General features: G+C 46.8%; 2 protein-coding genes across 3 annotated transcripts; one reads left to right on the top strand and one right to left on the bottom strand.

Annotated features, from left to right (window-relative positions):
* The first annotated feature begins 35,952 nt into the window (after nt 1–35,952).
* Nucleotides 35,953–158,444, top strand: SNX17 (sorting nexin 17). Its single transcript, XM_088466145.1, has 15 exons — nt 35,953–36,122; nt 46,436–46,510; nt 47,401–47,515; nt 47,900–47,964; nt 59,660–59,770; nt 61,140–61,230; nt 61,832–61,919; nt 92,999–93,068; nt 106,656–106,748; nt 129,170–129,373; nt 132,219–132,335; nt 133,433–133,510; nt 134,960–135,034; nt 135,158–135,199; nt 156,730–158,444. The coding sequence occupies exons 1-15, from the start codon at nt 36,063–36,065 to the stop codon at nt 156,841–156,843; spliced, it is 1,398 nt and encodes a 465-aa protein (XP_088322271.1). The 5' UTR covers nt 35,953–36,062; the 3' UTR covers nt 156,844–158,444.
* A 28,340-nt stretch (nt 158,445–186,784) lies between these two features.
* On the bottom strand, nt 186,785–211,385 carry ZNF513 (zinc finger protein 513). 2 transcript variants are annotated; one of them, XM_088466143.1, is made up of 4 exons: nt 211,212–211,385; nt 209,560–209,688; nt 191,382–192,026; nt 186,785–188,691 (listed from the first exon to the last, which is right to left on the bottom strand). In XM_088466143.1, the coding sequence occupies exons 1-4, from the start codon at nt 211,249–211,251 to the stop codon at nt 187,922–187,924; spliced, it is 1,584 nt and encodes a 527-aa protein (XP_088322269.1). In that variant the 5' UTR covers nt 211,252–211,385; the 3' UTR covers nt 186,785–187,921. The 2 variants fall into 2 exon arrangements, with proteins under 2 accessions (XP_088322269.1, XP_088322270.1); XM_088466144.1 differs by lacking the exon at nt 209,560–209,688.
* Nucleotides 211,386–230,485: the final 19,100 nt, after the last annotated feature.

Genomic DNA, 230,485 nt, shown 5'->3' on the forward strand with positions numbered 1-230,485 from the left:
GTGAGCCTGTGGTAATGTGTATTGGAGTGACATATATATAGGCCTGTGATCCTGTGGTAATGTGTATTGTAGTGACATATATATACCAGGCCTGTGAGCCTGTGGTAATGTGTATTGGAGTGACATATATATAGGCCTGTGAGCCTGTGGTAATGTGTATTAGAGTGACATATATACCAGGCCTCTGAGCCTGTGGTAATGTGTATTGGAGTGACATATATACCAGGCCTGTGAGCCTGTGGTAATTTGTATTGGAGTGACATATATATAGGCCTGTGAGCCTGTGGTAATGTGTAATGTAGTGACATATATACCAGGTCTGTGAGCCTGTGGTAATGTGTATTGGAGTGACATATATATAGGCCTGTGAGCCTGTGGTAATGTGTAATGTAGTGACATATATACCAGGCCTGTGAGCCTGTGGTAATGTGTATAGGAGTGACATATATACCTGGCCTGCGAGCCTGTGGTAATGTGTATTGGAGTGACATATATACCAGGCCTGTGAACATGTGGTAATGTGTATTGTAGTGACATATATACCAGGCCTGTGAGCCTGTGGAAATGTATATTGTAGTGATATATATACCAGGCCTGTGAGCCTGTGGTAATGTGTATTGGAGTGACATATATGTAGGCCTGTGAGCCTGTGGTAATGTGTATTGTAGTGACATATATACCAGGCCTGTGGTAATGTGTATTGTAGTGACATATATACCAGGCCTGTGAGCCTGTGGTAATGTGTATTGTAGTGACATATATACAAGGCCTGTGAGCCTGTGGTAATGTGTATTGGAGTGACATATATATACCAAGCCTGTGAGCCTGTGGTAATGTGTATTGGAGTGACATTTATACCAGGCCTGTGAGCCTGTGGTAATGTGTATCGGAGTGACATATATACCAGGCCTGTGAGCCTGTGGTAATGTGTATTGTAGTGACATATATACCAGGCCTGTGAGCCTGTGGTCATGTGTATTGGAGTGACATATATACCAGGCCTGTGATCCTGTGGTCATGTGTATAGGAGTGACATATATACCAGGCCTGTGAGCCTGTGGTAATGTGTATTGGAATGACATATATACCAGGCCTGTGAGCCTGTGGTAATGTGGAATGTAGTGACATATATACCAGGCCTGCGAGCCTGTGGTAATGTGTATAGGAGTGACATATATACCTGGCCTGCGAGCCTGTGGTAATGTGTATTGGAGTGACATATATACCAGGCCTGTGAGCATGTGGTAATGTGTATTGTAGTGACATATATACCAGGCCTGTGAGCCTGTGGTAATGTGTATTGTAGTGATATATATACCAGGCCTGTGAGCCTGTGGTAATGTGTATTGTAGTGACATATATACCAGGCCTGTGGTAATGTGTATTGTAGTGACATATATACCAGGCCTGTGGTAATGTGTATTGTTGTGACATATATACAAGGCCTGTGAGCCTGTGGTAATGTGTATTGGAGTGACATACATACCAGGCCTGTGAGCCTGTGGTCATGTGTATTGGAGTGACATATATACCAGGCCTGTGATCCTGTGGTCATGTGTATAGGAGTGACATATATGCCAGGCCTGTGAGCCTGTGGTAATGTGTATTGAAGTGACATATATACCAGGCCTGTGAGCCTGTGGTAATGTGTATAGGAGTGACATATATATACCAGGCCTGTGCGCCTGTGGTAATGTGTATTGTAGTGACATATATACCAGGCCTGTGAGCCTGTGGTAATGTGTATTATAGTGACATATATACCAGTCCTGTGAGCCTGTGGTAATGTGTATTGGAGTGACATATATATACCAGGCCTGTGGTAATGTGTATTGTAGTGACATATATACCAGGCCTGTGAGCCTGTGGTAATGTGTATTGTAGTGACATATATATATACCAGGTCTGTGAGCCTGTGGTAATGTGTATTGTAGTGACATATATACCAGGTCTGTGAGCCTGTGGTAATGTGTATTGTAGTGACATATATATACCAGGTCTGTGAGCCTGTGGTAATGTGTATAGGAGTGACATATATACCAGGCCTGTGAGCCTGTGGTAATGTGTATTGGAGTGACATATATACCAGGCCTGTGAGCCTGTGGTAATGTGTATTGTAGTGACATATATACCTGGCCTGCGAGCCTGTGGTAATGTGTATTGTAGTGACATATATACCAGGCCTGTGAGCCTGTGGTAATGTGTATTGGAGTGACATATATACCAGGCCTGTGAGCCTGTGGTAATGTGCATTGTAGTGACATATATATACCAGGCCTGTGAGCCTGTGGTACTGTGTATTAGAGTGACATATATACCAGGCCTGTGAGCCTGTGGTAATGTGTATTGTAGTGACATATATATACCAGGCCTGTGAGCCTGTGGTAATGTGTATTGGAGTGACATATATATACCAGGCCTGTGAGCCTGTGGTAATGTGTATTGGAGTGACATATATACCAGGCCTGTGAGCCTGTGGTAATGTGTATAGGAGTGACATATATACCAGGCCTGTGAGCCTGTGGTAATGTGTATTGGAGTGACATATATATACCAGGCCTGTGAGCCTGTGGTAATGTGTATTGTAGTGACATATATACCAGGCCTGTGAGCCTGTGGTAATGTGTATTGGAGTGACATATATACCAGGCCTGTGATCCTGTGGTAATATGTATTGTAGTGACATATATACCAGGCCTGTGGTAATGTGTATTGTAGTGACATATATACCTGGCCTGTGAGCCTGTGGTAATGTGTATTGTAGTGACATATATACCAGGCCTGTGAGCCTGTGGTAATGTGTATTGTAGTGACATATATACCAGGCCTGTGATAATGTGTATTGGAGTGACATATATACCAGGCCTATGAGCATGTGGTAATGTGTATAGGAGTGACATATATACCAGGCCTGTGAGCCTGTGGTAATGTGTATTGGAGTGACATATATACCAGGCCTGTGATAATGTGTATTGTAGTGACATAGATACAAGGCCTGTGAGCCTGTGGTAATGTGTATTGGAGTGACATATATATAGGCCTGTGAGCCTGTGGTAATGTGTATTGGAGTGACATATATATACCAGGCCTGTGAGCCTGTGGTAATGTGTATTGGAGTGACATATATACCAGGCCTGTGAGCCTGTGGTAATGTGTATTGTAGGGACATATATACCAGGCCTGTGATCCTGTGGTCATGTGTATAGGAGTGACACATATACCAGGCCTGTGAGCCTGTGGTTATGTGTATTGGAGTGACATATATACCAGGCCTGTGAGCCTGTGGTTATGTGTATTGGAGTGACATATATACCAGGCCTGTGATCCTGTGGTCATGTGTATAGGAGTAACATATATACCAGGCCTGTGAGCCTGTGGTAATGTGTATTGGAGTGACATATATACCAGGCCTGTGATAATGTGTATTGTAGTGACATATATATAGGCCTGTGAGCCTGTGGTAATGTGTATTGTAGTGACATATATATAGGCCTGTGAGCCTGTGGTAATGTGTATTGTAGTGACATATATATACCAGGCCTGTGGTAATGTGTATTGGAGTGACATATATACCAGACCTGTGAGCCTGTGGTAATGTGTATTGTAGTGACATATATATAGGCCTGTGAGCCTGTGGTAATGTGTATTGTAGTGACATATATATACCAGGCCTGTGGTAATGTGTATTGGAGTGACATATATACCAGACCTGTGAGCCTGTGGTAATGTGTATTGTAGTGATATATATACCAGGCCTGTGAGCCTGTGGTAATGTGTATTGTAGTGACATATATACCAGGCCTGTGAGCCTCTGGTAATGTGTATTGTAGTGACATATATATAGGCCTGTGAGCCTGTGGTAATGTGTATTGTAGTGAGATATATACCAGGCCTGTGAGCCTGTGGTAATGTGTATTGTAGTGATATATATATACCAGGCCTGTGAGCCTGTGGTAATGTGTATTGTAGTGACATATATATACCAGGCCTGTGAGCCTGTGGTAATGTGTATTGGAGTGACATATATACCAGGCCTGTGAGCCTGTGGTAATGTGTATTGGAGTGACATATATACCAGGCCTGTGAGCCTGTGGTAATGTGTATTGGAGTGACATATATATAGGCCTGTGAGCCTGTGGTAATGTGTATTGTAGTGACATATATACCAGGCCTGTGAGCCTGTGGTAATGTGTATTGTAGTGACATATATACCAGGCCTGTGAGCCTGTGGTAATGTGTATTGTAGTGACATATATACCAGGCCTGTGAGCCTGTGGTAATGTGTATTGGAGTGCTGTGAGCCTGTGGTAATGTGTATTGTAGTGACATATATACCAGGCCTGTGAGCCTGTGGTAATGTGTATTGTAGTGACATATATATACCAGGCCTGTGAGCCTGTGGTAATGTGTAATGGAGTGACATATATAGCAGGCCTCTGAGCCTGTGGTCATGTGTATTGGAGTGACATATATACCAGGCCTGTGAGCCTGTGGTAATGTGTAATGGAGTGACATATATACCAGGCCTCTAAACCTGTGGTAATGTGTATTGTAGTGACATATATACCAGGCCTCTGAGCCTGTGGTAATGTGTATTGGAGTGACATATATATACCAGGCCTGTGGTAATGTGTATTGGAGTGACATATATATACCAGGCCTATGAGCCTGTGGTAATGTGTATTCTAGTGACATATATACCAGGCCTGTGAGCCTGTGGTAATGTGTATTGGAGTGACATATATATACCAGGCCTGTGAGCCTGTGGTAATGTGTATTGGAGTGACATATATACCAGGCCTCTGAGCCTGTGGTAATGTGTATTGGAGTGACATATATACCAGGCCTGTGAGCCTGTGGTAATGTGTATTGTAGGGACATATATACCAGGCCTGTGAGCCTGTGGTAATGTGTATTGTAGTGATATATATATACCAGGCCTGTGAGCCTGTGGTAATGTGTATTGTAGTGACATATATATACCAGGCCTGTGAGCCTGTGGTAATGTGTATTGTAGTGACATATATACCAGGCCTGTGAGCCTGTGGTAATGTGTATTGGAGTGACATATATACCAGGCCTGTGAGCCTGTGGTAATGTGTATTGGAGTGACATATATACCAGGCCTGTGAGCCTGTGGTAATGTGTATTGTAGTGACATATATACCAGGCCTGTGAGCCTGTGGTAATGTGTATTGGAGTGACATATATACCAGGCCTGTGAGCCTGTGGTAATGTGTATTGGAGTGACATATATACCAGGCCTGTGAGCCTGTGGTAATGTGTATTGTAGGGACATATATACCAAGCCTGTGAGCCTGTGGTAATGTGTATTGTAGGGACATATATACCAGGCCTGTGAGCCTGTGGTAATGTGTATTGTAGTGATATATATATACCAGGCCTGTGAGCCTGTGGTAATGTGTATTGTAGTGACATATATATACCAGGCCTGTGAGCCTGTGGTAATGTGTATTGTAGTGACATATATATACCAGGCCTGTGAGCCTGTGGTAATGTGTATTGGAGTGACATATATACCAGGCCTGTGAGCCTGTGGTAATGTGTATTGGAGTGACATATATACCAGGCCTGTGAGCCTGTGGTAATGTGTATTGGAGTGACATATATACCAGGCCTGTGAGCCTGTGGTAATGTTTATTGGAGTGACATACATACCAGGCCTGTGAGTCTGTGGTAATGTGTATTGGAGTGACATATATACCAGGCCTGTGAGCCTGTGGTAATGTGTATTGGAGTGACATATATACCAGGCCTGTGGTAATGTGTATTGGAGTGACATATATACCAGGCCTGTGAGCCTGTGGTAATGTGTATTGTAGTGACATATATATACCAAGCCTGTGAGCCTGTGGTAATGTGTATAGGAGTGACATATATACCAGGCCTGTGAGCCTGTGGTAATGTGTATTGGAGTGACATATATACCAGGCCTGTGAGTCTGTGGTAATGTGTATTGGAGTGACATATATACCAGGCCTGTGAGCCTGTGGTAATGTGTATTGTAGTGACATATATACCAGGCCTGTGGTAATGTGTATTGTAGTGACATATATACCAGGCCTGTGGTAATGTGTATTGTTGTGACATATATACAAGGCCTGTGAGCCTGTGGTAATGTGTATTGGAGTGACATATATATACCAAGCCTGTGAGCCTGTGGTAATGTGTATTGGAGTGACATATATACCAGGCCTGTGAGCCTGTGGTAATGTGTATTGTAGTGATATATATATACCAGGCCTGTGAGCCTGTGGTAATGTGTAATGGAGTGACATATATACCAGGCCTGTGAGCCTGTGGTAATGTGTATTAGAGTGACATATATACCAGGCCTGTGAGAATGTGGTAATGTGTATTGTAGTGACATATATACCAGGCCTGTGGTAATGTGTATTGTAGTGACATATATATACCAGGCCTGTGATCCTGTGGTAATGTGTATTGTAGTGACATATATATACCAGGCCTGTGAGCCTGTGGTAATGTGTATTGGAGTGACATATATATAGGCCTGTGATCCTGTGGTAATGTGTATTGTAGTGACATATATATACCAGGCCTGTGAGCCTGTGGTAATGTGTATTGGAGTGACATATATATAGGCCTGTGAGCCTGTGGTAATGTGTATTAGAGTGACATATATACCAGGCCTCTGAGCCTGTGGTAATGTGTATTGGAGTGACATATATACCAGGCCTGTGAGCCTGTGGTAATTTGTATTGGAGTGACATATATATAGGCCTGTGAGCCTGTGGTAATGTGTAATGTAGTGACATATATACCAGGTCTGTGAGCCTGTGGTAATGTGTATTGGAGTGACATATATATAGGCCTGTGAGCCTGTGGTAATGTGTAATGTAGTGACATATATACCAGGCCTGTGAGCCTGTGGTAATGTGTATAGGAGTGACATATATACCTGGCCTGCGAGCCTGTGGTAATGTGTATTGGAGTGACATATATACCAGGCCTGTGAACATGTGGTAATGTGTATTGTAGTGACATATATACCAGGCCTGTGAGCCTGTGGAAATGTATATTGTAGTGATATATATACCAGGCCTGTGAGCCTGTGGTAATGTGTATTGGAGTGACATATATGTAGGCCTGTGAGCCTGTGGTAATGTGTATTGTAGTGACATCTATACCAGGCCTGTGGTAATGTGTATTGTAGTGACATATATACCAGGCCTGTGAGCCTGTGGTAATGTGTATTGTAGTGACATATATACAAGGCCTGTGAGCCTGTGGTAATGTGTATTGGAGTGACATATATATACCAAGCCTGTGAGCCTGTGGTAATGTGTATTGGAGTGACATTTATACCAGGCCTGTGAGCCTGTGGTAATGTGTATCGGAGTGACATATATACCAGGCCTGTGAGCCTGTGGTAATGTGTATTGTAGTGACATATATACCAGGCCTGTGAGCCTGTGGTCATGTGTATTGGAGTGACATATATACCAGGCCTGTGATCCTGTGGTCATGTGTATAGGAGTGACATATATACCAGGCCTGTGAGCCTGTGGTAATGTGTATTGGAATGACATATATACCAGGCCTGTGAGCCTGTGGTAATGTGGAATGTAGTGACATATATACCAGGCCTGCGAGCCTGTGGTAATGTGTATAGGAGTGACATATATACCTGGCCTGCGAGCCTGTGGTAATGTGTATTGGAGTGACATATATACCAGGCCTGTGAGCATGTGGTAATGTGTATTGTAGTGACATATATACCAGGCCTGTGAGCCTGTGGTAATGTGTATTGTAGTGATATATATACCAGGCCTGTGAGCCTGTGGTAATGTGTATTGTAGTGACATATATACCAGGCCTGTGGTAATGTGTATTGTAGTGACATATATACCAGGCCTGTGGTAATGTGTATTGTTGTGACATATATACAAGGCCTGTGAGCCTGTGGTAATGTGTATTGGAGTGACATATATACCAGGCCTGTGAGCCTGTGGTCATGTGTATTGGAGTGACATATATACCAGGCCTGTGATCCTGTGGTCATGTGTATAGGAGTGACATATATGCCAGGCCTGTGAGCCTGTGGTAATGTGTATTGGAGTGACATATATACCAGGCCTGTGAGCCTGTGGTAATGTGTATAGGAGTGACATATATATACCAGGCCTGTGCGCCTGTGGTAATGTGTATTGTAGTGACATATATACCAGGCCTGTGAGCCTGTGGTAATGTGTATTATAGTGACATATATACCAGTCCTGTGAGCCTGTGGTAATGTGTATTGGAGTGACATATATATACCAGGCCTGTGGTAATGTGTATTGTAGTGACATATATACCAGGCCTGTGAGCCTGTGGTAATGTGTATTGTAGTGACATATATATATACCAGGTCTGTGAGCCTGTGGTAATGTGTATTGTAGTGACATATATACCAGGTCTGTGAGCCTGTGGTAATGTGTATTGTAGTGACATATATATACCAGGTCTGTGAGCCTGTGGTAATGTGTATAGGAGTGACATATATACCAGGCCTGTGAGCCTGTGGTAATGTGTATTGGAGTGACATATATACCAGGCCTGTGAGCCTGTGGTAATGTGTATTGTAGTGACATATATACCTGGCCTGCGAGCCTGTGGTAATGTGTATTGTAGTGACATATATACCAGGCCTGTGAGCCTGTGGTAATGTGTATTGGAGTGACATATATACCAGGCCTGTGAGCCTGTGGTAATGTGCATTGTAGTGACATATATATACCAGGCCTGTGAGCCTGTGGTACTGTGTATTAGAGTGACATATATACCAGGCCTGTGAGCCTGTGGTAATGTGTATTGTAGTGACATATATATACCAGGCCTGTGAGCCTGTGGTAATGTGTATTGGAGTGACATATATATACCAGGCCTGTGAGCCTGTGGTAATGTGTATTGGAGTGACATATATACCAGGCCTGTGAGCCTGTGGTAATGTGTATAGGAGTGACATATATACCAGGCCTGTGAGCCTGTGGTAATGTGTATTGGAGTGACATATATATACCAGGCCTGTGAGCCTGTGGTAATGTGTATTGTAGTGACATATATACCAGGCCTGTGAGCCTGTGGTAATGTGTATTGGAGTGACATATATACCAGGCCTGTGATCCTGTGGTAATATGTATTGTAGTGACATATATACCAGGCCTGTGGTAATGTGTATTGTAGTGACATATATACCTGGCCTGTGAGCCTGTGGTAATGTGTATTGTAGTGACATATATACCAGGCCTGTGAGCCTGTGGTAATGTGTATTGTAGTGACATATATACCAGGCCTGTGATAATGTGTATTGGAGTGACATATATACCAGGCCTATGAGCATGTGGTAATGTGTATAGGAGTGACATATATACCAGGCCTGTGAGCCTGTGGTAATGTGTATTGGAGTGACATATATACCAGGCCTGTGATAATGTGTATTGTAGTGACATAGATACAAGGCCTGTGAGCCTGTGGTAATGTGTATTGGAGTGACATATATATAGGCCTGTGAGCCTGTGGTAATGTGTATTGGAGTGACATATATATACCAGGCCTGTGAGCCTGTGGTAATGTGTATTGGAGTGACATATATACCAGGCCTGTGAGCCTGTGGTAATGTGTATTGTAGGGACATATATACCAGGCCTGTGATCCTGTGGTCATGTGTATAGGAGTGACACATATACCAGGCCTGTGAGCCTGTGGTAATGTGTATTGGAGTGACATATATACCAGGCCTGTGAGCCTGTGGTAATGTGTATAGGAGTGACATATATATACCAGGCCTGTGCGCCTGTGGTAATGTGTATTGTAGTGACATATATACCAGGCCTGTGAGCCTGTGGTAATGTGTATTATAGTGACATATATACCAGTCCTGTGAGCCTGTGGTAATGTGTATTGGAGTGACATATATATACCAGGCCTGTGGTAATGTGTATTGTAGTGACATATATACCAGGCCTGTGAGCCTGTGGTAATGTGTATTGTAGTGACATATATATATACCAGGTCTGTGAGCCTGTGGTAATGTGTATTGTAGTGACATATATACCAGGTCTGTGAGCCTGTGGTAATGTGTATTGTAGTGACATATATATACCAGGTCTGTGAGCCTGTGGTAATGTGTATAGGAGTGACATATATACCAGGCCTGTGAGCCTGTGGTAATGTGTATTGGAGTGACATATATACCAGGCCTGTGAGCCTGTGGTAATGTGTATTGTAGTGACATATATACCTGGCCTGCGAGCCTGTGGTAATGTGTATTGTAGTGACATATATACCAGGCCTGTGAGCCTGTGGTAATGTGTATTGGAGTGACATATATACCAGGCCTGTGAGCCTGTGGTAATGTGCATTGTAGTGACATATATATACCAGGCCTGTGAGCCTGTGGTACTGTGTATTAGAGTGACATATATACCAGGCCTGTGAGCCTGTGGTAATGTGTATTGTAGTGACATATATATACCAGGCCTGTGAGCCTGTGGTAATGTGTATTGGAGTGACATATATATACCAGGCCTGTGAGCCTGTGGTAATGTGTATTGGAGTGACATATATACCAGGCCTGTGAGCCTGTGGTAATGTGTATAGGAGTGACATATATACCAGGCCTGTGAGCCTGTGGTAATGTGTATTGGAGTGACATATATATACCAGGCCTGTGAGCCTGTGGTAATGTGTATTGTAGTGACATATATACCAGGCCTGTGAGCCTGTGGTAATGTGTATTGGAGTGACATATATACCAGGCCTGTGATCCTGTGGTAATATGTATTGTAGTGACATATATACCAGGCCTGTGGTAATGTGTATTGTAGTGACATATATACCTGGCCTGTGAGCCTGTGGTAATGTGTATTGTAGTGACATATATACCAGGCCTGTGAGCCTGTGGTAATGTGTATTGTAGTGACATATATACCAGGCCTGTGATAATGTGTATTGGAGTGACATATATACCAGGCCTATGAGCATGTGGTAATGTGTATAGGAGTGACATATATACCAGGCCTGTGAGCCTGTGGTAATGTGTATTGGAGTGACATATATACCAGGCCTGTGATAATGTGTATTGTAGTGACATAGATACAAGGCCTGTGAGCCTGTGGTAATGTGTATTGGAGTGACATATATATAGGCCTGTGAGCCTGTGGTAATGTGTATTGGAGTGACATATATATACCAGGCCTGTGAGCCTGTGGTAATGTGTATTGGAGTGACATATATACCAGGCCTGTGAGCCTGTGGTAATGTGTATTGTAGGGACATATATACCAGGCCTGTGATCCTGTGGTCATGTGTATAGGAGTGACACATATACCAGGCCTGTGAGCCTGTGGTTATGTGTATTGGAGTGACATATATACCAGGCCTGTGAGCCTGTGGTTATGTGTATTGGAGTGACATATATACCAGGCCTGTGATCCTGTGGTCATGTGTATAGGAGTAACATATATACCAGGCCTGTGAGCCTGTGGTAATGTGTATTGGAGTGACATATATACCAGGCCTGTGATAATGTGTATTGTAGTGACATATATATAGGCCTGTGAGCCTGTGGTAATGTGTATTGTAGTGACATATATATAGGCCTGTGAGCCTGTGGTAATGTGTATTGTAGTGACATATATATACCAGGCCTGTGGTAATGTGTATTGGAGTGACATATATACCAGACCTGTGAGCCTGTGGTAATGTGTATTGTAGTGACATATATATAGGCCTGTGAGCCTGTGGTAATGTGTATTGTAGTGACATATATATACCAGGCCTGTGGTAATGTGTATTGGAGTGACATATATACCAGACCTGTGAGCCTGTGGTAATGTGTATTGTAGTGATATATATACCAGGCCTGTGAGCCTGTGGTAATGTGTATTGTAGTGACATATATACCAGGCCTGTGAGCCTCTGGTAATGTGTATTGTAGTGACATATATATAGGCCTGTGAGCCTGTGGTAATGTGTATTGTAGTGAGATATATACCAGGCCTGTGAGCCTGTGGTAATGTGTATTGTAGTGATATATATATACCAGGCCTGTGAGCCTGTGGTAATGTGTATTGTAGTGACATATATATACCAGGCCTGTGAGCCTGTGGTAATGTGTATTGGAGTGACATATATACCAGGCCTGTGAGCCTGTGGTAATGTGTATTGGAGTGACATATATACCAGGCCTGTGAGCCTGTGGTAATGTGTATTGGAGTGACATATATATAGGCCTGTGAGCCTGTGGTAATGTGTATTGTAGTGACATATATACCAGGCCTGTGAGCCTGTGGTAATGTGTATTGTAGTGACATATATACCAGGCCTGTGAGCCTGTGGTAATGTGTATTGTAGTGACATATATACCAGGCCTGTGAGCCTGTGGTAATGTGTATTGGAGTGCTGTGAGCCTGTGGTAATGTGTATTGTAGTGACATATATACCAGGCCTGTGAGCCTGTGGTAATGTGTATTGTAGTGACATATATATACCAGGCCTGTGAGCCTGTGGTAATGTGTAATGGAGTGACATATATAGCAGGCCTCTGAGCCTGTGGTCATGTGTATTGGAGTGACATATATACCAGGCCTGTGAGCCTGTGGTAATGTGTAATGGAGTGACATATATACCAGGCCTCTAAACCTGTGGTAATGTGTATTGTAGTGACATATATACCAGGCCTCTGAGCCTGTGGTAATGTGTATTGGAGTGACATATATATACCAGGCCTGTGGTAATGTGTATTGGAGTGACATATATATACCAGGCCTATGAGCCTGTGGTAATGTGTATTCTAGTGACATATATACCAGGCCTGTGAGCCTGTGGTAATGTGTATTGGAGTGACATATATATACCAGGCCTGTGAGCCTGTGGTAATGTGTATTGGAGTGACATATATACCAGGCCTCTGAGCCTGTGGTAATGTGTATTGGAGTGACATATATACCAGGCCTGTGAGCCTGTGGTAATGTGTATTGTAGGGACATATATACCAGGCCTGTGAGCCTGTGGTAATGTGTATTGTAGTGATATATATATACCAGGCCTGTGAGCCTGTGGTAATGTGTATTGTAGTGACATATATATACCAGGCCTGTGAGCCTGTGGTAATGTGTATTGTAGTGACATATATACCAGGCCTGTGAGCCTGTGGTAATGTGTATTGGAGTGACATATATACCAGGCCTGTGAGCCTGTGGTAATGTGTATTGGAGTGACATATATACCAGGCCTGTGAGCCTGTGGTAATGTGTATTGTAGTGACATATATACCAGGCCTGTGAGCCTGTGGTAATGTGTATTGGAGTGACATATATACCAGGCCTGTGAGCCTGTGGTAATGTGTATTGGAGTGACATATATACCAGGCCTGTGAGCCTGTGGTAATGTGTATTGTAGGGACATATATACCAAGCCTGTGAGCCTGTGGTAATGTGTATTGTAGGGACATATATACCAGGCCTGTGAGCCTGTGGTAATGTGTATTGTAGTGATATATATATACCAGGCCTGTGAGCCTGTGGTAATGTGTATTGTAGTGACATATATATACCAGGCCTGTGAGCCTGTGGTAATGTGTATTGTAGTGACATATATATACCAGGCCTGTGAGCCTGTGGTAATGTGTATTGGAGTGACATATATACCAGGCCTGTGAGCCTGTGGTAATGTGTATTGGAGTGACATATATACCAGGCCTGTGAGCCTGTGGTAATGTGTATTGGAGTGACATATATACCAGGCCTGTGAGCCTGTGGTAATGTTTATTGGAGTGACATACATACCAGGCCTGTGAGTCTGTGGTAATGTGTATTGGAGTGACATATATACCAGGCCTGTGAGCCTGTGGTAATGTGTATTGGAGTGACATATATACCAGGCCTGTGGTAATGTGTATTGGAGTGACATATATACCAGGCCTGTGAGCCTGTGGTAATGTGTATTGTAGTGACATATATATACCAAGCCTGTGAGCCTGTGGTAATGTGTATAGGAGTGACATATATACCAGGCCTGTGAGCCTGTGGTAATGTGTATTGGAGTGACATATATACCAGGCCTGTGAGTCTGTGGTAATGTGTATTGGAGTGACATATATACCAGGCCTGTGAGCCTGTGGTAATGTGTATTGTAGTGACATATATACCAGGCCTGTGGTAATGTGTATTGTAGTGACATATATACCAGGCCTGTGGTAATGTGTATTGTTGTGACATATATACAAGGCCTGTGAGCCTGTGGTAATGTGTATTGGAGTGACATATATATACCAAGCCTGTGAGCCTGTGGTAATGTGTATTGGAGTGACATATATACCAGGCCTGTGATCCTGTGGTAATGTGTATTGTAGTGACATATATACCAGGCCTGTGAGCCTGAGGTAATGTGTATTGGAGTGACATATATACCAGGCCTGTGAGCCTGTGGTAATGTGTATTGTAGTGACATATATACCAGGCCTGTGAGCCTGTGGTAATGTGTATTGTAGTGATATATATACCAGGCCTGTGAGCCTGTGGTAATGTGTATTGGAGTGACATATATACCAGGCCTGTGAGCCTGTGGTAATGTGTATTGTAGTGACATATATATACCAGGCCTGTGAGCCTGTGGTAATGTGTATTGTAGTGACATATATACAAGGCCTGTGAGCCTGTGGTAATGTGTATTGGAGTGACATATATATACAAGGCCTGTGAGCCTGTGGTAATGTGTATTGGAGTGACATTTATACCAGGCCTGTGAGCCTGTGGTAATGTGTACTGGAGTGACATATATACCAGGCCTGTGAGCCTGTGGTAATGTGTATTGTAGTGACATATATACCAGGCCTGTGATCCTGTGGTCATGTGTATAGGAGTGACATATATGCTAGGCCTGTGAGCCTGTGGTAATGTGTATTAGAGTGACATATATACCAGGCCTGTGAGCCTGTGGTAATGTGTATTGTAGTGGCATATATACGAGGCCTGTGAGCCTGTGGTAATGTGTATTAGAGTGACATATATACCAGGCTTGTGAGCCTGTGGTAATGTGTATTGGAATGACATATATACCAGGCCTGTGAGCCTGTGGTAATGTGTAATGTAGTGACATATATACCAGGTCTGTGAGCCTGTGGTAATGTGTATAGGAGTGACATATATACCTGGCCTGCGAGCCTGTGGTAATGTGTATTGGAGTGACATATATACCAGGCCTGTGAGCATGTGGTAATGTGTATTGTAGTGACATATATACCAGGCCTGTGAGCCTGTGGTAATGTGTATTGGAGTGACATATATGTAGGCCTGTGAACCTGTGGTAATGTGTATTGTAGTGACATATATACCAGGCCTGTGGTCATGTGTATTGTTGTGACATATATACAAGGCCTGTGAGCCTGTGGTAATGTGTATTGGAGTGACATATATATACCAAGGCTGTGAGCCTGTGGTAATGTGTATTGTAGTGACATATATATACCAAGCCTGTGAGCCTGTGGTAATGTGTATTGGAGTGACATTTATACCAGGCCTGTGAGCCTGTGGTAATGTGTATTGTAGTGACATATATACCAGGCCTGTGAGCCTGAGGTAATGTGTATTGGAGTGACATATATACCAGGCCTGTGAGCCTGTGGTAATGTGTATTGGAGTGACATATATACCAGGCCTGTGAGCCTGTGGTAATGTGTATTGTAGTGACATATATACCAGGCCTGTGAGCCTGTGGTCATGTGTATTGGAGTGACATATATACCAGGCCTGTGATCCTGTGGTCATGTGTATAGGAGTGACATATATGCCAGGCCTGTGAGCCTGTGGTAATGTGTATTGGAGTGACATATATACCAGGCCTGTGAGCCTGTGGTAATGTGTATAGGAGTGACATATATATACCAGGCCTGTGCGCCTGTGGTAATGTGTATTGTAGTGACATATATACCAGGCCTGTGAGCCTGTGGTAATGTGTATTATAGTGACATATATACCAGGCCTGTGAGCCTCTGGTAATGTGTATTGGAGTGACATATATATACCAGGCCTGTGGTAATGTGTATTGTAGTGACATATATACCAGGCCTCTGAGCCTGTGGTAATGTGTATTGGAGTGACATATATATATACCAGGCCTGTGAGCCTGTGGTAATGTGTATTGGAGTGACACATATACCAGGTCTGTGAGCCTGTGGTAATGTGTATTGTAGTGACATATATACCAGGCCTGTGAGCCTGTGGTAATGTGTATTGGAGTGACATATATACCAGGCCTGTGAGCCTGTGGTAATGTGTATTGTAGTGACATATATACCAGGCCTGTGAGCCTGTGGTTATGTGTATTGGAGTGACATATATACCAGGCCTGTGAGCCTGTGGTAATGTGTAATGGAGTGACATATATACCAGGCCTCTGAGCCTGTGGTAATGTGTATTGTAGTGACATATATACCAGGCCTGTGAGCCTGTGGTAATGTGTATAGGAGTGACATATATACCAGGCCTGTGAGCCTGTGGTAATGTGTATTGGAGTGACATATATACCAGGTCTGTGAGCCTGTGGTAATGTGTATTGGAGTGACATATATACCAGGTCTGTGAGCCTGTGGTAATGTGTATTGGAGTGACATATATACCAGGTCTGTGAGCCTGTGGTAATGTGTATTGGAGTGACATATATACCAGGCCTGTGAGCCTGGGGTAATGTGTATAGGAGTGACAAATATACCAGGCCTGTGAGCCTGTGGTAATGTGTATTGGAGTGACATATATATATACCAGGCCTGTGAGCCTGTGGTAATGTATATTGGAGTGACATATATACCAGGTCTGTGAGCCTGTGGTAATGTGTATTAGAGTGACATATATATACCAGGCCTGTGAGCCTGTGGTAATGTGTATTGGAGTGACATATATACCAGGTCTGTGAGCCTGTGGTAATGTGTATTGTAGTGACATATATACCAGGCCTATGAGCCTGTGGTAATGTGTATTGGAGTGACATATATACCAGGCCTGTGAGCCTGTGGTCATGTGTATTGGAGTGACATATATACCAGGCCTGTGAGCCTGTGGTCATGTGTATTGTAGTGACATATATACCAGGCCTGTGAGCCTGTGGTCATGTGTATTGGAGTGACATATATACCAGGCCTGTGAGCCTGTGGTCATGTGTAATGGAGTGACATATATACCAGGCCTCTGAGCCTGTGGTCATGTGTATTGGAGTGACATATATATACCAGGCCTGTGAGCCTGTGGTAATGTGTATTGTAGTGACATATATACCAGGCCTCTGAGCCTGTGGTAATGTGTATTGGAGTGACATATATATACCAGGCCTGTGGTAATGTGTATTGGAGTGATATATATATACCAGGCCTGTGAGCCTGTGGTAATGTGTATTGTAGTGACATATATACCAGGCCTGTGAGCCTGCGGTAATGTGTATTGGAGTGACATATATACCAGGCCTGTGAGCCTGTGGTAATGTGTATTGTAGTGACATATATACCAGGCCTGTGAGCCTGTGAGCCTGTGGTAATGTGTATTGGAGTGACATATATATACCAGGCCTGTGAGCCTGTGGTAATGTGTATTGGAGTGACATATATACCAGGCCTGTGAGCCTGTGGTAATGTGTATTGGAGTGACATATATACCAGGCCTGTGAGCCAGTGGTAATGTGTATTGTAGGGACATATATACCAGGCCTGTGAGCCTGTGGTAATGTGTATTGTAGTGATATATATATACCAGGCCTGTGAGCCTGTGGTAATGTGTAATGGAGTGACATATATACCAGGCCTGTGAGCCTGTGGTAATGTGTATTAGAGTGACATATATACCAGGCCTGTGAGAATGTGGTAATGTGTATTGTAGTGACATATATACCAGGCCTGTGGTAATGTGTATTGTAGTGACATATATATACCAGGCCTGTGATCCTGTGGTAATGTGTATTGTAGTGACATATATATACCAGGCCTGTGAGCCTGTGGTAATGTGTATTGGAGTGACATATATACCAGGCCTGTGAGCCTGTGGTAATGTGTATTAGAGTGACATATATACCAGGCCTGTGAGAATGTGGTAATGTGTATTGTAGTGACATATATACCAGGCCTGTGGTAATGTGTATTGTAGTGACATATATATACCAGGCCTGTGATCCTGTGGTAATGTGTATTGTAGTGACATATATATACCAGGCCTGTGAGCCTGTGGTAATGTGTATTGGAGTGACATATATATAGGCCTGTGATCCTGTGGTAATGTGTATTGTAGTGACATATATATACCAGGCCTGTGAGCCTGTGGTAATGTGTATTGGAGTGACATATATATAGGCCTGTGAGACTGTGGTAATGTGTATTAGAGTGACATATATACCAGGCCTCTGAGCCTGTGGTAATGTGTATTGGAGTGACATATATACCAGGCCTGTGAGCCTGTGGTAATTTGTATTGGAGTGACATATATATAGGCCTGTGAGCCTGTGGTAATGTGTAATGTAGTGACATATATACCAGGTCTGTGAGCCTGTGGTAATGTGTATTGGAGTGACATATATATAGGCCTGTGAGCCTGTGGTAATGTGTAATGTAGTGACATATATACCAGGCCTGTGAGCCTGTGGTAATGTGTATAGGAGTGACATATATACCTGGCCTGCGAGCCTGTGGTAATGTGTATTGGAGTGACATATATACCAGGCCTGTGAGCATGTGGTAATGTGTATTGTAGTGACATATATACCAGGCCTGTGAGCCTGTGGAAATGTATATTGTAGTGATATATATACCAGGCCTGTGAGCCTGTGGTAATGTGTATTGGAGTGACATATATGTAGGCCTGTGAGCCTGTGGTAATGTGTATTGTAGTGACATATATACCAGGCCTGTGGTAATGTGTATTGTAGTGACATATATACCAGGCCTGTGGTAATGTGTATTGTAGTGACATATATACAAGGCCTGTGAGCCTGTGGTAATGTGTATTGGAGTGACATATATATACCAAGCCTGTGAGCCTGTGGTAATGTGTATTGGAGTGACATTTATACCAGGCCTGTGAGCCTGTGGTAATGTGTATCGGAGTGACATATATACCAGGCCTGTGAGCCTGTGGTAATGTGTATTGTAGTGACATATATACCAGGCCTGTGAGCCTGTGGTCATGTGTATTGGAGTGACATATATACCAGGCCTGTGATCCTGTGGTCATGTGTATAGGAGTGACATATATACCAGGCCTGTGAGCCTGTGGTAATGTGTATTGGAATGACATATATACCAGGCCTGTGAGCCTGTGGTAATGTGTAATGTAGTGACATATATACCAGGCCTGCGAGCCTGTGGTAATGTGTATAGGAGTGACATATATACCTGGCCTGCGAGCCTGTGGTAATGTGTATTGGAGTGACATATATACCAGGCCTGTGAGCATGTGGTAATGTGTATTGTAGTGACATATATACCAGGCCTGTGAGCCTGTGGTAATGTGTATTGTAGTGATATATATACCAGGCCTGTGAGCCTGTGGTAATGTGTATTGTAGTGACATATATACCAGGCCTGTGGTAATGTGTATTGTAGTGACATATATACCAGGCCTGTGGTAATGTGTATTGTTGTGACATATATACAAGGCCTGTGAGCCTGTGGTAATGTGTATTGGAGTGACATATATACCAGGCCTGTGAGCCTGTGGTCATGTGTATTGGAGTGACATATATACCAGGCCTGTGAGCCTGTGGTAATGTGTATAGGAGTGACATATATACCAGGCCTGTGAGCCTGTGGTAATGTGTATAGTAGTGACATATATATACCAGGCCTGTGCGCCTGTGGTAATGTGTATTGTAGTGACATATATACCAGGCCTGTGAGCCTGTGGTAATGTGTATTATAGTGACATATATACCAGTCCTGTGAGCCTGTGGTAATGTGTATTGGAGTGACATATATATACCAGGCCTGTGGTAATGTGTATTGTAGTGACATATATACCAGGCCTGTGATCCTGTGGTAATGTGTATTGTAGTGACATAGATACCAGGCCTGTGAGTCTGTGGTAATGTGTATTGTAGTGACATAGATACCAGGCCTGTGAGTCTGTGGTAATGTGTATTGTAGTGACATAGATACCAGGCCTGTGAGTCTGTGGTAATGTGTATTGTAGTGACATAGATACCAGGCCTGTGAGTCTGTGGTAATGTGTATTGGAGTGACATATATATAGGCCTGTGAACCTGTGGTAATGTGTATTGGAGTGACATATATATACCAGGCCTGTGAGCCTGTGGTAATGTGTATTGGAGTGACATATATATACCAGGCCTGTGAGCCTGTGGTAATGTGTATTGGAGTGACATATATACCAGGCCTGTGAGCCTGTGGTCATGTGTATTGGAGTGACATATATACCAGGCCTGTGAGCCTGTGGTAATGTGTATTGTAGTGACATATATACCAGGCCTGTGAGCCTGTGGTAATGTGTATTATAGTGACATATATACCAGTCCTGTGAGCCTGTGGTAATGTGTATTGGAGTGACATATATACCAGGCCTGTGATCCTGTGGTAATGTGTATTGTAGTGACATATATATACCAGGTCTGTGAGCCTGTGGTAATGTGTATTGTAGTGACATATATACCAGGTCTGTGAGCCTGTGGTAATGTGTATTGTAGTGACATATATATACCAGGTCTGTGAGCCTGTGGTAATGTGTATAGGAGTGACATATATACCAGGCCTGTGAGCCTGTGGTAATGTGTATTGTAGTGACATATATACCAGGCCTGTGAGCCTGTGGTAATGTGTATTGTAGTGACATATATACCAGGCCTGTGAGCCTGTGGTAATGTGTATTGTAGTGACATATATAGCAGGCCTGTGAGCCTGTGGTAATGTGTATAGGAGTGACATATATACCAGGCCTGTGAGCCTGTGGTAATGTGTATAGGAGTGACATATATAGCAGGCCTGTGAGCCTGTGGTAATGTGTATAGGAGTGACATATATATACCAGGCCTGTGATCCTGTGGTAATGTGTATAGGAGTGACATAGATACCAGGCCTGTGAGTCTGTGGTAATGTGTATTGTAGTGACATAGATACCAGGCCTGTGAGTCTGTGGTAATGTGTATTGGAGTGACATATATATAGGCCTGTGAACCTGTGGTAATGTGTATTGGAGTGACATATATATACCAGGCCTGTGAGCCTGTGGTAATGTGTATTGGAGTGACATATATATACCAGGCCTGTGAGCCTGTGGTAATGTGTATTGGAGTGACATATATACCAGGCCTGTGAGCCTGTGGTAATGTGTATTGGAGTGACATATATACCAGGCCTGTGAGCCTGTGGTAATGTGTATTGTAGTGACATATATACCAGGCCTGTGAGCCTGTGGTAATGTGCATTGTAGTGACATATATATACCAGGCCTGTGAGCCTGTGGTACTGTGTATTAGAGTGACATATATACCAGGCCTGTGAGCCTGTGGTAATGTGTATTGTAGTGACATATATATACCAGGCCTGTGAGCCTGTGGTAATGTGTATTGGAGTGACATATATATACCAGGCCTGTGAGCCTGTGGTAATGTGTATTGGAGTGACATATATACCAGGCCTGTGAGCCTGTGGTAATGTGTATAGGAGTGACATATATACCAGGCCTGTGAGCCTGTGGTAATGTGTATTGGAGTGACATATATATACCAGTCCTGTGAGCCTGTGGTAATGTGTATTGTAGTGACATATATACCAGGCCTGTGAGCCTGTGGTAATGTGTATTGTAGTGACATATATACCAGGGCTGTGAGCCTGTGGTACTATGTATTGTAGTGACATATATACCAGGCCTGTGAGCCTGTGGTAATGTGTATTGGAGTGACATATATACCAGGCCTGTGATCCTGTGGTAATATGTATTGTAGTGACATATATACCAGGCCTGTGGTAATGTGTATTGTAGTGACATATATATACCAGGCCTGTGAGCCTGTGGTAATGTGTATTGTAGTGACATATATACCAGGCCTGTGAGCCTGTGGTAATGTGTATTGTAGTGACATATATACCAGGCCTGTGATAATGTGTATTGGAGTGACATATATACCAGGCCTATGAGCATGTGGTAATGTGTATAGGAGTGACATATATACCAGGCCTGTGAGCCTGTGGTAATGTGTATTGGAGTGACATATATACCAGGCCTGTGATAATGTGTATTGGAGTGACATATATATAGGCCTGTGAGCCTGTGGTAATGTGTATTGGAGTGACATATATATACCAGGCCTGTGAGCCTGTGGTAATGTGTATTGAAGTGACATATATACCAGGCCTGTGAGCCTGTGGTAATGTGTATTGTAGGGACATATATACCAGGCCTGTGATCCTGTGGTCATGTGTATAGGAGTGACACATATACCAGGCCTGTGAGCCTGTGGTTATGTGTATTGGAGTGACATATATACCAGGCCTGTGAGCCTGTGGTTATGTGTATTGGAGTGACATATATACCAGGCCTGTGAGCCTGTGGTTATGTGTATTGGAGTGACATAAATACCAGGCCTGTGATCCTGTGGTCATGTGTATAGGAGTGACATATATACCAGGCCTGTGAGCCTGTGGTAATGTGTATTGGAGTGACATATATACCAGGCCTGTGATAATGTGTATTGTAGTGACATATATATAGGCCTGTGAGCCTGTGGTAATGTGTATTGTAGTGACATATATATACCAGGCCTGTGGTAATGTGTATTGTAGTGACATATATACCAGGACTGTGGTAATGTGTATTGGAGTGACATATATACCAGGCCTGTGAGCCTCTGGTAATGTGTATTGGAGTGACATATATACCAGGACTGTGAGCCTGTGGTAATGTGTACTGTAGTGACATATATATAGCAGGCCTGTGAGCCTGTGGTAATGTGTATTGGAGTGACATATATATACCAGGCCTGTGAGCCTGTGGTAATGTGTATTGTAGTGAGATATATACCAGGCCTGTGAGCCTGTGGTAATGTGTATTGTAGTGACATATATATACCAGGCCTGTGAGCCTGTGGTAATGTGTATTGTAGTGAGATATATACCAGGCCTGTGAGCCTGTGGTAATGTGTATTGGAGTGACATATATATACCAGGCCTGTGAGCCTGTGGTAATGTGTATTGTAGTGACATATATACCAGGCCTGTGAGCCTGTGGTAATGTGTATTGTAGTGACATATATACAAGGCCTGTGATCCTGTGGTAATGTGTATTGGAGTGACATATATACCAGGCCTCTGAGCCTGTGGTAATGTGTATTGGAGTGACATATATATATACCAGGCCTGTGGTAATGTGTATTGGAGTGATATATATATACCAGGCCTGTGAGCCTGCGGTAATGTGTATTGTAGTGACATATATACCAGGCCTGTGAGCCTGCGGTAATGTGTATTGGAGTGACATATATACCAGGCCTGTGAGCCTGTGGTAATGTGTATTGTAGTGACATATATACCAGGCCTGTGAGCCTGTGGTAATGTGTATTGGAGTGACATATATATACCAGGCCTGTGAGCCTGTGGTAATGTGTATTGGAGTGACATATATACCAGGCCTGTGAGCCTGTGGTAATGTGTATTGGAGTGACATATATACCAGGCCTGTGAGCCAGTGGTAATGTGTATTGTAGGGACATATATACCAGGCCTGTGAGCCTGTGGTAATGTGTATTGTAGTGATATATATATACCAGGCCTGTGAGCCTGTGGTAATGTGTAATGGAGTGACATATATACCAGGCCTGTGAGCCTGTGGTAATGTGTATTAGAGTGACATATATACCAGGCCTGTGAGAATGTGGTAATGTGTATTGTAGTGACATATATACCAGGCCTGTGGTAATGTGTATTGTAGTGACATATATATACCAGGCCTGTGATCCTGTGGTAATGTGTATTGTAGTGACATATATATACCAGGCCTGTGAGCCTGTGGTAATGTGTATTGGAGTGACATATATATAGGCCTGTGAGCCTGTGGTAATGTGTATTAGAGTGACATATATACCAGGCCTCTGAGCCTGTGGTAATGTGTATTGGAGTGACATATATACCAGGCCTGTGAGCCTGTGGTAATGTGTATTGGAGTGACATATATATAGGCCTGTGAGCCTGTGGTAATGTGTAATGTAGTGACATATATACCAGGTCTGTGAGCCTGTGGTAATGTGTATTGGAGTGACATATATACCAGGCCTGTGAGCCTGTGGTAATGTGTATAGGAGTGACATATATACCTGGCCTGTGAGCCTGTGGTAATGTGTATTGGAGTGACATATATACCAGGCCTGTGAGCCTGTGGTAATGTGTATAGGAGTGACATATATACCAGGCCTGTGAGCCTGTGGTAATGTGTATAGGAGTGACATATATACCTGGCCTGCGAGCCTGTGGTAATGTGTATTGGAGTGACATATATACCAGGCCTGTGAGCCTGTGGTAATGTGTATAGGAGTGACATATATACCTGGCCTGCGAGTCTGTGGTAATGTGTATTGGAGTGACATATATACCAGGCCTGTGAGCCTGTGGTAATGTGTATTGTAGTGATATATATACCAGGCCTGTGAGCCTGTGGTAATGTGTATTGGAGTGACATATATGTAGGCCTGTGAGCCTGTGGTAATGTGTATTGTAGTGACATATATATATACCAGGCCTGTGGTAATGTGTATTGTAGTGACATATATACCAGGCCTGTGGTAATGTGTATTGTAGTGACATATATACCAGGCCTGTGGTAATGTGTATTGTAGTGACATATATACAAGGCCTGTGAGCCTGTGGTAATGTGTATTGGAGTGACATATATATACCAAGCCTGTGAGCCTGTGGTAATGTGTATTGGAGTGACATTTATACCAGGCCTGTGAGCCTGTGGTAATGTGTATTGGAGTGACATATATACCAGGCCTGTGAGCCTGTGGTAATGTGTATTGTAGTGACATATATACCAGGCCTGTGAGCCTGTGGTAATGTGTATTGGAGTGACATATATACCAGGCCTGTGATCCTGTGGTCATGTGTATAGGAGTGACATATATGCTAAGCCTGTGAGCCTGTGGTAATGTGTATTGGAGTGACATATATACCAGGCCTGTGAACCTGTGGTAATGTGTATTGTAGTGGCATATATACGAGGCCTGTGAGCCTGTGGTAATGTGTATTAGAGTGACATATATACCAGGCTTGTGAGCCTGTGGTAATGTGTATAGGAGTGACATATATATACCAGGCCTGTGCGCCTGTGGTAATGTGTATTGTAGTGACATATATACCAGGCCTGTGAGCCTGTGGTAATGTGTATTATAGTGACATATATACCAGGCCTGTGAGCCTCTGGTAATGTGTATTGGAGTGACATATATATACCAGGCCTGTGGTAATGTGTATTGTAGTGACATATATACCAGGCCTGTGAGCCTGTGGTAATGTGTATTGGAGTGACATATATATATACCAGGCCTGTGAGCCTGTGGTCATGTGTATTGGAGTGACATATATACCAGGCCTGTGAGCCTGTGGTCATGTGTATTGGAGTGACATATATACCAGGCCTGTGAGCCTGTGGTCATGTGTATTGGAGTGACATATATACCAGGCCTGTGAGCCTGTGGTCATGTGTAATGGAGTGACATATATACCAGGCCTCTGAGCCTGTGGTCATGTGTATTGTAGTGACATATATACCAGGCCTGTGAGCCTGTGGTAATGTGTATAGGAGTGACATATATACCAGGCCTGTGAGCCTGTGGTAATGTGTATTGGAGTGACATATATACCAGGTCTGTGAGCCTGTGGTAATGTGTATAGGAGTGACATATATACCAGGCCTGTGAGCCTGTGGTAATGTGTATTGGAGTGACATATATACCAGGTCTGTGAGCCTGTGGTAATGTGTATTGGAGTGACATATATACCAGGTCTGTGAGCCTGTGGTAATGTGTATTGGAGTGACATATATACCAGGTCTGTGAGCCTGTGGTAATGTGTATTGGAGTGACATATATACCAGGCCTGTGAGCCTGGGGTAATGTGTATAGGAGTGACATATATACCAGGCCTGTGAGCCTGTGGTAATGTGTATTAGAGTGACATATATATACCAGGCCTGTGAGCCTGTGGTAATGTGTATTGGAGTGACATATATACCAGGTCTGTGAGCCTGTGGTAATGTGTATTGTAGTGACATATATACCAGGCCTGTGAGCCTGTGGTAATGTGTATTGGAGTGACATATATACCAGGCCTGTGAGCCTGTGGTAATGTGTATTGGAGTGACATATATACCAGGCCTGTGAGCCTGTGGTCATGTGTATTGTAGTGACATATATACCAGGCCTGTGAGCCTGTGGTCATGTGTATTGGAGTGACATATATACCAGGCCTGTGAGCCTGTGGTAATGTGTAATGGAGTGACATATATACCAGGCCTCTGAGCCTGTGGTCATGTGTATTGGAGTGACATATATATACCAGGCCTGTGAGCCTGTGGTCATGTGTATTGTAGTGACATATATACCAGGCCTCTGAGCCTGTGGTAATGTGTATTGGAGTGACATATATATACCAGGCCTGTGGTAATGTGTATTGGAGTGATATATATATACCAGGCCTGTGAGCCTGTGGTAATGTGTATTGGAGTGACATATATACCAGGCCTGTGAGCCTGTGGTAATGTGTATTGGAGTGACATATATACCAGGCCTGTGAGCCAGTGGTAATGTGTATTGTAGTGATATATATATACCAGTCCTGTGAGCCTGTGGTAATGTGTAATGGAGTGACATATATACCAGGCCTGTGAGCCTGTGGTAATGTGTATTAGAGTGACATATATACCAGGCCTGTGAGAATGTGGTAATGTGTATTGTAGTGACATATATACCAGGCCTGTGGTAATGTGTATTGTAGTGACATATATATACCAGGCCTGTGATCCTGTGGTAATGTGTATTGTAGTGACATATATATACCAGGCCTGTGAGCCTGTGGTAATGTGTATTGGAGTGACATATATATAGGTCTGTGATCCTGTGGTAATGTGTATTGTAGTGACATATATATACCAGGCCTGTGAGCCTGTGGAAATGTATATTGTAGTGATATATATACCAGGCCTGTGAGCCTGTGGTAATGTGTATTGGAGTGACATATATGTAGGCCTGTGAGCCTGTGGTAATGTGTATTGTAGTGACATATATACCAGGCCTGTGGTAATGTGTATTGTAGTGACATATATACCAGGCCTGTGGTAATGTGTATTGTAGTGACATATATACCAGGCCTGTGAGCCTGTGGTAATGTGTATTGGAGTGACATATATATACCAAGCCTGTGAGCCTGTGGTAATGTGTATTGGAGTGACATATATATACCAAGCCTGTGAGCCTGTGGTAATGTGTATTGGAGTGACATTTATACCAGGCCTGTGAGCCTGTGGTAATGTGTATTGGAGTGACATATATACCAGGCCTGTGAGCCTGTGGTAATGTGTATAGGAGTGACATATATACCTGGCCTGCGAGCCTGTGGTAATGTGTATAGGAGTGACATATATGCCAGGCCTGTGAGCCTGTGGTAATGTGTAATGTAGTGACATATATACCAGGTCTGTGAGCCTGTGGTAATGTGTATAGGAGTGACATATATACCTGGCCTGCGAGCCTGTGGTAATGTGTATAGGAGTGACATATATGCCAGGCCTGTGAGCCTGTGGTAATGTGTATTGGAGTGACATATATACCAGGCCTGTGAGCATGTGGTAATGTGTATTGTAGTGACATATATACCAGGTCTGTGAGCCTGTGGTCATGTGTATTGTAGTGATATATATACCAGGCCTGTGAGCCTGTGGTAATGTGTATTGTAGTGATATATATACCAGGCCTGTGGTAATGTGTATTGTAGTGACATATATACCAGGCCTGTGGTAATGTGTATTGTTGTGACATATATATACCAGGCCTGTGAGCCTGTGGTAATGTGTATTGGAGTGACATATATATACCAGGCCTGTGAGCCTGTGGTAATGTGTATTGTAGTGACATATATACCAGGCCTGTGATCCTGTGGTAATGTGTATTGGAGTGACATATATATAGGCCTGTGAGCCTGTGGTAATGTGTATTGTAGTGACATATATATACCAGGCCTGTGGTAATGTGTATTGTAGTGACATATATACCAGGCCTGTGAGCCTGTGGTAATGTGTATTGGAGTGACATATATACCAGGCCTGTGAGCCTGTGGTAATGTGTATTGGAGTGACATATATATATACCAGGCCTGTGAGCCTGTGGTAATGTGTATTGTAGTGACATATATACCAGGCCTGTGATCCTGTGGTAATGTGTATTGGAGTGACATATATACCAGGCCTGTGAGCCTGTGGTAATGTGTAATGTAGTGACATATATATACCAGGCCTGTGGTAATGTGTATTGTAGTGACATATATACAAGGCCTGTGATCCTGTGGTAATGTGTATTGGAGTGACATATATACCAGGCCTGTGAGCCTGTGGTAATGTGTATTGTAGTGACATATATACCAGGCCTGTGAGCCTGTGGTAATGTGTATTGTAGTGACATATATACCAGGCCTGTGAGCCTGCGGTAATGTGTATTGGAGTGACATATATATATACCAGGCCTGTGAGCCTGTGGTAATGTGTATTGGAGTGACATATATACCAGGCCTGTGAGCCTGTGGTAATGTGTATTGGAGTGACATATATATACCAGGCCTGTGAGCCTGCGGTAATGTGTATTGGAGTGACATATATACCAGGCCTGTGAGCCTGTGGTAATGTGTATTGGAGTGACATATATACCAGGCCTGTGGTAATGTGTATTGTAGTGACATATATACCAGGCCTGTGAGCCTGCGGTAATGTGTATTGGAGTGACATATATACCAGGCCTGTGAGCCTGTGGTAATGTGTATTGGAGTGACATATATATACCAGGCCTGTGAGCCTGTGGTAATGTGTATTGTAGTGACATATATACCAGGCCTGTGAGCCTGTGGTAATGTGTATTGGAGTGACATATATACAAGGCCTGTGATCCTGTGGTAATGTGTATTGGAGTGATATATATATACCAGGCCTGTGAGCCTGTGGTAATGTGTATTGTAGTGACATATATACCAGGCCTGTGAGCCTGCGGTAATGTGTATTGGAGTGACATATATATATACCAGGCCTGTGAGCCTGTGGTAATGTGTATTGGAGTGACATATATACCAGGCCTGTGAGCCTGTGGTAATGTGTATTGGAGTGACATATATATACCAGGCCTGTGAGCCTGTGGTAATGTGTATTGGAGTGACATATATATACCAGGCCTGTGAGCCTGTGGTAATGTGTATTGGAGTGACATATATACCAGGGCCTGTGGTAATGTGTATTGTAGTGACATATATACCAGGCCTGTGAGCCTGCGGTAATGTGTATTGGAGTGACATATATACCAGGCCTGTGAGCCTGTGGTAATGTGTCTTGGAGTGACATATATACCAGGCCTGTGAGCCTGTGGTAATGTGTATTGTAGTGACATATATACCAGGCCTGTGAGCCTGTGGTAATGTGTATTGGAGTGACATATATATACCAGGCCTGTGATCCTGTGGTAATGTGTATTGTTGTGACATATATACCAGGCCTGTGAGCCTGTGGTAATGTGTATTGGAGTGACATATATATACCAGGCCTGTGAGCCTGTGGTAATGTGTATTGTAGAGACATATATACCAGGTCTGTGAGCCTGTGGTAATGTGTATTGGAGTGACATATATACCAGGCCTGTGAGCCTGCGGTAATGTGTATTGGAGTGACATATATACCAGGCCTGTGAGCCTGTGGTAATGTGTATTGGAGTGACATATATACCAGGCCTGTGGTAATGTGTATTGGAGTGACATATATACCAGGCCTGTGGTAATGTGTATTGTAGTGACATATATACCAGGCCTGTGAGCCTGTGGTAATGTGTATTGGAGTGACATATATACCAGGCCTGTGAGCCTGTGGTAATGTGTATTGGAGTGACATATATACCAGGCCTGTGGTAATGTGTATTGTAGTGACATATATACCAGGCCTGTGAGCCTGTGGTAATGTGTATTGGAGTGACATATATACCAGGCCTGTGAGCCTGTGGTAATGTGTATTGGAGTGACATATATATATACCAGGCCTGTGAGCCTGTGGTAATGTGTATTGGAGTGACATATATACCAGGCCTGTGAGCCTGTGGTAATGTGTATTGGAGTGACATATATACCAGGCCTGTGGTAATGTGTATTGAGGTGACATATATACCAGGCCTGTGAGCCTGCGGTAATGTGTATTGGAGTGACATATATACCAGGCCTGTGAGCCTGTGGTAATGTGTATTGTAGTGACATATATACCAGGCCTGTGAGCCTGTGGTAATGTGTATTGGAGTGACATATATATACCAGGCCTGTGAGCCTGTGGTAATGTGTATTGTTGTGACATATATACCAGGCCTGTGGTAATGTGTATTGGAGTGACATATATATATACCAGGCCTGTGAGCCTGTGGTAATGTGTATTGTAGTGACATATATATACCAGGCCTGTGAGCCTGTGGTAATGTGTATTGGAGTGACATATATACCAGGCCTGTGAGCCTGTGGTAATGTGTAATGTAGTGACATATATACCAGGTCTGTGAGCCTGTGGTAATGTGTATTGTAGTGATATATATATACAGGCCTGTGAGCCTGTGGTAATGTGTATTGGAGTGACATATATACCAGGCCTGTGAGCCTGTGGTAATGTGTATTGGAGTGACATATATACCAGGCCTGTGAGCCTGTGGTAATGTGTATTGGAGTGACATATATACCAGGCCTGTGAGCCTGTGGTAATGTGTATTGTAGTGACATATATACCAGGCCTGTGATCCTGTGGTAATGTGTATTGTAGTGACATATATACCAGGCCTGTGAGCCTGTGGTAATGTGTATTGGAGTGACATATATACCAGGCCTGTGAGCCTGTGGTAATGTGTATAGGAGTGACATATATACCAGGCCTGTGAGCCTGTGGTAATGTGTCTTGGAGTGACATATATACCAGGCCTGTGAGCCTGTGGTAATGTGTATTGTAGTGACATATATACCAGGCCTGTGATCCTGTGGTAATGTGTATTGGAGTGACATATATATACCAGGCCTGTGAGCCTGTGGTAATGTGTATTGGAGTGACATATATACCAGGCCTGTGAGCCTGTGGTAATGTGTATTGTAGTGACATATATACCAGGCCTGTGAGCCTGTGGTAATGTGTATAGGAGTGACATATATACCAGGCCTGTGATCCTGTGGTAATGTGTATAGGAGTGACATATATACCAGGCCTGTGAGCCTGTGGTAATGTGTATTGTAGTGACATATATATAGGCCTGTGAGCCTGTGGTAATGTGTATTGTAGTGACATATATACCAGGCCTGTGAGCCTGTGGTAATGTGTATAGGAGTGACATACTGTATATACCAGGACTGCTGTAACATCTCTGTATGCTGTACCCCTTGAAGCAAAGGGGAAGGGTATTTTTCAAGACCATTCAGCAATAAACGTCTTTGCCATACGACTGCATTCGATTCCTGCGACCAACAGAATTGCGCAAAACGCTATTCCGTTCTCCGGCTGTTCTAGATTGAGCCCAGGTGCCTTCAAGCCCAATCCCTCTGCCAGCTACCGTGCAGAGCCGTGTCCATTGCGAGGAATTACGGGGAATCAGCTAACACCAATCAGGGGGTGTGGCCACAGCTAATAGACGCATACGCAGCAGAAGCAGTTCCAGGTGCCGGCGGTAGGAGTGTTCATAAGCGGTTCCAAACGCCAATTGAAGATTGGTGGTGGCAGCATCATTACACACCCACTGCGCAGTGGGTGGAGTCAGTGAAAGGCGGTCACTGATTATACGCAGGAATCCCTGATACCCCAAGACCCAGTGGGGCTCAAACACAATCTGCGATCGTCATCTAGTTGAGGTCATCTAGTCACACAGTATTACAGCCCCCAGCCCCCAGTGTTACAGCCCCCAGGCCCCTGTGTTACATGTATTACAGCCCCCAGGCCCCTTTGTTACATGTATTACAGCCCCAGGCCCCTGTGTTACATGTATTACAGCCCCCAGGCCTCTGTGTGTTACACGTATTACTGACCCCCATGGCCTCTGTGTGTTACACGTAATACTGACCCCCGGCCTCTGTGTGTTACACGTAATACTGACCCAATGGCCTCTGTGTGTTACATGTATTACTGACCCCATGGCCTGTGTGTGTTACTCGTAATACTGACCCCCGGCCTCTGTGTGTTACATGTATTACAGCCCCCTGTCCCTGTGTTACACGTATTACAGCCCCCCGGCCTCTGTGTGTTACACGTATTACTGACCCCATGGCCTCTGTGTGTTACACGTAATACTGACCCCATGGCCTCTGTGTGTTACACGTAATACTGACCCCATGGCCTCTGTGTTTTACACGTAATACTGACCCCCGGCCTCTGTGTGTTACACATAATACTGACCCCATGGCCTCTGTGTTTTACACGTAATACTGACCCCCGGCCTCTGTGTGTTACACATAATACTGACCCCATGGCCTCTGTGTGTTACACGTATTACTGACCCCATGGCCTCTGTGTGTTACTCGTAATACTGACCCCCGGCCTCTGTGTGTTACATGTATTACAGCCCCTAGGCTCCTGTGTGTTACACGTATTTTTGACCCCGGCCTTTGTGAGTTACATGTATTACTGACCCCATGGCCTCTGTGTGTTACATGTAATACTGACCCCCGGCCTCTGTGTGTTACACGTATTACTGACCCCATGGCCTCTGTGTGTTACATGTAATACTGACCCCATGGCCTCTGTGTGTTACACGTAATACTGACCCCCATGGCCTCTGTGTGTTACACATATTACAGCCCCTAGGCTCCTGTGTGTTACACGTATTTTTGACCCCGGCCTTTGTGAGTTACATGTATTATTGACCCCCATGGCCTCTGTGTGTTACACATATTACAGTCCCTAGGCTCCTGTGTGTTACACGTATTTTTGACCCCGGCCTTTGTGAGTTACACGTATTACTGACCCCCATGGCCTCTGTGTGTTACACGTATTACTGACCCCCATGGCCTCTGTGTGTCACACGTAATACTGACCCCCGGCCTCTGTATGTTACACGTAATACTGACCCCATGGCCTCTGTGTGTTACACGTATTACTGACCCCATGGCCTCTGTGTGTTACTCGTAATACTGACCCCCCGGCCTCTGTGTGTTACATGTATTACAGCCCCTAGGCTCCTGTGTGTTACACGTATTTTTGACCCCGGCCTTTGTGAGTTACATGTATTACTGACCCCATGGCCTCTGTGTGTTACATGTAATACTGACCCCATGGCCTCTGTGTGTTACACGTAATACTGACCCCCATGGCCTCTGTGTGTTACACATATTACAGCCCCTAGGCTCCTGTGTGTTACACGTATTTTTGACCCCGGCCTTTGTGAGTTACACGTATTACTGACCCCCATGGCCTCTGTGTGTTACACGTATTACTGACCCCCCATGGCCTCTGTGTGTTACACGTATTACTGACCTCCATGGCCTCTGTGTGTTACACGTAGTACTGACCCCATGGCCTCTGTGTGTAACACGTAATACTGACCCCCATGGCCTCTGTGTGTAACACGTATTACTGACCCCCATGGCCTCTGTGTGTTACACGTATTACTGACCCCCATGGCCTCTGTGTGTTACACGTAATACTGACCCCATGGCCTCTGTGTGTTACACGTATTACTGACCCCGGCCTCTGTGTGTTACACGTAATTCTGACCCCATGGCCTCTGTGTGTTACATGTATTACAGCCCCCCGGCATCTGTGTGTTACATGTATTACAGCCCCCTGCCCCTGTGTTACACGTATTACAGCCCCCCGTCCTCTGTGTGTTACACGTATTACTGACCCCATGGCCTCTGTGTGTTACACGTAATACTGACCCCATGGCCTCTGTGTGTTACACGTAATACTGACCCCCGGCCTCTGTGTGTTACACGTAATACTGACCCTATGGCCTCTGTGTGTTACACGTATTACTGACCCCATGGCCTCTGTGTGTTGCACGTAATACTGACCCCCATGGTCTCTGTGTGTAACACGTAATACTGACCCCCGGCCTCTGTGTGTTACACGTAATACTGACCCCATGGCCTCTGTGTGTTACATGTATTACAGCCCCCCGGCATCTGTGTGTTACATGTATTAGAGCCCCCTGCCCCTGTGTTACATGTATTACAGCCCCCCGGCCTCTGTGTGTTACACATATTACTGACCCCATGGCCTCTGTGTGTTACACGTATTACTGACCCCATGGCCTCTGTGTGTTACACGTAATACTGACCCCATGGCCTCTGTGTGTTACACGTAATACTGACCCCCGGCCTCTGTGTGTTACACGTAATACTGACCCTATGGCCTCTGTGTGTTACACGTATTACTGACCCCATGGCCTCTGTGTGTTGCACGTAATACTGACCCCCATGGTCTCTGTGTGTAACACGTAATACTGACCCCCGGCCTCTGTGTGTTACACGTAATACTGACCCCATGGCCTCTGTGTGTTACATGTATTACAGCCCCCCGGCATCTGTGTGTTACATGTATTAGAGCCCCCTGCCCCTGTGTTACATGTATTACAGCCCCCCGGCCTCTGTGTGTTACACATATTACTGACCCCATGGCCTCTGTGTGTTACACGTATTACTGACCCCATGGCCTCTGTGTGTTACACGTAATACTGACCCCATGGCCTCTGTGTGTTACACGTAATACTGACCCCCGGCCTCTGTGTGTTACACGTAATACTGACCCTATGGCCTCTGTGTGTTACACGTATTACTGACCCCATGGCCTCTGTGTGTTGCACGTAATACTGACCCCCATGGTCTCTGTGTGTAACACGTAATACTGACCCCCGGCCTCTGTGTGTTACACGTAATACTGACCCCATGGCCTCTGTGTGTTACATGTATTACAGCCCCCCGGCATCTGTGTGTTACATGTATTAGAGCCCCCTGCCCCTGTGTTACATGTATTACAGCCCCCCGGCCTCTGTGTGTTACACATATTACTGACCCCATGGCCTCTGTGTGTTACACGTATTACTGACCCCATGGCCTCTGTGTGTTACACGTAATACTGACCCCATGGCCTCTGTGTGTTACACGTAATACTGACCCCCGGCCTCTGTGTGTTACACGTAATACTGACCCTATGGCCTCTGTGTGTTACACGTATTACTGACCCCATGGCCTCTGTGTGTTGCACGTAATACTGACCCCCATGGTCTCTGTGTGTAACACGTAATACTGACCCCCGGCCTCTGTGTGTTACACGTAATACTGACCCCATGGCCTCTGTGTGTTACATGTATTACAGCCCCCCGGCATCTGTGTGTTACATGTATTAGAGCCCCCTGCCCCTGTGTTACATGTATTACAGCCCCCCGGCCTCTGTGTGTTACACATATTACTGACCCCATGGCCTCTGTGTGTTACACGTATTACTGACCCCATGGCCTCTGTGTGTTACAAGTATTACAGCCCCCCTGCCCCTGTGTTACATGTATTACAGCCCCACGGCCTCTGTGTGTTACATGTATTATTGACCCCATGGGCTCTGTGTGTTGCAGGTATTACAGCCCCCCTCCCTCGGCCTCTGTGTGTTACATGTATTACAGCCTTCAGGCCGTTGCGTGTTACACGTAATACTACCCCCCGGCCCACGTGTTCCTCGGAACTATTTAAGCGCCTCACGAGTTCCGCCCGGACGGTATTGGCAGGGAGCAGTGCCAGCAGCAGCAGGAGGAGGAAGGTTCCGGCTCCCGGTCTCCGGGATCTGAGCTCTCGGGGTCGGGCTGTCACCATGCATTTCTCTATCCCGGAGACGGAGACCTGCAGCACGGACAGCGGGAGCCCCTATATGGTGAGCACTGGGCTGCAGAGCTTGCACTCCGGCCATTGTGTACCTGTGCTCACAGTATGGTGCTGTGTGTGCCTGATAGTATGAGGGGGAGAGGGACCTGTGTAATGGGGGGAGGGGGACCTGTGTAATGGGGGGGAGAGGGGGAGAGGGACCTGTGTAATGGGGGGAGAGGGAGAGAGACGGACCTGTGTAATGGGGGGAGAGGGGGAGCAGGGACCTGTGTAATGGGGGGAGAGGGAGAGAGACGGACCTGTGTAATGGGGGGAGAGGGACCTGTGTAATGGGGGGGGGGAGAGGGGGAGCAGGGACCTGTGTAATGAGGGGAGAGGGAGCAGGGACCTGTGTAATGGGGGGAGAGGGACCTGTGTAATGGGGGGGGAGAGGGGGAGCAGGGACCTGTGTAATGAGGGGGAGCAGGGACCTGTGTAATGAGGGGGAGCAGGGACCTGTGTAATGAGGGGGAGCAGGGACCTGTGTAATGAGGGGGAGCAGGGACCTGTGTAATGAGGGGGAGCAGGGACCTGTGTAATGAGGGGGAGCAGGGACCTGTGTAATGAGGGGGAGCAGGGACCTGTGTAATGGGGGGGAGCAGGGACCTGTGTAATGGGGGGGAGCAGGGACCTGTGTAATGGGGGGGAGCAGGGACCTGTGTAATGGGGGGGAGCAGGGACCTGTGTAATGGGGGGGAGCAGGGACCTGTGTAATGGGGGGGAGCAGGGACCTGTGTAATGGGGGGGAGCAGGGACCTGTGTAATGGGGGGGAGCAGGGACCTGTGTAATGGGGGGGAGCAGGGACCTGTGTAATGGGGGGGAGCAGGGACCTGTGTAATGGGGGGGAGCAGGGACCTGTGTAATGGGGGGGAGCAGGGACCCGTGTAATGGGGGGGAGCAGGGACCCGTGTAATGGGGGGGGAGAGGGGGAGCAGGGACCCGTGTAATGGGGGGAGCAGGGACCCGTGTAATGGGGGGGGAGAGGGGGAGCAGGGACCCGTGTAATGGGGGGAGCAGGGACCTGTGTAATGGGGGCGGGGGAGAGGGGGAGCAGGGACCTGTGTAATGGGGGCGGGGGAGAGGGGGAGCAGGGACCTGTGTAATGGGGGCGGGGGAGAGGGGGAGCAGGGACCTGTGTAATGGGGAGGGGGAGAGGGGGAGCAGGGACCTGTGTAATGGGGGCGGGGGAGAGGGGGAGCAGGGACCTGTGTAATGGGGGGCGGGGGAGAGGGGGAGCAGGGACCTGTGTAATGGGGCGGGGGAGAGGGGGAGCAGGGACCTGTGTAATGGGGGCGGGGGGAGAGGGGGAGCAGGGACCTGTGTAATGGGGGCGGGGGAGAGGGGGAGCAGGGACCTGTGTAATGGGGGGGGGGGAGAGGGGGAGCAGGGACCTGTGTAATGGGGAGGGGGAGAGGGGGAGCAGGGACCTGTGCAATGGGGGGGGGGGGAGAGGGGGAGCAGGGACCTGTGCAATGGGGGGGGGGGAGAGGGGGAGCAGGGACCTGTGCAATGGGGGGGGGGGGAGAGGGGGAGCAGGGACCTGTGCAATGGGGGGGGGGGAGAGGGGGAGCAGGGACCTGTGCAATGGGGGGGGGGGAGAGGGGGAGCAGGGACCCGTGTAATGGGGGGAGCAGGGACCTGTGCAATGGGGGGGGGGAGAGGGGGAGCAGGGACCTGTGCAATGGGGGGGGGGGGGAGAGGGGGAGCAGGGACCTGTGCAATGGGGGGGGGGGGGAGAGGGGGAGCAGGGACCTGTGCAATGGGGGGGGGGGGGAGAGGGGGGAGCAGGGACCTGTGCAATGGGGGGGGGGGGAGAGGGGGAGCAGGGACCTGTGCAATGGGGGGGGGGGGAGAGGGGGAGCAGGGACCTGTGCAATGGGGGGGGGGGAGAGGGGGAGCAGGGGACCTGTGCAATGGGGGGGGGAGAGGGGGAGCAGGGACCTGTGCAATGGGGAGAGGGGACCTGTGCAATGGGGGGGAGGGGAGAGGGAGCAGGGACCAGGGACCTGTGCAATGGGGGAGAGGGGGAGCAGGGACCTGTGCAATGGGGGAGAGGGGACCTGTGCAATGGGGGGGAGGGGAGAGGGGAAGCAGGGACCTGTGCAATGGGGGGGGGAGAGAGGGGGAGCAGGGACCTGTGCAATGGGGGGGGGAGAGAGGGGGAGGGGAGAGGGGGAGCAGGGACCTGTGCAATGGGGGGGGGGAGAAGGGACCTGTGCAATGGGGGGGGGGAGAGAGGGGGAGCAGGGACCTGTGTAATGGGGGGGGGAGAGGGGGAGCAGGGATCTGTGCAATGGGGGGGAGGGGAGAGGGGGAGCAGGGACCTGTGCAATGGGGGAGAGGGGACCTGTGCAATGGGGGGGAGGGGAGAGGGGGAGCAGGGACCTGTGCAATGGGGGAGAGGGGGACCTGTGCAATGGGGGGGGAGGGGAGAGGGGGAGCAGGGACCTGTGCAATGGGGGGGAGGGGAGAGGGGGAGCAGGGACCTGTGCAATGGGGGGGAGGGGGAGCAGGGACCTGTGTAATGGGGGTGGGGGGGGAGAGGGGGAGCAGGGACCTGTGTAATGGGGGTGGGGGGGGAGAGGGGGAGCAGGGACCTGTGTAATGGGGGGGGGGAGAGAGGGGGAGCAGGGACCTGTGTAATGGGGGGGGGAGAGAGGGGGAGCAGGGACCTGTGTAATGGGGGGGGGGGAGAGGGGGGAGCAGGGACCTGTGTAAGAAGGGCAATGGAATATGAGTTGCCCGGTGTATTGTGGAGCTCAGTGTGAGGGGGGAGTGGGATATTGGGGTTTCCTTTTATAAGAAGGGTATTAGGGTGCTCATTGTAAGGTGGGGCAGAGAAGTTGTTTGGTTCTCTGTGTGAGGGACGGGAGTAAGGGCCTGATTCAGAGCCGCTCGCTCTCGGCGTATATATAAATCCAGCGCACGCCCAGCAAGGCATTAGCACGCCCACTATGTCTTGGCGTGCTATCACTTTGTGTATGCAGACGACCACCAGCCATTCATAAGACGCCCCACTTGCGCACGTCATCTCATGGAAGAGCATGAAAACATCGAGCATCATCGGATGTGCTTGCATCGCTTGAGGTTGACTATACCCTGCCGCAAACACTGCGATCCCTTCAGTGTGAAATTCAACCAGGTGACGTGTACATTGACGCTGCCTGTTAATTATGCACACCTATGAAGCTGCGTTGTAACACTCGGGAACGCCTGCGTTCCCACCCCCACTCCCCCATTACTACTGACCTGCCCCTGTTACCACCCACAAACGGCCTTGTGACCGGACGCCTTTCGCCTAGACCGTCCCCGGTCACGGGTTAGCGCTTTTGGACTCCCACTCACCGTCAGTGACTGCCTGTCACTGACTCCGCCAACTGCGCCGTGGGGGTTTAACGATGCTGCCACCACCAAACTCTACCATCGGCGTTTGGAATCGCTGATTAGGTACTCTCAGGCTCCTGCCTCGGAACCTGGAACCGCTTCTGCTGCGTATGCGTTTGATTAACTGCAGACACACCTCCTGTTTGGTGTCGGCTGTTCCCACCTGATCCCTCGCAATGGACCAGGTCTGCACGGTGGCTGGCAGAGGGCTTGAACTTGGAGACACGGAGCTCTTACCAAGAACAGCAGGAGAACGGAATAGCGTTTTGCGCAATTCTGTTAGACGCAGGATTGAGTCAATTGAGCAATAAACATCTTGCCTGAATTCAAAGTCTTAAAGAAGACCCTCCCTTCCGTCTGAAGGGGAATATCACACAGAAATCAAACAGCAATTCTCCACAAAGGATTTTCAAAGATGTACCACATACAGGAATCTTATCAGCAAGTCTCCTCCACACAGAAGTTACAGGGTTGTACACATACAGGGCTCACAGTCCCTCTTTTTATGTCATTCTTACACACAACATCACAGGGGGGCAAATCCACCCTGTGTTCCTTCTAGCCAATCAGGCTCTCTCAGAAAACATAAGTTAACAACATATTACATTTCAAAGGAGTCTCTCAATATCCTCCTTCCTAATCCACCACACAAACTGATTTATCATACATTATACTGTCTCCTATAATGTTGGTATAACATGTCACAGGAAATAGTAAATGACATTCATCCTTATCAGTTTGGCATTTCCAACCTTAACACTATTCAGTGACATCCAAAAGGTTCTTAAAAACAGATTGTCTTTTCAAAGTAAGTTCTGTACATGTAGTGTTTGGCTATATGACACCATTCACACCTTCACACAGAGACCTTCCAGTCACCCTGTTCATCACACCTCCTGCTAAGGGAATCACAATCAGCATCTAGTATCTGCAGACACAGAGGCTGGTCATGTCTTATACAGACATATATTCAAGAAGTGCATTTTCTCTACAAAATATACATGTAAACCATATAGTGCATAGCCTATTAAATATACGTTGCTTCATGCACTAATGCATTGCAGATCAGCTGCAGTGCATTACAGCAATACATATATACTTTAATACAGTTTATTATAAACCATGTGCAGTGTGCTTTTACACTGTCCTTTTAAAAATGACGGCACAGCACGGGGGTTAACCCCTTCACTGCTGTGGCAGCCATTAACCCCGTGTGACCTGCCTCCGGCCACAGGCCTCTCCTGTCACTCACACTGCTGGGCGGTCTGGGCTGGGCGGTCTGGTCGAGCGCTTCCAGATCTGTTGCAGTGGTTCGCGCATTGTGATGTATACGCAGAATGCAAATCTCAGCCAGCTCCGAGCAATCTCATCCTAGCGAGCGGGTCTGAATCAGCTCCTAAGTGTGGTGCTAGGTGCCTGATGTAAGCGGGAGAGGGAGGAGTATTGTTTTACTATAAAATTGGGAAACAGGGGTATTGGGGAGTCAATGGAGTGTTGGCGGTCACTTGAATCAGAGGAAACAGGAAGGTGTGGGGGGGGCCCTGTATAAGAGGAGACAGTAAAGTATTGGGCTGTGTGGGGGCCCTGTATAAGAGGAGACGGTAAGGTATTGGGGTGGGTGGGGGGTCCTGTATAAGAGGAGACAGTAAGGTATTGGGGTGTATGGGGGCCCTGTATAAGAGGAGACAGTAAGGTATTGGGGTGGGTGGGGGCCCTGTATAAGAGGAGACTGTAAGGTATTGGGGTGTATGGGGGCCCTGTATAAGAGGAGACTGTAAGGTATTGGGGTGTATGGGGGCCCTGTATAAGAGGAGACTGTAAGGTATTGGGGTGTATGGGGGCCCTGTATAAGAGGAGACGGTAAGGTATTGGGGTGGGTGGGGGCCCTGTATAAGAGGAGACGGTAAGGTATTGGGGTGGGTGGGGGCCCTGTATAAGAGGAGACGGTAAGGTATTGGGGTGGGTGGGGGCCCTGTATAAGAGGAGACGGTAAGGTATTGGGGTGGGTGGGGGCCCTGTATAAGAGGAGACGGTAAGGTATTGGGGTGGGTGGGGGCCCTGTATAAGAGGAGACGGTAAGGTATTGGGGTGGGTGGGGGGCCCTGTATAAGAGGAGACGGTAAGGTATTGGGGTGGGTGGGGGCCCTGTATAAGAGGAGACGGTAAGGTATTGGGGTGGGTGGGGGCCCTGTATAAGAGGTGACGGTAAGGTATTGGGGTGGGTGGGGGCCCTGTATAAGAGGAGACGGTAAGGTATTGGGGTGGGTGGGGGCCCTGTATAAGAGGAGACGGTAAGGTATTGGGGTGGGTGGGGGCCCTGTATAAGAGGAGACTGTAAGGTATTGGGCTGTGTGGGGGCCCTGTATAAGAGGAGACAGTAAGGTATTGGGGTGTGTGGGGGCCCTGTATAAAGGGATTATGGGTAAGGAGTATATGTCCTGTTTGTGTCACTGATTAGTAGTCAGGATTTCCCTTTCCTGTTTATGCACATGCTGGATATTGCTGATTAATGTCCTCTGTAATGCTTTATAGTTATTTGTATGATGTACACTGATCAGAGCCACGGACGGGTGAGGTGAGTGAGATGTACAATGGCACCTGGCTAGGGCTGGGGTGTAATAGGAAACATGTGAACACTTAGTTCTAGGAGTTGATGTGTTGGAAGCAGGAATAATGGATCAGAGCTGGGGTCTGAGTGACTGTGACATGGGGCAGATTGGGGCGGCTGGGTCACAGCATCTCCTAAACGGCAGATCTTGTGGGGTGTTCCCAGGATGCAGTGGTTAGTACCTACCAAAGGTGGTCCAGGGAAGGAGATCCGCTGACAGGGCCATGGGTGCCCAGGGATCAGTGCTAAGGAGCAGAGGCCAGGCTGTCTGCTCCGATCCCTCGGGAAAGCTACTGCTGGCTATGATACAGGTGTCAGAGTACGCAGAGCATCGCAGCTTGCTGTGTATGGGGCCGTGCAGCCGCAGACCAGTCAGAGCGTCCGGCTGACCACTATCCGTCGTCGAAAGCGCCTATAGTGGGCAATGTGAGCATCAGAACTGGACCATGGAGCAATGGAAGAAGGCGGCATGGTCTGATGGATCACGTTCTCTGTTACATCATGTGGACGGCCGGGTGCCTCATTTACCTGGGCAAGAGATGGCACCAGGATGCACTATGGAAAGAAGGCAGCCGGCGTGGGCAAGAGATGGCACCAGGATGCACTATGGGAAGAAGGCAGCTGGCGCGGGCAAGAGATGGCACCTGGATGCACTATGGGAAGAAGGCAGCTGGCGCGGGCAAGAGATGGCACCAGGATGCACTATGGGAAGAAGGCAGCTGGCGCGGGCAAGAGATGGCACCAGGATGCACTATGGGAAGAAGGCAGCCGGCGCGGGCAAGAGATGGCACCAGGATGCACTATGGGAAGAAGGCCGCTGGCGCGGGCAAGAGTTGGCACCAGGATGCACTATGGGAAGAAGGCCGCCGGCGCGGGCAAGAGATGGCACCAGGATGCACTATGGGAAGAAGGCAGCTGGCGCGGGCAAGAGATGGCACCAGGATGCACTATGGGAAGAAGGCCGCTGGTGCGGGCAAGAGATGGCACCAGGATGCACTATGGGAAGAAGGCCGCTGGCGCGGGCAGTGTGATGCTCTGGGCAATGTCCTGCTGGGGAACCTTGTGTCCTGCCATTCATGTGATTGTTACTGTGACACCACCTACCTATACATTACTGCACGCCCCTGCATGGCAGCGCCGTTCCCTGATGGCAGCGCAGTTCCCCGATGGCAGGATACTGCGCTCTGCGGCCGCACTGCTCAGGAATGGTCAGAGGGACAGGACAGAGATCATGGTGACCTGGCCTCTAAATTCCCCAGATCTCCATCTGACCGAGCATCTGTGGGATGTGCTGGAAAACAAGTCCGAGCCACGGAGGCCGCACCTCACACCTCACACCTTATAGGGCACAGGATCTGCTGCCAACGTCTCGGTGCCAGGCGCCACAGGTCTCCTTCATAGGTCTCGCACCGTCCAGCCCTCCATGGGTCAGAGCTGGTTTGTCAGTAAGAGAAGTGCACAATATTAGGCAGGTGGTTTCCGTGTAATAGCTGATCGCTCTACAGCGTCTTATTACACTTATTGCACATTAATAGGTAGACCTGCAAATATCTAATCAGCAACTCAATGCATAAAAGCATGTAGACATGTTCAAGGGGTTCAGTTGTTGATCAGACAGAGGAAGAAATGACCGAAGTGACTGTAGAGTGCTGAGCAAAACAATCATTAGTTATCAGCATTTCTGTGGGCGAAAACAACTTCTTATAAAGACACAGACAGGGAGTTGTCATTAATGAGGTAGGTATAATGGTATGCCTCGTGGGGCTGCAATATTCTTCCTAAACACTGTGAGCGTTTAAATTGAGACAGCGACAAATATATATATTATACACACTATAATATATTTATATATATATATATATTATACACACTATAATATATATATTATACACACTGTAATATATATATATTGTACACACTATAATATAATTTCAGTGGAAATATTGTTAAGCTGAATCCTGCGGGCAGGTTTTCCTATGGGAGAGATGGATTATTGCTGCAGCAAGAACCTGACAGTGTTTAAATCTCATCTGATTTTACTTTGCTTATGGTGCATACACGCGGTCAGACTGGTTAGATCAACGATCTCATTGACGACTAACGATTACAGTATATAAATGAATGAAAACACTCTATTTCAGAGATCGCTATCTGACATGCGGGCAGACGCATCGTTCGTCGATGCATATCAATGACATGAACGATGTAATGGTTTTTACAATCTGACCGTGCACCCTCCATTACTTACATTTACATTTAAAAAATAACCACGTGTTTTGTCCATTTTGGTTAATGTTTTTTTTTTTTTTTAAAACCCGTTTTATTATTATTATCCTTTATTTATATGGCGCCACCAGGGTTCCGCAGCGCCTTACAATGTACATAAACACATGAGCACACAAGAAAACAGTTATTAACAGTACAAACAATACAGGACAGATACATGATTTATGCATTGCTGCATAACACTTAGATAAGCAGCATGGTGTCTGTAACCAAGGGTGGGGTACTGTTATAAAATAAAGTATAATTAAGTGATGGAGAGGCACATAAGGGAGGAGGGCCCTGCTCGTGAGAGCTTACATTCTAAGGGGAGGGGGCAGACAGACAGGCGTGACACAGATGGGCTGGATACAAGGGTCACAGAAATATAACATCTAGAGGTTAGTTTAAACTTAAGAGGAAAAGACAATGAGTTGATCAAAATTGCACCAAGCTTTAAGATTTGGGGGCCACAACCAAGGTCCATTAGAGGGGTCATCTTGCTGCGTCTTTCGGTATGGCATAGTTGGGGTGGATAAGCAGATTGCATGAGGAGGTCTGCGTCTGGAGCCACAGTGTATGTACTCAGTACGTCCTCCGAGTACTATCTCCTAGTGCCATTCTCCTGTGCCAGCCTTCCGTCTGGATCAACAGGGTGTATACCCAGTACATCACCCAAGTGCTAAACCCAGTATCGTTCTCCTGTGCTCTCCCTGTGATATTCCATTTCCCACTTGTGCCGGATACCTGACCAAAGGGCTGTGTCCTGCTTGGAGGGGTCACTGGTGAGAACCTCCCAGTAAGTTAGACTCTGCGCCTTCGGTCAGGTCTCGCCAATATACGGTACTTGTGAATGAGGAGGACATGCATCCAGGCCCATCGCCTCAAGTTACATTCTCAACCTGGGTTCACATATTCCAATCCCTCTACAGAGATCCACCATAGCCCGAACGTGCTAATATGGTTAATTGGTTACTAAAAGGAAACATATTGCCAATTGCTGTATATTTTTGTCACCTTTATATATTGTTACTGCGCTGCTGGTAGTAGCCACCCTCTCCATAAGCACACTATGAACTACGGTATACGCTGCGCTGCACGACTTGCCTGGCAGGAGTGACCGCACTGCACCGATTACTGTGATATGATACCTGTATATCTGTGTGCTCCTGAGTCTGTATATGGGAGACTGTGCTGAGTAATGTGATATGTGACACCTGTATATCTGTGTGCTCCTGAGTCTGTATATGGGAGACTGCGCTGAGTAATGTGATATGTGACACCTGTATATCTGTGTGCTCCTGAGTCTGTATATGGGAGACTGCGCTGAGTAATGTGATATGTGACACCTGTATATCTGTGTGCTCCTGAGTCTGTATATGGGAGACTGCGCTGAGTAATGTGATATGTGACACCTGTATATCTGTGTGCTCCTGAGTCTGTATATGGGAGACTGCGCTGAGTAATGTGATAGGTGACACCTGTATATCTGTGTGCTCCTGAGTCTGTATATGGGAGACTGCGCTGAGTAATGTGATATGTGACACCTGTATATCTGTGTGCTCCTGAGTCTTTATATAGGAGACTGCGCTGAGTAATGTGATATGTGACACCTGTATATCTGTGTGCTCCTGAGTCTGTATATAGGAGACTGCGCTGAGTAATGTGATATGTGACACCTGTATATCTGTGTGCTCCTGAGTCTGTATATGGGAGACTGCGCTGAGTAATGTGATATGTGACACCTGTATATCTGTGTGCTCCTGAGTCTGTATATGGGAGACTGCGCTGAGTAATGTGATATGTGACACCTGTATATCTGTGTGCTCCTGAGTCTGTATATGGAGACTGCGCTGAGTAATGTGACCCCTGTATATCAGTGAGTACAGGAATACGGAGCGCTCTGGTTGGGATCTGTTGCTGGGTAAGATATAAGCAGTATTGTGGGGCAGTGACCTATAATCCTGAGATCCCGTCGGGCGGTATATTAGTGAGTGTATGTACAGTAATGTCTGTGTTATGTCGCTATACTATAGGTTATTATTTATGTGCCCTAATGTCATTTCAGGCCTACAGCATTCACGTCAATGGTGTCCTGCACTGTAGGGTGCGCTACAGCCAGCTGTTTGGCCTACATGAGCAGGTATCAGAGGGATTTCTGGCTGGATGTTTAACATCTTAATTATATGTAATCATTTAGGATTTCCGTATCCGCATAATCCATCCCCGCCCTCGCACTGCCTGTGCCCCTCCCTACCTGTCTGCCACCACCCCGCCCGCCCTCACACTGCCTGTGCCCCTCCCTACCTGTCTGCCACCACCCGGCTGCCCTCGCACTGCCTGTGCCCCTCCCTACCTGTCTGCCACCGCCCGCCCGCCCTTGAACTGCCTGTGCCCCTCCCTACCTGTCTGCCACCACCCCGCCCGCCCTCGCACTGCCTATGCCCCACCCTACCTGTCTGCCACCACCTCGCCCGCCCTCACACTGCCACCCACTCCACCCTTGCTCTGCCTGCTCCCTTCTCCTCCTGGCCTCACTCTGCCTGCTCCCAGCTCTGCGCCCCTGCCCTTGGTCTGGCGCTCTGCGCCCCTGCCCTTGGTCTGGCGCTCTGCGCCCCTGCCCTTGGTCTGGCGCTCTGCGCCCCTGCCCTTGGTCTGGCGCTCTGCGCCCCTGCCCTTGGTCTGGCGCTCTGCGCCCCTGCCCTTGGTCTGGCGCTCTGCGCCCCTGCCCTTGGTCTGGCGCTCTGCGCCCCTGCCCTTGGTCTGGCGCTCTGCGCCCCTGCCCTTGGTCTGGCGCTCTGCGCCCCTGCCCTTGGTCTGGCGCTCTGCGCCCCTGCCCTTGGTCTGGCGCTCTGCGCCCCTGCCCTTGGTCTGGCGCTCTGCGCCCCTGCCCTTGGTCTGGCGCTCTGCGCCCCTGCCCTTGGTCTGGCGCTCTGCGCCCCTGCCCTTGGTCTGGCGCTCTGCGCCCCTGCCCTTGGTCTGACGGTCCCAATACTTGGCGCACTAATTGATCTCTTCTTTCTCTTCTTACAGCTGAGAAGAGAGTATGGGAATGTGGTTCCCATGTTCCCACCCAAGAAGCTCTTCACACTGACACCGGCTGAGGTGGAACAGAGGCGAGAACAGCTCGAGAAATACATGCAGGCAGGTAAGTAGCCTTTTATAGTGGAGTCTGCCCTTCCCACTACAGGGTGACATGGAGACTGCCCCTCCCACTGCAGGGTGACACAGACAGAGAGGAGCTGTGACACATGGAGACTGCCCCTCCCACTGAAGGGTTACACAGACAGAGAGGAGCTGTGACACATGGAGACTGCCCCTCCCACTGCAGGGTGACACAGACAGAGAGGAGCTGTGACACATGGAGACTGCCCCTCCCACTGCAGGGTGACACAGACAGAGAGGAGCTGTGACACATGGAGACTGCCCCTCCCACTGCAGGGTGACACAGACAGAGAGGAGCTGTGACACATGGAGACTGCCCCTCCCACTGCAGGGTGACCTATTGGCGTAATGCTTGTTGTTTCCACAGTGCGACAAGACCCAGTGTTGGGAACCAGTGAGATTTTTAACAACTTTCTGCGGCGATCCCAGCAGGTCAGTGATGGAAGTGTCTCACCTCAGAGCTGGTCCTGTGTGTGAGAGAAGTCATGTTGTTCATATTATGTGCAACTAATATTAATTATAAGTTGTAAAATCTAGGTGGCTTGGAATGATTGATATAGTAGTCCCTGGTGATAGGTAGGTGGCTTGGAATGATTGATATAGTAGCCCCTGGTGATGGGTAGGTGGCTTGGAATGATTGATCTAGTAGCCCTTGGTGATAGGTGGCTTGCAATGATTGATGTAGTAGCCCCTGGTAATGGGTAGGTGGCTTAGAATCCTATAGTAGCCCCTGGTGATAGGTGGCTTGGAATGATTGATATAGTAGCCCCTGGTGATGGGTAGGTGGCTTGGAATGATTGATACAGTAGCCACTGGTGATGGGTAGGTGGCTTGGAATGATATAGTAGCCCCTGGTGATAGGTAGGTGGCTTTGAATGATTGATCTAGTAGCCCCTGGTGATAGGTAGGTGGCTTGGAATCATATAGTATTCCCTGGTGATGGGTAGGTGGCTTGGGATGATTGATCTAGTAGCCCCTGGTGATAGGTAGGTGGCTTGGAATGATATAGTAGCCCCTAGTGATAGGTGGCTTGGAATGGTATAGTAGCCCCTGGTGATAGGTAGGTGGCTTGGAATGATATAGTAGCCCCTGGTGATGGGTAGGTGGCTTGGAATGATTGATATAGTAGCCCCTGGTGATAGGTAGGTGGCTTGGAATGATATAGTAGCCCCTGGTGATAGGTAGGTGGCTTGGAATGATATAGTAGCCCCTGGTGATAGGTAGGTGGCTTGGAATGATATAGTAGCCCCTGGTGATAGGTGGCTTGGAATGATTGCTATAGTAGCCCCTGGTGATAGGTGGCTTGGAATGATCTAGTAACCCCTGGTGATAGGTAGGTTGGTTGGAATGATATAGTAGCCCCTGGTGATAGGTGGCTTGGAATGATCTAGTAACCCCTGGTGATAGGTAGGTTGGTTGGAATGATATAGTAGCCCCTGGTGACAGGTAGGTGGCTTGGAATGATATAGTAGCCCCTGGTGAATGGTGGCTTGGAATGATCTAGTAGCCCCTGGTGATAGGTAGGTGGCTTGGAATGATATAGTAGTCCCTGGTGATAGGTGGCTTGGAATGATATAGTAGCCCCTGGTGATAGGTAGGTGGCTTGAAGTGATATAGTAGCCCCTGGTGAATGGTGGCTTGGAATGATATAGTAGCCCCTGGTGATAGGTAGGTGGCTTGGAATGATATAGTAGCCCCTGGTGATAGGTAGGTGGCTTGGAATGATATAGTAGCCCCTGGTGATAGGTAGGTGGCTTGGAATGATATAGTAGCCCCTGGTGATAGGTGGGTGGCTTGGAATGATATAGTAGCCCCTGGTGATAGGTGGGTGGCTTGGAATGATATAGTAGCCCCTGGTGATAGGTGGCTTGGAATGATATAGTAGCCCCTGGTGATAGGTGGCTTGGAATGATATAGTAGCCCCTGGTGATAGGTGGCTTGGAATGATATAGTAGCCCCTGGTGATGGGTAGGTGGCTTGGAATGATTGATATAGTAGCCCCTGGTGATGGGTAGGTGGCTTGGAATGATTGATATAGTAGCCCCTGGTGATGGGTAGGTGGCTTGGAATGATATAGTAGCCCCTGGTGATAGGTAGGTGGCTTGGAATGATATAGTAGCCCCTGGTGATAGGTTGGTGAGTTGTATTGTAGTAAAGACAGATTTGGGTAGCGTCTGCACTAGTCATCCAGAATAAATGCTGAGAAATATAATATAGTTTAGTTTGAAAACCAACATTCTGGTCTTGGCTCAAAGATTCTAGTAAGGTAAGACTCATCTTTGGTTGGTGGTGCACCAGAATAATTTGTGAGAACACTATCAACTATTAATGCAGAGACGCAAAAAAGAACAAATATAGTCTATCTGGTGCACTCTTAAGCAATGTAAAAAAATTCATTAGAAATGAAAAATTATATGTAATAAAGTATTTAATATTTAACCTTTAATAATAATAAAGTAAAAAGGTATTGATATGTACCCGGGGATCACAAACAAACATAGATAACAATTATACACATGAATAATAAATGCAGTTTAAGCATATGGCGTAAATATTCTTCTCCCAGTTCCTTAGAATAATCTCAAAATAAAAATACATAAATGTTAATACATCTAGGAACTGGAGTGGATACACCACTTGAAGTGCAAATTATTTTAGAATGATCTCATTCATATTTTTAGAGACCAATCACTGCACAATTCAGAACAGCTGTATGTTGACTGAGTCACAATGCTCCTCCTTCCTAATATCACACTAGTAATTGGAGCAAATGTGAAAACAGATATATTAGTTAATAAAGTTATGCAAATGATATCTCCAACCTGCTAGTAATCTTATAATACACAGATCTGCAAAAATAACTCTGATGAATCACAGAGGTATATGTATCACTGAAAATGATAGCTTGATAATTAAAAAATATCCACTGATAAGGTCAATATCACAGAGTAAGATCTGTGACTGGCAGATGTAAAGGAAATTACAGAAAAGCCTGGAGATAAGCTATATATCACCCCTTCTACTTTCCCTTGTCTAAATGAAATAGCGAACAAGGGATGAGAGAGGAGTGGGTAAGATCCCCAAGGAAACAACAGTTAAAGCGCTTCTGCTGTCCCCGCTCCTGACCGTATCCCCCCTCTGTACATATCAATATATGTATATAATACCTTTTTACTTTATTATTATTATTAAGAGTTGTAGTGTAGCCCTGGTGATAGGTTGGTGAGTTGTAGTGTAGCCCTGGTGATAGTTTGGTGAGTTGTATTGTAGCCCTGGTATTAGTTTGGTGAGTTGTATTGTAGCCCTGGTGATTAGGTAGGTGAGTTGTAGTGTAGCCCTGGTGATAGGTTGGTGAGTTGTAGTGTAGCCCTGGTGATAGGTTGGTGAGTTGTATTGTAGCCCTGGTATTAGTTTGGTGAGTTGTATTGTAGCCCTGGTGATTAGGTAGGTGAGTTGTAGTGTAGCCCTGGTGATAGGTTGGTGAGTTGTAGTGTAGCCCTGGTGATAGGTTGGTGAGTTGGAGTTGTATTGTAGCTCTGGTGATAGGTTGGTGAGCTGTAGTGTAGCCCTGGTGATAGGTAGGTGATTTGGAGTTATATTGTAGCCCTGGTGATTAGGTTGGTGAGTTGGAGTTGTATTGTAGCCCTGGTGATAGTTTGGGGAGTTGTATTGTAGCCCTGGTGATAGTTTGGGGAGTTGTATTGTAGCCCTGGTGATAGTTTGGGGAGTTGTATTGTAGCCCTGGTGATAGTTTGGTGAGTTGTATTGTAGCCCTGGTGATTAGGTAGGTGAGTTGTATTGTAGCCCTGGTGATAGGTTGGTGAGTTGTAGTGTAGCCCTGGTGATAGGTAGGTGATTTGGAGTTATATTGTAGCCCTGGTGATTAGGTTGGTGAGTTGTAGTGTAGCCCTGCTGATAGGTGAGTTGTAGTGTAACCCTGTTGATAGGTAGGTGATTTGGAGTTGTATTGTAACCCTGGTGATAGGTAGGTGACTTTGACTTATATTGTTGCCCTGGTGATCTGGAGTTAGATTAAATAGTGCTTCAACCTAAGGTGCAGCAACAATTTACTGGGGTTGTCCCAGGGGCGTAACTATGTTCCTTCTTTAGGGGCTGTGGCCGGAGGCAGGCCACACGGGGTTAATGGCTGCCACAGCAGTGAAGGGGTTAACCCCCATGCTGTGCCGCCATTTTTAAAAGGACAAAGGCGCCAGGCGCCCATTGTAAATGTATACTCTGCGCTATGTGCTGAGTGTTTAAGTGTGTTTTTAATGTTTTGTATGCAGCGGCCTGGACTCGCTGCACTGGGGAGTGTAGGTAGAGTGTGTCATGGCCGCTGAGGGACAGGGAGAGCCAGCTCCCACTGCGACCAGCGCTGAAACAGTTAAAGTGGACAGTTTAAAAGCACAGATGTACATGGTTTATAATAAACTGTATTAAAGTATATATGTATTGCTGTAATGCACTGCAGCTGATCTGCAATGCATTAGTGCATGAAGCAACGTATATTTAATAGGCTATGCACTATATGGTTTACATGTATATTTTGTAGAGAAAATGCACTTCTTGAATATATGTCTGTATAAGACATGACCAGCCTCTGTGTCTGCAGATACTAGATGCTGATTGTGATTCCCTTAGCAGGAGGTGTGATGAATAGGGTGACTGGAAGGTCTCTGTGTGAAGGTGTCATATAGCCAAACACTACATGTACAGAACTTCCTTTGAAAAGACAATCTGTTTTTAAGAACCTTTTGGATGTCACTGAATAGTGTTAAGGTTGGAAATGCCAAACTGATTGATAAGGAATCAGGATGAATGTCATTTACAATTTCCTGTGACATGTTATACCAACATTATAGGAGACAGTATAATGTATGATAAATCAGTTGTGTATAAAGTTTAGGTGGCTGGGCTGGTCCCTTAGCAGATTCCTGGAAGTATGGTTTTTTTTTTAGGAAAACCTCCCCCGGCCCTAGACGAGCTGACTCCTGGGTGGTGACCAAACCACCAGGTAGTCTCAGGCTCAGGGGAGTGACCACTCCCCACTGTCCATAGGGGACAATGTTAAATGTGCATGTGGCTAGCACATGCACAGGTCATGCACTTAAGGTGATTGGTTGGAACACAGGGTGGATTTGCCCCCCTGTGATGATGTGTGTAAGAATGACATAAAAAGAGGGACTGTGAGCCCTGTATGTGTACAACCCTGTAACTTCTGTGTGGAGAAGACCTGCTGATAAGATTCCTGTAACATCTTGTATGCTGATATTCCCCTTCAGACGGAAGGTTGAGTCTTCTTTAAGACTTTGAGCAATAAACACCTTGCCTTTACCAATTGCCTCAATCTTGCGACCAACAGAATTGCACAAAAACCGCTATTCTGTTCTCCTGCTGTTCTGGGTAAGAGCTCCGTGTCTCCAAGTTCACGCCCTCTGCCAGCTACCGTGCAGACCTGGTCCATTGCGGGGGATCAGGTGGGAACAGCCGACACCTAACAGGAGGTGTGTCTGCAGTTAGTCAAACGCATACGCAGCAGAAGCGGTTCCAGGTTCCGAGGCAGGAGCCTGAGTGTACCTAGTCAGCGGTTCCAAACGCCGATGGTAGAGTTTGGTGGTGGCAGCATCGTTAAACGCCCACGGCGCAGTGGGCGGAGTCAGTGACAGGCAGTCACTGACGGTGAATGGGAGTCCAAAAGCGCTAACCTGTGACCAGGGACGGCCTAGGCGAAAGGCGTCCTGTCACAGGGGCCATAGGGCTCCACAGGGAGAGAATGGGTGGGACTTCGATGACCAGACACCAACAGTTAAGCTTTTTCATTCCCAGGATGCTTTGGTCCTTCCCCCCCTATGCCCCGCCCACAGCCCGAGAGCAACTCCGTTTCATTGGTGTCCGGCAGGAGCTGGATCACCGTTATAACAGTGGGGATGCTATTAAGCAGCACAAGCTTATTTTTATAATTTACTTTTATTTCCTTTACTACTGAGCAGCAGCGTGAGACAGACCTTTGTACGTCTGTACTGATGCTCCATCATCCCTCCGCGGCGCCGTGACACCAGCTAGCAATGCTCCCCGGACCCCTGACTGCAGCCGGGATTCAAGGGGACAGGTAAGGCGTATGTGTGCGCGGTCTTACCTCCGGTCTGTCTCCTGAGCTGATGTGGACACCAGTTCTCCCAGGACTTCACTAGACCACCAGGGCATTACAAGCACTGGCGCAGGGCACAATTATAGCCAGGGGACCCGGTGGTTAATGTCAGCATAGGGGAGAAGGCGCTCTTCCTGCGGCCCCTCCCCCAGCTCAGGGCGCCATTCCATTGCGGTATTCCCGCTCCTCCCTCAGTCTCACAGCAGCCATTTTCTGCTTTCAGGTCTCTGGGAACGCAGGGTCCAGTCTCCCTGTATACCTCTCTCACAGGCCAGGTTATACAGCGCTATATCCTACCAGCCACTGCGGTTATATTATATACTCTGCGGTGTATGTGACTTGTGCTAGCGCTGCTGTTTGTCTTCCTATTACTGTCAGCTTATACCTTTCCCTTTATATTACTATAACCCTGACATACTAATGTATAGGGGAGTCATTGTACCTCATATCTCCCTATATTTGTGAGGCCCATCACATACTATATATCGCTGTTGCACACTACACTGTGCCATATTACACATACATCTGGGTTGCTCACTGCACTGTGCCAGATTGTGTGTTACATTATTCTTACAGCTATGTCTGACAGAGGTAAGAATAACAAGCAGCCTGATGCTCCCACTCTGGTGTCCTGTAAGTCCTGCTCAGCAGGCTCAGCCCCAGAGGATCTCATTCAGGATGGTCTTTGTGCATCTTGTTATACTGCCCCGGTGTCCTCTCCTCAGGACCCACCCTGGGCTACTCTTTCACAGGTGCTGGCAAACATTGCATACCACCTAGCGGTCCCTGTGGTAGCTCCCCCTATGGGATAGCCACAGCAGGTACTCCCTGCACATCCTTTGCCTCCTCCATGGGTAGATGTACTTTCTACCTCAGTGCAGAGTCTGGCGGATACCTCTATAGCCTTTCATCAAATGCTGCAAAATGAGAGACCCTTACTTAGTAACCCTACTAAGCGTAATGTGTTATCTTCCCAGTCCTCCCAGCTATCAGAGTCTGATGTATCACCTGGGGAGGCAGAAGACACAGACCTCTCTCACTCTGACTACCCCTCGGGAGACGAGGAGCCCCCCCCTTATCTAGTAACCCTACTAAGCGTGCTGTGTTATCTTCCCAGTCCTCCCAGCTATCAGTCTGATGTATCATCTGGGGAGAGATTAGACGCAGACCTCTCTCACTCTGACTACCCCTCAGGAGACGAGGAGCCCCCCTTACCTAGTAACCCTACTATGCGTGCTGTGTTATCTTCCCAGTCCTCCCAGCTATCAGTCTGATGTATCATCTGGGGAGAGATTAGACGCAGACCTCTCTCACTCTGACTACCCCTCAGGAGACGAGGAGCCCCCCTTACCTAGTAACCCTACTATGCGTGCTGTGTTATCTTCCCAGTCCTCAGATTCTGAGTTATCATCTGGGGAGAGATTAGACGCAGACCTCTTTCACTCTGACTCCCCCTCGGGAGACTAGGAACCCCCCTCTAAACTGAATATACCTGCACTGGTGAGAGCTGTAAAATCTATTCTACAAATAGAAGAGACAGAACCTGCTCCTAAGGCAAAAGAGCCCGTATTTATGTGACAGAAGGTAGTCTTACCAGAGTTTCCTCACTGTGACCAGCTATCTGATCATATTAGTGACTCATGGAATATGCCCAGTAATAGATTTCAGCTGCCTAAACGTTTCAGTTCCTTGTACCCTCTTCCCGCTACTGATTGCACTAAATGGGAAGTTCCCCCAGCAGTGGATTCCCACGTCTGGATAAGAACGCTCCCTTGCCTATCCATACTGCAACCTCCTTACAGGAGACTACGGATAGAAGGATGGAAGCTTGTTATAAATCTATTTACTCTAACAGGAGCTATTACTCGTCCTGCTAGGGCTACTCCCTGGGTGACAAAAGCCATTGAGAGTTGGGCAGAGGCCCTAGAAGAGACATTTCCCCCTGAGGCTTCAAGGGAACAGCTGTCCTACATATCTCACATTAGAGATGCAGCCTCCTATTTGGGAGATAAACAAAAAATGGCAGCTGCTCAATCAATCTGGCCGTACTTTTCAGGTGCATGAAAGGGAGGGGTCATACCAAGCAGAAAAAGGGGGGGGGGTTAACCCCCTATTGTTCCTCAGCACACTGAATTGGTAATAGAAATTCAGAGATATTAGTTGCATGCATTTGCAAATCCATGGGAAGCTGCTAGGCCACGTCACGGCTTCTCTGTCACTAGGAGTCCCTAACACTAAGGGGTTCATGTCCGGGGTGCAGGGCACCCCATAAAACGTCCAGGCCAGGACCCCCCCAGGGCATCACAGGAAGAAGGGTGACAGTGCAGTGTAAAGTATAGATGTGTGCGAGTAGTTAATAAGTGTTGGAAAAGGGGTTGAAATATATGTGAAAAAATTACATGAATAAAAAACAAACCTAAAAGGTGATGTGGAAAGTAACTATGTGTATTACGTGGAATTCACACCATTTATGTTCCACTCGGAAGAATGGTTCACTGATGATTAGTAAATATTGGAATTTATTTATAATGCTTTATAGGGATTTTCCCCTCTCCTTCTGTTGTATCATGAATAAGGGATTAATGTATGATTTTGACTTCTCTGTGTACAATTTGTTGACATGCTGAATTGGAGGCCTCCAGTAATAACTGGTGTTGGATCTGGTATATGATGTGTCTGGTGTTACATAGAGGCCTCCAGTAATCTCTGGTGTTGGATATGGTATATGATGTGTTTGGTGTTGGATATGGTATATGATGTGTCTGGTGTTACATAGAGGCCTCCAGTGATTCCTGGTGTTGGATCTGATATATGATGTGTCTGGTGTTACATAGAGGCCTCCAGTAATCTCTGGTGTTGGATATGGTATATGATGTGTCTGGTGTTACATAGAGGCCTCCATTGATTACTGGTGTTGGATCTAGTATATGATGTGTCTGGTGTTACATCGAGGCCTCCAGTAGTCTCTGGTGTTGGATCTGGTATTATTGTTATTGTTATTATTATTATCATTATTTATTTATATGGCGCCACAAGTGTTCCGCAGCGCCTTACAAAGTACAAAAACAAATTGTATACAAGTGACTTACAGAACAATACAGGACATGGAAAATATATATTGCTACATTAGCGACCATATCACCCAGATAAGCAACAGAGCATAAGCAACCAAGTGTTAGGTGCCCTAGTGGTGAGTAAGAAGTAAATGACTCTATAGTAAGGAGAAGCACAAGAGGGTAGATGGCCCTGCTCGTGAGAGCTTACATTCTAAAAAGGTGGGGGAAGACAAACTGGGTTGACACAGATGGGGACGAAGGAGCATGTAGCAAGGAGTTAGAATGATAGCTGGAAGGCTTTGATGAAGTAGTGGGTCTTGAGAGCCCGTTTGAAGGATTGCAAACAGGTGGAGAGTCTGATGCGGAGTGGGAGAGAGTTCCAGAGGTGGGGAGCAGTGCGGGCAAAATCTTGGAGGCGGGAGTGGGAGGAAGTAATCAGCTGGCATGAAAGGTGGCGTGCATTAGTTGAGCGGAGAGGAGCGTGAAGGGAGATGAGATCAGAGATGTATATGGGAGAAGATTGGTTAAGGGCTTTGTGAGCGAGCGTGAGAACCTTAAATTTGGTTCTAAAAGGGAAGGGGAGCCAGTGGAGAGCTTGTAGGAGAGGGGAGGCAGATGTAGAGAGCTTGGAGAGGAAGATAAGCCGTGCAGCAGCATTAAGGATAGACTGGAGAGGAGAGAGATAGGATTTGGGGAGGCCAGATAGGAGGAGGTTACAATAGTCCAATCTGGAGATGACCAGTGAGTGTATGAGGGTTTTAGTAGCATCCTGGGTGAGATAGGGTCTGATCTTAGAAATATTTTTGAGATGGAAACGACAGGACTGTGAAAGGTTCTCGATATGTGGTTTGAAGGAGAGTGATGAGTCCAGGATAACTCCAAGACAGCGCACCTTGGGACTAGATTTATTCCATCAATTGATAAAGAAATAGTGGGAAGTGAGGTGATGTGGGAGGGTGGGAAGATGATCAGCTCTGTCTTAGACATATTAAGTTTAAGAAATCGCTGGGACATCCAGGAAGAGACAGCAGAGAGACAGTTGGAGATACGAGTCAGAAGGGAGGGGGAGAGATCAGGGGAGGAAAGGTAGATTTGAGTATCATCAGCATAGAGATGATAATGGAGGTCAAAAGAGCTGATGAGTTCACCTAGAGAGGAAGTATAGAGGGAGAATGGGAGAGGACCAAGAACAGAACCTTGGGGAACACCTACTGTAAGAGGCTGTGGGGGGGGAAGAGGAGTCGTGAGAGGAAACTGAGAAAGATCGGTCAGAGAGGTAGGATGACAGCCAGGAGAGGGCAGTTTCACGTAGACCAAGGGAGTGAAGGATATTCAGCAGGAGAGGGTGGTCCACAGTGTCAAAAGCAGCAGAGAGATCAAGGAGAATGAGAAGAGAGTAGTGGCCTTGGGATTTGGCAGCAATGAGGTCATTGCTGACTTTTGTGAGGGCAGTTTCAGTGGAGTGGAGAGAACGGAAGCCAGACTGAAAAGGGTCAAGGAGGGAGTGGGAGGAAAGAAAAGTGGTAAGGCGGTTGTAGACAATCCGCTCAAGGAGTTTGGAGGCAAAGGGGAGGAGAGAGATGGGTCGGTAGTTAGAAAGAAGGTTAGGATCAAGGTTAGGTTTTTTAAGAATGGGGTAGACAAGGGCATGTTTGAATGCAGAAGGAACAGTGCCTGATGAGAGGGAGAGGTTAATGAGGTGGGCAAGATGGGAGCAGGCAGAGAGAGAGAGGAAGCGGAGGAGGCGGGAAGGGATGTGATCAAGGGGGGAGGTGGAAGGGGGGGAGGACCGGATGAGGGCCATGATTTCCTCTCCAGATACAGGGGAGAAGGATGTTAGAGTTGGTAAAGTTGATGGGGAGGGGTGATTTGGGAAAGGAGGAGGTGGAGAGCTGGGGGACTGGTTGGATATGATGTCCTGACGTATGGAATCAATTTTAGATGTAAAGTAGGTAGCAAAGTCAAGGGCAGTGAGCAAGGAGGGGAGACGAGGAGGGGGTGGGCGAAGGAGGGAGTTGAAAGTAGTGAAGAGACGCTGGGGATTAGAGGACTGAGAGGAGATGAGGTTCTTAAAGTATGACTGTTTAGAGAGGGAGAGCGCAGCACTATAGGATGAGAGCATAAATTTGAAATGGAGAAAATCTGCCTTAGAGCGTGATCTTCTCCACTGTCGCTCGGCAGTTCGAGAACACTTTTGCAGGTATCTGGTGCATTTGGAATGCCAGGGTTGAGGAGTAGATCTGCGAGTGTGACTAGTGATCGCTGGGGCAACAGAGTCCAGAGCAGAAGTAAGGGAGGCATGGTATAGGGAAGTGGCTTGTTCAGGGCAGGAGAGCGAGAGGATAGGGGAGAGAAGTGAGTCAAGCAGGGAAGAAAAGGAACCTGTGTCGATAGCGTCAATGTTACGCTTAGTAATGGAGGCTTTTGGAGGTAGAGGAGGGGAAGGAGAGAGGGACAGGTTAAAAGAGAGAAGGTGATGGTCAGAAAGAGGGAATGGGGAATTGAGGTGGTCAGAAATATCACAACGGTGTGTGAAGACCAGATCAAGCACATGGCCACTCACATGGGAGGGTGAGGAGGTCCATTGGGAGAGACCAAGTGACGATGTGAGGGAGAGGAGTTTGGAGGCAGAGGATTCGGTGGGGATATCAATTGGAATATTGAAAAGTCACCTAGTATATGATGTGTCTGGTGTTACATAGAGGCCTCCATTGATATTTGGTGTAGGATCTGGTAAACTATGTGTCTGGTGTAACCTTGAGGCCATCAGTGATTTCTGGTTGTGTGAATTCATGATGAATTCTCTAGGTAATATCTTTTTCTCTTACAGCTGCTGTGGGTGCTCCAGGCTTAGTTAATAGCAGGTATGTTGAGGTCACAATTTGTGATTATTCTAATGTTTTTTTCCTCAAACTTTTTGAAGGAGACTCAACAGATCCCTACAGAGGAGGTCCAACTGGAAGTCTTCCTCTCCAATGGGCAGAAGGTGAAAGTCTCCATTCTGACGTCTGACCAAACCGAGGATGTGCTGGAGGTGAGAGCTTCTGTGTGCACTAGTTGTGGATTCATTATTCTTACACAGATAGCAGACAAATCTTTAGGGGGCAATTGGGATGTTGTCATTCTGTCCTAATGATACTTCTATTCATGTTATGGTTCATCAGTAATGTAGATGGTCCTCCTGTTTGTATTCTGGTGCATCCTTAATTTCGGCTTGTCCTCCTGTGCTTTAACATGCACCAGTATTGCAGGCAGTCCTCCAGTGCATGTAATAGTGCACCAGTAATACAGATGGTCCACCTATGTATGTTATGGTGTGCACCAGTAATGCAGGCAGTCCTCCTTTGTTTGTTATGGTGCACCCTTATTGCAGACTGTTGTCCTGTGCATGTTGTAGTGCACCAGTAATGCAGGCAGACATCTTGTACGTGTCATGGTGCACCAGTAATGCAGGCAGTCCTCCTGTATGTGTGTGTTATTATGCACCAGTTATGCAGGCAGTCCTCCTTTGTGTGTTATGGTGTGCACCAGTAATGCAGGCAGTCCTCCGGTGTGTGTGTTATGGTGTGCATCAGTAATGCAGGCAGTCCTCCTGTGTGTGTGTGTGTGTGTTATGGTGTGCACCAGTAATGCAGGCAGTCCTCCTGTGTGTGTGTGTGTTATGGTGTGCACCAGTAATGCAGGCAGTCCTCCAGTGCATGTAATAGTGCACCAGTAATACAGATGGTCCACCTATGTATGTTATGGTGTGCACCAGTAATGCAGGCAGTCCTCGTGTTTGTGTGTTATGGTGTGCACCAGTAATGCAGGCAGTGCTCGTGTGTGTGTGTGTGTTATGGTGTGCACCAGTAATGCAGGCAGTCCTCCTGTGTGTTATGGTGTGCACCAGTAATGCAGGCAGTCCTCGTGTGTGTGTGTGTGTGTTACGGTGTGCACCAGTAATGCAGGCAGTCCTCGTGTGTGTGTGTGTGTTATGGTGTGCACCAGTAATGCAGGCAGTCGTCCTGTGTGTGTGTGTGTGTGTGTGTGTGTGTGTGTTATGGTGTGCACTAGTAATGCAGGCGGTACTCCTGCGTGTGTTATGGTGTGCACCAGTAATGCAGGCGGTACTTCTGTGTGTTATGGTGCACTAGTAATGCAGACAGTACTTCCTTTGCGTGTAATGTTTGTTATTGAATTTTTTAAAGATATTTTTTATGTGTAGCTTTGCACTGTATTTTATTACTGTTATATACTGCATTTATATCTGCTAATTTGTAAAATAAAATTAATGTAGAACATTTTGTATTGCTTTCTTATAATTCCCTTATTGTATCCATAACATCTACAATAAGGACCAATCATTACCCACGTGAGATTATCCTTTGGTCCAGCACATTACACCTCCGTCTGTCTCACCACAGGCTGTCACCACCAAGCTGGACCTTCCAGAGGATCTGATCGGATACTTCAGCCTCTATCTCATAAAGGACGGCACAGAGGGAACGTTTTCCTGTGAGTCTACTATACCCTCTGCACAATACTATTTACAGTAGAAATGATGCCTCTAACCTGAAGAGCTTATAATCTAACTTGATGATCACAGTATGAGTGATAGTATGTAACTAGGACCTGTAGTGGGTCATGTTCTCCTTCTGTATTATTCATCCAGTTTCTTACTGGGCCATACATATTCTCCCTGCTCTCTGTCCCTCTCCTCGTCCTCTCCCTTCTTCCGTCTCCTCTCCCTTCTTCTTCCGTCCGTCTCCTCTCCCTTCTTCTTCCGTCCGTCTCCTCTCCCTTCTTCTTCCGTCCGTCTCCTCTCCCTTCTTCTTCCGTCCGTCTCCTCTCCCTTCTTCTTCCGTCCGTCTCCTCTCCCTTCTTCTTCCGTCCGTCTCCTCTCCCTTCTTCTTCCGTCCGTCTCCTCTCCCTTCTTCTTCCGTCCGTCTCCTCTCCCTTCTTCTTCCGTCCGTCTCCTCTCCCTTCTTCTTCCGTCCGTCTCCTCTCCCTTCTTCTTCCGTCCGTCTCCTCTCCCTTCTTCTTTCGTCCCTCTTCTCATGTTTTTATTTGATGTAATTAATGTCCTGTCTTACCGCTACATCTTCTCTTCCAATAGTTGTAAGGAAATTGCAGGAGTTTGAGTTGCCGTACGTGTCTGTCACCAGCCTCCGTAATAGAGAGTACAAGATTATCCTGCGCAAGAGGTAAATACTAATTCCACTTTTATTGCCATTAATCAGGCAGCAATGAATAGTATGAGTAACATCTGTTCAATGTAATGTTACTCCCCGGGGGACAGGTGGCTGCGGCGTAATGTTACTCCCCGGGGGGGGCAGGTGGCTGCGGCGTAATGTTACTCCCGGGGGGGGCAGGTGGCTGCGGCGTAATGTTACTCCCCGGGGGGACAGGTGGCTGCGGCGTAATGTTACTCCCCGGGGGGACAGGTGGCTGCGGCGTAATGTTACTCCCCGGGGGGACAGGTGGCTGCGGCGTAATGTTACTCCCCGGGGGGACAGGTGGCTGCGGCGTAATGTTACTCCCCGGGGGGACAGGTGGCTGCGGCGTAATGTTACTCCCCGGGGGGACAGGTGGCTGCGGCGTAATGTTACTCCCCGGGGGGACAGGTGGCTGCGGCGTAATGTTACTCCCCGGGGGGACAGGTGGCTGCGGCGTAATGTTACTCCCCGGGGGGACAGGTGGCTGCGGCGTAATGTTACTCCCCGGGGGGACAGGTGGCTGCGGCGTAATGTTACTCCCCGGGGGAATTACATTACAGAAACCCTTTATTTTCCTCTCGTCAGGGTGGAACTTTGCTTATCCTATTACTGAGTCACCCGGCGACCATTGTGCAGGTCTCTGCATCTGTTTAGTGCGCTCATCTTTTACCACTCAGTATTGGTAAGGGCAGATTTGCGCGGCGCTGAGGCGGAGACATGCTCCTTACAATCAGCTCAGTTGGGGAATGAATGGAACGGTGTGAGTGTGTCTGAAGCACAATGTAGTTATCATGAAATACAGAAGGAATCCCTGGGTTTCCCAGTAGACTCCGTACATTGGCTCAGCCAGAATGTGATGGGAAGTTACATTAGTCCCCAAAGCATGACTAGCCTGAGAGCAGCAGGTGCAGGAGGAGGACCATGCACTGCATCAGGGGATTTGGAGGCACCTGATTGCTGTAGTTGGATGACTCGAGGTATATTAGGGGGGTGACTGACTGGACGTGGATGATTCAGGGTAAATACAGGGGGGTTAGTGGTTGGATAGAGAAATTAATGGTGGACTATGATTCATGTTGGGATTGATTGGTGGCCTAACATGAGCCAGGGACAGACTTTCTGTACACATGCAGGGGAGGCGATGGGGTAACTATGGGGAGGCGATGGGGTAACTATGGGGAGGCGATGGGGTAACTATGGGGAGGCGATGGGGTAACTATGGGGAGGCGATGGGGTAACTATGGGGAGGCGATGGGGTAACTATGGGGAGGGGAGGCGATGGGGTAACTATGGGGAGGGGAGGCGATGGGGTAACTATGGGGAGGGGAGGCGATGGGGTAACTATGGGGAGGGGAGGCGATGGGGTAACTATGTGGAGGGGAGGCGATGGGGTAACTATGGGGAGGGGAGGCGATGGGGTAACAATAATATGGATTAAGGAGACTGGTAAGCTGTAAGTGCAGAGTAGGTTACATTAGGATTGATATGGTAATAAAGATAAATAATCTCAATGGGACTAACTGTATCTTTATGACAAGTTTAAGAACGATCAAGAAAAATGACAATAAGGAAAATAAATATAAACTTATATAAATTCTGACAAATGGTGATGGGAGCAGGCTCTCCACATCAGAAATGTCAATATTCCAATCAGAAGCAATATGCAGCAACTAAGTATCAGTCAGCCGTGGAGGTAAACTCTGTCCTCCTGTGTGTGAGGATCTGGTAGGACTGGATGTGTGCAGTGAGCACTGTGGAAGTGTCCTCCTGTGTGGACTGGATGTGTGCAGTGAGCACTGTGGCAGGTTCCTCCTGTGTGTGAGGATCTGGTAGGACTGGATGTGTGCAGTGAGCACTGTGGAAGTGTCCTGTGTGTGAGGATCTGGTAGGACTGAATGTGTGCAGTGAGCACTGTGGCAGTGTCCTCCTGTGTGTGAGGATCTGGTAGGACTGGATGTGTGCAGTGAGCACTGTGGCAGTGTCCTCCTGTGTGTGAGGATCTGGTAGGACTGGATGTGTGCAGTGAGCACTGTGGCAGGTTCCTCCTGTGTGTGAGGATCTGGTAGGACTGAATGTGTGCAGTGAGCACTGTGGAAGTGTCGTCCTGTGTGGACTGGATGTGTGCAGTGAGCACTGTGGCAGTGTCCTCCTGTGTATGAGGATCTGGTAGGACTGGATGTGTGCAGTGAGCACTGTGGAAGTGTCCTCCTGTGTGTGTGGATCTGGTAGGACTGGATGTGTGCAGTGAGCACTGTGGCAGTGTCCTCCTGTGTGTGAGGATCTGGTAGGACTGGATGTGTGCAGTGAGCACTGTGGAAGTGTCGTCCTGTGTGGACTGGATGTGTGCAGTGAGCACTGTGGCAGTGTCCTCCTGTGTATGAGGATCTGGTAGGACTGGATGTGTGCAGTGAGCACTGTGGAAGTGTCCTCCTGTGTGTGTGGATCTGGTAGGACTGGATGTGTGCAGTGAGCACTGTGGAAGTGTCCTCCTGTGTGTGTGGATCTGGTAGGACTGGATGTGTGCAGTGAGCACTGTGGCAGTGTCCTCCTGTGTGTGAGGATCTGGTAGGACTGGATGTGTGCAGTGAGCACTGTGGAAGTGTCGTCCTGTGTGGACTGGATGTGTGCAGTGAGCACTGTGGCAGTGTCCTCCTGTGTATGAGGATCTGGTAGGACTGGATGTGTGCAGTGAGCACTGTGGAAGTGTCCTCCTGTGTGTGTGGATCTGGTAGGACTGGATGTGTGCAGTGAGCACTGTGGAAGTGTCCTCCTATGTGTGTGGATCTGGTAGGACTGGATGTGTGCAGTGAGCACTGTGGAAGTGTCCTCCTGTGTGGACTGGATGTGTGCAGTGAGCACTGTGGCAGGTTCCTCCTGTGTGCGAGGATCTGGTAGGACTGGATGTGTGCAGTGAGCACTGTGGAAGTGTCCTCCTGTGTGTGAGGATCTGGTAGGACTGGATGTGTGCAGTGAGCACTGTGGAAGTGTCCTGTGTGTGAGGATCTGGTAGGACTGAATGTGTGCAGTGAGCACTGTGGAAGTGTCCTCCTGTGTGGACTGGATGTGTGCAGTGAGCACTGTGGCAGGTTCCTCCTGTGTGTGAGGATCTGGTAGGACTGAATGTGTGCAGTGAGCACTGTGGAAGTGTCGTCCTGTGTGGACTGGATGTGTGCAGTGAGCACTGTGGCAGTGTCCTCCTGTGTATGAGGATCTGGTAGGACTGGATGTGTGCAGTGAGCACTGTGGAAGTGTCCTCCTGTGTGGACTGAATGTGTGCAGTGAGCACTGTGGAAGTGTCCTCCTGTGTGTGAGGATCTGGTAGGGCTGGATGTGTGCAGTGAGCACTGTGGAAGTGTCCTGTGTGTGAGGATCTGGTAGGACTGAATGTGTGCAGTGAGCACTGTGGCAGGTTCCTCCTGTGTGTGAGGATCTGGTAGGACTGAATGTGTGCAGTGAGCACTGTGGCAGTGTCCTCCTGTGTGTGAGGATCTGGTAGGACTGAATGTGTGCAGCGAGCACTGTGGCAGTGTCCTCCTGTGTGTGTGGATCTGGTAGGACTGAATGTGTACAGTGAGCACTGTGGAAGTGTCCTGTGTGTGAGGATCTGGTAGGACTGAATGTGTGCAGTGAGCACTGTGGAAGTGTCCTCCTGTGTGGACTGAATGTGTGCAGTGAGCACTGTGGAAGTGTCCTCCTGTGTGTGAGGATCTGGTAGGACTGGATGTGTGCAGTGAGCACTGTGGAAGTGTCCTGTGTGTGAGGATCTGGTAGGACTGAATGTGTGCAGTGAGCACTGTGGAAGTGTCCTCCTGTGTGGACTGGATGTGTGCAGTGAGCACTGTGGCAGGTTCCTCCTGTGTGTGAGGATCTGGTAGGACTGAATGTGTGCAGTGAGCACTGTGGAAGTGTCGTCCTGTGTGGACTGGATGTGTGCAGTGAGCACTGTGGCAGTGTCCTCCTGTGTGTGTGGATCTGGTAGGACTGGATGTGTGCAGTGAGCACTGTGGAAGTGTCCTCCTGTGTGGACTGAATGTGTGCAGTGAGCACTGTGGAAGTGTCCTCCTGTGTGTGAGGATCTGGTAGGGCTGGATGTGTGCAGTGAGCACTGTGGAAGTGTCCTCCTGTGTGGACTGGATGTGTGCAGTGAGCACTGTGGAAGTGTCCTGTGTGTGAGGATCTGGTAGGACTGAATGTGTGCAGTGAGCACTGTGGCAGTGTCCTCCTGTGTGTGAGGATCTGGTAGGACTGAATGTGTGCAGCGAGCACTGTGGCAGTGTCCTCCTGTGTGTGTGGATCTGGTAGGACTGAATGTGTACAGTGAGCACTGTGGAAGTGTCCTGTGTGTGAGGATCTGGTAGGACTGAATGTGTGCAGTGAGCACTGTGGAAGTGTCCTCCTGTGTGGACTGAATGTGTGCAGTGAGCACTGTGGCAGTGTCCTCCTGTGTGTGAGGATCTGGTAGGACTGAATGTGTGCAGCGAGCACTGTGGCAGTGTCCTCCTGTGTGTGAGGATCTGGTAGGACTGGATGTGTGCAGTGAGCACTGTGGAAGTGTCCTGTGTGTGAGGATCTGGTAGGACTGAATGTGTGCAGCGAGCACTGTGGAAGTGTCCTCCTGTGTGTGTGGATCTGGTAGGACTAAATGTGTGCAGTGAGCACTGTGGCAGTATCCTCCTGTGTGTGAGGATCTGGTAGGACTGGATGTGTGCAGTGAGCACTGTGGAAGTGTCCTCCTGTGTGTGAGGATCTGGTAGGACTGGATGTGTGCAGTGAGCACTGTGGAAGTGTCCTCCTGTGTGGACTGGATGTGTGCAGTGAGCACTGTGGCAGGTTCCTCCTGTGTGTGAGGATCTGGTAGGACTGGATGTGTGCAGTGAGCACTGTGGCAGGTTCCTCCTGTGTGTGAGGATCTGGTAGGACTGAATGTGTGCAGTGAGCTCTGTGGAAGTGTCGTCCTGTGTGGACTGAATGTGTGCAGTGAGCTCTGTGGAAGTGTCCTCCTGTGTGTGTGGATCTGGTCGGACGAAGTGTGCAGTGAGCACTGTGGAAGTGTCCTCCTGTGTGGACTAGATGTGTGCAGTTAGCACTGTGGCAGTGTCCTCCTGTGTATGAGGATCTGGTAGGACTGGATGTGTGCAGTGAGCACTGTGGAAGTGTCCTCCTGTGTGGACTGGATGTGTGCAGTGAGCACTGTGGAAGTGTCCTCCTGTGTGTGAGGATCTGGTAGGACTGAATGTGTGCAGTGAGCACTGTGGAAGTGTCCTCCTGTGTGTGAGGATCTGGTAGGACTGGATGTGTGCAGTGAGCACTGTGGAAGTGTCCTGTGTGTGAGGATCTGGTAGGACTGAATGTGTGCAGTGAGCACTGTGGAAGTGTCCTCCTGTGTGGACTGGATGTGTGCAGTGAGCACTGTGGCAGGTTCCTCCTGTGTGTGAGGATCTGGTAGGACTGAATGTGTGCAGTGAGCACTGTGGAAGTGTCGTCCTGTGTGGACTGGATGTGTGCAGTGAGCACTGTGGCAGGTTCCTCCTGTGTGTGAGGATCTGGTAGGACTGGATGTGTGCAGTGAGCACTGTGGCAGGTTCCTCCTGTGTGTGAGGATCTGGTAGGACTGAATGTGTGCAGTGAGCTCTGTGGAAGTGTCGTCCTGTGTGGACTGAATGTGTGCAGTGAGCTCTGTGGAAGTGTCCTCCTGTGTGGACTGGATGTGTGCAGTGAGCACTGTGGCAGTGTCCTCCTGTGTGTGAGGATCTGGTAGGACTGGATGTGTGCAGTGAGCACTGGAAGTGTCCTCCTGTGTGTGTGGATCTGGTAGGACTGGATGTGTGCAGTGAGCACTGTGGCAGTGTCCTCCTGTGTGTGAGGATCTGGTAGGACTGGATGTGTGCAGTGTGCACTGGAAGTGTCCTCCTGTGTGTGAGCATCTGGTAGGACTGGATGTGTGCAGTGAGCACTGTGGAAGTGTCCTCCTGTGTGTGTGGATCTGGTCGGACGAAGTGTGCAGTGAGCACTGTGGCAGTGTCCTCCTGTGTATGAGGATCTGGTAGGACTGGATGTGTGCAGTGAGCACTGTGGAAGTGTCCTCCTGTGTGGACTGGATGTGTGCAGTGAGCACTGTGGAAGTGTCCTCCTGTGTGTGAGGATCTGGTAGGACTGGATGTGTGCAGTGAGCACTGTGGAAGTGTCCTCCTGTGTGTGAGGATCTGGTAGGACTGGATGTGTGCAGTGAGCACTGTGGAAGTGTCCTCCTGTGTGTGAGGATCTGGTAGGACTAAATGATGCTATATAGGAATTGGTGAAGTGTCAGTGGCTGCGGCGTCCCGCTAGTGAATGGTGATGGTTGCCCGGGATGCGTTCATCCTGGGGTAGGAGTACGGGACTCCGAAGGATGTGAGGGTGGTAAGTCTCCTGCCTGTGCCAGCCGTGTCCGCTCCGTGCGGTGGCGTAGGTCCGAATGAACGGGTGCGCGCCGCAAACACTGAAGGGGTGGGCCACGCCTGCCTGGGGATGAGGTGTAACGGCAGTGGCCCGTGTGAGAACCAGATGCCGTAACCTCCTCCAATATTGAGGCTGACCTCCTCAGGGCTCGACGCCTCGCCGGCTGTGTTGATTGAAGTCCTCTGTGGCTTTCAGTATGCGGCTTTCGGGTAACAGTGGTGCCTGAGGCTGGGTACTGGTGCTGCTGCTGCAGATGCTGGGTTGGAATCCTGGTGCCCTGATGGGTGATAGCGCTGGGTGGGTGCACGTGGGGCAACGCGTTTCGACCCTCTTGGGGTCGTCTTCAAAGCAATGTATCATATTTAGATTTATATTATATTTATTTTCCTTTTTGTCATTTTTCTTGATCGTTCTTAAACTTGTCATAAAGATACAGTTAGTCCCATTGAGAGTATTTATCTTTATTACCATATCAATCCTAATGTAACCTACTCTGCACTTACAGCTTACCAGTCTCCTTAATCCATATTATTGTCAGTTTCCACTCTATATTAGAGTCACCATACCAAGGGCATAAGGAGTGCGTTAATATTATTGTCTATAACCAGGGGAGGCGATGGCGTTACTGTGGGGAGGCGATGGCGTTACTGTGGGGAGGCGATGGCGTTACTGTGGGGAGGCGATGGCGTAACTATGGGGAGGGGACGCCGTCTAGCCTAGTGATTGGTGCTTATGTAGGAGTGTCACTATTCCTTGCCATGGGATGGATTTACTGTGCATCCCGTGGGATATAGGGGTTCCCTCTTACCATCTGTAAACTCCTGTTTCTGACTCCTCCTACTGCGTCGTAGGAGGTAATGTTCCCTGGAACCACGTACATCTGGGTATGTGTGCGGCCGCTGTTGCAGCACCTCCGGGGTGGTGGTGGCGGAAGCTGTTGGGAGAGGTCGGCGACGCTGGGCTCATACTCTGCACGGCCAGAGAACGGGTGAGCCTTTGTGCTTAGAATGTAGATGCAGGCGTCTTGTAAGCTGCTCTGTATGAAATGTTGGCAGTGATGTATGGGATGTCGGCAGTGATCATGTTGACAAGCAGAATGCTAACACAAATATCATATTAGTATTTGCCTCTAACATCTTATTTATTAAATATTATATATCAAAATGGAAGATGTGGGTGCTAGAGTGGCAAGTGGTAGTTGTTAGGCTCACTAGTGGTGGGTGCTAGGAGGATGATGGGCGGTCTAGCTAGTAAGTGGTGGGTGCTAGGGGGATAATGGGGGGTTTAGCAAGTAAGTGGTGGGTGCTAGGAGGATGATGGGTGGTCTAGCTAGTAAGTGGTGGGTGCTATGGGGATAATGGGGGGTCTAGCTAGTAAGTGGTGGGTGCTAGGAGGATGAAGGGTGGTCTAGCTAGTAAGTGGTGGGTGCTAGGGGGATAATGGGGGGTCTAGCTAGTAAGTGGTGGGTGCTAGGAGGATGAAGGGTGGTCTAGCTAGTAAGTGGTGGGTGCTAGGGGGATGATGGGGGTCTAGCTAGTAAGTGGTGGGTGCTAGGAGGACGAAGGGTGGTCTAGCTAGTAAGTGGTGGGTGCTAGGGGGATGATGGGGGTCTAGCTAGTAAGTGGTGGATGCTAGGAGGACGAAGGGTGGTCTAGCTAGTAAGTGGTGGGTGCTAGGGGGGTGATGGGGGGTCTAGCTAGTAAGTGGTGGGTGCTAGGGGGATGATGGGGGGGTCTAGCTAGTAAGTGGTGGGTGCTAGGGGATGATGGGGGGTCTAGCTAGAAAGTGGTGGGTGCTAGGGGGTTGAAGGGTGGTCTGGCAAGTGGTGGGTGCTAAGGAGCAGACGGGTTTTCTAGCTAGTAAGTGGTGGGTGCTAAGGGGATGTGGGGTGGCATGGCTTGCACGTGGTTGGTGCTAGGGGGTTGAAGTTGTGGTCTGGCTAGCAAGTAAGTGGTGGGTGCTAGGAGGATGAAGGGTGGTCTAGCTAGTAAGTGGTGGGTGCTAGGGGGATGATGGGGGGTCTAGCTAGTACGTGGTGGGTGCTAGGGGGATGATGGGGGGTCTAGCTAGTAAGTGGTGGGTGCTAGGGGGATGATGGGGGGTCTAGCTAGTAAGTGGTGGGTGCTAGGGGGATGATGGGGGGTCTAGCTAGTAAGTGGTGGGTGCTAGGGGGATGATGGAGGGTCTAGCTAGTAAGTGGTGGGTGCTAGGGGGATGATGGGGGGTCTAGCTAGTAAGTGGTGGGTGCTAGGAGGATGAAGGGTGGTCTAGCTAGTAAGTGGTGGGTGCTAGGAGGATGAAGGGTGGTCTAGCTAGTAAGTGGTGGGTGCTAGGGGGATGATGGGGGGTCTAGCTAGTAAGTGGTGGGTGCTAGGAGGATGAAGGGTGGTCTAGCTAGTAAGTGGTGGGTGCTATGGGTGTGAAGGGTGGTGTGGATAACAAGCGGTGGGTTAACATCTTTCATTACACTGAAGTGGGTGGTGCAATGTGTGTGGAGATGGCATTTGTCAGATAACGTCACTAAGGGGAGTGTAGACTGCCAACATAGGTTTCTTCAAGTTGTTACTGGAACAGAATACATATCGGTAACTGCAAGGTGTGCTGTGTGCTATCTGCCAGGTGTGCCATAGGTGTAATGTAGGCTAGCACCAATAGCAACATTTGCTATAAAAAAAATAATAGAAAACACAATTATATATTCCTGACATGAATAGTCCCATAAACCTCTGGTATCATATCAGGTAACTAGTTTAGTTTATTTTGATTGAAAATGACAAAGTAAGGATTTTCCAATAGAACTCGCTCCCCTCCTGAGGTGCCGCATTAATCTTTCCATACCCCGTGTTACTCTAATAGCTTTATGCTGTGACTGAGGAAAATACAGCTCATGGGGAAAAAGGTGCTTTGTGTTACCTGGGGCAAAGATTCATCTTGGTGCCTGTCCTCCACCAACAGATAGTAGTCGCCCTTGGGTTGCTTGGATACGGATGTCAATATTGTAAAGATTGAAATGTTTGTTGTGTGAGGGGGCAATACCATGCTCTGTTCCTTTACAATAAGGTGCCAGCACTGGCTGCATTTATTCTGTGGTTCTGGATTATTTAAATGGAGCATACAGAAGACTCCACTGTCTCAAGACTCAAAGGGAAGCAGAGCAGAGCATTGCAATGATCGCCATACAATATAGAGAGCACTGCAGTGACCTCAGACAAAAAGAAACAGTGACCGCCATATAATACAGAGATCATAAGTGACCGCTATATAATGCAGAGAGCATCACAGTGACCGCCAAATAAACAAAGAGCCTCAGTGACCACCATATAATACAGAGGGCATCACAGTGATCGCCACCTAATACAGAGAGCCTCAGTGACCAACATATATTACAGAGGGCATCACATTGATCGCCACCTAATACAGAGAGCATCAGTGACTACCATATAATACAGACAGCAACAGTGACCACCATTTAATACAGAGATCATCAGTGATTGCTGTATAATACAGAGAGCGTCACAGTGACCACCATATTATACAAAAAAACATCACCGTGACCATCATATAATAGAGGGCATCAAAGTGACCGCCACATATACAGAGAGCATCAGTGACCACCATATAATCCACAGAGCATCACAGTGACCGCCACCTAATTCAGAGCTTCACAGTGAACACCACATAATACAGAGAGAATCATAGTGACTGCCACATGATACAGAGGGCATCACAGTGACCGCCACATAATACAGAGGGCATCACAGTGACCGCCACATAATACAGAGGGCATCTGTGACCACCATACAATACAGATAGTATTTTTCACAGTGGGAGCCGACCAGTGATGATTCTAGTGAAGCAAGTCCATGTAAAATTGACCTCCGAATGCTTTCTTGGCTTGCGCTGCTTAAACCGTTAAAGATCACTTTATTTTATACCATGTAGAGATTGATGCTTATTATCTGGTTCCTATTTCATTTATGTAAAAACTATTCTTTAATTTGAAATGAGTCCAATTCCCGTTAAGAGTCTGTTTTGGCATGATAATAAGTAAAGCGCAGAGACAGACGCGTAACGTGGCCGGGGGTCACTTAGGTGGAGACTGTTTTCCTCATGGCCCTTTTGTGTCACATCAAAACGAAATCTTTTCATGTTCACGCCAGGAAGAAAAAGACTAATGTCGTCTATAGAAAATATTTACTTGTATACGTTTTCCATATATCAGCTATGAGAACAGTACAGGTACCTGATACTATATATCTTGCCGAAATGTTGTTTGGATTCTGACGCTGATGCGTTTTACATATTTTATATATTACGCCTGATGTAAAAACGTGTTCCTGGATTGTCCAGGGCATTAATACACCGGCTAAGCGCCATAAAATGATCTCATCTTAATGTACAAAAGGCTGAGACGCACGTAACGGCCCCGGAACACGAGAAACTCTCCGTGTTGGGACAAAAGATAGTTACTTATAACGTCGTGTATCACATCAAAAAAGACGCCAGTCCGAGATGTAACGGTCTGCCCAATCTGATTTAACGCAAGCTTGCGAACTAATACGCCGTTCTCCATCCACTCTCCATAAAGCCAAAATTAAGGAATGTAAATGAGTTTTTGACACTTTAATTCAACAAATTGGGGATAAAAGAATTCATAGTAATAGGTACCAATTTCATACTCATGGTAATAAAAATCGTAAACTTCTTTCTAATCTTTTGCGAGGTCACAGAACTAGCGCAGCTATTTTAGCTTTAACTGATGACTCCGGTACATCTCGCACTTCAAGAGCCGCAACATTAGACATTTTTACTCTACATTATACTCCAAGAGCCCATTAATATACATAATAAACCACTGTTCTGGGATTCCATATCACTCCCAAGAGCCCATTAATATACATAATAAACCACTATTCTGGGATTCCATATCACTCCCAAGAGCTCATTAATATGCATAATAAACCACTGTACTGGGATTCCCTATCACTCCCAAGAGCCCATTAATATACATAATAAACCCCTGTTCTGGGATTCCAAATCACTCCCAAGAGCCCATTAATATGTATAATAAACCCCCATTAATATACATAATAAACCCCTGTACTGGGATTCCCTATCACTCCCAAGAGCCCATTAATATGTATAATAAACCCCCATTAATATACATAATAAACCCCTGTACTGGGATTCCCTATCACTCCCAAGAGCCCATTAATATACATAATAAACCCCTGTTCTGGGATTCCAAATCACTCCCAAGAGCCCATTAATATGTATAATAAACCACTGTACTGGGATTCCAAATCACTCCCAAGAGCTCATTTAATATACATAATAAACCACTGTTCTGGGATTCCCTATCACTCCCAAGAGCCCATTAATATACATAATAAACCACTATTCTGGGATTCCATATCACTCCCAAGAGCCCATTAATATACATAATAAACCACTGTACTGGGATTCCCTATCACTCCCAAGAGCTCATTAATATGCATAATAAACCACTAGTCTGGGATTCCAAATCACTCCCAAGAGCCCATTAATATACATAATAAACCCCTGTTCTGGGATTCCAAATCACTCCCAAGAGCCCATTAATATGTATAATAAACCCCCATTAATATACATAATAAACCCCTGTACTGGGATTCCCTATCACTCCCAAGAGCCCATTAATATGTATAATAAACCCCCATTAATATACATAATAAACCCCTGTACTGGGATTCCCTATCACTCCCAAGAGCCCATTAATATACATAATAAACCCCTGTTCTGGGATTCCAAATCACTCCCAAGAGCCCATTAATATGTATAATAAACCACTGTACTGGGATTCCAAATCACTCCCAAGAGCTCATTTAATATACATAATAAACCACTGTTCTGGGATTCCCTATCACTCCCAAGAGCCCATTAATATACATAATAAACCACTATTCTGGGATTCCATATCACTCCCAAGAGCCCATTAATATACATAATAAACCACTGTACTGGGATTCCCTATCACTCCCAAGAGCTCATTAATATGCATAATAAACCACTAGTCTGGGATTCCAAATCACTCCCAAGAGCCCATTAATATGTATAATAAACCCCCATTAATATACATAATAAACCCCTGTACTGGGATTCCCTATCTCCCAAGTCTAACTGAAGACAAATCTCCTCATTAGTTGACGGCATTACTGAATCCGAGGTTCTCTCAGTTATTAATGGGCTTAGACAATGGATCGTCTCTGCGCATTGGATCTCTGTAGGTGGTTCGGGTAGTGCTGGTCGTCCTGACCTGGGGCTATAGTATAGGTAGAAAATAACCATAAGGCTTGCTGACTGCGCTCTTCCCTTGGTGGATTGGTTTCTATCGTTATACAGGAAGCTAATGTGTGAGATGCTGGATGTCTCTATACCTGCGTTAATCAGACATTGATATGAGACTTATTAGCTGGAAAGCCTTTAATGTAATATCTGTTTGCATCAACAACATAAATGTAGTATTTATAGACCACCAGTGGGTCCTGTGTGATGAGCTTAATTCTTATACAGTGTAAGTGGTCAGTGTTACAGTCACTGAGATGCTGATTGTAATGTGACACGTAGCCTAGTGTCTTAGCATATAGTCAGTGTTGTGGAGGGGGGGGGGGGTGTCACTGTCTCTTCCTGTATGCAGTAATATAATGATAGTACCTTAAGTTCTGGTTGGAGAGCGGTGTCCCGTCTCTTGGAGTTGTAGGTGCACTTCTTCGTCCTGGTGCTGGGGTCCTTTGGGCTGATCGGGTTTCTGTGTCTTCTTCTGCCATGGGGCACCTCCTCCGGTGTGCCGCCTTCTGGTTTCTGTGGAATTGTCCGTCTGGGGAGGTGCCTGGCTCTGGAGGTCGTAGCTCTCTTTGGAGCGTTTGGTGGGTTCGCTGTGAGTCTTCTTCCTCCGGTCTGGACGCCACCCGTCCTCCTTCTGTCCACTCCTGGGTCTCGTTCACGTGACTGCGGCTGCCGGGAGGTCGTGTTCACGTGACCGCGGCTTGTTTTGCTGGATGTATTGGTTGGGGGTTAGGGGTGTGGGGGGGTCGTGTCCCAACGCGTTTCAGATGTTCAGCCTACCTCTGGGGATGTAAAGCCTGGAAAATTGCTGGCTCCAGATGGATTCACAAGTGAATTCTATAAATGACTTAAATCAACTATAGTATCCCCACTTAAAAACCTTTATAATGCCATACTTTCAAGGAAGTCACTACCCGCTTCATCAAAGTTTTACCAAAGCCTGGTAAGGACCTCCTTATTAAACGTTGACCTCAACATTTTTACTAAATTGATTGCGGAGCGGCTGAAGCTGGTGATTCCTGCTTGGTGCACCCTTATCAGACGGGGTATGTTTGGGGACGCAGTGCCGTTTCTACCATACGCAAAGTCCTGGCAGTTTTGCAACATTTTGATGAATTCCATGAAAATGATTTTCAACTATTAATTTCTTTGGATGCTGAAAAAGCGTTTAATTTGGTGGTATAGGATCACCTGTATGAGTCGTCCACAGATTGGATTTCCCCCTAAATTTTTATCCCTTATCCAAATGTTAAATATATCCTCCTCTTCACGTAGGAGCTAATAATTGTTTCACTCCCTTTCTCTAGCCTACGAGGTACCAGGCGAGGTTATCTCCCCTGACGAGGTTATGCCCCTTATCTCCCCTCGAACTTAAATGATCTTCCTTCGCTGATGACTTGTTGGTGGTTATCTCTCACCCGTCCATATCTATTCCAGCTATTCTGCATCTCCTATCAGTTTTCAGTTCTTTCTCAGGATAGAAAATAAATGTAGGCAAATCCGAAATCCTTCCATTATCTAGACCAGATTGGCTGTCGTTATATACTCCTCACTTCTGCTTTATTTCTTCATAATGTAAATACATTGGGCATTTTTATTACTCCATCTGTTCACGTACCCACTCCTAATGATACCTACAGTATGTTTCTTCCTAAATCCGATGCCGCTAAACGCACGGACGTGTGGAATGGTAGAAACTAGGATTACTACAATGCGTTTACTTCATCCCATAACCAAGGGCGGGTTGGGCCTTCCTGACGCTTTCAGTTACTCCTGCACCCCAGCTTTTCCCTATATCTCAGGCCGGTGTCTGGGATAATCTAATGTTACTAATCGATACTGTAATGGTGCGTACACACTGGGCGATTAAAGTGGACGACTGAACGATAACGATATCGTTATCGTTCAGTCGTCCACTTTATCGTCCATTTTTAACACAAAAAAGATGAACGATGACGACGACGCGCGTTCCTGCGGGTCGTTCGTCATCCTCGTTCATCGGGCTGACATGCAGGCCAACCTGACGACCTCGTCAGGTTGCTGCATGTCAGGGAATGGGTGAGAGAGCCCGGCGCTGAACGATATCGCTAATGATATCGTTCAGCGGCTGTGCTCAATGTCATGAACGACATTGAGCACAGCCTGCCGGGGACACACTAGACGATATCGCTCAGGGAGCATATCGTCTAGTGTGTATGCACCTTAAGAAGCATTATTTGCACCTTTTGCCCCTGCAGCTTTGCTCCATGTACCCCGCTCAGAGTTACCGAGGGGAATGGCACCATTTATTTTTCATGGTTACCTATAGAGCATGGTCCGTCAAACACAAACGTTTCCATACAAATCCTTACAATCACGGCGCCCTAAAGTATCAGCATTTTTTCCACGGCACCCCTGGGCCAAAAATTAGATGAAGTAAATTGCGCTTATGTCACCTGTAGGTTCCGTTATGTGGTGGTTGGCAGGACTACGCTTCTTTTTGTCCACATACCTATTGGTTGGAAGTCATTAACTCTGCTTTTGCCTATCACACTGACTAAAAATCATTTCGTTTGGTACCTGAACACCCACCCTAGGCACCCCTGCACGTGCCCTGAGGCACCCAGATTGGGAACCACTGCCTTATACCACTAATTATATCCCGTTATGGGGAAATCCAGATTTTACTACTTCACGCTAGGGTTGGGAGAGATCCGGAAGGTATTTGACCCTGGAGGCAATTTATACTCTTTCCAACAACTTAAGGATTTATTTGATATTCCTAACTCCCACTTTTTTCTATGTTTGCAGACCGGGCATTATATCCATAGTAAAACCATCTCTGGTTCATACGATTCCATGCTCAATAATGTTACTTCTGCTCCTATATATACTCTCTTTTTACATTTGGTTTTGAATTGCAAATTTAAACTTTTTGTTTTCTTTATAATTTATTGCCCCAAGACACTGACAAATGGTGACGCAAAGTCTGGTCGTCCTGTTCTCAAGACTTCCCTAATTTTACATTTTCTACCCGAATTCTTCAACAACTTCCATCAGTATTAAAGTGGATAAAATCGGCTAAACTCCAGGAAATTCACATAAGCTCTATTAATAAATGTTCTCTCTCAATCATGATGAAGCCGCATAACCCATTCGGATTCTGCTTGTTGCCCGAAATGTTCTTTTTCCTCTGCTACCTTTACCCATAATGTTTGGCAATGTTCCAAGACTAAAAGATTTTGGTACAAAGTTTTTAATTGAATTCATCAGATCATGGAGAAACCTTTACCTTTTACCTGGGAACCATTTCTATTAGCAGACTCCATCTCTTGGACCCCAATTTTGTTACCCAAAACTGTGTTGCCATTGTTATCGGTCCTTACAACCTTAGCTAGAAAATTAGATTTAACACTATTGGCTCTTATAGACAGTCCCATCCTTAGAAGTACTAACATTTGAATTGTTGTCCATACTGTAGTTTGATAGGCGTACTGCTCTTTATTATATTGAAAAAGGAGTTGTCAATTTACTCAAAATGGGAATTATATTTAGATTATTTACCCACTGAAATTTCTGATAATATAATGAAAATATTTGAAATGTCACCTGGTCATTACTGCGACCACTCACCTAGATTTATTTGTCCATCAAGACATATTTCCCTTATCTTTTGGATTTTTAAGCAGATTCTGAAATTAGCAATTTTTTTTTTTTTTTTTCCCCTATGCACCTATTCCCCCATATTTTATTTTCATTTTACTTTTTTTTTTTTTTTTTAATTTCCCTTTTTCTACACTTCTATTTCTTTCCCCATAAAATAAAAATATGTATTCATTGCTGTTACTATCAAATGTATTTCTTTATTGACATTCTTTATGTAATACAAAGTTTTACATTTCATTGTAATGATATCATACGTTGAATATAATAAAAATGTTTAAAAAAACCCCCAAAAAATAAAACCACTTTCATTCATCCAGTGCTCTGAGCACTGATGCCAAATAGCGGCCAGTGAGTAGGCCCGAGTGTGATTAGTGCTAGGGACCGACTAGAGAGCTGTGCTGGGAAGCCTAGCAGGAGGTGGCTGCAGACTGGACTCGAGTCTTTGGTGCTGGGTTATTGCTACTATGCGTGTTTGCTAAAGAACAGTGTATACCAGGAACGTGCCTGTCGTGTGTCCTTATTTCTCCAATCCTGTTACAGTACATATGTATATACATATTATCTTGCACTGAATTAACAAAACATTATATGCCCAGGTGTCCAGTTCCATTTGGAATATGTATGTACTTCAAAAAGACAATATTAAAATAAGAGGGCGGCACTGAAGGACTTTCACTGAAAAAATAATCCACTGTATTCGCCAAAACTCAGTTGTATAAATGACATGTCCGTCGACGTTTCGGTGCTGGCACGCACCTTTATCAAGACCACACACAGATAAAAAAAAGTACACTCCTACAGCAGAGAACAGTGCAACTCACCGCTCCTTATATAGAGACAGACCCAGTCCACCACCGCGTCCGCGCCGCACACACAGAGGGGTGCCTATTGATGATGTCACTCTGTCCCCGTCTCACTCCAGCAGTAAGAGCGTCCTGGTGCCAGGCAACTCTCAAGGCTACAGCGCTAGCAGGGGCTTGCAGACCGGTTCTGAATAAAACAAATCGCCAAAGCGTTGTGTAATACACCACCCCGATGTGTACACATAGAGGAAACATCAAGCCACCAGTATATGCTGTATACACAGATCAAAACAGACATATGAAAGTAAATGGAAAAGAAAAGATATATAATATACACAAACTGCATCACAAGACAACAAATACTAATCTGTGAACTACTGAGCACATTGAACGAATTAATCAACAAGAAGGTCCAATCAAATTCACTTATAAAATGAGCTTTCATCAAATCGAATACTTGGACGTATTGGTGGAAATTAAGGACCAGGGATTGTGTACTACGGTGTTCAAAAAGCAAACTGATTACAACATTTTGTTGAGATATTCTAGCTTTCACCCCAGAGCCCTTAAATCGGGACTACCGTATTCCCAAATGCTCCAAGTGGCTCGGACTAATAACGGCAGGGACTCTTTGAACATACAACTAGAGGAAATGGTACAAAGATTCATATCAAGAGGATATCCGGAAAACCTGCTACTTAAATATCCTCAAGGTCTCCAGGGAACAACTGTTCAACTCCAATAAAGGAAAAGATAACAAGCGAGACAGTATAATTTGGGCGAGTCAATTTTCAACTAGTAGCCCGATCGTTCAAAAGGCTACTAGAGCATTGTGGCCTATAGTAGCCACAGATAAGGACTCCAAGTCATGCAAAAAAAAAAACCCCCAGTGGCTTGTTATTGAAGAGGCAGGAACATCGGGGATCTTGTCGTTTAAACGGATATCGCCAATTGTGACCGCAGAACACAGAGACCGTATGTGAGAGAACCTGGATGCTTTAAATGTATCAACTGTGTCACATGTAGATACTTAGACACAGGCTCATCATTTCACCACCCTCATAATGGAAAATACATCTCAATCCATCATGCAGTGACTTGCACTACGACACGTGTGTAATGCATTATCCGGTGGCCACACCGACTATATTATGTGGGCAAGATGTCTAGGTCCTTTAAGGAGCGTATGGCGGTGCACCGCTCCCTGATTCGGGCTGCTATATCAGACAGGGAAAGCGATCAGCCGGTTGCGAAACATTTCATTGACTGGAACATTCGTTGTCTCGTCTGAGAGACCTGATCATTGGGGGAAGTGATGGGCACTCAGTACTTCTCAGATTAGAAGCTAAATGGATCCTACGTCTGGATTCAGACTCTCCCAAAGGGAGAAGATTTTTTGGAACAGTTTCCTTTTGTATTTGTTGTTTTCATATGTTCTTTCAGCCTTCGGTATTTCAGTTATAGTACATATATGTCCATAGAATTTACTGACGGGTAGTGTGAACCTTAAATTAATTTGAACCTGCCTAAGAGGATTACTATTTGTAGGTACATATCATTTTTTTTTTTTTTTTTTTGTAAACTCTTTTTACTGAGCAAATCACAGAAAAAACAGTACATTCCAATATTCAAAAATAAGGATTAACACATAACATACTTTTATATTGGGAACTGTACTATTTCAGAATAATAATATGATATAGTAGAAAATTTTCTCATTATAAAAAAGAGAAGGAATACAGACGCAAGAGAAATATCTTGCAGCAACGGTGTGGCAATCCGTTTAAAAAATAGAGAAAAAAATAAAGAGGAAAAAGGAAAAGAAAGACTTTAGGAAAGACAGAGGAGAATAAGAGGAGAAGAGGGTGGGCGGACTCCATATAGGATCACTTTCTTTCAGATTAAACATGTTAGAGAAAATATATAAAAGGAAAAAATTAATTGTTAAATGGAGAGGAAACATTTTGGTATGTCAGCCAAGGAGACCATATTTTATCAAAGGTTTTGGATGTATTACGTAATAAAGCTGTCATATATTCCATCTTGTATATATACCAGATGCGTGATAATATTGCCTGCATCGGAGAGGGATGAGGGTTTTCCAATCCGCTGCAATTTGGCAGGTCATAGCAGACACTATATGTCGGAATAACCTATTCTGACACCGGGACGGAGAAGGCAGACCCAAGGGAAGTAGAAAATGCCGAGGATCAGAGGGAATCGTAATATCAAAGAGGTGCGAGAGGAGAGCAAGAACCTCCTGCCATATTCTAGATAGTTTGGGACAAGTCCACCAGATATGCAAAAAACTGCCCTCTCCACCGAAACCCCTCCTACATCTATCCGAAGCATCGGGAAACATTGCTTGTAGCCGCGATGGTACATAATACCATCGGTATAGCAATTTATAAACATTTTCTTTAATTTTGACGCAAATAGAGCTGGTGGCAGCATTGTCCCATATCACCGTCCAATCCTCAGCATCTATAGGGTGTCCCAAATCTCGTTCCCACGCTAACTCATGAGGGTCTCGATTAGAGCTTACTTCTTCCCCTAGTTAGGAATAAATAGTAGAAATAAGACCCCTAGTGGAGGGTCTTCTCCAACATAAGGACTCAAAAGAAGTCAAAGGTCTGCTAATCAGAATCGAGCTAATTTTGGAGTGGAAATGTCTAATTTGTAGGAACCGAAAAAAATCTTTGGATGGAACCGCTGCTCTATCCCGGAAGTCAGAAAATTGTGGGAAATTAGTATCTATAGTAATATCATTTACATAATAGATATTGCTCGATGACCAGGCAGTAAAAGATGACTTACATAAACCAGGAGGAAAAGATGGATTATGAAGTAGAGGTATCAAAGGGGACGGGGCCGGAGCTAACTTAAAACATCTATTGGTTAAATCCCAAATTGCTAAAGAACGGGAAATTACAGGATGAGAAGAAACTGTCCGGGGACGATGAATCTTAGGGATCCACAAGAGGGGGGATACAGTAGCCAGTCCCAGCTCCTCGGCCTCGATAGCAACCCAGACCTTCCCTGCACCGAAGTTACACCACTGAGCACAATGAGAAAGCTGCGCAGCATAATAATATTTTTTAAAATCAGGAATTCCCAAACCCCCACCCCTGGAAGGCCGCTGAAGCAACTTTAGTCTGATCCGCGGGCGTTTCCGGTTCCATATGAAATATGAGGTTTGGTACTGAAGGAATTTGAACACGTATGGAGGGATGTAGATCGGAAGGGTCTGAAATAGATACAAGAGCTGAGGGAGAACGCTCATCTTAACTGAATGTATTCTACCTATCCAAGAAATAAAATAATTGGACCAGTCACACAAATCAGACTTAATACAATCTAGAAGGCGGGGAAAGTTAGCCTGAAACAGCTGATGAAGATGATGAGTTAGGAAAACACCAAGATATTTAATCTTTTTTTTATGCCAGGTACAAGGGAGCATGGCCTCCAGTGTTTGCTTTAGGGTAGCAGGGATATAGAAATCAAGAACTTCAGTCTTGGTGACATTAATTTTATAACCCGAGTGTTGGGAATATGAATTTATTTCCTCTAGAAGTTAATTTAGGGATCGAGCTGGGTCAGTGAGAGAGACTAAAATATCGTCAGCATATAATGCGATTTTATATTCCGAAGGGCCAGTGGATACTCCCGAGATAGCTCTATTACAACGGATCTTTGCCGCTAGGGGTTCCATAATAAGAGCAAATATTAAGGGAGAGAGGGGACAACCCTGCCGAGTACCGTTAGTTATTCCAAAACTAGAGGAATAGACACCATTAACCGAAACTCGTGCTGAGGGGGAACAGTAAAGTGCTGCAACGCCATCTAAAAATTTGCCTGAAAATCCCATTTTGTCTAAGACAGCGAATATGAAGGGCCAGGAGATGCGATCGAAGGCCTTCTCCGCGTCAAGAGCTAAAATCAGAGAAGGAAGTTTCCTTTTATGAATAGAATGTATCAGATCAATGGCCCGTCTGGTGTTGTCCGATGCCTGACGTCCAGGTATAAACCCGACCTGATCCGGATGTATCAAATAAGAAAGCAAAGGAGCTAACCGAGTCGCTAGGATTTTAGCATAAATTTTCAGGTCGACGTTTAATAATGAAATCGGTCTATAGTTAATACAATGAGTAGGATCACGATCAGGTTTAGGGATCACTACAATGTCGGCCCGAGTTGTATCAGGAGCAAAAGAAGCGCCCTCCAAAATATCATTAAATAGAGATGTAAGATGTGGGGCAAGTTCCTTTGTAAACAGTTTATAATATTGGGCTGTAAACCCATCAGGGCCTGGGGCGGCAGAGGAACGTATTGATCTAATAGCAGCTATTGTTTCTTCATCTGAGATACGGTCATTGAGAGTAGATAATTGGGATTCTGAGAGCCTCGGAAGGAAAGTAGAGGACAAATATGAGTGCACCCCCTCGGCTCCAGCAGAAGTGGGATCAGAAGAATCTGATAAGTTATAAAGGGAACTATAAAAGGTTCGAAACTCCTCAGCCATAACCTCAGGATCATAAGTTAGAGAACCAGAAGACGGAGAGTGTAGTTTGTCTATCGCACCTAATGCTTGTCTGCGACGCAGTTTATTGGCTAACAAAGAATCAATTTTGTCAGATTTATCATAAAAGCGTTGAAGTTTTTGCAAGATAAGCGCAGCGCGACGAGACAGAAGGGCATTAAGCTGACCTCTTAGTTTCTCAATTTGGGTTAGCACGGAGGCGCTAGGGGATGTTTTATGCTGAATCAATAGTACTGAAATTTGTGACTCAAGGGAAGTAATTTCTTGTGCAGCCGCTTTCCTAACCGCTGAGGTTTTAGAAATAAGAAAACCCCGTATAGTAGCATTATGGGCTTCCCAGAGGATACTAGAGGAAATATCAGGGGAGGTATTCTCCTCAAAATAGCGGGTCATCGCCAATTTTATTTCTAGCAGAGTGGGGGGATGTTGTAAAAGGGAGTCATCAAGACGCCAGTTATGCTTCCTACGAGGAGAGCGATGTACATCTAAAAGAACATAGACACCTGCATGGTCTGTCCATGTAAAGGGGGAAATACCGGCTTCCGTAACCAGAGAGGTAATAGTGGAGGAAATGTGGATCATATCTATCCTGGAATAATGTTGGTGTGGGGCTGAAAAATGAGTATAGTCTTTGCTGTGAGGATGTTTAAGACGCCAGGTATCACTAAGGCCATAATGTTTAAGGGAGGCCAGGAGAGTACGAGAAGCTCTAGGAAGAGACATCCTCGAGGAGTTTGAAGGCGGGTTCGATCTGTCTAACAGGGGGTCAATAATGGTATTAAAATCCCCACATAAAATAATATGGCCCTGCGCAACTCTGCTAATACGCCTGAACAAAGAATCAAAGAATTGGGGCTGGTCTTGATTAGGAGCGTACACTGACACCAGAGTGAAAATCTCAGTACGGAGAGTACCGATCACTATAAGAAATCGACCCTCTGGGTCTGTCACAGTTTTAATGTGGACAAAAGGGATATTACGCCTAATTAAAATGGCTACCCCACGTTTTTTACAATTCGCTGAAGCAAAGAAGGTCTGGGCAAACCACCTACCTCGGAGCTGAGAATGCGGGCCCGTAAGATGCGTCTCTTGTAGAAATGCAACATCGGCTTTCTACCTCCTGTAAGCCCCCAAGAGAACAGTACGTTTCTTAGGAGAATTAAGACCGTTTACATTAACTGATAGCAATTTAAGAGACATGGAAAAATATATAAAGAGGTGCTACTGACATAACACACAGATATAATAAGTCAAAAATTTGGCCCAAGTAGAGCCACCCTTAGGGACAGAAAGAAAGAAAAAAAAAAAGTGGAAAAAGACACAGAAGAGAGCCACAGAGAAAGAAAGGCACACAAAAAAAAGAGAGAAACAGAGAACCCATTCGGGTAACAATCCTGGTAAATTGGGTCCCAATCAAGGACCGCAATATTATCAATCAACATAACATTAATCAAAAATATCAAAGGGAGCATGGGGGGTAGTGAAAGGACCGTCCAATAGAATCAGGACTGCCTGGACCCTTAAATATAAGATCGGCTAAAACCAAATCAAACAAAAATCCCTGTAAAACAGGGATCATAAACCTGTGTCAGTATATAGAAACAAAACAAAAAAAAAAAAAAAAAGAGGGAGGGAGAAGGAAAATGGGAAAGACAAGGGGAAAAGAGAAAAATTATCTAAACATCGGGATATTCATACAAATAATAACTATTTATGTCGCAGAGAACCACGAGGGGAGGACTGTTCCTCCTAGCAAAATTCAAAAAGAACATTGCAGGGAGCTTAAACCCTATTATAAAGAGAGTATACACCAGGGAGTGACCGAACAGTTCAAGTGGGGTCACAGTCCTTAGCATGGTGACGGGAAACCCTGGTCCAGTCCGGTGAAGGAGGATGGGAGCGTTGAGGTTTGGGAGAGGCTGCATCAGTCACCGGATCAGAAGTCGGTGTCGGAAGAAGATTAAGCTTGGCTAATAAATCTTGACCTTGAGTGAGAGTCTTGACACTATGTACAGTGTTGTTTGCTGAAACCTGAAACATAAAGGGGAATCCCCAGCGATATCGGATTTGATGCTGCCGTAGAATCTTAGTGACTGGCTGAAGATCCCGCCGTTTCTGAATAGTAGAGGGAGCCAGGTCCTGGAAGATTTGTAACTGCATATCTTGGAAAGGAATCACTGGCGAGTCTCGAGTAGCTAACAAGATCCGTTCCTTTGTACGAAAATAGTGCAGGCGAACTATGACGTCTCTAGGAGGTTGAGTAGGAGAGGGCTTCGATCGGAGTGCTCTATGGGCTCTATCACATAAACAATCTTCATTTGTAAGGGCTGGAACTAAGTGTTGAAAAAAGTCTTTTAGAAATGACGGTAAGGAGGGACCAAGGATTGATTCTGCTATATTACGGATACGTAAGTTGTTGCGACGGGAACGATTCTCTTGGTCCTCTTGTCTTTCTTTGAGTGTCTCCACCTCATCATGAAGTCTTGAGAGTTCTTTATCAAGACGATTTTGGGAGCGGCATAAGTCGTCCGATTTAGATTCCAGCGCGTCCGTTCTGTTGCCAAGAGATGTCAATTCTGATTTAAATTCTGTTATAGCCTTTGACAGTTCTTGCTTGAATGCAGATTGAACTCCCTCCAACAAACCAGTCATAACCGCTTGAATTTGAGGATCAATACCAGCTTCGGATGAGCAAGGGGAGGAGGGGGATTCTGGGGGTAATGACGAACTCTGTGAACCCTTGGATTTAGATCCGAAGAAATTTGCAGAGGATGGTGGAGGTTTCTTACCTCTCTGCGACATAGTGAAATAATACAAAAAAAAACAAAAACTACGGTATAAAAGGTGAGACACAGGGCTCTACAATAATAGTCCAGGCAAGTTTGGTGATAATATTAAGCGAACATCTTTAACTCCAGAGAGGCACCATCCAGGAGAACTTCAGCCTCAGAAAAAAGAGTGTGAAAGGCTGGCAGAAAATATAATAGCACATGGAGGTTCGCTAATTGTGGCTGCAAATAGTACTTGAGGTAATTATCACAGAAGACCACAAGAGGGAGCCAGCGTAGAGTAAATGGCAAATATCCACCAGCACAAAAATAAAAAATGTCAGGGAAAGAGCAAGCTAAGTAGCTGATATGGTTTGAACCTGTTAGGCTAGTGAAAAATAAACTGGATATGTATAGGTGGTCATATAGGAGCTCCAGACATAGAGAGAAGGGCCAACAGGTCACGTGACAATGGAGCAGATGGAGCAGTGGGATATAGAAATACAATATAATATAATCTCCCCTCAGGGACTCACCACCCTCCCCTTACTCCAGGGAGTCACAGGCAGCAGATAATCCTGTCACCAAGCGGGGTTGCACTGCCAGTATCCCGGCAGCAATAACCAGCAGCAGCATCAGCGTGGGAAGATGGCCGCCGGAGGCTTCAGAACGCTGGGGCTTCCTCCCAAAGATGTCTCCCGGGAGTCCCCAGAAGCAGGGACACCAGCCCTGACACAGCAGCAGGGCAGCCGAGGCTAGAGGGCCGGAGAGGGGTCCGTCGGGCGCACACCACAGATGACGCCGCCGCCGGAAGTCCACAGCCGCCAGTCCGCGCGCTCCAGTCCCCGGCTCAAAGGGCAGCAGGCCAGCTGCAACCCACGGAAGCGCCTATTGCGCCTCCCGATTCCGCAGCTGCAACCCGCTGGGCCAGTGACAAACCAGGGGAAGGTAAGCAAGGGTCTGGAGGTGTCCGCTGACCGGGATGGGGCTATAGAGGCTAGATTTCCTCTGCACTGGCCCGGAGCTCTAACAAGATGCGGCTTCCTCCATTAACGGTCAGGCCACGCCCCCAGGTACATATCTTTATATGCTCAGTAGTTCACAGATTAGTATTTATTGTCTTGTGATGAAGTTTGTGTATATTATATATCTTTTCTTTTCCATTTACTTTCATATGTCTGTTTTGATCTGTGTATACAGCATATACTGGTGGCTTGATGTTTCCTCTATGTGTACACATCGGGGTGGTGTATTACACAACGCTTTGGTGATTTGTTTTATTCAGAACCGGTCTGCAAGCCCCTGCTAGCGCTGTAGCCTTGGTAGTTGTCTGGCACCAGGATGCTCTTACTCCTGGTGTGAGACTGACGGAGTGACTTCATCAATAGGCGCCCCTCTGTTTGCGGCACAGACGCGGTGGTGTACGCGGAGGTAAATCTGGGTCTGTCTCTACATAAGGAGGGGTAAGTTGCACTGTTCTTTGATGTAGGAGTGCACTTTTTATCTGTATTTAACGGTGCGTGCCAGCATCGAAAACGTTGACGGACATGTCATTTATACAACTGTGATTTGGTGAATACAGTGGATTATTTTTTCATTTAATGTCCGTGAGTGCCGTCCTCTTATTTGCATATTAAATATTGAAGTGAGGTGTTTAAATTAGACCCGTTGCCATAGGTGTATAAAATCAAGCACCAACCAGGCAGTCACCATTTGCAAACACTTGTGATACAAAATGGGTCGTTCTGAAGAGCCCAGTTACTTCAAGCAATGGTACTGTGATAGGAGAACGGTACAGTAATGCGTGTCAGCAGTGACGCATGGGACTGTGATAGGAGAACGGTACAGTAATGCGTGTCAGCAGTGACGCATGGGACTGTGATAGGAGAACGGTACAGTAATGCGTGTCAGCAGTGACGCATGGTACTGTGATAGAACGGTACAGTAATGAGTGTCAGCAGTGATGCATGGTACTGTGATAGGAGAACGGTACAGTAATGCGTGTCAACAGTGATGCATGGTACTGTGATAGGAGAACGGTACAGTAATGCGTGTCAGCAGTGACGCATGGGACTGTGATAGGAGAACGGTACAGTAATGCGTGTCAGCAGTGACGCATAGGACTGTGATAGGAGAACGGTACAGTAATGCGTGTCAGCAGTGACGCATGGTACTGTGATAGGAGAACGGTACAGTAATGCGTGTCAGCAGTGACGCATGGGACTGTGATAGGAGAACGGTACAGTAATGCGTGTCAGCAGTGACGCATGGTACTGTGATAGAACGGTACAGTAATGAGTGTCAGCAGTGACGCATGGTACTGTGATAGGAGAACGGTACAGTAATGCGTGTCAACAGTGATGCATGGTACTGTGATAGGAGAACGGTACAGTAATGCGTGTCAGCAGTGACGCATGGGACTGTGATAGGAGAACGGTACAGTAATGCGTGTCAGCAGTGACGCATGGGACTGTGATAGGAGAACGGTACAGTAATGCGTGTCAGCAGTGACGCATGGTACTGTGATAGGAGAACGGTACAGTAATGCGTGTCAACAGTGATGCATGGTACTGTGATAGGAGAACGGTACAGTAATGCGTGTCAGCAGTGACGCATGGTACTGTGATAGGAGAACGGTACAGTAATGCGTGTCAGCAGTGACGCATGGTACTGTGATAGGAGAACGGTACAGTAATGCGTGTCAGCAGTGACGCATGGTACTGTGATAGAACGGTACAATAATGAGTGTCAGCAGTGACGCATGGTACTGTGATAGGAGAACGGTACAGTAATGCGTGTCAGCAGTGACACATGGTACTGTGATAGGAGAACGGTACAGTATTGAGTGTCAGCAGTGACGCATGGTACTGTGATAGGAGAACGGTACAGTAATGCGTGTCAGCAGTGACGCATGGTACTGTGATAGGAGAACGGTACAGTAATGAGTGTCAACAGTGACGCATGGTGGAGGTTCCTTGCAAGTTTGGGGCTGCATTTCAGCAAATTTAGAGTTGGGTATTTGGTCAGGATTAATGGTGTCCTCTATGTTGAGAAATAGACAGGTACTTATCCATCATGTAATACCATCAGGGAGGCATCTGATTGGCGCCAAATTTATTCTGCAGCAGGCCAACGACCCAAAACATACAGCCAATGTCATTAAGAACTATCTTCAGTGTAAAGGAGAACAAGGAGTCCTGGAAGTGATGATATGGCCCCCACAGAGCCCTGATCTCACCATCATCCAGTCTGTCTGTCTGTCTGGGATTACAAGATTGATAACATCTGAAATGAAATGCTGGGCTCTTCCTCAGCCAGTCACCTGATCAATTCCCTACCTGAACCTTCTGGCACATTCTCTTCATTTGAAACCACAAGCTAAGTATCTACACTCTTCTCACCCTCCTACTTTACTACCTTTCCTCTTGATCCTATACCCTCACAAATCGGTAAAGTTCTGTCTCCTATGCTCATCTCAACACTAACTAAAATCTAATTTCTCTATACTGGCATTTTTCCATCACTGTTCAAGCATGCAGTGATTACTCCCATTCTGAAGAAACCAAAATTCTGACCCTAGCACACTCTCCAATTACCGTCCCAGCTCCCATGCCTCTCCAAACTGCTTGAGAGACTTGTCTACACTCGCCTCGCACAGTTTCTTAACTCACACAATTTACTGGACCCACTTCAGTCCGGTTTTCATTCCCAACACTCCACAGAGACAGCACGGACTAAGGAAGTGAATGATCTGGTCACTGCTAAGGCTAAAGGCCATTACTCACTTCTAATTCTATCTCTGCCGCCTTTGACACTGTTGACCACTCTCTCCTCATACAAACATTACAATCCCTAGGTCTTCTAAACACTTCCTTGGTTCTCGTCCTACCTATCTAATTGCTCTTTCACTGTTTCGCTTTTCTGATTCTGCCTCCTCTTCACTATCTCTATCAGATGGAGACCACAAGGCTCAGCCTTAGGTCCTCCGCTTTTCTCAAACTATACTATACCACCTCTCTTGGCAAACTAATCAGCTCTTTAGGTTTTCAGTACAATCTGTATGCAGATGATACTCAAATCTACCTATCCTCCCCAGATTTGTCACCATCTGTGCTGGTCCATGTCACTGAATGTTTTTCTGCTATTTCATCTTGGATGTCATCTTGCCACATCATACTATATATTTTTAAAACAGAATTAATTATATTTCCACCGGCCAATAACCCTTATAATATCACTGTTGATAACTTGACATCCTTGACTCTGAACTGTCCTTTGTTCCCCACATTCAATCTGTCTCAAAATCCTGCTACATACATCTAAAAAACATAGCCGAAATTCGACCATCTCTCACACAAGACACTTTAAAAACACTAATCCATGAACTCATTATCTCCTGCATTGACTCTTGCAATAGTGTCCTTAATGGTCTTCCCAAAAATTGGCTCTCGCCACTACAATCAATTATGAATGCAGCTGTGAGGCTGATCTTCATTGCCAAACGTTCATCGTCTGCTGCTCTCAGTCCCTCCATTGGTTATAAAATTATTTTACTTACACATCAGGCTATTAACCAAACTACACCAACATACATCTCTTCATTCATCTCAAAATATCTCCCAACCCAACCTCTCTGCTCAGCACAAGATCTGAGTCTCTCATCCCCACGCATTCCTTTTTCCCATTCATGGTTACAGGACTTTTTTCGGGCTGCACCCACTCTGCGGAATACCCTCCCACACACAATAATACTTTTCCTCTAGTCTCCAAACCTTCAAGCGTTCCCTGAAAACTCAACTCTTAAGGCAAGCTTATCGGATTCCAGAACCGCCCACATAACTCTTATAGTTTCCATATCTAATTACATTCCTTTCCACAGTCCACACATAACCTCAGACACAGGTTTTATTTTTCATCATCCAGACCTTTGGTCAATATTCCTGTGTGACTGGACCATACAGCCCACCAAGAAACTCTGCAATCTGGCTGGACCAAAATGCATTATGTAGCAGCTATCCTTCTGTATAAATGCCTATTTCCCTCTAGGTTGTAAGCTTGTGAGCAGGGCCCTCTTACCTTTATGTCTGTCTGTTATTACCCAGTTTTGTTGTATTGTTTCCAATTGTAAAGCGCAATGACATATTTTGCGCTATATAAAACTGTTAATAAATAAAAAAATCACATGAAAAGACAGAAGGATGTGAGCAAGCCTAAGCCGAAGATCTGTGCTTAGTTCTACAAGATATCTAAAACTTTTGCACAGTACTGATGATATATAGTATGAATTGTGATATATAATAACCTACAGTATATAACAGTGAGTGAAGGATTGTGCTGCAGATAATAATGGGGACAGTAAATATACAGACCAAGGGACCATAGAGACGAGGTCCAGAGAGAAGGAGATTGACGTAGGTTTAGATGAGAGGGAATTAGCGCAGGTAAACAGGGTTGAATAAGCCTGTAGGTCACTGGCAGTAGACTGTGTAAGGAGATCAGGTCGTAATGGAGATCCAGTGCAGAAGAGTGGCAGGCTGCAAGATCCATTAGAGGCGGGTGGTGGGGTGAGGAAGTCTAGTTTAATCATGTGTTGCAGAGGAAGCTGAAATTTTTGGGGACAGTAGAAGGGCATTTTGGTGGCATGAAGGAAGAACTATGCCAGTCCACTGCCTCGAATGGTGGTGGCGATGCAGAGTTCTTAGAGGAAGCGTCCATCACTTAGGAGGAAGCACTGGGCCAGGAGTAGGTGAGGAACAGGAGGTAGTGTGGAGGAATGGGATCTTGAAGGAAAGGCTGAAACAGTAATTTCAAGTGTTTGAAGACAGGACAATGTGAGAATCTGGTCTGGAGCAGACAGGGAGGTTATCATCTGGCTCTGAAGAGGTGATTATGCTAAGAAATGGCCTAGAGTAATCCAAAATGGCAAAGGAATAGGGCGGATAAGGCCAAAGTTTCCATTTGGTGATTCCTGAGATGGTCAGTGGGTTCATAGATGGTTTGAGAGGAGTAGGCTGCTGCCGTGGACTCAGTGGTTTCAGGCTTGATGGAGTCCAGTGTGGCACAGGTGCAGATGTGTTCCTGATCGGTAGTTCTAGGGGCATGCAGCTTTCTTTCTATTGTGGTGATGCAACTATCGTTCCTGGTTAGTAGATCCTATGTGGTGATGTCACTTTCCTGGATATTGTCTTATATAATTCACTATGTTTCCTGGTTATTGGACCTTGTATAAGGATAAGACTGTCTCTTTCCTGGTTAGTAGTAGATCCTATGTGGTGATGTCACTTTCCTGGTTATTGTCTTGTATAATGATTTCGCTAGGTTTCCTGGTTAGTAGATCTTTTATAAGGATGTGACTGTCTATTTATTGGTTATAAGAATGTGGCTATTTTTCCTGGATATTAGACCTTGTATAAGGATGTGACTGTTTCTCTCCTGGTTTATTAGACCTTCTATAAGTATGCCTCTTTCCTGCTTATTAGACCTTGTATCAGGATGTGACTGTCTCTTTTCACTTTTACTCCTATGATGATCTAAGTATTTTCTTCTTAGTTACTGGGACTCCTCGTATGACGATGAAGTTATGGAAAACCGAGTGGGACTAAACCTGTTATATGCCCAGGTAGGTGACTGTACTAATGTTTGGTTAGATCACACTCCATCATGCTGTAGCAGTAGAGTAGAATACTGTTGTGGAATGTATGGGTAGGTCACACTCGCTAAGGCGGGGAATGTTTGGGTAGGTCGCACTCCATCATGCTGTAGCATTAGAGTAGAAAGCTTGTAGCAATAGTGTAGAAAGCGGAGAATTGGAATGTATACGGGTAGGTCACTCTCCATCATGCTGTAGCAGTAGAGTAAAAGGCTGAGGCGTTGAATGTATGGGTAGGTCACACTCGCTGAGGCAGGGAATGTTTGGGTAGGTCACTCTCCATCATGTTGTAGCAGTAGAGTAGAAAGCTAAGGCGGGGAGTGTTTGGGTAGCTCACACTCCATCATGCTGTAGCAGTAGAGTAGAAGGCTGAGGTGAGAAATGTTTGGGTAGGTCACACCCCATCATGCTGTAGCAGTAGCGTAGAAGGCTAAGGCATGGAATGTATGGGTAGGTCACACTCGCTGAGGCAGGGAATGTTTGGGTAGGTCACTCTCCATCATGCTGTAGTAGTAGAGTAGAAGGCTGAGGTGTGGAATATATGGGTAGGTCACACCCCATCATGCTGTAAAAGGCTGAGGCGTGGAATGTATGGGTAGGTCATGCTCCATCATGCTGTAGCAGTAGAGTAGAAGGCTGAGGCATGGAATGTATGAGTAGGTCACACTCCATCATGCTGTAGCAGTACAGTAGAAGGCTGAGACTAAAAATATTTGGGTAGGTCACACCCCATCATGCTGTAGCAGTAGAGTAGAAGGCTGAGGCATGGAATGTATGGGCAGGTCACACTCCATCATGCTGTAGCAGTAGAGTAGAAGGCTGAGGCTTGAAATGTATGGGTAGGTCACACCCCATCATGCTGTAGCAGTAGAGTAGAAGGCTGAGGCTTGGAATGTATGGGTAGGTCACACCCCATCATGCTGTAGCAGTACAGTAGAAGGCTGAGGTGTGGAATGTATGGGTAGGTCACACCCATTCACGCTGTAAAAGGCTGAGGCGTTGAATGTTTGGGTAGCTCACACTCCATCATGCTGTCGCAGTAGAGTAGAAGGCTGAGGTGAGAAATGTATGGGTAGGTCACACCCCATCATGCTGTAGCAGTAGCGTAGAAGGCTTAGGCATGGAAAGTATGGGTAGGTCACACTCGCTGAGGCAGGGAATGTTTGGGTAGGTCACACTCCATCATGCTGTAGTAGTAGAGTAGAAGGCTGAGACTAAAAATATTTGGCTAGGTCACACCCCATAATGCTGTAGCAGTAGAGTAGAAGGCTGAGGCATGGAATGTGTATGGGTAGGTCACACCCCATCATGCTGTAGCAGTAGAGTAGAAGGCTGAGATGTGGAATGTATGGGTAGGTCACACCCCATCATGCTGTAAAAGGCTGAGGTGTGCAATGTATAGGTAGGTCACACCCCATCATGCTGTAGCAATAGATTAGAAAGCTAAGGCGGGGAATGTATGGGTAGGTCACACCATCATGCTGTAGCAGTACAGTAGAAGGCTGAGACGAAAAATATTTGGGTAGGTCACACCCCATCATGCTGTAGCAGTAGAGTAGAAGGCTGAGGCGTGGAATGTTTTGGTAGGTCACGCTTCATCATGCTGTAGCAGTAGAGTAGAAGGCTGAGGCATGGAATGTATGGGCAGGTCACACTCCATCATGCTGTAGCAGTAGAGTAGAAGGCTGAGACGAAAAATATTTGGGTAGGTCACACCCCATCATGCTGTAGCAGTAGAGTAGAAGGCTGAGGCGTGGAATGTTTTGGTAGGTCACGCTTCATCATGCTGTAGCAGTAGAGTAGAAGGCTGAGACTAAAAATATTTGGGTAGGTCACACCTCATCATGCTGTAGCAGTAGAGTAGAAGGCTGAGGCGTGGAATGTTTTGGTAGGTCACGCTTCATCATGCTGTAGCAGTAGAGTAGAAGGCTGAGGCATGGAATGTATGGGCAGGTCACACTCCATCATGCTGTAGCAGTAGAGTAGAAGGCTGAGACTAAAAATATTTGGGTAGGTCACACCCCATCATGCTGTAGCAGTAGAGTAGAAGGCTTGTCTCCACTAGAACTCAGACTGGCATTACCTCTTCAGTGGACACCCCAGAGCAAGGTACTGTGGAAAACAAATTATCTTTGGCTCCAGCTCCCCCCTAAGACGACATTCACCTCTGTTCTCTGCTCAGCAAATAACTCTGATTTCTTGCATTAATAATCTAAAATACAGTATCCCCAGTATCTGAAATCTGGAGGTCTGGTCATTTTAAAACACAGGATGCAATTTTTTTCTCCCATGGAGAGGAGACATGTTATCTATACCCTTGCACAGAATATCTACTTCAAAAGGAGCCTCACACTAGGATTTTCACACCTATACAATAGGAATGGCTTCTATCACCTCTCTGCAAGCCTGCTTTGTCTTGCTAGAATTTGTGACTAAATCATCAACTGAAAAGACAAGTTAGTTTATTTAGATACTCCTTATTCAAGAGAGAAAAGCAACTGGACATAGAAAATAGCCAAATTAAATTAAACTGTTCATGAATACCATTATAACTTCTGGAACACACACAGAGTTGAGAAAACAAAAATAAAAAACTGTTTGATCTTCTCTCATCATCAAATGCAATTCATGCTCTCTCATCCATAACCCAATGTATTTTTACACCTCCAGCTTTATGCTTTCACTCCGCCCACCACGAGCAGCAGTTCCTATTGATCCAGCACAGTCTTCCATTCTTAAATCCCTTGGCATTTTCAAAAAAACTCAACAGGGCAGTCATGGGAAGCGAGGGCGAAAGTCTCCTATGCGCTGTAACCACCTAAGTTCCTTGCCTTCAGGTTCACCAGTTTCATATAGGAGACAAATAGAAGTGGTACCTATCAAACGGCCCTGTGCTTGGAAGAACAGAACTGTAAACTCTCGCTCTGTGACTGACATCCCCAGAGCTCCCACACTCAATATAAAGAAAACTATAGGCCCTCTGGTATGCCTAATCAGGTCCGTCCTTTGTAATTCCAGATCTATAAGAAACAAGACTGCTACAATTCTGACCTTATTGAATCTTCAGATCTTGCCTGTATTACAGAGACTTGGCTAGGTCACACCCCATCATGCTGTAGCAGTAGAGTAGAAGGCTGAGGCATGGAATGTATGGGTAGGTCACTCTCCATCATGCTGTAGCAGTAGAGTAGAAGGCTGAGGCATGAAATGTATGGGTAGGTCACACCCCATCATGCTGTAGCAGTAGAGTAGAATACTGAGGTGTGAAATGTATGGGTAGGTCACACCCCATCATGCTGTAGCAGTAGAGTAGAAGGCTGAGATGTGGAATGTATGGGTAGGTCACTCTCCATCATGCTGTAGCAGTAGAGTAGAAGCTAAGGTGTGGAATGTATGGGTAGGTCACACTCCTTCATGGTGTAATAGTAGTGTGGAATGTATGGGTAGGTCACTCTCCATCATGCTGTAGCAGTAGAGTAGAAGGTTAAGGTGTTGAATGTATGGGTAGGTCACACCCCATCATGCTGTAGCAGTAGAGTAGAAACCTGAGGTGTGGAAGGTATGGGTAGGTCACACCCCATCATGCTGTAGCAGTAGAGTAGGAAGCTGAGGTGTGGAATGTATGGGTAGGTCACACCCCATCATGCTGTAGCAGTAGAGTAGAAGGCTGAGGCTTGGAATGTATGGGTAGGTCACACCCCATCGTGCTGTAGCAGTAGAGTAGAAAGCTGGGGTGTGGAATGTATGGGTAGGTCACACCCCATCGGCTGTAGCAGTAGAGTAGAAGTCTGAGGTGTGGAATGTATGGGTAGGTCACTCTCCATCATGCTGTAGCAGTAGAGTAGAAGGTTAAGGTGTGGAATGTATGGGTAGGTCACACCCCATCATGCTGTAGCAGTAGAGTAGAAGGCTGAGATGTGGAATGTATGGGTAGGTCACTCTCCATCATGCTGTAGCAGTAGAGTAGAAGTCTGAGGTGTGGAATGTATGGGTAGGTCACACTCCTTCATGGTGTAATAGTAGTGTGGAATGTATGGGTAGGTCACTCTCCATCATGCTGTAGCAGTAGAGTAGAAGCTAAGGTGTGGAATGTATGGGTAGGTCACTCTCCATCATGCTGTAGCAGTAGAGTAGAAGCTAAGGTGTGGAATGTATGGGTAGGTCACACCCATTCACGCTGTAGCAGTAGAGTAGAAGCTAAGGTGTGGAAAGTATGGGTAGGTCACACCCATTCACGCTGTAGCAGTAGAGTAGAAGCTAAGGTGTGGAATGTATGGGTAGGTCACACCCCATCATGCTGTAGCAGTAGAGTAGAAGTCTGAGGTTATTGTATAGTGAGGTTTGGTTAGCAGGAGATTGGTGCAGCCCGTCTGTAGAAAGCTTTTGCCTGACAAAGTGCTGAAGAAGACAATAAATATAGACACAATATTTACGGGACGACTTATGGATATATCTGGGAGACTCACTGGACCTCATTCAGAACCACAAATGTAGTAGTAGGATCAGGGTTTTGTAGCACTGCACGCCTGTCTGGGGTGAGATTATACATTTCGGCTGCTCACAGTAACATAGAAGTCAGCCGGATCTCTACTTGCGCCTAAATGGATGTAAGTTGGCAGTAATTGGCATTTGTGCTTGGGATCCGTTAGTCTTGAGCGTGATGATGGAATTGCATGCTGTGCACAAAGATCTGGGGAGAAGGAAATGTGGCTGGTGCACTTGCATGCTGAGACGGATGACTTGGGGCTCTCACAAGCTGATGGAAGGCCGTGGTACACAGCGATACCCGTGACTAAGCCTGGCAGATTTCATGCACCTACTGCAGCCACATGTGTGGGCACTGTGCACATTGCCCAGATTTACATAACAGAAAATCTAGGGCCTGATTCAGCAAAGATCGTAGCTGCGATTACGCACGCAGTTTAACTGCAAAAGTATTGCTATTTCATCGTGATCGATGCGCTATTACCTCGCACTACTACAAAAGGACGCCCACCTTACTTTACACACATCAGTAATGTTTAGCAAGACTGCGACCCCATCCCAGCTATCCTCACTCACTCTCACCATCACTATGTCCCTCAGTAATATTACTCTCCCAGGTATCCTCACTCTCCCTCTCACCATCACTATGTCCCTCAGTAATATTACTCTCCCAGCTGTCCTCACTCTCCCTCTCACCCATCACTATGTCCCTCAATAATATTACTCTCCCAGCTATCCTCACTCTCCCTCTCACCATCACTATGTTCCTCAGTAATATTACTCTCCCAGCGATCCTCACTCTCCCTCTCACCCATCACTATGTCCCTCAGTAATATTACTCTCCCTCACCCATCACTATGTCCCTCAGTAATATTACTCTCCCAGCTGTCCTCACTCTCCCTCTCACCATCACTATGTCCCTCAGTAATATTACTCTCCCAGCTGTCCTCACTCCCTCTCTCACCCATCACTATGTCCCTCAGTAATATTACTCTCCCTCACCCATCACTATGTCCCTCAGTAATATTACTCTCCCAGCTGTCCTCACTCTCCCTCTCACCCATCACCTTGTCCCTCAGTAATATTACTCTCCCAGCTATCCTCACTCTCCCTCTCACCATCACTATGTCCCTCAGTAATATTACTCTCCCAGCTATCCTCACTCTCCCTCTCATACATCACTATGTCCCTCAGTAATATTACTCTCCTAGCTGTCCTCACTCTCCCTCTCACCCATCACTATGTCCCTCAGTAATATTACTCTCCCAGCTATCCTCACTCTCCCTCTCACCCATCACTATGTCCCTCAGTAATATTACTCTCCCAGCTATACTCACTCTCCCTCTCATACATCACTATGTCCCTCAGTAATATTACTCTCCCAGCTATCCTCACTCTCCCTCTCACCCATCACTATGTCCCTCAGTAATATTACTCTCCCAGCTGTCCTCACTCTCCCTCTCACCATCACTATGTCCCTCAGCAATATTACTCTCCCTCTCATACATCACTATGTCCCTCAGTAATATTACTCTCCCAGCTATCCTCACTCTCCCTCTCACTCATCACTATGTTCCTCAGTAATATTACTCTCCCAGCTATCCTCACTCTCCCTCTCACCATCACTATGTCCCTCAGTAATATTACTCTCCCAGCTATCCTCACTCTCCCTCTCATACATCACTATGTCCCTCAGTAATATTACTCTCCCAGCTATCCCCACTCTCCCTCTCACCCATCACTATGTCCCTCAGTAATATTACTCTCCCAGCTATCCTCACTCTCCCTCTCACCCATCACTATGTCCCTCAGTAATATTACTCTCCCAGCTATCCTCACTCTCCCTCTCACCATCACTATGTCCCTCAGTAATATTACTCTCCAAGCTGTCCTCACTCTCCCTCTCACCATCACTATGTCCCTCAGTAATATTACTCTCCTAGCTGTCCTCACTCTCCCTCTCACCCATCACTATGTCCCTCAGTAATATTACTCTCCCTCTCATACATCACTATGTCCCTCAGTAATATTACTCTCCCAGCTATCCTCACTCTCCCTCTCACTCATCACTATGTCCCTCAGTAATATTACTCTCCCAGCTATCCTCACTCTCCCTCTCATACATCACTATGTCCCTCAGTAATATTACTCTCCCAGCTATCCTCACTCTCCCTCTCACCCATCACTATGTCCCTCAGTAATATTACTCTCCCAGCTGTCCTCACTCTCCCTCTCACCATCACTATGTCCCTCAGTAATATTACTCTCCCTCTCATACATCACTATGTCCCTCAGTAATATTACTCTCCCAGCTATCCTCACTCTCCCTCTCACCCATCACTATGTCCCTTGGTAATATTACTCTCCCTCACCCATCACTATGTCCCTCAGTAATATTACTCTCCCAGCTGTCCTCACTCTCCCTCTCACCATCACTATGTCCCTCAGTAATATTACTCTCCCAGCTGTCCTCACTCTCCCTCTCACCCATCACTATGTCCCTCAGTAATATTACTCTCCCAGCTGTCCTCACTCTCCCTCTCACCATCACTATGTCCCTCAGTAATATTACTCTCCCAGCTATCCCCACTCTCCCTCTCACCCATCACTATGTCCCTCAGTAATATTACTCTCCCAGCTATCCCCACTCTCCCTCTCACCATCACTATGTCCCTCAGTAATATTACTCTCCCAGCTATCCCCACTCTCCCTCTCACCCATCACTATGTCCCTAAGTAATATTACTCTCCCAGCTGTCCTCACTCTCCCTCTCACCCATCACTATGTCCCTCAGTAATATTACTCTCCCAGCTGTCCTCACTCTCCCTCTCATACATCACTATGTCCCTCAGTAATATTACTCTCCCAGCTGTCCTCACTCTCCCTCTCACCCATCACTATGTCCCTTGGTAATATTACTCTCCCAGCTATCCTCACTCTCCCTCTCACCATCACTATGTCCCTCAGTAATATTACTCTCCCAGCTGTCCTCACTCTCCCTCTCACCCATCACCTTGTCCCTCAGTAATATTACTCTCCCAGCTATCCTCACTCTCCCTCTCACCCTCACTATGTCCCTCAGTAATATTACTCTCCCAGCTATCCTCACTCTCCCTCTCATACATCACTATGTCCCTCAGTAATATTACTCTCCTAGCTGTCCTCACTCTCCCTCTCACCCATCACTATGTCCCTCAGTAATATTACTCTCCCAGCTATCCTCACTCTCCCTCTCACCCATCACTATGTCCCTCAGTAATATTACTCTCCCAGCTATCCTCACTCTCCCTCTCATACATCACTATGTCCCTCAGTAATATTACTCTCCCAGCTATCCTCACTCTCCCTCTCACCCATCACTATGTCCCTCAGTAATATTACTCTCCCAGCTGTCCTCACTCTCCCTCTCACCATCACTATGTCCCTCAGCAATATTACTCTCCCTCTCACCCATCACCTTGTCCCTCAGTAATATTACTCTCCCAGCTATCCTCACTCTCCCTCTCACCATCACTATGTCCCTCAGTAATATTACTCTCCTAGCTGTCCTCACTCTCCCTCTCACCATCACTATGTCCCTCAGTAATATTACTCTCCCTCTCATACATCACTATGTCCCTCAGTAATATTACTCTCCCAGCTATCCTCACTCTCCCTCTCACTCATCACTATGTCCCTCAGTAATATTACTCTCCCAGCTATCCTCACTCTCCCTCTCATACATCACTATGTCCCTCAGTAATATTACTCTCCCAGCTATCCTCACTCTCCCTCTCACCCATCACTATGTCCCTCAGTAATATTACTCTCCCAGCTGTCCTCACTCTCCCTCTCACCATCACTATGTCCCTCAGTAATATTACTCTCCCTCTCATACATCACTATGTCCCTCAGTAATATTACTCTCCCAGCTATCCTCACTCTCCCTCTCACTCATCACTATGTTCCTCAGTAATATTACTCTCCCAGCTATCCTCACTCTCCCTCTCACCATCACTATGTCCCTCAGTAATATTTCTCTCCCAGCTATCCTCACTCTCCCTCTCATACATCACTATGTCCCTCAGTAATATTACTCTCCCTCACCCATCACTATGTCCCTCAGTAATATTACTCTCCCAGCTGTCCTCACTCTCCCTCTCACCATCACTATGTCCCTCAGTAATATTACTCTCCCAGCTGTCCTCACTCTCCCTCTCACCCATCACTATGTCCCTCAGTAATATTACTCTCCCAGCTATCCTCACTCTCCCTCATCACTATGTCCCTCAGTAATATTACTCTCCCAGCTATTCTCACTCTCCCTCTCATACATCACTATGTCCCTCAGTAATATTACTCTCCCAGCTGTCCTCACTCTCCCTCTCACCATCACTATGTCCCTCAGTAATATTACTCTCCCAGCTATCCCCACTCTCCCTCTCACCATCACTATGTCCCTCAGTAATATTACTCTCCCAGCTATCCCCACTCTCCCTCTCACCCATCACTATGTCCCTCAGTAATATTACTCTCCCAGCTGTCCTCACTCTCCCTCTCACCCATCACTATGTCCGTCAGTAATATTACTCTCCCAGCTGTCCTCACTCTCCCTCTCATACATCACTATGTCCCTCAGTAATATTACTCTCCCAGCTGTCCTCACTCTCCCTCTCACCCATCACTATGTCCCTCGGTAATATTACTCTCCCAGCTATCCTCACTCTCCCTCTCACCATCACTATGTCCCTCAGTAATATTACTCTCCCAGCTGTCCTCACTCTCCCTCTCACCCATCACCTTGTCCCTCAGTAATATTACTCTCCCAGCTATCCTCACTCTCCCTCTCACCATCACTATGTCCCTCAGTAATATTACTCTCCCAGCTATCCTCACTCTCCCTCTCATACATCACTATGTCCCTCAGTAATATTACTCTCCTAGCTGTCCTCACTCTCCCTCTCACCCATCACTATGTCCCTCAGTAATATTACTCTCCCAGCTATCCTCACTCTCCCTCTCACCCATCACTATGTCCCTCAGTAATATTACTCTCCCAGCTATCCTCACTCTCCCTCTCATACATCACTATGTCCCTCAGTAATATTACTCTCCCAGCTGTCCTCACTCTCCCTCTCACCATCACTATGTCCCTCAGTAATATTACTCTCCCAGCTATCCTCACTCTCCCTCTCACCCATCACTATGTCCCTCAGTAATATTACTCTCCCAGCTGTCCTCACTCTCCCTCTCACCATCACTATGTCCCTCAGCAATATTACTCTCCCTCTCATACATCACTATGTCCCTCAGTAATATTACTCTCCCAGCTATCCTCACTCTCCCTCTCACTCATCACTATGTTCCTCAGTAATATTACTCTCCCAGCTATCCTCACTCTCCCTCTCACCATCACTATGTCCCTCAGTAATATTACTCTCCCAGCTATCCTCACTCTCCCTCTCATACATCACTAAGTCCCTCAGTAATATTACTCTCCCAGCTATCCCCACTCTCCCTCTCACCCATCACTATGTCCCTCAGTAATATTACTCTCCGAGCTATCCTCACTCTCCCTCTCACCCATCACTATGTCCCTCAGTAATATTACTCATCCAGCTATCCTCACTCTCCCTCTCACCATCACTATGTCCCTCAGTAATATTACTCTCCCAGCTGTCCTCACTCTCCCTCTCACCATCACTCTGTCCCTCAGTAATATTACTCTCCTAGCTGTCCTCACTCTCCCTCTCACCATCACTATGTCCCTCAGTAATATTACTCTCCCTCTCATACATCACTATGTCCCTCAGTAATATTACTCTCCCAGCTATCCTCACTCTCCATCTCATTCATCACTATGTCCCTCAGTAATATTACTCTCCCAGCTCTCCTCACTCTCCCTCTCACCCATCACTATGTCCCTCAGTAATATTACTCTCCTAGCTGTCCTCACTCTCCCTCTCACCATCACTATGTCCCTCAGTAATATTACTCTCCTAGCTGTCCTCACTCTCCCTCTCACCATCACTATGTCCCTCAGTAATATTACTCTCCCAGCTGTCCTCACTCTCCCTCTCACTCATCACTATGTTCCTCAGTAATATTACTCTCCCAGCTATCCTCACTCTCCCTCTCATACATCACTATGTCCCTCAGTAATATTACTCTCCCAGCTATCCTCACTCTCCCTCTCACCATCACTATGTCCCTCAGTAATATTACTCTCCCAGCTATCCTCACTCTCCCTCTCACTCATCACTATGTTCCTCAGTAATATTACTCTCCCAGCTATCCTCACTCTCCCTCTCACCATCACTATGTCCCTCAGTAATATTACTCTCCCAGCTCTCCTCACTCTCCCTCTCATACATCACTATGTCCCTCAGTAATATTACTCTCCCAGCTATCCTCACTCTCCCTCTCATACATCACTATGTCCCTCAGTAATATTACTCTCCCAGGTATCCTCACTCTCCCTCTCACCCATCACTATGTCCCTCAGTAATATTACTCTCCCAGCTATCCTCACTCTCCCTCTCATACATCACTATGTCCCTCAGTAATATTACTCTCCCAGCTATCCTCACTCTCCCTCTCACTCATCACTATGTCCCTCAGTAATATTACTCTCCCAGCTATCCTCACTCTCCCTCTCATACATCACTATGTCCCTCAGTAATATTACTCTCCCAGGTATCCTCACTCTCCCTCTCACCCATCACTATGTCCCTCAGTAATATTACTCTCCCAGCTATCCTCACTCTCCCTCTCACCCATCACTATGTCCCTCAGTAATATTACTCTCCCAGCTATCCTCACTCTCCCTCTCACCATCACTATGTTCCTCAGTAATATTACTCTCCCAGGTATCCTCACTCTCCTTCTCACCCATCACTATGTCCCTCAGTAATATTACTCTCCCAGCTATCCTCACTCTCCCTCTCACCCATCACTATGTCCCTCAGTAATATTACTCTCCCAGCTGTCCTCACTCTCCCTCTCATACATCACTATGTCCCTCAGTAATATTACTCTCCCAGCTATCCTCACTCTCCCTCTCATACATCACTATGTCCCTCAGTAATATTACTCTCCCAGCTATACTCACTCTCCCTCTCACCCATCACTATGTCCCTCAGTAATATTACTCTCCCAGCTGTCCTCACTCTCCCTCTCATACATCACTATGTCCCTCAGTAATATTACTCTCCCAGCTATCCTCACTCTCCCTCTCATACATCACTATGTCCCTCAGTAATATTACTCTCCCAGCTATCCTCTCTCTCCCTCTCACCATCACTATGTTCCTCAGTAATATTACTCTCCCAGGTATCCTCACTCTCCCTCTCACCCATCACTATGTCCCTCAGTAATATTACTCTCCCAGCTGTCCTCACTCTCCCTCTCACCCATCACTATGTCCCTCAGTAATATTACTCTCCCAGCTGTCCTCACTATCCCTCTCACCCATCACTATGTCCCTCAGTAATATTACGTTCCCTCTCATACATCACTATGTCCCTCAGTAATATTACTCTCCCAGCTATCCTCATTCTCCCTCTCACCATCACTATGTCCCTCAGCAATATTACTCTCCCAGCTGTCCTCCCTCTCCCTCTCACCCATCACTGTCCCTCAGTAATATTACTCTCCCAGCTATCCTCCCTCTCCCTCTCACCCATCACTGTCCCTCAGTAATGTTACTCTCCTAGCTATCCTCACTCTCCCTCTCATACATCACTATGTCCCTCAGTAATATTACTCTCCCAGGTATCCTCACTCTCCCTCTCACCATCACTATGTCCCTCAGTAATATTACTCTCCCAGCTGTCCTCACTCTCCCTCTCACCCATCTCTATGTCCCTTAGTAATATTTCTCTCCCAGCTATCCTCACTCTCCCTCTCATACATCACTATGTCCCTCAGTAATATTACTCTCCCAGCTATCCTCACTATCCCTCTCACCCATCACTGTCCCTCAGTAATATTACTCTCCCAGCTATCCTCACTCTCCCTCTCACCCATCACTATGTCCCTCAGTAATATTACTCTCCCAGCTATCCTCCCTCTCACCCATCACTGTCCCTCAGTAATGTTACTCTCCCAGCTATCCTCACTCTCCCTCTCACCCGTCACTGTCCCTCAGTAATATTACTCTCCCAGCTATCCTCACTCTCCCTCTCACCCATCACTATGTCCCTCAGTAATATTACTCTCCCTCTCACCCATCACTATGTCCCTCAGTAATATTACTCTCCCAGTCACACATCACTGTCCCTCAGTAATATTACTCTCCCAGCTATCCTTACTCTCCCTCTAACCCATCACTATGTCCCTCAGTAATATTACTCTCCCAGCTATCCTCCCTCTCACCCATCACTGTCCCTCAGTGATGTTACTCTCCCAGCTATCCTCACTCTCCCTCTCACCCATCACTATGTCCCTCAGTAATATTACTCTCCCTCTCACCCATCACTATGTCCCTCAGTAATATTACTCTCCCAGTCACACATCACTGTCCCTCAGTAATATTACTCTCCCAGCTATCCTTACTCTCCCTCTAACCCATCACTATGTCCCTCAGTAATGTTACTCTCCCAGCTATCCTCACTCTCCCTCTCACCCATCACTATGTCCCTCAGTAATGTTACTCTCCAAGCTGTCCTCATTCTCCCTCATCACTATGTCCCCCTGTGATGTTACTCTCCCTCATCACTATGTCTCCCTGTGATGTTACTCTCCCTCATCACTATATCCCCCTGTGATGTTACTCTCCCTCATCACTATATCCCCCTGAGATGTTATTCTCCCTCATCACTATGTCCCCCTGTGATGGTACTCTCCCTCCATCTGCTTACTGTTGTTTCCTCGCTGCCTCAGTCTTTGGACAGAAGTTTCCCTGTTTTATCACCAACCAAATTCCCAGCTTGTGTTATTGAATGTCTGGATTCTCCTGGTCAGTGGTGCAGGATCCTCTGTCAGACATCAGAACATTATAGTGAATGATGTATGGATTAGCTACATTAATACCTTCCTGTCTGATGTCTCTCTGCAGCCTCTATGTCAACATTCTTTCTGCTTCCTCGACAGACCGTCAGCGATATTGAGTGTGGCTGGGTGCAGGTGACCAAAGAGCAACATCGGCAGCTGAAGTCTCTGCAGGAGAAGGTCTCCAAGAAAGAGGTACATCAGCAACTGGGCGTAATGGGGGATCGATTTCAGCACTACTGGTCCAGTGATGGAGGTTACACCACTACACATTACCAGTAGCTACTACATGGGGCTCCTAGGAGGAGGGATGGGGTCATTAGCTGGGAACATGGATGGTGCCCGTGCTAGTAGCCGTGAGGAGGGATGGTGCCCGTGCTAGTAGCCGTGAGGAGGGATGGTGCCCGTGCCAGGAGCCGGGAGGAGGGATGGTGCCCGTGCCAGGAGCCAGTAACTGGGAAGATTGAATTTGTCCATGACAATGCTTGGTGTCCTTACTAAGGGGACTCACTTTCTGTCTATTATTTTCCTCGGAACCCCCCCCCCCACCCCCTCCACACACACACACAACTAGCTGCTCAGTTCTATGGCTCTGTGAGGAACACTTTATCCATTGACTCCTGGATAGCACCGTGTGTATAGTTCATCCTACTAGCCCTTAGTGTCCTTAGCGTAGTAGTATTAGAGTTTTATATTGCTTTTGTGACTTTGCTTTCTCCCATTATGTCCAGACTCTCATTCCTCACCCCTATGGACTTATTTTATTTATTCTTTTATCTTTCTTTATTATTATTATATTTTATGCATGAGATTAAAACAGATAATAAGTTACATAAGTGCATACTGATGCACACAAGTTAACAATTCCATATACTTTAAGTACAATAATTACAGTGAGCATTTAGGATAATTATGTAGAGACAAAGGAGAGTGGGTCCTACTCCTATGCACTTACTATAGCAGATATGGGTGGACACAATGGGGGTAGAGGGCAGAGACTGCAGAGTGGCACACATGGAGTCTCCGAAGTCTAATGGAGCAAAGCGGAGAACAATCCAGACGTTAGAAATCTTGAATGTATGAGTTGGAGGAGGCAATCATTAGCAATGGGAATAGGGTCAGAGGCAGTATGTGAGGACATGAGGCTGGAGATGTAGGGAGGAGCGGTGAGGTAATGAGGCTGGAGATGTAGGGAGGAGCGGTGAAGTAATGAGGCTGGAGATGTAGGGATGAGCTGTGAGATAATGAGGCTGGTGAGGTAATGAGGCTGGAGATGTAGGAAGGAGCAGTGAGGTAGTGAGGCTGGAGATGTAGGGAGGAGCAGTGGGTAATGAGGCTGGAGATGTAGGGAGGAGCAGTGATGCTGGAGATGTAGGAAGTGGCGATGAGGTAATGAGGCTGGAGATGTAGGAAGGAGCGGTGAGGTAATGAGGCTGGAGATGTAGGGAGGAGCGGTCTGGTAATGAGGCTGGAGATGTAGGGAGGAGCGGTGAGGTAATGAGGCTGGAGTTGTAGGAAGTGGCGGTGAGGTAATGAGGCTGGAGATGTACGGAGGAGTGGTGAGGTAATGAGGCTGGAGATGTAGGGAGGTAATGAGGCTGGAGATCTAGGGAGGAGCGGTGTGGTAATGAGGCTGGAGATGTAGGGAGGAGCGGTGAGATAATGAGGCTGGAGATGTAGGGGGGAGCGGTGTGGTAATGAGGCTGGAGATGTAGGGAGGACCCGTGAGATAATGAGGCTGGAGATGTAGGGAGGAGCGGTGTGGTAATGAGGCTGGAGATGTAGGGAGGAGCGGAGAGCTAATGAAGCTGGAGGTGTAGCGAGGATTGGTGAGGAGATAGTCACGCTCTGGCTAAGATGGTTCTCCGCCACTAGCTTTATAGATGTGGACCCAGGTTGAGGAGGGAACAGGAGGCGAGGGGCCTGAATTAGTGTCTTCCTCATCCAATAGTACCGGATGATGGCGAGACCTGACCAAAGCTGCTGAGTTTAACCTACTGGGAGGTGTTCACCAGTGACCCCTCCATGCGGGATTTGGGCTTAAGCTGCACCCAGTAGGCAGGTTGCAGCCCTTTGGTCAGGTATCCGGCACAAGTGGGAAAAATGAAAGAACACTACCACAGGGCAAGCACAAGAGAAAGATATTGGAGGATTGTACTGAAGTGATGTACAGAGAACACACTTAGTGGTTTTAGTCGAAATGCTGGCACAGGAGATGGTACTTGGATAACACTTGATGGCTTCAGACTCAGTGTTGTCGCTGGAGAATAATATTTAGGAGAGGGTACTTGGATGATGTATTAAGTACACACACACTGGCTTTGGATGCAGAACTGACACAGGAGAATGGTATCATGAGATGGTACTTGAATAATGAACTCAGTACACATGCTGAGGATACAGCCGCGGAGCTAGCACAGAAGATGACTCTTAATAGATTGTACTCAGAAGACGTTCTGAGTACGCACACCGTGGAAAACACTAGGAACAAGTCACTAGAAGGAACGGAGCTTGGAACCTGGAATGCTGAAACAGCAAGTTAACACTGGAAGTAACAACATTATACAGGCAACTTCCTGTTGTCCAGAGCCTGGTTATGTACCCTAAGGTTGCAGTCCATTGGAGGGCACTGTCAGCTGACAGCACCCAACGCTACCATTGGGTAAAGGGTTAGTCAGGTGAAAACAGGCTGTCATGGCTGCGTCCATGACGGTAACCGCGGAAACCACATCACGGAGCGAGCACGTGGATGTTCTAGCTGACTCCGGGTATAATCCTCAACGCATCACTCGCTGCCGCACCTGGCGTCTGACCGCTCTAGAGATCAGGGGAAGTCGACGCTGAGGTGAGTAATGGCCAATCCTAGGCCGCAACCTAACAGTACCCCCCCTTTCAGGGTGGACTCCGGACACCCACATGGCTTCTTAGGAAACTTCTTATGAAATGCTCAAACTAGTTGTAAAGCATGGACATCAGACGCCTTGATCCATACTCGTTCTTCAGGTCCATATCCATTAGTCAATGAGATACTGTAGATGATTCAATCAGTGTTGAGAGTCAAGGATCTTTTCAACTTCAAATTCAACTCCCAATTGAGTCTGTACTTGAGGAGTCTTGGACGTAGAATGCTGAAATTGATTAAAGATCAATGGTCGTAGAAGAGAAACATGAAATGTATTGGAAATCTTCAGTTGAGGAGGTAGCTATAGTTTATACACCTGGATTGATGATTTTAAGACTACGATACGGTCCAATGAAGCGTGGAGCAAATTTTATGCTTGGAACCTTTTTATTTGAATTTTTTATTAGTTGACAGCCATCTCCAATCTTCAGAAGTGGAACAGCCAGACGTTTACGATCCGCAAACTTTTTGAAGCTTTTTTTCAAAGAGGAATGAATGTTGTTTTTTTTTTTAAATTTTAGTCAATGATTTCACAAGGTTAGTGACAGCATGGGACAGCAGGCACTTTCCAATCTTGGAAATCTAGAACACGTGGATGTATTCCATATACTGCAAAGAATGGAATAGCCTTTGAAGAAGAGTAGTATCTAAAATTGTAGTCAAACTCTGCCGGTACTCACGGTAATAAATCAAGCCAGTCATCTTTAGATAGTATTATGTTCCTTGGAGGGTGGTAACTCAGAGATAAAATCAATCGACTGGTGAGTACAAGGAAAATTAATTTAAAATTAAGAATAGGCAAAGGGTCAACCACTTTATTTTGCAAATGGATTTATGCTGGGCACACTTTTCACAGGAGACAATAAAATCCCGGACATCTTCTTTCATAGTGGGCCACCTTGAGGAGCCCTGTAAAAACTTAAATGTCTTGAATGCCCAAGTGACCAGCAATCAAGGAGCCATGAACCAAAGTTAATAGGTTTTTACACAACTGAGGTGCCATAAATATCTTGCCAGGTGGAGGAGGAGGTTGCAACTGGGTGTGAGCGAAGACAAGAGGTTCTAGAATAGGAAGAATTTGAGATAGTTGTTCTGTGGATGCACATAGGACCTGGACAGTGCATAAGCCTTTCTATTTTGTATGCCAGGCCGAAATTGTATTTTAAAATTAAACCTGGAAAAGAAGAGAGACCAAGCCTGTCTGGCATTCAAACGATTAGCTGTCTTGAGATAAAGAAGATTCTTGTGATCCGTGATGATTGTAATAGGAAATTTAGTGCCTTCCAAAAGGTGTTTCCACTCCTCTAGTGCCAATTCCATAGCCAGCAATTTTTGATCCCCCTATGGCATAATTCTGTTCAGCTGGAGATAATTTGCAAGAAAAGAAACCACAAGGATGATTCTTTCCATCTTCAGCCACTTGACAGTACAGCTCTCACTCCTACCGAAGAGGCATGGACTTCTAATGTGAAGGGTTTTTCAAGTTGTGGTTTACAAAGAATTGGAGCAGTAGAAAATGCTGTATTGAGGGCTTGGAAAGCGGTCACTGCTGCAGGAAGCCAACGGGATTGGTTAGCACCCTTCTTGGTGAGAGCTGTGATAGGAGCAACAATCGTGAAAGTTTAAAATGAACCTCCTATAATTTGAGAAGCCAAGAAATCGTTGAATGGCTTTCAAGGAGTGCAGTTGGGGCCATTCTTGGATGGCTCTTAGCTTGTCTGAATCCAGTTGAAGAGTATTTCCTATATAATGTGCCCCAAAAGTGGCACGGAGGACTGTTCAAAAAGGCATTTAGATATTTTCCCTTATAGATGGTGACTTCGAAGACGAGACAGGACCTCCCTGTTATGAAGGTGATGAGATTGCAGGTTCTCTGAAAAAATTTAAATGTTGTCTAGATAAACTACAACGAATTTGTAAAGGATATCTCGGAAGATTTTGTTGATGTAACTTTGAAAGACTGCTGGTGCACTACACATGCCAAAAGGCATCACCAAGTATTCATAATGGCCATCTTGCGTATTAAAAACTGTTTTCCACTTGTCCAATGTCTTAATACGAATTAAATTGTAGTCTTCCTGGAGAAAATGGACGCTCCACGAACCTTGTCAAAATGCTCAGAGATAAGTGGTAAAGGATACCTATTTTTTTTTTTACTGCGATTTGATTCAGCCCATGATAGTCTATGCAGGGTCTGAGACCTCCGTCTTTTTTTATCGACAAGGAAAAATCCAGTCCCAGCAGGAGAGGAAGATGGTCTTATAAAATCCTTGGCTAGGTTGTCTTTTTTTTTTTTTTAAATTGAGTAAATTTTTATTGGTTTATAGAAATACATTAACAAATAACCAAACAAAATATATATACACATACACATAAAACATATATATATAAAAAAAATTAAAAAATACCACACTATACAAATATTGGAATATTGTCAAAAATAACACCTGAAAAAATTGGCAAAATCAACTAGATCCCAACAAATTCTCAACTTATCACACAGCACATTACCTCCAACAAAGTAATAATCTACCTAATTATCCTAACAATAATATACCGGTCAATCATTAGGCAATGCACGGGCATAACAGGATTTAAGCCAACTGCTCCAGATACGTTCATACTTCTTCTCAGCTTTGCGACAAATAAACACATGTTTTTCATGTTCAACAGTGGTACGGACCAAGGACAGCCAAGCATTATAATCTGGTCCTGTAGGAGCCATCCACGACCGAGCCACACATACCTTAGCTAGTGTACACATATTGACAATGTATTGTTTAAGATATCTGTCCACTACCTCATTGTCCATAGAGCCTAAACAGCACGTCAATGGCGTAGCTAAAGTGGGAGCAATACCTGTATTGGACAAAACTCTCAGAACCTTATTCCAAAAAATGCTAACCACCGGACAATCCCATAGAAGGTGCCAGAAAGTACCGCTACTAATTTTACACTTAGGGCATATGTCAGATGCTCTCCCCCCAAATCTCAGCAAACGGACAGGAGTTAAATAGGTTCGGTGTAAAATAAACAGTTGAATCTGTTGAAATCTTTTAGAAGTTGTGGAAATACGAGGAGCTTCTAGAGCATTATCCCATTCCGCATCACTTATAAGGCCAATATCTCTCTCCCACTTTGATCTAAGATGTGGTAAACTATCCTTATGATAAGAAGACAATATATAGGAGTATAAGTAAGAAAGCGTCTTCCGGGGACCTAAAGATAAAAGGAATGACTTCAATGGGGATATTTGAATTAGATTAGGGCCATCTGAAAATTGAGCCGAGAGAGCATGCCGTAATTGTAAATATCTATAGAAATATGATTGAGGGAGATGATGAGCTTCTTGGAGTTGTGCAAATGATTTAAGAATTGAAGTGTCATATAAATGACCCAATGTAGTTACACCGTTAGAACCCCATGTCACCTCAAGCTGTAAAGAGGCCAGTTCAGGTAATATACGATAACTGCATAGAGAAGTGTCTGGATCTAATCCCGTAAACTGTAGAATACTAGATACCAATTTCCATATCTTAATAGCTTGCATCAACAGGGGAGGGCCTTTCTGTATAATTCTACCCGCAAGCAAGGCCTGCAATGGTGTAAAGTTAGGGAAAATCTGAGAAACCAACAAAACGTGCAGGGCATTAGGGGAGTCATCTTGAAGCCATAACCGTATATGTGCCATCTGCGCCGCATAATAATAAAATTTAAAATTTGGAAGAGCCAAACCTCCCCCAGACCTAGATCGGGTCAGAGCTGCCAATTGAATACGTGGTCGACGATTCACCCAGACCAATGAAGAAAGAAGACTATTCAAACGCCTAAACAATGTATCTGTAATAAAAACAGGAGAATGCTGCAAAACGTACACAAATTTTCGCAGCACCACCATCTTTATTAAGTTAATTCTACCAGTAACGGTAAGAGGGAGCCGGCGCCAGGACTGAAGTTTGCCCTTTAAGTAGACAAACAGGGGCTCAACATTCAATACTATATAGTCCTTTGGGGAATAAGTTATCCAGATACCTAAATATTTACATTTATTTACCCAACAGAGAGGGAGAGTGACAATGGGAACAGTCGGATACAACCCCCTAAGAGGAAGGATAGATGATTTGTCCCAGTTTATCTTAAGACCAGAAAAAATACCAAATTGTTCTATGACTTGAAGAACCACAGGCATAGCTGTTACATAGTCAGACAGTAATAAATCATCTGCATATAAGGAAACTTTGTCCATTCTATTACCCAATTGTAGACCTATAATATCATGGTGAGAACGTATAATACAGGCTAACGGCTCAATAGTCAATGCAAACAGGGTTGGGGACAAGGGGCAACCCTGTCTTGTGCCCCGAGACAGGGGGAAGGATGGGGAGATAAACCCATTCACTGACACCCTGGCAGTAGGGTTCGCATACATAAGCTTTACCCATTTCAAGAACACCGGCCCAAACCCAAAACATAGCATGACCTCCCACAGAAAGGGCCACTCCACAGAGTCAAATGCTTTTGCAGCATCTAATGACACAATAACAGAGGACGATTCTTCGCCATGGGAGGCCTGTAAGTGAGTGTGCAGCCTTCTAATATTCTCCGACGTCGACTTGCCTGGCATAAATCCTGATTGGTCTGGGTGAACAATCGAAGTAATAACAGTGTTTAGCCGAATAGAAAGGATCTTAGCCAAAATTTTGGCATCTGTGGGAATTAGAGAAATTGGCCTATAGGAATCAGGGTATCTAGGGTCCTTCCCGGGTTTAGGGAGCACAACAATTATGGCTTCAGACACAGATGGAGAGAACAAATTATCTTCATAGAGCCCATTAAACAGATCTAAAAGTCTTGGAACAAAGATACGAGCATGTTTTTTATATATCTCTATGGGAATCCCATCAGATCCTGGTGCCTTGTTACCGGGAAAGGAACTAATTGCAGCATCTACCTCCTCCAGGGTCAACGGGGCATCTAAATATGCCCGAGCCTCGGATGACAATTTTGGAAGCCTAGCAGAAGCAACATATAATGACAAAGCATTCACGTCCTCAGTCAACTGTGTTTGATATAAGTTTTTATAAAATAAACTAAAAACCTCTGCAATATCTTGTGTAGATGTGACCATAGAACCCTCAGGCCCAATTAGTTCAGAGACAACAGCAGAAGGACGATCAGCTTGAACCAAGTGTGCCAAAAAACTACCAGTTCTGTCAGCCTGCATATAATATAAATGAGAACGGAATAACAGTCTACGGTTCATTCTATCTGTCAAATGATCAGTCCACTCTGTCTGTGCAGTCAACCATTTTAAACGTGAAGATTCCAACCTGTCCCCCAAGTAATCCAACTCAAGATTTCTACAGGCCATCTCCAAAACACGTTCTTTTTCCCTATAAAATGTTTTTAATTCTGCTACCCTTTTGATCAGAGACCCACGTAAATAGGCCTTGAAGGCGTCCCAAACATTAGCTACAGAGGCAGATCCCACATTGTCAGTGAAATAGCCATCCCACATAACTTCCAGCTCTGAACCTGCACCCATTTGAAGAAGCCAAGAGGGGTGTAGTTTCCATAAACGGAGACCTCTAGGACTACACATATTCAATTCTACTAGAAGTGGGGAGTGATCTGAGATTCCTCTGGCTTTATATTCAATGTTAGTTATGTTAGGTACAATAGATGGGGACACCAGGGCCAAATCCAATCTAGAGAAAGAGTGATGCGCGGAGGAAAAACAGGAGAATTGTTGTACTCCAGGGTGTTTAACTCGCCACGCATCAACCCATCCCAAGTCAGTTACAAACTTAGCAAATCCCTCACCACCTTTAGAAAGAGAACTTGAAGACTCACGCCACTTATCCATAGACTGGTCCATTATATTATTGAAGTCTCCCAAACAGAGCACTGGCGTATCTGGAGAACGGGCCACAAATTCTGCAGCTTTTTTTAAAACGTCATATGAAAAAGGAGGGGGGATGTACACTGCTAACAATAAAATGGGCTTAGAATACAGTACACAATCCAGAAACACATATCTGCCATAAGGGCAGTAAAAGAAAAAGGGACAGATTTATTAATAAGAATGGAGACACCCCTGGATGATGAAGTATGCGAGGAGTGATAAGCCCATCCCACCCATGGTCTTTTTAGAGCTAGTACCTTACTCCCGACCAAATGCGTCTCCATTAGACAAGAAATATCAGGCCCATATTGCTTAATCATTTTAAAGACCAAAGAGCGCTTTAAACGATCATTAACCCCCCGGACATTCCATGTGAAAAGTTTCACCATTGTAATACATTGAACTATAAAGCATAATTGAAGTTACCTTAAAAATAGTGTGGTACAGAAAAAATAAAAAAAAACATTTGTAAGAAAAAGACTGGACAACCCATCCAAAACCACCCCCCACCCTGTATACCCACCCGAACTTAGGCATACTTAAACCCAAAACTAAACGAAACTACACTAAAACCCACAGGAGACAACTACTCGATCCTTATAGGCGTAAAAGGCACTGGAATAAAAATAACCACCAATGCTATGGAACTCTCCGGCCATATTTTGACCGAAATATCAACATAAACAACAAAAGAAAAAGAAAAACCCTACCAGGAAAAAAAAATTAAATATACCCAGTAAGGGGAGCGGGACATAGAACAATATCCAACCAATATCACAACATAAATATTATTATAGAAATATAAATATTGGAATATCAGAAAAAGGCCTATTTAATGTCGTAATGACACTAGCAATTTCTGGCCATAAACAAATATAATCAGCAAATGCAATCAGTACAGTCATTCCGGTGCCATTTGCCTGTTCCCAGGGGATCTCCGGTCCAGCCACACCGCAGCCTCCCGTGGTGTAGAGAAAAATTTTGACTCTCCATCCGCAACCACTCGCAGCTTAGATGGAAAAATCATAGCGTACTGAAGATTTAAATCCCGGAGACGACGCTTTATTGGAAGGAATTTAGCTCTGTCTTTTTGGACATCCATTGCGAAATCAGGAAACATAGAAATTTTAACACCGTTGCGTTCCAGTGGCCCTTTAACTCGAGCCAATCGAAGCACAGTATCACGATCCTGGTAATGAAGAAATTTGGCTATAAATGTGCGCGGTGGAGCGCCAGGCGGCAGGGGACGGGTAGGGATCCGATGCGCTCTCTCCACAGCAAATTGGTTAGTAAATGAGTCTCTGCCATATGTATCCCCCAACCACTTCTCAAGGAATGTTTCAGGTGAAGACCCCTCCTCTCTTTCCGGGAGACCAACGAACCGCACGTTATTGCGGCGCAGCCTGCCCTCCATATCGGAAATTTTATGCTGCATTGCGGACATTTGGGATGTCAGGGAGGCCACTTGAGCCCGTAGTGGGGTCTGGGAATCTTCCAGATTAGATAGACGTGTTTCTGCCTCCCCGACTCTTTCGCGGACCTGCTGGAGACCTTGATGAAGAGAAGATATATCGGATTGAACTTTCTCAATCTTATCTGCCAATTTAGTCTCGCAGGAGGTAACTGCTTCCAGCACTTGTTGCAGCGTAACTTCTGATGATGAATCTGACCCAGATGCAGCAGGGGGAGGTGGGGTCACAGACTTGGATGTACCCTGGGGATCACAACACACTGGGGGCACAGGAGAAGAGGAACGGGCAAAGCGTTCCAGTTTTGCAGCAGCAGCATGACCTGTTTTCCCCATAGTATTAATATAATGTAGGAGAATAATGTAGGAGACTAGTTATAATATATAAATGCACAGGTAGTGACACAGCAGTAGCAACAGGCAGAGATTCCTCCAAACTTAGAAATCACTTACAAGGAAAGAAGTGTTGCTGAGTCCCACAGTTGCAGAGCTGACAGTTCTCCACACAGAGCAGGGAGAAATAGTGATGTCTGGCAGAACTCGGCAGTATCAGACTCAGAGATAACCTCCCTGACCCTGACTCTAAACACAAGCCAGGCAGGAGAAGCAGACCAGAAGCTCCCAGCAAAGCCCTATTGTCAGGCACAGACAGGCTGCATAATACAGAAGCCAACAGGAGAGGAGAGGCCTGGGTGCAGCTCTGGAATCACAGATAGGCAGGCCCAGGGAATGCAATGGAGGCCCTCAAGAGCCACTCTCCTCACTCCACACAGCTCCAACCAAGTCAGCAGGTTCCTGGCAAGGTATGTGAGAGACAGCAGGGTAGTAACGTTGATATAGGGGTCTCAGGAGGGTTAAGCAGGATTATCAGCCGGAGAGCTCAGAGTCCCTGTGTCCTACACTATTGCTGCTGTGGCCACGCCCCGGCTAGGTTGTCTTTTATGTAGTCGGACATATCCGATGTTTCCGGAACTGAAAGAGGATAGATATGGCCACGAGGTGGCATCTTCCCAGGTATAAGATCGATGCTACAGTCCCAAGGGCGATGGGGAGGCAATTTCTCTGCGGCTTGTTGACAAAATACATCAGCGAAATCTTAATATGGTATGAGTAGACGAGTATCTGGTTTAGAACTTAATTGGTCATACGTAGAAAGCTTCGAGGAGGATTTGGTAGGGACTTGTTGGGTTCGCAGTGGTGAAAACAATTGGATCCCCAGGCCAGGACATGCATAGTGGATCAGTCCAGCGTGGGTTTTCAACCAAGGTAGACCTAAAACTAGAGCATGAGGAGTCTTAGGAATTCTAACTCCTCTTGATGTAGGCAACCTACTCGAGTGTAACGCGTAGAGTAACTAAAGATATAACGTCTCCAAGGATAACATTGCCTTCCACCCCAGAAAGAGTCAACTTGTTTGGAAGAGCAAGAGCTGGGATTCCTGGTTCATGTGTCAGAGTTTCAGAAATAAAATTTCCAGTAGCTCCTGAGTCCACCAAGGCTTTAATATTTTTTGACCTAGTCATGAAACAAATAGACACTGGTAGAAGACTATCCATCAAATGGAAGACTTGGTAAACACCCCCATCCGGATGCTCCCAAAGCCAGTTAGGGTCTCCCATTTCCCGAGAGGAGAGGACAAAGTTTAAGAATATGATCATGGGCCACACAGTAGAGGCAATGCTTGTTCTGGAATCGACGGGTCCCTTCAGCCGGAGTTAACCGACACCTGTTGATCTGCATAGGTTCTTTAGCTGGTGCAGGAGAAGAACAATGTACAGCTGGCAGAAATCGATCCTTGAAATGATCTTCACGCACTTTTACTAACCTGCCGTTCTCTGTGGCTAAAGTCTATCTTCATATATAATGATATCACTTCTGATAAAGAGTCGGCAAACATCTCGAGAGGCCAATTCATCCTTCATTCTTTCAGATAATCCATGTAGAAATGCTGTTGTAAGCGCCTCATCATTCCACTTACATTCGGAAGCAATTGTCTGGAGCTGAACCAAATACTGCCCCATTGTACGTGTCCCTTGTCGAACTCGAAGGATATCAGCGTAAGCTGAGGCAGTCCGGCCTGGCTCATCATTTTCTCTTGAAAGAGCAAATACAATTTTCAGAATTGAAAACGGGAGGATCAGCTTGCTCCCATAATGGGGAGACCCAGTAAAAGGCTGTCCCAGATAGTAAAGAAATAATGTACGCCACTTTTGACCTCAGAGTGGGAAAGTTCTGGGGTAGACACTCGAACTGTACCTCGCACTGAATGATGAAGCCCCAGCATCTTCTGGGGTTTCCATCAAAATGCTCAGGAGAGGCCAACTGCAGACGAGATTTTAGAGGTACTGCTACAGGACTGTTTACTGGAGCAGATCCAGAAGTGGTAGGAAGTATAATGGTCAGAATCGATTTGAATGGTGAGAAATTGAGCCACATGGTGTTATGCTGTCTACTGATTCTCGATGTGATAGGTAAGATCGCGCAATGCCCCTGCACCCTGCGATCATCCAATGGCTTCCATAGGGCCTATACAAACTGTCACGCTCTGGCTAAGATGATTCTCCGCCACTAGCTTAGAAGACGTGGACCCAGGTTGAGGAGGGAACAGGAGGCGAGGGGCCTGAATTAGTGTCTTCCTCATCCAACAGTACTGGATGATGGCGAGACCTGACCAAAGCTGCGGAGTTTAACCTACTGGGAGGTGTTCACCAGTGACCCCTCCATGCGGGATTTTTCCAGTAGGAAAAATGAAAGAACACTACCACAGGGCAAGCACAAGAGAAAGATATTGGAGATTGTACTGAAGTGATGTACAGAGAACACACTTAGTGGTTTTAGTCGCAATGCTGGCACAGGTGATGGTACTTGGTTAATGCACTGAGGCCCTGATTCAGAGCCGGACGCTCTGACAGAGCGCTCGCTCTGAATCAGGGCCGTCCCTCTTCGTTTTTAGAGCGGCCTCCTGGCCGCTCGTATAGCTGTGGGTGAGCACCCACAGCTATAGCGAGCGGCCAAAAAGATGGTCGCGATGGTCTTGCGACGAGACTTTCGGGCTTGCGACGAGACCCTTGTGGTAGGGTCCCGTTGCCACAAGCCCTGGAGTGCTTTCGGCTCTATCAGAGCCGAGAGCACTCCCACTGACGTCACTTGTGATGTCAGTGGGGCCGGCCCCAGACGCTAGGCGTTCCCATGGTGCTGTCACTCACCATCGACAGCACGCCCCCTTTGTAGCGAGACACATAGCGACGGCCTGGCCGTCGCTATCTGGGTCTCGCGCATGCACACGACTGAGTCGCACGCGCACTTTGCCAACATCGACCTGCTTGCCAGCGCTCGTGAGCGGGTCTGAATTAGGCCCTGAGTACACACTTGATGGCTTCAGATGCAGAGTTGTCTCTTGAGAATGATATTTAGGAGAGGGTACTTGGATGATGTAGTAAGTACACACACACTGGCTTTGGACGCAGAACTGACCCAGGAGAATAGTTTCATGAGATGGTACTTGAATGATGAACTCCGTACACACGCTGAGGATACAGCTGCGGAGCTAGCACAGAAGATGACTCTTAATAGATTATACTCAGAAGATGTTCTGAGTACACACCGTGGAAAAAACTAGGAACAAGTCACTAGAATGAACGGAGCTTGGAACCTTCAACGCTGCAACAGCAAGTTAACACTGGAAGTAACGACTTTGTACAGGCAACTTCCTGTTGTCCAGAGCCCAGTTATATACACTAAGGTTGCAGTTCATTGGCGGACACTGTCACCTGACAGCAATCAACGCTGCCATTGAGTAAAAGGTCAATTACGTGAAAACAGACTGTCATGGCTGCGTCCATATCTCGGAGCGAGCACATGGATGTCCTAGCAGACCCCAGGTATAATCCTCAGTGCGTCACTCAACGCCGCACATGGAGTCTGACCGCTCTAGAGTTCAGGGGAAGCCGGTGCTGAGGTGAGTAACTGCCAATCCTAGGCCGCAACCTGGCAGAGATGAGGCTGGAGATGTAGGGAGTAGCGGTCTGGTGAGGCTGGAGATGTAAAGAGGAGCGGTGAGGCAATGAGGCTGGAGATGTAGGAAGGAGCAGTGAGGTAATGAGGCTGGAGAGGTAGGGAGGAGCGGTGAGGTTAGATATGTAAGCAGGAGAAATAAGGTAGGCTGGAGATGTAGGGAGGAGTGGTGAGGTACTGAGCCTGGAAATGTATGTAGAAGCACTGAGGACATGAGGCTGATGATCTAGTGAGGTGCTGTGAGGTAGTGAGGCTGGAGATGTAGGGAGGAGCGGTGAGGCTGGAGATGTAGTGAGGAGCTTTGTTGTAGTGAGGCTGGAAATGTAGGGAGGAGCAGTGAGGCTGTGAGGATGGAGATGTAGGGAGGAGCCGTGAGGTAGTGAGGATGGAGATGTAGGGAGGAGCTTTGAGGTAGTGAGGCTGGAGATGTAGTGAGTAGCTGTGTAGTAGTGATGCTGGAGATGTACGGAGGAGCGATGAGGTAGGATAAATAAGGTAGTGAGGCTGGAGATGTAGGGAGGAGCGGCGAGGTAATGAGGCTGGAGATGTAGGGAGGAGCGGCGAGGTAATGAGGAAGGAGATTTAGGGAGGAGCCATGTGGTAGTGAGTCTGGAGGTGTAGGGAGGAGCCGTGAGGATGGAGATGTAGGGAGGAGCTGTGAGGTAGTGAGGATGGAGGTATAGGGAGGAGCTGTGAGGTAGTGAGGATGGAGATGTAGGGAGGAGCAGTGAGGTAGTGAGGATGGAGATGTAGGGAGGAGCAGTGAGGTAGTGAGGATGGAGATGTAGGGAGGAGCAGTGAGGTAGTGAGGATGGAGATGTAGGGAGGAGCTGTGAGGTAGTGAGGATGGAGATGTAGGGAGGAGCAGTGAGGCTGTAGATGTATGAATGAGCTGTGATGCAATGAGGCTGAAGATGTAGGGAGGAGCAGTGAGGTAGTGAGGATGGAGATGTAGGGAGGAGCTGTGAGGTAGTGAGGATGGAGATGTAGGGAGGAGCAGTGAGGTAGTGACACGCGGCCTGTGCTGTATAGCGATGGGGTATATTACACATGTCAGTGACACGCGGCCTGTGCTGTATAGCGATGGGGTATATTATACATGTCAGTGACACGCGGCCTGTGCTGTATAGCGATGGGGTATATTATACATGTCAGTGACACGCGGCCTGTGCTGTATAGCGATGGGGTATATTACACATGTCAGTGACACGCGGCCTGTGCTGTATAGCGATGGGGTATATTATACATGTCAGTGACACGCGGCCTGTGCTGTATAGCCATGGCGTATATTACACATGTCAGTGACACGCGGCCTGTGCTGTATAGCGATGGGGTATATTACACATGTCAGTGACACGCGGCCTGTGTTGTATAGCGATGGCGTATATTACACATGTCAGTGACACGCGGCCTGTGCTGTATAGCCATGGCGTATATTATACATGTCAGTGACACGCGGCCTGTGCTGTATAGCCATGGCGTATATTATACATCAGTGACACGCGGCCTGTGCTGTATAGCGATGGGGTATATTACACATGTCAGTGACACGCGGCCTGTGCTGTATAGCGATGGGGTATATTACACATGTCAGTGACACGCGGCCTGTGCTGTATAGCGATGGGGTATATTACACATGTCAGTGACACGCGGCCTGTGCTGTATAGCGATGGCGTATATTATACATGTCAGTGACACGCGGCCTGTGCTGTATAGCGATGGGGTATATTACACATGTCAGTGACACGCGGCCTGTGCTGTATAGCGATGGGGTATATTACACATGTCAGTGACACGCGGCCTGTGCTGTATAGCGATGGGGTATATTACACATGTCAGTGACACGCGGCCTGTGCTGTATAGCGATGGGGTATATTACACATGTCAGTGACACGCGGCCTGTGCTGTATAGCGATGGGGTATATTACACATGTCAGTGACACGCGGCCTGTGCTGTATAGCGATGGCGTATATTATACATGTCAGTGACACGCGGCCTGTGCTGTATAGCGATGGGGTATATTACACATGTCAGTGACACGCGGCCTGTGCTGTATAGCGATGGGGTATATTACACATGTCAGTGACACGCGGCCTGTGCTGTATAGCGATGGGGTATATTACACATGTCAGTGACACGCGGCCTGTGCTGTATAGCGATGGGGTATATTACACATGTCAGTGACACGCGGCCTGTGCTGTATAGCGATGGGGTATATTACACATGTCAGTGACACGCGGCCTGTGCTGTATAGCGATGGGGTATATTACACATGTCAGTGACACGCGGCCTGTGCTGTATAGCGATGGGGTATATTACACATGTCAGTGACACGCGGCCTGTGCTGTATAGCGATGGGGTATTTCTACTTCAGGGTCCATAGGGGGTCCACAGGGTTGACCTTGGGGTATAGGTTGGGAACCAAATCCGGGCACCACGCAGTTAAAGCTTTTAGCTCCCAGGATGCACTTGGGTCCACTCTCCCTATAACCCCACCCCCCAGCCAGAGGCACCTCAGTTTAAGTTGGTGCCCGGCCGGAGTCGGGTCACCGTTACTGCAGGGGGGGCTGCTTAGCAGCCTCTAAGCTTAAAAGAGTTTTATTTTATTATTTTTTACTACTCTTCAGAGCGGCAGCATCAGACTATCCAATGGACGTCTAAGCTGCCGCTCCTACACCCCGCCGGCGCTGCGACGCCAGTACAGATCTGGGGATCGCAGCGGGACCCCAGAGTCTGTACTAGCCGGGCTCTGGAGGAATCCCTGGGCTGCTGCCGGATCGACGGGGACAGGTAAGTCGCGTGGTCACCGCTTGCGGTGATCCACGTGTGAATATGCAGCCTTATGCCTCCGGTCTCTGGGGACAGACCGGAGGCGCTAGCGGTGGCGGCGGGCTCCCCCTCCATGGAGGCATACCCCGCGTGTCCACAGCCCACCAGGGATTATAGCGGCAGCGGGAGCCGGCATCCCGGGGGGTTAATTGCTAGCCAGGGGAGGAAGCCTTCCCTGTCTAGCGGCTCCTCCCCTCAGCTCAGCGCGCCTTTCAATAATACAGTCTGGCGTCGCTGAGCTGCTTCCTCCGCGGGCCACGCTTCTTCTGAGGTCTCCAGTGGCCATTTTCTCTCTGTGGTGCTGCAGAACTCCTAGGATGTCAGTGAGCCCAGTCCCCCTGCGTACCTGGCCATTTTGGGTGAGTGTACACAGCGCTATAGCCTTCCCAGACACTGAATCTGGGCAGTTGAATGTAGCGACATTGTGCAGTATATTATATGTCATGCTTATGTATGTATATATATATTTTTCTGCATTGTATGTGACTTATGCTAGTGCTGACTGTCTGCTTTTTCTCTCACCTGTCAGTGTATATCTATCCCTTTTCTTTATCTGCCCTAATACAGGTGTACCTGGGGTGGTTCTGAGACCTCACATATATATATTTGTTAATATCTGTGAGGTTTGTCACATACTGTTGCGTGCTGCACGTTGCCATATTTTAGATGGAACTGTGAGTTGCGTACGCTGATAATGGGTTCCTGCAGCTAATCTTAGCGTCAGTCAGGACCGGTATGGCGCTGCTTAATATTTCCGTCAAGATAGTCAGATATATCTGACCAGGAGATTGCACACGATACTGCACCCATTATTGCTATCCTGCAAGTCATAGCCTGCAGGAATTAGTGCGGAGGATTTTAACTCAGAAAGGTTTACGTATGCGGCACCATCTGGTGCCGGGCCCCTTGCACGACCCCCTTAAAGGGCGTTGTTTCTCAGGATCCTCTCCTTTGAGGATCGCCGGGCGGGCCCCATTGTCGTCACTCGCTTGGAGTTACTTCACCATACTGCCCTTTTGAACTCTGGGTATCTCGCAATTTCTTGCAATTTACCCCTGTGCAACAGACTGTCGCTCCCCGCCGGGGTTTTTCACAGTACATGAATTACCTCCGATACCACATCGGTCTGTCATTCCCCTTGCAGGGATTACCACAACGGCCACCCTGGTGGATGTTGTTTTATAGAAATACTAATTGGCGTGATATATGCCCTGTGGTTACTGACCAGTGGCTCTGCCGTGAACTGGATGGTATATTCGGCTCTTTCCCTCTCACATGGGGGGAGCCGATTTCAAGTATTATTATCCCTGCTTTGGGGCTGGTAGCCAGGTTCATTCTGGATATAGAGAATGTCGATCCTGCACCTGTATCGTACATCTCCCGTTTTCTGCCCAGCGGGTGGATCTCATAGCGGGAGTCTGGCTGTCGCCAGATACGAGGAGTCACAAAGGCCTCCTGTTTCCCATTCCCTGAGGGTCCTCACAAGTAATGGAAATCCCCTTCTGGGATGGATTTGTATGTTAATCATCGGGTTACAGGCATTAATACGCCTCCCATCCCGGCCTGGACGGATTTTACGGATCCGTAGGTGGTAACTTTGCCTGAAATCAATGTACTCGTTTTCAGGGCCTGTTGCCCGTCCTACCATGGCCATCGCATGGTGATGCTTTTGTGACGTTTTTCCCCTCCAACACGTCCTGAGGTTCAAATATCTTTTGCCGCTCACATAAAATATGCAGTGGTCATATGTGGGATTACCTCATGGGATGCCGGTCTTCTAACTTTCAGGGTTTCGGCGGCGTCTGTATCCGCCGCAGTACCCTATGGCTGCGTTATGGGAAAGCAGAGGTGCACACTCCTTCCATGGGGAAGATCTTGTTTGGTCCTGACCTTGACAAGATCGTTGCATCATTGGCAGTATCACTAATGGGGAGATACCGTCTTTAGCTACTCCCACTACATTCGGACTAACTCTGTTAAGTCTTTTTGTCCTCAGGGTCAGCCTAAAGGCCTGTTTTTTCCTAGGCTGTCGGCCTCCATGGGGGCCACCATATCCAGTACCGAGCAGTCCTGGACTTCCGGACGACCCTGTTTCTACACCTGAGGATATACCCTCAGCCTGACGGGACAGGTCTACATCTGGGGAATTTCCAGAGTGAGGTACTGATTCTCAACGGCCTCTCATTGCTCAGGCAGCCTCCTCACAGGCATTGTTACACGGGCCCTTCTTCAGACCTGATCAGGGCCTTACAATCCCAGAAAGCTATACAGTCTTTGTGGTAAGCAGAGCTATTTCGGCCAACCTCACTATCTCAGTGAGGGACTGGTTGTTCTACTTTCTTTCTGGGGCGGTGACCGACTGGTCCTCATTTGCCTATACTCTGTCTCAAATCCCTGAATCAGATTCCAACGGTGCCTGGACTCAGGTGGAATCGTCCATGCTCCATCATCCGACGTTTGGAACCTGGGGATTTTAGGGTATATCTGAGTATTCAGGATACGTACCTACGGGTACGTACAGAGCCATCTCATCAGCAGGGATTCAGGTTTGCTGTGCCACAGCAACACTTGTAAGTTTCGGGCTCTGCCTTTTGGGACTGTCCTCAACTTCACCGGGGTTTACCAGCCTTATGGATTTTCTGACAGTTCACCTGTTCAGGGTATCCGAATGCTCCTTTCTCTGGACGGTCTCCTGCTTTTAGCAGGATCACCAAGGTACTTTACCGCCAGGTCAGGATAACCGTGGCTTCTTCTCGGCACAGATAATTAGTCAACGGAGAAAAAGTCCTCCCTACATCCCTCACAGGGTTTTCTTCATCTGGGAGCACTGCTGGATTCTCAGACTCTGAGAATTTTTCTGGCGTAAGACAAGATCCCCACTCTTCAACTTGGAGTGTGCGGATATCTACGCATTCGACATATGTCATTACTCTTTGTGATGCGCGGTCTACCAGAGTGTCTACCTTTTGGTAGGGTGGAATGTGCTCAGTTCCATTCCAGACCTTGCCATAATTGACTCCCCTCCAGATGGATCGAGTTTTTCCCATCGGATCGATGTTCGAACGATGATACTTTCTCCAGAGGCGAGTTGGTCTCTGTCCGGGTGGCTATGGCCATCTCGTCCAGGGTGTTCTTTGCTACAGACAGTGTCTGGTCCGCATTCGTTTCGGGGCAGTTGGACGTCTGTGGTTTCTGTCCTGCCACTTAACTTGTTGATACTTTAGGCTGTCTTGGACCTTCACTCTGGCCTAACCCATATGTCACGGTAAACCTGAATAGGTTCAGTCCGACAGTGTCACAACAGTGACTTCCATCTAGGCAACACTGGTAGTTGGGTGGCAATGTCAGGTATGTCATCCATTCTGGCATAGTCCAAGGGTCTTCTCCTGGCCAACTCTGCAGTGTTTATTCCCGGAGCTCTCCATTGGGAAGCGGGCTTCCTCAGCTGTTGCGACGTGCATCCCGGGGACTAGTCTCTTCTCCAAGAGAGGTTTCAACTCCTGGTGAGCAGAGGGGGCCTCCCTGAGGGGATTGATCCTCATGGCCTTCTGACTTGATCACACATTACCGGTGTTACAGTCCAGCTCCAGGAGTACTGAAGCTACCTTCAGTGACTCTTTGTCAGTGAAGTGGTCCTTCCACTTTGTGTACCTGTGTCCTCCGGTCTCCCTTCTTCCTCGAGGTCTTCGGAAGTTTAATTCGAGACGGAGGGGCTTTCCTTCTGGGGGCTCCAGTTCGTCCCAGACATCACTGGTACTGAGATTTTCGGAGTCTCCTAATCGATACTCCGTTCCTACTGCTTCACTATCTGGACCTGTTGTCTCAGGGTCCTTGTTTTTCCCTGGACCTGGATCGTTTGTCTTTGACTGCGCCCCTACTGTGGTCCTAGGGCTTCCCTGGCTCTGTCTTCATTGAGATGTTTAGAGCAGATAGGCCAGACTTTGCTGGGATCTGCCACGGACTGTGGCACACAATTCTTATGGTATCGTACCTGTCGATACGATCCTCCGGTGTCCAGGATTTTCAGATATTCTGGCATTCCTTCCGGCTGGCTTGGGTTTCACCCTTGGCCTGGCCTTCCTGACAGTGCGGATCTCTACACTGTCGGTATGGTTAAGATATGGAATTGCTCCGCTCTGGTATCCAGTTCATCCTTTGGAGTGTTTTCTGGATTATGCCTCCACTTGTCCTCCCTAGGGACTCCTGGGGAGTTAGTAGTGGTTCTTTGTTCCGTCCGGGGACAGTCAATGGAACTGCTGGTTGTGATAGCCATTACATGGTCTATTGTTTAAGCTCTCTCTCTCTCAGGGTGTTTAAATCAACCAGGAGAGTGTCTGAATTGGGAGCGTTCTCATGTGGCTCCCTCTTCTGGAGGGCATCATGTCAGGGTGTGAGTTGCTCTCGCCCTGTATTTCTTCTTAGAGTGGTTTTTAGGTTCCATATTATTCTGGAACTTATGGTACGGCCATTCAGTCCCCAGTCTTCTCGGCTGGTGTGGCCTCATTGACTGTGGTCCGGCCTCTTTGGCTTTATATGATCCGTTCAAGTTCCTTATGGTAATCGGACTCCTTATTGGTGGTCTGCGGTTTCTGGTTTTCACAGGAAACGATGGCCGGCCTATAATGAAATGTTGGCTGGATGGCCTCGTATGTCTTCCTCAGGGGCCTACCCATAGGTAGGCATTTCTGTCGTTGAGGCTTGTTTTTTCTCGGGTCATGTAACCCTCGTGGGCGGCTCGTTGTGGCGCCTCGGCTGTTTTGCCTTACTAGGTGTCCACGTGGTCTTCTGTCCAAACCTTTTTTTAAGGTTCTAGGCATTGGTTTCCTTTGCCTCTCAGGATGCTTCCTTTTTGGCGACGGATTCTCCTCTCAGCACAGGAGCGTCCCCACCCTTGGTTGAACTGCTTTGGGACATCCCCAAGGTCAACCCTGTGGACCCCCTATGGACCCTGAAGTAGAAAACAAGAGATATGGTAAGAACTTACCTTTGTTATCTCTGTTTCTACGAAGTCCATAGGGTCCACAGGGCGCCCGCCCTGACGCACCTGGCTTCATATGGGCTGTGTTACTGGTCACCGGTTTCCCGTCTCCTTTTCTGTGAGTATGGTTCTAGAGTGTTCCAGTTTTCTCTCTCTTTTTCTCTCCTCCTCCGGCCTTTGGCTACTTACAAACTGAGGTGCCTCTGGCTGGGGGGTGGGGTTATAGGGAGAGTGGACCCAAGTGCATCCTGGGAGCTAAAAGCTTTAACTGCGTGGTGCCCGGATTTGGTTCCCAACCTATACCCCAAGGTCAACCCTGTGGACCCTATGGACTTCGTAGAAACAGAGATAACAAAGGTAAGTTCTTACCATATCTCTTGTTATTACACATGTCAGTGACACGCGGCCTGTGCTGTATAGCGATGGGGTATATTACACGTCAGTGACACGCAGCCTGTGCTGTATAGCCATGGCGTATATTATGCATGTCAGTGAATTATGTTTCATTTCTCTGTACAGTTCATCCAGCTGGCGCAGACCCTGAAGTATTACGGATATCTGAAGTTCGATCCTTGTATCACAGACTTCCCGGAGAAGGGCTGCCAGGTGATAGTGAGCGCAGGGAGCAATGAGCTCAACTTCCAGGTGAAACTTCCCAATGAGCAAATGAAGGAGGGGAGCTTCAAGGTGACGCGGATGAGGTGCTGGCGCGTCACGTCATCGGTAAGGGTCTCGGTCCCCCTACATAACATATATACAGTCAGGTCCATAAATATTGGGACATTGACAGAATTCTCATATTTTGGCCTCTATTCACCACCACAATGGCTGTGAAATGAAATAAACAAGATGGGCTTTACCTGCAGACTTTCAGATTTCATTTGAGGGTAATTACATCCAAATCAGGTGAACGGTGTAGGAATTACAACGGTTTCTATATGTGCCTCCCACTTTTTAAGGGGCCAAAAGTAATGGGACAAACTAAACTATCCTAAATCTAATTTTCACGTTTTAATACTTTGTTGCAAATCCTTTGCAAGCAATTACAGCCTGAAGTCTGGAACGCATAGACATCACCAGACGCTGGGTTTCATCCCTGGTGATGCTTTGCCAGGCCTCTACTGCAAATGTCTTCAGTTCCTTCTTGTTCTTGGGGCATTTTCCCTTCAGTTTTGTCTTCATCAAGTGAAATGCATGCTCAATCGGATTCAGGTCAGGGGATTGACTTGGCCATTGCATAACATTCCACTTTTTAGCCTTAAAAATCTCTTTGGTTGCTTTTGCAGTATGCTTCGGGTCATTGTCCATCTGCACTGTGAAGCGCTGTCCAATGAGTTCTGAAGCATTTGACTGAATATGAGCATATAATATTGCCCGAAACACTTCAGAATTCATTCTGCTGCTTTTGTCAGCAGTCACATCATCAATAAATACAAGGGAACCAGTTCCATTGGCAGCCATACATGCCCACGCCATGACACTACCACCACCATGCTTCACTGATGAGGTGGTATGTTTTGGATCATGAGCAGTTCCTTTCCTTCTCCATACTCTTCTCTTCCCATCACTCTGGTACAAGTTGATCTTTGTCTCATCTGTCCATAGGATGTTGTTACAGAACTGTAATGGCTTTTTTTAGATGTTGTTTGGCAAACTCTAATCTGGTCTTCCTGTTTTTGTGGCTCACCAATGGTTTACATCTTGTGGTGAACCCTCTATATTCAGTCTTGTGAAGTCTTCTCTTGATTGTTGACTTTGACACATATACACCTACCTCCTGGAGAGTGGTCTTGATTTGGCCAACTGTTGTGAAGGGGTTTTTCTTCACCAGGGAAATAATTCTTCTGTCATCCACCACAGTTGTTTTCCGTGGTCTTCCAGGTCTTTTGGTGTTGCTGAGCTCTCCGGTGCGTTCTTTCTTTTTAAGAATGTTCCAAACAGTTGATTTGGCCACACCTAATGTTTTTCTATCTCTCTGATGTTTTTGTTTTGATTTTTCAGCCTAATGGTGGCTTCACTGATAGTGACAGCTCTTTGGATCTCATATTGAGAGTCAACAGCAACTGATTCCAAATGCAAATGTCACACCTAGAATCAACTCCAGACCTTTCACCTGCTTAATTGATAATGAAATAACGAGGGAATAGCCCACACCTGTCCATGAAATAGCTTTTGAGTTGATAGTCCCATTACTTTTGGCCCCTTAAAAAGTGGGAGGCACATATAGAAGCCGTTGTAATTCCTACACCGTTCACCTGATTTGGATGTAATTACCCTCAAATTAAATCTGAAAGTCTGCAGGTAAATCACATCTTGTTTGTTTCATGTCAAAGTCATTGTGGTGGTGAATAGAGGCCAAAATATGAAAATTCTGACAATGTCCCAATATTTATGGACCTGACTGTATGTCATAAACCTGTAACATTAGTAATGTGTCATCTCATCTGTGACTGTCTCCTTCCTCTACATAACTCATTATATGTCATATACCTGTAACATTAGTAATGTTTCATCTCATCTGTGACTGTCTCCTTCCCCTACATAACTCATTATATGTCATATACCTGTAACATTAGTAATGTGTCATCTCATCTGTGACTGTCTCCTTCCCCTACATAACTCATTAATAGTGCTGGTTTTCCTTATGTTGGGACACCACAAAGTAGAGACATGGGTGGTTGTAGATCAGTCCGAAACTCAACTATTCACTACCCTACTAAAACATTCAGACAAACGAAAGCACCTGTCCCTCCTTGCCTGTCCCTCCTTGCCTGTCCCTGTCATCATTCCTCGTCTCCTGGCTCTCGGTGTGCGCACAGACTCATGTTTGCTGCTGCAGATAATGTATATGTTTGTTATATTATTGCTCTCACTATTGTATTATTAGATTACTGCCCATTATAAGGACTGCAGTGGAGTATTATAGTGCTTGGTAATTCTTTCTCTCCTACATAGAGTACTCCAGCCCGGCGCTCACACCCATGTTGTGTCTGTATGTTTATTAGAAACACCGAGCGTTACATTATCTATCTCCGTCCCCTGTAACGCGCTGTATAGCGTCAGTGTGTACGGCGGTGCCTGTAGCGTGGGGGGGGGGGGGTGTTCCTGTTATACACAATGTCCTGCTCCCTATTGGGGGAGGAATAGACATGGACAGTACAGAAATAACGTGTGTGGTTTGTCCGCTGTCCATTCCCCCCTATGACTTACATTACCGAGTACAGAAATCCGTCCGTCTGTCAGCGTCTCTCATGCTTACTAGAACCATTGGTCTAATAATGTGTGATCTGCATGTTGTACAGGGTGACATCAGTAATCACCGTTATTACTATATGTGACCGGCTTAGACTTCATCTGACGACCATGAAATCAGGGGACACTACACTTGTCAGCTGTATAATAATTGGATATAATGTAGACCGCGTTGCCTGGAGCCCTAATCCTTCGCTGTCACTCAGTCGTGTTATTTATGTGGCGCGCAGTCCGGGCATCACGCCGGTGTCATCACATTTCACAAATGAAGCTCTTGTAGCGATCAGCTGTGATTTTTGTGATCTGTTATATGCAGGTTCCTCTCAGCAACAACACCGGAAGTCCCAACAGGACTGAGGCTCGTCTGGAACTGGCCTTCGAGTATCTGATGAGCAAGGACCGTCTGCAGTGGATCACCATCTCCAGCCCACAGGTGATTCGTGTGCCATAGTCCTTCATTTATACATCATGGCTTTCATCCTCGCCATCCGGGAGAAAATGACGTTGTGCTCCCTGATGTCCAGATAAATGATCTTACTGTTAGACTGCAGTGCCAATAATGTAGGGAATAGCTCTTATATTTCCTTTATTTTCCTTATGATCTCACCTAGTATTCACTATCTCACACTATATCGTATTACCACCCGTCTCTCAGCTCCCATGTCCCTCCGATCTGCCTGAGAGACTTACCTACACCCACCTCACACACACTCATATTACCGCCCATCTCTCAGCTCCCATGCCCCTCCGATCTGCCTGAGAGAGACTTACCTACACCCACCTCACACACACTCATATTACCGCCCATCTCTCAGCTCCCATGCCCCTCCGATCTGCCTGAGAGAGACTTACCTACACCCACCTCACACTCTCATATTACCGCCCATCTCTCAACTCCCATGCCCCTCCGATCTGCCTGAGAGACTTACCTACACCCACCTCACACTCTCTCATATTACCACCCATCTCTCAGCTCCCATGTCCCTCGGATCTGCCTGAGAGACTTACCTACGCCCACCTCACACTCTCTCATATTACCACCCATCTCTCAGCTCCCATGTCCCTCCGATCTGCCTGAGAGACTTACCTACACCCACCTCACTCTTTCTCATATTACCGCCCATCTCTCAGCTCCCATGTCCCTCCGATCTGCCTGAGAGACTTACACAGACATACAATGAGGGAGGTGGGTGTAGGTAACGGCCATCACTTCTATGTTGGCTTTGTGCACATTCCTGTGTATCTGGATCATACAGGCACCATGGATGGCTGCAATCTGGCTGGATATATATAATATGTAGGTCCTATCCTTGTGTATCACCATAGCGTATAAGTGTGTGAGCAGGGGCCTCTTACCTTTTGTCTGGTGTTATCCAGTTGTAAAGCACAGAATATGCTGGTGATATATAAGTAAATATTAACAAATAAAACATTTTTGGTCCCATTAAATGGGAACTTTGTTTGAGGGCTCCCATATATCTGGGTGTAATTGTACTGGCCAGGTAGTAACTGCTCACCTTTCCCTATCAGGCCATAATGATGAGCATCTGCCTGCAGGCCATGGTGGACGAGCTCATGGTGAGGAAGTCTGGAGGCACAATGAAAAAGGTACATGCCGGGGATACGGGAGGGAGGTGTACTCTGTACAGGATACGGGAGGGGGGTGTACTCTGTACAGGATACAGGAGGGAGGTGTACTCTGTGCCGTGTACAAGATACGGGAGGGGGGTGTACTCTGTGCCGTGTACAGGATACGGGAGGGGGGTGTACTCTGTGCCGTGTACAGGATACAGGAGGGAGGTGTACTCTGTACAGGATACGGGAGGGAGGTGTACTCTGTGCCGTGTACAGGATACGGGAGGGAGGTGTACTCTGTGCCGTGTACAGGATACGGGAGGGAGGTGTACTCTGTGCCGTGTACAGGATACGGGAGGGAGGTGTACTCTGTGCCGTGTACAGGATACGGGAGGGAGGTGTACTCTGTGCCGTGTACAGGATACGGGAGGGAGGTGTACTATGTACAGGAGGGAGGTGTACTCTGCTGTGAACAGCATACGGGAGGGAGGTGTACTCTGTGCCGTGTACAGGATACGGGAGGGGGGTGTACTCTGCCGTGTACAGGATACGGGAGGGAGGTGTACTCTGTGCCGTGTACAGGATACGGGAGGGAGGTGTACTCTGTGCCGTGTACAGGATACGGGAGGGAGGTGTACTCTGTGCCGTATACAGGATACGGGAGGGAGGTGTACTCTGTGCCGTGTACAGGATACGGGAGGGAGGTGTACTCTGTGCCGTGTACAGGATACGGGAGGGAGGTGTACTCTGTGCCGTGTACAGGATACGGGAGGGAGGTGTACTCTGTGCCGTGTACAGGATACGGGAGGGAGTTGTACTCTGTGCCGTGTACAGGATACGGGAGGGAGGTGTACTCTGTGCCGTGTACAGGATACGGGAGGGAGGTGTACTCTGTGCCGTGTACAGGATACGGGAGGGAGGTGTACTCTGTGCCGTGTACAGGATACGGGAGGGAGGTGTACTCTGTGCCGTGTACAGGATACGGGAGGGAGGTGTACTCTGTGCCGTGTACAGGATACGGGAGGGAGGTGTACTCTGTGCCGTGTACAGGATACGGGAGGGAGGTGTACTCTGTGCCGTGTACAGGATACGGGAGGGAGGTGTACTCTGTGCCGTGTACAGGATACGTGAGGGAGGTGTACTCTGTGCCGTGTACAGGATACGGGAGGGAGGTGTACTCTGTGCCGTGTACAGGATACGGGAGGGAGGTGTACTCTGTGCCGTGTACAGGATACGGGAGGGAGGTGTACTCTGTGCCGTGTATAGGATACGGGAGGGAGGTGTACTCTGTGCCGTGTACAGGATACGGGAGGGAGGTGTACTCTGTGCCGTGTACAGGATACGGGAGGGAGGTGTACTCTGTGCCGTGTATAGGATACGGGAGGGAGGTGTACTCTGTGCCGTGTATAGGATACGGGAGGGAGGTGTACTCTGTGCCGTGTATTGGATGTACTTTCCCTACAATCTTTTAATCATCGGCAGATGTTGCGGAAGAGACAGTCCTGCTTGGTGCGTCGGTCAGACAGTCAGCAGGCAGTGAAGTCGCCCCCTCTGCTGGTGAGTTACTGGTTGTTGTATTCCTCTATCTCATCTATGACTGACTCCGCAGGGTCCTCTGTGTCTTCCCATCTGTACCATTTCCCAATCTCCACACCTGACATTTCTTATCCCTCTCCCCAGGATTCCCCAGATGCAAACAGGGAACCCGTTGTCAAGTTATCGGTAAGGAGAAGCTACGCGGTGTTCTGCTATATATCACCTTCATCTGTTACTGTAACTAGCTACACACGTGGTATAATCATCCAGCAAATAACATTGTAACCACCGTATCCGATACATGATCCTCTGAGTAGTCCTGTCACGATATAATCACCCAGCTCAGTGCCCTATATATAACATTGTTACCACCGTCTCCTATACATGGTCCTATGAGTAGTCCTGTCATGGTATAATCACCCAGCTCAGTGCCCTATATATAACATTGTTACCACCGTCTCCTATACATGATCCTATGAGTAGTCCTGTCACGGTATAATCACCTAGCAAATAACATTGTAACCACCGTATCCGATACATGATCCTCTGAGTAGTCCTGTCACGGTATAATCACCTAGCTCAGTACCCTATATATAACATTGTAACCACCGTATCCGATACATGATCCTCTGAGTAGTCCTGTCACGGTATAATCACCTAGCTCAGTACCCTATATATAACATTGTTACCACCGTCTCCTATACATGATCCTATGAGTAGTCCTGTCACGGTATAATCACCTAGCAAATAACATTGTAACCACCGTATCCGATACATGATCCTCTGAGTAGTCCTGTCACGGTATAATCACCTAGCTCAGTACCCTATATATAACATTGTAACCACCGTATCCGATACATGATCCTCTGAGTAGTCCTGTCACGGTATAATCACCTAGCTCAGTACCCTATATATAACATTGTTACCACCGTCTCCTGTACATGGTCCTATGAGTAGTCCTGTCATGGTATAATCACCTAGCTCAGTGCCCTATATATAACATTGTTACCACCGTCTCCTATACATGATCCTATGAGTAGTCCTGTCATGGTATAATCACCCAGCTCAGTGCCCTATATATAACATTGTTACCACCGTCTCCTGTACATGGTCCTATGAGTAGTCCTGTCATGGTATAATCACCCAGCTCAGTGCCCTATATATAACATTGTTACCACAGTCTCCTATACATGGTCCTATGAGTAGTCCTGTCATGGTATAATCACCCAGCTCAGTGCCCTATATATAACATTGTTACCACCGTTACCACTCGGCCGCCGGTCTCGTAACTACGTCCTATTATAGCCTTCCTGTTTTTCTTGACCATTTTTTAACTTCTGAAGTACTCTGGACATCTATTAGTAAGAACATTGATTATTGGCAACATCGTTACTTAGTCAGAATATCTGTGACCGGACGGCCTCAGCCTCCACTCCCGATCACAGATTGTGCTTTATCTCCACTGGGTCCTGGGGTATCAGGGATTCCCGCTCACCGTCAGTGACCGCCTGTCACTGACTCTGCCCACTGCATCGTGGGAGTGTAACGACGCTGCCACCACCAAACTCTACCATCAGCATGTACAACCGCTTCTTGTGTACTCAGACTCCTACCGCCGGCACCTGGAACCGCTTCTTGTGTACTCAGACTCCTACCGCCGGCACCTGGAACCGCTTCTTGTGTACTCAGACTCCTACCGCCGGCACCTGGAACCGCTTCTTGTGTACTCAGACTCCTACCGCCGGCACCTGGAACCGCTTCCTCTGCGTATGTGATGACTAGCTGTGGCCACACCCCCTGATTGGTGTTGGCTGATTTTTCCTGACCCCTCGCAATGGACCAGGCTCTGCGCGGTAGCTGGCAGAGGGATTGAGCTTTGGAGACGCGGAGCTCTTACCCAGAACAGCCGGAGAACGGAATAGCGTTTGCCGTAATTCTGTTGGTCGCAGGATGCAGATGCAATCGTAGTAAAGGCAAAATGTTTATTGCTCATAGTTTTGAAAAAGCCCCTTCCCTCAGCTGTAAGGGGTGCAGCATACAGAGATCTTAACAGCAGTCTTCATCTTCCAAAGATACACAGAGATGTACATACAGGGCCCACAGCCCTTCCTATCCCACTCCTACACTCAATATCACAGGGGGTAAGTCCGCCCTGGGCTCCTCTTAGCCAATCAGGCTGTCTCACAAGATATAAATAATAAACACATCTTACATTTCCTCGTTACCACCCGAGAACATTTGGCTTTCCTAACACACAAACTCAGCATAGACGGTCTCTCACACGGTAATATAACATATCACAGGAACTGCTACATTATATCATTCTCTCACATACCAGGAACAATGCATAAACCAGTTTGGCTTTCCCTGTCTGTATCACCTCCAGTACTCAGGAAGCTCAATCTAATAAGAGCTCATTACACACAAACACACAGGAGCCCCAGGGACGCGCACAGGAGCCCCAGGGACGCGCACAGGAGCCCCAGGGACGCGCACAGGAGCCCCCCTAGCCCGCATTCCAAAGGAAAGGCTTGTTCAGTCCCCACCAACCCTCCACTGCCAGTCTAGGGCAACTACCATATCCATCCCCACTGCCAGGCTAGGGCAACTACCATATCCATCCCCACTGCCAGGCTAGGGCAACTACCATATCCATCCCCACTGCCAGGCTAGGGCAACTACCATATCAGTCCAAGGTGAGGATGTGTACAGAGCAGTTTGTCTCCAATTGTCAATACCTTTTACAAGGGCAGGGGCTGTGCGTTTCCACAAGGGCAGGGGCTGTGCGTTTCCACAAGGGCAGGGGCTGTGCGTTTCCACAAGGGCAGGGGCTGTGCGTTTCCACAAGGGCAGGGGCTGTGCGTTTCCACAAGGGCAGGAGCAGTGCGTTTCCACAAGGGCAGGGGCTGTGCGTTTCCACAAGGGCAGGGGCTGTGCGTTTCCACAAGGGCAGGGGCTGTGCGTTTCCACAAGGGCAGGGGCTGTGCGTTTCCACAAGGGCAGGGGCTGTGCGTTTCCACAAGGGCAGGGGCTGTGCGTTTCCACAAGGGCAGGGGCTGTGCGTTTCCACAAGTGCACGGGCTGTGCGTTTCCACAAGGGCAGGGGCTGTGCGTTTCTACAAGGGCAGGGGCTGTGCGTTTCTACAAGGGCAGGGGCTGTGCGTTTCTACAAGGGCAGGGGCTGTGCGTTTCTACAAGGGCAGGGGCTGTGCGTTTCTACAAGGGCAGGGGCTGTGCGTTTCTACAAGGGCAGGGGCTGTGCGTTTCTACAAGGGCAGGGGCTGTGCGTTTCTACAAGGGCAGGGGCTGTGCGTTTCTACAAGGGCAGGGGCTGTGCGTTTCTACAAGGGCAGGGGCTGTGCGTTTCTACAAGGGCAGGGGCTGTGCGTTTCTACAAGGGCAGGGGCTGTGCGTTTCTACAAGGGCAGGGGCTGTGCGTTTCTACAAGGGCAGGGGCTGTGCGTTTCTACAAGGGCAGGGGCTGTGCGTTTCTACAAGGGCAGGGGCTGTGCGTTTCTACAAGGGCAGGGGCTGTGCGTTTCTACAAGGGCAGGGGCTGTGCGTTTCTACAAGGGCAGGGGCTGTGCGTTTCTACAAGGGCAGGGGCTGTGCGTTTCTACAAGGGCAGGGGCTGTGCGTTTCTACAAGGGCAGGGGCTGTGCGTTTCTACAAGGGCAGGGGCTGTGCGTTTCTACAAGGGCAGGGGCTGTGCGTTTCTACAAGGGCAGGGGCTGTGCGTTTCTACAAGGGCAGGGGCTGTGCGTTTCTACAAGGGCAGGGGCTGTGCGTTTCTACAAGGGCAGGGGCTGTGCGTTTCTACAAGGGCAGGGGCTGTGCGTTTCTACAAGGGCAGGGGCTGTGCGTTTCTACAAGGGCAGGGGCTGTGCGTTTCTACAAGGGCAGGGGCTGTGCGTTTCTACAAGGGCAGGGGCTGTGCGTTTCTACAAGGGCAGGGGCTGTGCGTTTCTACAAGGGCAGGGGCTGTGCGTTTCTACAAGGGCAGGGGCTGTGCGTTTCTACAAGGGCAGGGGCTGTGCGTTTCTACAAGGGCAGGGGCTGTGCGTTTCTACAAGGGCAGGGGCTGTGCGTTTCTACAAGGGCAGGGGCTGTGCGTTTCCACAAGGGCAGGGGCTGTGCGTTTCCACAAGGGCAGGGGCTGTGCGTTTCCACAAGGGCAGGGGCTGTGCGTTTCCACAAGGGCAGGGGCTGTGCGTTTCCACAAGGGCAGGGGCTGTGCGTTTCCACAAGGGCAGGGGCTGTGCGTTTCCACAAGGGCAGGGGCTGTGCGTTTCCACAAGGGCAGGGGCTGTGCGTTTCCACAAGGGCAGGGGCTGTGCGTTTCCACAAGGGCAGGGGCTGTGCGTTTCCACAAGGGCAGGGGCTGTGCGTTTCCACAAGGGCAGGGGCTGTGCGTTTCCACAAGGGCAGGGGCTGTGCGTTTCCACAAGGGCAGGGGCTGTGCGTTTCCACAAGGGCAGGGGCTGTGCGTTTCCACAAGGGCAGGGGCTGTGCGTTTCCACAAGGGCAGGGGCTGTGCGTTTCCACAAGGGCAGGGGCTGTGCGTTTCCACAAGGGCAGGGGCTGTGCGTTTCCACAAGGGCAGGGGCTGTGCGTTTCCACAAGGGCAGGGGCTGTGCGTTTCCACAAGGGCAGGGGCTGTGCGTTTCCACAAGGGCAGGGGCTGTGCGTTTCTACAAGGGCACAGGCTGTGCATTCAAACAGGTTTCACCTATTTCAAAACTGCGCACAGCACTTAAAATACAAGATGGTAAAATACAATATCACCCATAAATCTACAGTACATGGCGCCCTGCGCCTTCATTGTCCCCTTAAAAATGGTGCTTTGCAATGTGGGTTAACCCCTTCAGTCCCGGGGTGGCGAGTTTAGCCACATGTGGTCAGGCTCTGGCTACACCTAGTAACAAATCCAACTTTGACCAATTTGATACATATCCTCCCTTTTCTTCTTAAGGGTCCATAGGGATCCACAGGGATACAATGGGGTAATGTTGTTGAGAGAGCCAAACAGCTAAAGCTTTCAGCTCCCAGGATGCCGTGGGGCCTCTTCCATATATAACCTGCCCCTAGACTTCAGATGTTCATTTGGTGCGGCAGGATCAGACGCACCTCTGTAACGGGGGACGGCTCAGGTAGTCCCAAGCTTTTATTTTATGTTTTATTTTATTTTCTATGTGTTTGGGTTGGCAGTACTAAGCGTCTGAATTAAGACACAGATACTGCGACTCAATCTACCTCAACCGGCCCGTAACACCAGTAACGTCTCCGGTGATTTTGGCGGGTCACGGCAGAGCTTGCTAGCAGAGATGCTGGGACCCAGACTGCAACCGGATGCATGGAGATGTCGGGTAATGTGATTCCTCGCTTTCGGGAAATCGTGCGCGGTAGTCCTTCCTTCTAGTGTCAGAGACGCACCGGAAGACGCTGCTGTTTGGGCCCGGGATTGTCCGCGTCCTCACTACACCACCGGGGCCTTATCGTCTGACACACGGGGATCGTCAGCAGACTCTTCTGCTGCCACGAGGCCAGCGTACCCGGTCAGTTGACGCAGCTTAGGGGAGGTAGGTGCTCCCCCGCCATCTCCTCCCCAGACGCGGTCCCATCAAAGGTTTTCCTGCGTCTGGGTCACTCCTCCTACCCGCAACGTGTGTATGAGACGCTCACAGTCCACTATCGGTGCGCTGCTGTATCTGTAGGTCTCATGAGGTAATGGGTCAGTCTCCCTGTATACCTCTCCCATGTGCCAGGTATATGGTGCTCTATATCCTACCACGCCTCGTGTTTTCAGTAGCTGATTCTCAGAGCCCAGTGCAACTAAATGACATGTGCATTGTATGTGACTGTATCTGTCAGTTATAGCTATCACTGTGTTTCTCCTCATCCCTCTGTGGCAGGTGTGGGGGGTTTTCTGATGCTTTACATTTGCTTGTTGTATGTGAAGGTTGTTACATTGCATTGTTACTTTTATAATTGATATGTCAAAAAGTAAAGTGAATCAGGAGGGGGGTCATGTGCTGGTTTCATGTAAAGCCTGTTTGGTGGGCTTGTCCTCTCAGGACTTTATAACAGATAGCACAAAAACTATCCTGTATAAAGACCCACCTCACCAGTCCTGTATACCAGTCCCTGTACAGGAACCATCTTGGGTGTCCTTCTCGTCTCAGGTTATGAAGCAGTTTGTGGATCATGTTTGCCCCTCCTATACATCTTTCCTGGATGGATGCTTATGCCCACTCAAGTCAGAGTATGGCTCAGTCAGCTGTTACTACGGCACCTAAGCGCAAGTTATCTTTTTATCGATCTGCTCAGCATCTGGATTCAGACGCATCATCAGGGGAATCAGATGACGCGCAGGGTTCTTCAGGGTCTAGCTCTGGAGGACCATCTGTCCTCAGTGGATGTTCCTTCTTTGTTGAGGGCGGTTAATTCAATCCTAGATATTCAGGATGATGAACCAGCTCATAGTAAGAAGGCTCCAGTGTTTAATCACCGGAAGGTGGCCAAAACTGAGTTTTCTGTATCTGAGCAGCTCACTGAGCTTATGGAAGAGGCATGGGGTAACCCAGATTAACTGTTTTATGTGAATAAAAGACTAACATTGTTGTATCCTTTCCCAGCTTCTGTATGTACTAAGCGGGAGGTACCTCCTACTGTGGATGCTTATGTGACGCACTTAGTCAGAAATGCTACATTGCCTATTCCGTCAGCATCTTCTCTTAAGGATTCTACAGATGGGAAAATGTAAACATGTCTTAAGGCAATATGATCATCATCTGGAGCTATTATAGCCGGAGCCTGTGTAGCCAAAGCTGCTGAGGAATGGATGGGAGCATTGGAAGATTCACTACCAGATGCTACCAGAGAACAGATGGTGTATCTCCCACATACGGGAAGTGGCTTCCTATTTGGGAGAAGCTGCAATAGATGCTGGAATTTTAGCTTCTAAAGCATCAGCAGCTTCAATATTGGCACGCAGGGTCTTTTGGTTAAGATCCTGGAAAGCTGATACTGGATCAAAGAAGTTTCTGAAAACCTTACCTTTCTTCTGGAAATATACTTTTTGGACAATAAAATATGGGCAGTTTTCTTTTTTGGTCCTTTTGTCCTCAGGGACGAGTGAAGGAACAGTCTTCCCCCAAGCCGTCTAGTTTTCGCAGAACATCCAGGTGACAAACTAAGAGGTCTCGGCCGGCCAGACGTCCAGCTTCTAAGCTTGACGACAAACTCTCGGCCTGATAGAGCGGGCCTCCTCCTGGGGGATCCCAGGGTGGGAGGCCGACTTCTTCAAATTGCGGATTACTGGCATCAAACAACCACAGATGCCTGGGTCTGAGAAGTGGTCTCCCAGGGGTATGCCCTCACTTTTCGGAGGCATCCTCCCCAAGTTTTTTTGCACAGATTCTCCATCAGCTGTGGTCAAGGCCTTGGCCCTTCAGGAGGCCATTCACTCACTGCTGCAGGCAGGGGTAATAATCCTGGTTCCTATGTCTCAACAAGGAAGGGGTTATTATTCCAATCTATTTTTTGTTCAGAATCTGAATGGGTCTCATCGCCCTATTCTAAAGCTAAAAACCCTCAATTGGTTTAGCCATGTACCAAGGTTCCGTATGGAAACTCTCAGGTAAATTATTTCGGCAATGGAGCCGGGGGGATTTTATGGTACCCTGGACATTTAGGATGCGTATCTGCATGTTCCTATTATACCATCACACCAACAATTTCTACGGTTTTCTGTCCTTCAACAACATTACCAATTTCAGGCACTGCCCTTTGGCCTAACAACGCCAACCCGGGTATTTAGCAAAAAGCTTGGCTCCCAGCACCCCAACACAGCGGCGCAGAATAGCCGACTGCTGGGGGACATGAAGAGCCAGCTCCCTGTATCCCCAGGCACTGAGAGGGGGCACAGAGCCGGCTGCTGGGGGACATGGAGAGCCAGCTCCCTGTATCCCCAGGCACTGAGAGGGGGCACAGAGCCGGCTGCTGGGGGGACCGGAATGGCTGGCTCCCAATGCAGTCAGAAGTTCAATCCCGGGACTGCAGGGCTAAATGAGCGCGCCGGGCAACGTATAAAGTACCAATATTTAAAGTGTATAAGTGATTAAATGAAATGTGTGAACATTAAAGTGTAAGTGCAGCACCGAGCTGCAATACTGTGATGGGTAAAACCTGGTGCAGGGCGCCAGGCACAAAGTATGTATCTAAACCTGTAAAAAGTTTTCAATGTGTATTAAATATGTGTAATTTAGAGTAAAATTGCACTTACCTTGATTTCCCTGGACGGCCAGGGGATCCAGGGAAATAATGTGTGGGTTGCTGGATTCCCCAGCTACTTCCAGGGAAATAAAATGTCCTCTCATGCCTGAGAGTGGAATGAGGAGATGCATAGGACACAGGCTTATGCAGCCAGTTAATTATTTTCAGGGAGCTCCAAAAGGGCTTCCACCTCCGTGGCCAGGATACCCTGCCCGAGGAGCCTGCTTGCCCACCTCTGGAGCTCGGATTCAGGCAGAGGTGGCAGGCTTGGCCCCTTAGCAGATTCCTGGAAGTCCGTTTTGGAGGGAAAACTGTCCCTTGCAGACGGGAAGAAGCCGTGGGCATGCCGAGCTCTGCCAGTGGGCTCAAGTACAGTTGAGTAACAAAACTCGTATGGACAGTGGGGAGTGGTCAAAGACCATTGAGCAATAAACATCTTTGCCTTGAGTCTGCATCCTGCGACCAACAGAATTGCGCAAAACACTATTCCGTTCTTTGGCTGTTCTGGATTGAGCCAAGCCCTCTGCCAGCTACTGTGTAGAACCTGGTCCATTGTGTGGGATACAGAGTTATCTGCCGACACCAATCAGGAGGTGTGTCTCCGCAGCAGGTCGATGCATACGCATCAAACTGTTCCAGGTGCCGGCGGTAGGAGCCTGAGTGTATGTAAGAAGTGGTTCCAAAAGCCGATGGTAGAAATTGATGGTGGCAGCATGGTTTTATGCCCACGGTGGTTACTGGCGTTACGCAGGAATCCCTGATACCAAGTCCAAGTGGGGATCAAACACAACCTGTGATTGGGAGTTGAGGCTGAGGCTATCCGTTCACAACCAGACATAGACCTCATGGAATCTCGTCACAACCACAAGGTCCCCAGGTAGGGGTCCAGGTCCAGAGACCTATCTGCAGCATTCGTGGATGCATTGGCAGTAAGATGGGACATCAAGCTGGCGTATCTCTTTCCTCCAATTTCCCTCCTCCCAAGAATCCTCAGGAAATTCAAGCAGGAAGATTGTTCAGTAATACTAGTGGCTCTGGCTTGGCCCAGACGTTATTGGTTCACAGACATGCAGAATCTGTCCATAGTCCGTATCCTCTTCCTCTATGGCAGGATCTGTTAACGCAGGGTCCCTGCCGGCATCCAGATTTGCCTCGTCTGTCTTTGATGGCGTGGCTCTTGAGTCTTCCATTTTAAGAGCCAAAGGTTTCTCCAGCTCTGTGATTCAAACGATGCTTAGAGCATGGAGTTTTGTGAGTTCAGCCTCCTTTTGTTCCACCGGTAGCACCGTGGGATCTGTCTGTGGTTCCTAAGAGGCTACAAGCTCCCCCATTTGATCCTCTGGACTCTGTAGACTTGACATGGTTGACAGAGAAGACACTTTTTCTCCTCGCTATCTCTTCTGCTCGCAGAGTCTCTGATTTGGCAGCCCTCTATTGTCGCTCCCCATTTTTTATTTTTCACCAGGATAAAGCTGTTTTTCGTACAAGGGAGGGTTACCTTCCTAAGGTAGTGTCCCGGTTTCATGTGAATGAAGAAATTGTAGTTCCAGCTTTTCAGGCTCCAGACCTCTCTGTAGGTGAAGCCTCCCTGGTTAGAAAATCAGACTCTTTTTGTATTATATGGTTTTCACTAACGAGGATGGCAGCTAGTAAGCAGTCTCTGGTGAGATGGCTACGCATGACTGTCTCTCAGGTGTACACACAGGCTGATCTCCCTGTTCCAAGCACGGAGACAGCACATTCTAGTCTAGTCTGTAGTGCCATCATGGGCTTTTAGTCGTAATGCCTCTGATGAGCAATTGTGCAAGGCGGCCACGTGGTCTTCTGTCACAGTTTTCTTAGGCTCTATGCCTTTAATACTTTTGCCTATCAGGATGCTTACTTTGGGCGATGAGTTCTCCTTTCTGCTCAGGAGCGTCCCCCACCCTTAGGGGAACTGCTTTAGGACATCCCCATGGTATACCTGTGGATCCCTATGGACCCTGAAGAAGAAAATTAGAGTTATGGTAGACTTACCATTGATAACTCCTTTTCTTCGAAGTCCATAGTGTCCACAGGAAGCCAACCCTGACGCACCTGGCTGCATTGGGTAAATTGTATTTTCTTTCGCTCACGGATTCCCTCTGATCTTGTGTAAGAGTATTTCTGGTGTACGATTTCTCTTCCTTCTCCTCTATCCTTCTCCTTCCTTGAGGTTTGTTTACAAATTTGAAGGCCTGTGGCTATGGCCGGGGTATACTGTGTGTGGAGGAGGTCCCAGGGCATCCTGGGAGCTGAAAGCTTTAACTGTTTGGTGCCCGGATCTCTCCAACCACATTACCCCATGTTATCCCTGTGGACCCTATGGACTTCGAAGAAAAAGAGTTCTCAGTAGTAAGTCTACCATACAGTATCTCTTATTTTTTCTTTCTTGTCTTTTTATGATTAGTATGCATAGTTATGTGATGATATAAGCAGTGCTTGACGTCAGCCGGTATACAAGCACTGCCATTGAACATTTTTTTTTTTTTTTTGGTCAAATACCATGAGCGGCTGAGCTGAGTGCAGATGGTGGCCTTCGTCCGCTACCCTGACACTGTCTACGGGCCAGGCGGCAGCAGCATAGTTCTCTCCCTCCTCCCAGAGCAGCTAGGGGCCGGTCACCTCCTCCTCCCTGCCTTCAAGCACCTGCAGCAGCCAGAGTGACTGTCAGAGAGGGACCACGGAGCCTCCCCAGACAGTCCGACATGAGTGAAAGTGCAACAGGAAAGCTGGTGTGGTGGGCAGGTACGGGGAGATACATGATGGGCAATTATTATGCTCCTCTCCCCCCAACTCTGGGTGTAACAGTGCCACTATTGTCTGATAACTTCTTCTCATTAAGCTAAATTGCAAGCTCTTCAGCTCAATTGGAACCTCTTTTGAGGGTATAGCTAACACATGATTAACACGTATTTACATGACCGTATTTACATGACCTGTCTCTGTCAGTCTCCCTTAATGACTCTGTATCTCACTCTTAGCAAATCAGCAAACTAGATTGCAAGTTCCTAAAGCCACGTACCCACTACGTGATAGTAATGAGCGATTGCACGGTTACAACATCGTAATCGTGCAGTCGCTCATTAATTGTGAACTATAATGTCGGAAACGACCAGCGATGCGCGCTCCCGCTGGTCATCTCCGACATCAATCATCAGCTGAACATGCCGGTAAGTCTGCTGATAACGATAGATTGGGCATGTTCAGGGATGAGGGAGGGAGCCTACACTGAACAACCAATCAGTGTAGGCACTACAGGGGAAGTTGAATGACGGTCCCTAGTCGCGTAGTGGATATGCAGCCTTAGAACCTCATTTTCCAGTGCAGTGTAGCACATGCATTGCTGAGGGTAAAGCTAAATTGTATCGCACCCCCCACCCTCAGCACTATTTATATTCCTGCATCTCTTTCCCCAGCTCTTTATCTACTAGTCACACTGATGTCTCTAGCTTATCCTCACAAGGCTAGATTGTAAGCTCTTCTGACCAGTCTCATTCTCCTGCTAAGGGTAGAGCAGGTATATGATTATATCCTGCACTGTTTTGCATTCCTGGATCTTCCTTTCTGAAGCTCTGGGTCTACCAGTCCTCATTAGGATGCTGTAGATTATTCTCATCATGCGGGATTGGGTAAGGAAGTAGTGAGAGATGGATGCCACACCCCTCATAACACATAGTCACGCCCCTCATGGCATGTGGCCAAACCCTTTTTTGCGCGGCATAGGCGCGAACACTCAAATTTCCCACTTCGACCACTGGATATAAGTGCAACATATGGGTACTGAGCATAGTGACACAAAGTCCTGCATGTTACAAATGAATACACCGGCTTGTAGAATTGTGTACGGATACATATATAACTCTACTTACAGAACACTTATAGGAGGTCGTCCTCCATAGCGCAGATCTACACAACTACTACCTTCAGTAATATGCATTTATCCATAGAAGGACTTATGTTTTGGCTCTATGTCCCTTTTAAAAAGAGCTTATTTCTGAAAAGTAGCAACCTTTATTTTCTTCTGCTTTATCCCCGCTGACCACTGTGCTCACTCAGCCCTTCCAGGTGGATTGTTCTTCGCATGCAGTGTAATATGCAGACCTTTTACTTTTTGACTTTTCAGCGTTGGTTGCATTGAAATATCTCCTGCTTCATCTGCTGCTCTCAGGGTGCCCGATAATGCCATCTGCCATTACTTTCCCCCTTCAGTGTGGTCTTCTTGTGTCCGGCTCTCCCCAGCAAGTCTCCTTTCTCCGGTCTGCACATCGGCCATCGCGTCTATATTGTGGCTTCCATCCTGTATGGCCCAGTACCGCGGGTCTCTCATGTTCGGCTAATGCCCAGCTCTCCAGGATTCCTCTCTGACCTGCACGTGGGGGGGTCCATGTCAGTGCTGCGGTATCCGCTCTGCACAACCTAGTGGTGCTGGTCTCTGGTGTCCGGCTCTCCAGGTCTCTTCTCTATGACCTACACATGGGGGGGCCATGTCAGTGCTGCAGTATCCGCTCTGCACAACCTAGTGGTCCTGATCTCTGGCTCTCCAGGTCTCTTCTCTATGACCTGCACGTGGGGGGGCTATGTCAGTGCTGCGGTATCCGCTCTGCACAACCTAGTGGTCCTGGTCTCTGGTGTCTGGCTCTCCAGGTCTCTTCTCTATGACCTTCACGTGGGGGGGCCATGTCAGTGCTGCGGTATCTGCTCTGCACAACCTAGTGGTCCTGGTCTCTGGTGTCTGGCTCTCCAGGTCTCTTCTCTATGACCTGCACGTGGGGGGGCTATGTCAGTGCTGCGGTATCCGCTCTGCACAACCTAGTGGTCCTGGTCTCTGGTGTCTGGCTCTCCAGGTCTCTTCTCTATGACCTTCACGTGGGGGGGCCATGTCAGTGCTGCGGTATCTGCTCTGCACAACCTAGTGGTCCTGGTCTCTGGTGTCTGGCTCTCCAGGTCTCTTCTCTATGACCTTCACGTGGGGGGGCCATGTCAGTGCTGCGGTATCTGCTCTGCACAACCTAGTGGTGCTGGTCTCTGGTGTCCGGCTCTCCCGCTCAGGTCTTCCCTCTCCGGGCAGCACGTGGTCACCACGCCTGTACTGCAGCATTTGCCCAGTGTCACCATGTAGCTCGGGTCTGACTTCTTGGTTGAATTTTCATAGGTGGCCGGGGGATATTATGCCTCCCTTGCCTGCTGCTATCCCTTCTACCGGCGGGCTTTGTGTATAAGCCAATCGGCATCCTTCACGGTAGTACCGGGAGCCTGCTAAAATGTGTCCTCGTCCAGAGGCTCGTCCCCCAGAAGTCTCTTGATATCATTCTTAATTTAGAAAGAGCCAGAAATACCCGCACAGATAAAGTATAAATAATATGGAGAAGGTCCTTCCTTATAATGACCACATCACTCACATATATTGTAATGTTCTTAAGGTGCGTCCTGGAATAATAGTCATACAAATAGCAACAAAGAACAAAGTTTTCCTTAATGGGGCATTCCCGGACCTATATCTGTACAATATGACACAATGTCATCAACTGGTGTGGTGTTTAACAAAAATGAAAATATATAACTATGGGAAATCCAGTTGATGACATTGCGTCATATTGTACAGATATAGGTCCGGGAATGCCCCATTCGTTCTTTGTTGCTATTTGTAATCATTCTTACTTTGCAAACGATCTAGGCAGGTGTGCAGGTTTTTTCCACAATACTGTATGTAACGTGATTTTGAGACAGAGTGAATGTTGGTGAGACAGTTCAGAGTCGAGGATGACACCTAGGCAGCGAGCTTGTGGGTCGAGGTGGATTGTCAAATTATCAACAGTGATAGAGAGATCAGGTTGGTAACTGTTATTGGCCGGTGGTAATAATATTAATTCTGTTTTGGAAATATTAAGTTTCAGGTGGCGAGATGACATCTAAGATGAAATAGCAGAAATATATTCAGTGACACGGACCAGTACAGATGGAGATAAATCTGGGGAGGATAGGTAGATTTGAGTGTCATCCGCATACAGATGGTTCTGAAATCCAAAAGGGCGGATTAGTTTGCCAAGAGAGATGGTATAGATTGAGAAAAGCAAAGGACCTAATACTGAGACCTGCGCTTTCCAACTGATAGAGGTAGCGAGGAGGAGGCAAAATCAGAAAAACAAACTGTGAAAGAGCGATTACATCGGTAGGATGAGAACCAAGATAGGACAGTGACCTGAAGACCTGCGGACTGTAATGTTTGTATGAGAAGAGAGTGGTCAACATTGTCAAAAGCAGTAGAGAGATCTAGAAGAATTAGAAGGGAATAATGGCCTTCAGTCTTGGCAGTGACCAGATCACATTCTTGGGAATGAAAGCCGGACTGATGTGGTTTTAATAAGTTGTGTGAGTTAAGATAGTGTGTCAGGTGAGTGTAGGCAATTCTTAGGTCGCTTTGAGGACCATGGGAGCTGGGAGGGGATGTAGTGCATATGCCAGTGGGATCAGGGTACCAGGGTAAGGTACCTGGGCTACCAGGATGTCCGGGTAAGTATCTGCTACGGGTCAGGGATGGGGGGGTTAACTTTAGGGACCCCAGGGGGAAATTAAGGTTATGCACCCCCTGCCCAGTTAGACATAGGCTGCAGGAAGGGGGAGTTAGGGTTAGGCACCGCCAGGGCGGAGGTTAGGGATAGGCACCCCCCCCCCGAGATGGTTAGGCACCACCAAGGGAGGGTTAGGGGGGGATAGGCTACTTACCAGCCGGCGTTGGGATTTTCAATAGTCAGGTTTCCGGAGTTGGGATTTCAGATGGCGCCAGTATTTCATACCCAACCTGCTGGGAGATAGGACGGTAATTTGTAAGAGAGTTCATGTCGGTGATTACTCCCATTCTGAAGAAAACAAAATTCTGTGTGCTTGACCAGTGATGGAAATATACCAGCAGAGAAAGAGAGATTGCAGATTTTAGTTAGGGTTGGGATGAGCACTGGAGACAGAGATTTACTGATTTGTGAGAGTATAGGATCTAGAGGAGCGGTAATAGAGTAGGAGGATGAGAAGTGTAAATACTTTGGCACATTCTCTTCATTTGACCCCACAAATGTAGACAGAGAGTTCAGGTCGGGAATTGAGCAGGTCACTGGCTGAGGAAGAGCATACCATTTCATTTAGGATATTATCAATCTTGACCTTGAAATAGGAGACAAGATCTTGTGCACTGACTGTAGCCGGTGAGTTGGGTGAGGGAGGGGTAAAAAGTGATTTAAATATTTTAGAAAGTCACTTGGGGTTAGAGGCATTGGCAGAGATGAGAGACTGGAAATATGTTTGTTTGACAGCATCCAGAGCATTACGATAAGAGTGGTAGATAGTTTTATATGTGAGGAAGTCATTTGGAGTATAAGGTTTACGCCACTGACGTTCTACTTTTACATAGACTTTTTGTAGTTGTCTTGTTACTGTAGAATACGATGACTAACGTCTAAGTCCACGCGAAGTGTGATGGGTAGCTGGAGCTACTTCATCGAGAGCTATTTCTAGAGCCTGGTTCACGTGTGAAGCAGCAGTCTCAGGATAAGTGAATGTAGAAATTATTAAGAGTAGTGGGCGCAGAGATGTGGAACGTTTTTGAGAGTTAACAGCATTAATATTTCTGCGGGTTTTAGGAGGTTTGGTTGATTTCACTGACATTGAGGATGATGTAATGGAGGAGAGCATGCAGGGGATAAGGGTGTGATGTGAGAGAGGGAAAGGAGCGTTAGTGACACTGAGGGTGATGTAATGGAGGAGAGCGTGCAGGGGATAAGGGTGTGATGTGAGAGAGGGAAAGGAGCGTTAGTGACACTGAGGGTGATGTAATGGAGGAGAGCGTGCAGGGGATAAGGGTGTGATGTGAGAGAGGGAAAGGAGCGTTAGTGACACTGAGGGTGATGTAATGGAGGAGAGCATGCAGGGGATAAGGGTGTGATGTGAGAGAGGGAAAGGAGCGTTAGTGACACTGAGGGTGATGTAATGGAGGAGAGCGTGCAGGGGATAAGGGTGTGATGTGAGAGAGGGAAAGGAGAGTTAGTGACACTGAGGGTGATGTAATGGAGGAGAGCGTGCAGGGGATAAGGGTGTGATGTGAGAGAGGGAAAGGAGTGTTAGTGACACTGAGGGTGATGTAATGGAGGAGAGCGTGCAGGGGATAAGGGTGTGATGTGAGAGGGAAAGGAGCGTTAGTGACACTGAGGGTTATGTAATGGAGGAGAGAGTGCAGGGGATAAGGGTGTGATGTGAGAGAGGGAAAGGAGCATTAGTGACACTGAGGGTGATGTAATGGAGGAGAGCGTGCAGGGGATAAGGGTGTGACGTGAGAGGGAAAGGAGCGTTAGTGACACTGAGGGTGATGTAATGGAGGAGAGTGTGCAGGGGATAAGGGTGTGATGTGAGAGAGGGAAAGGAGTGTTAGTGACACTGAGGGTGATGTAATGGAGGAGAGTGCAGGGGATAAGGGTGTGATGTGAGAGAGGGAAAGGAGCGTTAGTGACACTGTGGGTGATGTAATGGAGGAGAGTGTGCAGGGGATAAGGGTGTGATGTGAGAGAGGGAAAGGAGCGTTAGTGACACTGAGGGTTATGTAATGCAGGAGAGCGTGCAGGGGATAAGGGTGTGATGTGAGAGAGGGAAAGGAGCGTTAGTGACACTGAGGGTGATGTAATGGGGGAGAGCGTGCAGGGGATAGAGCTGTGATGTGAGAGAGGGAAAGGAGCGTTAGTGACACTGTGGGTGATGTAATGGAGGAGAGTGCAGGGGATAAGGGTGTGATGTGAGAGAGGGAAAGGAGCGTTAGTGACACTGAGGGTGATGTAATGGAGGAGAGCGTGCAGGGGATAAGGGTGTGATGTGAGAGAGGGAAAGGAGAGTTAGTGACACTGAGGGTGATGTAATGGAGGAGAGCGTGCAGGGGATAAGGGTGTGATGTGAGAGAGGGAAAGGAGTGTTAGTGACACTGAGGGTGATGTAATGGAGGAGAGCGTGCAGGGGATAAGGGTGTGATGTGAGAGGGAAAGGAGCGTTAGTGACACTGAGGGTTATGTAATGGAGGAGAGAGTGCAGGGGATAAGGGTGTGATGTGAGAGAGGGAAAGGAGCATTAGTGACACTGAGGGTGATGTAATGGAGGAGAGCGTGCAGGGGATAAGGGTGTGACGTGAGAGGGAAAGGAGCGTTAGTGACACTGAGGGTGATGTAATGGAGGAGAGTGTGCAGGGGATAAGGGTGTGATGTGAGAGAGGGAAAGGAGTGTTAGTGACACTGAGGGTGATGTAATGGAGGAGAGTGCAGGGGATAAGGGTGTGATGTGAGAGAGGGAAAGGAGCGTTAGTGACACTGTGGGTGATGTAATGGAGGAGAGTGTGCAGGGGATAAGGGTGTGATGTGAGAGAGGGAAAGGAGCGTTAGTGACACTGAGGGTGATGTAATGGAGGAGAGCGTGCAGGGGATAAGGGTGTGATGTGAGAGAGGGAAAGGAGCGTTAGTGACACTGAGGGTGATGTAATGGAGGAGAGCGTGCAGGGGATAAGGGTGTGATGTGAGAGGGAAAGGAGCGTTAGTGACACTGAGGGTTATGTAATGGAGGAGAGAGTGCAGGGGATAAGGGTGTGATGTGAGAGAGGGAAAGGAGTGTTAGTGACACTGAGGGTGATGTAATGGAGGAGAGTGCAGGGGATAAGGGTGTGATGTGAGAGAGGGAAAGGAGCGTTAGTGACACTGTGGGTGATGTAATGGAGGAGAGTGTGCAGGGGATAAGGGTGTGATGTGAGAGAGGGAAAGGAGCGTTAGTGACACTGAGGGTTATGTAATGCAGGAGAGCGTGCAGGGGATAAGGGTGTGATGTGAGAGAGGGAAAGGAGCGTTAGTGACACTGAGGGTGATGTAATGGAGGAGAGCGTGCAGGGGATAAGGGTGTGATGTGAGAGAGGGAAAGGAGCGTTAGTGACACTGTGGGTGATGTAATGGAGGAGAGTGTGCAGGGGATAAGGGTGTGATGTGAGAGAGGGAAAGGAGCGTTAGTGACACTGAGGGTTATGTAATGGAGGAGAGCGTGCAGGGGATAAGGGTGTGATGTGAGAGAGGGAAAGGAGCGTTAGTGACACTGAGGGTGATGTAATGGAGGAGAGCATGCAGGGGATAAGGGTGTGATGTGAGAGAGGGAAAGGAGCGTTAGTGACACTGAGGGTGATGTAATGGAGGAGAGTGCAGGGGATAAGGGTGTGATGTGAGAGAGGGAAAGGAGCGTTAGTGACTGGGTGATGTTATGGAGGAGAGCGTGCAGGGGATAGAGCTGTGATGTGAGAGAGGGAAAGGAGCGTTAGTGACACTGAGGGTGATGTAATGGAGGAGAGCGTGCAGGGGATAAGGGTGTGATGTGAGAGAGGGAAAGGAACGTTAGTGACACTGTGGGTGATGTAATGGAGGAGAGCGTGCAGGGGATAAGGATGTGATGTGAGAGAGTGAAAGGAGCATTAGTGACACTGAGGGTGATGTAATGGGGGAGAGCGTGCAGGGGATAGAGCTGTGATGTGAGAGAGGGAAAGGAGCGTTAGTGACACTGAGGGTGATGTAATGGAGGAGAGCGTGCAGGGGATAAGGGTGTGATGTGAGAGAGGGAAAGGAGCGTTAGTGACACTGAGGGTGATGTAATGGAGGAGAGCGTGCAGGGGATAAGGGTGTGATGTGAGAGAGGGAAAGGAGCGTTAGTGACACTGAGGGTGATGTAATGGAGGAGAGCGTGCAGGGTATAAGGGTGTGATGTGAGAGAGGGAAAGGAGCGTTAGTGACACTGAGGGTGATGTAATGGAGGAGAGCGTGCAGGGGATAAGGGTGTGATGTGAGAGGGAAAGGAGCGTTAGTGACACGGAGGGTTATGTAATGGAGGAGAGAGTGCAGGGGATAAGGGTGTGACGTGAGAGAGGGAAAGGAGCGTTAGTGACACTGAGGGTGATGTAATGGAGGAGAGTGTGCAGGGGATAAGGGTGTGATGTGAGAGAGGGAAAGGAGTGTTAGTGACACTGAGGGTGATGTAATGGAGGAGAGTGCAGGGGATAAGGGTGTGATGTGAGAGAGGGAAAGGAGCGTTAGTGACACTGTGGGTGATGTAATGGAGGAGAGTGTGCAGGGGATAAGGGTGTGATGTGAGAGAGGGAAAGGAGCGTTAGTGACACTGAGGGTGATGTAATGGAGGAGAGCGTGCAGGGGATAAGGGTGTGATGTGAGAGAGGGAAAGGAGCGTTAGTGACACTGAGGGTGATGTAATGGAGGAGAGAGTGCAGGGGATAAGGGTGTGATGTGAGAGGGAAAGGAGCGTTAGTGACACTGAGGGTTATGTAATGGAGGAGAGAGTGCAGGGGATAAGGGTGTGACGTGAGAGAGGGAAAGGAGCGTTAGTGACACTGAGGGTGATGTAATGGAGGAGAGTGTGCAGGGGATAAGGGTGTGATGTGAGAGAGGGAAAGGAGTGTTAGTGACACTGAGGGTGATGTAATGGAGGAGAGTGCAGGGGATAAGGGTGTGATGTGAGAGAGGGAAAGGAGCGTTAGTGACACTGTGGGTGATGTAATGGAGGAGAGTGTGCAGGGGATAAGGGTGTGATGTGAGAGAGGGAAAGGAGCGTTAGTGACACTGAGGGTGATGTAATGGAGGAGAGCGTGCAGGGGATAAGGGTGTGATGTGAGAGAGGGAAAGGAGCGTTAGTGACACTGAGGGTGATGTAATGGAGGAGAGCGTGCAGGGGATAAGGGTGTGATGTGAGAGAGGGAAAGGAGCGTTAGTGACACTGTGGGTGATGTAATGGAGGAGAGTGTGCAGGGGATAAGGGTGTGATGTGAGAGAGGGAAAGGAGCGTTAGTGACACTGAGGGTTATGTAATGGAGGAGAGCGTGCAGGGGATAAGGGTGTGATGTGAGAGAGGGAAAGGAGCGTTAGTGACACTGAGGGTGATGTAATGGAGGAGAGCATGCAGGGGATAAGGGTGTGATGTGAGAGAGGGAAAGGAGCGTTAGTGACACTGAGGGTGATGTAATGGAGGAGAGTGCAGGGGATAAGGGTGTGATGTGAGAGAGGGAAAGGAGCGTTAGTGACACTGTGGGTGATGTAATGGAGGAGAGTGTGCAGGGGATAAGGGTGTGATGTGAGAGAGGGAAAGGAGCGTTAGTGACACTGAGGGTGATGTAATGGGGGAGAGCGTGCAGGGGATAGAGCTGTGATGTGAGAGAGGGAAAGGAGCGTTAGTGACACTGAGGGTGATGTAATGGAGGAGAGAGTGCAGGGGATAAGGGTGTGATGTGAGAGAGGGAAAGGAGCGTTAGTGACACTGAGGGTGATGTAATGGGGGAGAGCGTGCAGGGGATAAGGGTGTGATGTGAGAGAGGGAAAGGAGCGTAGTCTGGTGAATACTAGAACAAGGCAGTGGCCTGATGAGTAGAGGAGTCAGTCCATTGGGAGAGGCCAAGGGGTAAATTTACTAAGAAGGGAATTCTATTAAGAAGAGATGTTGCCCATAGCAACCACAGATTCCAGGTATTATCTTCTAGAAGGTGCTAGATAAATGAGAAGTAGAATCTGATTGGTTGCTTAGGGCAACAGCACTTCTTAAATAGAACTCCCATCTTACTAAATTTACCTTCAAGAGAGGAGGTAACAGAGTAGTTTGGAGGCACGAGGAGATTGTGGACGGTCAATGGGGATGTTGAAATCACCCATATTAATGGTGGAGATGTCTGATGATGGGAAGTGAGGGAGCCCGACAGAAAAATGTTCCAGAAATTAAGTGGGTGGTCCAGGTGGGCGATAGCAGCAATGCGCAGAGAGAAAGGGGTGAACGTCCTGATGGAATTTACTTCAAATTATATAAATGTGAGTGAGGGTACCTGTGCGATAACTGGATATGTGATAGATTGGGAGAGTAATAGTCCTACCCCACCTCACATACCTTCAGGCCTGATAATTGTAAAGGAGAAGTGTAAGTTACTATGAAAGAGTGCAGCAGCAAAGGGAGTGTCTGATTGTGTGAGCCATGTTTCTGTTATTGCCAGAAGGTTGCTGTTATTTGAGATAGAGGTCATGGATGGATGTTAGCTTGTTGCAGACAGAGCACATTTTAGTGGCCTGGAGGGTGATGGGAGGCATGTGATGTTTCTGCGGTTTGCTGGATTTATATTGCGTTGTGGGTGTGGTATGTGGGTGGGGCCTGGATTTGGTGATATGTCACCAGCTAATAGAAGCAGCAGGAGAGAGATATAAATAGAGTTGTGGGAGGCGTAAGAAAGATTTATATGGCGACTGTTTGAGAATCCTACAGATCACCTGAAGGATCCCTGGTTGGTGGGGCTTAGGGTACTATCTGAGCTGCCAGCTATATCAATCATTGGCAGAATGATCTTATAACGTGTTACTTTCCCACCTTTGTGTCCACAGAGTAAGCTCAGCTCCGTCAGTCTGCGTGGGATCAGTACCTCCACCAATGACATGAGTGCAGAGGACTTCCATGGGAACTACGCCTTTGAGGGCATCGGCGATGACGACTTGTGAGGCTCGGAGAAGGTCCCTTCTATTGAGGAGTTATTCCCCTCCATGGTCACCAAGGCTGACGCTTCTAATGGCGTTGTGCTAATCACCAGCAGAGAGAGGAGATCAGCTGCCAACACTAATCCTTATATGTAGCGATCAGTTTGCACTTATACGTCTGAGATTTGCACAGATTGGGAGCAGCCAGGCTGCCCCCCGATACTCTCATTAATTTAACTCTTTGTAAGCCAGCTCCATCTGCTGCTCAGTGAATGAATGGTGGATTTGCAATATTCTTTCTAGAAGATGAGGCCCTAATATATAATAATATATATGTATTAGTCACGTCATTTCATTATCTAGTAACACATCCCCCTGACAAGTGCCATTATGTCACCAAATGAATGACATTCGTACTTTACCTACCGATCCGCGTATACCCCAGAACCCAGGGCGCACTATTGCCAGTTTTACTCAGTGTAATGAGCTTATTTACAGCCAGAATACATGGAGCGCAGCGTTACAGGTATACACGCTTTTCCATGTAGTGCCAACAGTGACCAAGGGGTAATCCCAAATTGTGTGATGCTTTTCTGCCAGACGTGCACATTATATGACATTATACTGCTGGATTATAAGATGTATAACTGGACGGCTGCCGCTTGGAACCCATTGATGGTGGAATGTTGGCGCTTGTGATGGGGTGTTTGTGCTTGTACCCCCTGTATGCCGCGGTGCTGCCGTTCATACCCTGTGCATTGTGGGGTGCTGCCTCTTGTGCTCTCCAGACGTTACACCCTGTGCGTGGCTGGATGATCTGCTATGCCCTGTGTATCCCCGGCTGCTCCCGCCGCACACGGTGTGTCCCCAAGTGCTCCCGCCGCACACGGTGTCCCCCCCCGGCTGCTCCCATCATGCCCTGTGTATCCCCAAGTGCTCCCGCCGCACACGGTGTATCCCCCGGCTGCTCCAATCATGCCCTGTGTATCCCCGGCTGCTCTCGCCGCACACGGTGTGTCCCCCGGCTGCTCCCGCCGCACACGGTGTGTCCCCCGGCTGCTCCCATCATGCCCTGTGTATCCCCAAGTGCTCCCGCCGCACACGGTGTGTCCCCCGGCTGCTCCCATCATGCCCTGTGTATCCCCAAGTGCTCCCGCCGCACACGGTGTGTCCCCTGGCTGCTCCCATCATGCCCCGTGTCTCGCCAGCTGCTCCCATCATACCCCGTGTCTCCCCAGCTGCTCCCATCATGCCCCGTGTCTCCCCAGCTGCTCCCGCTTGTACTTTGTATATCGCCATCTTTTATATGAGACATCTGAATGATCTGCTAGAATCACGGCTGCACTGCGCTCGCTAGAAGTAACTGGACGAGGCTTTCAGCATCTGATTTGTCTTCAGAGCTGCCAAATTAGGGTTAGTTGAAGATGTACATATATAAATATATATAAAGCTGATTGATTTATGATAAATGATTTTTTTATGAGGAGACGGAATGATCTTTTCTCCAGGTTCTGATCCTCCCGCTTGTATGGAACATGTAGTGCTCATGTCTTGCTGTGTTTCCAGACTGACTGGTTATCTCCCAGTAATAATAACCCGTTTACATTAAATGCTATCACAGCTAAGCAGTGTCAGAGTTGTGCTTGGAAACGTTCCATACAGAATGTAAGGGAGAACCTCAGTGATTTGCTAATGAATGTCGCTATTATCAGATTGTGTCGGCATTATATCAGCAAGCTCAGACCGTCGGCGTTCCATCAATGACCCGCCAGGTTTTCCACTCCTATAACGAGAACCTGGCCGTGAACCTAACACTTAGACTTCATTAACGAATAAAGAACCATTAACTTCATAGCCTCAATCAGACGTGCGCCTGAGGGACCCCCAGCCTGTGAGCTCCGGGGGACACATAAATGTTCTCTTCCAGTAACTGGTTCTAAAACCATTTCCAATGACTTTGTCCAGCACCAGCCCAGTGTATAAAAGCTCTAAGTAGAGTGCGTCCAGCAAATCATAGCGGGATCCTAAGTAGCCCAGGTAATCCATTCTCTGTCCTATCTCATTGTGTCTATGAGTCCACCATCATCATCATCATCATCATCAGGTGGGACTGCAGCATGTGTGTGATTGGCTACAGGTCGGACCTACCCAGGAGAAGGTGGCATTGCAGGAAATGTATATATGTAGTCACTATTCACCACAGAGAAGTCTGCTCCATATCGCACTGAGGCACAGGGAAGAAACGTTTATTACCCGTTATTTGTATAGTGCACACATATTCCGCAGCGCTTTACAGAGAGTATCTGGCCATTCACACCAGTCCCTGCCCCAGTGGAGCTTACACTCCATATCGCATGTACACACATATACACATACACATGTACACATATACACATACATATACACACACACATACATACACACATATACATGTACACATACACACACACACACACACACACTCACTAAGGGTCATTTTTTTGTCAGGAGCCAGTAACCCACCAGTATATTTTTGGATTATGGGAGGAAACTAGAAAACCTGGAGCAAATCCTTGCAGACACAGAGAGAATATACAAACTACACACAGTTAAGGCTGTGGTGGGAATGTAACCCAAGACCTCAGTGCTGTGAGCCAGTAATTCTAACCACTATGCAAACCATACGGCTTCTTCCCATTCTGTGTTCTTTCCGTTATGAATGTGATGCTATATTACAGATTCTTTACCTGAAGCCACGGCCCTTTGGTGGTAGGATGTCACTAGTGGCGAGACACGGAAGTTTTATATCTCTGCTAAAGATAAGACCTTAAAAACTGATTAACTAAAACGATAAAACTGCGTCATGGACTGGGATTGTATTAGTTGTCTCCTCAGTGTAAGGGACAAGTGTGTGAGCCTCTTGGTTCCCGGTTATATTAATATATAATTGGGCCACTGGTTAGACAATGAGATACATGGCAACTACTAAGTGAGACAACGGTGTAGACGTGAAATACTTTCATCGATTTGGCTTAAGAAGCACATTTCCCCCAAAGACAGCCGTCAACAAACAGGCTTCGGGCATCACTAGAAAGGTACAATCCTAAATTCCCGATAGGGTGACTGGATTCCCTCAGTAACTGCCTGTTATTGTCTCCACCCACTGCGCTGTGGACGGGTAACACTCTGCTACCACCAAACTCCTACAATCAGTGCCTAAAACCTCTTCCACCCAGGCTTCTACCACCGGTGCCTGGAACAGCTTACGGGTGTGTGTGGGCACTGCTGCATCACTTCCTGGATAGTGTCGGCTTCCACTGGTCCCTCCATGGATCAGGCTCTGCACGGTAGCTGGCAGAGGGCTTTAGCTTGGAGACACTGGTCTCAATCCAGAAGAACCGGAGAACGGAGCAGCGGGTTGCACTATTCTGTTGATCACTAGAAACAAGCGTCGTAAAGGCATGTTTATTGCTCAATGTCTTGAAAAAGACTCCACAGTATACAGGTATTAATCAGAAGTACAGACCTCTCCGAGAGTCAGGATATCTATACACATACAGGGGTTACATGTCCTCTGTCAGATCTGTAGTGGGAAGTGGACCTGGGCTGGGTGCAGGTAAGTCCTTGTCAGCAGTTTCCTGATATTGGAACGAGGCTGGACGCAGGGGGTACTTGTTCATGAAGGTCTCCGCCTTTGCTGGATGATGTGGAGGATGGAGATCACAGGGAAAAGGGAACTAAACCCCACCGGTATGCAAAGCGCGGCTCTGAGACGCTGAGGTATGGGAACCTGGTACTGGTGCTGACTGGGAATGCTGGTGGAGGCGGCTCTGTAACATAACGCAGGTAGCGGCAGATTACAGGAACTAAGAGCGGAGCACTGGCAGTGGCACTATGAACTGGAGCTGGCAACAAACTAATTCACCAACTGGGACACTGGAGGTAACCGAGACGAGCACTGAGAACCAGCACTCAGACTCAGACTAGCTGTGTTTTACGCTGCACTGAGAACTCCCAGGAAGCCCAATGCTGGAGCTGGATTGGCTCATAGTAAATCACTCAGACTGGATTGGCTTTTCCTGACGTGACCAAATCCAAAATGGCGCCACCCAGCAGCGCTAGTACAGACTTCCAGCCACAGCAGCTCCAAGATGCCAGAAACCCAGCGCTGCCTCACACGGATCTGCCTGCACACCACGCTATCCGCCAGCAGACTGCCCCCTCGCCAAACGGAACCCGTCAGAGTGCCCGGACTGGCAAGTCCAGGACCCCCCGCAGACCTCCAGTGGTTTCCGTGACATCCTCTATCAGGGGTATTCAATATGGGTACGATAACATCGTTTTTGCATTAATATCGGAGGTATGACGTCATTATCGCAGGTTTTACTTTTACACCGTATTCAATTTCAAAGACTTATCGCAGTTTTGAAAAGTCTTTGATAAAAAACGGGGATAACTTTTCACCATTGAATAGGTGTCGAAAAAAAGTGCAGAATTGGGGTTTAGGGGTGCAGGCTTAAAAAAAAATAGCCTGCACCCCTTGGAATGACATTTAAAAAAGAACTGTGTCAAAAAAACTTAAAAAAAAAAAAATAGGGACACCCCAAAAAATTAATTTAAAAATTGGGGTGAAAAAATTGTTTAACAATAAGGAGATAGGTTCAGGGCTATTCTGCAAGTATGCGGCAGGTGTATTATAGAATAGATTTATAGCGGCAGGTGTATTCTAGAATAGATTATTAGCGGCAGGTGTATTCTAGAATAGATTATTAGCGGCAGGTGTATTATAGAATAGATTATAGCGGCAGGTGTATTATAGAATAGATTATAGCGGCAGGTGTATTCTAGAATAGATTATTAGCGGCAGGTGTATTCTACAATAGATTATAGCGGCAGGTGTTTTCTAGAATAGATTATTAGCGGCAGGTGTATTCTAGAATAGATTATTAGCGGCAGGTGTATTCTAGAATAGATTATTAGCGGCAGGTGTATTCTAGAATAGATTATTAGCGGCAGGTGTATTCTAGAATAGATTATTAGCGGCAGGTGTATTCTAGAATAGATTATTAGCGGCAGGTGTATTATAGAATAGATTATTAGCGGCAGGTGTATTATAGAATAGATTTATAGCGGCAGGTGTATTCTAGAATAGGCTATTAGCGGCAGGTGTATTCTAGAATAGAATTATAGCGGCAGATGTATTCTAGAATAGAATTATAGCGGCAGGTGTATTCTAGAATAGATTATTAGCGGCAGGTGCATTCTAGAATAGATTATTAGCGGCAGGTGTATTCTAGAATAGAATTATAGCGGCAGGTGTATTCTAGAATAGATTATAGCGGCAGGTGTATTCTAGAATAGATTATTAGCGGCAGGTGTATTCTAGAATAGATTATTAGCGGCAGGTGTATTCTAGAATAGATTATTAGCGGCAGGTGTTTTCTAGAATAGGCTATTAGCGGCAGGTGTATTCTAGAATAGAATTATAGCGGCAGGTGTATTCTAGAATAGATTATTAGCGGCAGGTGCATTCTAGAATAGATTATTAGCGGCAGGTGTATTCTAGAATAGAATTATAGCGGCAGGTGTATTCTAGAATAGATTATTAGCGGCAGGTGTTTTCTAGAATAGAATTATAGTGGCAGGTGTATTCTAGAATAGATTATTAGCGGCAGGTGTATTCTAGAATAGATTATTAGCGGCAGGTGTTTTCTAGAATAGATTATTAGCGGCAGGTGTTTTCTACAATAGAATTATAGCGGCAGGTGTATTCTAGAATAGAATTATAGCGGCAGGTGTATTCTAGAATAGATTATTAGCGGCAGGTGTTTTCTAGAATAGATTATTAGCGGCAGGTGTATTCTAGAATAGATTATTAGTGGCAGGTGCATTCTAGAATAGATTATTAGCGGCAGGTGTATTCTAGAATAGATTATTAGCGGCAGGTGTATTATAGAATAGATTATTAGCGGCAGGTGTATTATAGAATAGATTTATAGCGGCAGGTGTATTCTAGAATAGATTTATAGCGGCAGGTTATTCTAGAATAGATTATTAGCGGCAGGTGCATTCTAGAATAGATTATTAGCGGCAGGTGTATTCTAGAATAGATTATAGCGGCAGGTGTATTATAGAATAGATTATTAGCGGCAGGTGCATTCTAGAATAGATTATTAGCGGCAGGTGTATTCTAGAATAGATTATAGCGGCAGGTGTATTCTAGAATAGATTATTAGCGGCAGGTGTATTCTAGAATAGATTATTAACGGCAGGTGTATTCTAGAGTAGATTATTAGCGGCAGGTGTATTCTAGAATAGATTTATAGCGGCAGGTGTTTTCTAGAATAGGATATTAGCGGCAGGTGTATTCTAGAATAGAATTATAGCGGCAGGTGTATTCTAGAATAGAATTATAGCGGCAGGTGTATTCTAGAATAGATTATTAGCGGCAGGTGCATTCTAGAATAGATTATTAGCGGCAGGTGTATTCTAGAATAGAATTATAGCGGCAGGTGTATTCTAGAATAGATTATAGCGGCAGGTGTATTCTAGAATAGATTATTAGCGGCAGGTGTATTCTAGAATAGATTATTAGCGGCAGGTGTATTCTAGAATAGAATTATAGCGGCAGGTGTATTATAGAATAGATTATTAGCGGCAGGTGTATTATAGAATAGATTATAGCGGCAGGTGTATTCTAGAATAGATTATTAGCGGCAGGTGTATTCTACAATAGATTATAGCGGCAGGTGTTTTCTAGAATAGATTATTAGCGGCAGGTGTATTCTAGAATAGATTATTAGCGGCAGGTGTATTCTAGAATAGATTATTAGCGGCAGGTGTATTCTAGAATAGATTATTAGCGGCAGGTGTATTCTAGAATAGATTATTAGCGGCAGGTGTATTCTAGAATAGATTATTAGCGGCAGGTGTATTATAGAATAGATTATTAGCGGCAGGTGTATTATAGAATAGATTTATAGCGGCAGGTGTATTCTAGAATAGGCTATTAGCGGCAGGTGTATTCTAGAATAGAATTATAGCGGCAGATGTATTCTAGAATAGAATTATAGCGGCAGGTGTATTCTAGAATAGATTATTAGCGGCAGGTGCATTCTAGAATAGATTATTAGCGGCAGGTGTATTCTAGAATAGAATTATAGCGGCAGGTGTATTCTAGAATAGATTATAGCGGCAGGTGTATTCTAGAATAGATTATTAGCGGCAGGTGTATTCTAGAATAGATTATTAGCGGCAGGTGTATTCTAGAATAGATTATTAGCGGCAGGTGTTTTCTAGAATAGGCTATTAGCGGCAGGTGTATTCTAGAATAGAATTATAGCGGCAGGTGTATTCTAGAATAGATTATTAGCGGCAGGTGCATTCTAGAATAGATTATTAGCGGCAGGTGTATTCTAGAATAGAATTATAGCGGCAGGTGTATTCTAGAATAGATTATTAGCGGCAGGTGTTTTCTAGAATAGAATTATAGTGGCAGGTGTATTCTAGAATAGATTATTAGCGGCAGGTGTATTCTAGAATAGATTATTAGCGGCAGGTGTATTATAGAATAGATTATAGCGGCAGGTGTATTCTAGAATAGATTATAGCGGCAGGTGTATTATAGAATAGATTATAGCGGCAGGTGTATTCTAGAATAGATTATTAGCGGCAGGTGTATTCTACAATAGATTATAGCGGCAGGTGTTTTCTAGAATAGATTATTAGCGGCAGGTGTATTCTAGAATAGATTATTAGCGGCAGGTGTATTCTAGAATAGATTATTAGCGGCAGGTGTATTCTAGAATAGATTATTAGCGGCAGGTGTATTCTAGAATAGATTATTAGCGGCAGGTGTATTCTAGAATAGATTATTAGCGGCAGGTGTATTATAGAATAGATTATTAGCGGCAGGTGTATTATAGAATAGATTTATAGCGGCAGGTGTATTCTAGAATAGGCTATTAGCGGCAGGTGTATTCTAGAATAGAATTATAGCGGCAGATGTATTCTAGAATAGAATTATAGCGGCAGGTGTATTCTAGAATAGATTATTAGCGGCAGGTGCATTCTAGAATAGATTATTAGCGGCAGGTGTATTCTAGAATAGAATTATAGCGGCAGGTGTATTCTAGAATAGATTATAGCGGCAGGTGTATTCTAGAATAGATTATTAGCGGCAGGTGTATTCTAGAATAGATTATTAGCGGCAGGTGTATTCTAGAATAGATTATTAGCGGCAGGTGTTTTCTAGAATAGGCTATTAGCGGCAGGTGTATTCTAGAATAGAATTATAGCGGCAGGTGTATTCTAGAATAGATTATTAGCGGCAGGTGCATTCTAGAATAGATTATTAGCGGCAGGTGTATTCTAGAATAGAATTATAGCGGCAGGTGTATTCTAGAATAGATTATTAGCGGCAGGTGTTTTCTAGAATAGAATTATAGTGGCAGGTGTATTCTAGAATAGATTATTAGCGGCAGGTGTATTCTAGAATAGATTATTAGCGGCAGGTGTTTTCTAGAATAGATTATTAGCGGCAGGTGTTTTCTACAATAGAATTATAGCGGCAGGTGTATTCTAGAATAGAATTATAGCGGCAGGTGTATTCTAGAATAGATTATTAGCGGCAGGTGTTTTCTAGAATAGATTATTAGCGGCAGGTGTATTCTAGAATAGATTATTAGTGGCAGGTGCATTCTAGAATAGATTATTAGCGGCAGGTGTATTCTAGAATAGATTATTAGCGGCAGGTGTATTATAGAATAGATTATTAGCGGCAGGTGTATTATAGAATAGATTTATAGCGGCAGGTGTATTCTAGAATAGATTTATAGCGGCAGGTTATTCTAGAATAGATTATTAGCGGCAGGTGCATTCTAGAATAGATTATTAGCGGCAGGTGTATTCTAGAATAGATTATAGCGGCAGGTGTATTATAGAATAGATTATTAGCGGCAGGTGCATTCTAGAATAGATTATTAGCGGCAGGTGTATTCTAGAATAGATTATAGCGGCAGGTGTATTCTAGAATAGATTATTAGCGGCAGGTGTATTCTAGAATAGATTATTAACGGCAGGTGTATTCTAGAGTAGATTATTAGCGGCAGGTGTATTCTAGAATAGATTTATAGCGGCAGGTGTTTTCTAGAATAGGATATTAGCGGCAGGTGTATTCTAGAATAGAATTATAGCGGCAGGTGTATTCTAGAATAGAATTATAGCGGCAGGTGTATTCTAGAATAGATTATTAGCGGCAGGTGCATTCTAGAATAGATTATTAGCGGCAGGTGTATTCTAGAATAGAATTATAGCGGCAGGTGTATTCTAGAATAGATTATAGCGGCAGGTGTATTCTAGAATAGATTATTAGCGGCAGGTGTATTCTAGAATAGATTATTAGCGGCAGGTGTATTCTAGAATAGAATTATAGCGGCAGGTGTATTATAGAATAGATTATTAGCGGCAGGTGTTTTCTAGAATAGGCTATTAGCGGCAGGTGTATTCTAGAATAGAATTATAGCGGCAGGTGTATTCTAGAATAGAATTATAGCGGCAGGTGTATTCTAGAATAGATTATTAGCGGCAGGTGCATTCTAGAATAGATTATTAGCGGCAGGTGTATTCTAGAATAGAATTATAGCGGCAGGTGTATTCTAGAATAGATTATTAGCGGCAGGTGTATTCTAGAATAGAATTATAGCGGCAGGTGTATTCTAGAATAGATTATTAGCGGCAGGTGTTTTCTAGAATAGAATTATAGCGGCTGGTGTTTTCTAGAATAGAATTATAGCGGCTGGTGTTTTCTAGAATAGAATTATAGCGGCAGGTCTTTTCTAGAATAGATTATTAGCGGCAGGTGTATTCTACAATAGAATTATAGCGGCAGGTGTATTCTAGAATAGATTATTAGCGGCAGGTGTATTCTAGAATAGATTATTAGCGGCAGGTGTATTCTAGAATAGATTATTAGCGGCAGGTGTATTCTAGAATAGATTTATAGCGGCAGGTGTATTCTAGAGTAGATTATTAGCGGCAGGTGTATTCTAGAATAGATTTATAGCGGCAGGTGTTTTCTAGAATAGGATATTAGCGGCAGGTGTATTCTAGAATAGATTATTAGCGGCAGGTGTATTATAGAATAGATTATTAGCGGCAGGTGTTTTCTAGAATAGGATATTAGCGGCAGGTGTATTCTAGAATAGATTATTAGCGGCAGGTGTATTCTAGAATAGATTATTAGCGGCAGGTGTATTCTAGAATAGATTATTAGCGGCAGGTGTATTATAGAATAGATTATTAGCGGCAGGTGTATTATAGAATAGATTTATAGCGGCAGGTGTATTCTAGAATAGGCTATTAGCGGCAGGTGTATTCTAGAATAGAATTATAGCGGCAGGTGTATTCTACAATAGATTATTAGCGGCAGGTGTATTCTAGAATAGAAATATAGCGGCAGGTGTTTTCTAGAATAGAATTATAGTGGCAGGTGTATTCTAGAATAGAATTATAGCGGCAGGTGTATTCTAGAATAGATTATTAGCGGCAGGTGCATTCTAGAATAGATTATTAGCGGCAGGTGTATTCTAGAATAGAATTATAGCGGCAGGTGTATTCTAGAATAGATTATAGCGGCAGGTGTTTTCTAGAATAGGCTATTAGCGGCAGGTGTTTTCTAGAATAGAATTATAGCGGCAGGTGTATTCTAGAATAGAATTATAGCGGCAGGTGTATTCTAGAATAGATTATTAGCGGCAGGTGCATTCTAGAATAGATTATTAGCGGCAGGTGTATTCTAGAATAGAATTATAGCGGCAGGTGTATTCTAGAATAGGCTATTAGCGGCAGGTGTTTTCTAGAATAGAATTATAGCGGCAGGTGTATTCTAGAATAGAATTATAGCGGCAGGTGTATTCTAGAATAGATTATTAGCGGCAGGTGCATTCTAGAATAGATTATTAGCGGCAGGTGTATTCTAGAATAGAATTATAGCGGCAGGTGTATTCTAGAATAGATTATAGCGGCAGGTGTATTCTAGAATAGATTATTAGCGGCAGGTGTATTCTAGAATAGATTATTAGCGGCAGGTGTTTTCTAGAATAGGCTATTAGCGGCAGGTGTTTTCTAGAATAGGCTATTAGCGGCAGGTGTATTCTAGAATAGAATTATAGCGGCAGGTGTATTCTAGAATAGAATTATAGCGGCAGGTGTATTCTAGAATAGATTATTAGCGGCAGGTGCATTCTAGAATAGATTATTAGCGGCAGGTGTATTCTAGAATAGAATTATAGCGGCAGGTGTATTCTAGATTAGATTATTAGCGGCAGGTGTATTCTAGAATAGAATTATAGCGGCAGGTGTATTCTAGAATAGATTATTAGCGGCAGGTGTATTATAGAATAGATTTATAGCGGCAGGTGTATTCTAGAATAGGCTATTAGCGGCAGGTGTATTCTAGAATAGAATTATAGCGGCAGGTGTATTCTACAATAGATTATTAGCGGCAGGTGTATTCTAGAATAGAAATATAGCGACAGGTGTTTTCTACAATAGAATTATAGTGGCAGGTGTATTCTAGAATAGATTATTAGCGGCAGGTGCATTCTAGAATAGATTATTAGCGGCAGGTGTATTCTAGAATAGAATTATAGCGGCAGGTGTATTCTAGAATAGATTATTAGCGGCAGGTGTATTCTAGAATAGAATTATAGCGGCAGGTCTTTTCTAGAATAGATTATTAGCGGCAGGTGTATTCTACAATAGAATTATAGCGGCAGGTGTATTCTAGAATAGAATTATAGCGGCAGGTGTATTCTAGAATAGATTATTAGCGGCAGGTGTATTATAGAATAGATTTATAGCGGCAGGTGTATTCTAGAATAGATTATTAGCGGCAGGTGTATTCTAGAATAGATTATTAGCGGCAGGTGTATTCTACAATAGATTATTAGCGGCAGGTGTATTCTAGAATAGATTATTAGCGGCAGGTGTTTTCTAGAATAGATTATTAGCGGCAGGTGTATTCTAGAATAGATTATTAGCGGCAGGTGTATTCTAGAATAGATTATTAGCGGCAGGTGTATTCTAGAATAGATTATTAGCGGCAGGTGTATTCTAGAATAGAATTATAGCGGCAGGTGTATTCTAGAATAGAATTATAGCGGCAGGTGTATTCTAGAATAGAATTATAGCGGCAGGTGCATTCTAGAATAGATTATTAGCGGCAGGTGCATTCTAGAATAGATTATTAGCGGCAGGTGTATTCTAGAATAGATTATAGCGGCAGGTGTATTCTAGAATAGATTATTAGCGGCAGGTGTATTCTAGAATAGATTATTAGCGGCAGGTGTATTCTAGAATAGGCTATTAGCGGCAGGTGTATTCTAGAATAGAATTATAGCGGCAGGTGTATTCTAGAATAGAATTATAGCGGCAGGTGTATTCTAGAATAGATTATTAGCGGCAGGTGCATTCTAGAATAGATTATTAGCGGCAGGTGCATTCTAGAATAGAATTATAGCGGCAGGTGTATTCTAGAATAGATTATTAGCGGCAGGTGTTTTCTAGAATAGATTATTAGCGGCAGGTGTTTTCTAGAATAGAATTATAGCGGCTGGTGTTTTCTAGAATAGAATTATAGCGGCTGGTGTTTTCTAGAATAGAATTATAGCGGCAGGTCTTTTCTAGAATAGATTATTAGCGGCAGGTGTATTCTACAATAGAATTATAGCGGCAGGTGTATTCTAGAATAGATTATTAGCGGCAGGTTATTCTAGAATAGATTATTAGCGGCAGGTGTATTCTAGAATAGATTATTAGCGGCAGGTGTATTCTAGAATAGATTTATAGCGGCAGGTGTATTCTAGAGTAGATTATTAGCGGCAGGTGTATTCTAGAATAGATTTATAGCGGCAGGTGTTTTCTAGAATAGGATATTAGCGGCAGGTGTATTATAGAATAGATTATTAGCGGCAGGTGTTTTCTAGAATAGGATATTAGCGGCAGGTGTATTCTAGAATAGATTATTAGCGGCAGGTGTATTCTAGAATAGATTATTAGCGGCAGGTGTATTCTAGAATAGATTATTAGCGGCAGGTGTATTCTAGAATAGATTATTAGCGGCAGGTGTATTCTAGAATAGATTATTAGCGGCAGGTGTATTATAGAATAGATTATTAGCGGCAGGTGTATTATAGAATAGATTTATAGCGGCAGGTGTATTCTAGAATAGGCTATTAGCGGCAGGTGTATTCTAGAATAGAATTATAGCGGCAGGTGCATTCTAGAATAGAATTATAGCGGCAGGTGCATTCTAGAATAGATTATTAGCGGCAGGTGCATTCTAGAATAGATTATTAGCGGCAGGTGTATTCTAGAATAGATTATTAGCGGCAGGTGTATTCTAGAATAGAATTATAGCGGCAGGTGTATTCTAGAATAGAATTATAGCGGCAGGTGTATTCTAGAATAGATTATTAGCGGCAGGTGCATTCTAGAATAGATTATTAGCGGCAGGTGTATTCTAGAATAGAATTATAGCGGCAGGTGTATTCTAGAATAGGCTATTAGCGGCAGGTGTTTTCTAGAATAGGCTATTAGCGGCAGGTGTTTTCTAGAATAGAATTATAGCGGCAGGTGTATTCTAGAATAGAATTATAGCGGCAGGTGTATTCTAGAATAGATTATTAGCGGCAGGTGCATTCTAGAATAGATTATTAGCGGCAGGTGTATTCTAGAATAGAATTATAGCGGCAGGTGTATTCTAGAATAGATTATAGCGGCAGGTGTATTCTAGAATAGATTATTAGCGGCAGGTGTATTCTAGAATAGATTATTAGCGGCAGGTGTTTTCTAGAATAGGCTATTAGCGGCAGGTGTTTTCTAGAATAGGCTATTAGCGGCAGGTGTATTCTAGAATAGAATTATAGCGGCAGGTGTATTCTAGAATAGAATTATAGCGGCAGGTGTATTCTAGAATAGATTATTAGCGGCAGGTGCATTCTAGAATAGATTATTAGCGGCAGGTGTATTCTAGAATAGAATTATAGCGGCAGGTGTATTCTAGATTAGATTATTAGCGGCAGGTGTATTCTAGAATAGAATTATAGCGGCAGGTGTATTCTAGATTAGATTATTAGCGGCAGGTGTATTCTAGAATAGAATTATAGCGGCAGGTGTATTCTAGAATAGATTATTAGCGGCAGGTGTTTTCTAGAATAGAATTATAGCGGCTGGTGTTTTCTAGAATAGAATTATAGCGGCTGGTGTTTTCTAGAATAGAATTATAGCGGCAGGTCTTTTCTAGAATAGATTATTAGCGGCAGGTGTATTCTACAATAGAATTATAGCGGCAGGTGTATTCTAGAATAGAATTATAGCGGCAGGTGTTTTCTAGAATAGAATTATAGCGGCTGGTGTTTTCTAGAATAGAATTATAGCGGCAGGTCTTTTCTAGAATAGATTATTAGCGGCAGGTGTATTCTACAATAGAATTATAGCGGCAGGTGTATTCTAGAATAGAATTATAGCGGCAGGTGTATTCTAGAATAGATTATTAGCGGCAGGTGTATTCTAGAATAGATTTATAGCGGCAGGTGTATTCTATTATTAGCGGCAGGTGTATTCTAGAATAGATTATTAGCGGCAGGTGTATTCTAGAATAGATTTATAGCGGCAGGTGTATTCTATTATTAGCGGCAGGTGTATTCTAGAATAGATTATTAGCGGCAGGTGTATTCTACAATAGAATTATAGCGGCAGGTGTATTCTAGAATAGAATTATAGCGGCAGGTGTATTCTAGAATAGATTATTAGCGGCAGGTGTATTCTAGAATAGATTTATAGCGGCAGGTGTATTCTATTATTAGCGGCAGGTGTATTCTAGAATAGATTATTAGCGGCAGGTGTATTCTAGAATAGATTTATAGCGGCAGGTGTTTTCTAGAATAGGATATTAGCGGCAGGTGTATTCTAGAATAGATTATTAGCGGCAGGTGTATTATAGAATAGATTATTAGTGGCAGGTGTTTTCTAGAATAGGATATTAGCGGCAGGTGTATTCTAGAATAGATTATTAGCGGCAGGTGTATTCTAGAATAGATTATTAGCGGCAGGTGTATTATAGAATAGATTATTAGCGGCAGGTGTATTATAGAATAGATTATTAGCGGCAGGTGCATTCTAGAATAGATTATTAGCGGCAGGTGTATTCTAGAATAGATTATAGCGGCAGGTGTATTCTAGAATAGATTATTAGCGGCAGGTGTATTCTAGAATAGATTATTAGCGGCAGGTGTTTTCTAGAATAGGCTATTAGCGGCAGGTGTATTCTAGAATAGAATTATAGCGGCAGGTGTATTCTAGAATAGAATTATAGCGGCAGGTGCATTCTAGAATAGATTATTAGCGGCAGGTGCATTCTAGAATAGATTATTAGCGGCAGGTGCATTCTAGAATAGAATTATAGCGGCAGGTGTATTCTAGAATAGAATTATAGCGGCAGGTGCATTCTAGAATAGATTATTAGCGGCAGGTGTTTTCTAGAATAGAATTATAGCGGCTGGTGTTTTCTAGAATAGAATTATAGCGGCTGGTGTTTTCTAGAATAGAATTATAGCGGCAGGTCTTTTCTAGAATAGATTATTAGCGGCAGGTGTATTCTAGAATAGATTATTAGCGGCAGATGTTTTCTAGAATAGATTATTAGCGGCAGGTGTATTATAGAATAGAATTATAGCGGCAGGTGTTTTCTAGAATAGATTATTAGCGGCAGGTGTATTCTAGAATAGGATATTAGCGGCAGGTGTATTCTAGAATAGATTATTAGCGGCAGGTGTATTCTAGAATAGATTATTAGCGGCAGGTGTATTCTAGAATAGGATATTAGCGGCAGGTGTATTCTAGAATAGATTATTAGCGGCAGGTGTATTCTAGAATAGATTATAGCGGCAGGTGTATTCTAGAATAGGATATTAGCGGCAGGTGTATTCTAGAATAGATTATTAGCGGCAGGTGTATTCTAGAATAGATTATTAGCGGCAGATGTTTTCTAGAATAGATTATTAGCGGCAGGTGTATTATAGAATAGAATTATAGCGGCAGGTGTTTTCTAGAATAGATTATTAGCGGCAGGTGTATTCTAGAATAGATTATTAGCGGCAGGTGTATTCTAGAATAGATTATTAGCGGCAGATGTTTTCTAGAATAGATTATTAGCGGCAGGTGTATTATAGAATAGAATTATAGCGGCAGGTGTATTCTAGAATAGGATATTAGCGGCAGGTGTATTCTAGAATAGGATATTAGCGGCAGGTGTATTCTAGAATAGATTATTAGCGGCAGGTGTATTCTAGAATAGATTATAGCGGCAGGTGTATTCTAGAATAGATTATTAGCGGCAGGTGTATTCTACAATAGAATTATAGCGGCAGGTGTATTCTAGAATAGATTATTAGCGGCAGGTGTATTCTAGAACAGATTATTAGCGGCAGGTGTATTCTAGAACAGATTATTAGCGGCAGGTTATTCTAGAATAGAATTATAGCGGCAGGTGTATTCTACAATAGAATTATAGCGGCAGGTGTATTCTAGAATAGATTATTAGCGGCAGGTGTATTCTAGAATAGATTATTAGCGGCAGGTGTATTCTACAATAGAATTATAGCGGCAGGTGTTTTCTAGAATAGATTTATAGCGGCAGGTGTATTCTAGAATAGATGATTAGCGGCAGGTGTATTCTAGAATAGATTTATAGCGGCAGGTGTATTCTAGAATAGATTATTAGCGGCAGGTGTATTCTAGAGTAGATTATTAGCGGCAGGTGTATTCTAGAATAGATTTATAGCGGCAGGTGTTTTCTAGAATAGGATATTAGCGGCAGGTGTATTCTAGAATAGATTATTAGTGGCAGGTGTATTCTAGAATAGAATTATAGCGGCAGGTGTTTTCTAGAATAGATTATTAGCGGCAGGTGTATTATAGAATAGATTATTAGTGGCAGGTGTATTCTAGAATAGAATTATAGCGGCAGGTGTTTTCTAGAATAGGATATTAGCGGCAGGTGTATTCTAGAATAGATTATTAGTGGCAGGTGTATTCTAGAATAGAATTATAGCGGCAGGTGTTTTCTAGAATAGATTATTAGCGGCAGGTGTATTATAGAATAGATTATTAGCGGCAGGTGTATTCTAGAATAGATTATAGCGGCAGGTGTTTTCTAGAATAGGATATTAGCGGCAGGTGTATTCTAGAATAGATTATTAGCGGCAGGTGTATTCTAGAATAGGCTATTAGCGGCAGGTGTATTATAGAATAGATTATTAGTGGCAGGTGTTTTCTAGAATAGGATATTAGCGGCAGGTGTATTCTAGAATAGATTATTAGCGGCAGGTGTATTCTAGAATAGATTATTAGCGGCAGGTGTATTCTAGAATAGATTATTAGCGGCAGGTGTATTCTAGAATAGATTATTAGCGGCAGGTGTATTATAGAATAGATTTATAGCGGCAGGTGTATTCTAGAATAGGCTATTAGCGGCAGGTGTATTCTAGAATAGAATTATAGCGGCAGGTGTATTCTACAATAGATTATTAGCGGCAGGTGTATTCTAGAATAGAAATATAGCGGCAGGTGTTTTCTAGAATAGAATTATAGTGGCAGGTGCACAAATGCAGAATTTTTAAAAACTTACTTTAGGGACATAAAAATATGCTAGTACCCATTTTCATGTACCCCAAATTTGATGGGACCACTTGAAAAAAATAAAAAAATAATCTAAGTGCTCTTCTGCATCACTTCTTCAATGTCGGGAAAAAAAACACCTGCTGCGGCTATTTAAATCCCCAACTTTCATTTGCAGGCTAAAACGGGGGGACCCATAGTGATCCCCCATGTTTTTACTACTGTAGGGGGCTCTTACAAATTTTGTTAAGGAAAAATTCGTAACTTTACGCAAATCCAACTTCGGAGTTTCCCGTTTTCGTTAATTTTATATTGAATACGGGTATAAGCGGGAGCGCGCCCGATACTTTAAAGCAGGTAAAAAAAAAAAAATGAAACGTACGACAGTGGGGTTAACGTTTCATATTGAATACCCCTCTATATATCCCACTCTTACACATTACCACAGGGGTAAACCCACTCTGGGGCCCTCTACCAATCAAACTTTTTTCTACTCCATAGGAGAGACAGGGATAACGCTGGGCATAGGCTGTGCAGACGGGCACCAAACAGTTAATGTCTTTGACATCTCGGCAGCCCAGCTGCCTTCTCCCCTGTACCCCAGCCTCAGACAGGCCAGGTTTACGCTTGGTGCTGGCAGTAGACGGGCACACTTATTACAGGGGCTACTTATGCAGCCTCAGACAGGCCAGGTTTACGCTTGGTGCTGGCAGTAGACGGGCACACTTATTACAGGGGCTACTTATGCAGCCTCACTATTTATTTTACACTTTTATTTTGAATGCGCAGTGCTGCCGCTCCACCAACCCCTGGTGCCGATGGCTGCAGCTCTGGCGAATGGGTCAGCGACCTTGGCCAGAACGTCCACAGCCCAGAGGGCCTCATCCATATGCCACGGGGGATAAGGAATTGGTGCAGCTCTCTCCATTAGCTCCTCCCCAGGTCATGGATCCCTCATGGAGGCTTCTCACCAGTGGGTTTCTTCTCTCCCTCCCACAGACACTGAGCGGCTGCTGCAGCTGGTCTCCGGAGAGCTGGGCTCCTGTCTCCCTGTATATCTCACGCTAAGGTCAGGTCATACAGTTTTGCTGCTTCCAGCCGGCTGGGGTCTGGACTGTTGAGCACCCCCTCCCCAGTTTATGCTGCATTGAATGTACGGCGTGCTTGTCCTCATGGAAAGGTATTTTCTTTTCTCTCTCTGCTGTTTATCGTTATACAGTCTCTCTGTATTACTCTCACAGCCCTTGTGTTAACAGGGAGAGGGGTTCACTGTGTCCCCCTTTACTATGCCCCACTTATTATTATCATTTACATTTATTGCACACATCTGTCACTACAGCTTTGTGTGTGGGGATTGCCTTGGATTCTACCATGTTTTCCAAAAGCAGAGCAGCTAATGGCCAAGGAGATGGACTCTCCTGTGTTACATACATGTATATTTGGTTCTGTTGGTCTCTTCCTGCAGGATCCAGTCCAGGACAGTTTCTGTATTCAGTGCATAGATGCACACTCCTCCCCTCCCTATTACGAGGCAACACCCTGCCTCGGTTTTAAAGTCTAATCTGAAGCCTATTTGGAACCACCATGGATGAGTTCCCTCTCCCTGTCAGTACAGGGTTTAGTGTAGTTGTCTGCTTCCTTCCAGCATGCTTCAAAATACAGACCATCCAGGCTGGACAGCTCTACCTCTTGGTCTGTTTATGCTTCGTACTCAGAGGTAAAATTGGTCCTGGCAATTGAGAATTAGGAACTGGCTCCTAGGTCGGAAGCTCCAGTTTTCAAACGACAAAAGCAGGTTTCAGTAGAATTCCCTAAGTCAGAACAGCTTATGGACCTCTTAGCGGAGGCTTGGACCATTCCTAAAAGATGCTTTCAGGCCTCTAAGCGAATTGCGGTCTTTTATCCGCTCCCAGCCCTGGAGCATCACAAGTGGGAGTCTCCTCCTTCGGTTAACGTTTATATTGCTCCCCTAGTTAAGAACTCTAGCCTCCTTTCCCTAAAATGGCTTCACTTAAGGATCCGATGGATAGGAATTTGGAACCCTTCCTCAAGGTTATTTATTCCCATGCTGGTACCATTGCACTTCCAGCTCTAGCCTCTGATTTGGTGGCTAAGTCCATCAGCAGTTGGATGGATACCCTGGAAGAGGGCCTCTCTGGTACTCATAGAAACCAGTTATTGTCCCTTATGGCACATATCAAAGATATGGCTTCCTATCTGGCCTAGACGGCCCTTGACAGTAGCATCCTAACCTCCAAGGTGTCAGCTTCCTCAGTCAGTTCAAAAGAGCTGCTTTCTGATCAACATTCTGGAGCACCGAGAGGTCTTTCGGGCTCTAGCACAACCGCTTCTCCAGAATCGTCCGATCCAGGTTCAGTCCTACAACGTGACTGCTAAATCAACCATCAGGGTGGCACTCGCAGTTGTGGCGCCATGAGGGAGGTGAGTCGCCTTCTCAGCTTGGCGGAGTATCCTCTACCCGCTTTGTCTGCGGTCTTATTTCCAGGTGTCCAAAAATTGGGAAGCAAACTTCCTAAATCACCAGGATGTTTACTTGGATGAGTGGGCTCTTCATCTGGACGTCTTTCAGCTTTTGTTTCATTGCTAGGGCCTCCCGGACTTCGACTTGATACGACACAACCACAATTTGCTGAGGTACTGTTCTCATACCAGGAATCCAGGAGCTCTCCTGGTCAATGCCTTACTTGGTCAGTGGGTCTTCAGTCTCATATACATACTTTCTCCGATCTCTCTTATTCCATGGGTTCTCCGCAAATTTAAAGTGGAAGGTGGCACAGTGATCCTAGTGGCTCACAATTTGGTGCGATGAGAGTGGTACGCAGATCTTCCAAGGCCTCTCCATTGACACTTCTCTACATCTTTCGCTGTGGCTGAATCTGTTTCAGGGTTCATGCTTCCATCTTGATCTGGCCCGTCTCTCTCTTTGACCGGGTGGATCTTGAGACATCCGTCCTGAGGGCCGAGGGCTTTTCCAGGTCGGTTATTCGTACCATGCTCTTTGCCCAAAACCCGTCTCCACTAAAATGTATCACTGGCTTTGGAGGATTCTCTTGGTGTTCTGCCAGGGGCCTTAACCCCAGGTGCTTTCGACTCCCAAGTTCTCTCCTCCTTACAAGTGGTCTGGATTTGGGTCTACGCCTTTCGTCTCTGAAGGTTCAGAGGAGCCGGGACTGTTGTCATGGACGGCAGGGCAGAGTGGCCACCCGCTGGGAGACCGGGACAGCTGGCTCCAAGTGTAGCGTGGCAGAAGGGGGCTGTGTGCTGAACACGGGGTAAAGCGCGCTAGCTCCTGGTGCCCTGGTAAACTGGATGCAGGCTCGGAGGGCAGGGAGAGCCAGCTCCCCGTATCACTCATGTTAAGGGGGTCCAGATGCAGCACAGACCAGCTTCGGCAGCTGTGGGCACTTAGGGCCTCATTCAGAGGCAGTCGTAGGATGCAAGCGGTCATTCTGAAACAGGACGGCCGCTTGCATCCTGAATGGCCGCCTCCATGTTAGTCGTTAGGCTGTGGGTTAACACCCACAGCTCTAACGACCGCTAAGGGTGATGGTCGCGATGGTCAAGACCATTGCAACCTTCGGGGCTTGCGACGAGACCCTAAGGTTGGGTCTTGTCAACCTTAAGCCCCAGGGAGCTTCCTGCTCTGTTTGAGCAGGAAGCTCCCCGGGTCTCGTCAACCTTAAGCCCCAGGGAGCTTCCTGCTCTTTGAGCAGGAAGCTCCCCACTGATATCAAACGGCAAGTATTCGAACAGGAACGCTTCCGTTTGGCCGGGCACGCCCCCGGCCCACCCAGCAAACTGAGTGAGCTGTCACTCAACATCGACAGCTCGCCCCGCCTGCTACACGACCCCTAACGACGGATCACACGTCATTAGCCGGGTCTCGCGCATGGGCACTGGAGCAACATCGACCCGGTTGCGAGCTCGTAGACCTAACGACCGGGTCTGAATAAGCTCCTTAGTACTTTAGCACACAGAACGGCAGCTGCTGCGACAAAGGTTCCCCAGCTGCAGAGCTGTAACTCTGCAGCAGGAGCCCGTAATGCTGGAGGTCCAGGAAGACCTGCTCCTGGTACCTCCCAGTGTTGAGTGGTCAGGGGGAAAGCACCAGCACACATTTAAAGTGTAAAAATATTAATGTATTAAAACCGGTGGGAGCAGCACTGAGCCGGGCTCTGATGCTGGGCACAGGCACAGAGTATATATGTACAATGCAAAAATGGATTTTAAATTATTTTAAACACTTACCTGTGTTCCCTGGAAGAGCCAGGGTTCTGGGTGGGTTGCTAGATTCCCCAGCCCCTTCCAGGGAAATGTACTGCTCTCCTATGCAGCCTCATGCCTGATAGTGGTATGAGGAGGAGCAAGGGGAGCAGGACAATGCAGCCAGCTACTTGATGTCAGGGAGCTCCAAAGAGCTGCCCCTCCATGGCCAGGAACCTGCCCGAGGACCTTGGTTGCCCACCTCTGGAGCTCAGATTCAGGCCAGAGGTAGCAGACTTTGTACCTTAGCAGAAGTACGTGACGGAGCCGGGGACGTCGCTGAGCCTTGCGGGTGGGCTCAAGCACAGGGGAGTGACCACTCCCCACTGTCCGTAGGGGAGAATGTTAAAGGGGAGCAGGTATGGGGAATGCAAGGCATATACCCTGTGGTAATGTGTATTGGAGTGACCAAAAAGAAGGCCTGCGAGCCTGGTTTAATGCGTATCTTTTTGAACATCAAGGACTGCTGTAACATCTGTATGCTGTGATACCCCCAAGGGGAAGAGTTTTTTTTTTTTTTTAGACTAACTGAGCAATAAACATCTTGTCTTTACAACGACTACATCTGAATCCTGCGACAACAGAATTGTGCCAAATGCTATTCCATTTTCCTGCTGTTCTGGATTGTGTCTCCAAGCTCAAGCCCTCTGCCAGCCACTGTGCAGAGCCTGGTCCATTACGAGGGAGTAGTCAGTGTCAGCCAACACAAATCGGGAGGCGTGGCCACAGCTCGTCAACGCATACACAGCATTAAGTGGTTCCATGGCAGGTCAAAAGACCTGGTGGTTGAAGCAACAGTACATTCCCACTGTGCATGGAGCAGAATCAGTAACAGGCAGTTACTGACTGTAAGCAGGAATCCCCAAGATCCAGTAGGGGTCAAGCCTAATCAGTGATAGTGTGAAGAGTGAGGTCATCCAGACACTGACTCCCATATTAATTATATTTCCACTGCCCAATAGCAGTTAACCTGATCTATCACTGTTGATAACTCGAGAATCCACCCTGCCCCACAAGCGCACTGCTGTCTTTTGTTCCCCACATTCAATATGTCTCAAAATCCTGTTACATACATCTAAAAACATGTCCAAAATATGACCATATCTTACACAAGACACTGAGAAACTCTTATGGTGCATACACACGATCAGATTTTTCCTTCAGATATGAACGATAACGATTTAAAAATCGTTCAGTCGTTCATATCTGATGGAAAATCATTCATATCTGACATGCCTGAACGATGGACGATCAACGATGCGCGTTCCCGTTTGTCAGATAACGATATCTGACATCTGATGGGTTTGCAGTCAGACTTGGACGATTCCATTCATTTTAATGTAGTCAAAAATCGTTCAAATTGTTCAAAACTTTGGTAAAATCGTTCAGATCGTTTAATCGTTCATCTGACAAATCTGACAAGTCTGACAAATCTGACCGTGTGTACGCTCCATTACACATGCACTTATTTCCCACATTGCACTGACTACTGCAATAGTCTCCTTACTGGTCTTCCCAAGAACAGGCTCTCACCATTACAATCCATTATGAATGCAGCTGCGAGGCTGATCATCCTCTCCAAACATTCATGGTTTGCTGCTCTGCTCTGCTCTGTCAGTCCCTCCAGTGGTTGCCGGTTTTCTACCATATTCAATACAAAAATTAGAGTTATGGTAGACTTACCTAGATAACTTCTTCTCTTCGAGGTCCATAGGGTCCGCAGGGATATCATGGGTAATATTATATTTGGAAGACCAAACAGTTAAAGCTTTTCCCAGAATGCCACAGGTCCTCCATATATACCCCGCCCCTAGTCATAGGACTTCAGTTTAGTTAAAAAGCCTCAAGGCAGAAGGATAAACAATCGTACACGAGGAACACACATAAGATGAGGGAATCTGTGACTCAAAGAAAATTACCAAATTAAGTCAGGGTGGGTGCCCTGTGGACACTATGGACTTCGAAGAAAAGGAGTTATCTAGGCAAGTCTACCATAACTCTTAATTTTCTTTGGGGTCCATAGGGATTCACAGGTATACCATGGGGATGTCCCAAAGCAGTTTCCCTTGGGTGGGGGTGCTCCTGAGCATAAAGGAGAACTAGTCGCCCAAAGGAAGCATACTGAGAGGCAGAAGTATCAAAGGCATAAAACCTAAGAAAGGTGTGGACAGAAGACCACGTGGCTGCCTTGCGCAACTGCTCAGCAGAAGCACCACGAGTAAGTGGCCACGATGGCCCTACAGACCAAGTTGAATTTGCTTTCACCGTGTTTGGGACAGGAAGATCAGTCTGTGTGTACACCTGAGAGATAGTCATACGTAACCATCGAGCCAGGGTCTGCTTGTTAGCTGGCCATCCTTGTTTGTGAAAAACTTAACAAAATCAAATGCTCTTTTTGTATTATAATAGAGTTTGCACACTCCACATAGATACGAAGATAACGTACTACATCCAAGGAGGCTTCACCTACAGACAGATCTGGAGCCTGGAAAGCTGGAACAACAATTTGCCTAGTGTATACAATGCCTAGTGTATACAGTGCTAGGCCTTGTTGTGCCGCCATATTCTCCCTACGTGTAATGCGGTAGGATGCCTAGTGTATACAGTGCTAGGCCTTGTTGTGCCGCCATATTCTCCCTACGTGTAATGCGGTAGGATGAGTAGTGTGTACAGTGCTAGGCCTTGTGCCGCCACATTCTCCCTACGTGTAATGCGGTAGGATGCCTAGTGTATACAGTGCTAGGCCTTGTTGTGCCGCCATATTCTCCCTACGTGTAATGCGGTAGGATGCATAGTGTATACAGTGCTAGGCCTTGTTGTGCCGCCATATTCTCCCTACGTGTAATGCGGTAGGATGCCTAGTGTGTACAGTGCTAGGCCTTTTTGTGCCGCCATATTCTCCCTACGTGTAATGCAGTAGGATGCATAGTGTTTACAGTGCTAGGCCTTGTTGTGCCGCCATATTCTCCCTAAGTGTAATGCGGTAGGATGCATAGTGTATACAATGCTAGGCCTTGTTGTGCCGCCATATTCTCCCTCCGTGTAATGCGGTAGGATGCCTAGTGTGTACAGTGCTAGGCCTTGTTGTGCCGCCATATTCTCCCTATGTGTAATGCGGTAGGATGCCTAGTGTGTACAGTGCTAGGCCTTGTTGTGCCGCCATATTCTCCCTATGTGTAATGCGGCAGGATGCCTAGTGTATACATTGCTAGGCCTTGTTGTGCCGCCATATTCTCCCTACGTGTAATGCGGTAGGATGCCTAGTGTATACAGTGCTAGCCCTTGTTGTGCCGCCATATTGTCCCTACGTGTAATGCAGTAGGATGCCTAGTGTATACAATGCTAGGCCTTGTGCCGCCATATTCTCCCTACGTGTAATGCGGTAGGATGCCTAGTGTATACAGTGCTAGGCCTTGTTGTGCCGCCACATTCTCCCTATGTGTAATGCGGTAGGATGCCTAGTGTATACAGTACTAGGCCTTGTTGTGCCGCCATATTCTCCGTACGTGTAATGCGGTAGGATGCCTAGTGTATACAGTGCTAGGCCTTGTTGTGCCGCCATATTCTCCCTGAGTAGTGTATACAGTGCTAGGCCTTGTTGTGCCGCCATATTCTCCCTACGTGTAATGCGGTAGGATGCATAGTGTATACAGTACTAGGCCTTGTTGTGCCGCCATATTCTCCCTGAGTAGTGTATACAGTGCTAGGCCTTGTTGTGCCGCCACATTCTCCCTTCGTGTAATGCGGTAGGATGCCTAGTGTGTACAATGCTAGGCCTTGTTGTGCCGCCATATTCTCCCTACGTGTAATGCGGTAGGATGCATAGTGTGTACAGTGCTAGGCCTTGTTGTGCCGCCATATTCTCCCTACGTGTAATGCGGTAGGATGCCTAGTGTATACAGTGCTAGGCCTTGTTGTGCCGCCATATTCTCCCTACGTGTAATGCGGTAGGATGAGTAGTGTATACAGTGCTAGGCCTTGTTGTGCCGCCATATTCTCCCTACGTGTAATGCGGTAGGATGCCTAGTGTGTACAGTGCTAGGCCTTGTTGTGCCGCCATATTCTCCCTACGTGTAATGCGGTAGGATGCCTAGTGTGTACAGTGCTAGGCCTTGTTGTGCCGCCATATTCTCCCTACGTGTAATGCGGTAGGATGCCTAGTGTGTACAGTGCTAGGCCTTGTTGTGCCGCCATATTCTCCCTACGTGTAATGCGGTAGGATGCCTAGTGTATACAGTGTTATGCCTTGTTGTGCCGCCATATTCTCCCTACGTGTAATGCGGTAGGATGCGTAGTGTAAACAGTGCTAGGCCTTGTTGTGCCGCCATATAATGCGGTAGGATACATAGTGTATACAGTGCTAGGCCTTGTTGTGCCGCCATATTCTCCCTACGTGTAATGCGGTAGGATGAGTAGTGTGTACAGTGCTAGGCCTTGTGCCGCCACATTCTCCCTACGTGTAATGCGGTAGGATGCCTAGTGTATACAGTGCTAGACCTTGTTGTGCCGCCATATTCTCCCTACGTGTAATGCGGTAGGATGCATAGTGTATACAGTGCTTGGCCTTGTTGTGCCGCCATATTCTCCCTACGTGTAATGCGGTAGGATGCCTAGTGTGTACAGTGCTAGGCCTTTTTGTGCCGCCATATTCTCCCTACGTGTAATGCAGTAGGATGCATAGTGTTTACAGTGCTAGGCCTTGTTGTGCCGCCATATTCTCCCTAAGTGTAATGCGGTAGGATGCATAGTGTATACAATGCTAGGCCTTGTTGTGCCGCCATATTCTCCCTCCGTGTAATGCGGTAGGATGCCTAGTGTGTACAGTGCTAGGCCTTTTTGTGCCGCCATATTCTCCCTACGTGTAATGCGGTAGGATGCCTAGTGTGTACAGTGCTAGGCCTTGTTGTGCCGCCATATTCTCCCTACGTGTAATGCGGTAGGATGCCTAGTGTATACAGTGCTAGCCCTTGTTGTGCCGCCATATTCTCCCTACGTGTAATGCGGTAGGATGCCTAGTGTATACAGTGCTAGGCCTTGTTGTGCCGCCACATTCTCCCTATGTGTAATGCGGTAGGATGCCTAGTGTATACAGTACTAGGCCTTGTTGTGCCGCCATATTCTCCCTGAGTAGTGTATACAGTGCTAGGCCTTGTTGTGCCGCCACATTCTCCCTACGTGTAATGCGGTAGGATGAGTAGTGTATACAGTGCTAGGCCTTGTTGTGCCGCCGTATTCTCCCTACGTGTAATGCGGTAGGATGCCTAGTGTGTACAGTGCTAGGCCTTGTTGTGCCGCCATATTCTCCCTACGTGTAATGCGGTAGGATGCCTAGTGTATACAGTGCTAGGCCTTGTTGTGCCGCCATATTCTCCCTACGTGTAATGCGGTAGGATGCCTAGTGTATACAGTGCTAGGCCTTGTTGTGCCGCCATATTCTCCCTACGTGTAATGCGGTAGGATGCCTAGTGTATACAGTGCTAGGCCTTGTTGTGCCGCCACATTCTCCCTACGTGTAATGCGGTAGGATGCCTAGTGTGTACAATGCTAGGCCTTGTTGTGCCGCCACATTCTCCCTACGTGTAATGCGGTAGGATGCCTAGTGTGTACAATGCTAGGCCTTGTTGTGCCGCCATATTCTCCCTACGTGTAATGCGGTAGGATGCCTAGTGTATACAGTGCTAGGCCTTGTTGTGCCGCCATATTCTCCCTACGTGTAATGCGGTAGGATGCCTAGTGTGTACAGTGCTAGGCCTTGTTGTGCCGCCATATTCTCCCTACGTGTAATGCGGTAGGATGCCTAGTGTGTACAGTGCTAGGCCTTGTTGTGCCGTCATATTCTCCCTGAGTAGTGTATACAGTGCTAGGCCTTGTTGTGCCGCCACATTCTCCCTACGTGTAATGCGGTAGGATGCCTAGTGTGTACAATGCTAGGCCTTGTTGTGCCGCCATATTCTCCCTACGTGTAATGCGGTAGGATGCCTAGGGTATGCAATGCTAGGCCTTGTTGTGCCGCCATATTCTCCCTACGTGTAATGCGGTAGGATGCCTAGTGTGTACAGTGCTAGGCCTTGTTGTGCCGCCGTATTCTCCCTACGTGTAATGCGGTAGGATGCCTAGTGTATACAGTGCTAGGCCTTGTTGTGCCGCCATATTGTCCCTACGTGTAATGCGGTAGGATGCCTAGTGTGTACAATGCTAGGCCTTGTTGTGCCGCCATATTCTCCCTACGTGTAATGCGGTAGGATGCCTAGTGTATACAGTGCTAGGCCTTGTTGTGCCGCCATATTCTCCCTACGTGTAATGCGGTAGGATGCCTAGTGTATACAGTGCTAGGCCTTGTTGTGCCGCCATATTCTCCCTACGTGTAATGCGGTAGGATGCCTAGTGTGTACAATGCTAGGCCTTGTTGTGCCGCCATATTCTCCCTACGTGTAATGCGGTAGGATGAGTAGTGTATACAGTGCAAGGCCTTGTTGTGCCGCCATATTCTCCCTACGTGTAATGCGGTAGGATGCCTAGTGTATACAGTGCTAGGTCTTGTTGTGCCGCCATATTCTCCCTACGTGTAATGCGGTAGGATGCCTAGTGTATACAGTGCTAGGCCTTGTTGTGCCGCCATATTCTCCCTACGTGTAATGCGGGAGGATGCCTAGTGTATACAGTGCTAGGCCTTGTTGTGCCGCCATATTCTCCCTACGTGTAATGCGGGAGGATGTCTTGTGTGTACAGTGCTAGGCCTTGTTGTGCCGCCATATTCTCCCTACGTGTAATGCGGTAGGATGCCTAGTGTATACAGTGCTAGGCCTTGTTGTGCCGCCATATTCTCCCTACGTGGAATGCGGTAGGATGCCTAGTGTATACAGTGCTAGGCCTTGTTGTGCCGCCATATTCTCCCTACGTGTAATGCGGTAGGATGCCTAGTGTATACAGTGCTAGGCCTTGTTGTGCCGCCATATTCTCCCTACGTGGAATGCGGTAGGATACATAGTGTATACAGTGCTAGGCCTTGTTGTGCCGCCATATTCTCCCTACGTGTAATGCGGTAGGATGCCTAGTGTATACAGTGCTAGGCCTTGTTGTGCCGCCACATTCTCCCTACGTGTAATGCGGTAGGATGCCTAGTGTGTACAATGCTAGGCCTTGTTGTGCCGCCACATTCTCCCTACGTGTAATGCGGTAGGATGCCTAGTGTGTACAATGCTAGGCCTTGTTGTGCCGCCATATTCTCCCTACGTGTAATGCGGTAGGATGCCTAGTGTATACAGTGCTAGGCCTTGTTGTGCCGCCATATTCTCCCTACGTGTAATGCGGTAGGATGCCTAGTGTGTACAGTGCTAGGCCTTGTTGTGCCGCCATATTCTCCCTACGTGTAATGCGGTAGGATGCCTAGTGTGTACAGTGCTAGGCCTTGTTGTGCCGTCATATTCTCCCTGAGTAGTGTATACAGTGCTAGGCCTTGTTGTGCCGCCACATTCTCCCTACGTGTAATGCGGTAGGATGCCTAGTGTGTACAATGCTAGGCCTTGTTGTGCCGCCATATTCTCCCTACGTGTAATGCGGTAGGATGCCTAGGGTATGCAATGCTAGGCCTTGTTGTGCCGCCATATTCTCCCTACGTGTAATGCGGTAGGATGCCTAGTGTGTACAGTGCTAGGCCTTGTTGTGCCGCCGTATTCTCCCTACGTGTAATGCGGTAGGATGCCTAGTGTATACAGTGCTAGGCCTTGTTGTGCCGCCATATTGTCCCTACGTGTAATGCGGTAGGATGCCTAGTGTGTACAATGCTAGGCCTTGTTGTGCCGCCATATTCTCCCTACGTGTAATGCGGTAGGATGCCTAGTGTATACAGTGCTAGGCCTTGTTGTGCCGCCATATTCTCCCTACGTGTAATGCGGTAGGATGCCTAGTGTATACAGTGCTAGGCCTTGTTGTGCCGCCACATTCTCCCTACGTGTAATGCGGTAGGATGCCTAGTGTGTACAATGCTAGGCCTTGTTGTGCCGCCATATTCTCCCTACGTGTAATGCGGTAGGATGCCTAGTGTATACAGTGCTAGGCCTTGTTGTGCCGCCATAGTCTCCCTACGTGTAATGCGGTAGGATACATAGTGTATACAATGCTAGGCCTTGTTGTGCCGACATTCTCCCGTTATTACCTACATAGAACCCGGCTTTTACTATATTGGAAAGGTGAATTATTGGCGAAACAAGAACCACATATTACTTTGTGGTATTTATAAGAGGGAAAAAAAATGACATTTGCTTTTGTTCCTCTTAGAATAAAAAACCCTTGTTTGGCCATTGTGGTTCCATCTTTAATGAGATGTTAGAATGAGTAAAAGACTAATAGTATTATCTGAGACTACAAGGTATAGTTCTGTGGGTACCGTATAAGAAGCAGTGATACCGATGGTCTAAGGTGAGAGAACCCTCGGCAGTGAAGGGATTATTAGGTGCATTATGGGTAACCAGTGCCGACTACGTCACCAGTGCGGGTTCCTTATGTAGCTAGTGGCCATACTCTCCTGAATAAAGTGCTACAGTATGTAAAGGCAGAAAACAACATTTACCGTTACCGAAACCCTGAAAGTGGCGCAGCGCATTATACATATAGTAGCAGGAAGCAACTGCGGCAATTTAACACTTATTACACCGGTAGCAGATTCCTGTACTGCGCTCTCTCCCATTATGTACTGCAGGCTGCACCTGCGGAGTCCCCAGACCAGGTCTCCTCAGTGAGGGGGATAAAGCCCCTATACCCAGCACCATGGATACAGTACAGTCACCACTTACTATAGGAGCTGGGTGCTGCCTGGGGTGAGGGGTTACTGTACTGCGCTCTATCCCATTATATACCCAGCACCATGGATACAGTACAGTCACCACTTACTATAGGAGCCGAGTGCTGCCTGGGGTGAGGGGTTACTGTACTGCGCTCTCTCCCATTATATACTGCAGCCTGTACACAGGAAAGCCCAGGTATAGCCTATGTGGTATTGGCAGGGACGCTGTGACATACAGGAGGAGTCGGAGAACACGTCAGTATGTAATTACATTGCTCACGTCATACTGATGCTACAGATGAGGACATGTACCAGACATGCAGTACTCCATAATGTGCGCACAGACAGGGTAACAGCGATACGCAGGGCGGGAACATGTCAGTCAGCAGCCAGGGGAGAACGCTTAGTAAATATGCTATCTTTCAGCGGACCCTGGAGACCACCAGTCCCCCCCGAGTGGCCATGGGTCTTCTGGTGACGCTTGTAGTTGTCCCAGTGTCCTGTGGTGTAATGGCAGCGCGCACAGCGGAAGGGTTTCTCGCCGGTGTGCCGCAGCATATGGCGTTTCAGGTTCATACTCTGGTTACAGCTGTAGCTGCACAAGCCGCAGTGAAAGGGTTTATCTCCCGAGTGAATGCGTCCGTGCCGCTTCAGGTTGGCGAGGTTGCCGCAGGCATAGTCACACAGCTGGCACTTATAGGGCTTCTCACCAGTGTGCACCCTTTGGTGTCGCTTTAGGTTGTCGTAGTGCGCAGAGGCGTAGTCGCACAGCTGGCACTTATAGGGCTTCTCACCACTGTGCGTCTTCATGTGACGGGATAAGTGATTGGGGTAATGAGTCACAAAGGGGCAAAGGACACAAGAGAAGCCTTTGCCAGGACTTCCGGGAGATGGCGGCACATTGCACCGAGAGCAGTATTGTTCTTCCATCATAGCCTCCTCCTCATCCTCATCCTGGGGGCACCCGTCATCTAAGACCATGCCACAGGACCGGCAGGTGAACGGGAAGAGGAGCTCCGGGAGGCCATCGTCGCTAGGAGCTGGCAGCGCAGGGGGCGAGGGGGCACGACTCAGACCAGTACAAGATGGTAAAAAGACCTCGAGGTCACTGGAGGTCACTGGAAGCGTCAGGATTGCGACAGAAACATCTGCATGAGAAAGCGAATAACAGGATTTACCGGGCTGGTAATGTGAGCGGAGGCGGCACTCAGTACCCGTCATACAGAATGTATCATTGCCAGGACTCCCCTGGGCACTCACATGACCCTGTACCCCCGTGCCATGCCTCGCACTCCCCGTCACCCCCGTGCCGTGCCTCGCACTCCCCGTCACCCCCGTGCCGTGCCTCGCACTCCCCGTCACCCCCGTGCCGTGCCTCGCACTCCCCGTCACCCCCGTGCCGTGCCTCGCACTCCCCGTCACCCCCGTGGCCGTGCCTCGCACTCACAGCCACCCCCGTGCCGTGCCTCGCACTCACAGCCTCCCCCGTGCCGTGCCTCGCACTCACAGCCTCCCCCGTGCCGTGCCTCGCACTCACAGCCTCCCCCGTGCCGTGCCTCGCACTCCCCGTCACCCCCGTGCCGTGCCTCGCACTCCCCGTCACCCCCGTGCCGTGCCTCGCACTCCCCGTCACCCCCGTGCCGTGCCTCGCACTCCCCGTCACCCCCGTGCCGTGCCTCGCACTCCCCGTCACCCCCGTGCCGTGCCTCGCACTCCCCGTCACCCCCGTGCCGTGCCTCGCACTCCCCGTCACCCCCGTGCCGTGCCTCGCACTCGCACTCACCCCCGTGCCTCGCACTCGCACTCACCCCCGTGCCTCGCACTCGCACTCACCCCCGTGCCTCGCACTCGCACTCACCCCCGTGCCGTGCCTCTCACTCCCCGTCACCCCCGTGCCATGCCTCTCACTCACCCCCGTGCCGTGCCTCGCACTCCCCGTCACCCCCGTGCCGTGCCTCGCACTCCCCGTCACCCCCGTGCCGTGCCTCGCACTCGCACTCACCCCCGTGCCTCGCACTCGCACTCACCCCCGTGCCTCGCACTCGCACTCACCCCCGTGCCTCGCACTCGCACTCACCCCCGTGCCGTGCCTCTCACTCCCCGTCACCCCCGTGCCATGCCTCTCACTCACCCCCGTGCCATGCCTCGCACTCCCCGTCACCCCCGTGCCATGCCTCGCACTCCCCGTCACCCCCGTGCCATGCCTCGCACTCCCCGTCACCCCCGTGCCATGCCTCGCACTCCCTGTCACCCCCGTGCCATGCCTCGCACTCCCCGTCACCCCCGTGCCATGCCTCGCACTCCCCGTCACCCCAGTGCCATGCCTCGCACTCACCGTCACCCCAGTGCCATGCCTCGCACTCACCGTCACCCCCGTGCCATGCCTCGCACTCCCCGTCACCCCAGTGCCATGCCTCGCACTCACCGTCACCCCAGTGCCATGCCTCGCACTCACCGTCACCCCAGTGCCATGCCTCGCACTCACCGTCACCCCAGTGCCATGCCTCGCACTCACCGTCACCCCCGTGCTCAGTGTCTCAAAGCTCCTCTCTATGTCACCCTGCAGTGGGAGGGGCAGTCTCCATGTCTCATAGCTCCTCTCTGTCTGTGTCACCCCGCAGTGGGAGGGGCAGTCTCTATGTCACCCTGCAGTGGGAGGGGCAGTCTCCGTGTCTCATAACTCCTCTCTGTCTGTGTCACCCTGCAGTGGGAGGGGCAGTCTCCATGTCTCATAGCTCCTCTCTGTCTGTGTCACCCTGTAGTGGGAGGGGCAGTCTCCATGTCTCATAGCTCCACTCCGTCTGTCACCCTGCAGTGGGAGGGGCAGTCTCCATGTCACCCTGCAGTGGGAGGGGCAGTCTCCATGTCTCATAGCTCCTCTCTGTGTCACCCTGCAGTGGGAGGGGCAGTCTCCGTGTCTCATAGCTCCTGTCTGTGTCACCCTGCAGTGGGAGGGGCAGTCTCCGTGTCTCATAGCTCCTCTCTGTCTGGGTCACCCTGCAGTGAGAGGGGCAGTCTCCATGTCTCATAGCTCCTCTGTCTGTGTCACCCTGCAGTGGGAGGGGCAGTCTCTGTGTCACCCTGCAGTGGGAGGGGCAGTCTCCATGTCTCATAGCTCCTCTCTGTCTGTGTCACCCTGCAGTGGGAGGGGCATTCTCTGTGTCTCATAGCTCCCTCCTGTCTGTGTCACCCTGCAGTGGGAGGGGCATTCTGTCTCATAGCTCCTCTGTCTGTGTCACCCTGCAGTGGGAGGGGCAGTCTCCATGTCTCATAGCTCCTCTGTCTATGTCACCCTGCAGTGGGAGGGGCAGTCTCTATGTCACCCTGCAGTGGGAGGGGCAGTCTCCATGTCTCATAGCTCCTCTGTCTATGTCACCCTGCAGTGGGAGGGGCAGTCTCTATGTCACCCTGCAGTGGGAGGGGCAGTCTCTGTGTCTCATAGCTCCTCTCTGTTTGAGTCACCCTGCAGTGGGAGGGGCAGTCTCCCTGTCTCATAGCTCCTCTCTGTCTGTGTCACCCTGCAGTGGGAGGGGCAGTCTCCCTGTCTCATAGATCCTCTCTGTCTGTCTCACCCTGCAGTGGGAGGGGCAGTCTCCGTGTCTCATAGCTCCTCTCTGTCTGTGTCACCCTGCAGTGGGAGGGGCGTTCTCCATGTCTCATAGCTCCTCTCTGTGTCACCCTGCAGTGGGAGGGGCAGTCTCAGTGTCTCATAGCTCCTCTGTCTGTGTCACCCTGCAGTGGGAGGAGTAGTGTCCACGTATCCGGAGCTTCCCGCAGTCACCGTGGCTCTTGTATGAATACACAGTAAATAAATCAGGAGTGCATTAGTAAAACGTACCATTGGACGGGCTGCTCCCCATCTTTCTGCCCTCTCCATCCTCTCCTCCATCATCTTCATCTTCCTCTCTCATCTCTTGCCGCCTCCTGCGCCGGTGTGCCAAAAGATGGCGTTTCAGGTTGCGGCTCTGATTGCAGCGATATGAGCAAAGGTTACACGCATACGGTTTCTCTTGGGTGTGGACCCGCTGATGGCGTTTCAGATTTCCAGGGCTGCTGCAGGAAAAGCTGCAGTGATCACAGCGAAAGGGCTTCTCCCCTGTGTGGGTGCGCAGATGGCGCTTGAGGTTCACCAGCTGAGCGGATGCGTAGAGGCAGTGGGGGCAGCAGAAAGGCTTTTCCCCGTTGTGAGTCTTCATGTGACGCTTGAGATGGCTGGAGTAGTGCGTGGAGAAGGGACACAGCCGGCAGGTATACAGCAGCCGCTCCTTCTGTGTGTCGGAGGTCAGTGGCAGAGAAGCAGGACCCTCAGGACATTGGTGCGCCAGGTACACACAGCGGCTGCTCTCACACTGTCCGCAGGGAGACGGCAGGTTTCCCACCCCAACTTCCTCAGGATCACTGTCCGCACTAAGGGGCCGATACCCCGAGTATTCATCCTCACTGAGAGAGTAACAGGGAATCTCCATCTTACATACCACAGAATCTGCAGGGACAACACAAACAGGCTGCTCATTATGTAGGGAGCATAGGGAACAAATTCTTATTTGTGGCAAAAATCAATTTATTACTCAATCCTGACAGGTTATTGCCACGTAACTATAATTACTTCTAAGAGAAGTTCAGCTTTAATGATGTGAAGCTCAACAGAAGAGGCTGCGTAGCCTGTATATGATATCCTCCACGTGGCCTGTACATGATCTACCCCAGAGCAGATGGCTTATACCCACGTGGCCTGTACATGATATACCCCGGAGCAGATGGCTTATACCCACGTGGCCTGTACATGATATACCCCGGAGCAGATGGCTTATACCCATGTGGCCTGTACATGATATTCCCCGGAGCAGATGGCTTATACCCACGTGGCTTGTATATGATATCCCCCTAGGCACATAGCTTACACCCCACGTATACCCCTGGGCAGATGGCTTAGACCCACGTGGCCTGTACATGATATCCCAATGGGCAGATAGCTTACACCCACGTTGCCTGTACATGATATCCCTCGGAGCAGAGGGAAGCAGAAGACGTTATTTGGTACCGTGCCTCGCATGTGCTCACTGTTCGTGGCCTGGAGTGTATGTGACTCCTGACCTTACCGTATAGTATGTACGTGACCTGGAGTATATGTGACCCCTGACCAAACATTATAGTATGTACGTAGCCTGGAGTGTATGTGACCCCTGACCTTACAATATATTATGTATAGGGCCGGGAGTATATGTGACCCCTAACGTTATGTTACAGTGTGTACATGGCCGGGAATGTATGTGATCCCTAACGTTATGTTACAGTGTGTACGTGACTGGGAGTGTATGTGACCACTAATGTTAAGTTACAGTGTGCACGTGGCCGGGAGTGTATGTGACCCCTAACGTTATGTTATAGTGTGTACGTGGCCAGGAATGTATGTGACCCCCTAACGTTATGTTACAGTATATATGTGATCCCTAACGTTATGTTACAGTGTGTATGTGGCCGGGAGTGTGTGACCCCTAACGTTATGTTACAGTGTGTACGTGGCCGGGAGTGTGTGACCCCTAACGTTATGTTATAGTGTGTACGTGGCCGGGAGTGTGTGACCACTAACGTTAAGTTACAGTGTGCACGTGGCCGGGAGTGTATGTGACCACTAACGTTATGTTAGTGTGTACGTGGCCAGGAATGTATGTGACCCCCTAACGTTATGTTACAGTATATATGTGATCCCTAACGTTATGTTACAGTGTGCATGTGGCCGGGAGTGTATGTGATCCCTAACGTTATGTTATAGTGTGTACGTGGCCGGGAGTGTGTGACCCCTAACGTTATGTTATAGTGTGTACGTGGCCGGGAGTGTGTGACCCCTAACGTTATGTTATAGTGTGTACGTGGCCGGGAGTGTGTGACCCCTAACGTTATGTTACAGTGTGTACGTGGCCGGGAGTGTATGTGACCCCCTAACGTTATGTTACAGTGTATATGTGATCCCTAACGTTATGTTACAGTGTGTACGTGGCCGGGAGTGTATGTGATCCCTACCGTTACTGTTTTCTGAAAGGTTTTTTCTTTTCCTCAGAAAATGAGGCAATATTATAAATCTAGAAAACCAGTCCTGCTGCAACATGGGAATGTTAGCTGGGTTCCTCCTCCTGTGTTTTAATAATGTAATTTCAGTGCCTCTGAATGTAAAATACTGACGCGTTTCACCAGGACATGCACCTCATTTTGGCCTTGCACGCATTAGCAAACCAGTGATTTGGATAGGTCAAGGTGCGGACCACAGCTACCTATGAGCTTTGAGTTTTACCCTTGTGCCTTATTTCCATGTATTGCTTACCTAGTGCGACCAACATGGCTGCCTTGTCTAGTACTTCATGGGGAATATAAATAATACATAGATCCAATGATTATGTAAGGATTGTGCATCTCGCTTTAATATCCTATGCCCTGGTGGTCTAGCGGAGTCCAAGACGAACCGGTGTCCACCACAATGCCTGTCTCCAGAGACCGGGGGTAAGACTACCAATACGCCGGTTCCCGCCTTACTTGTCCCCTTGCGTCCCAGCTGCAGTCTGCGGGCCGAGCAGTCACTCTAGCCAGGTTTCCCCAGTGCCCTGCTGAGAGTACCTAGCCTGTGGCTGGAGTCGCGGCGCTGCGGAGGGGTGATAGAGTAGCAGCGCAGACGTCCAGAGGACTCTCATGCTGCTTGCTGTTACAGTGCAATAAAATAAAATCATAAAAATAAAACTTGGGCTGCTTAAAAGCAAAATGTTCTAAATGTGACCCAGCTCCTGCCAGACACCAACGAGCCTGTAATACAAAATTCAGATGCCACGGGGGAATAAATGGTATAACGGGAGGCTGAATTCTAAGTACACCCTAAAGTAATATCTGTACAGTACCTCCAGAATAATGGCCAAACATCTCCGAAAAAGAACAGATAGAGCCAAGACTTGAACCTTGAGAAAAGAAAGGTGAAGGACCTGAGTCAGACCATCCTGAAGAAAGGACAAAAAAACGTGGTGGTAGTCTAATGACCGCAACCAAGAGACCCAGACACTCGCATCAAGAGATGTAAATCTTCAAGATACGATGGTAATTTCTGGAATTGACCTACTTACAAGCCAGAATCATGGTCTGGATAAGCCACCTGGAAAAACCATGCCATCAAAGCCAGACAAGACAAATCTGGGTGTAGACAGAGGCCCTGACGCAGCAGGTCCTGGTGGAGAGGAAGCAGATAAGGAACCTTTACCAGCATGCCCTGAAGGAGAGCGCACCACTGCCAATGAGGCCAATCTGGAGCTACGAGAATAACTTGTAGACCTTCCTGTCTAACCTGCTGAAGTACCCTGCCAACATGGACAGTGGTGTAAACAGGTACCCCAGCTGGAAGGACCAAGGCATCGTCATGGCGCCCACGAAAACTGCCTGAGGATACCTTGAGTGAGCTCTGTACACGGGAAGATTTTAATTTAAACGGGAGGCTATGAAATCTATGTTATGTATCTCCCATTTATTCTCAATCAGTTGGAACACCTTCTGGTAAAGCTCCCATTCCGAGGAATGGACAGTGTGGTGACTGAGGAAGTCCGCCTCCCAGTTGTCCATCCCAGAAATGTGGATGGTCGAAATGTCAGAAACCAAATGTTCTGCCCAAAGAAGGACGTACAACACCTACGTCATTGTCTGATGGCTCCATGTCTCGGCCTGCTTGTAGATATAAGACACAGCAGTGGCGTTGTCCAACTGTTTCCAAACAGGCCTTCACTGTACTACCTGCTGAGCCTGGAGCAGGGAGTTCCTGACCGCCCTCAACTACAAGATGTGGGTGGATTCTGTGTTGGATCAAAGACCCTGAAAATGTAGACCTAGAGTGATAGCTCCCCAAATCAGGCTGCATCTATTGTGATTAGCACCCAGTCCCAATCTGAGAATACCTGTTTACAGATTTGGGGTATGGAGCCACCACAGAAGTAACTGGCGCATCTGATGACAGTCAGAAGAGCTGCATGTCTAGACAGAATAATGTCCTGACCAACAGTGTAAGATCTGCCACTGTAGAGTCTAGGTATGAAACCTGAAAAATGTTATCGCCTCGAAGGAAACCACCATTTTCCCCAGGAGCTGCATACACCGGATGACAAAAACATGAGAAACCTGAAGAATCGACCTCACCAATGACTGGAGGTCCTGATCTTCTGCATAGGAAGGAAAGCCTCTGACATGGAGTGTCAAATAAGAAGCCCAAGAAAACCATCCTCTGTGATGGAATGAGGTTTGATTCCAAATCCAGATGCTGTAGCAGAAAGACCTCTGAAGGGACCTGTGGTAAAGTGTGGCCGGAACTCGACCAACACGTGGCTAAAATCGCTACCCCAGGATTGAAGGGGTTAACCCTCATTGCACGGCACCATCTTTAAAGGGACAATGTAGGCGCAGGACGCCATGTACTGTAGATTTATAGGTGATATTTCATTTTATCATTTAAACTGCTCTGAAATTGGGGAAACAGGTTTAAATGCACTTATTGTATATGACATGACCAGACTCTGTGGCTGCAGGAATCTAGATGCTAATCGTCATTTCCTAGCAGGAGGTCTGAAGACTAGAAAGACCTGGCTGGAAGGTTTCTGTGTGAAGGAGTGAATACTGTCATACTGACACTGTTTCCTTAGAAAAGGCTCCTCTGTGTCTCTGGGTACAATAACCAGCAAGTTTTGGAAGGACAATTTGTTTGTCTATAAGAAGCCCCTTTGGATGTCACTGAATGTGTTAAGGTTGGGAATGCCAAACTGATAGATACTTCCATTGGGAAGGATGAATGTCATTTACCATTCCCTGTGAAATGTTATAGCTACATGTTAGGAGACAGTTATACTGGATGATAAATCAGTGTGTGCTTAGGAAACAAATGCTGTTAGGTGGTAGATTAGAAAGGAGGAAATTGGGCGACTCCTGTGAAATGTAAGATGTGGTTATTTATATTTTATGAGACAGCCTGATTGGCTGAGAGTTACCCCCCTGTGACATTGTGTGTAAGAATGATATAAAAGAGGGACTGTGAGCCCTGTATGTGTACATCCCTGTTTATCCTTTGTGGAGGAGAGCTGTTAAGAAGGTTCTTGTATGCTGATGTATCCCTTCAACCTGAAGGACGACATTGAGCAATAAACACCATTTGCCTTGACTACAATTACATCTCAATCCTGCGACCAACAGAATTGCACCAAACGCTATTCCATTCTCCAGCTGTTCTGGGTGGAGCTCCGAGTCTCCAAGTTCAAGCCCTCTGCTCGCTACCGTGCAGACCTGGTCCATCGTGAGGGATCAGAAGGAATCAGCAGACACCAATCAGGGGGTGTTGGCGCAGCTAGTCATATGCATACGCAGCAGTAAGCGGTCCCAAACGCAGACGGAAGGAGTTTGGTGGTGGCAGCATCGTTACGCCCATGGCGCAATGGGTGGAGTCAGTGACAGGCTGTCACTGACGGTAAGCGGGAATCCCTGATACCCAAAGTTCCAGTGGGGATCGAAACTCCAATCTGTGATCGGGAGTCGGCAAGAGGCATCCGGTCACAGGAATGTTATACCAAAACTTTCATTTCTTCTTCGGGGTCCATAGGGTCCACAGGAATTACCTTAGGGATGTCCCAAAGCAGTTCCCGTAAGGGTGGGGACGCTCCTGTGCAGCAGAAAGGAGAATCCTACGCCCAAAGGAAACATTTGACAAAAGTGTGGACGGAAGACCACGTGGCTTCACAATTGTTTTGCAGAGGCACCACGACGAAACGCCCACGGTGGTCCCACAGATCGAGTAGAATGTGCGGTCACTGTTTGGAACAGAGAGTCTGTTTGTTAGCTGGCCGGCCTCGCCTCTGACAGCCATATAACACAAATAGAGAATCCGATCTCCTAATGGAGTTGGCGGGATCCACACAAATACGTAGGGGACATACCACATCCAAAGAAGCGTCACCCCTAGAAAGGCCTGAAGACTGGAACCACAATTTCTTCATTTACATGACAGCGGGATACAACCTTAGGAAGATAGCCCGCCCTGGTACGAAGAGCAGCTCTATCCTGATGAAAAACCAAAAAGGGAGAGCGACCAGAAGGAGCTGCCAAATCAGAGAGCCTACGGGCAGAGACGATAGCCAAAATGTATTATATAGCCTGTGATACATACCAGTTACTTCCTGTATATTATATAGCCTGTGATATATACCAGTTACTTCCTGTATATTATATAGCCTGTGATATATACCAGTTACTTCCTGTATATTATATAGCCTGTGATACATACCAGTTACTTCCTGTATATTATATAGCCTGTGATACATACCAGTTACTTCCTGTATATTATATAGCCTGTGATACATACCAGTTACTTCCTGTATATTTATATAGCCTGTGATAAATACCAGTTACTTCCTGTATATTATATAGCCTGTGATATATACCAGTTACTTCCTGTATATTATATAGCCTGTGATATATACCAGTTACTTCCTGTATATTATATAGCCTGTGATACATACCAGTTATTTCCTACAAGGGGGCGAGCACTACTGGGGGCACTACAAAGGGGAGAGCACTACAAGGGGGGCACTCTAAGGGGGGACTACTACAAGGGGGACTACTACAAGGGGGCACTACAAGGGGGGACTACTACTGGGGGCAAGACAAGGGGAGGACTACTACTGGGGGCACTACAAGGGGGGGGGGGACTACTACTGGGGGCACTACAAGGGGGGGGGCTACTACTGGGGCACTACTACTGGGGGCACTACTACTGGGGGCACTACAAGGGGGGGGGGACTACTACTGGGGCACTACAAGGGGGGCACTACAAGGGGGGGGACTACTACTGGGGGCACTACAAGGGGGGGGGACTACTACTGGGGGCACTACAAGGGGGGGACTACTACTGGGGGCACTACAAGGGGGGGGGACTACTACTGGGGGCACTACAAGGGGGGGGGGACTACTACTGGGGGCACTACAAGGGGGGGGGACTACTACTGGGGGCACTACAAGGGGGGGGGGGACTACTACTGGGGGCACTACAAGGGGGGGGACACTACTATTGGGGGCACTACAAGGGGGGGACTACTACTGCGGGCACTACAAGGGGGGGGGACTACAAGGGGGAGAGCACTACCAGGGGCACAAGGGGGAGAGCACTACCAGGGGCACAAGGGGGGGACATGCATAGGGGGGACCACTTCTGGGGGCACTGATTAAAGGGGCACTACATAGGGGGACCACTACTAGGGGCACTATATATGGGGAAAACTACTGGGGCCACTGCATAGGGGGTGTGGCTGCTACTGGGGCACTGTATAAGGTTTTTTTTACGAAGGACAGTGCATAGTGGGGACTACTAATGGCGGCACTGCAGAGGAGGGACTACTACTGGTGGCACTGCAGAGGAGGGACTACTACTGGCGGCACTACAGAGGGGGGACTACTACTGGTGGCACTGCAGAGGAGGGACTACTACTGGCGGCACTACAGAGGGGGGACTACTATTGGCGGCACTACAGAGGGGGGACCACTACTGGGGGCACTAGAGAGGGGGGACCACTACTGGGGGCACTGCATAGGGGGGACTACTACTGGCGGCACTGCACAGGGGGGGGACCACTACTGGGGGCACTACAAGGGGGAGAGCACTACAAGGGGGGATTACAACTGTGGGCACTACAAGGGGGAGACTACTATGGGGGCACTACAAGGGGGGGGGGACTACTACTGGGGGGACTTCTACTGGGGGCACTACAAGGGGGGGGGGACTACAAGGGGGGGAGCACTACCGGGGGCACAAGGGGGAGAGCACTACCGGGGGCACAAGGGGGGGACATGCATAGGGGGGGGACCACTTCTGGGGGCACTGATTAAAGGGGCACTACATAGGGGGACCACTACTAGGGGCACTATATATGGGGAAAACTACTGGGGCCACTGCATAGGGGGTGTGGCTGCTACTGGGGCACTGTATAAGTTTTTTTTTACGAAGGACAGTGCATAGTGGGGACTACTAATGGCGGCACTGCAGAGGAGGGACTACTACTGGCGGCACTACAGAGGGGGGACTACTACTGGTGGCACTGCAGAGGAGGGACTACTACTGGCGGCACTGCAGAGGGGGGGACTACTACTGGCGGCACTACAGAGGGGGGACCACTACTGGGGGCACTACAGAGGGGGGACCACTACTGGGGGCACTGCATAGGGGGGACTACTACTGGCGGCACTGCACAGGGGGGGGACCACTACTGGGGGCACTACAAGGGGGAGAGCACTACAAGGGGGGATTACAACTGTGGGCACTACAAGGGGGAGACTACTATGGGGGCACTACAAGGGGGGGGGGACTACTACTGGGGGGACTTCTACTGGGGGCACTACAAGGGGGAGAGCACTACCGGGGGCACAAGGGGGAGAGCACTACCGGGGGCACAAGGGGGGGGACATGCATAGGGGGGGACCACTTCTGGGGGCACTGATTAAAGGGGCACTACATAGGGGGACCACTACTAGGGGCACTATATATGGGGAAAACTACTGGGGCCACTGCATAGGGGGTGTGGCTGCTACTGGGGCACTGTATAAGGGTTTTTTTACGAAGGACAGTGCATAGTGGGGACTACTACTGGTGGCACTGCAGAGGAGGGACTACTACTGGCGGCACTACAGAGGGGGGACTACTACTGGCGGCGCTGCAGAGGGGGGACCACTACTGGGGGCACTGCATAGGGGGGACTACTACTGAGGGGACTACTACTGGCGGCACAGCAGAGGGGGGACTACTACTGGGGGCACTATTACTGGGGGCACTGCACAGGGGGTGGGACTACTACTGGGTGCACTACAAAGGGGGACTACTACTGTGGGCACTACAAGGGGGGATTACAACTGTGGGCACTACAAGGGGGAGACTACTACTGGGGGCACTACAAGGGGGGGGGGGACTACTACTGGGGGCACTACAAGGGGGGCGGACTACAACTGGGGTCACTACAAGGCGGGAGGACTACTACTGGGGTCACAAGGGGGGGGGGAACTACTACTGTGGGCACTACAAGGTGGGGGGACTACTACAAGGTGGGGGGACTACTACAAGGTGGGGGGACTACTACTGGGGTCACTACAAGGGGGAGAGCACCACTGGGGGCACAAGGGGGGGACATGCATAGGGGGGACCACTTCTGGGGGCACTGATTAAAGGGGCACTTACTATGGGGACCACTACTAGGGGCACTATATAAGGGGAAAACCACTGGGGCCACTGCATGGGGGGGGTGGCTGCTACTGGGGCACTGTATAAGGGGGGGTTTACTAAGGACAGTGCATAGTGGGGACTACTACTGGGGGCACTAAATACGGGGATCCACTACGGGGGGGGGGGACTACTACAGGTGGCACTACTGAGGGGGGACTACTACTGGGGGCGCTGCAGAGGGGGGCTATTACTGGGGGCGCTGCAGCGGGGGGACTACTACTGGGGGCACTGCAGCGGGGGGACCACTACTGGGGGGGGGCTACTACTGGGGGCACTGCATAGGGGGGACTACTACTGGGGGCACTGCAGAGGAGGGACTACTACTACTGGGGGGGCTACTACTGGGGGCACTGCATAGGGGGGACTACTACTGCGGGCACTGCAGAGGGGGACTACTCCTGGGGGCACTGCATAGGGGGACTACTACTGGGAGGACTGCAGAGGGGGGACTACTACTGGGGGCACTGCAGAGGGGGGACTACTACTGGGGGCACTGCACACGGGGGGGGGGACTACTACTGAGGGCACTGCACAGGGGTACTCAAAGCATATTCTTGCATCTGGGCCCACCACTCTCTAGTTCGCCCACTGCCGGCGGTGGCTTTGCTTGCCCGGGTTTTTTTGGCTGCGGAGGGGTGGTCTTTCTGGGGGTTGGTTGCCTGGAGAGGGGGGTTAGCTGCTCAGTAATGTGGCAGTGGGAGGGTGGTTTACCAGGGGTACCCCGTTAGTGGTATGGCCATGGGGGTTGGTTGTCAGGGGCGTAGGTGCTCAGTAATGCTGCCCTGGGGGAAGGGTGGGGGTTATGGCTCCTACACTTTCATCCTCCTATACATACCAGTTATTCTCTGTATATTATACATCCTGTGATACATACCAGTTATTCTCTGTATATTATACATCCTGTGATACATACCAGTTATTCTCTGTATATTATACATCCTGTGATACATACCAGTTATTCTCTGTATATTATACATCCTGTGATATATACCAGTTATTCTCTGTATATTATACATCCTGTGATACATACCAGTTATTCTCTGTATATTATACATCCTGTGATACATACCAGTTATTCTCTGTATATTATACATCCTGTGATACATACCAGTTATTCTCTGTATATTATACATCCTGTGATACATACCAGTTATTGTCTGTATATTATACATCCTGTGATACATACCAGTTATTGTCTGTATATTATACATCCTGTGATACATACCAGTTATTGTCTGTATATTATACACCCTGTGATACATACCAGTTATTGTCTGTATATTATACACCCTGTGATATATACCAGTTATTCTCTGTATATTATACATCCTGTGATATATACCAGTTATTCTCTGTATATTATACATCCTGTGATATATACCAGTTATTGTCTTTACAATATATTATACATCTTGTGATATATACCAGTTATTGTCTTTATAGTATATTATACATCCTGTGATACATACCAGTTATTCTCTGTATATTATACATCCTGTGATACATACCAGTTATTGTCTGTATATTATACATCCTGTGATATATACCAGTTATTCTCTGTATATTATACATCCTGTGATATATACCAGTTATTGTCTTTACAATATATTATACATCTTGTGATATATACCAGTTATTGTCTTTATAGTATATTATACATCCTGTGATATATACCAGTTATTGTCTGTATATTATACATCCTGTGATATATACCAGTTATTGTCTTTATAATATATTATACACCCTGTGATATATACCAGTTATTGTCTTTACAATATATTATACATCCTGTGATATATACCAGTTATTGTCTGTATATTATACATCCTGTGATATATACCAGTTATTGTCTGTATATTATACATCCTGTGAAATATACCAGTTATTCTCTGTATATTATACATCCTGTGATATATACCAGTTATTGTCTGTATATTATACATCCTGTGATATATACCAGTTATTGTCTGTATATTATACATCCTGTGATATATACCAGTTATTGTCTTTACAATATATTATACACCCTGTGATATATACCAGTTATTGTCTGTATATTATACATCCTGTGATACATACCAGTTATTGTCTGTATATTATACATCCTGTGATATATACCAGTTATTGTCTGTATATTATACATCCTGTGATATATACCAGTTATTGTCTTTATAATATATTATACACCCTGTGATATATACCAGTTATTGTCTTTACAATATATTATACATCCTGTGATATATACCAGTTATTGTCTGTATATTATACATCCTGTGATATATACCAGTTATTGTCTGTATATTATACATCCTGTGATATATACCAGTTATTGTCTGTATATTATACATCCTGTGATATATACCAGTTATTGTCTGTATATTATACATCCTGTGATATATACCAGTTATTGTCTGTATATTATACATCCTGTGATATATACCAGTTATTCTCTGTATATTATACATCCTGTGATATATACCAGTTATTGTCTTTACAATATATTATACATCCTGTGATATATACCAGTTATTGTCTGTATATTATACATCCTGTGATATATACCAGTTATTCTCTGTATATTATACATCCTGTGATATATACCAGTTATTGTCTTTACAATATATTATACACCCTGTGATATATACCGGTTATTGTCTGTATATTATACATCCTGTGATATATACCAGTTATTGTCTGTATATTATACATCCTGTGATATATACCAGTTATTGTCTGTATATTATACATCCTGTGATATATACCAGTTATTGTCTGTATATTATACATCCTGTGATATATACCAGTTATTGTCTGTATATTATACATCCTGTGATATATACCAGTTATTGTCTTTACAATATATTATACACCCTGTGATATATACCAGTTATTGTCTGTATATTATACATCCTGTGATACATACCAGTTATTGTCTGTATATTATACATCCTGTGATACATACCAGTTATTGTCTGTATATTATACATCCTGTGATATATACCAGTTATTCTCTGTATATTATACATCCTGTGATATATACCAGTTATTGTCTTTACAATATATTATACATCTTGTGATATATACCAGTTATTGTCTTTATAGTATATTATACATCCTGTGATATATACCAGTTATTGTCTTTATAATATATTATACATCCTGTGATATATACCAGTTATTGTCTGTATATTATACATCCTGTGATATATACCAGTTATTGTCTTTACAATATATTATACACCCTGTGATATATACCAGTTATTGTCTGTATATTATACATCCTGTGATACATACCAGTTATTGTCTGTATATTATACATCCTGTGATATATACCAGTTATTGTCTGTATATTATACATCCTGTGATATATACCAGTTATTGTCTGCATATTATACATCCTGTGATATATACCAGTTATTCTCTGTATATTATACATCCTGTGAAATATACCAGTTATTCTCTGTATATTATATATTCTGTGATATATACCAGTTATTGTCTGTATATTATACATCCTGTGATATATACCAGTTATTGTCTGTATATTATACATCCTGTGATACATACCAGTTATTGTCTGTATATTATACATCCTGTGATATATACCAGTTATTGTCTGTATATTATACATCCTGTGATATATACCAGTTATTGTCTTTATAATATATTATACACCCTGTGATATATACCAGTTATTGTCTTTACAATATATTATACATCCTGTGATATATACCAGTTATTGTCTGTATATTATACATCCTGTGATATATACCAGTTATTGTCTGTATATTATACATCCTGTGAAATATACCAGTTATTCTCTGTATATTATACATCCTGTGATATATACCAGTTATTCTCTGTATATTATATATTCTGTGATATATACCAGTTATTGTCTGTATATTATACATCCTGTGATATATACCAGTTATTGTCTGTATATTATACATCCTGTGATACATACCAGTTATTGTCTGTATATTATACATCCTGTGATATATACCAGTTATTGTCTGTATATTATACATCCTGTGATATATACCAGTTATTGTCTTTATAATATATTATACACCCTGTGATATATACCAGTTATTGTCTTTACAATATATTATACATCCTGTGATATATACCAGTTATTCTCTGTATATTATACATCCTGTGATATATACCAGTTATTCTCTGTATATTATACATCCTGTGATATATACCAGTTATTGTCTTTACAATATATTATACATCTTGTGATATATACCAGTTATTGTCTTTATAGTATATTATACATCCTGTGATACATACCAGTTATTCTCTGTATATTATACATCCTGTGATACATACCAGTTATTGTCTGTATATTATACATCCTGTGATATATACCAGTTATTCTCTGTATATTATACATCCTGTGATATATACCAGTTATTCTCTGTATATTATATATTCTGTGATATATACCAGTTATTGTCTGTATATTATACATCCTGTGATATATACCAGTTATTGTCTGTATATTATACATCCTGTGATACATACCAGTTATTGTCTGTATATTATACATCCTGTGATATATACCAGTTATTGTCTGTATATTATACATCCTGTGATATATACCAGTTATTGTCTTTATAATATATTATACACCCTGTGATATATACCAGTTATTGTCTTTACAATATATTATACATCCTGTGATATATACCAGTTATTCTCTGTATATTATACATCCTGTGATATATACCAGTTATTCTCTGTATATTATACATCCTGTGATATATACCAGTTATTGTCTTTACAATATATTATACATCTTGTGATATATACCAGTTATTGTCTTTATAGTATATTATACATCCTGTGATACATACCAGTTATTCTCTGTATATTATACATCCTGTGATACATACCAGTTATTGTCTGTATATTATACATCCTGTGATATATACCAGTTATTCTCTGTATATTATACATCCTGTGATATATACCAGTTATTGTCTTTACAATATATTATACATCTTGTGATATATACCAGTTATTGTCTTTATAGTATATTATACATCCTGTGATACATACCAGTTATTGTCTGTATATTATACATCCTGTGATATATACCAGTTATTGTCTGTATATTATACATCCTGTGATATATACCAGTTATTGTCTTTACAATATATTATACACCCTGTGATATATACCAGTTATTGTCTGTATATTATACATCCTGTGATACATACCAGTTATTGTCTGTATATTATACATCCTGTGATATATACCAGTTATTGTCTATATATTATACATCCTGTGATATATACCAGTTATTGTCTTTATAATATATTATACACCCTGTGATATATACCAGTTATTGTCTTTACAATATATTATACATCCTGTGATATATACCAGTTATTGTCTGTATATTATACATCCTGTGATATATACCAGTTATTGTCTGTATATTATACATCCTGTGATATATACCAGTTATTGTCTGTATATTATACATCCTGTGATATATACCAGTTATTGTCTGTATATTATACATCCTGTGATATATACCAGTTATTGTCTTTACAATATATTATACATCCTGTGATATATACCAGTTATTGTCTGTATATTATACATCCTGTGATATATACCAGTTATTGTCTGTATATTATACATCCTGTGATATATACCAGTTATTGTCTGTATATTATACATCCTGTGATATATACCAGTTATTGTCTGTATATTATACATCCTGTGATATATACCAGTTATTGTCTTTACAATATATTATACATCCTGTGATATATACCAGTTATTGTCTGTATATTATACATCCTGTGATATATACCAGTTATTGTCTGTATATTATACATCCTGTGATATATACCAGTTATTCTCTGTATATTATACATCCTGTGATATATACCAGTTATTGTCTTTACAATATATTATACACCCTGTGATATATACCGGTTATTGTCTGTATATTATACATCCTGTGATATATACCAGTTATTGTCTGTATATTATACATCCTGTGATATATACCAGTTATTGTCTGTATATTATACATCCTGTGATATATACCAGTTATTGTCTTTACAATATATTATACACCCTGTGATATATACCAGTTATTGTCTGTATATTATACATCCTGTGATACATACCAGTTATTGTCTGTATATTATACATCCTGATACATACCAGTTATTGTCTGTATATTATACATCCTGTGATATATACCAGTTATTCTCTGTATATTATACATCCTGTGATATATACCAGTTATTGTCTTTACAATATATTATACACCGTGATATATACCAGTTATTGTCTGTATATTATACATCCTGTGATACATACCAGTTATTGTCTGTATATTATACATCCTGTGATATATACCAGTTATTGTCTGTATATTATACATCCTGTGATATATACCAGTTATTGTCTGCATATTATACATCCTGTGATATATACCAGTTATTCTCTGTATATTATACATCCTGTGATATATACCAGTTATTGTCTTTACAATATATTATACACCCTGTGATATATACCGGTTATTGTCTGTATATTATACATCCTGTGATATATACCAGTTATTGTCTGTATATTATACATCCTGTGATATATACCAGTTATTGTCTGTATATTATACATCCTGTGATACATACCAGTTATTGTCTGTATATTATACATCCTGTGATATATACCAGTTATTCTCTGTATATTATACATCCTGTGATATATACCAGTTATTGTCTTTACAATATATTATACACCCTGTGATATATACCAGTTATTGTCTGTATATTATACATCCTGTGATACATACCAGTTATTGTCTGTATATTATACATCCTGTGATATATACCAGTTATTGTCTGTATATTATACATCCTGTGATATATACCAGTTATTGTCTGCATATTATACATCCTGTGATATATACCAGTTATTCTCTGTATATTATACATCCTGTGAAATATACCAGTTATTCTCTGTATATTATACATCCTGTGATATATACCAGTTATTCTCTGTATATTATATATTCTGTGATATATACCAGTTATTGTCTGTATATTATACATTCTGTGATATATACCAGTTATTGTCTGTATATTATACATCCTGTGATACATACCAGTTATTGTCTGTATATTATACACCCTGTGATATATACCAGTTATTCTCTGTATATTATATTATACATCCTGTGATATATACCAGTTATTCTCTGTATATTATATTATACATCCTGTGATATATACCAGTTATTGTCTGTATATTATACACCCTGTGATATATACCAGTTATTCTCTGTATATTATATTATACATCCTGTGATATATACCAGTTATTGTCTGTATATTATATTATACATCCTGTGATATATACCAGTTATTGTCTGTATATTATATTATACATCCTGTGATATATACCAGTTATTGTCTGTATATTATATTATACATCCTGTGATATATACCAGTTATTGTCTGTATATTATATTATACATCCTGTGATATATACCAGTTATTGTCTGTATATTATATTATACATCCTGTGATATATACCAGTTATTGTCTGTATATTATATTATACATCCTGTGATATATACCAGTTATTGTCTGTATATTATATTATACATCCTGTGATATATACCAGTTATTGTCTGTATATTATATTATACATCCTGTGATATATACCAGTTATTGTCTGTATATTATATTATACATCCTGTGATATATACCAGTTATTGTCTGTATATTATATTATACATCCTGTGATATATACCAGTTATTGTCTGTATATTATATTATACATCCTGTGATATATACCAGTTATTGTCTGTATATTATATTATACATCCTGTGATATATACCAGTTATTGTCTGTATATTATATTATACATCCTGTGATATATACCAGTTATTGTCTGTATATTATATTATACATCCTGTGATATATACCAGTTATTGTCTGTATATTATATTATACATCCTGTGATATATACCAGTTATTGTCTGTATATTATATTATACATCCTGTGATATATACCAGTTATTGTCTGTATATTATATTATACATCCTGTGATATATACCAGTTATTGTCTGTATATTATATTATACATCCTGTGATATATACCAGTTATTGTCTGTATATTATATTATACATCCTGTGATATATACCAGTTATTCTCTGTATATTATATTATACATCCTGTGATATATACCAGTTATTGTCTGTATATTATATTATACATCCTGTGATATATACCAGTTATTCTCTGTATATTATATTATACATCCTGTGATATATACCAGGTATTGTCTGTATATTATATTATACATCCTGTGATATATACCAGTTATTGTCTGTATATTATATTATACATCCTGTGATATATACCAGTTATTGTCTGTATATTATATTATACATCCTGTGATATATACCAGTTATTGTCTGTATATTATATTATACATCCTGTGATATATACCAGTTATTGTCTGTATATTATATTATACATCCTGTGATATATACCAGTTATTGTCTGTATATTATATTATACATCCTGTGATATATACCAGTTATTGTCTGTATATTATATTATACATCCTGTGATATATACCAGTTATTGTCTGTATATTATATTATACATCCTGTGATATATACCAGTTATTGTCTGTATATTATATTATACATCCTGTGATATATACCAGGCATTGCCGGGCCTCATACACTAACCCTCTGAGTCCTTAGAGAAGGAGAGGAGACGGTCGCTGCTATCTGACAGGTCCATCTCATGAGCCAGGAGGAGGTCTGTGTCCAGGACCAGGCTGCTGGGATTAGTATCTAGAGGGTCCTGGCTTCCCCCTGAGGCACAGAAACAGAGTATGTATAAGATATGCACAGAGTGGCCATACAGGGAGCGGAGATCCCACCGTCACTAAAATACAGCAGGGCATTCTGAGGCGTGCAGGAGGTACGGGGGGTGAATAAAGAGGCGTGCAGGAGGTACGGGGGGTGAATAAAGAGGCGCGCAGGAGGTACGGGGGTGTATAAAGAGGCGCGCAGGAGGTACAGGGGGTGTATAAAGAGGTGCGCAGGAGGTACAGGGGGGGTGTATAAAGAGGCGCGCAGGAGGTACGGGGGGGGGGTGTATAAAGAGGCGTGCAGGAGGTACGGGGGGTGAATAAAGAGGCGTGCAGGAAGTACGGGGGTGTATAAAGAGGCGCGCAGGAGGTACAGGGGGTGTATAAAGAGGCGCGCAGGAGGTACAGGGGGTGTATAAAGAGGCGCGCAGGAGGTACGGGGGTGTATAAAGAGGCGCGCAGGAGGTACAGGGGGTGTATAAAGAGGTGCGCAGGAGGTACGGGGGGGGGGGTGTATAAAGAGGCGTGCAGGAGGTACGGGGGGTGAATAAAGAGGCGTGCAGGAGAAGTACGGGGGTGTATAAAGAGGCGCGCAGGAGGTACGGGGGGTGAATAAAGAGGCGCGCAGGAGGTACGGGGGTGTATAAAGAGGCGCGCAGGAGGTACAGGGGGTGTATAAAGAGGTGCGCAGGAGGTACAGGGGGGGGTGTATAAAGAGGCGCGCAGGAGGTACGGGGGGGGGGGGTGTATAAAGAGGCGTGCAGGAGGTACGGGGGGTGAATAAAGAGGCGCGCAGGAGGTACGGGGGTGTATAAAGAGGCGCGCAGGAGGTACAGGGGGTGTATAAAGAGGTGCGCAGGAGGTACGGGGGGGGGGTGTATAAAGAGGCGTGCAGGAGGTACGGGGGGTGAATAAAGAGGCGTGCAGGAAGTACGGGGGTGTATAAAGAGGCGCGCAGGAGGTACGGGGGGTGAATAAAGAGGCGCGCAGGAGGTACGGGGGTGTATAAAGAGGCGCGCAGGAGGTACAGGGGGTGTATAAAGAGGTGCGCAGGAGGTACAGGGGGGGTGTATAAAGAGGCGCGCAGGAGGTACGGGGGGGGGGTGTATAAAGAGGCGTGCAGGAGGTACGGGGGGTGAATAAAGAGGCGTGCAGGAAGTACGGGGGTGTATAAAGAGGCGCGCAGGAGGTACAGGGGGTGTATAAAGAGGCGCGCAGGAGGTACGGGGGGGGGTGTATAAAGAGGCGCGCAGGAGGTACGGGGGGGTGTATAAAGAGGTGTGCAGGAGGTATAATGAGGCACACAGGAGGTATAAGGTATATAATGAAGCACACAGGAGGCATGGGATGTATAATGAGGCACACAGGAGGTATAAGGTGTATAATGAGGCACACAGGAGGTATAAGGTGTATAATGAGGCACACAGGAGGTATAAGGTGTATAATGAGGCACACAGGAGGTATGAGGTGTATATTGGGTAGAGAGAGATGACAGTGGGCGAGGACAGGTCGGGGGCCGCTCACATTTCACCGGCTGGGGGTGGGACTGTTTCCTTCTGGGCATGGCGGATCCTGCTCACGGTACTTCCGGTCTCGGCCTCGGTATTTCCGGTCACAGAGCCTCTGCAAGCTCCGGTGCTTCATGTGTTTCCGGCAGGAGGGACAACACTTATCTCTTCCTGTTTGGGGAAGGTACTTCCGGTTCGGGTAAGGCATGCTGGGAGTTGTAGTTCCGGGCAGACGACGCAGTAAGGAGCGCCCCCTGGCTGAGAGCACTGCCCCTGCTGGTGGGAGGGGGAATCGCAGCCGCCATGGGATCGTCAGAACACAAAACCGGGGGGGAGGGGCTGTCAGTGGGATCGCTGCCCCCTACAGGCATGGCGGCTGCTATCTGTGACGTAACCACCACGTGACCTCTGCTGCTATCTGTGACGTAACCACCACGTGACCGCTGCTGCAATCTGTGACGTAACCACCACGTGACCGCTGCTGCTATCTGTGACGTAACCACCACGTGACCGCTGCTGCTATCTGTGACGTAACCACCACGTGACCGCTCCGGCGTTACCGTCCACCGGGGCGCAGAGGGGGATATATATGTGTAGGGAGCAGAGGGGGATATATATGTGTAGGGAGCAGAGGGGGGATATATATGTGTAGGGAGCAGAGGGGGATATATATGTGTAGGGAGCAGAGGGGGGTAGGGAGCAGAGGGGGATATATATGTGTAGGGAGCAGAGGGGGATATATATGTGTAGGGAGCAGAGGGGGGATATATATGTGTAGGGAGCAGAGGGGGATATATATGTGTAGGGAGCAGAGGGGGATATATATGTGTAGGGAGCAGAGGGGGATATATATGTGTAGGGAGCAGAGGGGGGTAGGGAGCAGAGGGGGATATATATGTGTAGGGCGCAGAGGGGGGGATATATATGTGTAGGGCGCAGAGGGGGGATATATATGTGTAGGGAGCAGAGGGGGGATATATATGTGTAGGGAGCAGAGGGGGATATATATGTGTAGGGAGCAGAGGGGGATATATATGTGTAGGGAGCAGAGGGGGATATATATGTGTAGGGAGCAGAGGGGGGTAGGGAGCAGAGGGGGATATATATGTGTAGGGAGCAGAGGGGGGTAGGGAGCAGAGGGGGATATATATGTGTAGGGAGCAGAGGGGGATATATATGTGTAGGGAGCAGAGGGGGATATATATGTGTAGGGAGCAGAGGGGGGTAGGGAGCAGAGGGGGATATATATGTGTAGGGAGCAGAGGGGGATATATATGTGTAGGGAGCAGAGGGGGGATATATATGTGTAGGGAGCAGAGGGGGATATATATGTGTAGGGAGCAGAGGGGGGTAGGGAGCAGAGGGGGATATATATGTGTAGGGAGCAGAGGGGGATATATATGTGTAGGGAGCAGAGGGGGGATATATATGTGTAGGGAGCAGAGGGGGATATATATGTGTAGGGAGCAGAGGGGGATATATATGTGTAGGGAGCAGAGGGGGATATATATGTGTAGGGAGCAGAGGGGGATATATATGTGTAGGGAGCAGAGGGGGGTAGGGAGCAGAGGGGGATATATATGTGTAGGGCGCAGAGGGGGATATATATGTGTAGGGCGCAGAGGGGGGGATATATATGTGTAGGGCGCAGAGGGGGGTAGGGAGCAGAGGGGGATATATATGTGTAGGGCGCAGAGGGGGGGATATATATGTGTAGGGCGCAGAGGGGGGATATATATGTGTAGGGAGCAGAGGGGGGATATATATGTGTAGGGAGCAGAGGGGGATATATATGTGTAGGGAGCAGAGGGGGATATATATGTGTAGGGAGCAGAGGGGGATATATATGTGTAGGGAGCAGAGGGGGATATATATGTGTAGGGAGCAGAGGGGGGTAGGGAGCAGAGGGGGATATATATGTGTAGGGCGCAGAGGGGGATATATATGTGTAGGGCGCAGAGGGGGGGATATATATGTGTAGGGCGCAGAGGGGGGTAGGGAGCAGAGGGGGATATATATGTGTAGGGCGCAGAGGGGGGGATATATATGTGTAGGGCGCAGAGGGGGGATATATATGTGTAGGGAGCAGAGGGGGGATATATATGTGTAGGGAGCAGAGGGGGATATATATGTGTAGGGAGCAGAGGGGGGTAGGGAGCAGAGGGGGATATATATGTGTAGGGAGCAGAGGGGGGTAGGGAGCAGAGGGGGATATATATGTGTAGGGCGCAGAGGGGGGTAGGGAGCAGAGGGGGATATATATGTGTAGGGCGCAGAGGGGGGGATATATATGTGTAGGGCGCAGAGGGGGATATATATGTGTAGGGAGCAGAGGGGGATATATATGTGTAGGGAGCAGAGGGGGATATATATGTGTAGGGAGCAGAGGGGGGTAGGGAGCAGAGGGGGATATATATGTGTAGGGAGCAGAGGGGGATATATATGTGTAGGGAGCAGAGGGGGGATATATATGTGTAGGGAGCAGAGGGGGATATATATGTGTAGGGAGCAGAGGGGGGTAGGGAGCAGAGGGGGATATATATGTGTAGGGAGCAGAGGGGGATATATATGTGTAGGGAGCAGAGGGGGGATATATATGTGTAGGGAGCAGAGGGGGATATATATGTGTAGGGAGCAGAGGGGGATATATATGTGTAGGGAGCAGAGGGGGATATATATGTGTAGGGAGCAGAGGGGGATATATATGTGTAGGGAGCAGAGGGGGATATATATGTGTAGGGAGCAGAGGGGGGTAGGGAGCAGAGGGGGATATATATGTGTAGGGCGCAGAGGGGGATATATATGTGTAGGGCGCAGAGGGGGGGATATATATGTGTAGGGCGCAGAGGGGGGTAGGGAGCAGAGGGGGATATATATGTGTAGGGCGCAGAGGGGGGGATATATATGTGTAGGGCGCAGAGGGGGGATATATATGTGTAGGGAGCAGAGGGGGGATATATATGTGTAGGGAGCAGAGGGGGATATATATGTGTAGGGAGCAGAGGGGGATATATATGTGTAGGGAGCAGAGGGGGGATATATATGTGTAGGGAGCAGAGGGGGATATATATGTGTAGGGAGCAGAGGGGGATATATATGTGTAGGGAGCAGAGGGGGGTAGGGAGCAGAGGGGGATATATATGTGTAGGGCGCAGAGGGGGATATATATGTGTAGGGCGCAGAGGGGGGGATATATATGTGCAGGGCGCAGAGGGGGGTAGGGAGCAGAGGGGGATATATATGTGTAGGGCGCAGAGGGGGGGATATATATGTGTAGGGCGCAGAGGGGGGATATATATGTGTAGGGAGCAGAGGGGGGATATATATGTGTAGGGAGCAGAGGGGGATATATATGTGTAGGGAGCAGAGGGGGATATATATGTGTAGGGAGCAGAGGGGGGATATATATGTGTAGGGAGCAGAGGGGGATATATATGTGTAGGGAGCAGAGGGGGATATATATGTGTAGGGAGCAGAGGGGGATATATATGTGTAGGGAGCAGAGGGGGGATATATATGTGTAGGGCGCAGAGGGGGATATATATGTGTAGGGAGCAGAGGGGGATATATATGTGTAGGGAGCAGAGGGGGATATATATGTGTAGGGAGCAGAGGGGGATATATATGTGTAGGGAGCAGAGGGGGATATATATGTGTAGGGAGCAGAGGGGGGTAGGGAGCAGAGGGGGATATATATGTGTAGGGCGCAGAGGGGGGATATATATGTGTAGGGAGCAGAGGGGGATATATATGTGTAGGGAGCAGAGGGGGGTAGGGAGCAGAGGGGGATATATATGTGTAGGGAGCAGAGGGGGATATATATGTGTAGGGAGCAGAGGGGGGATATATATGTGTAGGGAGCAGAGGGGGATATATATGTGTAGGGAGCAGAGGGGGATATATATGTGTAGGGAGCAGAGGGGGATATATATGTGTAGGGAGCAGAGGGGGATATATATGTGTAGGGAGCAGAGGGGGGTAGGGAGCAGAGGGGGATATATATGTGTAGGGCGCAGAGGGGGGATATATATGTGTAGGGCGCAGAGGGGGGATATATATATATGTGTAGGGCGCAGAGGGGGGATATATATGTGTAGGGAGCAGAGGGGGATATATATGTATAGGGAGCAGAGGGGGATATATATGTGTAGGGAGCAGAGGGGGATATATATGTGTAGGGAGCAGAGGGGGGATATATATGTGTAGGGAGCAGAGGGGGATATATATGTGTAGGGAGCAGAGGGGGATATATATGTGTAGGGCGCAGAGGGGGATATATATGTGTAGGGCGCAGAGGGGGATATATATGTGTAGGGAGCAGAGGGGGATATATATGTGTAGGGCGCAGAGGGGGGATATATATGTGTAGGGCGCAGAGGGGGGATATATATGTGTAGGGCGCAGAGGGGGGATATATATCTGTAGGGCGCAGAGGGGGGATATATATCTGTAGGGCGCAGAGGGGGGGGATATACAGTCAGGTGCATAAATATTGAGACATTGACAGAATTCTCATATTTTGGCCTCTAGTCACCACCACAATGGCTTTGAAATGAAACAAACAAGATGTGATTTACCTGCAGACTTTCAGATTTAATTTGAGGGTAATTACATCCAAATCAGGTGAACGGTGTAGGAATTACAACGGTTTCTATATGTGCCTCCCACTTTTTAAGGGGCCAAAGGTAATGGGACAAACTAAACAATCCTAAATCTGACTTTCACTTTTTAATACTTTGTTGCAAATCCTTTGCAGGCAATTACAGCCTGAAGTCTGGAACGCATAGACATCACCAGACGCTGGGTTTCATCCCTGGTGATGCTCTGCCAGGCCTCTACTGCAAATGTCTTCAGTTCCTGCTTGTTCTTGGGGCATTTTCCCTTCAGATTTGTCTTCATCAAGTGAAATGCATGCTCAATCGGATTCAGGTCAGGGGATTGACTTGGCCATTGCATAACATTCCACTTTTTGGCCTTAAAAAACTCTTTGGTTGCTTTTGCAGTATGCTTCGGGTCATTGTCCATCTGCACTGTGAAGCGCCGTCCAATGAGTTCTGAAGCATTTGACTGAATATGAGCTTATAATATTGCCCGAAACACTTCAGAATTAATTCTGCTGCTTTTGTCAGCAGTCACATCATCAATAAATACAAGGGAACCAGTTCCATTGGCAGCCATACATGCCCACGCCATGACACTTCCACCACCATGCTTCACTGATGAGGTGGTATGTTTTGGATCATGAGCAGTTCCTTTCCTTCTCCATACTCTCTTCCCATCACTCTGGTACAAGTTGATCTTTGTCTCATCTGTCCATAGGATGTTGTTCCAGAACTGTAATGGCTTTTTTAGATGTTGTTTGGCAAACTCTAATCTGGTCTTCCTGTTTTTATGGCTCACCAATGGTTTGCATCTTGTGGTGAACCCTCTATATTCACTCTTGTGAAGTCTTCTCTTGATTGTTGACTTTGACACATATACATCTACCTCCTGGAGAGTGTTCTTGATTTGGCCAACTGTTGTGAAGAGGTTTTTCTTCACCAGGGAAATAATTCTTCTGTCATCCACCACAGTTGTTTTCCGTGGTCTTCCGAATCTTTTGGTGTTGCTGAGCTCTCCGATGCGTTATTTCTTTTTAAGAATGTTCCAAACAGTTGATTTGGCCACACCTAATGTTTTTGCTATCTCTCTGATGGGTATGTTTTGATTTTTCAGCCTAATGGTGGCTTGCTTCACTGATAGTGACAGCTCTTTGGATCTCATATTGAGAGTTGATAGCAACTGATTCCAAATGCAGATGTCACACCTAGAATCAACTCCAGACCTTTTACCTGCTTAATTGATAATGAAATAACGAGGGAATAGCTCACACCTGTCCATGAAATAGCTTTTGAGTTGATAGTCCCATTACTTTTGGCCCCTTAAAAAGTGGGAGGCACATATAGAAACCGTTGTAATTCCTACACCGTTCACCTGATTTGGATGTAATTACCCTCGAATTAAATCTGAAAGTCTGCAGGTAAAGCACATCTTGTTTGTTTCATTTCAAAGCCATTGTGGTGGTGAATAGAGGCCAAAATATGAAATTTCTGTCAATGTCCCAATATTTATGTACCTGACTGCATATCTGTAGGGCACAGAGGGGGGATATATATCTGTAGGGCGCAGAGGAGGGATATATTTGTAGGGCGCAGAGGGGGATATATATCTGTAGGGCGCAGAGGGGGATATATATCTGTAGGGCACAGGGGGGGATATATATTTGTGGGGCACAGAGGGGGATATATATTTGTGGGGCACAGAGGGGGATATATATCGGATATATATCTGTAGGGCGCAGAGGGGGATATATATCTGTAGGGCGCAGAGGGGGATATATATCGGATATATATCTGTAGGGCGCAGAAGGGGATATATATCTGTAGGGCGCAGAGGGGGATATATATCTGTAGGGCGCAGAGGAGGGATATATTTGTAGGACGCAGAGGGGGGATATATATGTGTAGGGCGCAGAGGGGGGATATATATCTGTAGGACACGGGGGATATATATCTGTAGGGCGCAGAGGGGGATACATATCTGTAGGGCGCAGAGGGGGATATATATATGTGTAGGGCGCAGAGGGGTATATATATCTGTAGGGCGCAGAAGGGGATATATATCTGTAGGGCGCAGAGGGGGATATATATCTGTAGGGCGCAGAGGAGGGATATATTTGTAGGGCGCAGAGGGGGATATATATCTGTAGGGCGCAGAGGGGGATATATATCTGTAGGGCACAGGGGGGATATATATTTGTGGGGCACAGAGGGGGATATATATTTGTGGGGCACAGAGGGGGATATATATCGGATATATATCTGTAGGGCGCAGAGGGGGATATATATCTGTAGGGCGCAGAGGGGGATATATATGTGTAGGGCGCAGAGGGGGATATATATCTGTAGGGCGCAGAGGGGGATATATATCTGTAGGGCGCAGAGGGGGATATATATCTGTAGGGCGCAGAGGGGGATATATATCTGTAGGGCGCAGAGGAGGGATATATATCTGTAGGGCGCAGAGGGGGATATATATCTGTAGGGCGCAGAGGGGGATATATATCTGTAGGGCACAGGGGGGGATATATATTTGTGGGGCACAGAGGGGGATATATATTTGTGGGGCACAGAGGGGGATATATATCGGATATATATCTGTAGGGCGCAGAGGGGGATATATATCTGTAGGGCGCAGAGGGGGATATATATGTGTAGGGCGCAGAGGGGGATATATATGTGTAGGGCGCAGAGGGGGATATATATGTGTAGGGCGCAGAGGGGGATATATATCTGTAGGGCGCAGAGGGGGATATATATGTGTAGGGCGCAGAGGGGGATATATATGTGTAGGGAGCAGAGGGGGATATATATGTGTAGGGCGCAGAGGGGGATATATATGTGTAGGGAGCAGAGGGGGATATATATGTGTAGGGAGCAGAGGGGGGATATATATGTGTAGGGAGCAGAGGGGGATATATATGTGTAGGGAGCAGAGGGGGATATATATGTGTAGGGAGCAGAGGGGGATATATATGTGTAGGGAGCAGAGGGGGGATATATATGTGTAGGGCGCAGAGGGGGATATATATGTGTAGGGAGCAGAGGGGGATATATATGTGTAGGGAGCAGAGGGGGATATATATGTGTAGGGAGCAGAGGGGGATATATATGTGTAGGGAGCAGAGGGGGATATATATGTGTAGGGAGCAGAGGGGGGTAGGGAGCAGAGGGGGATATATATGTGTAGGGCGCAGAGGGGGGATATATATGTGTAGGGAGCAGAGGGGGATATATATGTGTAGGGAGCAGAGGGGGGTAGGGAGCAGAGGGGGATATATATGTGTAGGGAGCAGAGGGGGATATATATGTGTAGGGAGCAGAGGGGGGATATATATGTGTAGGGAGCAGAGGGGGATATATATGTGTAGGGAGCAGAGGGGGATATATATGTGTAGGGAGCAGAGGGGGATATATATGTGTAGGGAGCAGAGGGGGATATATATGTGTAGGGAGCAGAGGGGGGTAGGGAGCAGAGGGGGATATATATGTGTAGGGCGCAGAGGGGGGATATATATGTGTAGGGCGCAGAGGGGGGATATATATGTGTAGGGCGCAGAGGGGGGATATATATGTGTAGGGAGCAGAGGGGGATATATATGTATAGGGAGCAGAGGGGGATATATATGTGTAGGGAGCAGAGGGGGATATATATGTGTAGGGAGCAGAGGGGGATATATATGTGTAGGGAGCAGAGGGGGATATATATGTGTAGGGAGCAGAGGGGGATATATATGTGTAGGGAGCAGAGGGGGATATATATGTGTAGGGAGCAGAGGGGGATATATATGTGTAGGGAGCAGAGGGGGATATATATGTGTAGGGAGCAGAGGGGGATATATATGTGTAGGGAGCAGAGGGGGATATATATGTGTAGGGCGCAGAGGGGGATATATATGTGTAGGACGCAGAGGGGGATATATATGTGTAGGACGCAGAGGGGGGATATATATGTGTAGGGCGCAGAGGGGGGATATATATGTGTAGGGCGCAGAGGGGGATATATATGTGTAGGACGCAGAGGGGGATATATATGTGTAGGGCGCAGAGGGGGGATATATATGTGTAGGGCGCAGAGGGGGGATATATATGTGTAGGGCGCAGAGGGGGGATATATATCTGTAGGGCGCAGAGGGGGGATATATATCTGTAGGGCGCAGAGGGGGGGGATATACAGTCAGGTGCATAAATATTGAGACATTGACAGAATTCTCATATTTTGGCCTCTAGTCACCACCACAATGGCTTTGAAATGAAACAAACAAGATGTGATTTACCTGCAGACTTTCAGATTTAATTTGAGGGTAATTACATCCAAATCAGGTGAACGGTGTAGGAATTACAACGGTTTCTATATGTGCCTCCCACTTTTTAAGGGGCCAAAGGTAATGGGACAAACTAAACAATCCTAAATCTGACTTTCACTTTTTAATACTTTGTTGCAAATCCTTTGCAGGCAATTACAGCCTGAAGTCTGGAACGCATAGACTTCACCAGATGCTGGGTTTCATCCCTGGTGATGCTCTGCCAGGCCTCTACTGCAAATGTCTTCAGTTCCTGCTTGTTCTTGGGGCATTTTCCCTTCAGATTTGTCTTCATCAAGTGAAATGCATGCTCAATCGGATTCAGGTCAGGGGATTGACTTGGCCATTGCATAACATTCCACTTTTTGGCCTTAAAAAACTCTTTGGTTGCTTTTGCAGTATGCTTCGGGTCATTGTCCATCTGCACTGTGAAGCGCCGTCCAATGAGTTCTGAAGCATTTGACTGAATATGAGCTTATAATATTGCCCGAAACACTTCAGAATTAATTCTGCTGCTTTTGTCAGCAGTCACATCATCAATAAATACAAGGGAACCAGTTCCATTGGCAGCCATACATGCCCACGCCATGACACTTCCACCACCATGCTTCACTGATGAGGTGGTATGTTTTGGATCATGAGCAGTTCCTTTCCTTCTCCATACTCTCTTCCCATCACTCTGGTACAAGTTGATCTTTGTCTCATCTGTCCATAGGATGTTGTTCCAGAACTGTAATGGCTTTTTTAGATGTTGTTTGGCAAACTCTAATCTGGTCTTCCTGTTTTTATGGCTCACCAATGGTTTGCATCTTGTGGTGAACCCTCTATATTCACTCTTGTGAAGTCTTCTCTTGATTGTTGACTTTGACACATATACATCTACCTCCTGGAGAGTGTTCTTGATTTGGCCAACTGTTGTGAAGAGGTTTTTCTTCACCAGGGAAATAATTCTTCTGTCATCCACCACAGTTGTTTCGCGTGGTCTTCCGAATCTTTTGGTGTTGCTGAGCTCTCCGATGCGTTATTTCTTTTTAAGAATGTTCCAAACAGTTGATTTGGCCACACCTAATGTTTTTGCTATCTCTCTGATGGGTATGTTTTGATTTTTCAGCCTAATGGTGGCTTGCTTCACTGATAGTGACAGCTCTTTGGATCTCATATTGAGAGTTGATAGCAACTGATTCCAAATGCAGATGTCACACCTAGAATCAACTCCAGACCTTTTACCTGCTTAATTGATAATGAAATAACGAGGGAATAGCTCACACCTGTCCATGAAATAGCTTTTGAGTTGATAGTCCCATTACTTTTGGCCCCTTAAAAAGTGGGAGGCACATATAGAAACCGTTGTAATTCCTACACCGTTCACCTGATTTGGATGTAATTACCCTCGAATTAAATCTGAAAGTCTGCAGTTAAATCACATCTTGTTTGTTTCATTTCAAAGCCATTGTGGTGGTGAATAGAGGCCAAAATATGAAATTTCTGTCAATGTCCCAATATTTATGTACCTGACTGCATATCTGTAGGGCACAGAGGGGGGATATATATCTGTAGGGCGCAGAGGAGGGATATATTTGTAGGGCGCAGAGGGGGATATATATCTGTAGGGCGCAGAGGGGGATATATATCTGTAGGGCACAGGGGGGGATATATATTTGTGGGGCACAGAGGGGGATATATATTTGTGGGGCACAGAGGGGGATATATATCGGATATATATCTGTAGGGCGCAGAGGGGGATATATATCTGTAGGGCGCAGAGGGGGATATATATCGGATATATATCTGTAGGGCGCAGAAGGGGATATATATCTGTAGGGCGCAGAGGGGGATATATATCTGTAGGGCGCAGAGGAGGGATATATTTGTAGGACGCAGAGGGGGGATATATATGTGTAGGGCGCAGAGGGGGGATATATATCTGTAGGACACGGGGGATATATATCTGTAGGGCGCAGAGGGGGATACATATCTGTAGGGCGCAGAGGGGGATATATATATGTGTAGGGCGCAGAGGGGTATATATATCTGTAGGGCGCAGAAGGGGATATATATCTGTAGGGCGCAGAGGGGGATATATATCTGTAGGGCGCAGAGGAGGGATATATTTGTAGGGCGCAGAGGGGGATATATATCTGTAGGGCGCAGAGGGGGATATATATCTGTAGGGCACAGGGGGGATATATATTTGTGGGGCACAGAGGGGGATATATATTTGTGGGGCACAGAGGGGGATATATATCGGATATATATCTGTAGGGCGCAGAGGGGGATATATATCTGTAGGGCGCAGAGGGGGATATATATGTGTAGGGCACAGGGGGGATATATATTTGTGGGGCACAGAGGGGGATATATATTTGTGGGGCACAGAGGGGGATATATATCGGATATATATCTGTAGGGCGCAGAGGGGGATATATATCTGTAGGGCGCAGAGGGGGATATATATCGGATATATATCTGTAGGGCGCAGAAGGGGATATATATCTGTAGGGCGCAGAGGGGGATATATATCTGTAGGGCGCAGAGGAGGGATATATTTGTAGGACGCAGAGGGGGGATATATATGTGTAGGGCGCAGAGGGGGGATATATATCTGTAGGACACGGGGGATATATATCTGTAGGGCGCAGAGGGGGATACATATCTGTAGGGCGCAGAGGGGGATATATATATGTGTAGGGCGCAGAGGGGTATATATATCTGTAGGGCGCAGAAGGGGATATATATCTGTAGGGCGCAGAGGGGGATATATATCTGTAGGGCGCAGAGGAGGGATATATTTGTAGGGCGCAGAGGGGGATATATATCTGTAGGGCGCAGAGGGGGATATATATCTGTAGGGCACAGGGGGGATATATATTTGTGGGGCACAGAGGGGGATATATATTTGTGGGGCACAGAGGGGGATATATATCGGATATATATCTGTAGGGCGCAGAGGGGGATATATATCTGTAGGGCGCAGAGGGGGATATATATGTGTAGGGCGCAGAGGGGGATATATATCTGTAGGGCGCAGAGGGGGATATATATCTGTAGGGCGCAGAGGGGGATATATATCTGTAGGGCGCAGAGGGGGATATATATCTGTAGGGCGCAGAGGAGGGATATATATCTGTAGGGCGCAGAGGGGGATATATATCTGTAGGGCGCAGAGGGGGATATATATCTGTAGGGCACAGGGGGGGATATATATTTGTGGGGCACAGAGGGGGATATATATTTGTGGGGCACAGAGGGGGATATATATCGGATATATATCTGTAGGGCGCAGAGGGGGATATATATCTGTAGGGCGCAGAGGGGGATATATATGTGTAGGGCGCAGAGGGGGATATATATGTGTAGGGCGCAGAGGGGGATATATATGTGTAGGGCGCAGAGGGGGATATATATCTGTAGGGCGCAGAGGGGGATATATATGTGTAGGGCGCAGAGGGGGATATATATGTGTAGGGAGCAGAGGGGGATATATATGTGTAGGGCGCAGAGGGGGATATATATGTGTAGGGAGCAGAGGGGGATATATATGTGTAGGGAGCAGAGGGGGGATATATATGTGTAGGGAGCAGAGGGGGATATATATGTGTAGGGAGCAGAGGGGGATATATATGTGTAGGGAGCAGAGGGGGATATATATGTGTAGGGAGCAGAGGGGGGATATATATGTGTAGGGCGCAGAGGGGGATATATATGTGTAGGGAGCAGAGGGGGATATATATGTGTAGGGAGCAGAGGGGGATATATATGTGTAGGGAGCAGAGGGGGATATATATGTGTAGGGAGCAGAGGGGGATATATATGTGTAGGGAGCAGAGGGGGGTAGGGAGCAGAGGGGGATATATATGTGTAGGGCGCAGAGGGGGGATATATATGTGTAGGGAGCAGAGGGGGATATATATGTGTAGGGAGCAGAGGGGGGTAGGGAGCAGAGGGGGATATATATGTGTAGGGAGCAGAGGGGGATATATATGTGTAGGGAGCAGAGGGGGGATATATATGTGTAGGGAGCAGAGGGGGATATATATGTGTAGGGAGCAGAGGGGGATATATATGTGTAGGGAGCAGAGGGGGATATATATGTGTAGGGAGCAGAGGGGGATATATATGTGTAGGGAGCAGAGGGGGGTAGGGAGCAGAGGGGGATATATATGTGTAGGGCGCAGAGGGGGGATATATATGTGTAGGGCGCAGAGGGGGGATATATATGTGTAGGGCGCAGAGGGGGGATATATATGTGTAGGGAGCAGAGGGGGATATATATGTATAGGGAGCAGAGGGGGATATATATGTGTAGGGAGCAGAGGGGGATATATATGTGTAGGGAGCAGAGGGGGGATATATATGTGTAGGGAGCAGAGGGGGATATATATGTGTAGGGAGCAGAGGGGGATATATATGTGTAGGGAGCAGAGGGGGATATATATGTGTAGGGCGCAGAGGGGGATATATATGTGTAGGGAGCAGAGGGGGATATATATGTGTAGGGAGCAGAGGGGGATATATATGTGTAGGGAGCAGAGGGGGATATATATGTGTAGGGCGCAGAGGGGGATATATATGTGTAGGACGCAGAGGGGGATATATATGTGTAGGACGCAGAGGGGGGATATATATGTGTAGGGCGCAGAGGGGGGATATATATGTGTAGGGCGCAGAGGGGGATATATATGTGTAGGACGCAGAGGGGGATATATATGTGTAGGGCGCAGAGGGGGGATATATATGTGTAGGGCGCAGAGGGGGGATATATATGTGTAGGGCGCAGAGGGGGGATATATATCTGTAGGGCGCAGAGGGGGGATATATATCTGTAGGGCGCAGAGGGGGGGGATATACAGTCAGGTGCATAAATATTGAGACATTGACAGAATTCTCATATTTTGGCCTCTAGTCACCACCACAATGGCTTTGAAATGAAACAAACAAGATGTGATTTACCTGCAGACTTTCAGATTTAATTTGAGGGTAATTACATCCAAATCAGGTGAACGGTGTAGGAATTACAACGGTTTCTATATGTGCCTCCCACTTTTTAAGGGGCCAAAGGTAATGGGACAAACTAAACAATCCTAAATCTGACTTTCACTTTTTAATACTTTGTTGCAAATCCTTTGCAGGCAATTACAGCCTGAAGTCTGGAACGCATAGACTTCACCAGATGCTGGGTTTCATCCCTGGTGATGCTCTGCCAGGCCTCTACTGCAAATGTCTTCAGTTCCTGCTTGTTCTTGGGGCATTTTCCCTTCAGATTTGTCTTCATCAAGTGAAATGCATGCTCAATCGGATTCAGGTCAGGGGATTGACTTGGCCATTGCATAACATTCCACTTTTTGGCCTTAAAAAACTCTTTGGTTGCTTTTGCAGTATGCTTCGGGTCATTGTCCATCTGCACTGTGAAGCGCCGTCCAATGAGTTCTGAAGCATTTGACTGAATATGAGCTTATAATATTGCCCGAAACACTTCAGAATTAATTCTGCTGCTTTTGTCAGCAGTCACATCATCAATAAATACAAGGGAACCAGTTCCATTGGCAGCCATACATGCCCACGCCATGACACTTCCACCACCATGCTTCACTGATGAGGTGGTATGTTTTGGATCATGAGCAGTTCCTTTCCTTCTCCATACTCTCTTCCCATCACTCTGGTACAAGTTGATCTTTGTCTCATCTGTCCATAGGATGTTGTTCCAGAACTGTAATGGCTTTTTTAGATGTTGTTTGGCAAACTCTAATCTGGTCTTCCTGTTTTTATGGCTCACCAATGGTTTGCATCTTGTGGTGAACCCTCTATATTCACTCTTGTGAAGTCTTCTCTTGATTGTTGACTTTGACACATATACATCTACCTCCTGGAGAGTGTTCTTGATTTGGCCAACTGTTGTGAAGAGGTTTTTCTTCACCAGGGAAATAATTCTTCTGTCATCCACCACAGTTGTTTTCCGTGGTCTTCCGAATCTTTTGGTGTTGCTGAGCTCTCCGATGCGTTATTTCTTTTTAAGAATGTTCCAAACAGTTGATTTGGCCACACCTAATGTTTTTGCTATCTCTCTGATGGGTATGTTTTGATTTTTCAGCCTAATGATGGCTTCACTGATAGTGACAGCTCTTTGGATCTCATATTGAGAGTTGATAGCAACTGATTCCAAATGCAGATGTCACACCTAGAATCAACTCCAGACCTTTTACCTGCTTAATTGATAATGAAATAACGAGGGAATAGCTCACACCTGTCCATGAAATAGCTTTTGAGTTGATAGTCCCATTACTTTTGGCCCCTTAAAAAGTGGGAGGCACATATAGAAACCGTTGTAATTCCTACACCGTTCACCTGATTTGGATGTAATTACCCTCGAATTAAATCTGAAAGTCTGCAGTTAAATCACATCTTGTTTGTTTCATTTCAAAGCCATTGTGGTGGTGAATAGAGGCCAAAATATGAAATTTCTGTCAATGTCCCAATATTTATGTACCTGACTGCATATCTGTAGGGCACAGAGGGGGGATATATATCTGTAGGGCGCAGAGGAGGGATATATTTGTAGGGCGCAGAGGGGGATATATATCTGTAGGGCGCAGAGGGGGATATATATCTGTAGGGCACAGGGGGGGATATATATTTGTGGGGCACAGAGGGGGATATATATTTGTGGGGCACAGAGGGGGATATATATCGGATATATATCTGTAGGGCGCAGAGGGGGATATATATCTGTAGGGCGCAGAGGGGGATATATATCGGATATATATCTGTAGGGCGCAGAAGGGGATATATATCTGTAGGGCGCAGAGGGGGATATATATCTGTAGGGCGCAGAGGAGGGATATATTTGTAGGACGCAGAGGGGGGATATATATGTGTAGGGCGCAGAGGGGGGATATATATCTGTAGGACACGGGGGATATATATCTGTAGGGCGCAGAGGGGGATACATATCTGTAGGGCGCAGAGGGGGATATATATATGTGTAGGGCGCAGAGGGGTATATATATCTGTAGGGCGCAGAAGGGGATATATATCTGTAGGGCGCAGAGGGGGATATATATCTGTAGGGCGCAGAGGAGGGATATATTTGTAGGGCGCAGAGGGGGATATATATCTGTAGGGCGCAGAGGGGGATATATATCTGTAGGGCACAGGGGGGATATATATTTGTGGGGCACAGAGGGGGATATATATTTGTGGGGCACAGAGGGGGATATATATCGGATATATATCTGTAGGGCGCAGAGGGGGATATATATCTGTAGGGCGCAGAGGGGGATATATATGTGTAGGGCACAGGGGGGATATATATTTGTGGGGCACAGAGGGGGATATATATTTGTGGGGCACAGAGGGGGATATATATCGGATATATATCTGTAGGGCGCAGAGGGGGATATATATCTGTAGGGCGCAGAGGGGGATATATATCGGATATATATCTGTAGGGCGCAGAAGGGGATATATATCTGTAGGGCGCAGAGGGGGATATATATCTGTAGGGCGCAGAGGAGGGATATATTTGTAGGACGCAGAGGGGGGATATATATGTGTAGGGCGCAGAGGGGGGATATATATCTGTAGGACACGGGGGATATATATCTGTAGGGCGCAGAGGGGGATACATATCTGTAGGGCGCAGAGGGGGATATATATATGTGTAGGGCGCAGAGGGGTATATATATCTGTAGGGCGCAGAAGGGGATATATATCTGTAGGGCGCAGAGGGGGATATATATCTGTAGGGCGCAGAGGAGGGATATATTTGTAGGGCGCAGAGGGGGATATATATCTGTAGGGCGCAGAGGGGGATATATATCTGTAGGGCACAGGGGGGATATATATTTGTGGGGCACAGAGGGGGATATATATTTGTGGGGCACAGAGGGGGATATATATCGGATATATATCTGTAGGGCGCAGAGGGGGATATATATCTGTAGGGCGCAGAGGGGGATATATATCTGTAGGGCGCAGAGGGGGATATATATGTGTAGGGCGCAGAGGGGGATATATATCTGTAGGGCGCAGAGGGGGATATATATCTGTAGGGCGCAGAGGGGGATATATATCTGTAGGGCGCAGAGGGGGATATATATCTGTAGGGCGCAGAGGAGGGATATATATCTGTAGGGCGCAGAGGGGGATATATATCTGTAGGGCGCAGAGGGGGATATATATCTGTAGGGCACAGGGGGGGATATATATTTGTGGGGCACAGAGGGGGATATATATTTGTGGGGCACAGAGGGGGATATATATCGGATATATATCTGTAGGGCGCAGAGGGGGATATATATCTGTAGGGCGCAGAGGGGGATATATATGTGTAGGGCGCAGAGGGGGATATATATGTGTAGGGCGCAGAGGGGGATATATATCTGTAGGGCGCAGAGGGGGATATATATCTGTAGGGCGCAGAGGGGGATATATATCTGTAGGGCGCAGAGGGGGATATATATCTGTAGGGCGCAGAGGGGGATATATATCTGTAGGGCACAGAGGGGGATATATATTTGTGGGGCACAGAGGGGGATATATATCGGATATATATCTGTAGGGCGCAGAGGGGGATATATATCTGTAGGGCGCAGAGGGGGATATATATCTGTAGGGCGCAGAGGGGGATATATATCTGTAGGGCGCAGAGGGGGATATATATCTGTAGGGCGCAGAGGGGGGATATATATCTGTAGGGTGCAGAGGGGGATATATATCTGTAGGGCGCAGAGGGGGATATATATGTGTAGGGCGCAGAGGGGGATATATATGTGTAGGGCGCAGAGGGGTATATATATCTGTAGGGCGCAGAGGGGGATATATATCTGTAGGGCGCAGAGGGGGGATATATATCTGTAGGGCGCAGAGGGGGGATATATATCTGTAGGGCGCAGAGGGGGGGATATATATGTGTAGGGCGCAGAGGGGGGGATATATATGTGTAGGGCGCAGAGGGGGGATATATATCTGTAGGACACGGGGGATATATATCTGTAGGGCGCAGAGGGGGATACATATCTGTAGGGCGCAGAGGGGGATATATATATGTGTAGGGCGCAGAGGGGGATATATATCGGATATATATCTGTAGGGCGCAGAGGGGGATATATATGTGTAGGGCGCAGAGGGGGATATATATGTGTAGGGCGCAGAGGGGGATATATATGTGTAGGGCGCAGAGGGGGATATATATCTGTAGGGCGCAGAGGGGGATATATATCTGTAGGGCGCAGAGGGGGATATATATCTGTAGGGCGCAGAGGGGGATATATATCTGTAGGGCGCAGAGGGGGATATATATCTGTAGGGCGCAGAGGGGGATATATATGTGTAGGGCGCAGAGGGGGGATATATATGTGTAGGGCGCAGAGGGGGATATATATCTGTAGGGCGCAGAGGGGGATATATATGTGTAGGGCGCAGAGGGGGGATATATATCTGTAGGGCGCAGAGGGGGATATATATCTGTAGGGCGCAGAGGGGGATATATATGTGTAGGGCGCAGAGGGGTATATATATCTGGGACGCAGAGGGGGGATATATATCTGTAGGGCGCAGAGGGGGGATATATATCTGTAGGGCGCAGAGGGGGATATATATCTGTAGGGCGCAGAGGGGGGATATATATCTGTAGGGCGCAGAGGGGGATATATATCTGTAGGGCGCAGAGGAGGGATATATATCTGTAGGGCGCAGAGGGGGATATATATCTGTAGGGCGCAGAGGGGGATATATATCTGTAGGGCACAGGGGGGGATATATATTTGTGGGGCACAGAGGGGGATATATATTTGTGGGGCACAGAGGGGGATATATATCGGATATATATCTGTAGGGCGCAGAGGGGGATATATATGTGTAGGGCGCAGAGGGGGATATATATGTGTAGGGCGCAGAGGGGGATATATATCTGTAGGGCGCAGAGGGGGATATATATCTGTAGGGCGCAGAGGGGGATATATATCTGTAGGGCGCAGAGGGGGATATATATCTGTAGGGCACAGAGGGGGATATATATTTGTGGGGCACAGAGGGGGATATATATCGGATATATATCTGTAGGGCGCAGAGGGGGATATATATCTGTAGGGCGCAGAGGGGGATATATATCTGTAGGGCGCAGAGGGGGATATATATCTGTAGGGCGCAGAGGGGGATATATATCTGTAGGGCGCAGAGGGGGATATATATCTGTAGGGCGCAGAGGGGGATATATATCTGTAGGGCGCAGAGGGGGATATATATCTGTAGGGCGCAGAGGGGGATATATATCTGTAGGGCGCAGAGGGGGATATATATCTGTAGGGCGCAGAGGGGGGATATATATCTGTAGGGTGCAGAGGGGGATATATATCTGTAGGGCGCAGAGGGGGGATATATATCTGTAGGGT

The sequence above is a fragment of the Taudactylus pleione genome, unplaced genomic scaffold (genome assembly GCF_031769625.1).
Source record: "Taudactylus pleione unplaced genomic scaffold, aTauple2 ptg002560l, whole genome shotgun sequence".
Taxonomy (NCBI): Eukaryota; Metazoa; Chordata; class Amphibia; order Anura; family Myobatrachidae; genus Taudactylus; species Taudactylus pleione.

Coding starts and splice junctions, on each gene's coding strand:
- SNX17 (XM_088466145.1), top strand. CDS start 36,063: ATGCATTTCTCTATCCCGGAGACGGAGACCTGCAGCACGGACAGCGGG. Junction 129,374..132,218: donor GCTGGCGCGTCACGTCATCG/GTAAGGGTCTCG, acceptor TGTTATATGCAG/GTTCCTCTCAGCAACAACAC. Junction 135,035..135,157: donor TGAAGTCGCCCCCTCTGCTG/GTGAGTTACTGG, acceptor CCCTCTCCCCAG/GATTCCCCAGATGCAAACAG.
- ZNF513 (XM_088466143.1), bottom strand. CDS start 211,251: ATGCCCAGAAGGAAACAGTCCCACCCCCAGCCGGTGAAAT. Junction 192,027..209,559: donor CTTCTCTAAGGACTCAGAGG/GTTAGTGTATGA, acceptor TTGTCCCTGCAG/ATTCTGTGGTATGTAAGATG. Junction 188,692..191,381: donor GGGGAGCAGCCCGTCCAATG/GTACGTTTTACT, acceptor TTTCTCATGCAG/ATGTTTCTGTCGCAATCCTG.